General features: G+C 53.3%; 14 protein-coding genes and 1 long non-coding RNA gene across 28 annotated transcripts; 7 read left to right on the forward strand and 8 right to left on the reverse strand.

Annotated features, from left to right (window-relative positions):
* Window positions 1-1,405: 1,405 nt before the first annotated feature.
* Window positions 1,406-2,741, forward strand: LOC127468655 (uncharacterized). The gene is made up of 3 exons (XR_007903636.1): window positions 1,406-1,513; window positions 1,968-2,038; window positions 2,549-2,741. It is a non-coding gene; the product is annotated as an uncharacterized LOC127468655 (long non-coding RNA).
* A 15,583-nt stretch (window positions 2,742-18,324) lies between these two features.
* On the forward strand, window positions 18,325-90,018 carry AXIN1 (axin 1). 2 transcript variants are annotated; one of them, XM_051780403.1, is made up of 10 exons: window positions 18,325-18,616; window positions 20,547-21,518; window positions 58,678-58,818; window positions 65,685-65,781; window positions 73,194-73,331; window positions 78,200-78,753; window positions 80,999-81,175; window positions 81,832-82,077; window positions 87,296-87,463; window positions 88,222-90,018. In XM_051780403.1, exons 2-10 carry the CDS (start codon window positions 20,641-20,643, stop codon window positions 88,346-88,348), a joined length of 2,526 nt encoding a protein of 841 aa, XP_051636363.1. In that variant the 5' UTR covers window positions 18,325-18,616; window positions 20,547-20,640; the 3' UTR covers window positions 88,349-90,018. The 2 variants fall into 2 exon arrangements, with proteins under 2 accessions (XP_051636363.1, XP_051636373.1); XM_051780413.1 differs by lacking the exon at window positions 18,325-18,616 and adding an exon at window positions 19,253-20,022.
* Window positions 90,019-90,583: 565 nt separating this feature from the next.
* PDIA2 (protein disulfide isomerase family A member 2) lies at window positions 90,584-94,158 on the reverse strand. The gene is made up of 11 exons (XM_051781060.1): window positions 93,702-94,158; window positions 93,075-93,281; window positions 92,653-92,786; window positions 92,438-92,575; window positions 92,248-92,364; window positions 92,046-92,171; window positions 91,774-91,968; window positions 91,299-91,419; window positions 90,990-91,171; window positions 90,809-90,895; window positions 90,584-90,664 (listed from the first exon to the last, which is right to left on the reverse strand). Exons 1-11 carry the CDS (start codon window positions 93,934-93,936, stop codon window positions 90,584-90,586), a joined length of 1,623 nt encoding a protein of 540 aa, XP_051637020.1. The 5' UTR covers window positions 93,937-94,158.
* Window positions 94,159-94,195: 37 nt separating this feature from the next.
* Window positions 94,196-98,461, reverse strand: ARHGDIG (Rho GDP dissociation inhibitor gamma). Its single transcript, XM_051781726.1, has 6 exons — window positions 98,157-98,461; window positions 96,921-97,106; window positions 95,844-95,927; window positions 95,679-95,755; window positions 94,822-94,885; window positions 94,196-94,728 (listed from the first exon to the last, which is right to left on the reverse strand). The coding sequence occupies exons 1-6, from the start codon at window positions 98,227-98,229 to the stop codon at window positions 94,529-94,531; spliced, it is 684 nt and encodes a 227-aa protein (XP_051637686.1). The 5' UTR covers window positions 98,230-98,461; the 3' UTR covers window positions 94,196-94,528.
* Window positions 98,462-99,264: 803 nt separating this feature from the next.
* On the forward strand, window positions 99,265-104,340 carry RGS11 (regulator of G protein signaling 11). 2 transcript variants are annotated; one of them, XM_051781135.1, is made up of 17 exons: window positions 99,265-99,347; window positions 100,164-100,260; window positions 100,591-100,641; window positions 100,728-100,834; window positions 100,938-100,989; window positions 101,071-101,129; window positions 101,322-101,398; window positions 101,520-101,601; window positions 101,747-101,815; window positions 102,457-102,486; window positions 102,569-102,630; window positions 102,858-102,971; window positions 103,071-103,186; window positions 103,560-103,647; window positions 103,739-103,877; window positions 103,942-104,024; window positions 104,096-104,340. In XM_051781135.1, exons 1-17 carry the CDS (start codon window positions 99,288-99,290, stop codon window positions 104,220-104,222), a joined length of 1,413 nt encoding a protein of 470 aa, XP_051637095.1. In that variant the 5' UTR covers window positions 99,265-99,287; the 3' UTR covers window positions 104,223-104,340. The 2 variants fall into 2 exon arrangements, with proteins under 2 accessions (XP_051637095.1, XP_051637100.1); XM_051781140.1 differs by having other exon boundaries at window positions 102,463-102,486.
* Window positions 104,341-105,584: 1,244 nt separating this feature from the next.
* Window positions 105,585-126,007, reverse strand: FAM234A (family with sequence similarity 234 member A). 4 transcript variants are annotated; one of them, XM_051781018.1, is made up of 12 exons: window positions 125,958-126,007; window positions 119,658-119,966; window positions 118,466-118,582; window positions 118,083-118,271; window positions 114,465-114,595; window positions 111,422-111,551; window positions 110,824-110,962; window positions 110,401-110,541; window positions 109,976-110,054; window positions 109,401-109,553; window positions 108,436-108,538; window positions 105,585-108,293 (listed from the first exon to the last, which is right to left on the reverse strand). In XM_051781018.1, exons 2-12 carry the CDS (start codon window positions 119,920-119,922, stop codon window positions 108,082-108,084), a joined length of 1,659 nt encoding a protein of 552 aa, XP_051636978.1. In that variant the 5' UTR covers window positions 119,923-119,966; window positions 125,958-126,007; the 3' UTR covers window positions 105,585-108,081. The 4 variants fall into 4 exon arrangements, with proteins under 4 accessions (XP_051636978.1, XP_051637007.1, XP_051636997.1 ...); XM_051781047.1 differs by lacking the exon at window positions 125,958-126,007 and adding an exon at window positions 123,729-123,823; XM_051781037.1 differs by lacking the exon at window positions 125,958-126,007 and adding an exon at window positions 121,561-122,893.
* Window positions 126,008-126,103: 96 nt separating this feature from the next.
* LUC7L (LUC7 like) lies at window positions 126,104-144,841 on the reverse strand. 4 transcript variants are annotated; one of them, XM_051781323.1, is made up of 11 exons: window positions 144,642-144,841; window positions 143,991-144,061; window positions 142,788-142,882; window positions 138,067-138,165; window positions 137,270-137,380; window positions 136,643-136,786; window positions 136,060-136,236; window positions 135,281-135,369; window positions 130,933-130,962; window positions 129,894-130,058; window positions 126,104-127,531 (listed from the first exon to the last, which is right to left on the reverse strand). In XM_051781323.1, exons 4-11 carry the CDS (start codon window positions 138,160-138,162, stop codon window positions 127,390-127,392), a joined length of 954 nt encoding a protein of 317 aa, XP_051637283.1. In that variant the 5' UTR covers window positions 138,163-138,165; window positions 142,788-142,882; window positions 143,991-144,061; window positions 144,642-144,841; the 3' UTR covers window positions 126,104-127,389. The 4 variants fall into 4 exon arrangements, with proteins under 4 accessions (XP_051637283.1, XP_051637257.1, XP_051637273.1 ...); XM_051781304.1 differs by lacking the exon at window positions 143,991-144,061 and adding an exon at window positions 128,807-128,868 and having other exon boundaries at window positions 127,327-127,531; window positions 144,642-144,779; XM_051781297.1 differs by lacking the exon at window positions 143,991-144,061 and having other exon boundaries at window positions 144,642-144,779.
* On the forward strand, window positions 144,701-150,459 carry PERCC1 (proline and glutamate rich with coiled coil 1). 3 transcript variants are annotated; one of them, XM_051781503.1, is made up of 3 exons: window positions 146,717-147,652; window positions 147,777-147,877; window positions 149,143-150,459. In XM_051781503.1, exon 3 carries the CDS (start codon window positions 149,180-149,182, stop codon window positions 149,879-149,881), a length of 702 nt encoding a protein of 233 aa, XP_051637463.1. In that variant the 5' UTR covers window positions 146,717-147,652; window positions 147,777-147,877; window positions 149,143-149,179; the 3' UTR covers window positions 149,882-150,459. The 3 variants fall into 3 exon arrangements, with proteins under 3 accessions (XP_051637454.1, XP_051637473.1, XP_051637463.1); XM_051781494.1 differs by lacking the exons at window positions 146,717-147,652; window positions 147,777-147,877 and adding an exon at window positions 144,701-144,870; XM_051781513.1 differs by having other exon boundaries at window positions 146,715-147,877; window positions 149,149-150,459.
* A 199-nt stretch (window positions 150,460-150,658) lies between these two features.
* CLCN7 (chloride voltage-gated channel 7) lies at window positions 150,659-170,508 on the reverse strand. Of its 2 annotated transcripts, none has more exons than XM_051780515.1 (25): window positions 170,299-170,508; window positions 163,240-163,311; window positions 162,534-162,602; window positions 162,228-162,293; window positions 161,552-161,684; window positions 161,083-161,192; window positions 160,299-160,379; window positions 159,863-159,925; window positions 159,120-159,203; window positions 158,857-158,950; window positions 158,374-158,438; window positions 157,803-157,919; window positions 157,578-157,632; window positions 157,004-157,064; window positions 156,313-156,451; window positions 155,960-156,053; window positions 154,510-154,679; window positions 154,121-154,172; window positions 153,692-153,819; window positions 153,443-153,528; window positions 152,840-152,972; window positions 152,670-152,729; window positions 152,120-152,296; window positions 151,936-152,016; window positions 150,659-151,818 (listed from the first exon to the last, which is right to left on the reverse strand). In XM_051780515.1, the coding sequence occupies exons 1-25, from the start codon at window positions 170,425-170,427 to the stop codon at window positions 151,732-151,734; spliced, it is 2,406 nt and encodes an 801-aa protein (XP_051636475.1). In that variant the 5' UTR covers window positions 170,428-170,508; the 3' UTR covers window positions 150,659-151,731. The 2 variants fall into 2 exon arrangements, with proteins under 2 accessions (XP_051636475.1, XP_051636467.1); XM_051780507.1 differs by having other exon boundaries at window positions 162,534-162,605; window positions 170,299-170,507.
* Window positions 170,509-171,373: 865 nt separating this feature from the next.
* On the reverse strand, window positions 171,374-172,997 carry PTX4 (pentraxin 4). The gene is made up of 2 exons (XM_051777008.1): window positions 172,756-172,997; window positions 171,374-172,630 (listed from the first exon to the last, which is right to left on the reverse strand). The coding sequence occupies exons 1-2, from the start codon at window positions 172,882-172,884 to the stop codon at window positions 171,374-171,376; spliced, it is 1,386 nt and encodes a 461-aa protein (XP_051632968.1). The 5' UTR covers window positions 172,885-172,997.
* Window positions 172,998-174,079: 1,082 nt separating this feature from the next.
* On the forward strand, window positions 174,080-180,240 carry ECI1 (enoyl-CoA delta isomerase 1). The gene is made up of 7 exons (XM_051781367.1): window positions 174,080-174,238; window positions 174,640-174,768; window positions 175,664-175,791; window positions 176,323-176,469; window positions 177,339-177,460; window positions 178,177-178,355; window positions 179,726-180,240. Exons 1-7 carry the CDS (start codon window positions 174,091-174,093, stop codon window positions 179,890-179,892), a joined length of 1,020 nt encoding a protein of 339 aa, XP_051637327.1. The 5' UTR covers window positions 174,080-174,090; the 3' UTR covers window positions 179,893-180,240.
* A 118-nt stretch (window positions 180,241-180,358) lies between these two features.
* Window positions 180,359-183,803, reverse strand: LOC127468613 (deoxyribonuclease-1-like 2). Its single transcript, XM_051781932.1, has 7 exons — window positions 183,597-183,803; window positions 183,166-183,254; window positions 182,075-182,158; window positions 181,858-181,958; window positions 181,672-181,784; window positions 181,283-181,437; window positions 180,359-181,155 (listed from the first exon to the last, which is right to left on the reverse strand). The coding sequence occupies exons 1-7, from the start codon at window positions 183,741-183,743 to the stop codon at window positions 180,882-180,884; spliced, it is 963 nt and encodes a 320-aa protein (XP_051637892.1). The 5' UTR covers window positions 183,744-183,803; the 3' UTR covers window positions 180,359-180,881.
* Window positions 183,804-185,281: 1,478 nt separating this feature from the next.
* LOC127468365 (deoxyribonuclease-1-like) lies at window positions 185,282-189,162 on the reverse strand. Of its 3 annotated transcripts, none has more exons than XM_051781453.1 (9): window positions 189,125-189,162; window positions 188,416-188,563; window positions 187,762-187,850; window positions 187,513-187,596; window positions 187,257-187,372; window positions 186,354-186,466; window positions 185,937-186,041; window positions 185,764-185,860; window positions 185,282-185,501 (listed from the first exon to the last, which is right to left on the reverse strand). In XM_051781453.1, exons 2-9 carry the CDS (start codon window positions 188,560-188,562, stop codon window positions 185,485-185,487), a joined length of 768 nt encoding a protein of 255 aa, XP_051637413.1. In that variant the 5' UTR covers window position 188,563; window positions 189,125-189,162; the 3' UTR covers window positions 185,282-185,484. The 3 variants fall into 3 exon arrangements, with proteins under 3 accessions (XP_051637413.1, XP_051637404.1, XP_051637395.1); XM_051781444.1 differs by having other exon boundaries at window positions 185,937-186,091; XM_051781435.1 differs by lacking the exons at window positions 185,282-185,501; window positions 185,764-185,860; window positions 185,937-186,041; window positions 186,354-186,466 and having other exon boundaries at window positions 186,600-187,372.
* A 2,496-nt stretch (window positions 189,163-191,658) lies between these two features.
* Window positions 191,659-200,563, forward strand: INTS15 (integrator complex subunit 15). Its single transcript, XM_051781142.1, has 6 exons — window positions 191,659-191,955; window positions 192,694-192,915; window positions 194,233-194,398; window positions 196,105-196,632; window positions 198,324-198,363; window positions 198,899-200,563. Exons 1-6 carry the CDS (start codon window positions 191,764-191,766, stop codon window positions 199,104-199,106), a joined length of 1,356 nt encoding a protein of 451 aa, XP_051637102.1. The 5' UTR covers window positions 191,659-191,763; the 3' UTR covers window positions 199,107-200,563.
* Window positions 200,564-200,868: 305 nt separating this feature from the next.
* NAA60 (N-alpha-acetyltransferase 60, NatF catalytic subunit) lies at window positions 200,869-219,226 on the forward strand. The gene is made up of 7 exons (XM_051781712.1): window positions 200,869-200,996; window positions 212,268-212,383; window positions 213,523-213,652; window positions 214,921-215,017; window positions 217,102-217,347; window positions 218,040-218,209; window positions 218,621-219,226. Exons 2-6 carry the CDS (start codon window positions 212,274-212,276, stop codon window positions 218,183-218,185), a joined length of 729 nt encoding a protein of 242 aa, XP_051637672.1. The 5' UTR covers window positions 200,869-200,996; window positions 212,268-212,273; the 3' UTR covers window positions 218,186-218,209; window positions 218,621-219,226.
* The last annotated feature ends 1,571 nt before the right edge of the window (window positions 219,227-220,797 follow it).

Raw genomic sequence — 220,797 nt, forward strand, 5'->3', positions numbered from 1 at the left:
GATTTTTGGGATCAATATGGAGCCAGGCTCGTTGCAGAGGGAAGGGCAGAAGGCCATAGGGATTGATGTGGGAAATGCTGGCTGCACATAAGGAAAAGCTTCCCCAGGAGGGTGGTGCAGTCCTGGGACAGGGTCTGGAGAGGTGCTGGCACCTCTGTCCTTGGAGGTTTTCAAAAGGACAGGGGGAGGTGCTGAGTGACCCCCTGGAGCCTTGCAGCCAGTTCTGCTCGGAGCAGGAGCCTGGGCTGAGACCTCCAGAGGTCCTCCCAACCTCACTGATCCGTGCTGCAGCTTCTGCAAGGCAGTTCCTCCTGCAAAGCAGCCACCAGCTCGAGGAGGGGGTGAGTCAGGACCCGAGGAACACCAGCTCCCAGGTGCTGGCTGGAGGGGAAGGGCTGTGTCTGGGCAGGGGCAGAGGGAGTGCAGTAGCTCTGTTCCCTCCTTCCTCCAGGGAATGGACAGTCACCATCCCGCATGAACCTCCTTCTGCAGCCACAGGCTGTGCTCTCTCTTCTCCCAGAGAATTGCCTCGTGGGCCAAGCCATCACCTCCAGAAGTGGCTGTGGGCAGGGATGGCAGGATGGAGCCCTTGGCTGCACACTGGATCACCTGGAGCCCAGCAAAGTGGAGCAGCAACAACCCAGCACTGCGTGGGCATCCCTGGGGCTGTGCCCAGCAGAAGGCCCATGAGTGACTGCTGGTTTTGCCAGTCCTGCTGGTTCCTGACACTCTGCTCATCCTGGCCAGCTGTCCCAGCCCTGGAGGGGACGAGGCAGGAGAGGGAATGGCCAGCTGTGTCACGGCAGAGCTGGTGGTCTGATGGTCACGGAGTGCTGTGGGCAGGACACGTGGGCTCAGGGTGACACAGCCAGGTGAGACCATCCTGCTGCCAGCCACAGGGTCTGATAGAGCCTGGGGAGGGAGGAGGAGAGATGGAGAGGGACATGGGTGCTTAGTTTTTATGGTAAGGAGTCATAAGAAAGAAAAAACCAACTCATAAAATCTACATGTGCAAATTAATCACCCGAAGCATCTACTCCCTGAGGTGTTCCTGCTGCAATCCCTCCTGCAGCCATGTGCTGAGCTGGGCTGGGGCTGCTGGACCAGGCGAGCTGGGCACACAGAGCACAGATGGATATGTGGAATTACCTCCATGCCCAGCTCCTGCCACACACCATGGGCTCAGGGCGGGTTCCTTGGCTGCAGGAGGAAGGGCTGGGGGTGCAAGGAGCAGCTGTGTCAGCTCCAGACTGGCCACAGGGGCCTTTGCCTGGCTGGACTCTGTTCTGTGCATCCATTGCAAGACTTTTCCAGGCAGCCATCACCATGGTAACGCTGGAAATGGTGCTGGTTCAGGTCAGTCAGAGCACTCACAAACACAGAAAATGGCATTTCTGACACAGGAGCCAGGCTCTGCTCCCACAGGCTTTGGGTACCCAGGGATGGGGCTGCTCGGAGAAGATCCTTGCACCCTGGTGCTCCCTGGGATGTGTCCCCTGAGCTGGAGTGAAAGGTGGTGGAGGGAGCACGTGGGACAGGAGATGCTGGGGAAAAGGGAGCAGCACAAAGTGGGCTTCTCCAGCAGCGCTCTGGGCGTGGATGGGGCCGGGATGGGCAGAGCTCATCCCTGGGATGACCTCAGGGTCTGAGGGACAGAGCAGGCATTTTGTGGAGCTGCATCCTCACCCCATATATCAGAACCATCCAGCACTGGGCTGGGGTTTCCCAGCCATCACTGGATTATTCATCCATGTAAGCAGAGTCTGCTCCATGTCAGGAGGACAGCTCAGCTCGCTGCTGTACAGCCAGGCTGGGTTTTTCCCTGTGTGCCTTTTTAAAGGCTGGACTCTGCTGTTTAACCCCCTGGACAGTCCTGTAAGGTGCTTTCGAGCTCCTCCTGGCCAGCCCTTACACTGTCCTGAGCAACCAGAGATCCTCAGCAAACCCAGCCACCTCCTCTTTCTCAGCTGTTCCAGAGCCCTTGGGGCTGCCCTGCCCTTCCCACCACTGGAGGATGCCCACTTTGTGCTTCAACCAGGTATTTATTCCCATGGGCACTCGCCCACACATTCCAAGGCACCTTAATTTCCCTGACAGCCCTTAATATGGACCCATCCTGCATGTGCTAGGAGACCCAAGTGGATTTTCCTAGCTGAGTCTCACCTGCCCAGCAGGATGTGAGGTGACTCTGCCCACATAGTCCATCACTATCCATATGTCCACTGTTTTTTTATTCCTCGTGATTTGTCCCTGCAGTTCCAAGGCTGGGCAAAGATCTGACTTCAATTAAATCCTCCTCCTAAGAGCCATGCAAGGATTTGGGAACTTTTAAGGGGTGGAAAGTTACTCCTAACTTCAAGCTGGCCTTGCTCCAGCTTTGGGAATGGAGCCTTGTCACACTCTGCTCCCAGTGCAGGGCTTCTCCATACCTGGGATTTTCTCCTCTTTCTCACACTGTAACCTCTCAGTCTTTTTAACACTGAGCTTCACGTCTTGCTGTGAGGCTTTTCCTCTAGAAATCAACAGCTTTTGTTTCTTCTTTTTACAGCAGTTCTCTACCACTGACTTAAAGCATGGGACCTGTGTGCCAGCACCAAAAATTGGGGGAAATCTCCTTGGATGCAGGCACTGGGATAGCAGGTTTCCACCCAGCCAGGTGGTCCTGGGATGTGCAGATCCAGAAGTGCAGAGGTGGAAAATCACCTGTACCCAGATCTACTTGCCCTGCTGAGCTCCCCTCTCCTCTGTGAATGCCGTGTCACCTATTACTGGTTTTCCCTTGTTTTCTGCATGATACACCGCAGAAAAAGGTGAATTAGGGCCTTTGCAGGGCTCTGTGGAAGTACTTTTGCTCAGGGAGTTTGTGGAGCCGCTCTCTGAGAGGAGGAGCAGGCGGTGGGTCCCTTGTGGAGGGACCAGGAGGGGACGGCAGTGATGGGAAAACAGGGAGGAGGGTGACAAGACCCTGGCCTGGGAGCTGGGCAGCGGGTGCATGTGGTAAAGCCGTGGTGGCTGTGGCTAAAACCGTGCTGGCTCGGAGCCGTTGAGCCGGGAGTTGCCATGGCAACGGCTGGAGGATGCTCGGAGGGCTCTGCCGCCATGGCCGGGCCTTGGTCCCAGCCCCAAGCACGGGTGAGGCTCCCCTTGCTGGGAGGCTGCAGGTCCCTGGGGAGGTACCAGCTTGTGCTCAGCAGAGAGGGAGCAATCTCCTTTCAGCCAAGCCCCAAAGCACCTGACAGAGGAGCTGCCTTTAACAGAGAGAGAAAACACAAGCAGGAGAGCAGCCCCAGGCAGGGCGGGACCCACAGCCCGTCAGCAGCCCTTGGGCCGTGCCGAGGGTCCCGTCCCTGATTCCCAAACCTGCCCCCCGTGCCTGGCAGAGCCTGGAGAGCCAGCTCCTGGCTCAGAGCACAGCTGGGGCTGTGACACCGTCCCTGGTGTGGCTGCAGGTTATGGACCCACTTGCTGCTTCGCTGCCCTGCAGTTCCCCTGCAGTTCCCCGGGCGCTGCAGTGCTTGGCTGGACCGGGGCTGGAATGTTTGTTTGAGCTGAGCCTCCCCAGCCACTCGGAGTAGGCTGCTGGCCTGAGTGTGGGTGGCAAGAGCCCAGGCCTTTGTGCCTCCCTTTGCTTGCCCTGGCCCCAGGTGGGCTGTTTGCCCCAGGACCAGCTGTGTTGGCAGTGGCTGCTCCAGCCCCCAGCCAGCCCCTTTCCCCAGCCTGCCCCTCTTCCCCCGAAGCCTTTGGTGACTGCACTGTCACCAGCACTTTGCACAATTGTGGGCATCATTCGTTGCTGCTGCCACCTCCCAAGCTGGCTGCTCTTGGGAGACAGGCTTCCCTTTAAAATCATCCCAGTTTCCCAGGTTGGGGGTATTTACTCAGGTTCCCAAAAAGCCTGTTTCCAGGAGCATCTCTGCCAACTCGCTGGCACAGCTGTTGGAGATAGTGACCTGCCCTTTCCAGGGTCTTCTTGGAATATGTGAAATTTATTATTGCATCTGCCAGGCTCTGAACAGCCCTTTCTGGGAGTGGGTAGGTTGGGCTGTCTGAGGATTCACACACAGTTCCTCGCACCAGAATCCCTGGAGATGCCTCCTAGCCCTGTGGCTCCCTGCTGCTCCCTTCTCAGCTGGGTTCATCTTGTCATCTGTGGGTCACCTCTGTCTCCTCTCTGCTCCCCAGGAGGGGAATCCCCCAGTTCTCCCACCAAAGTAAGGAGCTTGGGCAACACATCCCAGTGCTCCTCCTGCCGCTGCCTTGATGGATTCCTCCCTCTTGATGGCTGTGAGGAGGGAATGGGAAGATGACCTTGGACCTCAAGCCCACTCTGCTCCTCACTCACTTTGTTGCCCACAAGCTGTCCATTTTCCCCAGACCTCTTCAGCCTTTAGATTCCCCCTCAGATCCTTTGGTCCCCATTTTCCTGGAATTGCTGTTCCATGCCAGTGACAACCAATGGGAGCAGAAACATCCTGTGTGTCCTGTGTGGGTGTTCCAGCTGGTGAGGCTGAGCTGGGCTGTTTGCTCTTCCCTGGCTGCAGCATCCATCCCTGGACCATGAGGGTGGAGCCAGGACCCTATGCCCATCTGCAGGACCCACCCAGCCATGAGCACAAACCTATGTCCACACTCACAGGTCTGGTGACAAGCCCTGTGTGTATCCCTCTGTCCAGCATCATTAACACCCTCCAGAGTAACAAGAGGCTCCATGTCTTGCAGACCCAGCTCGGAATGGCTCGACATGAAGACACAGTTCTGGGATGAGCACGGCCAGGACCACACTGCCAGAAGATCCCACAGAGCCAGGGAAAGGGCTGGCTGAGCCAGGCAGTGTTGGTTCCCTGGCAGGAATCCCTCTTGCTGTGAACAGGAAGGAGGGAAGAGGCGATGGAGGAACTGTCCTGGCTCTTGGAATGAACCAGTGTGGAATCCCTATGGGAGACAGAAGAAGTGGCTGGTAGGGCATTGTGCCACTCCTTGAAGGAGGAAGATGGTGATGGCTGATGGTGATGAGGTGTGATGGCGCAGGAAAGCCCCAGTGAAGAGGCATTGTGCAGTGGGAGCAATGGGAAAGGCTGGCCAAGGGAGGCACCACGTTCTGCAACAGCCTTCAAAGAGTTTCCCTAAGTGTTGCTGCTCTTCAAGGCTTCCTCCTCCAAGAAAAAAAAAAAAAAAGTAGGGAAAAAAGGAGATGAGGAAGAGCAATCTCTGGGTGTGGGATGAAAGAGGCCTGTCTTGACTATTTACCCAGCAATTATAAGTAAATCGGTGGTGCCTAACGGGGCCGGTTGCCATAGTGACGATGGGATGGAAGGACCAGCATTTGGTCCTGGCTGCAGCCAATCAGGCTGGGAAGCCCAAGCTGCAATATAAAGTAAAGATTCCCATCTTCCAGCCACGCACTTGCCAAGAAAGGGAAATAGGTTCAAGAGTCTGGGGAAAAAAAGTGCTGCGGCCGGCGGCAACCAGGGCGGCTGCTCCCGTCATGGCGGACTGCGAACGCCCGGGCAGGTGAGAATCCCAACTCTCCCCATCTCCCGCTCATTGTTCTCCCGCGCCGCGGTCGCTCCGCCGCCCCACCCCACCCACGCCGCCGCCCCGACCCCCTCGCCCCGGCACCCACAATGGAACCCCCCTTCGGGCGGGAGACAAAGAGAGGCGGGTGGAGAAAGGCTCCACCATTCTCCCCAAATTGCCATCGTAGGCCTTTCAAATCAAATTTCGCAAAGCAGCTTCATCAAAGGCCCCCGGCTGAGAGGCACGAGCCCCATATTCCTGCCCCCCCCCCCCCCCGGCAGGTCTGGGGTGGCGCGGTGATCCCATACAAAAGTCGGCACCGCTCCAGAAGTGTCTTTGCAAAAAAAAGAGGGAAAAAAAAAAAAGAAAAAAGGGGGGGGGGGGGAAAAAAGGGGGGGGATATGGAGATAAAAAACGCAAGCGAGAAAGAGCGGCGCCTAAATTGCTCGTCGTCTCCCCATCTCATTACTGGCGACTTCTGAGGACGGGTATTTCCAAAGGCTGCGATGAAAGACTTGTGAATGGAGCCCCCCCTGGATGAGATCAAAGCCCGAGGCCGGGACGCCAGGGTGTGCCGGAGGAGGGGGCGAGCGACGGCAGCGCCGCAGGATGCTGGGGGGAGCCTTCCTCCCCTGCTGCCACTGCCCTCCATGTTTCCCGGTGTCGCTGCCGCCGCTGCCTGACCCATCTTGCAATGGAGACCACGGACAGCGGCCAGATCCCAACGGCTGAAACCGAGACGAGCGAACTCTGTTGGCTCACAGTTCGGCAACTCTCCCAAAATTCATGGTTAATAAAGGAGCTTATCCCATCCGGGACCTCTCCGGGCACCTCGAATTGCAGATGAGCGGGTGGCTTCCCCACCGCTTGAGCCCACTCCTTGGGTCTCTTCTCTCCCCACGCTGCGGCGTCGCCAGCCTGGTGAGCCACCAGCAGAAGGGCCGAGGACAAAGGCAGGAGGACAGAAGTTGTGCCACTTTCCCTTCCCGCTGCCTCCCTTCAAACGCGGGCTGTTTTCTTCTGCTCGGCGACAAATTCGGCTCCGGGCGGCGTTCCCACCACCGGCACCACCGGCAGCCGGGCGCCCCATCAGCGGCACGGAGAGCAAACTCACAGATGGTAAAATAAGAGAGTCGTGTAGGGTTCAAAGAGACCTTCTATGTCAATTGTTATATTATTAGGTAAACTCCAAGAAGAAAATCTTTTAATCCACTGTGGCTAATCCAGTCCACTTTTGTTGGCCAGGACATATTCAGCATCAACAAAAGGCTCTGGCCGACGGACACCGGCATACATAATGTATTGATAACTGCGGGAGCCGGCTCGGCGGCAGAAAGAGCCACGGCCCGGGCCAGCAGCGGGGGCCGGGAGGAGGATTTGCCCGACTTTTATCAGTTTTATTTTCATTTCAAAGAACCCAGCTGATATTTGCACTGCACCGCTTTCCAGGGGAGCACAAAGAGGGCAGGGATGTTCCCAGCTCCGGCCGGCCCTGAAACCCCAGCAGGACCCCACTGGGACTCTCACTCCTCGCCTCCTCCCCGGGGCAGCGATGGCTGCAAGGCCAGGTTTGTCCCAGGCCCGGTTTTGGGGTGATGGTTCCCACGGGGAGTTGGCAGCTGGGGCGGCTCCCCCCAGACCAGCCATCCTGGGCTGGCACAGCCCCCTGCAACTTACCCTGGGAAGATGCTGTTGCCCTGGGATGGAGGGAATCACCTTCCCTAAGGACATGGGATACAACTGATGAGGGAACAGAACTGCCTGCACTGCAAAGGGCCGGTGCCACCGGGGAGAAGCGAAGAGTGGAGCCTGGGTAGACCTTGTCCTCCAGACACGGAGCAGCAGAGACCGGAGCTGAGGAACCTGGAAAGGAAATAAAACCAACGGCAGCAGAGGGCAGGTGGGACGTGAGTGGGGGTCACATGGCCACAGCCCGGCTGATGGGGGTGTTTGGGCAGCAGGAGGTGGGAGCTGGTGGGACTGAGCTGAGATGGGTTGAGGTGGCAGCTGTGGATGCTGGAGGTGAGCAGGGGACACTGGCCACCCACCCTCTGCAGGCTCTGGGAATGGCCTGTCCTGAGCAATGTCTGCCTGTCCCTGTTCCTCCCCCAGGGCAGAGCTGGGTGAGGGTCCATGCCTTGCCCACAGCAGAGCAGGAGGGGACAGAGGGCCAGGTTGAGTCTGTGGTGTTTGAAAATGGCTGTGAAATATGTGGCTGGACATGTGCTGGTGGCCATGGGATGAGGATGGGGCTGAGCCAGCAGGGAACTCTGCAGAGCAAGGAACTGTGGTCTCCGGCGGGGGTGAGCTCGCTCAGGAGCCCATGGTCCTCCCAGGATGCCAATGAGTCCAAAATGCCCTTACTCCTGCTGAAGGAAGGTCATTCAAGGCCAGTGGCTCAGATGTAGCCATGAGGATCTTCAGTAAGACCATGGAAAGGAGACACAGCAATGGAGGGACCAAAAGGACTTGTTTCAAAGAGCCCAGAGGGCTTAACCAGGGTTTGGTCCTTGTGACAAGGGACAGCAGAGGGGAGGAGCCCCTCTCCTCAGGGAGGGGGGTCACTGCCACCCCAGATGCTCTCTGAGGTGGGCACAGGGACCACCTGTGCCATTGGGATAGTGCTAACAGGGCACTGACAGGCATAAATGACCCAGGGAGGAAATGGCCTCCAAGGGAATTTGGTTGTCACTGCAAGCCCTGGGTCGAGCACTTCTCCTCTTGCTGCACTCGCAGGTACTGGGAATCCTCCAGAACTCCTGTTCCCCTCCAGTGTGGTTAAAATGGCCAATGCCAGAAGCTTCTGCAGGGAATGGATGCACATACAGAGTGATTAAAACAAAGCTGGGAGTCACCAGCCCTGGACAGTCCATGAGACCCAACAAGGGATCCAAGGGGCAGGGGTCAGAGATGTGGATGCCACCTGTGAAGGAGCATCTTTTCTGAAGGCTGAAGTGCAGCGGGGGCTCACTGAGCCTCACTGCCCAACCCAACCCATTGCTCCAATCATTGCCAGGGCATCCTCAGAACTCCCAGCTGCTCCACATCCAGAGGTCTCCCCAGCACAGGAGCTGTCAGGCTAGACTGACACATGAGGAGAACAAACCACTCAGGAAACAGAGGGATGAGAATTCAGGCTGGAATATGCATTTCTATCAGGTAGAAGTTTCATGTGGAGCTGCAGAGGCTCTGGGCAGCTGTTGAATGCAAGACTAAGATAAATAGGCTGAGCTAAAGATGTTCAGTGCTGGAGATCTTCATTGGGAAAAGGGAGACATGGCCCTCCTGGGCAGGCATTTCTGCTCCACATTCTATTGCAGGAGAAGGCTCAGGCTGGCTGGGATGGCTTGTGGCATTGACTGGGGTCTCGTGGGACACTGCCCACAAGGTGGTCACCTCCAGACCATGGGCACTCACCCCACCTCATAGCCCTGGGAGGGCTGGAGAAGTGTGGGAGGACAAATCAAAGCCCATGTCAAGCTTCTCTGGGAGGTGTTCTCCATGACACAGCCTTGGCACACCGGGGAAGCTGCTGCCACAAGAAGATGCCAAGTCCAAGGTCTGGCAAGATTTGGTGTTGCACATCCGCTGCCATGTGTTTTCTCCTGCTTTGGCCCTCTGTTACCATAAAGGATCAGAATGAAAGACAACACAAGGCCAGACTTGCTTGCATTTGCCAGCCAAGGATTCTCTGGAGGCTGGTCACTCTGCCAGCCAACATCTGTCCATGGAAGGACTTCTGGCAAGAGATGCATTAACAAGAGAGTACCCAGCAGGACAGTCAAAGTGGGATCTATCCTTTGGGAGAACACCAGGAGAGCCCTGAGGTCAGACAAGTTGAGGCTGCAGGGATTGGGCTGCTGTCAGTTCCCACCACAGTGAAGAGGAGCTGCACAGGCTGAAGGACACGGGTGGCACAAGCACGAGTGTTGTGAGAAGGTTGGATATGAGATGGTGGCTCCAGCCCTGCAGAGCAGGGGAGTGGCAGGAGCCTCTATGTCCTGATGGAGACAAGGGCCAAAGGACTGGGAAGCAGCTTCTATGGAAGACAGCCCAAGGAGGAGACAGGACACTCAAAGCTTGAGACCCCTGCCCGGCCTGATGCTTACATCTCCTACGAGCAGTTCTTGCTGCCTCCTCCCCAGAGGAGGCCTGTGGGATGCTCATGATGACTACCCCAGTGACTTCCCTGCTCCCACCAATCCTGTCCTGGAGAACACTTGGCTCTACTGTAGCTCCCCTGCTGGGAAAGGGAGGGGATTTTAGGAGAGAGGCAGCCTGGGGGTTCACACCCAGGGCAGAGAGTTGTCAAGTGATGAGCACAGGGACAGTCCCAGAAGTGCCAGCAGAAGGGGACAGGGAATCCCAGGCTGACATCCAATGCCAGGACAGGTTGCCTTGGCTGTGGAGCAGGTCTTGGACCTTTCCAAAGAAAGAGACCCCCCACTTCTCCAAGTTTCGTCCCACAGTGAATGATCTTGTGAGCAATTTCTCCAGTTCTGAGTCAGGATGAGACCAACACTCTCCATATCTGTTTGCCTGATGTTAGAAAGCCTTGAGAAGAGTCAATGCCAAGATGATCTCCTGGGCTGGGCTTGAGCTGGGACAGCTAAAGCAGCAGAAGAGTTTGAGGGCTCTTCCCAAGTGCATGAGTAAATGGCTCTCACTGAGCACCCCCAGCTCATTAGTCGTGACTCTTCTCTGTAGAAAGAAGCAGGTAACCCCTGGGTCACTGCTGGGCTGGGTCCAGCACCCTGGCTTAGCTGGTCCGGACCTCAGCTGGTGTCCATCAGCACTGACTCTCCTGGCACTGTTCCACTCACACCACAGAGGAGGAACCCTGCAGAGAAACCTCCTTTCCTGGGGTGGTGTACCCTCAGGCAGGTCCCTGGAAGTGGAGGGGCTCCAGGACCTGCCCATGCTGCACCCTGGATGCCCTCACTGAGTGCTGGTGGCACAGCAGCACAGGGGTCCTGTCCCCCACCTCAGCTGGGAGGGCTGGCCATCACTGGGGAGGTGGGCACAGGATGGTTGCTCTGTCCACATCACAGGGGAGATGGCAAAGAACAGCAACCCAGCCTGCAGCTGGGGCCTTTGGAGGAGCTATTGGGATGTGGGAGGTTGGGAAAAGGGTGCTGGAAGCTGGAGTCCCAGCAGGGGTAGGGAGTGATCTCAGAAGGGCTGTGGCTGTGTTACCAGAGAGCCAAAAGGGCAGAGGGGCTCTCAGAAGGGCCCTGCCAGGAGTAGGAGTCCCCCAGCTGGGGCTGGCTGGTCCCCCTGGCCGGGGCAGAGCTGATCCTGTGGTGCAGTGTGTCGTGCCACAGAAGGACCCAGTGAGGGCTCTGGTTGGCAGAGTGTGACCTCCTGCCTGACACGGGCAGCCAGCAGGGGCCCAGTACTGGCAATTAGCTGCCACCACTGGTAATTAGCTTCTGGCTGCTGGGCTGCCTGGGCATGAGGAGTCAACACTTCCTCAAGGTATGGCATTGCTCAGAGGAGCATCTGGGGCATCTAATGCTCTGTCTTGAGGCTGAAAAAATCATTCTGCAGGAGAAATAAGGGGTGAAAATGCCGTGGGGCTTCTCTCAGCAGCTCCCAGTGTGATCACAGGGACCCTTTGCCCAGGTCTGGCTGGGGTTTGGACCTGAGCAAACCAGCCACAACCTCAGCTGCTGTTGTCACTTCATAGGCTGGGAGCTCTCCTGGTGAAGGACAATGGTGAGCTGAGACCTAAACTGTACCTGCCAGGCACATGTGCAGGTAAAATGATTTCTAGAGTTTGCCCTAGGTGCTTAGGGAGTGTTTCTGAGATGTCCTCACAAGCCTCCCTGCACGAAGCCAGGCTGACCATAAACCCATGGGCCACTAGGTGGACTCACAGTAAACCAAAATTGAGGGTAGAGATCTCGCTGACCATTTTCCTCGCCTCTGGGAAGAGCCTTGTCAAAGCAGAGGCACTGAGAAACCAGCAGCATGTGTACAGCTGGCCACTGCCTGGTCACCAGAGGTTGAAAATTGGCCAAAATATGATCAACACGCCTTACTTGTCACAAAATGTTTCACCAGCCCCCTGGGAGAGCTGACCCTCCAGGCAGGGTTGAGCCAGGAGCGTGGGGACCAGCACTTGCTCTCCAAGCTGATAGGATGGTATCCAAACAGTCAGGCTGGAAGTCTGTGGGGCTGCAGGACAGAGCAGGCACTGCTGAGCACTGAGCTGGCTCTCACCAGATGTGGTGAACACATCTGAGCCAGGACACATAGCCCAGAGTTGCAAAACAGACCTGTGAGAGCAAAACCAGCTGATATTTCTGCATTGCACCAGCCTTACCCTCCCTCCCAGTAGCCTGGGTCGGGGTCACACACGGCTGGATAAAGGAGATCCATCTCTCCTAGCAGAACCAAGCAGGTTGAATTGTCATGGGCTGCTCTGGGATAACCCTGCCACAGGAACCAGCTGTTTCCATGCAGCTGTCAGTGATGTGAGGCACCAGTCAGACCCTGTGTTCCAACCCAGGGATGATGCCCACCATGCACCCACCTCATCCTGTCCTGCTGTGGGGACACCAGAGAACAGGGTGAGCAAGGAATGGCCTGGACAGGGATGTCCCCCTGACACTGCTGCTCCCCCCCAGGACCATTTCAGTAGGGATAACCACTCCAGAGCAGATCAGAGCCCACTCCAGACATCTCCATCTCATGGAGGGCCAAGATATGAAGCGTGTCCTTCAGTACCATTGGAGTAGGACCCCCTCCTGTGAGTGGGGAACAAGAGGTGTCCCTGCCTGGCCAGGCTCTCCTGCAAACACCTCCTGGGCAGGGTGGCCCCAGTAGGGATGAGCTGACATCTCTTCTCTCTGCAGAGTGGCACTGCTGGGACGTGCATGGACAGCATCCCACCCCTGGTCCCCGGAGAGGAGCAGCGAGCCTGGTGGTCCAGAGCATGGAGAGACAGGAGTGTGGGGCACAGACCCAGGGCAGACCCCAAAGGTGGGTGCAGGAAGGTGTGTGGGGTGTCACCGAGGGGGGTTCGCCTTCACTGGCTGGGGATGAAGAGCATTGAGCATGGGCAGTGCTGGTTGAGTGTGTGTGCAGTGGCTTTTGGCAGTCAAAAAGAGGGCTGGTCAAAACCAGGGGAGTCGTGGGGTCTTGGGTGCAGCAGGGTCTCAGATTTTGCAGGGGTCTGGCAGGGTCTCTTTGTTCTGCCAGACATGGGAACCTTTCCCCAAAAGCAGCTCAGGGGCCAGGTGGGAAGAGTTGAGGGACACAACAAGGTCCTGGCACCCATGTCAGGTCATACTCTTCTCTTCTGTGCCACAGCCCGGGGCTGGGTGGGGCCCCAGGGGTTATCTGGGGTGGCTGGGACAGAAGGAGTGAGAAGAGAAGCCTGTGTAACAAACTGGGCTCTGCTCAGCCAGGGCAGAGGAACACTGGCTGACATGGTTATTGGCTGGTACTGGTGTTACAGACAGTGCAAGACAAGCAGAGGAGAGTGGCCATGGACTGCTGTGACTCTCCCTGCCTGGTCGGTCAGGAGGAGAAGGAGGATGGGGAAAGCTTTGACCAAAACTCCAATCCCGAGCCCAAAACATGATGCTAGAGGTGGCTGATAGCCAGGAGAGGAGCTGGGGATGGTCTAAGGGCTGGTGGCAGGAGGGCCACAGGGTGCTGGAAGCGCATCCAGAGCAGCCTCCCAAGGCATGGCATGAGCTTACCCATACTCTTTTTTGGGGGAAACATCAAGTTTGGGGGCTCTGTAACCCACCAAGGAAAGGTAAAGCAGAGCTGGGGGAAGGAGGCTGATGTCAGGGCAGGCACAAGGAGAAACACCAAGCAGGAATGCTCCCAGAGCTGAAGGCAGGACAAGTCCCCAGGCCAGGATGCCAGGGCACTGCAGGGGCTCGTGGTTATGTGCAGGGGCTTCCCTCTGCCACTTGGACATTTGCAACACCATGGGAAAATGCTGGCAGCTGCAAAAACCAGTTCAGACTGCTGCCTTAACTGATCCAGGCCCTCCTGCCCTTACATTCCTGGAAGGAGGCCACCCCAGCCAAGGGCTGGATTTTTTGATATTTTTGATGCGAGCAGCAAAGCCTTTGCCCCATCCACTTGCTCCAGCCCTGTACCTGGAGGGGGGAGAGCAGGGACCCCCAGCATATGCCAGTGAATTGCAAACAAGCACCCACATGGGAACAGGAGTGAACTGGGAAAATGGGATGATTTTTCTGGAGGTGAGGGACCTGAGCACCCAGAGCAGCCAGGCCCTGCTGCCTTCCCACTGCCTGGAACAGCAGGCTCCATTGAGGACTTTATTAAGGAGCAGGATCTGAGCTAAAAGACATAAGCTTGGTGTCCAAACGGTGCTTCATCCTTTTTGGCCAGCATTAGAAGCAGATCCAAGGCAAACTGACATGTGTGTTTGCCCCTTGGAGGTGGGGAATCCAAAGGAGGCACACTCAGGCCTCCTGCAGGACCTGCACCACAGAGACTCAGAGAGCTGCTCCGGCTGCTCCGTGGATGCTTTGTGGGGCACCCAGCCAGGGTGGGGACATATCTTTAGACCTGCAAGAAGGGATGCTGTGATGGTTGAAATCAGTATCAGCCACTTCTACTCTTGTCCCAGCCCCCAGCACAGCTGTCTATGGGCATCCTCACTGCCCACACAGGGATGTGCTCTATCCATCCCTTCCGGCGAGGCAGGAGCTGTCTTCCAGTTCCCAGCCTGGATGTACCCATGACCACTTCTCTGCTTTGTTCTCCTGCCAGCCATGTCCTGTGGCTCTACTTGCTCATTCTCTTGGCAGCAGTGCCACTGAGCTGTGGGTGCCTCATCCCAGCTGAGCCCTTCAAGGATGCCCTTGGTTCCTGGCACCACAACATCAACACTTTTATCATGACTGCTAATACACTTCCTCCTGTTCTGCAACCATCATCTTGCCAGCAGTCCAAAAGAGAGCTGTCAGCCTCCTCTTCCACCCTGGGACATTTTTTTCTTGGCAGCCCCTTTGGCCACCGCTGGACATGTGGTCAAACCACAGCTCCTGCCTCAGAACTGAGAGTGATCCCTGTCCAAGGTGGTTGGTGACATGTGTCCCTCTGAGGTGAGGTGCCCTTTTCCACCACTGGTGATTGCTGTAGGATCTCATGCTTTAGGGTATCTCTATTTGTCCTCCAGTTCCAAAAAGGTTTTTGAATATAAAACCCACCAGATTTCAGCACCACTTACGACTTTGCAGGAGCCTTTTAAATGGCTGCCAAAGGTTGAACAGCACCATCTAGTGCACTCTGTCCTGAATCCACCCATGCTGGAGGGACGCGGCTCACACCCACACATCCCTGCCGTTGGAATGGATGCTGACAGCCCACCAGTGGTCACACCTCAGCACTGGGTCAGGCCAATCTTGCCTTGGGGGAGTCTGTGAGTCACTACAAAGAGGAGAATTCATTTGGGATGACCATTGTCAGTGCTGAAGCTGACCCAAGTGCTTGCAGCCTCTACAGAAGTGATCCTGGAAGTCTTGTGGCTCCCAAGCCAACCTGGCAGGGAGCTAATGGTGCTACAGAAAACACCCCTTTGCAGGGAGGCTCTGGAATTGCACCACACCAGCGCTGCCTGGATGCAGCCCAGACCTTCAACCCAGAGGCTGGGAGCAGTTCCTCTCTCTCCAGCGTTTGCTGGCTCTTCCAGGCAGAAAGGAAGTGTACAGGATCCCACGGGACCAGCCTCAGCTGCAGGGTGACACCAGCAGTGCACCAAAACACTGCTGCCATTTCGGCTGTGGCAGTTTTGCGAAGGCTTAAGGCAGGGCCACGTGATTAGCTGAGGAAGAAGGGAGAAAGGACCAGGTGAAGAGAGAAATGACCAAGTTTGGTTCACTGGCCTCTATCCTTCGTGTAAAGATCTCGCAGGCTGATTCCTCTCCCACAGGCCAGGGGCATTCAGTTTAGTTTCTAACCTGTTTGATGTCCTTAGGTAAATCTGGAAGTAACTGATGTTGGTCCCTGTGCTTTGCCAAGCTCCTTGGCATGGGGAAACTGATGTGTAAAAGGCAGGGAAAGGGCTCCAGAGGGAGCCAGCCCACGGCTCTCCCATCCCCAAGCTGCCCTGCTAGAGGACCAAAAAACAGGGAGGCACTGGGAAGGCTTGGCATCGTCCTGCAAGAATTCATCTCTTCTGGCCTACAAAGGGGCAGCTGCCTGGCTGCTTTTGCTGGAGCAGGGCAGCACTGGCTCTGCTTTCTCTGGGAGAAGGCACAGAGCAATCCTGTGCTGCTGGAAGGCCCTGCCAGCTGGTCTGGAGCCCCTCTGCCTCCCTGGTGTTCCTGCGGGTGGGATGAGTGCTGGCTACTCACCCTGGGCTGTGTCTCCTGAGCTGGGGGGTCCAAGAGAGCCCCAGGCACTTTTCCCACTCCCCAAGTCCAGCCCAACCCAAGGAGCAGTAAGGAGAGGTTACAAGGAAGGATGTCAGCATGAGGGAGGGCATGTCAAGCCCAGCCCTTCAGCCACCTGCATCCTGGTGGACCCAAACTCATCACCCACCCCCTCGGTTTCCCCTTTGCCACGGAGAAATCTGGCTCTGGTTTCCCATGTGATCTCAGTTTGGGCTGTGAATCTCGCTGGGCCTTTCTCTGGGAGATGAAAAGCTCTCTAATACCTGATGGTCTCTCACCCATGAAGCGACTGAAGTGCTATAATGTCTCCAGGGCTCCTTTGAACTCGCTGGGGAGGTTGCGGGCCTCAGCCACTCCCCTGCAAAGCAGGGCTCACTTTTAACTCTCCTCCACCTTCTCCTAATTTCTCAGCATTCTCTCCAAAACGCAGATTCTGGAATCCTTCTGCTGTAGCACCCAGCCCTGACCCAGCCAGACATCCCCCGTGGGGAGCCTGCTGCTCCCGCCTCCTACACTCCCCCCAGTCCATCCTGGGCAGATCCCGGGTTTCCAGCAGAAGGGCCCTGTGCTCAGTGGACAGACTCTTTCACAGCTGCTCGCATTCAACCATGTTTTATTTGCCGGCGACTCAGCTTGTGAAGTTTTCTACAGCTGCCTTGACCTCGTCCGTGTCTCCTGCCCCTCTCATTTCCCTCACCCCGGCGTTTTTCTCAGCAGGGCTTTTTAATCTATTTCTAGACCATTGATGGAAATACTGAATAGCACTGGGCTTCCCATCCAAGCCCGGACACCCACTGAGCGCGCTCCCATTCTGCAGGGATTCCCCATTGATGGCTGTCAGTTTGCCAGCTCCCAGCCCCTTTAAGGTGTCCCTCTTGATGTTGTATTGTGCTAATTTTTAATCAGAATAGTATATGGATTAAGTCACATGCCTGAACAGAGCCCAGGTCTATTATTTCTATGCCATAACCTTTATCAACCAAACTTGTAATCTCTTCAAAGGATGACATCAGAGTTTGACAAGAGCTATTTTCTGGAAACTAGGCTGATTGCATTAATTATATTCCCATCCTTTAATTCTTTACCAGCTGAATCCCACATCAGCTTTTCTATTATTACGCTTGAGATCAGTATTGCACTGCTACATGTAAATCAGCTCCCAGCATCGTTCACATGAAAGGGTGTAAGGAGCCACATCGGCCTGCCGGGCTCTCTGTCGGGGTGGGATGGGGAGTGCCACTGCCTAGGGTGGATTTCTGTGCATTTCAGAAAGCTGGGGAAAAAAATGCTACCGTTTCCAAAAGCGTTCTCTAAATGCATGGGGGCAGGCATGTGCAACAGTGTAATTGCATAAGAAAGCAGAAACCATCCCTGTTTGAAATCATTCTGAGTAATTTCTGATTTTTAAAGGACTGTCTTGTGGCTTGTTTGCATGTTCAGCTTTTGAGATGGTACCTGGGGTCTGCCTGGCTTGGAGTCTATCGCTGCTTTCCAGGGAGGAAGCAGGCTTTGCGCTTCCCTGTTACTCTGCTCTCTTTTGATCTCTGCATCTGGTAATCCCCTTCTTCTCCCCGCAGTGTCCCCCGTCACTCTGGGACAGCAGCCTCAGAGCTGGGGCACCCTGCTCCCCATAACCAACCATCTCAGGGTTTGACATGCCGATGTGGGGAGTCTCCACATTGTGTGACCCGTTCCAGTCCATGCAGTGCCACCTCTTGGACAGTCCCTGATTTCTCCCTGCCGCGGAATTGTCCAGCTCAGAGAAGCAGGACACACTTTGCAGGTTTCAAACCAGCTGTAGTGGTTGGTGGAGGCAAGAGCAGCCGGTGGACCGGCCACCACGCTCCTGCATTCCCAGGCCCATGATGTGCGCTCCAAACCGGGCAGAGCTCGGGTGTGCCATGCCGTTCAACACGGACAGAGCAGTGGAGACTGGTGGTACTTTGAGGGCTGATGCCTTTCCTGGGTCTCCCGAGTGTGACCCTCTCCGGGGCCATCCCTGCCCGGGATGCTCGCGGGGGCTCTGCGGGCTCCCCTCGGCCATGGCCAGCAAGAGCTCTGGAGCCGCTCAGCCCTTGGGGTGCCCGCCCAGCCAGAGCTCTGCGGGTCCCCAGCGCCCTGCCCGGCCCCTCGGCCATGTGCCGGGGCTCTGTCCGGAGCCCAGCCCGGCCCCTCGGCCATGTGCCGGGGCTCTGTCCGGAGCCCTGCCCGGCCCCTCGGCCATGTGCCGGGGCTCTGTCCGGAGCCCAGCCCGGCCCCTCGGCCATGTGCTGCGGCTCCCGGGGCCCGAGGCCTCCCCGGGCCGGCACCTCCGTGCGGCTGCAGCGGGTGCGGAGCCCGCAGCCCCCCCGGGCCCCGCGCGTCCCCGCACCGCCTCCCCGGGCCGGGCCGGGCCGGGCCCGCTCCGCCCCGCTCCGGCCGCCGGTCCCGCAGTACCGGGCGGGGGCGCGGGGGGCGCGGCTGAGCCGCCGTGCCGGGCTGGGAGGCAGCGGCGCAGGCGGAGCGGAGCGGGGCTCGGCTGCTGCTGCTGCCGCCGCTGCTGCTGCTGCTCCCGATCGCTCCCCGCCGCCGCCAGCCCGCCCGCGGCCGAGGCCATGGGCGTCCCGAGCCGCCCGCTTTGTGCCGCCGCAGCCCCGCCGGGCCGCCGCTGCCGCTGAGCCGCATGGGCCGGGCCCCGCGCCGCCCCGGGCCGCCGCCGCCGCTCCGCGCGGGTGAGTGAGGCGGCCCCGGCCCAGGCCCTGCGCCGAGGCCGCGCCGAGGCCGCCGCGGGCGGGAGCGCGGGGCCGCGCCGGGGCCGCCGGGCCGGGCTAGGCCGCCCCGGGCGCGGGGGGCGGGCGGGCCGGGAGGGCGAGCGCGGCCGGGGGCGGTGGCGGCGGAGGCGCGGGGAGAGGCGCGGGCCGGGTCCCGCGAAGTTGCCCGGGGGGCGGCGGGGGCCCCGCGCGGCGCCCTGACAGCGGCGGGGCCGCCCCGCAGCGCGCCCGGCCCGGCGGCTGCCGCGGGGCGAACGGGGGGTCCCCGCCGGGAGCCGGGAGGGCGGCTCGGCCGGGCGTCCTCCGGGAGGCTCCGCGGGGCTGCCCCGGCCGGGGCGAGGAGCCAGCGCGGCCCCGGCGCAACAATGCCCGGCGTGGCCGTGGGGCTGCGGGGCCGCTGCCCCGGGGGTCCCCGCCGCCCGGCCGGGGGTCACCGGGGACCTGCGGCGCGGAGGTGGGGGCGAGCCCAGCGCTCGCCTCCAGAAACGGGGTGAAAACCATCCGACCCCCGGCGTGGGGCCGGTGCCCACCGCGTCCCGCGGTGCCAGGGCAGGGGGTTCGTGCGGGGGGGCTCGGACGGCGCTGGCTCATTGCCGTGTTCCACACGGGGCCCAGCCGTCCTCACTGGCAGCCCCTGGGCTCGCTGGGTCGTTTCACGATGGACAGGTGGGCTGTAAGGGCTGGCACGGCATCGTCGGCGGTTCTCGGTTCAGCCGGGATGAGAAAATGGGAGGGAAATGGTATAGCATCCCAAAGACATGTTGCTTGAGGTGGGGTGAGCTTTGAGAGGGAGGGCGAGCTAAAATGTGTCTTTCCTGGTGTGTTTTCACATGCAATTGAGTTAATCCAGCACAAGGAGTATTAATTTGTCAGGCAGCTGGTGCTCTGCAGTACTTGGGGCTTCGGCTGTTCTGTAGGACAAGAATTTTGCTACTGCCTTTAAATGATGAAGTTACCTTGTCGAGCAGCAGAAGTAGCAACCCAGGGATTACCCTTCCCTGCCTTCCTCTTCTTCCCCACACCTCCCATCCTCCATATTGACTCGTTGCTTTTCTTTAAAAACCTCGTACTTGATCGGGTTTCCTTCTCAAGGTGGTTTTCTCATCTTCCTTTGATGACCTGAAATTTTCCCAGGCTCGTAGCGTGCAATTTTGTTGGCGTTAAATGAACCTTTTCTCAACGGCTTGCCTACAAAAAAGCAGTGCCAGAACTGAGCTCCTGTGCTAACATGCCCATCTGAAGCAAGAATGCAGTCCAGATGCCCAAAATATTAGGGTCAGCGATGCATCTGGATTCCCCTAGAGCTAGTCGAGGAGGCGACGCGGCGTATTTCTGAAACGCAGAGATTTGTGAGGAATGTGGCGCTGGTATGTCACTTGAGCGTACGAAAGCCACCTGTGTTTGATTAAGGTGCAGTCCTGCTTCCAGGACTAGCTGGGTATTCTTTCCAAATAATTTTCACAAGCCTTAAATTCCTGTTCGGGGATGAGAATTTCCTAGATTTACAGCAAGATAAAAGCTGTGTTGCCTCAGTATCACCTGGTGCGTGTGCTGTGTGATACCTGAGTATGGATCTCTTGGATGTGGGGACTGCCACATACCAGGGTCTGGTAAAACCACCGGTCTTGGGTAATGGGATTATGTTTTAGAGGAGCATCAGCTGTATCACTGATGCTGAGTTCTGGATGTACGGTTTTGGATGTTCTGTAACTGTCATTTTTAGCCTGTGCCTGGTTCAAGCCCAGTTCTGCGCTCTTGGAAGTCTCCAAGAGCTTTGCTGTTGATTCTGCTGAAAAAAAAGAGGTGTTAGTACAGGAATGGTGCAGTGGTTTGTAATCTTAAAGTGTTTATTTCCAGTGATACTCGCTTATTTTTTTCTCCTCTGTTTCAGCCAAACAAACTTGTTTACCTTGGAGCTACAAATAGTGGTGATTTGAGATTTGAGCTCGTCCCCCGCTGCTCCCGCGCAAGCAAGGACCAGAAAAATGAATATCCAGGGGAAAGGCTTCCCCTTGGACCTCGGAGGAAGCTTCACTGAAGATGCTCCAAGACCACCAGTTCCTGGTGAGGAGGGGGAACTCGTGTCCACGGATCCAAGGCCAGTTAGCCATGGTTTCTACTCCGGTAAAAGTGACGTGGTTAGAAATGAGATGTCCACAGCAACACCGAGGCGCTCCGATTTGGATTTGGGGTACGAGCCCGAGGGGAGTGCTTCGCCAACTCCACCCTACCTGAAGTGGGCCGAGTCGCTGCACTCCTTGCTGGATGATCAAGATGGAATCAACCTCTTCAGGACTTTCCTGAAACAGGAGGACTGTGCAGATCTGCTGGACTTCTGGTTTGCCTGCAGCGGCTTCAGGAAGCTGGAGCCGTGTGTGTCTAACGAGGAAAAAAGACTCAAGCTGGCAAAAGCCATTTACAAAAAATACATCCTCGACAACAATGGCATTGTGTCCCGGCAGATCAAACCAGCCACAAAGAGCTTCATCAAAGACTGTGTCGTGAAACTGCAGATTGACCCCGACATGTTTGACCAGGCCCAAACGGAGATTCAGTGCATGATAGAAGACAATACCTACCCTTTGTTCCTTAAGTCAGATATTTATTTGGAGTACACAAGGACAGGTGGGGAAAGTCCAAAAATTTATAGCGATCCGAGCTCAGGGTCTGGGACAGGTAAAGGACTACCTGGTTATCTGCCGACTCTGAACGAGGACGAGGAGTGGAAGTGTGACCAAGAGGCCGAGCCCGAGGCCAGCCGGGACTCGGCGCCTTCCAGCAGGCTCACGCAGAAGCTGCTCCTGGAGACGGCCACGCAACGCGCGGCCTCGGCTCGGCGCTACAGCGAGGGCAGGGAGTTCAGGTGGGTGAGCGCCGGGGCAGCTCGTGAACGGACTGGGGAGCCACCGTGGGGGTGGTGGGAAGCTTTGGAGGACCAGTGGTGGTGGGGAGCATCCGCATCGGTGCGGGTTGGCGTTGCCGGGTGGTTCGATGGTGTGCAAAGCTTTGTTTGAAAGTAGTCGCAGGTTGTTTTAAAGGTGTCTCTGGCTGTTCCTGTCTGGTTGCGCCAGATCAGCCCTGCAGCACTTTCCTCACCTGGAGGAACTGCTGCTGGATGTGGGCTGGAGGCAGGTAGTGCAGAGCCATGGGCAGCCCCCATGCACAAACAGGCAGCTGAGCCCTTACCTGCACAAGCAGAAGGTCAGTGCTCAGGTACTGTAATGTGGACAGGTACAGCTGGTGGTAACACTGCTCTGTGTAGAAATTGTTGTCATGAGCTTGAAGGAGATCCCTTGGTACCGTGGATGGGAGTTCACAGTGCATTCACAGTGCTCCCTGCTAATGGTACTGCTTTGCAAATGAGATTCTCAGCACTGAATTATAGTGGTGTCAAACACAGAATCCCCAAATCCGGTTAAAACCATTCCCTGCTGCAGCTTTTTTCCCTTCATGAAAGTAATTGGTGTTTTTTTTCAACTAGAGGACTTGCAGTTTTGCAGCCTATTTTTTTTTTCTGGGTCCCCCACCCACTTCCAGCCAACATGGATTTTGAAACTTGCTGAGAGCTCAGTTAAAATTCCAGACAATTAACTTAGCAGGGAGCTCTCTGGGATCAATAAGCGTGTGTGTGTCTAACCCTTGCTGAATCAACAGAACCCGGCCAGAACACATTCCTACTTTCTTTTTTTTTTTCCCCTTTTTTAAAATAAAATCTCCTTGTTTTAAGACCTGCTTAGGCTAAAATCTGACGCTTTGTGAAGATTATGAAATGAAGTAGCTGAAGTGTCCTCTTCAAAGCCTCCTGCCTTATGAAAAGCATTTCTGTGTTTAATCTCCCCCGGCCATCCCTTTAGGCGGGCAGCTGGAAGCGCATCCCGCCCTGCGCGAGGTCTTGGTGCCTTTCAGCTGGCTTGGTTCTTGTTTCCTTACAGATTTTGAGGAGGGTTTGTTACATGTGAAACTCTTTGGGAGGGGGGGAATTAAAAAAAAAAAAAAGAAGGGAATTCACGCGGACTCCCGCTGTTTTAATCAGGAGTCAGAAAAAAAATATCCCGGTGTCTTGGGACTTTCCCATGGAGTTAATAAAAACTTCAGCATGTAGTGAAGTGCATTTTCACTGAGTGGTTGGGTGCTCACCATAAATGAAGGATTAGAAAAGGCTACGACTTAAGTATCTTTTTATTTAAGCAGTAATGGTGTTAATATTGAAAATAACTTACTTGAGAGTCAGCAGTGTTTAGTTTCCTTATTACACCAGGTAGCAAATCCTGCATGCCACAGGATTTTAGCTCCAACTTAAAGGCAAAAAGTGCACTTTACCCCTTACCATTATCTGTGCCAGATTGTAAAATGGTTTAAGGAAGGTGCTGTGAAATAAAAGTGTTTTGGAGTAGAGTTCATTGGTCCTGGGCATTTTCATACCAGATTGGAATAACACAAAACATAAATCTTTACCTGGGGGATGGAGGTCAGAGAAAATGTGTGGCTATTAATTTGTAGAGTCGGACAGCCTGTCATTGTGGCTACTGACACTCTGCTGACCTGTGGGGTAGGGAGGCAAGGAAATGTTTACCATTCTCACCAGAGCAGGAGCACTTCTCAGCTTGGAATAGCTGAAGATAAGGGATTTATTTTATTTTTTAAATGTTGGTCTGTCAGCTCCAGTAGCATCCAGAGCGTCGCCATGGAAGGTGCTGCTGAACTGCATAATCTCTGCCTTTTTTATTCTAAAAACTGCTGAGATACTAATTTATGAGGTGATTGTTCCTCTTTGTGCAAGACCTTGTGGTTGAATTAACCTTCTTCTCGGATGTTGTATAGCAATAGTTGCCTTGAATAAGCTCATTTTTAAGCTGTAGCTTCTCTATCCTGCAGACTTCTTGTTCATTTACTTTCTCACCTGAGGAACTGTGCTGGAAGCTGGTGGAGCTGCTTGCAGCAGGAAGTGATGGTTGTGTGCAGCATTTTAAAAGCTGGGTCCCAATTTATTTTGAAAATTTCCACAAACCTCCTTTTTTTTTTTTTGGCATATGTGTGGAAGAATTTCTCATTTCTGTTCTTTGGGGAATGTTGAAATAAGCTGTTTTGCATTATATCTCAGGGCCTGTTTAATCTTCCCAAGACTGAACTTCTATTCCTTGGCTTCCATGGAAACCCTAAATAAAGAGGAATCTAAGCAAATGCAGTAGAAGTATTTCCCTGTTAGCAAATGAGCATCTTGAATCAGCTCCAAATTTTATTTTTTTTTTGCAGCAGCAGAAAGTTCATAAATCTTGATGCAGTAGCTCTGCTCTCGGGAGAGCAAATGCAAAAAAATTCCTCAAAGGGCAGAAAGAGAGCCCGTGATTAGGGTTGGGTGTTCCGAAGGTGTGCAGACGTGCAGGCACATTTGGGAACATCCCGAAGCCAAAAGCATCGCCGTTACCCACTGTGTTTTTGTGCGCGTCGGAAAAGGCCAATAGTCATTATGGTTCGGCTCCTGCAAATTAATTGGACATTGGTTATGGATCAGTGAACTTCAAAGAGAGTAACCCCCGAAGATCTCGGGCATTAACTCGCAGCTTCCGAAAGTGACACTAACGTGGTTGTGAGGGCGGCTCAGTCGTTCATTAACCTTCTTCCGACACGCCGGGCCAGCGTTCCTCGGAGCTGCAGAGCAGAAATTAAACCTGTGCCTGACAACTGCCCCGCAGCCTGGGTTTTGACTGCTCCAGGGAAACACACACATCTTAAAGAGTTGGAAATTGGGTGTTTTGTGGTGAAGGGTTGTGTCTTTTGTTGGGGTGGGTTTCTTCTGCTGTCTCTTTAACTCTGCGTGGGAAGGCGCTCCCCTCCCACTCCCAAATTATTGGAGAGCAGCTCTCACAGCCATTGCCTTTGCTTTCTTCCCCTGGTGGGAAGTGAGAAGAGCATATGGTGTTACCTGCCAGCAGCTCTGTCTCCATCTCTCCTGAAAACAAAGAAAACTGGGAGATTTGAGTTAGTTCTGCCAGTTGTTTTGGGTTTTGACCCATTTCATGAAGCACACGATGCGTTGAAAAGGAAACCTGGGTGATGGTGATGAGAGGACACAGTGATGGGTGAAGTCTCCAGTTGCTTGGTTTTGAAGAGTGTTGTGGTCGAGCTGCTGGGCACGGACGGAGAAATTTCTCAACGGGGTCTTTGATATACACAGGGGGTTGGTTTTTTTAAAGGAAGCTGGCTCCAAGCTCTGATTTCCACAGTGCTGAGCTGACTAAGCTCACGGCATTTCACAAGTGTTGGTGGTTCAAATGGGAAGGGTGGGTGATGTGGTTCTCCACCAGGCCGGTAGAAATCACCAGGAGAGCCCTTGTGCCTGTGCCCACGCACTGGCAGCCTCTCCGGACACGTGGGAGGGCAGCTCTCCCCAAAACACACAGCCAGCACTTCTTCATAACAGAGTATGAAGAGGAGGGCAGCGGAGAAGAGCTGATGGAGCTTTAGAGGGACGTGACAACCTCTGATGTGGGAGGATGCAGCGACAAACACAGCCAGAGAGGATCGGTGTAGGCTGGCTCAGGGATCTCCCCATGGCTTAGGCAGCATAAACGGTCCAGCGGTCAGAAGCTGGGGCTGCATCAGGAAGGAGCTGGCTGAAGTTTAGCTGGCAGCCCTAATTTTGAGGTTGGCTGCTTCGTTCATAATTAAATATTAAATTGCACACCTCTGACTCAAGACCGTGTGGTGAAGGAATTGTCGTTAATTGTACCGACCGGTTGGAAAACCGGGGATGCAAAACCAGGAATGCTGGTGCAGGAGCAGTCACGTTTAGAAAGTTTAAAGATGTGTTAATGGTCTTACTGATGCTTCTTTTAACTGGAGAGGCAGCGCGTGCATCTTGGAGTTAGGCTGTTGGAGCTCGTTTGCAGGGAAAAAGCATCTTCGGAATGTTAGACCCATATGCAAAGGCAGGAAGAAAAGTTTTGGATGCTTATCTTGAATTAAAATTGCTGGGCCTAGAGTATTATTTGTCATCAGTACAGCTCTATTTGGAATCCATGTAGAGCAGTGGCTATTTCCAATTTTAAAGAAAATAAGTTGCAGAAGAATAGTTTGGGTTCTGCATTGTTCTTGGAGAAATCAGTGAGTCCAGCAAGGAGGGGGTCTGATGCCAATAGCTCTAAGTGGTAATTTAGTGGCTGGGGCACTGTAAGATATACAGGACAGAGACTGATGGTGGTTTTGCACAGAAGTTAAGCCAGCTTTTTAAAATATGTTGTTAAGCTGATGAAACTTCTGTGTGGAAGTGCTTACATTACATTAACAGTGTAAAGTATTTATACTGACGGTTGCCAAGTTTTAAAATGGATTTTATTTGAAGAAGAATACCTTTTGTGCCCATAGCTTTGCCTCCACACAAATCAAGATGAAGAAGTGGTGTGTTTGTTGGTTGGTTATGGATCAGTGCTTTGGCTTCTTTTTAAAGACAGGTAGTTAAGCTTTTAGCACTCTCATTTGATAAATGAATAGTGTTTTCTCCCCTCCTCCAGCAAACAAAACCTTGTTTTGTTGTGATTTTTATTTGAGTTACAGAATATTTCCTCTTAAAAGCACAGAAGGGGGATTATATCCCCCTCCTTTTGGTGCTGGGGGGATTCAGGTTGGACATGGGGGAAAAAAGTCTTGGGAGCATGATGCAGTCCAGGAACACATCACCAGAGGGGAGGGAATCTCTGTCCTTAGAAGGCTGAGTGGGTTGGACTGAGCCACGGCCTGACTGGTCCAGTGCTGGCGATGGTCCTGTTTTGTTGTGCACTTAACAATGATGGCACAGATCATGAAATACTGTATTTTGAGTCTGACTGGTTTGGGCTCTGCCCGGTTTCAGAAAGAATTGGGTGCTAAAAGGCTGAGTGGGAGCTGAACCGCTCCCAGGCCGCTGAGAAGTGCACCCAGGAGGTGGGAACACCTTGGGTTTGATCTGCCGTTCAACTTGGCTTTATGTTTTAAGAGTTTCTTTGTTGTTACTATAATGGACTAATCCCTTGAATAATTAGTTGCCATTGGACGTTTTAAAAATGACTGCCTCTTGGATGTTTTCCTTTAATAGTCTGTTGGATCCTGGATTTATTAACTGTTGAGACAGACTGTGAAATCCTGTTATGCCAGACTTTCTTGGTGGAAAAGGGACTGAGAAGGGTGTAGGGGTGCTGGGGAAACACACGCTGGCCCCATGTGAGGGTAGAGCTGTTGACTTCTCCGCCTTCCCAAGCCATGCAAGAAGTCCTTGTTGCCCACTGGGCTGGGTCACTGGCTGCCACAGCGTGTTGAGGCCGTGGGTCATCCCTAAATCTGGGGCTTCAGAAGGTACTACAAGAAGTTCAGCACTGTGGCTGCATGGTGCAAGGCCAGTCATGCCATCACCACCTGTTTGAAATAAATCATGGACCTGATTTTATTAAAACTGATGGAAAAGCCTGGTTTCAGAAGCGACTGTCTGTAGTGAAGAAACTGCTGTGTTTAAAAAAAAATCAGAAGAGAGGTGCTGATATCCTAAATCAGTTCCTGGATATATCATTGGATTATTAGGCTCATCCTTAAATCCATTAAGCAAATTACAGTTAATCAGTCAAATAAAAGAAGAAAGATCTTTTGCGAGGCCCCGTCTTTTGAGCCGTGCAGAAGCTGTAGTAATATTTTAATTTTCCATCTGTCAGTGAATGTATTCAGTCACTTTGCTTCCTTATGTGGAGGATTTGAAATTAGAAACTGAGGTTAATTATCTGCATTAAATGAAATATGTGAAGACCACAAAAGCAAAAACCTTCACGATTTGGTATGGTCTGTTAAGCCAGGCAGGCTTCCTTCAGAAGGAGAGGGGTTATTTTTCCCCGGTTTTGTTCCGATTGAAGGGTTTTAGTCACAGTAATTGAAATGATTAAAAAGTCAAATTGCTGGTGAATATAATTCTGAGCATCTCTCTGAAAAGATTTGACACTTGGTGGAGAGCAGGGGTTTGCTCAGCCTGGCCTTGCTGGGCCGCGTGGAGCCGCTCGTGTTGTGCCATCCCGGCGTGGGTGAGGCCGGGTGACCTTGGTGCCACCTTACCCACCTCTTCCATGGCGGTGGGATGGCCGAGCTCTGCTGCAGGGTTAGTGGACGTGATTTGGAAGTGGAACGGTACCAGATGAGAGCTACACTTTTGAGCTTATCAGATACAAAGTATGTCTGACACCACCCATCCTAATGCCAGAAATCAGCTAATTAATGCCTGCTTCACTTGGAAGTGCAGCTTCGGACTATGCGAAGATGACACACTTGGAAATACAAATTCCCACAGCAGTCAACTGGGTTTGAGGTGATTTGTGTGTTAAAAGGCTCATTTTTTCCCCCCCATTTTGCAGTACACAGGTGGCTCAGGTGTGAGCTGCTCTGGGGGCTGCAGCGCCCGTCTCTGCTTGTGGGGGGCAAAGCTGCCCCTGCCTTCACTGGTGTAGCCCTGAATGCCCAGCTCAGGCAACTCCAGGAAAGGTCTGACTCTTCTGGACGCTCCTCTCGTTCTCCTCGTGTATGCCAGAGCGAGCTGCTTCGCCTGAAGTCACGCTCAGAAATTAAATTGTAGCAGGTCACACTTGCCTGTAAAAGCAAAACCATCGCTACTCGTAGCCCTGGTCTGGATCCCTCACTGTTGTAAGGCAGTGATGAATTTAAGTAGAACCGTTGCAGTTTTAAGTCAGATTATCCGAATTCTATAAAACCCACGTGGAAATTGGATTTTATCTTTGAAGACTCCAGAGTACCCTTCTGTGGTAAGACCTGGAGTTTTTTGGTCCCCTGGCTCCCGAGATACAACCTGTCCTTAAAGTATCAGCTTTTTGAAGGTCTTCATCTGATCTAAGTAGCTAATAGATGAAGAGCTTTCATCTATCCTGATGAAAAGCAGTGGAGGGAGGGAAAGCTATAGCTAGAGGAAAAAACCTCTTTGAAATACCCCAGTGAGACCTACTGGTTAGCAGCAGGGCCTCATGTTAGTCCTTGGATCTCCAGAGCTAATGACCCGAACCTACTGGGTTTTATCTGTCAGCCCTCCAACTCCCACGTATTCCCTGTCCTGTTATAGACCAGAAAGTCAGTCCCCTCCCTCTCTCCATCTTCACTGTCCTGTTTTTTCCTGGGAGTTTAGTTTTCTGACCTTTATATCCAGCATGTGTTCAGAGAAATCCTTGTGCTGGAAGGAGGAGAGCAGTAGGCTTGGGGAGGTGGGATTGCCTTTTTTTCAAACATTTCATATTTAGGGTGGGTTAGCTCTGCTGGAAAACCATACCTTTAGTGTTTAACAGGTTTACCCTTTTCAGTCATAAATTTGGTCCTTTTCTTGGCTGGTAATCAGCCTCCTGGACTGGGTGAGATTTATCTGAAAGACCTCTGTGGGACTGATTGTTTGGTAGTCAAGGATCAGAGAAGCTGTGGCTGCCCCATCCCCGAAGTGTCCAAGGCCAGGTTGGACAGGGCTTGGATCAACCTGTTGTGGTAGAAGGTGTCCCTGCCCATGGCAGGGGATTGCAACAAGCTAAGCTTTAAGGTCCCTTCCAATCTCAGACCATTCTGTGAATCTATGACCTCTCCAAGCTTTCACAAGCAAAGTATGAATCAGAGCCAAGTTGCTGGAGAGCTTCTGGAAATTACAGGTAGGATCTGTGGAGAGAGGTGTGGGGCCTCAGTATCCAGCTGTAGCTACTGCATTTGATTAACTTTGTCCTGGCCCTGTTCCGTGCCAGCAAAAGCTGTAAAACCATTTGGCACCAGACATGCAAATGAGAGCTGGGATGAAGCGACTGTTACCCTCGAGGATACCAAAAGAGGAGTCAACAAACAGAAATTATTCTATTAGCAGGGGCAAAGTTCACAGGTTAACCATCGTGTCAAATCAATGAAATACAGCCTTGATCTCCTGCACAAGGCCTTTATTGTGTATAAATAAGAGTGCCCGGGCAAAGACAGCAAGTTCTTCCACTGTAACATTTGCAGTGTGCTGGAGAAAGGGAAGCTCTGTACAGATGGTGCATGAAATGCCTTCTTCAGACAGAGGCATCATTCCTGCTTCAAAAGATTGTAAAACATGACCTTGGAACCTTCTTGCTCTCCTTATGGCCCTACTCAGATTGGGTTTCCAAGGGCATGTATTTTTTATTTGTTTAATAAAATTTGAGGTCTTTGGCTAAGAAGTCTGGTCTTTGTACTTTTAATTCAGTCCATGTGACTGTCATAACATTTATTTCTTAGGAAATGAAAAATGTTCCATCTGTCTTGAGCAAAGCCACAGAAGGAAGTGGTTGGGTAGGCTGGCAACCTCAGGTGTGTGCAGCATGTGTCTTCTGCTGATCCACTGCTGAATGAAGACCATCACCACAAGTCCTTTGTTGCTTGGTCCATGGCTGTACCAGGAAAAGAACGGCAGAAGCCACCTTCTTTGTTGTGGAAATACTGATATTTAATGTGTCTCTGAACATCTGCACTTCCAGGGGAACTTGGCTTTCCTCTCTTGGGAAAAGCTACTTTGAAGAGGCTCCTTGAGCCTCTTCTCCTCAAGGCAGGCCAGTGCTGGCAGAACGAGATGGAAATGGGCAGCAAAGGATGTGTGGATGTGTCACTGCAGTGTAGGATTTGTCACGTTGTAAAACAGTGCAGCAGTTTTCCCCTCCGGATATATCCAGTGAAGTTTGTGACCCAGGGGGATTTGAGTGCTGGGGAAATCGGCCCAGCTGGAGGATTTGAGAAGGCAGAGCATCCTCCTGTTCCCTCGAGGATTGGGCCTTCCCCAGATGGGGCTGGCACAGCCTGCTAAAACTGATCCATAAACCTTCCTCCTGAAGAGAGGAAACTTTCCAAATGGGCATGGGAAAAACTTTCCTTTGGTAATCCTGGAGATAACAGGTCACACAGCTTCACCCAGTGATTCTTGCACAATAACTTGTGGTCAGGCTGAAGTGTCTATTTTAGAAAGGCATCCAAGTGATGGGAGGGAGGTCATGCAGCATTTTTGTTATCTCTTCCCGTGGTTAGTTACTCACTGTTCCCAGTGTGTTTCTTACTGCTCGCTGCAGTTTTTTCCAGCTTCTGTTTCTAGCTGCTGGATTTTGGTGTGTTTTTGCTCGCTTTGGAGGCTCTAAATACCTCTGCACGTTTGAAAAAAGCCCTGCTGAATGGGTGTGAATGTTCTCCTTAAGTGGCAGCAGCTTTGTTATGGAAGGCCCTTTGGTTTTATTAGACTTTTCAACCCTCCGGTCGACTGTTAAACAAGCTGGAGCTTGTCATGGTTGACAAACCTTCACTCTGGTCTCAGACCTAACCTACCAGTTTAAAGGCAGTATTTCTTTTGTGTGCAGGTTTCTGGGTGGGGACCATCGGGCTTCGAAGGGAAATTTAACTTGCGGCCTCTCTTTCCCCCCCTCCCCACCTCAAATAAATTAAGTTTTGTACTAACCGTTCTGTCACTTCCAAAGGCCAAAAGGAAATGTCAGCCTTTAGGTTTTCTGCTACCTGAGGTACTCGGCTGCACACTGAGAGTGCAAGTAGGTGGGAATGTGTAATTACATTATAAACAAAACAGCTGCACGATCAGTGTCAGCAGCTGAAGATAAAATGTAGGAAGTTTTTTCAGGTGATTCATCCATAATTATTTAAAAACATGTTGAATTTATTCTTGAGCTTTGGAGGAGAATTCTTGCAAGGCTGGCGTTTGCCGCCCATGATGTTTATACACCTGAGTAAATGCCTGTCTCAGCAGTTTGTCGGTGTTGAGTGCTCCAGATCTAAATCCCTTCAAAGGTAAACCCAGCACACCTTTGTCTCTGCTGCCCTTCCTGTCTCCAGAGCTTTCACTGATGAGGTGGAATCAGTTGTAGCAGTGGCTGGCACTAGGACGGGCTGGGAGACAAGGCTCACACCATTGTAATAACTGTTCGATGCAGATTTATTCTGTGTAGGCTTAGGTGATGGCAAAGGCTGGATGACACAGTCTGATGGGACTGGTGGAGAGGTGGTGGGGGAGCAGCTTTGTGTGCCCCCAGCCGTGACAGCCAGGCTGTGGGCTGCATCTGCTCCCCTCTTGTTACATCCTTCCAGCAGTACCTGTTGTATGGATTGTAGGGCTCCAGGGAAGAAGGGAGAGAAGTTCCTTTGGACTGTCCCTCTCAGATGCAGCAGGCTGGCCACACCTGGTTTTAGGGGTGCTGGAAGTCATGGTGCTTTTCCTGTAGTCATGTCATTGCAGGTGCTGGTGCTTTCTGCCCAGCTGGGCAAAACCGAGTATTTTTCTTTTGGGGAGAGGGGCATTTGTCACGTGCTTCTCTCTCCATGATTGCCAAGAAGTCGGAAGTGTGCTGCCCTGAGCTGGCTGGAAGCTGCTGGGGGCTGTTGTTGTTGTTTTTATGCTAAGCCAGCACTCTGCCCAGATAACATCCACGCAGGGCAGGGCTCGTGCCCGCATGGCCGGGAGGGCACCGGCACCCACAGCAACCAACGCCTTGCCGTTTCACAAGGTTCAGGGAGCCTTTTCCTCCAGCAAGAGGCACAGCACGGGTGCCTGCTCCACCACAGCAGAGCAGGGGAAGGGTCTCTGAGACCAGCAGCTTGACTTGTGTCTCTGCTCCAGACATTAGCAGGGCACCCTCGGTCCCTGGGACACTTCACCGCTCCAGCTGCACTGCTCCATCACGCTGCTTGCTGGAGGAGATGAGCAAATTTGAGGAAGGCACAGACTCCAGTGCTTGTTCTCACCCCTCTCCTGCCGAGCCCTGCTGCCAGCAGCTCCAGCTTTAGCTCCAGGAGGCTTTTCTGCTCCTGCAGCGTTTGCAGAAAAGTCAGCTGGCCCCATGTTGGTCTGTCTCCTTGACAGTCATCCACGTCTCCTCTCCTTGAGACCTGACTGTCCCTTCCAAGTATCATAGGCTTGGGCACTCCCTGCCTGGGAGAGGTGGCTTGTTGGAGCTGTAGCAAACGAGCTGGTATCCCACTGGTTTTATGGTGAAAATGCTGACCCTGCAGTGCCTGCCCGCAGCTCTTCCACGTGCTCAGAAGGGTAGATGCATCCTACAGCTCACTGGATTTGCCTTCCCAGTGGTAGGATACACTTGGGAGGCAGCAGTTGCTTGGGCTCAGCGAGGTCATCTGGGTTTTTGGTCCCTGATGGTGACGCCCTGAGTCAGCTCGGTGTGAATTGCTGCCTTTCTCACCTCCTGTAGTTCCTTTGTCCAGAGCCATCAACCACACTGCCAGCAGCCAAGCTAAGAGCAACCCTTTTTCTTTGTTAATTACTGCCTGTGGCTTGGCACCAGCAGTGTCAGAAACCCTCCCAGGTAGCCCATCTTGGGCTGTGGACTTGGGTGTAGTATGTTGCCTCAGGTGGTATGGAGTGGCATCATCCTCTCACTTCCCAGCTTTGGAAATCATCCTGGAAACCTGAGCTGAAGAAAGAGGGTGGGACTGGAGCCAAACCTCTCGTTCCAGATGGGACAGTAGTGGCAGGAACACCTATTGTCCACAAAGGTGTTGCCAAGCCACAGAAGGCAATTAGCAGGCAAGAAAAATGTGGTTCCTTTAAAATTTGAATTTTAAAAACGGTTTTTCTTTTTAAATTGAATGAACACACATTGATATGCCAAGTAGGCAAAAATCCGGGTTGTAAGAAAATCTGAAATTATCTAACCAGTGTAGTTAGTGACTCAATAAACCAGGTAAACAGAAGTATATTCAGTCCTGAGTGATAGCTGAGCGTGAACAGGATGTATAACACTGGGTTACTCTGCCTTTGGCACAGAGGACAAGGAAAACAGTCCTGGACTATGGCTGGGAGGTCTCTTTCTAACCATAGTGTTACCAAACCAGTTATGGTGGAGGTAAAGGCTTCAAAATAATTTTTTCCTTATTTTTAGGGTCACCTGATAGTGTTGCAGATGTAAACTTTGTACTAAACAGTCAACCTCTTTGTGCCTTAGAAAGGTGTTCACAAGCTCTCCCTTTCCTACAGGGGACCCTTCTGCACCAGGCCCCCTCCATGGTTTATGTTTGTGCTGGGCTGCTGCCTGTCCCAGGCTCTTCAAAGCACATTGTCAGCTTTCCTTGCATTAATCCTTCCTTCTTGCTCTTCCCATGGTCCCTATGGTGCAAGATCAGAAAAGGCTGTTTCAGTGTCTGGCCATAGCTAATCAGGATTTTACCTCTCTCACATGATTTCTTAAAATACTCTTGCTCTCAGTAAGGACCTGAGCTGTGGCCACCTTACCTGGTGTTGACACTTCAGGCTGGAGGTTGAACTACTCTGCTCCTCCAAAGGTCCTTTCCAACCAACACCTCTGTGATTTTAGTCCTTAATTAATTGCCAAGCGGATCCTCAGGGACTTCATCAGCTTTTATACAGCAACAAGCCCTCCAGAAATTCATGTGCTCATATGGTTGAAGTAATGTCACTAACAGCTGGACTGGTGGCCAGGAGACAGGGAGACTGTAAAGAATTGTGAAATACAATAGGAGAGCTCTGCTCTGAGGTGAAACTCCAGTTCCAGCAACCCAAGGCATATAACTAAGGAAAAGCATTTTCCCCTCTCCCCCCAAAAAAGGGAGGGATGAAATTGCTGTACTCCATCAGCCACTACACTGGATCACGTCCTTGTCCATCTCTCCTCTTCTGCTCCTTTCAGGGTGCTTTTAAACCTCCTGTCTAAAAGATTGAGCTTTAGAAATGAAAAAGGCATGTTTCCTGTGCTCTCAGTCATTTAGTGATTTTTAATTTGCTGCTTGATCCTCTTGTATTGACTGTGTGCAAGCTACAGCATTGGCTTGCAAATAAAGCAGGTGACTCAAATGACTGTTCCTTTAAAAACTATAGGGTTTAAATCAAATTATGCACTATTAAAATCAAGGATGTTTTTCAAATAACAGAAATAGAAGGAGTAGGTATTTTGTGGGTTTGTTTAGATTTGGCATGCATGCATGCTCCCATTTTTTTAAATACCTGAGCTAAAATGTGTTGTCCTGGCAGTGAATTTCTCTTTGCACTAAGGTGTCCAGAGTCCTGCATCTCACCTTCGAGGCCAGTGGAGGTGGAAATGGGTGAGGACCTGCTTTTAGAAATCATCAGTGATACATTCCGGGAACCCCTGCGGTATTTTTCAGAACCGAGTTTGAAGGTTTTGAGCACAGATAGGGAAATATGTCATCTGTGTAAATTGCTCTAAATTACCTGCAATTTGTTGGGAGTTGCCATTTTTAAGTACTTATTGCAACTCTAGATATTTGAGGAAGCTTTTGATTATCCTGCGCTTGTAAAATGTAATTGGCTATTTCTTAATTGTTGTCCTCTGTGAAGTGTAATTACCTGTAATGTAGAGCTTTTTATTTGTCAATGCCGCGAACAGGAAATCAAGAGTGTCTGATTGAGATAAGTTTAGGGACTCCACCATGACTTGTAATTGCATCAGGTGACCTGTTTGTACTGAGACCGGTCTCTCCTGTAAAGTCCTTGAGGCCTTCAAAGAATCTAGAAACCTTAAATATTGCCTTCATGTGCAGAAGTCTGGCTTGTACTTTCCTAAAACTCTTTTCAGACAGCTGCTGTCTTCTTAACAAGTTAGTGGCATCTCTTTTTTCAGTCATATTGCATCAAGTTTCAGGAGGAATAGGCTGATTTAGAATTAATTGCTTAAATGCAGTTAATCAAAAGACATTGTAGAGCTTGCTGACGTTCATGAATACCGTAGAGAAGTCAGTTAATTAAAGCTTAGCAACCTGGAGGAAGCCAGTAGAGACAGAAAATCCCAATTCTCGTTGGTGTGTGGTGGTCCCTGGGAATCCCAATTCTCCTTGCTGTGTGATGATCCCTGGGAATTCCAGTTCTTGTGGGTGTGTGGTGGTCCCTGGGAATCCCAGTTCTCCTTGGTGTGTGATGGTACTTGGATGTAGAGAATAGGATCATACTGAACTTGGATCTGCTGCAGACTAAAAGTATCTCTTATCCCAGTCTGACATCTCTGCACAGGGAGTTGGTCCTCATGTCCCATCAGCTTCTCAGCCACCCTTGACCCAACCATACTGGCACTCCTCTAGGACCAGAGCATGTGTGGGAAGGTCTGGAATGCTGAGGTGACTTGACTAAGGGGGTATGTTGCATGGCCAAGGTCTAAACTCATGTCTCATTGGGTCTGTTGTGCTCAGTCGTGCTGAAACTTTTGCTGTTGTCATCTTCCCAAGATGCACGTATCCTTGGTGGGACATTAAACTTACTACTTAATTGAGCTTAGATATTACCAGATAATTCTGTGTGGTTCTGGTTGGGTTTTGTGTTTTACAGCAGCAATAGAAGTGTCAGGCCGGGTATGTTCACCTCTCTACCTCCACCCAGGCTTGGCTGAGCTGACCTTGGGATGGATGGAGGAAGATGTAACAGAGATTGGCATGGCCAGTCTGGGGCTTTACATTCTGTGTCAGGGGTGGAGAGACACAAAGGGAAAATGAAAAGCCCTCTAACTGCCCACTTCAGCCCTGGGAGGTGCTGTGCCGAGGCAGGCTGGTTTCTGAACAGCTCTGCTTCCATACCTGGGTTTTCCAGAGCTTTTGTGTACGTGTGTTTTCCTTACACGCAGTCTGTGGGTTTCAGTATCCTCCTCACTGTGCCTTTGGAGCATGACTTAGAAGCAAAAACCACTTGAGCGTGTCCTCCAGGAGCTCCTGGCCAGTTCTGCAGCAGCACAAGCTTTCTTTGGAGGAACCTCCTCAAAACAAAACCTCAGAATAAAACCCCTCTTCTTGCTAAAGTAACTCTCCGCAAACATGGAATTATTCAGTTTTATTTTTGCCCTTTTGATGGCGAACCGGTGCCGAACAGTTCTCAGGGAAAGGGGTGAGTCAGCTCGCCCAACAGTGACTCTATTGATAGATGGAAGGAGTGGCACTGAAGTCTGTCTAGTCATTGTTGGTGCTTGGCTGGAGCGCCAGGGGCTCCGAGGGCAGGCTCAAACACCTCTCGCCAGCCCTGGGAGATCAAACACTATGAGTCAAGCCACAGAAAGTCATGATAGGGCCCAAATTAATTAAACTTCTTTTTTTTTTTTTTTTTTTTTTGGAACCCTGTTCTGGGAATGGGAAGGAAAGGACACACACGCACCAGGGTGTGTGGGACCCACCAGCTCATGTGTCATTGCAAGCTGACTTTTCTTGTGCCTCCCAAGCTGCTCTAATGGAAACTCTGCCTAGTCCCTGCTCTGCTTTGGAGCGATGGGATCTGCCAACTTTCTCCTCTCTTGATAGCCTCTCATTTCTCAGCTCTCTGTGTAAGGCCATGAGGCAGAGCTGGAAAATAAACACTGAGCACCAACACACCACTCTTAGGTATCCCGACTTCTGGTTATTTTTCGATTCAAAACGCACACAAGCCAGGAAATGTTTTAAGAGAGGCTTTAATTAGTTTTATTTTTTTGTGTCATTTTGGTCAAGGTGGGAGAGGCAGGAGATGGCCAGATGGTGGGAAGTGCAGCTGTGCTTCAAACCCACCTACTCCTTTCCCCGGAGTTTTCCCATCTCCTTTCCCAAGCATGTCTTGCTGTCAAAGGTGGGGAACCACATCCATGAAACCCACAGCTTCCAAGAGAACTTCACCTATTAACCAAACCTTAAAGGTTATGGGCAAGAAGGAGCCCATATCCTATTGATGTCCCAGGTATCTCATGCTGTGCCTTGAGTTGGTACCATCCTGTGGGCAACAGAGGGTCAAAATGGACACCAACAGCCTCAGAACTTCACTTTGGGCTACTAAATGCAAGTGCCACACACTTTGATACCTCAGGCCACGCTGCCCCAAGCTCTCTTCAGGTGCTCTGAACACGCAGTGTTCGCCTCCCATCTCACAGGCACCAGGAGCAGGCCAATTTTCAGCATAACGCACAATCTCAACTATTTTATTGCTTAATTTAGGCCATAAAGTCCCTTTGATGTGTTGTGTAATGCAACGTTCATTCTGAAAAAGTGGGTGGAGTAGCTTTATGGTATTATAAAAATAAATAAAATGCCTGGCAGGATTTTGAAACCACATGGTCATTCCTCCTCTCTCTGCAGATAAGTTGATTGTTGAGAGAGAAATCTTGCTTAATATCTAACTTTGGGTGATTTATTTCTCCAGAGTCCTTTCATCTCCAGCATGTATTGGGTTATCTGTGACTTCTAATCTGATTGTTTTAAGCGTGATCAAAGAAACCAAGAGAATGCACTTTATTTTCCCACTGTATGAACAGAATGCTGTTTGTACAGTGCATTACATCACCTGTTCCTGCTGCTCCTGAGTCCTGCACCAAATGGCTGCAGTATAAATAGAAAACAGAATGGACTTGTAGGGGGTGATGAAATTTGTTCCACTTGCCGAGTAAAACAGAGTTAACGAGCGATTTCTTCATGCCCAACTTTACCTCAGCACACAACAACACGGGCTGAAAATGTTTAAAATAACTCACTCCTGTGGGGTATGGAGCTGGCATTCGTGCTGAAAATCCAGGGGAGATGGCGGGCAGGGAGACTGCCGTCCTTGAAATTGCTGGGATTCTTTCCAGGCTATGCAAAGAAGGAGTTGGGCCTTTCATGGTGTGGTTCTAGCTGGGATGGTCCCCAGGCAGGGTCTGTGGGGAGAGGTGGTCACTGTCCTTGCCCAGGCTTGGTGCTGTAGGATCCCTGCACACGGAGGGCTTTGCCATCCCAAAGAAACCCCTCTGTGGAAAGCAGCTTGCTTTTGAAAGGTCTGTGGGAGGAGAGCACAGGCACCCACCTGGCTGCTGCTCCAAATGCAAACTGTGCATTTCTGGGGGACCAGTGCTAAGGAGCAGCTCTGCTCACATGGAGGCTCTGGAGATGGGCCTGGGAGCTGCATTGGCTTGATCCTAAAAATCCCAAATTCAAGAGAAGATGTTTATTTTCTGACGTGTCTAAATGTTCACCACCACATAACCTCAGTGCCTCGTGGAGGACAGCTGTCCTCTCTGCAGCTTTGCCATGTCTTTCCCCACTAACCTCTCTCGGCCTCTTCGGGAGCACTAAGCAGCATTTTTACTGCAATTATCTAATTGATTAACGTATTTAACTTGGAACATTTGTTCTCAACCTGTGTTTGACTTTCAGTTTCTTGCTTCTCTTGTAGACCAGGAGGGTAATCTGAGGGCTTGGAAGTTTCCTTGCTAGCTTTTCCAAGCTGTAGCTGTTGGCCCTAAAAAAAAAAAAATCGAAATTTAAAAAAAGCACCCATCCCCTTACTGACCTTGCCTTGACACACCTACAGCCCTCATGAAAATCCCACCCTGGGTAAATAGCTCACGTTTTTATTCAGAGGAGAACTGCCCTGCATCAAAGGGTCAGGGAAATCATTTGGGAGATAAGGGGGTGTTTTATCTTAAGCAATTAGTCCTTAGCACTGGGTTGTTTTTTAAATTTTCCTATTGATTTGGAAGCTGTTCTTGTGCAGCGTGTGGTCACTGTAGGAGTACTGAACTTGAAAAAATGCTTAAAACTTGTGTCCTGCCACCGTGTTTGATGGGAAGCAGAAAGCCAGGGGCATTTCTGATGTGCCATTCCAGCAGGATGAGCTTAGGGCCACTATCTCCCCATCAGCCTTGGGGTGGTGATCGTCTGATACACATCAAGGTTTTGCCCATCCATCACTGAGCTGCCCATGGTTTTCTCTGTTTGTAGGCCCGGGGTTGAAGGAGCAGGAAGGAAGCAGGGAGAGGATGGAAGCATGGAGATTTCCCTTGGGATGTTGTCCTGGCTGAGTCAGGGCCATCTGGATGGCCTTGGCAGTGCCAACTGCTCGGCACGACTGGGTCTCCTCCTTGCTGCGGCCACCGCTGCGATGGGGAATTGTCCTTCTCCAAGCAAACCAAGCCACTTTGCAGCTTCTTCCTAGTGAATTATAGGAACATTACCTTGTCATTGCATCAGCAGGGGATTGGCCAAATCTTTCCCAGTTTCCCTGTGGGGAATGACTGCACAGTTACCTGGCCTTGCCCTGCCCATGGGTCTGTCACCTCTGACCGAAGCAGCGATGCCGAGCTCGCTTTCTGCAGTGGTGTGTTCCTTGCCTCAAGGTCACACTGCAAAGGTTCTCATTTATTGTTTGCACAGTGGTGGTATTTGGAGATCCTTGCTTGCTCGGCTTGGTAGTGGAAATGTTAGGACTTGTGTCAGAATGGGTGATTTTCCAGCCCTCAAGGAACAGCATCTTCCTTGGTGACATTTCAGCTTTTCTTTGGTGTGGCTGGGTGGTGGGCAGGGATGTCCCTCAGCAGCAGCTGGGAAGCTCCTGTGTCTCTGAGCCTTTGTGGGGGACAGGGACTGAATTCTAAGGTCCAAACTGATGAAATGATGAGCTGAGATCTCCTTATGGCTCTTTCATTGCTGCTGTTGCAGATCTAAGAGGTGTCAGATTGGACTCTTTGAGTTGATAGACAGAGATGTGTGCTGAAACAAAACTTGTCTACTTGAATTCACCAGTTGGAATATCAGGTTTAATCTCTGTAGTGCTCCTTCTGCAACAGAAATCTGTAGTTCAGTGTGATACACTACTAGATTTTTTTTTCCTCAACTGCCTTATGCAAAAGAACTTAAGGAGTAGCTTCAAACTCCTTCAAACTCCAGAGGTGTGAATTACAGCTGATGTAATTAATTTGTGTTTGTGGACCTGGCCCCCTGCAGTCTAGTGGAGCTAGGCTGGCACTTAAGGAGAACAAAAATCTAATCTTGGAGAAGATTAGGAATTCTATGACAAAGGTTAAGCCAGGGCGATGCTGCCTTATCATTTGTACTGGTGTCCTGTGGCAAATCTGTAATTTAAGCTAGGAACAAACAGTAAGGCTGGCTTTTCCTAAACCAGCAGCATCTCTGCTCACCTACCTTGTTGTTTTGCAAAGCACAGGTCTTAATAAATGGTTAGGCATAAAACCAGACCAAGGCATCTCCAGATCCTGAAGGCACTGCGGGGGTGCCCATCGCAAGGACAGCCAGAGCCGGAGCCTGCTGCGTGACTTCTGAAGTCTCTCCTTCCCAAGCCCATCTCCAGGCTGCCCCAGCTCTTTTCATCCCTCTCACCCTGGGGTGAGTGAGCAGCACAAATACCATGAATCGAGTGGGCAGTGCAAGGAGAGCTGGAGATGAGCTGGGAGGGAGGCAGACGGGCCAGCAGGCAGCTCCGAACGGGGAAGCCAACCCTGCCTTTCCTGCAGGCTCCCTTGGCGTGCTGAGCCCCAGCCCAGCACACTTCCAGCCAGCATGTCATGGCAAGCTTCCCCAAGCAGCAGTTTCCACTTTTCCTCTTTGGTGTCTATTGTTTTGTTATTTGGGGAACTGGAATCCATGATCGAATTTGAAACGTGGTTAGCATTAGCCGCTGACGCAACGGGGTGGGGTTTTTTCCCTTTCAGAGCACATCTTCCTGAGCACATCTTCCCCTGGACAACTCGAGGGGTGCACAGCTCTCCTCTGACCCACACACTTGGGCAGTGTTCAGTGCTGAAAGACAATCCCATTTAGTCTCAGGAGAGCTACAAAGTACTGGTTTGGGCTAAATCAGGCGAATAGTCACTTGGTCACAAGTGAGTTTCCAAAAGGAGGAGGCTGACTGAGTGCTGCTGGTTTAGATTTAGTCATTTAATGAACAGCATCAGGAATAGGTTACATTCTCCATTATTTTGATTTTAATCTAATGTGTTAATAACGTGAGTCTCTTCGGATGAACATGTATTTCCAAGTTGCTCTAAGTATTTGCTAGTGCAGTAAGTTGAAGACATATGTGAAAGAAAGGGCCATCTGATGAACTGCTATTGTTCTCTTAATTCAACCCACCCCATTTGGGCCACTCTGCATGAATGGCTTTGTGTTGGCTAATAAAATCATGCTATGTTCCCTGCAACACATGTTCTGCATGTCCCAGCTAGTCAGCAGCAGTAAAACCTTATTTTTATAGGTCTATAATGTTACTTTTTCGACTGTGGCTTCTTTTTAGAGACAGCAGCCAGTGAGCATGTGTACCTCCTCACCTGAAGGGTGGTGTGGTAGCAGCCATTGGAAGAGAAATGGAAATGTGCTCCTTGAACTGCATCCTCTTCTCCCCAAAATGTTTGGAGGAGCCTGAGTTGCTTCTCAGACTGTCTCAGGGAGGGTCCAAGAGTGGCTGCAGGCTTCACAGCCCTTTTATCTGCTGGGCTTAGGAGACCCAGAGGTGATGTGGGAAGAGCTCTGCTGCTGATCCTAGGAGAGCTGCAGGCAGCCCCAAGGTTCCTTTGGGCAATCCCTGAGACAGAGGGATGAAAAGCAACCTCTTGCCTTAGCACAGCAGCTCAGAGGGGGCTGCTCTTAGCAGTTGGCTGGCAGTGGTCCTCCACGAGCCACATCCAAGCTGGGGGGAATCAGTATGCATAGCAGTTACTCCCTTTCCTTGGCACATTGTTTTTTAAGGACTCTAGGGTAGAGGGGATTAGACCAAGTTCTTAGGGGAGGAGAATAGCCAGCAGGGGATGGCTGGTCATTTTTGTTCCTTTTGTGGCACAAACAATCTCTCCCTTACTACTCATAGGGGCTCATGAGCCTTTGTGATGTTTATTTGGCTGAAAGATTTGGAGACCTCTGGTCTAGATAGCTCTCCAACTGAGAAGGGGAATTTAGGCACTTGTGATAGTGTGGCCAAAGAAATTACAATAAATATTTGGGAGATTTTAGTGTTTGGCATTCGTCAAGAATGGTTTAGCAGAATGAAATCTTTAGTGGAAAGGATGGAAGTCCAGCTGAAATGACAAAGATGTGCCTGGGTTGGCGTTGGCACGTCTTCCACACTTCAGGGATTAGAAGGAATTGTGTAATAGCAACATAATGATCTGCAGAATTGGCTCATTTAAACTTCAGCTGCTTTTGTTTAGGAGATGGACTTAAAATCTGAAACTGGGTCAAAATCTTTACTTGCTCTAGAACTAACAGTTCCACACGTTTCAGACTTCTGTTTGAAGAGCCCTGTCTCTTACCACTGTTCAGTCATCCCTCCTGGCCTGCATTTCAGCCAGGCAGGTGACCTTGGACTGCTAGTTCTTGTCACTTGGGAAAGTGGTGTTGATCAGGATCAGAAGGGATTTTCTAGTGATCCCCAGCACATCCTCTCCTGCTGATTGAATCATGGCCCTTGGTGTCCTCTTTAGGACTGATAGAAATGTCTCCTCTCTAAGACTTGCAGGCACCGTTCTGGGGGTGTATTCACCAGTAGGGATTCTTACTACATTTTCACTGGAGGTCAGTGTCAGAGTTTTATCACTTTGTGAACTTGCCCTAAACTACCAGGGGGACAGAAGGCTTCCTCAGCAACGGTGTTCTCCCCAGAAATGAAGTCCAAGTCTTTCTGAGCAGTGTCCTGAGAACTGTTGTGTCCCTGTATCTCTTCTGTTTGCAGCAGAAAATAAAATCCCCAACTCCTTTTTTTTTTGGGTACAACTGCATTTGCAACATGAGGATTCTTCTTGCTGGTCCCAGGACAGCTTCTTGCAGACATTCATGGCCTCCTGATCTCCTGGGGTTGGCCCCAGTCAAGGAATTGTGCAGATACTTCTTTGTCTCAATCTGTTCTCTGACTTTTCCCAGATAATACACCCTCTGAGGTGGTGGGGACATTTGCAAGGTTAGTGTTGGGAAGTAGCTGGTTGGGAAAGCCCTCTTCCTTACTTCTGGAGAAAACAGCCTGATTAATTATTCTGATTGCTCACCTGGACTGAGGTAGACTTCCAGTGGTGAGGCTGAGGAGTTGTGAGGTTGAAGACTTGGAGGTCAGGCATTATGGCCCTTCAGCAGGCAAGGAACGAAGTGATCCTGCACGTAAAGTCACCAGCAGTGAAATTCCTAAATTCCTTTATTATTTGCTTAAAGCTGCAAACACATCTGCAGAATACATAGGCATCTGTTCTTATCTTGGGCGAGAAGAGGATGCCATTGAGCATTAGCAAGAGGATGCCATTGAGCATTAGCAACATGCACACACACAGCAGAGGAGTCTCCTCACTGCCTTACTCAGTGTGAGTTTTACATCACACTGTGGATGTACACATAGCCCAGAAAGATCACTCCCAGAATAAGAACCGCTGGCAAATACTGTTCTCTCTTCCCTGGATGTGACAAGGTACCAGCAGCAAAGCTTGGCAGCCAAGTCTCTCTGCTGTCACATCGTGTCACACAGGAGTCTCACCACTGCAGCTGCAGATGTGCAGGCTCAGGCATTGGTGTCACAAGCTCCTGCATGTTTTGATTAATTCATCCCCAGTTTTCACACCCGGGTTCAGGGACGGGTGCTTTCATCAACTCCGCGATCAAAATGTGTGCCAAGGATATTATGAGTCATGTTACAGACTCGCTCGGAGTTTTGGAGAGAGGGTTAACAGAGTGTTAAAATACTGCTCATTTACTCTATAGGCAGAGCTGGCAGAGGTGGCTGTAGTCATGGTTGCCCAACATTTCCCATTATATAAGACTTTGTTGTAGTTGCTCATATCCTTATCAGACTGTGTTGTTTGGTGTTCTTCCACGCTGAGATTCTGCCTAAGGCTGAATTATTTTGGCAAATTTTAGTAAAAACAGAGGGGGAGGAAATTACATTGTTTTGCTCATGTCAGAGTCTTACAATTTACTTTATGTTGATAACCTTCCAGTTTTCCCACTTTGAAGCAGGGATGTATCATTTGGCAAGTCGGTTGCTGGAGGTGGGAGGGATGTTGGCAGCTTGAACATACATTTTGCTGTCCGTGTGAGAATCCATCCAATATGATTGAATTATAAGCTTGTGACAACAGCACAGGCTCTATAGTGGATGGTTTAAAATTTTGGCAGTTATAGTATCTGAAAAGTGTATTTGTTCTGATGGTGCTCACGGCTAAGACTTCGGGGACTGGAAACTGCAATTCCTGTTGCTGCTGCTTCTGTCTGTGGAGTCTCCAGCACTCGTGGTTAGGTGAGCCAGCTCTCTCCTCTCATCCTCCAGAAAAGACATTCAGCAAAAAAAATGGGGTTTTGGGCAGTGACAGGGAAGGAGGTGAGGAGGGTGAGCTCCTCCAACGGTGACAGGTAGTGTTGGGAGCTAGCAAGAGATGGGGCTTGTGAGAGACTGGATTTTTGTCTCACTGGGTTGTTAGACTGTTGTGTTGAATCAAAGCTTTACAAGGCTGTACAGGGTTTGGAGACTGGAAAGGTGTTTTCCAATGCTTCCTGGAGTTTTCAGGTACCGTAGCTGAAAACTTCCTTAGTTCGGCCTTAGTTCAAGCCTGTTAGGCTGGAGGAAGTTACTTCTGACCCACATAGCTCAGCTAGTTCTGGTAACAGGGTAAAATTCCCTTTTGTACAAAAGAATGGCAGGTTGGAGAAGAAAACCCTTGTTTGCCTCTGAGGTGACCCTGACTGTGGTGACCCCACAATGCTGCTCCGAGAGAGGGGCTGGGGACTTTGCCCATGGAGACACAGAACAGTGTGATCTGATGCACGGTGCTATCATGTGGCATTTCATAACTTTCTCTACTCTTGTTGATGTATGAACACAGAGCCTTTTCCTCAGCCCTCTTGCTTGTTCAGTGCATGGGGTGGTTCATGCCAGAGGAGCCAACAGAGCAGGTAGGAAGGGAAGGGCACGGGGCCCCTTCATTACCCCTTACAACATTAAAAGGCCTTGCAGTGGAAGAGGCAGAAGGTGCAGACAGGAAAACAGAGGTGCTTCTGTGCTGGTTTCTGCTGAAGCCAAGCTGGGAGGCAGCTCTTCTCCCTGGGAGAGAGTCGTCCTCAGCTTTCTGTCTGCTACTTAAGACCCAGATCAGACTTGCTGATGTGCTGAGCATGCATCAAGGCAGAAGTCTTTAAAAAATGCTGAGTATTAGGCCCAGAGCATTTAAAATCGAGCACCCACGTTTTGAGAGTTCTGACAATTTCAGCATTGCAGTTGGCTTTTTGTGCATAAGAGGATAATGGGTTTTCCTTCCTCCAGAATAGCAACACAAATAAATACAAGATTCACTTGTGAAAGTTGTCATAGAGAAATTTCCAACAAAGGGAATAATGCTGCATTCAACATGAGATTTGGGTGATGGAAAACTATAAAGGAGGGGGGGTGAAATAAGGATATCAATCCATTTATCCTGTGCCCTGAACAGGTGAAGTTCTGCAGAGGAGTGCAGGGTCAGTAACAGATAGTGTGATACGTGAGCACTAGAGAGGTGACTAGAAGATAATTTTTTTTTCAAAACTGTAGATTGCTTTTCTGTGCTGTCTCAAGGAGGAAACATCTAAAGCACTGAGGCATTTTTGTAGTACCTACTTGGTCAGTGCAATCCTGTCTGTGTGGTGTGGCCCAAATGCACCCTGTAACAGATGGTGTGCTTGTGTCACACAGATGGGCTCTGGTGTTTCACAGCTCTCGTGCTCCAGGCCATACACAGAAAACAGCCTTTCCTTCATCCATGGGATTTCATTTCCAGTTGGGATGATTACAGGGTGTGGCAGTGGGTCAGACTAGCTCTAGTGCTCTGCTGTGCTATAGAAGAAGAAAATGGTAGCAGCAGCACATTGTGTCAACTGGAGGTGATTTCAGGCTCACCCACTGCCATCCAAAATGCAGAATAAAACCAGTTCTCCACTACTGAGGCTCCCAAAATATGGCTTTTGCAATGGGCCTGTTCTGTATTCAGTGTCAGAAAAGCTGTGAGCTGGAGCACTTGAGGTGCTTGTAAGATCTTCTCTCTGTGTAGGTTTGCCGCTGAGATCTATTGTTCAGAGCACTTAAGAGTCTCTCCTCACCTCCCCAATTTCACTAATTATCACAGTGTCTTTGGGGCCTCCCTCCCCTGTTGAATTTACTTGGGTGTCAGCAAGTACCTTGTGCTCAGAATTTCTGGAGTAAAGAGATATCAACAGAAACACCCAGAGTTTGGTCACCTAGCCTTCTGTCTTTAAGAAACTGAGGGGAAAAAAACTAAATACCAATCTTTTATCTGAACAGTGGATAATTTATTTAGAACAAAAAGCACATTGCTTGCATGTTCACTTTTTTTTCCTATGTGTGGAGCTGTCAACTGGGTTTAATTGTATAAAAATACATAGGGATTGAACAAGAGTTCAAACAGCTCCTTTATAGCACTTTAAATGGACATGGTGCTTCATATACGTGCCCTCAGTAATGCATACCAGATGAAAAGATACTGGGGAATTTGCGTAATAAAGGTGAAAGCCCATATATCTGCCTGTCCTAATGGATGAGAACCAAAACAGAAGAAGTCTATGAGGCAAAAATAACAGCTAAGTTCTTGAAGTCAAGTTTCAATTGCTGTGAAGTGCCCCAAGAAAAATCAAGCACAGGATTTGCCTGAGTGATGGTCAAACCTGGTAATGGTAATGACATATATAAGCCTCCCAAACACTGCCCTAATGTTCTCATGCCACAGTAAAAAGTGTTTCATCCTTCTGGTCTGGACTTCTGGGAGCTGGACCTTCTGGTATTGCCATGTCCCAGGAACAACCATGTGAGTTCCTGTGCAATTTTTCTGTGAGCTACTCTTATTTTTTTTCCCCCTTCCTTGCCTCCTTTAGCTGTTTTTCTCTCCATTTTTCTCTGCCTGTTTCAATGAGGTGAACTGGTTCTTGCCCTTTGGACTGTTTAGTGAGTGCCTCTGGAGATGTGTCATCCTCAGGAGCAGAAGATGCCCAGCATGGTCCTTCTAGTCACAGTCAAGGTGTTTGCAGTAAATAGGGATTGCTGACCCACCTGCCTTCAGAGGCTGGTCTCCATCTTTCTCACTGCTGAATTCTTTGCTCTTTGTTTGCCAGTCAGCCACCAAATTTAGATCCATTTGTAAAGGAACAGCCACAAGAAATGGGAAACTGAATCCACTGATTTCATTCATCCTTTTTAAATATGACTTTATGTGACCTCAATGCAGCGATTGATGGTTTGACTTCCAGGTCTGGCTGGAGATGCAAGGTTTGGTAAGCGTCCCAAAACTAGGATTGTGAAAGAATACTTCATTCTCACCATCTAAGGAAAAGTTACTTTAATCTTTATTTAAAAGGAGGGCTGTCTGTAGCAGCTTCACAAGGCTGACTTCCCTCTGTATGCCTATTTTCTGAGGACAGCAGCAAGTTACTTCCTTTTAGTCTGCTAAACTCCTAAAAGAGGAAGAAAATAAGTATCTCTAGAAAAGGAAAGATCGGGTGTCTGCCTCCCTTAGACACATTTTCTGCATTTTACATTCCTTCTGGTGGTTATTATTACAGTTCTTCTGAGGATTTGTCATTGCTGTCAACCTCTAATGGACCTTGTCAGGACAACACGACTCAGTCCACCCTCCTCTTGCCCCAACCCCTACGTTGTATTGGCCAGGTCGGCTTGAGCTGAGAAGGGAATGTCAGATTATGAGCTCCCAGTAGAGACCAGGAGACTGAATTAGGATTTGTACTTCTGCTGTGATGCTGACATCTCTTCAGAGCTGAGCAATAAATAATAGAGCAAGTTTAAAAGCTTTTTGCAGCTTGCCAGTATGATGTTGTTGATACAGCCTGCCGTTTGTTAACATGATCCAACAAGTATCCTTTAATGACCCCATTTGAGGAGCCTGTGAGACTCCAGAGGACTGCTAGAGAAGCTCTGTTTCATGGTGCTGTACTTCTGAGACCTACTTTTCTGCCATGGTTGCAGTCAGCTGATGCTTATGAACTCCTGCTCATTATAAAGTACTGATTGGAGACAGAAGTCTTCTGCAGAGGCACTTCTTTTCTGTCCCGATCTAATGGTCTCTTGACTTCAAACTTGAGTGTGTTCCCTAGATAGAAGTAAAGTTAAATAAGGCTTTGCAGGAATTTTTAATGCGAAGGTATGAAACGTCTTTGTGAAGGTCTTTTGCTCAACTGGGTTGTTTTTTCATGTGCTGCCAATATCTGATCCCACTTCTTGACCTTTAATATACACTGAGACAGAAGATTAGGATGTTTCTAATCAGCTGAATCTCCCCTCTGGGAGCACTATTAAATCCTGACTATCAGCTTTATCTCTGCCAGGTCTTGCCAGCCCTCCATGTTTCTGGTTTTGTTACCAGCTGAGGTCGGAGTTCATTCACCTCAAAGGTTCTTGTTCAATGGGGGAAATTTCTTGGATCATTTCTGTAGGAATTAAGACACCTGTGAGGGTCTCTGCTTGGAGGCAGACCTCTTCTCTTCATGTACCTTGTGAGCCAGACCTTAATCAGTGAAATAAAGTCTTCTATTTTGTGCAGGATTACTGCTAATTCTGCCCACCTCATCATTAGTTGGGCTTTCATCAAAGGTCTTCCTGAGCAAACCTGAGTCATTTTGAGGCGCTAAGTCAGGTGCCTCATAGGTGTTCAAAATATTACATCAACTGGTTTCTTCTGCCACCGAAATTTGTAATTTCATTAAAATACCAAGTTTGTTGGCAATAAGTTGGTAACGAGTATCGAGTTTCATACCATTGTTTCGAAGGGGATTTAAGCAAGACTAGCAAGTCTGTGGTCATGCAGCTCAGCTTATGTTACATGGCCCAGTGGTGCAGGCAAGTGGTTTCATGTCAAAGCTGCAAGTAGTTTTTGTAAAACACAGCCCCCCTGAGTTGCATATCTTCCCCTTTCAGGCATCAGCAACACCACTGTTGTGATTTAACTGTTAGGAAATTTATCCCTGAAAGCAATGCAGGAGTGGGTTGAGGTGCTGGGTTGGTGCCCTTTGGTGACATAAGGAAGGGCTGATCCCCTATAGTCTTATTTAGCCCTTGGATTCCAGTGGCTCTCGTTCCCCAGTGTGACTCATGTACCTGTAGATGCCCCCACCCTGTCCCACGTTTTTGAACACTCCAGAGGCTCTGTAGGTATTTAGGAAGGAAAGGAATGATCTGGAGCCATTGGCCAAAGCTGGATGCTTTGTTTCCGCCCAAAAACTTACTCATTCTGCAGGCCCTGGTCTTAAGTTACTGAGCTTGCAGAGAAATCTGCTCGTAATTTCTTTCTTGTAAGCCCTTTCTTGTAGAGCAGAAATTTTGGCAAAGAAGAGGCAAGTCACTGGAGAATCCCCAGTTCTGCCTGGTTATACCAGGCCTCCTCAGATCTTTCCTTGGAACGAGCAGGCGAGAGGAAATACTTTCCATTTCAGAGAAGCGTGGACAAACAACGTTGCTTCAGACAGAGAAGAAAAGCGGCAGACGGGAGTTACAGCGCTGAATCCTGCTGGCCAAAAGCATGCTCTTGCCTTTATTCAGTCATTCCTGGAACACAGTGTTCTTATTGTATTCCTCCTCACCCCGCTCAGCGCCTCTCCTCGGGCTCAGGGCTCGGAGATGCCCCGACCACGGCGCTGGCAGGTTTGGGGGAGTTAAAAAAAGCATCAAACGCATCTCGGCAGCAGAGCCTCTCCCTCGCCTGACGTCAGGTAAACGTGTGTTCTGAAAACCTGGATCCCGTTAGAAACGTTCCTGCCGTCTGGAAAACAAAGTACTCGCTCGCCTGGTTTAGTCATTAAGTAAATTTGTGGTTTGGTTGAGACAAAAAATAATGAAGAAAAGCTGTTGAAATCCTGGGATTAATTTGATAGTTTGCAGGCAGTGGTGCTTTTGAGTGGAGCTGCTGCCTTCTTTAGGTTGTGAGCAGACCCAGGTACAAACCTGGGCTTCCCTCTCTCCCTGTGCCTCCGAGCCAGGCATTTGGAAGTAATTTGTTCCACGAAGGCCCTCTCGGTGTGGGCGAGGGGGTTGCTGCGGGCTGGGAGCCGTGTTGTGTGGGTGTCGGCACGGCCGGTCCGCGGCTGGAACGCCGGGACACGCTTTTGGCTGCGTGTGTCATCCCCCTGGGCTGCGGGCAGGGACCGATGGTCCCTCGCTCGGCGTGACATGGAAGGCTCTGAACTGTCGGGAGGGTGGCTGGTGTTACTCCATCTGTGACATGGAAGTTGGATATGACTCCTTCTGGGAAGAACCATTTCCTCTGGGCCTCCTTTACACTTCCAGCTGTCCTACCTGCCTTCCCAGGGAAGGCAAACCATGGGGCAGAGAAGCCTGTGCAGAGACCCACATTTTGCAAAGTGTTTCCCCTCTCCATCAACCCAAATTTACTTGGGTCAGTCACCAAGGGCTGGGAGCTGGCACTGCTACATGCTGTCTGAAATGGCTACTCTGTGTGTTCATCCACTTAACCACACGCATATGCACACATATATATATATATAAAATCACTTCTATTAAACATAGATGTCATTTCAGTCTGAGAAGCCAATTAGCAGAGTGGAAAGCTCTTGCCAATCAGCCTCTTGCTGAATTTTCCGCAACTCTCAGTTTAAGAAGGGGAAGGAGACTGCGTTATCAGCCCTCTGTACCTGTGTCCACGCTGGCAATCCCAGTGCCCCAGGGAGAGCACATTTGGAGGGTCAGAGAGTCAGGGATGAGGACATGGATCCCACTCATTTCGAGGGTTAACATGTGTGGATGTTCAGCACATCCCTGCACAAGCTTGATTCTGTCTCTTCCAATAGAATATTAAAAATAGGTCTCCTATGGCCTATTGTCTGGCAGAGGCCAGGACATGGAGGCAAATGTGGCTTGTGGATGGGAGCAGGGTACCCTGGATATCCAAAATGCACACAGGCTGCTGGGTTTGCCCTGGTTTTGTTGCTTCTTAAGTCACTACAGCAGCTTTTGGATGGCTGATGGAGCCTGGCAGCGCCAGAGCAGTGAGGTTCTTGTTCAGTCACAGTGAATGAAGCCAAATATCCTGTGTATATTATAGAAAATGTCCCTATTTAATGTCAGCCTTTCATGATGGATAAGGATTAATATGAATCATGTCATCATTTAAAAAAACAAACAAAAACTACTATGTTATGGTATAAATTCAGTCTAATGAATTGAAATTAACGTAGGCTGATACCTGTTATTCTTAGATATGCAACAAAATGTTGTGCAACATTCATTTGACTTCGGGAAAATGATCCAAGTGTCCTGTTAATTGATGTGCAGACATTGTGTTGCCCACATTTTCTTTTTTATTTTAATTAATTTCTTGTGCTTTGAGCTATTAAATAAATGAGGGTTGTGGTCTTATTCTAGGGAAGACGTGCATTGTTTTTAGGAAGAACTTGACTTTATTGTTGGTCACAATCAGAGTTTTGCAGTTTTGATTTTAAACCTGTAACTAGTGGACAAAATCCAGTCTTACACTGGAGCTGGGAGTGAGCACGGCCTCGCCTTCCTTGGGAAGGAGGAGCCAGGAGGGCTGGTTTGGAGATGCACAGTGAGATCAAATCTTGAGGGACTTGTTCTGCAGTTTCCTTGGAACACAGTGGTTTCATCCTGTTGTCTGAAAGCCTTTCTTGAGAAGGGTAGGGTGGTGATAGGGCAATACAGCCACAATATTTAGCCTATCTAGTCTTTATTTGCCTCCTAAGGCAAACATTTTATTTCCTGTATTTCAACTTCCTTCCTAGATTTTCTCCCCCACCTTGCTGTATCCTGTGATCTAAATTACTGGTTGCAATTAAAGCGTCCTCTGTACCTTAGTCCTTCCTGAGAAGTCACATGTCCTTGGTAAATGCAAAGGAGTGAGAAACTGGAAACTCAGACTGGTAAATCTTGGATTTGGCTTTTGTAACTGTACTTTAATACTTCACAATAATTGCTGAAGCTCCCCATAAAATAATCTCTGCATAGTCCTAAAATGGAATTGAATGCCTTAGAAGAAAAGAGAAGAAGAGCCCTTATCTGTACTTTTAGTTACATTTTTATTTATTTCCCTTCTTCCTCTGGCGTGGGAGGATGAATATGCAGGGAAGAAGATACAGATTTGCAAAGGCAAGGAGTGCTAAAGAGCGTCGTTTTTTTCATCAGCTTTTAAAAGCCAGACTGTAATCATAAATTCCCTGATAGCTGGAGCATGCAGAAGTCGTCTTTAAGCCTACAAGTGACAGGCTGCTGTTGCTTTTCAAACTTCAGATTTCATTTTTTTGTAAGACACAACTTTGATCTGGTTCCTTTGTAATGCTCTGCAGAGCGCCGGGGCCGCTGCGCTCGCTGGCTGCAGGGCTGGAAGTGAACTTTCTTGGCAAGAGCCATCTGGAGACCTCAAAGAACAGATTAAGTTGTCCAGAATTGATGTGATCTTTGAAGAAGCTGCCCTTGCCTAGAACACATGTGATTAGCCTGACATTGGCAGTGATAAAGTTGAGATGCACAGCAGCGTCTGAGTACCCGGAGTAATTGGGAAGAGTTTTACGTGGAGCAACCTCAACGATCTGCAATCAAATTATCAGCTAAATCCCTAATTTTATCCTCTTGAGCAGATTTTGCATCTTTAGTGCAGGTTAAATCCAGTCAGGAGTAAAGATTTTCAGCTTTGCATCTTCTTAGGCTTTCTGTTCTTAGCTCCAAAACGTTCCCATGATGATGGATTGGGGAGCGCTGTGCATGCTTTTGGACATTTCTAACAAGTTTTATGCTCAGTATGGTGCAACTTTTGTGATGGTTGTTGGCACCATGGACTTTTCTGTTCAGGTGGTGGATTAATGTAATCTTGTAAGTCAGACTCTGTGGTGGATGCTGTTGTAATCCCTCGTTTAAAGGTGACCCTGCCTCTTGGACACTTGTCAGCTCGTGCTGTTTAGACATTCTGGAGAGGTTTGCTTTGGCTCATACATCATAAGCTTAACATGTGCAGCTTTTAATTTGATTGACTGGTTGTGATCATGAAATGTGGAATTGCGTGAAGGATGTGACAGTCACCTGCTTGTTGGTAGATGTAAGTTTGGGCAGGAAGAGAGCGCTGATCGTGTCTGGCCAGCTGGAGCCTCAGTGACCTGTCATTCTGGAAGGATTTTTTATTTCTTGGATGAAAGTATGTGACTTTTTAAATGGAAAAAAATTATTTTTTTTCACACTGAATAAGCGGGACATGTCAAAATAATGAGCTGGAAGGATGTCTCAGCATTAGACTGTGTCCTTCCAATCACGAAGGCAAAATAATCGGAGACACCAAATAAGATAGTGCTTAGTGCTGATTTCTTGGAAATAGCCATCTTCAGAAACACAGAACTGTAAAAGTTTGAACTATGTTGTCAGAAGTTGGTGTGAAAAAGCAGGGTGGGAGCACAGAGACTGAGTAACTGCATCCCTTTGAGTTGCAGCCCTGATCTGTGGTCTCTGGGTACCATCCCTCAGCCCAAACACCACCCATCAAAAGAGGAGGGAAGGAATTGTGTCCTGCAGTGCAGGAGGGAGGTCACTGCAGCTGCTTCACCTGCCATCTGCTGTGCTGAGATCTGGAGTTTCTGCAGAGCCCATTTTGGGGTGTCCTTCCCTGGGACTTGCCAACACCCCCAACTCCTGCAGCTTGGAGAGCTTGGAGCTTTCTGAGGCAACTCATGAAGTTGGGGTGATTATCAGCTGCCTCATGGCTCCAGATGTGTAGAAAATGGGATTTCTCCCATGTTAGAAACGAGCTGCTGACTGAAACACTGGTGACCAAAGGTTCAGGCAATGTCATGGGAGGAAGTCTTCTGGAAGAGCTGCTTAGGGAGAACATGATGGGGTTTGTGGTTGTCAGCTTATGAGTCTTCTATCTCTTGAGTCTTGACCTGGTGTCTAAAACAGGTGCTTCCTTGGTAGTGCAGGGGTTTGGAGGTGCCCCCCATGCCATTGGGGAGTTTGGAGATGCCCTTATCTCAGGATCATGCAGGTGGGGGACCCTCACAAGAGGAGGACTTCCAGCCTGCCTGGATTCTATCACAGCTTCAATTCTTTGGAGTAAAAGTTTTCTTCCAGAAAATGTCAGTGTCATAAAAATTCAGTGCTGGAGCTGGAGGAGACAGTAGCAATGAAAACTGATGGATTGATCAGCTTCCATGTTAAACTGGGAGCCGTTCCAGCCACACTGGAACTGCGAGCAGGCTTGGGAAGACCATGTCTCTCAGACCTGCCAACAGAGTGTTGTGCAACTTATTCCCTCCAGTGGAAATTTAAATTCTACAGAAATTAGTTGCCTAGAGGCCTTTGCATCTTCAGGGAAGTTTCCTTCTTGCCTTAGTGGGTTTCTTTCCCATGCCTGATGAAGAGCATCAGTGAAGGAGGTATGGAACTGGTGAGAACCGAAGGGAGTGCCGTGTGGATTTGGCTTTGCAGGCAGGATCAGTGAGATCTTCCTCCCACTGTGGATGCTGAGGGTGATGCAATTCTTCCCCAGAGCATGCCAGCCCTGTGGGGGTTTTTTGCATAGAGCAAATAGTAGCATGTGTGGCAAAAGTGGGGGACTTTGCATCTTTGATTTAAAATTGAAATAGCCATCAGGGGAAGTTGTGTGAGGGAGACTGTGGATCTCAGGCTGGAAGAAAAAAGGATGCCCTTAGGGATTCACAATGCAGTGGGAACTCCAGGTAGGGCAAGAGGACTGAAGAGCACCTCACCTCTCTTCTCACTCATGTTGAAGCTCCAAAATCTGACAGTGCTGATGTCCAAAGTGCTGCATGCTGGTCTTGGTTGAAGGAGTGGGAGATTTGGGAATGGGGTGCAGCCAAGACAACATGCAAAATAAGCCCAGAACAGGCAGAAGGAAGCCCTAAGAGATACCTGTTGGTTTTCTGCAGCAGTTTTGGCCCTTGTCAGCATTACCAGAATGTACAGTGATCAGTGGAGGGCTTTATGCAAAGAAAAGGCAGCTGGTCAGGCTGACTTACTCGGGTCGCTGTGATCTCTGTTATAATTGTTCCCTTATGTGATTATTTTGAGGGTTGAGCAACTGAGAGCTGCAGAAGAGACGTGCAGCTTTATTTCTGTGAGGTGTGAAATGTTCTGTGTTCATTTCAAAAACGTTCATTACTCTTTCTGTCTTAAAAAATAAAATAAAATTCCAGAAGTCTGCAGGAATTTTTGTGAAGTGTAACTTTAAATATTCACCTTTCCTTTTATCGCCCTTATCAGTGCATAGAGCTCGGTATGTGAGGCTTTTAGCTGACATTTCAAATCGCTCTGAGTGTGCCTGAATCCCTTTTAAAGCAGCCTCCCCTCCCAGATCAGAAGTGACCAGTTTTTTTTTTTCTGTTAGACTCCATGTTCCTTTAATGTTTTCCTCCTAATAGATGTTGAAAGCGTTCTTCAGAGGCACGGCACAAAACATTCAAATAGTGATACGAGCCAGCTGAAGAGAGTTGTCAGGGAGAGGGAACATTAGGAGAAGGATTGAATACAGATGGATTCCTCAAAAGTAATGTAACCTGTTATGATTGCTTTGAAATCCTATACCCTTTCCATCTCCTCATGCTTACCAAAAGTTTACATTTGCATTGATGTATTAGAGGCAGAGCTAAAATGGAAGTAATCCCTGTTGTATACACACTTAAGTGTGTAATTTTAGCTAAATAAAACAGTTATGACCAAACCTACATCGTCAGTGGGAAGCCCACAGCCCTGGATTGCTGCAGGAGAGCCAATCCATCCTGACTCTCCTGGAAGGGCCAGGGACCACCCAGCACCCATCTGCTTGCTCTCAGTTCCTTCAGCCAGCCCACTTCCACACCCAGCAACCTCTTCAGATGCTTTCTGCTGTTCTCTCTCTGTATCAGCAGATACAAAGCAGAAATGGATTGAGCTGTGCATTTTATTCTCTATACTGTAGTTCTTTCTTAATATACTGCTGCAATAATCCATACCTCTTCCAGAGAGTCCTGACGGAAGGTCCACTAGAAGAAGTTGGTGCTGTATTTTAATTGGGTTGTCCAAAAAGCATCCTTCTCTTTGCCCGCAGGGAAGGCCTGAGCTATCCATCATTCCTGCCTCAGTTTAAGAGACTGTCTCAGCCTCCATCATGCAGCTGTCATGTTGGATTTGACAGGAGGGTTGCACTGCACAGCGCTCCTTTAATGCTCAGAACTGACCGTTCTGCAGGGGGAGAAATGGTAAAGGGGCCTGGTTGGGTTTTCACTTATACCTTGCTTTTTAGGTTGAACTTGTTCAAATTATTTCCAGTATTTGCCCTAGAAAGCCGTTCTGAAATCTGATGGAATATAGTAATAAGTTTGCTCCAGTGCACATTGGCAGTGACAGGCAGAAAGTTTGTGTGCTGGAAGTTCTGTGGTGACTCACCATCCCAAGGCAGCTGTAAACCTTCATCCCCAACTGACTCTGTGTTGCACCCGAGCATGGACAAACCTCACAAGGCTCTCTTTTCCTCAAACAGCCATGAATGCTCTTTTTACCAGGCAGCTGTGCTGAGCTTCATCATCCAAGGAGAGACAGCTTGGAGTTTTGTTTGATTTGTGGCAAACAAAATACTAGTTTTCTCTTTGTGAGGATAGGAGAGTAATTTGTTTCTAACTGATCCCATAATGGACCTGAAACAATATGATTCTTCTTAGTGGCCAGTGAGCATCCATGACTCCTTGAATTATGGAGAATAGGTTGTGTGTCAGGAGAGAATAGGTTGTGTGTCAAGGAGCCGAAGGGCAGGCGAATAGGAGCTGAGTGAGCAGTGTGTTGGCTGAAGGCTGTAGCCCTGTCCAGTTCAGGTTTTGAAATACTTTGGTATTGCTTCCCTCTTGCTACACTGTGTGCCATATTATACATCCAGCTTTCCAAAAACCTCCACCTTAAATGGGTTCTCCACCAGTCCCAGTTCATGTAGTGGCTGTCCTGCGTTTATACTCCGTACAAAGAGGCACAGACTGCCAGCTTTTCCCTTTGATAGTGTCTTCCTCACCTCTGGGCCTTCCATCTGTGCCTTTCTCATGGCTTTCCTTGCCTTATCTAAATGTAAACTCATAAGGGCAGGGGCTGTTTTCTGTTGTCTGTAGGACTTTGACCACTGCAGTTCAGCCAGAACCGCTGTTCACGGCAGAGTGGGGAAGCACATGTTGCGTGATGTGCCCTCCATGGAGATGTTTACTCAGGGCCCATTGCAAACCACATCAACCAGGTGCCAGTTACTGAGTTACTAAATAAAAGATCATGCTGATGAGCTTTGTGATCTGAATTAAAACAGGACTCTGATTTTCAGAGCTTGGAAAACCCAGGAATTCATCAGCTCTTAAGATACCTTACAAATGCTGCTCTTCATGCAGAGGGGCAGGCAGGGAGAACAGGGGATTAAATGATGTTTGGTTGGTGTGAACATTTCAGCTTGTTCCTCCTTCTGGCAAATTGCAAAATGACTTGCAGTGAGAACAAGTTGCCTGCATGGCCTGTCAGTCCTGCAGGGTAGCAGAGCTGGCAGAGTTGGCAGCAATAGCTTTTCTGTGCCAGTGGCAGTCAGTGTGAAGGAGTTCTTGCCTGCTTGGTTCACAGGCTGCTTCACCATCAATGCAGGTCTCCTCCTGAGCCAGGAACTGAGCAAGGCAGCCTCTCTTCCTGACATTTTGCTGAAGAGGAGTCTGGCCTGAATGTGTGCTTGAATAACAAGGTTGTGTACAAACTAACCTCTGTAGATCCACGATCAGATTGTCCATTGGAAAAGTCAGTGTGATTACATGGTCCTTCCTGATGGAATTTGCAAGTATGTGGTGTACCTGAATGTGAGACTGGAGGTCAGCTTTAGGTGCTGTGTTGTGAGCAACAGCTTTTCCTTGCGTCACCTCCCTCCCTCGGCAAACGTGTTGGAGTAAAGAGGGATGTTAAAGTAAGCATGGAATGGGTGAGCTGTGCTACACATCCCTCCCTGTCTGAAGAGTCAAAGCCTATTCTGACTAAGAAAAATGCTGTCTTATTACCCAGGTATTGCTTTTAGATACTCATGTAATGACAATGCTAAGCAGCTAGCCCATGTACACTGTAAATCGTGATGGAAACTGGAGTTCTTTCATGCAGTCTTGTTGCCTCCCTTCTTTATCTCTACCAGTATCATCTTCATTACACTATGAATTCCCTTTTTCTTCCATTATGAGTCGAATTTTTCGTCGTTCTATCAGTGTAACTTAGTGTGAGCACAGCCTGTTCTGTAGCCCGTCGCCGGCGCTGGTTGTGCCTTTCTGATGTGACTCTGGTTTTTTTGCAGACATGGGTCGTGGAGAGAGCCTGTTAACCCTTACTATGTCAACACGGGCTACGCTTTGGCCCCGGCGACCAGTGCCAACGACAGCGAGCAGCAGAGCATGTCCAGCGACGCCGACACCATGTCGCTGACAGACAGCAGCGTGTGAGTACCTCCAGCCTGCTGGGACAGGGGCATGTTTGTGTCTTCAGCAGTGGTGCTGCTGTTGTGTTGGTCTGGGAGAGGCCTTGCCACAGCTGGGGTTCAGGGGACTGTGTGAACAGACCACGGTCGTGACCATTCTCACTTCTTCTTCAGCTGTTTTGAGGCTGCAACACAAAATGCTCGGAGTGAACTAAAATAAATGATGCTCGGTGGGAGTTTCTGCAATGTTTCTTGCCAGGTGCAAGAAGAATTGGCTTTGTAGTAAGTGATTTGAGTTACAGTGTCTTCTGAATGTCAGACAGAGCTTTCTAATTGCGTGGGTACTTCTCTTGAGGTTTTATGCTGCCAAACTCACAGAATCAGAGAATGGGTAAGGTTGGAAGAGACCACAATGGGTCAACCTCCCTGCTCAAGCAGGGTCATTCCAGAGCACATGGCACCAGATTGTGTCCAGACAGCTCTTGAATATCTCCAGTGAGGAGACTCCACACCCTCTCTGGACAATCTGTTCCAGTGCTTGGTCACCCACACGGTACAGAAGTTCTTCCTCATATTCAAGTGGAACTTCTGTGCATCGGTTTCTGCCCATTGCCTCTTGTCCTATTGCTCAGCACCACAGAGCAGAGCCTGGTCTACCCTCTGACACCTCCCTGCAGATACTGGCAGACATGGATGAGGTCCCCTCTCAGTGTCTCTTCTCAAGGCTGAGCAGCCCCAGCTCCCTCAGCTTTTCCTCACGAGAGAGATGCTCCAGTCCCTTCATCACCTTTGTTGCCCTCCACTGGACTGGCTCCAGGAGCTCCACATCTCCAGAGACCAGAACTGGACACAGATTGACTGGACTCCAAATGGAGTAACTCTGCTCAGTCTGCAATTGCTCTTCAGTAGGATTGGTGACTGACCAGTTCTAGTTTGTCTGGTGACCACTGTGCTTTAACACAACTTGTGCCAATAAGCCCCAGACAAATCTTTTCTGTTTTTTTCTCTTTCTGCCCCTCATGACAGCACTCTGTATCTCACCCACGAGACACCTGCCTTAAGGGTGGTCTGCAAAGGGAGAAAAAAGGGTTTTTGAGATTTCATTGCCACTGCATCTCTGTGATAGAAAAAAAAAAGGATTTGGGGGAAAATATTCGCTGTTTGGTCTGTTTTTTAGTAGTGCAAATGCAAAGTGTCTTTCTGTAGAGTAGAAACCCTTTGATTCTTCAGGTGAAAGATGACAGGTTTACAGAATTAGGAGAGGGTTTTATTAATGGCAGTGCTGTAAACACAGAGTCTTCCAAGAGGCTCATTTAGTGTCACTGTGAATGTCAGGAGCTGTCAGACCTTGTTGGAGAAACTTTCCAGCCTGTGCCATAGAATTTGTTAATGGGTGTTGCAACAGTTCCCCACCTGCCCTCAGTTCATACCGTGGGACGGTGGTGAGGGGGTTTCTGTGTCTGGGGTGGTGAGTCAGGAATGTCTGTTTTTTCTCTGGCTCCACGGAGGCTTGGGACCGTGTAGGAGCAGCTGTGAGTCCATTCTGCACCCTGACACCAGCCCCTCACTCCTTATCCATGTCATGCTGCAAATGGAGGAGGCAGACCTTGTCCAAAGGGGCCTGGGAAGAGGAGGATGCCCCCAGGACAGAACACTGTAGAGGGCCACTAATTAAAGGCTCCATTTGATACAAATCCAGCTGCTCTGCCACATCGTTCTGCAATTCTTCATATTCATCAATTTATATGGAGGAGTGCTCTGAAACTATCAGGGGTCTTGTAACTTCTTGCTATCAGGAGAGACAGATGTAAGAACTCTTCAAAATTAATTAGCTTTTAGCACTTCCTTTTCCACTTGTCCAGCAGGCTCATGGGGCTGCTCAGACGGTTATACCTGCGATAAGTTGTGATCATTTATGCCAGAGTTCTTCACTGTCCTAATTTTTATTTCAGTAGCCACAGTTTGTTTCTTTTACAGGCAGAATAATTTCTGATTGGCCATCCTATGCTCCTTTTTCCTTTAGGCATTTTATTCCTCCTATGCCCTCCATAGTCTGCTTCTAGGACTTTAATTACCATCACTACACGCGCTGCCTTCTGCTACTAATTAACCCAGTCTTAATGGTTCATTTTAAGTAACACCACAAGGGTAAACCTGTGATCTTTCTTTCGATGCATCTCAGACTGGATGCTTGCAGAATGATCCCCAAATTGGGATTCTGGATGTACAACCTTGACCTTTGGCTTACAAAGGCTCTGCCTGTTTTCAGAGCACTTGCTCTTCATTACGTGCTTTAAAACTCCAGCACCAGATTTTATTCGGTTCTTACATGGCATTGCTGAACCTATCTGCCTCCTGAGTTTCAAAGGAATTTTTGCAGAACTGCTCAAGGCAGCAAAAATGAAGAACAACCAGATGAAGTTAAAGAAGGGACTCCTGCTGCTTGACAAGACTTACATGTCTCCGTGCTTTGAATTTAGGCCTCCTCTGAGGAAAATGGCAATAAAAGCCTCGTTTGCTGATGAGTGAGGTTCTTCCCTCTGTGTGCTGTTTACATACAGCAGTCATGCTTAATAGTGAAGAAATCTAGCTTGTGCTCCAAGGCAGCACATGAGTGGGGTGTGATCCCAAGGCAAAGACCTGAGTGATGCTCTGCCTGTCTGGGCTCCTGAGCTGGGGCGAAGGGAGGCAGGCACAGACTTTTCGGGAGTACCCAGCCCACCAAAGGGGTTGTAAAGCTGTGATACCAGCTACAGACCTGAAAGACCAGCTTTCAACAGCATGTCTTTCTGGAAAATATTATTGGAATGGGTTGAATTTATATAATGAATGTGTTATCAGTCCCCGTCGGAGTACTTTGCTTTTTGAGTGGCTTAAAAAACATTGCTCTTAAACGCCTGCGTTCCGCTGATTATTTCTCAGTCTTCCTGTGTCATAGGAATTCCTCTGCCCTGGCAGGCAAAACAGCTCCAGTCCTCTCTGCTGAAACCTGTTTTTACAATCGGCAGGGCAGCTGTGTTGTTTTAGCTGGTCTGTGTGGAGGCAAGGTCTGGGGAGGACACGGCGAGAGGCTCCGGCGAGCTCTGGCCCGGCAGGTGGGGCCGAGCCGTTTACTGCTGCTGTTCAGTGGAGGGTCCTTGGGGCTCTACCTCCCCCTGGGCTGCTCAGAGCCTGCCCCAGCCTTGCAGAAGCATTTCCAGCACAGTCCTAAACTGCTCTTGCTGTCTCAGGTAACCCTGCATGGGGATAGCATCTTTCCCAAGTGGAGGAGGCAGCCTGTGGGTAGAAGGGGATGTCACAACAGAGATGCTTGAGGCAAATTAAGGTGACTGTAGGTAGGAAGGCAACAGGAAGCAGCTGAAATGCATTAAATTGCCATATGATGTTCCAATTCAGATGCAGAAATGCCTTAGATCCATATCTATCTTGATTTCTGCAAGACCTTACAGTGGTAAACAGGAGGTAATATCTCCTCTTTAGCCCTTTGTTGTGCTCCAGCTAAACAATACTCCTTCCTCTGGGTCTTATCATGTGTCCTGGCTTATCTTGGTTGGGAGACAGCTTTGGCTTCCCCCAGGGCACTTGGGAAGCCCTTAGTGCCTATGGGCTTGGCCAGAGGGATGCTCGTTCCCCACTTCCAGTCAAACCTGCTCCAGAGTGAGGATGGCCATTCCCCACAGCAAAGGGGTTTAGGACAGTAGTTATTCCTTCAAAAGCCTTGTAAATTAACTGTTATTCCTTGGATGACTGGCTTTTGGCCAAAGTGCCTGGTGATTTTCCCATGGGGCTGCTTTTATGTGAGAAAGGTCTCTCGCGTGACTGGAGGTGCTTTGGTAAGAGTAGTTGGTAGAAAATACCAGTTTCACTGTGGATTTGTTTCCTGTCTGTCCTGTGGCCAGTGGTCCAGAATTAAGCTGAGTTCTGCTGTATTTTAACAAGTTTAACAGCTTTTTAATTTAAAAGATCCCAAACGATGATTTCCAATGTTAGGTGTAATGGTTGGGTTTGGAGGGTGTCTACAGAGGAGCAAAGGCAGCTCTTCTTAGAAGAGTCCAGCTGCAGAGCCACAGCCAGACTTCCCTGCTCACCAGAGGCTCTTGCCAGATCAGTTTGGAGAGGGGAGGAAGCCTCCACATTTCCCCAACAGCAAACCAATTACATTATCATTAAATAGATGATAGAAATACTCTTCTTCCCCCCTTGCACTTCAGCACTGAGTTTTCTGGTGCTAAAGAAAATCACGTGGTGAAACAGGGAAAAACAGTTTGAGAAAGTTTTATTTTAAAAGTAGATGTACTCTAAAAAAGTTTTGATTTTTTATATATATATATATATATATATATATATATATATATTATTTCTCTCTATCTATTGAAAATATCTCAAAGCAAGCTACCTGACAAAAGGAAAACAAAAGTACGGTATTGGTTTTCCTTGCTTTCCCCCCATCTATTGAATACGGTTTTGTTGGGATAAAATTAAAGTGCTTATCTTTGAATTTGCTTCCTCTGGTTGAGTTGGCACAGTACATTGAACGAAGGAATGTTCCAAGTTCAGAGGTGGCATTGGGGAATCTAGTTAAAATGACATCAAAGGCAGCACAGCGGGGCTGAACATGTGTTTGAAGCCGGATAGATTAGAGGCCATTATCAGCCTTTCGCTACTGTGCTGGGAACAAAAGTCGCTCTTTCCGCTGGGACTGCTGCTGGGGAGAATTAAAAAAAAAAAGGGGAGAGAGAGAAAGAAAGAAAAATTGCACTTTCTAACATAATGCCGCTTTCCCCGCGAATGGCCGCACGGCTTTAGCGTGCGAGTTGTGTTCTGGCGCCCGGGTTTTGTGCAGTGGTTAAGCTGAAATGTTGTCTATTGATGCCGACCAGCGATGGCTAAAATAATCCCCCTGGCTTTTGTTTCTCCTCTAAAAACTGCCAGTTGTTTTGTTGCCATTAATCCAGAAAAAGCCCCTTCGCGATGCGGTGAAACTCTGTAACTGTTGTGAGTCTTAAGTTCAGATGGAGCTTTCTCATTAAAGAAAATGAGGCCTGATGAACACTGCAGTAACCCCTGTTGGTGCAGTAACCCCTGTTGGTACAGCATCGTGTGGGGAAATTGCCCTGCTCCTGAGCCGTGTCACTCTGGGCACAGGGAAGGTGGTGCTCCCAACATGCTCTTCCTCCTCTCGCATTACCTGCAGCCACTCTCCAGAGCTGTAATTAGCCTGGCTCATTTTCTGTTCTCTCATTTGTCTTCCTACTAAAAAGCAGTTGTCATTAATCACGGGTTTTATTTTGTTTTAATGGCGTTTCATTTTGAATGCCTGGGTTGCTGCATGAAAATATATTCTGCTCATGTAATTTGGTGGCAACTCTGCCCGCACCAACATTTCCAGGGAGCCAGCACGATGGGAATGGGAATGAGAGCTGATGGTGGCCATCCTCACACAGGCTGCTGCTTGAAACTCAGTAGGTTTGCAGGCAAAACACCGCAGTAGATTGTCTTTCTCTTGCCAAATGGCATCTTGACTTTAAAAATGTGCTGGTGAAACTGTTTGGGTTTTTTTGAGAAGCAGCTGGGCAGGGGGGTAGGTGCTAAGGACATTTGGCTTGTTCAAATATCTTGTTGTTGTGAGATGTGTGGGGACTGGCTGGTTTGCACAGCTCAGAGGGGTGCAGGGTTGGCAGGAGACAATTCCTGTACATGGAAGTTATTTGGTACCTGGGATTTACCAAATCCCTCCATTCGTTTCCACCCACTCTGTGGCACTACACTGCCATTTCAGGCAGTTTCTTCTGCTGAATCAGAGATATGAAAAATAAAAAAGGAAAGCTCCAAATTGCCAAGCTCCAGGCTGGCATTTGGGTTTGCATTTGTTGTTTTTTCCCCAAATAGCCCAATGTCACCAAGGATGGGTCTTGTGTCCTCTCATAACTGGGGTCCACTCACATTTTTGTCCCGGGGTGTGAGCAGAGTGGTGTCAATGGTGAGAACAAAAATGTGTTTCTTTCCTTTGCCTGAAATCACATTCATCCAGTGATGCTTTGCCTTTTGGGGTGCTTAGCAAAGCCTGGTGCCTCTGACCCGCTGACACCCTGTTGCTGGGACCCATGTGTACCCAGGGTCATGGCAGAGCCATGGACCACACTCCCAGTCTGTCAGGACCGAGGATTGTGGCCAGCAGTGTCTCCTTCCCCTGCAGAGACCTCCCTCACCTGCTTTTCCAGCACAGGCACAAACCCAAATGGAGGTGGTTCAGTTGGGCATCCCTTCCTAACCTTGCCCAGCCTCCTCTGGGGAGAGGGCTGGGTTCTTCCCCACAGTAACTTCAGTATCAAGCCCATAATTTCAGACTGAGCTAGAGCTTGCCTTGGGAGCAGTGGAGCCTACCCTTTTGCTTTGATAAGCCATTTGAGAAGCTGTCACGCTCTCTTAAAAATATATACCTTGTTCCCTGACCAAGTTCCCCTTGGAGTAGATGCTCACTGAGCTCCCACTCCTCCTTCTCCCCCCTCTCCTAGCCTGCCCTGTGGTTTAATGTGTACATTACAGGCTCTTTATAGAAAGCAACCAACTATAAAAGGTACCAGGATGCAGTCCAAGTCCTTCTCCCTGCCCTCTGCCTTGGGCAGCAGTTGCAGGAGTTCTGCCTTGCTCTGCTCCTGGTGGATGCCGTGTAAGTGCCCCCGGCCCCCAGGGCCAGAGTGTCATTGGTGTGGGCACCTGGACAAGCATCATTCCCCACACAGATTCCTCTTGCTCTGGGCATGGAAAGCCTTCCTCAAACATAAAGGGCTTTCCTACCTGCCACTCTGTGTCAGCGAGGTGTGAGTGACAGAAATGTGCTGGAGAAAGGCACTGAAGCAGGGCCTGTTGTTGTTTTGTTCCGGCAGAGATGGGATCCCACCGTACAGACTCCGAAAGCAGCATCGCAGAGAGATGCAAGAAAGTGCCAAAGCAAATGGACGCGTGCCACTACCTCACATTCCTGTAAGTAGCACTATCTCCTTCCCAGAGGTAAATATGCAAAATATGTGAGATCTGGAGTGGGCAGTTGCTCTGCTTGTGCTGGAGTTTAACCCCCTTTAGCACTGTATTAATTTTAAACAACGTGCTAAGAAAGGATTTGGGAGCCTTCTGCCAAACTCACCGTGCAGGGCTGCCCAAAACACAACCTTTTTCTTCACCATTCAGGCAGTAGCTGGCTGTTTCTCCTGGATGAGAATGGCAGCACTGGCTGGCATTTACCTGCAAGCAGGGTACGTGCCCTCGGGTGAACTGGAGGTGTTTGTGGAAGGTGTAGCAGGCTGTTGGCCATGGAGGCTGATGTAGGTCTCAGCCAAGGTCAGTTGGGGAGAAATGCAACAGTCCCCAGCAGTATTTCTGCACTGAGCAGCCAAAGGGAGCTGTAACCTGTTCTCAAGGACTCAGGAAAGCTCACCTGGGGTTACAAGGCAGGAGAACAAAGAAGGTGCAGGCCTAAGTATCTCATTTGTCTGACACTCGGTTGCTCCAGGTAAGCAAACAGCTTTTGGAAGATGAGCACGACTGCCAGGGCTCTGCATCCCCATCTGCGGCTCTGCTTGTTACTGTTTTCTTTTTGTGGGAAGTTACAGGTGACATTTAATATCTAGTAGGGAATAGAGGTGCTTCTTTCCCCTTTGGACAGCTGGACTCCAGCACAAATCAAATAGGGAGAAAAAAAGCCTCCATCTGCTTTTTCCAGAAGTGCCTTCAAACTTGACGCAGCTGTTCTCATCCTGCCTGCTCAAAGCAGCACAATACCAGCAGAAATACACCCTTGTTTTAATCTGATTTAAAAAAAAAAAAAACACCACACCAAAACCACCACTCTTTGTTTTGCCTTTTAAATTAGATTATTTTCCTTAGATTTAAGAGGGTCTCCTGTGCTTTGATCACTGGGTTGACAATAAAAGCCCTGGCTGTGGACGCTCATAGCCATCCTTGCTCAGTCACCTCTCTTTTCACACAGTTGCTTTCACAGTGTGGTTGCTGTTGAAAAGGCTGGCTGGGTGCCTTTTTATTTCACTTGATGCCATTTTTACTGTAAGCATGGCTTTGTTAGAGTTGAAGTTTGAAAGCTTGGCCTTTATTTTTTGTTGTTATTGTTGTTGCTGTTCCCCAACAGTGGGAACTACTGAGTGAATATTCTCCGACTTCAAAGCTTGTCAGTGGCTTTACCTTTTGGATAAAAATAATAGTGGCTTTCTGTTGATGGTGTGCACTGGCAATGCCTCGATGAACTGCAGGTTATAAACTCAGAGTTTGGAGCATTAAATATGTATAGTGAGCTCTGCTTTAACGAACTTCCATCTGCCAAACATTTCTTTTGTTGAACTGAATAAGTGTCATTCCAGCAGCAGTTCCTTGCAGGCTAATTAGTTTTACTTAGCATTAAATTTTATCGACCTTTTTGGAAACCAGTTTAAAAAGGGAGGGGGGGGAAACAAGGTTTAAATTGGCCACCTGCTGCTTATAAATTTTCATATTATCCTATTTACCTACACACTCTTTTAGAGTTACATATTCTTCCTAAACTACACACAGATGCTTCAACAAGGATTTTTCTGTGAAACATCCACTGTTCCCATTAGGTTCTGCACTGTAATTTTAAGTCCCAGGGAAAAAGGCATCTTGACACATATTTATATGGGAGCAGAGGACTGAGAAGTCGAGTTAGTTCTAGTCTTTCTCCAGGGAATAAAAGTTTACTTCAGACACTCTGGCACCTCCTGCCAGCCAATTACTGACACAGAATTGGCATCGACTTCAGAGAGGCACTGCTCTGCCCTTGCTTATCAATCAGCCAAGAAAGGAGAAGGTAATTAGACAATGTGTTTTGACAACACCAGTGTGAAATGTTATAAAGTTACTCTTTAAAATTCACCTCTAACTACAGGCTGATTGAATTAAAGGGCCCCAATTAGCAAGGAGCCATGCAAATGTTCCTTCAAGTGTTGCTTTCCGAAGCCGGTGGTTGGGCTGTCTCACAGCCCGTGGCTAAAGCAGGCTGGACCCGGGGCTTAACTGCTTTTTAACGTGTGGCAGTGACGAAATCACAACCTCTGAGTGAAGGTCTTTATGGACTCATATCTACCCAGTGTAGGCAGAGTCCATGCTGATAGTGCCTGCAGAATGCACGGCATGTTTTCCTACTGATAATAGAGAACCTCCTACTTCCGAAAGTCATTTCAGGAGTCCTTACTGTTCCCTGACAAATGACTTACGGGGCTATTATGCAAAATTCTGAAAGGACTTCTCTTGCTTTTAATAGCAGCCCTTGTAGTGAGGTCCAGCAGCTATAAACTGCAGTGATTACATGTTCATAGGAGACTGCTCACCAGTTCCACCAGCCGTGCTGCCTCCAAGTAACGACAGCATGTGCTGGGTATGTAGGATGCCCTGCTCTGCAGCAGGAGTTGTGTGAATGGCTGTGATCTGCATCTTCCACACTTACCAGCTCACATCTTCCACACTTACCAACTCACCAGTGCTCTAAGTTTGGAAAAGTTGTGTTCTTTGAAGTGGCTCTCTGCCCAGGAATGCAGTGGGTGCCTGTTTTGTGCCTCTGGCAGGAACCCATTACGCAGTGAGTGAGTGTTGCTTTCATGTGGTTTTCCATCTCTTGGATTTAAGCAGAGTCTTGGAGCACCAAGGAAGGAAAGAGCAAGCAAATTCTCAAAGGAAGGGAGAAAGCCCAGAGAATGTAGAGCTGTACCTGTAAATACCCTGTATTTACCCCAGCTCTGGCATTCATCCATTCCCAGGAGAGGATGGGAGATCCTCCTTTTCCACAGCAAACTCAGAAAATCCATCCTCAAGCATTAAGACTTGGGATTTGGTTGGTTGAACTGCAAGAAGCCATTTTGTGATGCTGTTGCTGTAACTTGATCATCGGGCAGGAGCTCTTCTGTCCTGCCCCACAATCAAGGATCCTGCAAGGTGGCTTCTGTAGTGTTCTTGAGAAGGTTGTGAGTGACCACTCTGCTGTGCTGCACAAGTGGGGAGCTCACAGGAGGAGCCTGGTCTCGTGCTGCCTGGATAACTACAGCTAAATGAGATTTCTGCTCCTGCGAGTTGGGAACCTGCTTGGAATTCTCACTGGCTGTTTTATGCCATTTCCCTCAAATGCCTTGCAGCAGTGGGACTCCTTGCTAATCCCTGAATGCTGCTAAAGTGGATGCTGAAATCCGGGTAACCATGAGCTCTGCCACAAGTGTTTCTGGTATGGGAACACCATTTATCCATTAAAAACTTACCTCACAGAGGAATGTACCAATCTAAGAGATAAGGAGGTTCAGAAGTTCTTTGCTTGTGTCTTCTCTACCCTGCTGTCTTTTCATTTCCAAGACTGACTTGTGATCTAACATCAGCCCCTCAGGCATCACGGAGGCATCAAACCTCCTGTAGAAGAGGGAGATTTACCAGCACAGAATTCCTTGGCCTGTTCAGATCTGTGAGAAATGGTTCAGCCCAGCCCGTGGATCCTGGGGGTGGTGAGGGACCTCTACCCAATATAATTTTGGAAGTCTGCCTGTTCTGTCTCAGAGCAGTTGAGGTTGACTCTTCCCGAAGGGAACCTGCAAACCGCAGTGAGATTCTTCCCTTTCAGCCCTTTCCCTTTCAGCCTTTTCACACAGAGATCATGGCAGAACCACACATTTTGGGTGCCCGTGTGTTCTGATGTGCAACTTGGTCCTCAAACCTCAGTTTCTCAGGGAGGGTGAAATCCATCAAAACCCAGACCTGCACCTACCTCATGGAGCAAAATCCATGCAATTCCCACTCCATCAGCTCCAAGAAAAGAAGGAGAAAATGTGAGAGCTAAGTGGAACTACTGGAGAGCTGGGATCTCTCACATGTTCTTAACAGGCTACTTCTTCCCTAAGGTACCAGAGCTTCAGGCACTTCATGTGCCAAGGACATTGTTCTGGTGATAGGTACTCCTTCTTCAGAGCTGTCACGAGGAAAGGTTGCTCCATCCAGACCAGTTCAAGCAATTTGTTTTTTGGCAGTCCACCTGGCATTCAGCCTCCCATCTGTTGTCCTGTGCAGCCTCCCCATCTCAGTGTGGTTTGGTTCTGGACAGACCTATCTAACTAGTGGCATTAAATAGAAGTAGGTAGGTCATTAAATAAAACAATAGGGAAAACAGCTATAAATAAGCAGTTCTTTAAAACTGAATATTTCCTTTCTGAATTGTTGATTCAGAATGTCCAGAGATCTCATTCTGGTACAGACTGGAGGGCTTGATCCTCCTAAACCTTACTGCATCCTTGACTTGGAACAAAAGCATTTGGAGCCCTTCTGATTTCAGAAGAATAAACAGCCTATTTATGACTCCCTTGGCAGGACTCTGTATGCCCGTGGGAATCTGGAGGCAGGTTCAAAATCCTGAAGCCCTGAAGGATCCTGCTCTGGGCACATGCTCAGCCTGGCTGGTTGTTGATGGAGCATGTCTCCCATGTTTCCCTTCTGAAGTCAGGCCTGTCTTTTGATAAAAGTTTCAAACACTTTGTTGTCTTTTTGAACCAGGTCAGTGCAATCCATATTTGCTGTCCAGGGAGACAGAGAGAGCACTCAGCAATTTTCTGTATTGTTTCAGTGCAGGGAATTTGCATCCATTATTCTGCAATACTGTTAGTTTTGGGGAAGTCTCTGTGGCTCATCCTTAGAGCTTCCTGCTTCCCAGCTCTCTGAGCCACCCTTAAGGGTACCCACCAGGACAATGTAGGGCACAGACAACTGGTATCCGTGGGGTGAAGTGAGGTTCATTCCAGCTGCACTGAACTTGGATGCTCAGGGAGACCCTTGCAGAGATGGCTGCACAGAGGGGGCTGCATTTGCACCCTCCAACAGGCTGCTGAGGCCCTCTGCAAGCTGTTGTGCTGAGTGGGAAGCTCCAAGGACAGGGCAGTGGGTTTTGCAGGTGCAGCAGCTTTTTTGAAGACAGAGGGAAATTAGTTTATCCTAAAGATTCTTGGTTTCGATTATTGTAATTTCTGTAGTTGAGCTTCAGTCATCTCCAGCCTTTGAGAGCCTCTGGATAAAAATGCTGAGGTATTTGTTGTAAAAGACCAGAATCATCTCATCTTGAGTTCCCTGGATACAGCAGTGATTCCAGATGTCTTCAGATCCTCGTCAGAGACAGAGCTGTGGTCCTTAAGCGTTGCTGGGCCTGCAGGGAAGCATCTTCCTGTGACAGGACTTGCACACTCAGGTTTCCAAACAGCCTTTGCACCCACTCTTGCCAGAGGCTCAGGAGAGACTTTGGTTTGGGATGCTGCATTGCATCAGGGGCAATGAAATTAAAGAGGAATCCTTTCCCAGTTGTGCCTCTCTGTGGTAGCTGCAACAGGGAGACCTGAGACTGTAACTGCTGAGCTCCGAGCTGCCTCTCATTAGGCTCATTAAGTGTCTAACGGAGCAGGGCTTGGTGCTGCTGTCGTATAAACAACCGCAGGGAGAGTTGGCATGTCTGAGGTGGCAGGAGGGAAGGAGCACCTCACCCCACAGGCTGTGACTTGTCAGGCAAGAGAGGGATTTCCCTCCTTGGGAACTGCTGGTGCAGCCTCATGAGGTGGATGGAGGGTGGTCATGGGTTTGGGGTTTCTGAAGAAAGCAGCTCCCTTAGCCCAAAGTGCTCCCCAGGCTGTGCCGGGGAACAGAGAGAGATCACTTGGATCCTGGAAGCTCCTCAGGGAGTAACAGAGCAGGAACCAGCTCTGCCACATCTTCTCCCGTGCTGGGCCACATCTGGGGCCCATTTCTGGACAACACAAAGATGAAGGGTGCTGCTTCAGCCCCTGTGCCAGCATTTCAAGGCTAAACATTTTTGTTGGTGAAAATCTTCATCTGCAATTTTGGGTTTTTTTTAATTTGATTTGCAGGACTGGAGGTCCTGGTGGCAGCAAAGATGTCATCCCAGGGTGGGAGCCACCTGGTAGCTCACACGTGCTGTGCCCTCTCCAGTGGCTCCATACATGGATGAAGGGATGGCTGGTGGAGGCTACTCCCAGCTCAGATGGGTCACTGGGATTGAGATTTGCTGGGCAGGGTCAGGAAGACCAATTCCTCTTGGCAAACAAAACAAGCAGTGCTTTAATTGGGACCTCTGCAACCCAGCTGGGGTGTCATGAAAGATGCCTTCAGCTCCTTAGTGCCATCAGTGGGTACTTACTGCTGCTGGTTTTCTTCCCTGCCTTCCACTCAGCCGCTGGCAGAGACAGCAAAGCCAAGATGATTTGCATACTTCTGTCAGGTTTTGAGGCAAAGCAGTATTTTAGTCTTTTGCTTTGATCTTTTGGCTGGTCTGGGATAAATTCGGGTGGTCTCTCATCCTCCTTTAAAGTTTTCAAGCTCCGTGTCTGCTTCTGATACTGCATTTGTTCTTTTGCTGTGAATTATGTCTTCACATTTAGTTTTATCTCTGGTCCTATAGAGTGTATATTTACTCTCATGTTGGTATTGTAACATTTGAATGCAGGGTTTTGTGCTGCTGAATTTTCCAACTATTTTTCCTCCAAATTAAATTTTTATCTCTGCTGTGTCATTTCATTGTTTCTAATACTTTAACAAAATACTGCAGGAGGGATGAAAATGAGGGGGGAAATACAGCAGCTGATAGCTTCATACTTCACAAACTTCTTATCCCAGAGCTCAGGAATTTCAGGACGAAGTAACTCAGCATAAGGAATCAAAAATGCCCTTGAACTGCCATAAATATTCATTTATTCACCCAGAGCAAGCAGTAAAATGGCATCTGTGCTTGTAATGGTGCTGTATTGATAAAGCCAGCAGGGAATCGTTGCATGGCTCTGAAGAGCTGAGATGCAATCCTGCAGGATCCTCCAGGAGGAGAGGATGCTTTGTGGGAATAGGGGCTGTTTGGCAGAGGTTGACTGGCATACACTGATCCTCCTGGGATAAACTGAGTAAGTGTGCACCAGAGTCCTCCTTCCTATCCAAGTGAAAGCATAACTGCTATGAACAGGATTTTTGAGTGGTTGAGAGGTCTGTACATCTTTTTCCCACCCTTTGAGACCAGGATATTCCTGTTGACCCTGTGTGCATTGGGAGAAAACCAAGCACATCCATCCCTAAGTGGAATTTGGTGCCAAAAAAACTTGTTGAATTGTGGCTCCAGAAAACCTTTCCCTTACGTGGGGAGGTGTGTGGAGCTGGTGCCAGCCAGGGAGCTCGTGGAGGTGGCTCAGATTCCAGCCCCCAGGTCCTGGGCTGCACCTCAGTGCCTGCCAGCCTGTCCTCCCTCCACTCACTCCCCACCGGAACGACCGGCATTTCCAGTTATCAAAGCCTTCCAACTAAACGTGTGATTTTTCAGGCATCTTGTGCTAACCCCTGGTGTGCTCTCCCTGCAGCGTACGTACCGAATGCCAAAGGATATCCACGTGGAACCAGAGAAGTTTGCTGCAGAACTGATCAATCGTCTGGAGGAAGTACAGAAGGAACGTGAAGCGGAGGAGAAATTAGAGGAGCGCCTGAAACGCGTTCGAGCGGTCAGTAACCTTCCTGCCTCCTCTGCCAGCCTGGGAGGCTACTTTGTACCACAGGGAGCTTTCAGCTGCTGTGAAAGCAACTGGAGTGACCAGTTCCCTGCTCCATTGCCACGGTCAGCACTTGCACGGGGCTCTTGGAGGCTCCTGTTGCCCCAGGAGCTTTCACAGTGCTGTCCCTCTGTCCATGCAGGGCTCTGTGAGCTCCAGTGCTCCCTCCCTGTGTAAGATACAGCCATGGCACAGCAGTGCCCACTTCTGCCATAAGTTAGGGGTTATGGATGCTCTCCATCACCTTCTTTGGCACCCTGACTCTCCTGACTTTGTGAGCAGTCCCTCCCATGCTAGGATGGGGACTGTGTAGCAGGGGTTCACCTTTCCCTGGGAGGTCTCGTGTGATCCCTATTTCCTCCACAAATGGTAACCAGAGGGCAGGTGAATGTTGTGCTTGGAGGTGTTTGTGTCTGCTATCAGGCTGTTTCTTCCACAACCAAAAGGGTTCTGCCTCTCAGTGTCTTAACACATCCCTAGAAAACTTGGAATTGATCTGATGTGTCTCCTGGGTAAAGAAACCCATTGACTGCACAGGGGTGGCTGGGGATACCCAGCCAGTGGCACTGAGTGCTGTGAGCCCTGGTACTTCTGGGGCCCTTCAGAGCTTGAGGACTTGTTAGGTGAACCATGGGAAGTGTTCAAAGCCTTAAGCTCCACAACAAGCTCCAAAAGGTGAAGAGTGAGGTGCTGGTCATGTGGTATTACCTGTGCGAGACCCCTGTTCAGCAGTATTCACACCATATTTTTTCTTCTGAGACACTCCATCTTGTGCTGGGGATACAGGAGAGATTTCAGAGGACGCTGTGGTGTTACTGAATGTCACTGGTGTCGGTGTAACTGCAGCCCTGTGTGATGAAATTGTGAGTCTCTGCAGTTAATAGCTGCCATGGCCCTGAGGCAAAGGTTCTGTGCTCAGTAACCTGCAGCTCTCCCTTAAAGCAGAGGTGTTGGTGCCTGGCTTGGTTGGCTCTGTGCTTTCAGGGAAGTTGAGCCCCTGGGACTTCAGGAAAGAACCTTCAGCCCCATTGGAGTATGTTAAAATGTTCATCTAGTTGCTCTTTAAACAGAAAAGAGCTGTAGGTTGTGGTGTTCCCTTTAAATCCCATCTGCATTTCAAATGCAGAGAACTGAGGAAGGCAGAAGGATCTGTAAGGCCCCCTCCAGCTCCAGGCATCTCCCCATCCAACAAGCTCCCCATCCAGTAAGAACAGGCCACAGAGGTGCTGTTTTGTGATTAGATTCCTGTTCTTCTGGAATTGCACTATTGTCCTGTCTGGTGACTGTTGCTTTCTAGACAAAGCCAATGTAACCAGCAGCATTTTCTGCTAAGTCTTAGAGCTCTCTTTCTCTTCGTCCCATGGCTCTGTTGCAGCCCCCACCTGTACTGAACTACATTATTCCAGCCCTCTGCCTCCTTGAAGAAGCTGCCAGTAGCAATACCATAAAATCAGCAAATACCTATGTGCCAGAGAATATATTCAAGTCTGTTTAAACACATTTTCGTGTGACTTAATCTATTTTTAAGCCCAGGACTCCCACTAATGCTATATATTAAACCTCTTTGCTGTCTCCAGAATGTATTTCATTGACTGGCTGGCATCTGGCATTAGCCATTCAGGAAAAACTCAGAGTAAGCAATTGTAGCTTTTTTAGGTCAGCACTTAAGGTGCAGGAGCTGCTGGTATCAGCAAGAGGGAGAGCTGGAATCCTGATAGATCACGGGGCTTTTTTCTATGACCTGAACACCAGACTACAGGGTAACCTCTTCGTGGGTCTGCATGGCTCACTGCACAGCAGCACAGGGAAAACCACGAGTGTTAGTCACACCAGGTAGTTATCAGCTTAGCAGAGAGGCTGGAAATATTTTGCAAAAGCTAGGAAGAAAGAATTTTTCTCCTCCATACTGAGCTGCCTGCAGGTTCCCTTTCAAAGCCACATCATGCAGTAACATGAGAGGAGGCATCTGATTTTGAAACCAAATGCCTTTTACTGAAAAGTCTGACAGATTTCTGTTTTACCAAAAAACCAAACTCTGAATTAATTAATTACTCTGATCAGTGTGAGAGAGGATTAGAGGATATTGTTTTTTCCCATATTATTGAGACACTTCAACCTCACATCCATGCAGGGAAGCTGCAGTATCATGTACAGATCAGTATCAGATCATGCTCTGTCTGAACTGAGCACATGGAAAACAAGCCAGGGGAAGCAAAGCCACTGCTGAGATTCTCACTATTTGAATATAAAACATTGCCTGGCTAGAGAGGGAAATGGTTTGCATGATGATGGAACAGGCACTGGTGCTTAGCAGAGCTGCTTTGCCTTCCCAACCTGCAGCAGGTCGGGAATGGGTGGGACTGGGAGAAGGCAGAGGAGGTTTGCAGCGAGGTATTGCTTGCCCATAGCTCATCAGTGCAGCTCTCAGCCTCTTAATTCAAAGGGAAGGGCACCCCCAGCCTTGCTGGAGAGTAAAAATAGCTCAGCAGACAGTCAGCAAAGTTGGAGCTGCGTCTCTGGCTGCCGCTGCCTTGGGAGCTGCTGGAAGAGCTTTCTGGCAATATTATGTCAACAAAGCACCATCTAGTGGTTATGGGACCCGGGGTTCCCCACCCTCCCTGAGGCTCTGCTCACTGCCAGGCTGTGCCCAACTCACCTCCAAGCTTTGCCCAGCTCATTGCCAGGCTTTGCCCAGCTCTGTTCCAGGCTCTGCCCAGCTCACCACAGTGAAATGCCAAAACACGGCTCCAGAGCCCACACCACACATGTAGTTTTTTCACTGCAGACTGAGCAGGTGAAAAGATTTCAGCAGAACTCATACCTGTAGCCTTGACTGGAACCTTTGCCCAGCTCAAGGAGACATGACAGCTCGGGATAGGCACCCCAACTCCTTCATTACTGCCATTGTCTCGCTGTTGGGGCTGTCCTACCTGATGTGAGGCTGAGGCCAGTGCTGGGGGTGGTCCCCAGGGCCTGCCTGCACATCACCCACCCCAGCACCACCTGCTCCTGCCTGTGGTCCTGTTTGGGGTCCAGATCTGCTCAGTGATACAAATGAGCTGAGCGAAGGTGAACTGAGAGAGCCAAGGCATCCCTTTCCTCCCCTTAGCCCACCCTGAACTCAGTCTTGAAGCAAAAATCCACATAGAGAATGCAGTTCCAGGCAGCCAGAGGATTTCCCAAATTCCAGACACCCATTTGGCTGGACCACCCTCGTGCCACCCTGCTCTGGTGTGACAGCACTGCCAGAGCTCTGGCTCTGAGCAGGAAGGTCATGCTGCTGTTCCTCAGGAAATGTTAGCTGGTGTTTAAAACCTGAGAGGTACCAGCCCCAAAAGCCTCCCAAGTGCTGAGCATATATTTGGGTTATCATAAACTGCTAACAAATGCTCACCCCAGTGGCAGGAGTTTAGTCAGGACAGACTTCCTCATTTCTTGTCCTGAGCTCAGTGTCCAGGGCAGGCTGCAGTGGCTGTAGATGAAAGGTGCCTCTGAAGTTCTTCAAAGTGATCTGTTAGAAGGTGATGTGTCCCCTCCAGACACCAGCATCATGTCACACCCCAGGCTTGCAGCACCCACACCTTTGGCACTTTCAAAGCCTGCCATTGTCCCTGCTCCAGGTCTGAACCCCCAGGTGTGACACTAGGAGGAAGTCTGTTATTTACTTTCTTGTGTGGTTGGCAGCTGAAACTTTGAAGCTGGTTAGCAAGTGATGGATGATGGCATGTGACAGGCAAAGCTGATGGGAGTCAGTGTTTTCCAGCAGATGCATTTATCTGGCAGGGCAGAGATACCCTGTGCTGCAACTTTACTGTGCCAAAGGAGGAAAAGAGAGCAGGATTAAAGGGCTCACTGGAATCCTGCTTATGTAATTAAAACAAATAGGAATCCTGACTTCCAATAAAGAAACTTCATAAATATCTGAGTTTATGTTGGAGCATAAAGTAGTTCGTCAGCATCAAAACTGTGGCTGTCAGCATGGAGAAGTTTAATTCTTCCTGGCAAGGACTTAAGAGTCGCTAACAGCGTGTCCTAGACCAGCGTGAACTGCAAGAACAAGCAGTTACTTCCAACCCATTTCTTCATCTGCGTGAAGTGTTTCACTCCAGCCTTAGCATGCCCGGGAGAAATCAATGTTTGATTTTCAAAACCGTTCATGCAGCTGTCGACCTTCACTTGCCCCCTCCTGTTGCAGCCCACTCTTGGCTTTGCCTTGTGAAATAGTCATTTGGGTGAGAACTCCCCCCCCCCCCCCCGATCCTGTAGCTCTGGGTTTATCTGATGTGCTTTGAAGCGGTGCCTTACCAAAGGCACGTGGGAAGTCACAAGTGCAGTGCAGTAACTTGTGTTTCCGCTGCTGGTTGTTACAGAACCACCTTCAGGGGACTTGGAGAGGTTTTTAGTAAGGTTCTGCCTGCTCTTGTGCCTGATTGAGTTGTTAGGCTGGTCAGAAAGCTGTGTCTGTATCCCTGGTTGTGATGTGTGGGCTGCCTGTCAGAGCTCACCTCAGTCTCCTTGGGGAGTGCGTGGAGAATGTTGCTAATGATGGTTCAGAAGGCAGGTACAGAGACCTGAGCTGCTCTGCTCAGTGACAGCCAGACTGCAGAGGCTTGGCTTGAGCACTGGAAGTTTTCTGTCAGTCTGGGACAGGTCTCCAGAGGGGTGGTGGATCTCCATCTTGAAGGTTTTCAAGATCTGGCTGGATTAAACCAGGCCTAACCCGAGGGTTGGCAGCAGTCCTGCTCCAAGTAGAAGGTGGGACTAGAGACCCCTTCCACCACGCTGCTGTCATTCCATGATTGTCCCTGTGTTTCTTGCAGGAGGAAGAAGGTGAGGATGCAGATATCTCTTCTGGTCCCTCGGTCATTAGCCACAAGATGCCTTCCGCCCAAGCCTTCCATCACTTTGCTCCTCGCTACGCTGAGATGGGCTGTGCTGGGGTGCAGATGAGAGATGCCCACGAGGAAAACCCCGAAAGCATCCTGGATGAACACGTCCAGCGTGTGATGAAAACACCAGGCTGCCAGTCCCCAGGGCCCGGCCGTCACTCTCCTAAACCACGGTCCCCGGAGAGCGGCCACTTAGGAAAGGTGTCAGGGACACTGGGAACAATTCCTCCGGGGCATGGCAAGCACGCAACAAAATCAGGAATGAAGCAGGATGCAGCTAACTTGTACCACCATAAACATGTCTACCACCACATCCATCACCACAGCATGATGAAACCAAAAGAGCAGATCGAGGCCGAGGCCACGCAGCGAGTGCAGAACAGCTTTGCTTGGAATGTAGATTCACATAACTATGCAACAAAGTCAAGAAACTACAGTGAAAACTTGGGCATGGCCCCTGTCCCCATGGACTCTTTAGGCTACAGGTGAGTCAAGGAACATCCAACGGGATTCCCAAAGCCATGGCTTCTCTAGGGAGGCTGTAGCATGTAGATGAAACAGTGTTTGAACCACATTTTTTTGGGGAAACCTTATGCTGGGACATGGTTTGAGGGCCTTCCACTGCTCATACCCTTCAGAAATGTATATGCCCCGATAACCCTTATGAGACCCGTTTTTATCTCTGTGATCTCGTGCTGAAAGACACCTTCTAACCAGGATTTTTAGTGGCCTGGTTATAAAGTAGGTTTTCTGCTCCTTAAAGCAGTGGAGGTGCTTAGGAATTGTAGGTGCTGGTCTGCTTCTCCATGGACCAGGAACTGCATGTTAGGGCTGTGTCTCGAGGTTTGGGTAAAAGAAACAGGTTTCTTAAGGTGTTTGTGAGAGGCCAAACCCCCCTCATTATTGCAAGGCCTAACCCCTTCCCCAGAAGGGCCCCCTTCTCCTCCCAGCAAAGCACTGAGTGCTGCAGTGCTGCCATGGCAGCCTGTCCCAAGGGGATGTTCTCCAGGCTAGGGCAACCTCTGCCCAGAAAAGCCATTTTGCTGCTTCATGGACTGCTGTCCATCTTCCCTTGGCTGTTTGAATTCCTCCATCCCCTCCATGCTGCAGGGAGAGGGCAGAGCTCCTCTGCTGCAGCAGATTTTGCTGGTCCTGTTACTATATGACTGCAAAGGTGGGAGTGAAGCTCAGGGCTGCCCAGGATGAGGGATGGGGATGGAGCAGCCACAGGGGAAAGTTGTGCTCACCTTGAGTGTGTTTGGCTCCCCAAAGCTGTGGATTTGGGGTGTTATGAAGGCAGGAGGCTGGGTCTGCAGCAGACAGGACCAGCTTTCCAGGCTGGCAGGAGGGAGGCAGAGTGCAGAGGCTCTCCAGGAGGGAGAAGCAGTTAAATCTGCCCTGTTTCAGTGGGGAAAGGGTTGTTGCTTCATCAGAGTTGAACATGGCCATGCTGGACCAAAGCAAAGCCCCATCTAGACAAAAGACTTCCTCCTAGCAGCAACTACAGCATATATTTAATGGCATTGTAATAGGACACACTCAGAGTTGTCCTTCCGCTGGCACAAACTCCCAGTTCCTGGCAGTCCTTAGATTAGGAGCTTCACAGGACCAGGGTTTGCATCCAAGTGGTCTTGTTTGGCAGCCTGCAGTCTCTTGTGATTTCTCTGGCTCCTTGTTGAACCCATCTGGGTTGCTGTCCCCCCAGCCCCTCACGATTGTGTCTGTGGGTTGATGACAACCTGCAGAAAAAGGCTTATTTTTTCTGTTTGCACTGAACCTGCTGCTACAGAGTTTCATTTGGTACCCACTAATCCTTGTGTGGGGAGAAGCAGAGATGATGTCAGCTTGCCCTGCCTTTGTAGATCTGCAGCAACCCCTCTCCAGGCTTTTTCCCAGAAAAATCAGCAAAACTATGTAAGGGCCTGTTTCTCCTCTCTAGTGGTTAGGTTATTTTTCTTATATGTGCTGGAGAGAGGTCCTATGGGTGGGTGGTTAAGACAGTGGGGGTCCCATGAAATTGCAGGCTGTGCACAGGGGAATTCTGCACGGCCTCCTGTGCCTGGGGCTGCTCAGCTGGGCACATGGCCACGCATGTGTGGGCAAGGGGCCATGGGGTTCCTGTAGGAGCCTTTGCTGCAGCCAAAGGTGTAGTCAGAGTGTGGGCTGCTGCCTGGCACCCCTCTGGCTACAGTGTGCAAGCTGGCAGGGCTTGCCCATGGAAGGCAGCCCACCCTGCTGGGATGTGATCTTCCACCACGATGTGAAGCCTCGGTTCAGATCAGGGTGAGGAGCGAATGCTGTGCATGGCAGGTCAGAGTTTGGGGTATCAGTGAAGCTGGGGGGAGATAGGAAGGACCCAGGTTTCAAGCAGTGGTCAGGCATGGAGAGGCAGCCATTGGATTGCAGCTCCAGGATGAACCTCCTGCCCTGAGCAAAGAGCTGGGGGTTTAACCTGCCACAACCCTTCTTGTGGCAGATCTTGCCACAGGGTTGTGACTTGTCTGTCCAGAGGAGAAGCTCCCTTTCCCCACAAGTGACCGGGCAGAGAAGTTGCTGTGCCCAGGTCTAGCCAGTCTTGCTCTTAGGTTAAACTGCAGCATGGTTGGTTTGAGCCTTGGTAGAGCAGGGGGCTGTGGGAGGTGTCTGGAGACAGACATGTCCATCTTCTGCCCCGGCCCACAGTGGTTTGGCTCAGGCAAAGCACTGATGTCTCAAGCTTTGTTCTTGCAGTGGGAAAGCGAGTCTGCTCTCCAAAAGGAATGTTAAGAAGACTGATTCAGGGAAAAGTGATGGTGCCAACTATGAGATGCCAGGATCTCCTGAAGACGTGGAGAGAAACCAGAAGATCCTTCAGTGGATCATAGAAGGAGAGAAGGAGATCAGCAGGCATAAGAAAACAAACCATGGGTAAGGGCTGGCAGAGAGAGGGGTCTTCATGCTGTTGTATTGCATCCCCTGCACAAGGCATGTCAGCCTTGCTCCTGCACATCCTGGGAAGGCAGGAATCCACAACACCAAGGGTTTAGAGCCTTTGGAGTATGAGGATTGCTCAGGGGCTATAAGGACTCTTTTTTTTCTGAAGGATGACAGTAGAAGCCAGGGCAGGTTGCACTGCTGGCAGCTGGGCCTGAGTGCCAGGGCCATGGGCAGTGCCAGGCCACCAGGAAGTCAGGCAGCAAGTTCTGCCCCTGGAGCAGGAGAAGGATCCCCCTTCCCTGGGGATGCTGACCAGTGTATGGTAGCACAGGGCATCTTCTGGGGGAATGTCACAAACTGTGGAACTGCCTTTTGCTGGGTTTATTTTTATGTACTGTGGATTGATGAGAGCCCTTAAACACAACTGTGAGGTTTGTGTCAGAGTTGAGCTGCTCACCCTGATGTCTCAGGACTTTCTGTCCTCAAATCTTCTCTAGACTTTGATGTTGCTCCCCTCTCCCTCGGAAGCCGTGCTGTGAGGAGCTTCCCCAGTTGTGTCTGTGTCCAGCAGCAGGTCCATCTGGGAATGGCTGTGTGCCTGTTCAGAGTGTCCTGGTGGTCCATGTAAAACCTTTATGTTTGTGCAGCTCTTCAGGTGCTAAGAAGCAGCTGTCCCACGACATGGTCCGGCCCCTCTCCATCGAGCGACCCGTCGCGGTGCATCCGTGGGTCAGTGCCCAGCTCCGGAACGTCGTCCAGCCTTCTCACCCCTTCATCCAAGATCCTACCATGCCGCCCAACCCGGCCCCCAACCCTCTCACCCAGCTGGAAGAAGCTCGCAGGAGGTTGGAGGAAGAGGAAAAAAGGGCTGGAAAACTCCCCCTTAAACAAAGGTACGACAAGAGGATCTGATTGTGCATGGGAGGGACAGGACAGACTGCCCTGAAGGTGGGCAGCTGAGGCATGTCCTTCTCTTCTGCTCTAGTCTTCAGCTCCAGCTGGGTGGAGGCACATGCAGAGAGGTCAGAGAAACCTGCCTCAGTCCCTCTGATGTAGTGGTGCACATGGCAAAACCCACCCTGAGGGCCTGGGCTTGTGGATTGTGGAGGGAGAGGCTGGAAATGCTCCTGGCAGGGTGGGAAGGGGCTGGGCAGGGGGAGCGTGTCTGGAATGGGCCTGGCATGGCAGAGCTCTCTCCCCTGGTACTCAGTGGCTCTCTGCTTGTTCACGCCCCCACCATGACTTCAGAGGCTGGTGCAGGAGCAGGATTCATCAGGATGCAGCAGAATTAAGTGCAGAAGACAAATATGTGTTTGCTCTTTATCTACATCTCGCACAAGCTTCCAGCAGTGGCTGCTCGTGGCTCTGGAGGAGAGCACTGTGCTGTAGCCCTGCTGCAGCAGCCCTGCCTCCTGCCTGGCCATATCCAAGTCACTGCATCTTTCTGTGACTCAGCTTATTGCCTGTTGCAGAGCTCATTCTCCTGCTCTGTGTTATCTGTCAGGGAGCATTATTTAAGAGGCACATGGAGCTCTCCAATGAAAAGCGTTCTGGAAGTGCTGGATAATTACTGTTAACAGCTAACAGCACTTTGTCCATTAAAAACCTTTCACAGCTTTACAGCTGTCCTCTGAAAACTCGAATCTTTGCGGTCTGACTCTTAGAAACACAAATGGAATTTAAAAAAGAAGCTCTTAATTGCCAGGCTCCAGTGTTTTGCTTGCAGTGACCACATGGCAGACTTCTGTGTATTCATGTCAGAGCACTGATTGAAAGCCAGGTAATTAGAGGGCTCTCCCAAGCCAGGTTAAGCCAAGTTTATGTGATCTACCTTTCAACTGGTGTAATTGGATAGGGTTTATTAGTAGAGTCATTTATAGTCGTACTAAATTCATGCACCTTCCCCAGAAATGTCTCTACGCCATCCTGAGCTATATGTGTATGCAATTAATACTCTGACAATAATTTGGTGTGTATTTTAAGAGTGGCTTTCACAGGAACCCCGTGGCATGTGGGAAATGCCGTGCAGGCCAGCGGGAGGATGGTCTGAACAGTCCCAGTGCTGGACTGCTCTGCTTGCACTGCCTCCCCATGAGCCTGGCTCTTGTCCCAGTGATGCAGGGATCTCCCAGCCCTGCCCTGTGTGTGGAAAACCAGGGAGACATGGTTGGGAACCATGTGGGCTCCACCAGTGGGGAACTGCTCATGAATAGCAAATGTGTCTGTGCCCAGTAGCAAGAATGGATGCAGTGGTCCCCAGGGAGCCAAAGATTTCTGCATGTTGAAATCTCTCTGCTGGATTTTGGCAGGATTGGGTGCTCCAGCTGAAGCACACCTGAGCTGGCAGCTTTTTAGAGAGCTCCTGCTCTGGTTAGCACAGGAGCCTGCCTGGAAATAGATCCCATGGCTATTGGGAACAAAGGAGAAAATGAGAGGGGAATTCACATAAAAACACCATTTATTTCAGTCAGGAGCTCTGAAGAGCTCTGGGAAATTGGAGCCAGTGTCCCAGGTTTGTCAGCAGCCTTGGGGAAGCACGGAAAGGTGGAGGTGAGCCCAGAGGTGTCCTTGAGGCACTGCTTGATCTGGCTGTGGGAGGAGAGCGTGCTGTGCCAGCTTTGTATGGCCAGGCTGACCTTGCCAGCACAGTTATCCGGCCCTCCAGAGCCTCCCCTCCACACAGCCCTTCAGGAGCAGTGGGATTCCCCAGCCAACTGCCCACTGCCCTGGCTGAGGGTGCTGACAGCCCCACTCCCACTCCAGCACTGCCCTGCTGGAAATTAAGGAGGCACCTGCAGTTTCTGTGCTGGGAATTGTAAATATTCTTCCAGAAATACTCATACTGCAGAAAGAACCTCTCTCTCCCTGCTCCACAGCATTTGGAATGACCTCATCTCCAAGATAACTACCTGACTGCTGCTGGCAAGCATTGCAGGATTAACTGTCTGGTACTGAGTGACCTGCAGATCCAGCAGCACAGCAGTGCCCAGCAGTGGTGTCCCAGTCACCACCAGGTTTCTTCCCTGTACAGACAGGTTTTGAGCCATTTTCTGTAGCTCAGTCTCACAGTTCACAGCTGAATTGAAGTAATTAATACCAGCTCTTCAGAGAAAGGATTTTTTCAAGCAGGGAGAACATTAGCATGATCTGTCTGGAGTGAATTGGGTTGGGCCAAGCTTAGAAGAGGAGCAGATCTGATGACTATGACACTCCCCAAGGTAACATCTGCTGGGTGCATTTGGGGCTTCTCAAAGCTCTCCAGCCCCAGGGCTGAGTTGGAGCAAGATGGGCACCTCACTTCTGCGTCACAGTGAGGTTGGATTGGTGCTGTAAGCCAGACTTAGATTCCCTGTCAGAGCACCAGTGAGTTACACAACTCAGGAGTCAGGACTGGAATGCAGTTGCAGTGAGTTGGATGAATGCTGTCGTTTCCATACCAGATAATGTTTTGTGCTTGTGACAAACGCAGCAACAGGAGGTGATTCCAGGAGGGGCAGGGCAGTGGTACCTGTTTCTGGTCACACTGCCACCCAGGAGATGGGTGCAGGTGGAAGATTTAATGAAGCAGGGCTTGGAGATGGTCTGGTGGCCTTTATGTGCAAGCCGAGGTCTCAGGAGATGTCTTGGCAATGACGAAAGTGGAGACGGTTGTGTTGCCTCATTCTCCTGAGAGGAGCTCTTGGAAAATTACATTTTCAGTGATTCCATATTCATCAGCTCTGCTTTAGCCTGCTAGAGGTCTGTGGCTGCAGTTTGGGATGTGTGTCAACTCTGCTGATAGAATTAAAGCAACAAGAAAAGCTTCTCTAGGCACACTGGTTATAAAAGGAAGACCAGGGAAAATGTGGACCTTCTCTGGAAGGAAATGGGAGAGCTGGTTACATGGGGCATGCAGAAGGTATTTTTTTGGCTTGGTCTTTCTTGCCTTGGTCTTCACTGGCGAGTGCTCCAGGCACAGCACCCGAGTCACAGCAGGCAAAGGCAGGGACTGGGAGAACAAAGAACCACCTCAGTAGGAGATCAGTTTTGAGACCATGTAAGGAACCTGAAGGTGGGACCTGATGAGATCCACCACAGATCTGAGGGCACTGGGGGATGAAGTGTCTTAGCCACTATCCATTGTATTAGAGAAGTCACAGCATAAGTTTCCACTGACTGGAAAAGGTTCCTATTTTTAAAACGGGGAAAAAGGAAGGCTTGGCAGCCTAAAGGCAAGTCTGTCTCTTCTCTGTGCCTGGCAAGATCATGGAGCAGCCCACTTCTGGGCATCATTTCAGGCATTATTTTGGGGCACATCTCTGCTCTGGAAAGAGCTGGAGCCAGGCTGAGCACGTTCAGAAATGGCCTTTCGGGTGTGAAGTGCATGGCAGGAGGAAGGAGGCTCCCAGTCACTGGCACGGTCCCCTCTTGCTTCTGCCACGGCAGAGCTCAGGGATGTCCTGTCCTCTCCACCTCCCAGGCAAGGGAGAACAGCAGCCCTGAGGAGCCAGCTTTGCTGCTTGTGCCAGGCACTTCACTGTGTCCCCAGGTCCCCAGGCACACATCTCTTAGTCATGACTTGTCTCTAGCAGGATTAAGAGAAGCTTAGGGACTTTGAGGTTTTCCAAACCCCTTCAATTAACTTCTGGCTCACAGGGTTCACAGAATTTGCCTGAATTTATGACCCATTTTCCCTTTAAATGCTTTGTATTTTTTTTTCCAAGGATGACTCAATTCCTTAATGTTTTTCTAGCTAAAGGGCATCCTGTGCTTTGATACAGGGATGGGAGAGGCTCCGAGAGCTCTGCTGGCACCAGGAGCAGACCCTTTCCTCTCAGGATGCTGCATCTTCTCCAAAGGTCTCGCAGGCAGAGCAGGCACCCGGAAGGTTGTTCAGTTGAACTTTAGACCTCTCATGCCTGTAGGAGGAGTTGAAAAAGCTCTGTCTGGTGTTGGTTTGCAGTGCCAGTGTTTATGTGGGCACGCCATGAAAAGGTGCTCTGCCCGCCAGCCAGTGTTTAAAGGTTAAGGTCAGAGTCATTTCCAAAACTGCGATTACCTCATGCGCTTGGCAGATTCTGTTTCTTTACAGCAACTTTCCAGTCATGTAAATACAAAATCATCTTTTTTTATCCAGCGTGCTTTTAAAATAATTTTTTTTTTTTTTTTTTAAAAGCTGCCAAATGTGCTTTATGTGCCTTTGAAAGGGAAGGCTGCCTCTGGCTCAGACCACGCATGCCAAGGTACCAATTTGTGTAGGCTGCTCCAATGTTTGTGCAGCGTCCTCGGCACCCCAGATGAAAGGCTCTGCAGAAGGGCAAAGTACCCTGAGTTTTGTTATTGCCGCCTTTGTCTGTCTCTGAAAATGGGGTGAGGGCTGGGCTGATGTTTTTGGTCCAGTGATGGCGCCTCGTAGCTGAACCCCGATGTGTGGGCTGGGAACAGAGACCAGACCAGCATTCTCAGAGCGGGAAAAACACGGGAGGTATAAAGTCGCTGAGGTTTTGGGGATGGCAGCTGCCTTGGCACCCTGCTGGGAGCTCCATCCCCTCTGACCTCGTCTGCACTGGGAGAGGTGTCCGGGGGAGCCGTGGGGCAGCCCTGTCTGCAGATGTAGCTCCGTGGAAAGCCATGCTGAGCTGTTTTGGCCATGGTGGCAATAATCCCAAGCACTCTGAGCAGTGTCTACGTGATCATGCCCTACAAGATGACGCTCCAACCCTGCATGGGTGCACACCAGGAGCGTGGTGAGATGGTGATGATGGGTGACCTGGGCCTGCTGCCACGGGCCTGGAGTGCTCTGCCTGGCCCAGAGCTTACCAGTGACTCCCCAAACCGTGCTATGAGCAGGGCCATGCCCTCTCAAAGCCTGAGGACAGGTTTCTTCAGGATTGAGCTAGAACCGTGTCCTGGGCACCATCCAGCCTTCCCAAGTGCTGTTTGCTCCTTCACCAGCCTCAGTGTTCAGCTGGATGCCGGGAGAGGCTGGTGGTGGGAGCAAGGCATGCTCGGGGACTGCCCTGCACTTCCTGCAGCCCATCTGGCAGGACCTGACCCACACCTCTCCCAACACGACGGTGCTGAGCACTGTGGGCTGATACTCAGCAGGTCCCTTGTGTCTTGGCTCGGCAGGTTGAAGCCCCAGAAGAGGCCGGGCAGCGGCGCGTCCCAGCCGTGCGAGAACATCGTGGTCGCTTATTACTTCTGTGGAGAGCCCATCCCCTACCGCACCCTGGTCAAGGGGCGTGTGGTCACCCTGGGACAGTTCAAGGAGCTGCTGACCAAGAAAGGGAACTACAGGTAAGGGCTGCTCCCCACCCGTGGCCTGGTGCCAGCAACTGCCAGCGATCCCCGGCAGATCCCACTGTGGTGTTGCCCCCACCGCGGTGAAGGAGCTTGGTGGAGGTCGGTCAGGAGGGCTCCCTCTCGGAATGCTGTGGTGGGGATGTGGCTGCTGAAGAGGCAGGTTACAGGGATGAGGGAGGTCGGGTTTTATAGCAGAAATGTCCTGCATCATGGTTTGCAGCTCCAGCGGAAGCTGCTGAGCTGCCCTGCGGTGTCCTGGGCTGGGAAGCAGCAGCATCAGCCAATGCTCAGTGATGCTGTGGGGACCCTCTGACTTCAGAGCTGTTTTGGCTCCTCCCAGAGTTTATTTTGGTGAGGACAGGGAGATTGGGTCCTGCCAGAGTCCCAAAGCAGCCAAGTGAGAGGCATGTAGCTCTCCAAGTTGTCCCTTCCAAGTAGGAGTGGCCGTGGGAAAACCTGCCTAGAAATGCTCCACCAACACAGGTGCCTCGGCCACTATTTTTAGGAGAGGTGTGAACGGACTTGGATTCAGGGCTGGAGCTCCTGACTGTGCTAGCATGGATCCTGACCACTGTGTGTGCTCACTGGGTGAGGGCAGGGGCGTTTGCCTCCAGGTCTGGGGGAGCAGCTTCCCATGCACCACGAGCTCAGGGCCATGGAAGGGCTGTACCCAGGTTTGAGGACCGTGATGCCCCAAGACCATTCAGCTGCATTTTTTTTCCCTCTCCCCCACCATGTTCCTCTTTTTGCAGGTATTACTTTAAGAAGGTGAGTGACGAGTTCGACTGTGGTGTGGTCTTCGAGGAGGTGCGGGAGGACGACACCATCCTGCCCATCTTCGAGGAGAAGATCATTGGGAAGGTGGAGAAGATTGACTAAGGCTCCAGGGCAGCTGAGGCACGAGGACAGGACTGTGAAGGACTCTGGGACCGGAGGAGAAGGCCTGGGGCAGACACTGGTGGTGCTGCTGCCACGGGCACCGGGCGAGCCCAGGGTGGAGAGCGGCAGCCCCGCTCTCCAGCACGGACCTGGGCAAGCTCCAGGATGCCAGTGGATGCCGTTTCACCCCATGAACCTGCCAGTGGGAGCCTGGGCTCCCTCTCCATACCGAATATAAGTGTAATGTAGCATTGTACAGTGCATTAGAAAGTGTAATATGACCTTGTTTACTAAAGCTGCATATTTTTGATATATTGTAATAAAAGGAAAATATTTCCAATGTCACAGTGCTCTTATGTAAATGTAAAGCATACAGGTACTGCAGAACTCGCCCAAAGTGTACAGCCACCCGTCAGGCTCCGGCTGCTCCGTGCTTTCCCAGCACCCTGCCCCGTTCTCCCGGCGTGGATGGCTCTGGAGCACCGTGGGGCAGAGCAGCTGTCACCCCACGTGGAAGGGTCCCAAGGGGCTGTGAAGATTTTTGAGCCATTTGGAAGGAGTCAGTCTCTGGCCTCCTTGGCAGGCTCAGCTGCTGGATATGGTTGGATGGGTCTTTTTTTTTTTTCCTCCTGAGCTTCCTTGCGACCGAGTAAATCCCCGAGGGATAAAAGGGTCAGTGCTCCCTGCAGAGCAAGGACCAGCTGGGAGCTGGGGTGGCAGGCTGGGTGCTGGCATCCCATGGCCTGCATGCTCATGTGTGTATCCCCTGTGTGCCCCTGGAGAAGGTGCTGGCACCCATGTGCCTGGTGCAGACACACCCAGACCCCTGGGCCAAGCTCTGGCATTGGGCAGGGAACTCTTTAGGAGAACCATAATAGGGAGGGAACTGTGAGACACTAAAGCTGAGGACAAAACACCTTTTTTTGTGAGTCCTGCATCTTTTGTCAGCTTCTGTGTCTCAGGGGAGGCAGCAGGAGGGCACTGCACCAGGGGGTTATTGATGCCAGTTTGTAGGGCCAGATCACCCATTTGGCAGAAGTGGGTGACCCAGAACCCTGGGAAGCCTCCTGGGCTTACTCAGTTGCAAGGAAGCCTGGGCTGTGCCGGTGCTCCCACCACCCTGCCTGTCCCCAGCCCGGGCCGTGCTGCTCTGACGTGGCCACAGCTGTGCCAGCTCCTTCAGAGACCAGCCCTTGCCCACCCACAGAAACAGGAGTGGCCCCAAAGCCGGGGGGTTTCCACATCAGTGCTCGCCCTGCCCAGCACTGCTCTCAGCCACAGCAGTGTTGGGGCTGCCGGGCACCCCGTGGCACCGCGCCGGGACGCGACTCAGCCTGTTCTTTATGTCACCGAGTGCCTTTAAAACACAGTCCTGGGACTTGCCTAAAATGCTACGTGAGGTCCATCAAAATCTGCAGATGTTTTCAGCCCGGGAACAGCGTTTCAGGGGGGTTTGCTCCCTGTTTTTTGAAGTTCTGATGGTGGTGTGTCTGGTGAGGTTGTTAACGTGCCCGGGATTTCCGTCTCCCCCTTTTTTCTCGGGGGTCCCTGTAAATATGTACAGCGGCCGCGCAGCCCCGGCGACGTTTCCTCTGCATTCTCATGTGCTGACTTGTACAATGATCTTTTCAAAGGTACTTGGATAAAATGAAATAAAACCCCACGTCCCACTGCCTGCTGCTTTCTTCCTTCCCCGCGGAGCTATTCCCGGGCCCCCGGCAGCCTCTGGGATGGACAGAGGATGGCACAGGTCTGGTGAAGGGTCTGGGCACATGGTGGGGCTGGGGCTGCTCTGAGCTTCCTGGAAGGGTGGCTGGGCAGGTCCTGGCCCCAGGGGACCAACATGTTGCCCCTGGAGGAATAGCCCAGGGGAGAGGGGATGCTGGGGGTCCCAGAAGCTGAGCCAGACTTGAGGGGAGCATGTGACAGCGGCTCCTGGGGCTGGTGGGCCGTGAAGGAGAGACCCTGGCTGGTCCCCCATCACCTGAACCCCAGCAGCCCAGCACAAGGGAGAGAGTGCTGGGCTGCCCCCACAGCCCTGTCCTTGGCCAGCGTGTGTCACCGTGGGGCTCCCAGGATGAGTGTTATGGCACAGCTGCCCCAGGGAGGCAGAGGACCCCTGGCAGCAACCCCTGCTGTGCCCCCAAGACACGTGGATGCTCCCCGAGCCACAAACAGACCAGAGCCCACATGGTTTCCAGGTGGTTTATATCACGTGCCTGAGCAGGACAGGGCTCACAGCTCATCCCGGGTTTCATCTGTCCCCAGCACACTTGGATCCTCCTTGCCTGTGCTGTTCCCAGGGGTCTTGGTCACCTGGAAAGGCAACAGTGAGGCATGGATGGACACACAGTCCCTGCCTGCCCCTGTTCCCATCACCATCCCACAGGATCCGTCCCCTTGCCCAGCAGGGGCTGGGGGCTGCCCTGGGGTGGGTGGGGGGTCCCTGACCTCACTCACCACAGGAGGCTCCACGGGCAGCACCCCCCCATTTTCCAGGAACTTGGAGAAAGTTTCCACATCTCGAGTGCTCTTGTACTCAACCATCTGGAGCCATGGGATGGGAGGGTGACGAGGGGTGACCCCATTCCCCATGTGCTGGCAGAGCCGGGGTGACCCCAGGGGTGTTCCCCCCACGTACCTTCCTGCCCGGCCCTGCGGGGAAGTAGTGCAGGGTGGGGAAGCCGTGGATGGTGATGTTGTCCAGCTCGTTGGCCGTGGCATCCATCTCGGCGATGACGATGTCCTCGTGGTCCTTGTAGCGCTCGCCCAGCTCCTCCCAGGCGGGTGCCATGGCCTGGCAGTGGGAGCACCACGGAGCGTCTGCGGGACAGGCACGGTGCCAGGGGATGGACTGGGGGACTGGGGCTCTGCTGCAACCCCCAGGTGAGGGTCCGTGACAGGGCTGGGGGCTGCTGTGGAGGGGCTGAGCCCCGGCCCCGGCACTTACAGAACTTGACAAAGACGTTCTTGGTCTCATCGAACGCCACCTGCTCGAAGGTCTTCCCCACCAGGACTTTGACGGGCCGCGTGTCCCAGTCCTCGGGGGGCTCCGCGCTCAGCAGGTGGGGCTGTGGGGACAGTCGGGGCAGCCACAGCTGGGCTGGGCAGTGCCAGCGCCCCAAGGGGCACAGTGCAGGCAGGGGTGTCCCAGCACACAGCCAGGGGTGCGCTTGTGCTGCCTGTTGGACCACATCTGCCCCTCCGCTGCCACCCCAGCTCTGTGTGTCTCCACATCAGCAGTCTCCTGCCTCCTTTCCCCTACCAACCCCCCAAATCCTCAAGCCTGGCAGCAGAAGGATCAGCAAGCAGGGGGCTGGTGTTCACAGCACATCTGCCATCATCAGGCCTCAGAGTCACCAGCCCCACCACTCACCACAGGGAAGAATCCTCAGGTGCTGGCTGGCACCTGCTGCCTCCCTCACCTTCACCTTGCCATCCAGCACCGCCTGGATGAAGGTGCGGATGGCCGTGTCCGAGAAGGAGTCCTGCTCCATCTGGTACTTGCGGTTGTTCTCCATCTTGACGAGGCGCAGGGTGGGGGCGTCGGCAGGGGTCATGCCGAAGAAGGACAGGACGTCGGCGCCGTACCCATTCACATCCACCACCACGAAGAGCACCTGGGCAGGGATGGGTGACCCTGAGGATGGGGTGCCCCGCAGCCACCCCCCTTGTCCCTGCCATGGGACCACCTCACCTCGCCCCGGAAGGTGCCGGCGGCTGCCTTGAAGCCGTCCTGCAGGGACAGCTGCTCCGATGATGACTTGTTGAGGAAGAGCAGCATGTGATGGGGGATCTTGGCACCGAAGATCTGGTTGGATGTCTGAGGAGGAGGAGGAGGGTGAGGGCAGGGGGCTATGGCACTCACAGGCAGAGATGGGGATGGACACGGGCTGTACCTCACTGTTGAACTCCGTCACCAGCCTCAGGCTGTGGACGCGGAGCAGCCGCGTGAGCTCATCTGTGTCCAGCCCCTTCTCCGGGTCCACGGGGAAGTTTGTCTGTCTCTCATCAAACTGCCGGGGCAGGGGCTGGTGAGGGCTGGGGTGGGGACCAAGATGGCCCCACCACCCTCTGTCACCCCCTCACCTTCTTGAAGAGACAGACAGTGTCGGCTGACAGCCCGTAGGCCTGGAAGAGCTCGGCCGCCTCCGCCACACCAAAGGGCATGTCCACCATCTCAGCAGCCACATCGTAGAACGCCTGGGCTGCCTGGCCCTTCAGGTCCTGCACAGTCCCCACATCAGTGCCACAGCCACGGCCATGGCTGCGGCCCCAGTGCGGCCCCACCCGCCCCAGCCCACCTTGAAGAAGCCAATGACCACCAAGTCCTGGGAGCTGGCGAAGGCGTTGGCGGTGTCGGTGTCGTGCAGCAGCGTGGCACTGGGGCCGGCCCGGCGCTGCATCCAGCGCACAATGCCCCGCGTGTCCATGAGTCCTGCCATGCCGAGCAGAGCCAGTGCTGTCACCCTGACACCCCTCACCAGGCTGCCACCCCTCCCTGTGCCACCAGCCTTGGCCACCTACCACCACCACCAGAGCACTGCCCGGCACCACCCGCCTCACGCACCATCACCACACTGTCACCAGCCCGCTGTCACCATGCTGCAAAGCCCACCAGGACATTGCCACCCATCTCACCATCACCACCCTGCCACCCTCCCCAGCCCCATGGCAGTGTCCCCTTGTTTGGTGCCACGGCCACCGCGCGGTGCCACAGCCCTACCGGTGTAGGGGAGGGGGTGGGTGCGGTTGCCATTGCGGAAGAGCTTGAGCGTGGGGTAGGAGGTGATGTTGAACTCGTTGGCCAGGGCTGTCTGTGCCATGGCATCCACCTTGCCCAGCCGTGCTGGACTGGACTCGTTCCTCAGCTCGGTGGCCGCCTGGGTGTAGGCGGGGGCCAACTGCTGGCAGTGCCCACACCACGGTGCATCTGCAGGCAGGGGATGGCGTTGGCAGTGGGGACAGCTTTGGGGTGTCCCCTGTCCCCAGGGTGGGCTTGTAATGGCTGCATGAGCCCATTGGGCCCCAGCTCATGTTCCTGTTCCAGGTCCCATGTCCCCCACACCCACCATGTGTCCCTGTCCTGTGTGCCATACCCCTGCTACTTGTTCTCCAGCCCATGCCTCTGCCAGTGTCCCTGCTCCATGTCTCTGTCCCCATCCCATGCCCTGTCACGTGTCCTGTGCTTCTGCCCCTCTGGCCACAGCCTTGCCTGCCTGTCCCCCCCTCCACCCCAACGCCCATATGTCTGTTCTGCCCACACTCACAGCCACAGTCAGTATCCCCTGCCCATATTCCCTGCCTGACATCTTCCCCTGCCCACACCCCTGCCCACAGTGGGGACACTCACAGAACTCCACCAGCAGCAGCTGGTGCTCACTCAAGGCACGGGCAAAGTTGTGCTCATGGAGCACCAGGACATTGTCCTCCTCCTTGATCTCATCTGAGAGCACTTCATCCTCTTCCTTCTCCCTTTCCTCCTCTGCCACCACCTCCTCATCCTTCTCCTCGTCTCCCAGTGCCGGGCCCAGCCAGGCCAGCGACAGCACCAGCAGCCAAACCAGCCTGGACCCGCAGCCCCGCATGGTGCCGGTGCAGAAGACGTTGTCCAGGGGGCAGGACGCAGATAAGAGCCCTGGGGCGGGAGGTGCCAGTCCCCTGGGGCTCGTGGCCCTCCGCTACTGGCTGCCCAGCACGGCAGATAAGGCAGCGGGACCAGGTGGCTGTTTTCCAGCCACTCGTCAGCGCAGGGAGACCCAGCCCTGCCAGTGGGATGGGGACAGGGACAGGGGGAGACAGGAAGCAGGGGGACGGGCAGAGGTGACGGGGGCACAGACACACCAGTAAGAGACCAGTCTGTAGGGTTTAATGGCGATGGAAGAGCACAGCCTGCGACCGGGCGGGCACCGGGCACGGCACCACCACGGCGGGGTCACAGCCCCGGCCCCAGCAATGGGGACGCCGTGAGGACCAGGCGGGCGTTGAGATTTAAAAAAAAAGAGCAATTAAAAATAACTTTGGTTGCGAAGACCACGACCACGGGCGCCCACTCGCTAAGGGACCCCCCTCAACCCTTGACGCGACTGGGGCAAGCGCGGCGGTGCCGGCGAGGGGTCCCCCGGGATGGCGGCACCGCGTCCCCGAGCTGGCGGGAAGAACCGGGGTGCGGAGGGGGGGTCAGTCCTCCCAGTCCTTCTTTATGCAGAGCCCCCACTCCCAGGAGAGGTGCTCCGTCTTGTCGTCGTCGGTGACGAGGGAGCGGACGCGGTAGGAGCCCCGTGCCAGCCATCCCCGCGGCGCCTCCTCCGCCGGCGTCACCACCTCGTACTCCTCGGCCCGCGGCGCGTAGCTGCCCACCATGAAGACGTCGCGATCCACTGGGCGAGAAGGGGAGAGGAGGGACGGGTGAGTCGGGCCATGATGGCACCGCCCCCCCCAGCCCGGCCCCGCAGCCCCCCGGCCCCACTCACCGGGCCGGCCCCGGCGGTAGGTGAGGTGCAGGCACCGCAGCCCGCAGACGATCTCCCTGTTCACCTGCGGGCAGAGAGCAGGGGTGCCACGGGTGCTGCCCCAGAACGTGGGGCCCTCACCACTCCTGGGCACCCATCCTGACATTCACCACTTCCAGGATCCAGCTCCTTGTCAGGACTGGGCACTGAGGAGCATCGGGGGGGGCAGGTACCCCCAAGAGGGGCAGGGACTTGGAGGGGGCAGGGATCTCCCCTCAGGAGGGGCAGGGACCTCCAGGGACCCAAATCGGTGGGACTTCTGGGAGGAGCAGGGACTCTGGGCTGGCAGGAACCCTCAAGAGGGGCAAGGACCCACAGGTGGCAGTCACGCTGGGGACAGCAAGGATTCCCAGGGTGGCAGGGACCCAGGAGGGCAGGAACATCAGGGTGGGTAGAGACCCTCAGAGGGGCACAGACTCTGTGGGGAAGGGGTGGGAAGCAGACACCCCAAGGCAGCAGGGACCCCAAATGGCAGGGACCCTGTGGCAGGCAGGGACCCATGAGCAGCAGGAGGGACCCTGTGGGGTAGGAACATGTGGGAGAAGGGACCCATGGGGAGCAGGGACTCCTTGGGGTAGGGAATCCAGGGTAGGAAGGCAGGGGCCCTGGATAACCAGGATCCTTTGGGGCAGGGACATGTGGGAAAAGGGACCCATGGGGATCACGGACCTCATGAAGGACCTCATCAGGCAGGGACCCTGGGGTGTGAGGGCAGGGACCCATGGCACAGGGGACCTCTTGGGGCAGGGACCCTGGGGTGTGAGGGCAGCAGGGCTATGCCCAGCCAGCGGGCACAGGGCACCACACCCCTGGCTCACCTTGAAGGACACCTTCACCCTGTAGTCCACCCCTTCCTTCAGCACAAAGGCCCTGCCCTGCAGCCCCTCCAGGTCTCCTGTGTGGGGAGATGGTCCATGAGCCTGATACCCCTTCCTCCTCCTCCTCCTCCTCCTCCTCCTCTCACAGGTGTCCCCGCAGCTCACCTGTCAGGTCCATGGTGATGGGCCCTGGCGCCTGCTCACACATCAGGGTCAGCCTTGTCACCTGCACGTTGGGCACGCTGGCATCTAGGGACAAACAGCGGGGCCCAGGCCTTACCCACCATGCCCAGCCCACTGAAACCTCCACCCCAGTGAGCTGAGGGGCTGCTCATGCCCCTGTAACAGCAGGAAGGGCTGCAGTGTCCCTGGTGGGGTGTTAGAACCAGGAGAGCTGGGCAGCCAGGCAGGGCACAGGAGAACAGGGTATCTCAGGTCACCCCAACACTGGCATCAGTGCTGTTGGGGTAAAATCATGTTTAAAGGACCCAGACACGGGTATGTCCCTGGGTGCACCATTCCCTGTCTCAGGAAGAGACAGAGGGAAAGGAGGGAAAGGAGGAGGATGCAGCATGTGCAGCAAAGGCATCCCTTGGAGTGGGGACTGGTCTGAGTTATCCCACCAGCCCAACCTGCACCCCACCAGCCTGCACACCCCCCAGCTCACACACACACCATCGTGCACCCCTCACACACCCCACTGGTTTGCACGGACCTCCCCCCCAGCCTGCAGCCCCCCCATGCACCCACGGGTGCCACTGGGGTGGTGGGCCCATGGAGCACCCCCAGACCAGGCCAGCACCAGGCTGGGGGGCTGCCGTGGGTGCCATGGGGAGCAGGGGGCACCGTCTGGGCACCGGCAGCCGTGCTACCCCGGCCCCCCCGCTGCTCTTTCCTCTCCGTCATCGCCATGAATTTCCCGGTTCCCTGTAGCCGTTCCTATGGAAACTGCGGCGGTGATCCCGTAACCAAGGCAACCGGGGTCCCCGGGCACCGGTACCCTGTCGGCAGGGGATGCCGGGGTCTCTGCGCGGGTGGGGGGCACAGGCAGCGCCCACGGGCGATGCCAGCCGGGATGTGTCCTCCCTGCTGGGGATGCCGCGCGGGTGCTGGGCATTCCCGAGCTCCCTGCAGCCACCGAAGCTGCATCACCCAGCCGGGGTGCCGGGCTGTTGGGGTTCCGGGGTGTTGGGGGCCCAGAGTGCCAGGGTGCACATCCCCAGGAGCAGCCCCCAGCCTTACCCACGGCGGCAGGGATGGCACCCAGCAGCGCCTGCTTGTACTTCCGCAGGCTCTCATCCCCTGGGTCCAGCTCCTGGATCTCCCGCAGGCTCTTCTTCTCCGGCGTCTTGTACGCCAGGGCCACGTCGGCATCCTCCTCCTCCTCCTCCAGCGACAGCGTCACCCCCTCCTTGTCAGCCATGATGTCTGCGGGGGACAGGCAGTGGCAGCCCCGGGGACACCCCGGGGGACACCTCCCATGCCCTGACACAAAGGCGCTGGCGGGCAGGGGGGGGCTGAGCTGTGACACGCCATGGATGGATGTGGGCAATCCCCGTGGGGCAGACGAGCTGTTCCCCTGCCCGGAGCAGTGGGGACAGCGCCAGGCTCGGTGTCCCCGGGGCCTGGTGGCACAGCTGAGACCAGAGGTGTTGCCGCCGGCTGCATTTCCGCACGGTCATGGAGCAAAACGAGCTGGTGCCTACGTGGTGTGCTTAGTGCAGGGGGTGCCTGCAGACCCTTGCAGCCCACAGGCCCCTTCGGTGTCACACAGAGAGGTCCTTTTCCCCACCCTACAGCCCCCTCCAACCCTGCTGGGCAGCCACCAGCCCCATCTCCCACCCCAAACCCAAACCACCAGCAGCTGCAGGGCAAAAAGGCATCTCTGGGGGAAACAGTGGTTCCGGTGCTGCCAGGTTGCTGGGGGGCACAAGGGTGGGGGATGTCCCCACAGCCCCTGACTTTCCCTGCCCACTGCATCGCCTCCACTCCTTGTGATTGCAAGCACTGAGCTCCCCAAAGCCTCTAGAATGCCATCCCTGGGGACATGTTGGGGACACAGCATGGGGCAGGGGCCACCGTGCTCAGCCCTGGGGCCACAGGGCTGCAGGTCCCCAGTGCAGCGTCAGTGACCGGGACACAGAGCACTAGCCCTGCTGCACTTCTGGGCCCCCCACCACGGCTGCCCCCGACTGTCGCGGCAGCGTGTGGGGGCTCCCAGCCCAGGGATGAACCCGCCCGGGGGCTGGCCGGCCCCCCACGGGTGGCAGGGCAGAGTGGCATGCGGGGGGTGCCACAGGCAGGAGGACAGCGGGGGGCTCCCCCGTAGGACTCTGGTCCCCCCGGGCCCGGGGTGATGCACCTGGTGCCCGGGGGATGCTCACCTGTTGGGGGGACCCGAAGTGATGTTCTCCCGCCCTCCCCGGGGTAATGCCCCCCGCCGCCCCCGGGCGCTGCCCCCCGGCCGCCGCCGCTCACCTCGGTAGCACAGCGCCAGCCAGAGCAGCTCCAGCAGCTGCCCGCCGGCCTCGCACACGTCCAGGCCGAGCATGGCCGGGCCGGGCCGGGCCCGCCGCCCCCGGGGCCAGGCGGGGCGGCCGCTGGCGGGGCCCGGGGCGCGGCTGTGCCGGTGCCGGCGGCTCCTCCCGCCCGCTGCCGCCGCGCTCGGCGGTGCCGCTGCTCCCCCGCGCTCCCCGCTGCGCTCCCCGGCGCTGCCCGGCGCGGCCGGCGGGGCGGCGGCGGCGGCTCCCGCAGACGCGGCGGCTCCGCTGCCCGCCCCCGCCCGCCCCCGCCCCTCGGCGGCTCCAGCCCCGCCGCTCGTGGGCGGCGAGACTGCAGTGAGCTCATCGCCGGGCGCGCCCACCCCGCGCTGCCCGCACCCCGCGAGCATCCCGCCTGCTCCCTCGGTGCACTGCCCGCGCCCCGCCGCAACCCGGGAGCATCCTGTTTGTACCCCCAGTGCACCGCCTGCACCCCGCGAGCATCCTGCCTGTGCCCTCGGTGCGCTGCCCGCACCCCGCCATCATCCTGTTTGTACCCTCAGTGCACTGCCCGCGCCCTCCCGCAACCCGCGACCATCCTGCCTGTACCCTCAGCGCCCTGCCCGCACCCTGCCCGCACTGCCCGCATCCTGCGAGCACCATGTCCACAGCGTTCACCACCTGCCCGCCCTGCCCGCAGCCCCGCACGCCGCCAGCACATTGTCCGCGCTGCCCGCACTCCGCGAGCATCCTGCCCGCGCTCTCGGTGCACTGCCCGCGTCCTGCCCGCACCGCCATCCCAACAGCCGCAGGGATGTGTTTCCCATCTCGCCAGCGCCGGGTCAGCCGGGGCACCCCCGGGGCACCGGCACAGACCGGGCCGGCAGAGCCGCGGCGCGGGAGGTGCGCGGGGGTCAGGCCCCGCGGGTCGGGTTCCACGGGCAGGGCGGGGACCGGTCCCAGGCGTCGGGGACGGGGCTCCGGGTGCGCCCCGGACGGGGGTGCCCGTCGGGGTGCCCGGGGCAGGCGGCGGCAGCCGCGGGGGGGCAGCGGGGCGGGACCGGGCGGGGCCGGGCGGGACCGGGGCGGGCTCGGGCGGAGCGGTGAGGGCGCGGGGCGCGCACCCGCGATGACCATCGGCGGCCCCCGCGGCCGGCACCCCCGCCTCCAGATGCCCTGTCTGCGCAAGGTGAGCGACACCGGCACCGGTACCGGTACCGGCACCCGCCCCGAGGGGAGCGGGCACCGCGCCCGGGCAGGGCACCGGCACGGCGAGAACCGGGCACTGGCATCGCGGGGAGCGGGTACCGCGGGCACAGGGTGCTGGGACTGTGGGGACCGGGCACTGGCTCCGTGGGGAGCGAGTACCGTGGGCACCGGGCGCTGGGACTGTGGGGATCGGGCACTGAGATCGTGCGGAGCGGGTACCGGGCACAGGCACCGTGCGAACGGGGCCCCGGGGGGACCTGACACTGACAGTGCGCTGGGCAACGCGTGCATCGGGGGCCGGGGCACAGCACCACCCAGTGCATCGCGGGACAGCGGGCGCAACCCCGGCACCGCCACCGGCACGGGACACCGGGCACCGCCCCGCGCAGGGGCACCCACGGGAAGAGCCCCGGTGCTGCGTGTCCTGCTCCCCTCCGCAGGACCGGGGTGCTGCCACAGCCTCGGCAGAGCTCACTCCCCAAAACCGAGGGTCCCCTGGCCAGGGATGCTCGGATTGGTGCCTGCACCTCCGGCATCGCACACTCGCCTGGGTGCTGGGTGCCTTGGTGTGGCTGTGGCGTGCCAGCCTGTCCCCAAGCTGGGCACAGGTGCCCCGGGGAATTGCGGGGTGCCAGGCTGACCCCAGGCTGAGCACAGGGTGCCCCTGTCCGGTTGCGGGGAGCCAGGCTGTGTCCAGGTCACAGGGTGCCCTGGGTCACAGTGTGGGGGAGCCAGGCTGTGCCCAGGCCCGGTGCCCCCGTCGGGGGGCTGAGCACGGCGGGTGCTTTCCCGGCAGATGGAGAGGATGATCGTCAGCATGCAGGACCCCGACATGGGCATCAAGATGAGGAACCAGCGCTTGCTCATCACCGTCATCCCCCACGCCATGACAGGTGGGTCCCCCCATGGGGTGCTCCGCGAGGCGCGTGGGGTGGGGGAGGCGTGTGGGTACTCCCCGGGTGTCCCCAGCACTGCACCCAGCACCCGCCCCCCGGCACCCCGCCCCGCTCCCCGCCCCGCACCCGCGGGAGCTCGGCGCTGCAGCTGGGATCAATTATGCATCGGCTGCGCGGGGCGGGCGCTCGCACGTCCTTGGCAGGGCCCCCGTCACCCCGCGTGACCCCTGGCACTGCCATGGTGTGCCAAGCGCCCCAGCCGGGAACCTCCCCATGCCCAGCTTGGGGGACCCCACTGCACCCCACTAACGCTGCCTCGGTCCCCAGGGAACGACATCGTGGAGTGGCTCATCCAGAAGTACGGCATCTCCGAGGAGGGTGAGTGCCCTGGCACGGGCAGCTGGCACTGCGGGGGCAACTGGGGCTGCCGAGCTGCCCTGCAGCCCCCACTCCTGCTCCCCCAGAGGCGCTGCACCTCGGCAACCTCATCGTGAAGCACGGCTACATCTACCCGCTCAGAGACCCCCGCAGCCTGGTGCTGCGGGCAGACGAGTCTCCCTACCGCTTCCAGGTACAGCCCCGCCGGGCACGGGCACTGCCGCGGGTCGGGGCTCCCCCGGCTCGGCTCCGTGGCACCCCACGGCATGTGACTCAGTTTCTCCCTCCCCCCTCAGACCCCCTATTTCTGGACCAGCACCAAGTGGCCGGCCACGGAGCTGGACTATGGTAAGTGCCACCGTGCTGCTGGCACCACGCGGGCTGCAGCCCCTTCCCAGCCCCTCTGAGGTGCCGCCGTTCCTCTTGCAGCCATTTACCTGGCCAAGAAGAACATCCGCAAGCAGGGCGACCTGATCGAGCACGAGAAGGTGAGCGGTGCCCTCCTGTGATGAGCTGGGGGGGGGTCTCAGCTCACCCAGGAGCAGGGGCTCCCCTGTGGTGGGGGCACCGGCACCGCGGGGAGTTGTGAGTGCCCTTGGGCCAACGGGACGCGGAGCCGGGCAAGGGGACAGGTGCCACACCGTGCCCACCCGGGTGACACCGCCGCTGCCGCTCCCCAGGACAACTACAACCTCCTGCACAAGCGGATCAACCACACGTGGGACTTCGTGGTGATGCAGGCGCGGGAGCAGCTGCGGTGAGTGCGGGCACGGCCGGCCCCGCCGCGCCCCGGGGAGCGGCCGGGACGGAGCCCCCGCGGGTGCGGGGCAGGCGGGGTGCGGGGTGCCAGCGCTCCCCCGCTGCCTCTGCACGGGCAGGGCGGCCAAGCAGCGGCGGAAGGGCGACCGCATCGTCATCGACTGCCAGGAGCAGGCGTTCTGGCTCGTCAACCGGCCCCCGGTGAGCACCGGGGGGGGCGAGGGGTGCCGTGCTGGCGGGTGCAGCCCTGGGAAGCGCCCTGGCACCACACACAGCCCCAGCCTGGGGAGCGGGGCTGGGGGGCGCAGAGGGTCCCCCAGCCTCCATCACGATGCTCTTTTTGCAGCCGGGAGCCCCCAATGTGCTGGAGCAGGGCCCCGAGCGCAGGAACTGCCACACCACCCGTGTCCAGCTGGTGAGTGGAGGGGTCCAGGCACCCCTGGGGCTGCCAGTGGGCAAAGGGCACAGCCATGTGCCTGTGACAGAGTGTTCAGCTGCCCCAGTGGGTGCCCATCCATCCCACCACAGGCTCTGTCCACATTTGGGGAGGGAGGGGGGTGGTGAGCCCCAGCTCTGCTAACATCTGTGTGTCCACCCTGTGCCCTGCCCCTGCTGAGCCGGGGGGTCTGTGTGTTTGTCCATGTACCCACCATCCCCCTCTGCCAGCACTTCTAATCCCTGCAGGGCACTGCCTTGCCAGGAGCCCTAACCCTAACTCTAACCCTCCCTGTGTCGTGACCCCACTAATGCTGCCCCAGTACCCCCAGTCTGTCCTCACTAACCACCCACTTTCTCTTCTCTGCGCCGTGCACCGTGTCCTCTGCCCACGTAAGTGTCACTAACCTAGGGCTGGTGTCACACTGGGGTGGGGGGTCACACCCCATGGGCTGTGCTGGCTGAGCCAGGAGGGCTGAGGGGATGAGACTGGAGGCCACGGGGATGGGCTACAGGGTCCTGGGGTGGGGGACTGGATGCCTGGATTGCCAGGGTGGTGATGGCAGGACACCATGTCCTGGCCCTGCCCTGCCCTCACCCAGCCCTGCCTGTCTCTTGCAGACCAAGAACATGGATTACTACAAGCGGGAGGTGAGTAGGGCAAGGGCTGGGGGTGGCTCCTGGGGTCACGGGCTGCCGGGCACCCCAATATCTCCCCTGCATCTGGTCCCAGATTGAGTACTGCAGGAAGGCCATGGCCAGGACCAGGGTGAAGTCCTCCATCTGCCTCGAGGGGTGAGTGGCAGTGGCTGTCCCGGCCTCAGGCCAGGTCCCTGTTGGGGTGAGAGGGGCACCCACATTGCTGCAGCTGGCAGGCAGCAGCACCACAGCACCGTAACCCTCAGCAGGGAGTGGAGCTGAGGCTCTGCAGAGCCCGGGCATGTCCCCACCACATCCCCGTGGGGTCCCCGCAGTGCCTGGGGTCGGTGGCCCTGGCCACCTCCAGCCACCGCTCCCGGCAGGTACATCAAGTTCAACGAGCAGTACGTGCCCCACGACCCCATCATGTCCGGCTGCCTGCCCAGCAACCCCTGGATCACAGACGACACCACGTACTGGGTCATGAACGCCCCCACGTAAGCACCCCTGCCCCCCGGTACCCCGACCCAAGGATGGGGTGTGGGGTCACACAGGCAGCCATGGGCTGCCAGCCCCAGTGCTGGTGCTGCCTGCAGGGTGACGACCCCCACGAAACTGCGTGTGGAGCGCTGGGGCTTTAACTTCAGCGAGCTCATCATGGATCCCCTGGGCCGGGCACAGCTCCTTGAATTCCTCAAGAAGGAGTTCAGTGGTGAGCGGCCCCAGCCCCACACCCTCAAACCCACTGCTCTGTCCTGGCACCCCCAGACCCATTACTCCATCCCAGCACCTCAAAGCCACCATGGTGTCCCAGTAGTCCTTAACCCACTGACCAATCCCAACACCACCAAACCAACCCATGGCCTTGTCCTGGCATCACACAACCCACCTCCCCATGCTGGCATTCCAAATCTACCACCCCATCCCAGTGCCTCCTGACTAACCTGCCCCAGCTCCCCTGGACCCACTGCCCCACACCATCCCAGCTGGCTCCATCCCAGGGGGGCTGCAGGGCCACATGCCCAGCCACAATGGCCTTGGGGGGTTGCCCATGGGGGTGCCCAGTGCCACATGCCCCTCCCCAGCCGAGAACCTGAGCTTCTGGGAGGCGTGTGAGGAGCTGCGCTACGGGGAGCAGTCCCGCATCGCCGAGATCGTGGACTCCATCTACCAGTGAGTGCCAGCGGGGCCAGGGTTTGGGGGGCAAGGTTTGGGGGAGGGTCCCACTGCGGGGCCGGGCTCAGCGCTGTTTGTGATTCCCCAGACAATTCCTGGCTCCCGGGGCCACGCGCTGGGTGAACATCGACAGCAAGACGATGGAGCGGACGCTGGAGGGCATCAAGACGCCCCATCGATACGTGATGGACGACGCCCAGATGCACATTTACATGCTGATGAAGAAGGTGGGTGAGGGCAGGGCTTGGGTGGGCAGGGCTGGGCAGGATCCTGACGCCTCTGCTCGCCCAGGACTCCTACCCGCGGTTCCTCAAGTCGGACCTCTACAAAAACCTCTTGGCCGAGGCCATCATCCCCCCGGAGACCAAGAAGCGGTGAGGGCCGGGACCGTCCCCCTTGGGGCGCTGGGTGATCCCTCCTGGTTCTGACCCCGCTCTGCCCGCAGGGTCTTCCCCTTCATGCGCAAACAGCGGCACTCCAGCCCCAGCCCGGCCCTGCTCCTGCCCGCGGGCGATGCCGAGGAGAGGGGCAGGAGCCCCTCGACTGTCCCTGTCCCCGAGGAGGAGAGCTGAGGCTGCAGCCCCCCGCCAACATGAGAGCCCCCTGACCCAGCACACCCCAGCCCCGCCGCAGGACCCTGCCGGCAGTAGCACTGAAGGAGAGAAGCCATATCCTGCCCAGCAACCCCCCGGGGCCAGGCTGGCCCCGCTGCAGCCCCCGCTCACATCCCCACACCCTCCCCTCCCTCGGGGAACCCGCACCCAGCCGGCCTGGTGCGGGGTCACCCCCTCCTCCCACCCCGGGCACAGGACAATAAAGCCTCCATGGGGGAACACTGAGGCTCCCCTGGTTTTTGGGGAAGGGGGACAAGGGAGGCCATAGCAGGGTCTGAGGTGCACAAGGTGCTGGCCACCTCTCCAGGCTGGACTGTGTCCTGTACCCCCGTGCTGGCAGCAACCCCCTCCCGTGCCTGCAGCACCCAGCAAGTGCAGACCCCAGGTCAGGAGGACCATCTTGGGAACAGGGTTGGAGATGCCAGAGGCCAGCAAACCCGGGCTGCCAGGGCCCTGTGGGTTGGCAGGGAGCAGGGCTGGCAGCTGAGCCACTCTCCCTGCCCCTGGACTGATAATCTGAGCAGAGGGCGAGGATCTCACGGCAGGATTATTCCCTTCCTGGGAGCCGAGCCCCAGCTGTGGGGGATTATCAGTGGTGGTTACATAAAGGAGAGGGGGGCTGGTGCCCACCAGTGCTCACCCTTGGAGCTCACCCCGCTCCACACGCACCCAGGGACCCACAGAGAGGAGCAGGCTGGGGGTGTTCCCAGCTCATATCCCGGCTAACAAACACCGTGGTCCCTGGAATGCTGGGCATTTTGTATCCTTCCCTGCCACAGAGCCCGGGATCCCTGGCATGGAGCAGGGGGCATCCTGAGCTCAGTGCTGGGGCAGACAGAGGAGCCCGGGGGCAGTGGAAGCTGCTGGAGCCTCGGTCACAGGATGGGGCTGGGGGCCCTGGGCTGGCAGGCACTGGGCAGCGACAGATGGTCCCAAACGCCCGGAGACAGCGCCTGCCACGCGTCTCCCTCCGGCTTGATCCAAATCCAAGCCCCGGCATGAGATTTTCCTGCTGATGGACTGCACCAGGAAACTGGGGTGTAAAACCAGGTCACGGAGCCCCGGGTGGGGGGCAGGGATGGGCTGGCCCAGCCTGGTTATCTAACTCCAGCCTCCCTCCACACACTCCCTTCTCCTGGTCCGTCGCTGCCCGCAGTGAGGCCAGGCAGCAGGCAGCACCTCAGCCATCCAAGCATCACCAGGACACCTGGATCCCTCCCGAAAAGGAGGGTGTTTCTGCCTTCAGGAGCCACCCAAAGGGCTGCCAAAATCCCAGAGGTCCTCGTGTAACCTCCGCTGCAACACCAAAGCAGGGCACCGTTTACAAACAATGCAAAAGAGCGTTTATTGAAACCATTCCGGTCAGAGCAAGTCCTGTACGGCACAATTTGCAATAAGTTAAAGAATCAAACCAAACAGTCTCAGTGTTAAAAATCACGCTAACACAGAACACAGTGATAATACGCCACCGCCACCCAGCTGGGTCATTGAATCAAGGCACGAAGTCATTCAGGAAATAATGCAAATAAAACAATTACACAGGAAAATAAGCTGGAGAAAGGACTGGTTTTGTTAAGAAGGTGCTGGTTTGGCACTGATGCGCTTAAGTTGAGCTGCCACAGGGAAATCTGCATTTCCAAAGTACCTGGAAACATTAATGGACGACTTAAAGCCAGAAAAGCTCCCCAAAGCTGAAAATCCAGCTCCCCTGAAGGAACATTCAGTGTGCCTATGGGAAAGGGATCAGAGGAGGGAGAGAGTGGTGAGAATACAGCCCAGGCACCCCACTCCCTGCCAGGGGAATCTCAGTGGGATACAATCCACATCCAACACTCAGGTTGGACTAATATGCAAGCCTGGGGTTCCCCTGCCCAGCACCTGCAGCCACATTCCTGCTCTGCCCTGGGTGGCTGAAGGGCCTTGGAGCCTCTTATGGCTGCAATGCTGGCATGGGGACCTGTGGGGCTGCCAGGCCTCAGGTGCTGAGCAAAGAGGCAACCCAGGCTGGGGGACACAGCAGGGGAACATCCCTGCCACCCCAGACTCCCTCAGATAACAGCCTGTGAAGAGAGGAAGAGAGGGAAACTCACCATTTTGAGCTCAAGGTGCTTTGAAGGTTGTGGTGTGCTCGCCAGGGAGCATTCCTGGCTCCCTGGCACAGCCTGGATGCCCCAGGACTGGCTCCCTTGACTGCCTGGGATATTGGTCACTGGGCAGAGGGAGCCAGGGCATCCCTTAGGCAGCCACCAGGCCAGCTGGAAGCAGGAGGTGTGTGTCCAGCAGCCCAGGTCATCGTGCTTTCAGACTGGGAAGGCTGAAGCTGTGCCAAGAGCCTGGTGACAGCAGCTGCCCTGTGGCACAGACTCAGCTGAAGGGAAGAGCCAGTGCCCGACCCTGCACAGCCTGGCATTGTTTCCCATCCTACAGTGTTTCTACACATCCCCCAGTGTGAGACTCAGCAGGGGAGGGAGGCACTGGCCAAACCCCCTCCAGGCAGAGGGGGCAGAGCCTGTGAGAGGTTATTTTTAGGGTTAGTTTTTATCTTCAGGACTGAGCAGGCAGTTCAATCCCTTTTCCAGGCTTTGCACCTTGTTTCTACAGCCTGCACTGGCACCCACCAGGACAGGGCAGAGCAAACACCCCCTGATGCTACACAGATCTCCAGGAGGAACATGTCATCTCCTCACAGCAACCTGTCCCATCCCTCAGGATACTGGGCTGGGCAGAGAGGCACCCGAGGATCCCCACCCAGCATCACTTCAATTCCAAGGGCAGGGAAGCAGCATGGAGCTCCTGCCCACCTCCTGGCAGAGGGGACAGTGCTTGGAGAAGGCTCCTCAGCAGCTGCAAGGCTGAATGAGCAGGGAGCTGGCACTGCCACTCGGGTACAGGGTTTCCCAGAGCAGCAATCCCAGCTCCCAGGAAAGGTTAAAGTGCAATTCTACTCTGAAAAAAAATGTCCTAGGTCCTCTGGCTCCTTTAAATCAGGAGAGGTGATGTTGGTACCACCAGGGACCAGCCACCCTGGGCTCATCACCTATAATGAGACTGAATGCAGGGAGGAACATGGAGACCAGCTCCCTTTTGGTGTCACCAACACTGCACAGCCTGCTTGGGAAGGAAGCAGCAGAGGAGACAGACACAGGCAGGTTGGTGACTGCAGAGTTGGGCATGTGGGGCTGTTCTTAATAGAAAAGGCCATTTTCTAAGTAGAACAACACTTTAACCTGTGCTCTGCTGGCCCAGGTGACCCCAGCCCCACGGACAGGCACGGAGGGGGTCTGGCACTACACACACCCACCACTACTGAAGCAGGGCCCAAATCCTGAAGCAGGGCCCAAATCCAGGAGAGGGTGATTGCAAACCAACCTGCAGCCAAGCACCTCTCCCCCAGCCAGGAGAGCTGACTCAGAAAGGAAATCACACATTGAGCTCCAAACACCCCAGAAATCATCCACTCCAGCATCCCCAGCAAGCACATGTTTTCCTCCAGACACACTCCCGAGTCAGCACAGTTCTGCGGGCACAGAGGGATGGAGGGGAGGGCCCTCTTCCCCGAGCTGACGACACCTCAGTGGTGGCCAAGCACTGAAGTCCCATCAGCTCTGAGGATGGATGCACTGGCAGCTGCCCCCACAGCCTGGGTGTCCCCAGACACTGGGGGCGCTTCCCTGCCAGCCATGCTTTGGTTTGCAGGTCGAGAAAGGCAGCTTCCCATCTGAATCCATGATCTGGCCTTGTTGAGAGCACGGCTGCAGAGCAGAGGCAGCCTGGAGATGCCTGGCCCCGGGCAGCCTCTCCCCCTCCCTGGGCAGGCTCAGTCCCGGCTGTGGAATCGCATCCTGTAGAGGCGGTTCCGGATGTACTCCTCACTGTCCACAGCCACCTGGTTCAGCCAGATCACTTTGCTCTCTGACACATCCTCCTTCACCTTCCTCTTCATCAGTGACACGGGCCCTGGCTCCTGGCCGGGCCGGGGGCCCCTCAGCAGCACGTAGCAGGCGTGACGGCTCCGCTCAAACAGCGCGGCTGCAAGGCACAGGGAACGCCCAGCCTAAGCCCTCTGTGCTCAGCCTGGCCACCAGACCCACCATCACACACCCAGGGAGGCCAGGAGGGACCAGTGTCCTCCCACAGCTCCCTGTTGGAGGGCTGGAGGGAGAGGACTTACCGCTGAACGCAATTATTTGGTCTGTGTTATTGCGGAGCTCCAAGAGGACGTTATTGTAGGAAGGATGGAAGAGGTACAGCTTCTGGAGGGGAGCTGTGGATCTCTGCAACAGGACACGATCAGGACACAGACCCACACGTTATCCCAGAGACAACACCAGCACCTGGCTCAGCTATTACTCATGCTGGACTGGATTCATCCAGTCAGACACTTGTCCATGTCAGCCCAACTCATCATGACTGATGTCACTAGGAACTAGTGCTGGGATTTTGCTTTCTGCTCAGTGCTCTCCTCCTCACCCCGAGCTTCCTGAAAATAGCTGGCCTGCCTGCTGCAGGCAGGAGACAGATTTTTACCTCAGGGCTGGCAGAGTGAGCGAGGAAAGCAGAGGAGGCTCAGCTGTGCTTCAGCACCCTCTGAGACACAACCTGTCACCAACACTGCCTGTCACTGCCCCGGAGGGCTCTGCAGCAGCTGAGCTGTGCACTGAGGCTGCCAGAGGCTGCCTGGGGCAGAGAGAGGATATTCACATGGCCACAGGAGATCACTGCATGCAGTGCTGCCATGGGAGGCTCCCAGAGAAACAGCAGCACCTCCAAAGGTACCAGGGCAGCAGCCTCTCACCTCACTCACAGTGCCACACCAAGGCAGGGCTCTGGGCACCCAGTGACTTTGCTCATAGAGCCACCAAGTTCCTTTTCTCTACATAATCAGCCCGAGGATGACAAAAGCTGTTGGTGCCACCACCTGCTAGCAGAGACACTGGTATGGACATTGTGAGGACCCAGTAGAGACCAGATCACACACAGGGTTCTGGGTGCTTTCAGCAGAGACCCACACCCAGCATGGAGGCTGCAGCGTCAGTGGCACAGACAGATGAGAATGTCATCTGGGAGAAGGGAGTAGCTCCACCCAATTCTGGCTCTACGTCTGGAGCACAGCAACCCCTCAGCAGAAGGACTCACTGTCTCATTGCCTGGCTCCTCGTAGTCCCCCCAGATGAGGAAGGTGGACCGGTGATCCGCAGTGGAAAGTGTGGCTGGCTCAGGACTCTCTGCTCCCGAGTTCAGATTCAGGTCCCACTGGACTGCTCCAGATGCACTCTCAACAATCATCACCTAGCAGGGAAGAAAGGAAAGGAACTTGTAACAAAGGGATCTAACAAGCCATGAGAGACAAGTCAGGTCAGCTGTCTCTCCCTACACTGTCTATGGGAACAAGTATCTGACAGATGGGAAGATGAGGAAATACTTGAAGTGGAGCATCACAGAGCTGTGAGACCTGGGGTGGGCCACGTTCAAGTCACAAGTTTTGCAGCTATTTCAAGGGGTTCAAAGTTCTGTCATTGAAGTCTCTTGCCGACAAGAGAATTAAAGTGCCTGAGCTGGCTTCAATAACCTGTTGAAAGAGATCATTTCCTAGCTTAAAGCCTCCTAAAATCAGCCAGAGAGAACACATCCCACCAGCTGTCCTTGACTCAATGCCTGCTTGAGCTGTGAAATACAGAGAAAAGTGAAGTTAAAAGGAAGAGATTTCAAACCTTCTTCTTGTTGGGTCCAATTTCACTCTCCAGGACAATACCAGGAACATCAGGTTTGTAGTAACCAAGCAGCGGCTTACTGAGGGAGAGGAAGAGAAGAGAGAGATCAGAAACCACCCCAATGGCTTGGGCATACCTTGCTTTTTCCAAGCAGCCTCTATCCTCCCACAACTGCCCTGGTAAGAGACTCGACTGCTACAACGTTGGGTCAGCCTGGTACCACCCCAACTCTGAGCCCAGCCACGTCACAGCAGGCACAGAGTGAGGGATCAGAGCTCTGTGCTCCTCCGTTCTGAAGCAGCCCCTGACATTTGGTAACAGAGGGCACATGACACAATAAGCACAAACAAAACCAGCATCTGCCAGGACACTGCTGTTGCTGGGAACCTGGAAATGCCACATCCAGCCCACACTGGGAACAGTACCTCAAAGCACGGGACACATTGAGGGTCCACAAAGTCTGGAGATTCTTTCCATTGATCAGCGTGGCCATCTCTGAGTCTACAACCAAGATGTTCTCCTGTGGCTGCCCAGGAATTTTTGCCAGGTAGCGAAAGTCTCCAGAGCTGAACAAGGACAGAGAAATCATTAATCATCCTGGAGGATTCCACTCCGAGGTTTTGGGTTTTTCCCTTGCGCAATAAATGCAAATAGGAAACCCCAACCTGCTCTCCCTGTTTTTCTGCGAACCCATGACAAGGCCATTTACACCAGCCCTCTTCCTAAGCTTTGGATGTGCTCCTAGTCCAAAAGCCATGTAGTCAGGAGAGAACAAAGCCCCAGCAGCCCATCCTGACAGCAACACCAGCACCTTCCACTCCACCAGCCCCCAAGACATAACCTCACACCTGAGAAGGGATACGCGGTGCGTGGGGCTGTCAATGTTCTTCTCCCACTGAGGATCTTGCCGGAGGCTGGGAAGCTTAGTTTCCATCCCAGTTGCTGCATTGTACAGATCTTTCAGAGAATATGCATAGAGAGAGTTTTCTGTGAAAAAAAAAAAAATAAATGCAAGAATGAGAGAGATAAGTTATCCTGCCCCTGCTCTGAACTCTATGATTTTTTCAGATCCGGCAGATAAACCATATTTTTAGGGCTTGCATCATAGAGTTGTAGTGGTATTTTGAGATTCAAGCCTGCTATTGAATGCTTTTAACATCTTATCTGTTCATAATCCAAGTGCTCCACAGTAATCATTTGCTATAAATGACTGCTTAATCCTTACATGCCTGACATTTGTTAAATAAAATCACTACAGTACGTAACAAACCACAGTTTAAGCAGAAGCCCCCCCTTCTCTTGGCCCTGAACAGCTCTTCGGCCAGGTGGAAGCACCACATGGCTTTCAGGAATGCAAAACACTCTCTCAGACAGAAAAATGTTTAGTAATCCCTATTTCACAGTTACAATCACTCTCCCAGACTGAATTCCCAAGCAGAACTGTACCTGTATAGAAAAGGAAGTAGGGGGAGGAGCCCAGGTTCAGCCTGATGTAGCGAGCGCTCCCATCCACGGCCAGGCTGCCAGTGGAGCCAATCTGCTTGCCATTCTTTCCTGAATGGATGAAGCTCTTAATCTACACAGGGAAGGGATTAAAAAAAACCAAAAAACAACAAAGTTAAAACTGATAGCGAACAGCAGTTGAATGGGAGCAGCACAGGCTCGGACGGGAAGTCTCTCCCTGGTTTTAGAGGAGTGGGCACGAGTTTGGTGACCCCTCTACTGTGAATACTTTTGCAAGTTTGAAAACCAATTCCAGCACAGTCACTTACCCTGAGATTTTGCTGCCTCTGCCACCCACCTTCCCTGCAGACCAGGACTGCTGAACAGCAGCCCCAGCTCTGCCAGGGACAGAGCCTGGATCTTGAGTGGATCTGAGCAGGGACAACGACAGAGAGCAGCTAAAGGCAGAAACAAAGCACCATATGGACACAAGGGAAACTTGGCTTCACGTGGCAGCTCTGCTAAATGTTTTAAGTGCCCTAATCTACTCCTCTTAAGTCTGATGTAAAGTCCAAGGGGATAAAAGAGCTGATGGGTTCCTTTCTCTTTCTATTCTTTGTGCAGGGTAACAGGATCCACTAAAAACACTTCACCCAGGGGAATAAAGGTTAAAATCAGGATCAGATTCGAATGTCTGGGCAACAGTCACAGTCTGGGGAGAGCAACGCACATTAAGGAAAAGAGAAACATCAGACTCAGAGAAACAGCATCCACAGAGATGCTGAATCAGGCAGAAACCCTTTCCTCTTCCTTCAAAGGGATGCACTGGGGAAGCGAAGGAAATCTGCTGCTCCTGAAGTGAATCTGGAGAGTCTGGCAGGTGAATAAGGGACAAAGTTTGCTGAGGAGAATGAGAACACAACTGGAGAGGGAGAGCAGCTGTTCCCAGCCTCCTGCACTGGGAGGAGACACAAACCAGCTCTTGTAGACCAGGATCACCTTTACTGGTAAGCACCGGTCCAGCAGCTGCCCTGGGACAGTGACAGCCAAACATATTCACACAGGGAGAGAGAACACACATCACGTCAGCCCCTGCACTGCCCAACCCCTCTGTGTGCTGCCAGAGCTCATGGATCCTGAAAACTGCATTTTCTGGGATGTACTGGTGCTGAAGTTTGCAGCAGGTAGGGGGTCAATGAGGGTCTCTGAAAAAGCTGCCATCTAAACCCCCTGCACACAGACCCTTCCCCACAGATTGCTCACAGCTCTGCCCTTTCAGGAACCTTCAGCTTCAGCCCTTGATAGCAGCAAAGCTCCTTCACTTGGGTTCTGAATCTCTCTTCTGACCAGACTGCCCTTTCCAAGCTGCACAGCTCCACTCAAGCTCCCTACAGTTTGTGTGATTTCTCAAAAAAGAACATACTTTTCCTTAAGTTGACAGAATGCTTGCCAAGTCCGGAGGGAGGAAGGGATTTCATACCAAGATAGCTAGAGAGTTTAAATGGAAAACAGATCAAAAGGCAGTCTTGCAGAACAGAGGCTACATTCAAACATTTCTTGGCTGGTTAAGATTAAAAAAACAAAAAGTCTTGAGATAACTGGGATAGCAAAAGCAAGGAGGAAAGGGAACAGAAGAGAACCATAGGAGTCAGAGAGGATAGAATTTCTGATGACTCTGGCAACAACAATGCCTCAGACAGCAAAACCCTATTTTCTTATGGAAGACATTGGTCAAGAAGGCCAATGGCACCTGGCTTATACCAGCCCCAGTGGGACCAGCAGGACCAGAGCAGTGACTGTACCCCTGCACTTGGCACTGCTGAGGTCACACCTCCAGTCCTGTGTCCAGTTCTGGGCCCCTCATGACAAGAAGGACATTGAGGAGCTGGAGTATGTCCAGAGAAGGGAATGGTGCTGGGAAGGGTCTGGAGCACCAGGAGCAGTTGAGGGAGCTGGGGGGGCTCAGCCTGGAGAAAAGGAGGCTCAGGAGTGACCTTTCTACTCTCTGCAACTCCCTGACAAGAGGGGGGGAGCCAGGGGGGGGTCAGGCTCTGCTCCCAGAGAACAAGTGACAGGATGAGAGGAAACTGTCTCTGGGGAGGTCCAGGCTATTAGGATGAATTTCTTCACTGAAAGGGTTGTTAAACATTGGAAGGGGCTGCCCAGGGAGGTGGTGGAGTCACCATCCCTGGAGGTGTCCAAGAAATGACTGGACGTGGCACTCAGTGCTCAGGTCTGGGTGACAAGGTGGGGATGGGGCACAGGCTGGACTTGGTGATCTTGGAGGTCTTTTCCATCTGTGATTCTGTGACTCTGGTATGAGGACATGGGGCTCCCACTGCTCCCATGAGACTTGCAGGGAGCTGTAACTTGTGTGCTTTGAGTGGGACAGACCAGGCATGCAGACAATGCTGTGCCACTCAATCACAGATGTAGGTATTTTAGTACAAAACCAGTTTCAGCTACATGACTTTCCCCCTCTCAGAAATGTGAAAAGCAATACTGGGACAGACATAACAGAACCAGCAGCTCTTTAACTGAATGAACCCAGGTCAGAATTAACCAGCACAGTGACACTGGTAAGAGAGCAGTGCAAAAGCAGACCACAGGCAGAGAGAGGGGAGGGATCAGAAAAGGGCAGTGGTGGTACAAAAGCACTGTCTGTCAGCTGTGCTTTGATCTAAGAGCCAAAGCTGTCAGGGTTTGTTCACTTCCACTTCTCTGAGCAGAGAAGCAGAAAACTGCAAGCTCATCTTGCCCAGGCTCTCTCCACAGGCAGCCCAGGAACACACAGTGAGGAGAGCAGACTGAACAGGGGCAGGGATTCCTGGCCAGCTCTTTGATTTATTTTATTTTTTTAAACCATAAAACACTTGCATTGATTTGCAAGTACATCCCCGGAGGGTGAGAAAGAACCCACCCCAAACCCACAGAAATCAGAGGCTTCTGGACACTTCCTGTTGGACCACAAGGTGGTAATAAACAGCATTCCTGCCATGCCCTGTGGTCCAGCCACTGGGGTTATCAGAGCTTCAGGAGGACATACCTTCTTTCCTGTAGCAATAAAGATTATCAGGTCCTGAACTCCATCACTATCCACATCTGGAATCACTGACACAGGAGTCAGCAGAGTGTAATTAGTTCCAAAGTCACTGGGCTGTCTCCACTGAACCTTCCCTAGAAGACAGTGTGAAACAGTCACTAAGAGGCACCTCAGGTTGAATGCTCCTGTTCCAGCCCAGCAGCACCACAAACCAGCCACATTTATGCTCATCATGGGGTACTTCCTTGCATTTCTGCATTCCCAATGGATCCCAGTATCCACAATTTCATCTTCCACTGGAAAGTAACCCTAGCTGCCTGCAGGAATGCACCCAAAACCCTGGCACAAAAACCAGCTTGCCTTCCTTTTGCCTTAGGTTAACAAGCTTCCCAGCACGTTCATGGCATGGAGAATCCTTTGTTGGGGTCTAAATCCCTGCTGCTCTGCACCTAAATCTGCACAGACATTCTGAGACCATAAAGCAGCTGAATTCTGACCACGGTGTTGCAGCTCCTCCTGGCAAAACCTTTTTTTCCTGCAACTTGCCCCCTGCAGAATGTTCCTGCAGATGTTCCATGCTGACATGACCAGCCACATCTCTGGCCACATCCCACCTCTCTCCCATTTGAAGAATGCAAACTTGTTTGTAAACTGAGGTAGAAAAAGCTTCGTTTTTTTTAAAAATATGGGGGGGTGTTTCTCTTCAACAGCTCCATAAAGTTGAGTGGCTCCACTCCATCCACTCTGTCCAAGGCTGTTGGCCACTTTCCAGTCATTGCCCAGTGGAATCTCCAGTGGAATCTGGTGGGGAGGACACTGCTGGGAGGTTTTAAGGAACACTCCAGTCTCTTACAAAGTGCCCAGAGGGGAAATGCTGACCCTTCCCTTTACACAGCAATTATCATGTCAGGAATGCAAAGTAATCATCTGCTCTTTGTCAGGAAGGCAGCTGGACTGAAGGCCAAGGAATTACTACCTGATGCTGTCTGCAATAATTTAAGGCAGGATGTATTTCCAGTAGGATTCCTCCAAAGCTTTTACTGCAACACTGAAAAAAACCACTTGGATTTGTTACTATGACAACAGATGTGAAGTAGAAGAGAGCAGATTTTCTAGTTTCTCTAGGAAATCATGGGAAGGCAAAGAATTTTGCCCCTGAAGACACTAAGCAGGCAGAGGAAGGAGAGAACTGGAGTTTTAAATTACAACATCCTGGCTTCAGCACAGTCCAAATGTACTAAAGACAGACCAGGCTGATGAAATTCACTGCTAATGCATAAAGCTCTAAATTCTGCTGGTCAGAGAGCAGTTTGGGAGAAAGCACCTCAGTCTCTTAAAAGAACAGTCTGACTTAACAGAAACAGGTAACAGTGAGACAGATTCAGCATCAAGCACTTGAGAAGCTTTTTGTGCTCTAACCCAACCCCCAAAGAGCAGGAACTGTGAAACTAGTCCCCTCCTGCTCCATCACCAGGAGATGGGACAATTCTGTCTGACACTTTGAGTGCTGTGGTGCTTCCTCAGAGCCCGGGGTCACAGCAGAGGCACAGCAAAAGGAGCCAAGATGGAAATTAGACAAGTGCCTAGACTGCAAATCTAACCTGGGTGAAAGGGTTGGTTTTTTTTTTTTGTCTGGAAGGAGTAATAAAATTGGAACTTAGATGACTGAGTTCAGCTCTCACTTCAAGCAGCTGCAGAGGACACAGAGACTTTCCTCCCTGACAGACATTCTCCAGGTTGCAGTTCTGGTTTACTTAGTGATTCCTCACACAGAAGCAATTCCACACATCTGATCATCGTGCTGCTTTTTCTTGCCAGATCCCTCAGGAGACCAGAGCTAACCAGAGGGCTCACAGTGCAGGCTGCTGGAGGATCAGGTGAAGAGAGTAGGTGTAACAAAACACTTACTCCCATTCTCTTCCTCAAGACTCTGCTCCTGGCCCTGGCAGAGAAGGAATACACAGCTACAAAGACTTTTGCTTTGACCTGGAACAGTTAATCTTAAGCTCTTGTGTCCCAGTTTGCTGGCAAGATAAACATGCAAGAATGTTAGATGTCCCACACAAACAGCAGCTTGCACTCCTACACTTCCCTTCTTGTTTGCTCAGGTCACTTCTTCTGGCAGTGAAGAAAGCACGACTTAACACAACTTGAATTGACAGAAAAACACTAACTTTATCAGCATTTAATGATCAAAACCACATCAGACACTTTCAGATGATAATCTGCCTATCTCTAACTTCAATCTTCCTACAGGCAGGGGCTAGACAGCCTGAGAGCCCTGGAATCTCATCAAATCCTCCATGATGATGAATCATTAACAGCTAAAGACTGTGCTGGCTACTGTTTTTAGCACACAGTGATGTAAGTCAGACTTTGCTTCTTTGAATACATTTAGCCTATTTAAATACATTTTATTCCACTCTGCCCTCCTAACCCCCAGTAAAAGTCAACCACGCTCAGAAACTGCTTTTAACCTACTCAACAGCAAAAAGGCATCAAACACGTAAACTTCTGGGTTATCCACTTCTCTATCTGAAGCACATTTTCCTCTCTTGCTTTTAAGTTATCTATGGAATGTTTTCTTTACTGTATTGCTGTGACCTGTAGCTTAGCCTGGCTCCTTCTCTCCATGCTTGTGCTACTTCTTTGTGGCTGTCTTTAGTTACAGGCCTTTGGCTCAGCAGCCAACTTTCTACACTTTGACCTGAAAGCAACTACTTCATTAATAGTCTAAAAATAACCTGTGCTAAGGCCTACACATGAGAGAAATAGTGCTAAGATATCTCCATTGGTACAGAAGCTTTCTAGCTGTGTGTACCTACACTTCCATCTACACTGGAAATTAAAAGCTACTCTAGATTTTCCTCAGGTTCTTTAGAGCTGTACCTCTTGCTTTTTCTCTCTCACAATTTTTGGAAAACAGCGTGTGAGGGTTTCAATACCAGATACAGAAAATGGGATCCTAGGGAGAACATGCATTGTTCTGACCTCTGAAACAGTGATCCCCAAAATGGAAATGTATTTTAGGCTTTGTCAGCAAGGAAGGTTCAAGGTGCAGCAGATGATCATTGCTCCCAGAGCAGCACAGGCACTCCTTACCCCACCCCATGTTGGACAAGATGATGAGGAATTTCTCCATCTCCAGGCTCAGAGAGGAAGAAACCTTTCTAGGCAAAATCCTGGACTACTGAAACAGGCTGGCAAGTACTTATCTAAGTGCTCTCCTTGATGACTTGAAAATCATAAACCCCTAGAACTCCCACTCCTCTTCCCACTTGCAGGCGGTTCTGGCACGCACACGCAAATAACTGGGAAATGCTGCAAGGTGGAGGTGTGTGTCCAGCCCCTGAGAGTGTAACATTCACAGCTACTGACTGCTCCTCCTGTTTAGAAAGCTGTTGGAAGGCTGGTCTTATGAAACACTGGTTGGCACAAACCCCCAGCACAGAGCCCAGCCTTTGGAACAGCGAGGCTGAGAGAGCTCCTCGACACCCAGCGAATGGCTCTGGTGAGGTTTTCAAGTCAATGAACACTCAGAGCCCTTTGTTCATGTACCAGTCATGTCACACTGCCAGGGCCCCATCCCCTGGCTGGCAGCAGGACCCTGCCCACACTCACCTGTCCGCAGGTCAAGGGCTGTCAGGGCCACTGGCTTCCCCACCAGCAGGCAGCCCGGGGCCCCCGCCTCGCCGAGCTGCTGGATGCCACACTCCAGCCACTCCACATCCTCGGCTGCAGGAGTCTCCCAGAGAGGCCTGCCATTCGTGCCAGACACAGCAGCAACAAAGGCACAGGGAGAAGGCAGCCCTGAGGAGAAGAGATGTCAGAGGGAGCTCTACCTGCACCACCTTTGCTGCCCTGCACCACTGCCAGAGCTGGGACTCACCCAGCTCCTCTCCCCACCCAGCTCACCCAGTTTTATCTCCCAGTCTCTCACTACTTAGAACTAAAAGAGAAAGGACAGCCCACACTACAAGGTTTTCTGTCCCTGAGTCAGCTACCTTCATCCAGGCAGGAGCTGTTGAAGCTGCTGCTGCCGTTGCTGGCTTTGAAAACAAAGAGGACATCTTGCACTTTGTCTTCGTTCACATCTTCCAAAGCAAGGAACTGGTAGGCCACTGTAAGAGACCACAAGTCAGGCTCTGGTGAGGATTTCCTCAGCCCACAGCAGAGCTGGCTGGAGCAAAACACAAATTCCTAGAGACCTACTCACTGCCTCCATCTCGGACAGTGTAACGTTAGGACAAATTGGATTTTGTATTAAAAAATGCCACGCACACGAGTACCAAGGGACAGGAAGTTATTGCCAAAGGATTTTTTAAATTTGCTATCCCCCCGTGGATTTGTCTATTTTTATAGCCAAACAGCCAGAATTTGAACAACGTTGAACTAAGAACAACTCTGGTCTTGGTGTGGGGTTGCTATTCTTGAAGCATAAAAAAAACCCCCAAAACCCACCCAGAAAACCCAGATATTCCATCTTTCTCTCTCTCAGCTAAAAGCAGCCTTCTTGAGCTCAGAGCAGCAGCACCTGGGATGTCTGCAGTACCACACACAGCTCAGTCCCTGCTGTGAGCACTGTCTCTGCACTTCCAGCACTTCCTGCACACAAGATTAAAGAACAGCTCTCCCAGAAGCCAATGCTGAGCCACTGGGGAGCAGGACCCAGGCTGAAGAGCCAACCAAAGCAACTAGAATAAAAATAGCAATAGCAACTATAAAGCAATTTATAAAAACAACAAGATGGAATTCTTCTTCTCCCCTTTCCTGTTGGTCATGGGGAAAAGGGAGAAAGTCATAGGGACTGAGGAAAAAATGCCTAATTGTCTCCAACCTCAGCTCAAACTTCAAGGGAACATTTTACAGAGCAAACTTCAACAGAGATTCATTCCCAGATACCCTTCCTCGTTTTTTTTTTTTTTAACAAATGAGGCCAGCCTGCTACCTTGTCAGTGCTTCAGAGCAGCATGTAATTTCTCCACTAGCTCCTGTAAACACCTCCTGGAAGGCCACTCCAATTATACCAGGCCACTGCTTATCCAGGTCAGGTATTCAGAGCTCAGGCTCCCAAGGGCAGCACTCCTGCAGGTCTGGCTCCACGCTGTGCTTAGGTGGAGGTCCAACAACCCAAATTCGTGGCACAGAAAGCAAAAGGACTCTCGGTAAGTACTTACTGTGCTACAGCAAACTCACCTGCGTTGTTGTAGTTTTGGAACCACGTTTTTTCTGACACTGGTCTCTCTGGGCAAGGGATGATAAAGGAGAAAGCAAAGACAATGACCAGGCAGAGGAACAAGGAGACGAAGAAGGCGGCCGTGCGCCAGCGGGACAGCCGGGACAGCCCCACCGTCTGCTTGCTGATGATCCTCCTCTCCACGGAGTTCTCATGGTTCTCCTGAGCTTTTGCATCCTCAGTCTTCAGAGGGTGGATCTCAGCTTCTGAATCTTTGTTATCCATCACAGCTCATTCGTGAGTATTCAGACTCCCTTCTCCCCCTTCACCTGCAACAACGGACAGAGAAGTTAAAATACGTTTTGGAATGTATTAAAAAAAAAAAAATCCATTAAAATATTCTTGTTACTACCTGATAGTCACGCTGGAAACATTTAATGGGAGGTGAGCAAACCAGTCAGTGTATTGTCTGTCACAGAGCTGCTGGTGCTGGAGGTCTCCCACACGGAGCAATGAGGAGAGACTGTGGGATGCAGGAATAGCACTAATTCTTCTTCAGAGGAGGGAATCAGCTGTGCCAGAGCTGGACAAAGAAGGCTACAGACCCCACGCAGAAAGGACTGACTGGTCTATAGGTCTCCCTCAAGAAAAACACCCCAAAAGCTCCTTTTGCTGCAAAGACTTCTTGCCACCTCCCGTGTTATGTCAGCCTGACTACCGGCTGGAGAGGTGAAAGGAAAGACTTGTGACCTTTATATCCCAACATAGGGCTGTTCCCTACTGTAACGTGCACTTGAGCCACTCCAGGAGAGAGAGAGAGAAACAAACACCAGCATATTCTGTACAGGAACAAACCAAAGCTATTCAATACCTTCTCAGATGACAAAACACTGGATAAGTTCAGCAACCCAGCCCTGCAGAAGGCAAGAGAGTGATGACTTCCCTCCCCGGAGATAAAACAAGGCAGGAATTGAGACTAAAGTCAGGCAAATTTGATTTTATCAGACTGGAAGAGCTAACAACTGCTATTTTAGTTTCTCCTGCTATAAATCATAATTTTGAGCTACAGCTACAAGAAACAGAGAGGTTCTGTGCTAATGTGCCACAAAAGGGGGAAAAAAAGAGCGCTAGCCAGTTAGAGAAGGTTGTACCTCATTACCCACAACAATAATAAAAATCAATGCTACACACAGATTCTCTGACAGTGCTTCTTCAAAAAAACTGCAGAAGGGAAGAAATAAAGAATAACACATTCCAGTGGGCTTGGAAAAAGCTGCATGACAGTGTTATGAAAAGTTATATCAGAGCAAATAAACATGACAACTGAGCCAATTTTCCATGACCGTGCCCAGCAGTCACGTGTCTGGATTGTCCACTGGAGCCTTTTACTTCCCCAACAGAAAAGAGCTTAAACTCAGCACTAACACAGCACAGAGAGCCTGGGCTTTCAACTCCAACAGCAACTGGGCTTGTTGCATCTCATGTTTCGTGCCCAAGTTCATTTACAGGTCCAGTGAAACACAAGATGAGTCACCCTGGGAGGCCAAGCTCCTTCAGGCAGCTGCAGCTCCCCAGGTTGCCCCTGTCCCACACAGAGGCCTCTTCTCTTCTGGGTACAAATCCCAGAGGAGACAGACCTATGGCAATGCAGGGGGTGAGGTACAGGATCAGTGGGACAGCTCAGCACCACTGTCAACCCTTTAACAAACCCTAGAGCCTGACGGACTTATAAGGCCAGAGTTACAAAGCACTTACTCCAACCTGAGCACTCTGGCATTTATTCCATGACATCAAGTACAGGATCACACTACAGATAATTTAATCCAGCCTGCACGATACCATGCAAATGAATCAATAATGAAGAAGTTGTATCTCATTCCAAAGATCTGCCCTTCTCATGAGCACCAGCCACACCAGGGATACCTTCACGAGGCTGTTTCCAGACCAACTGCAGGCACCTGACAGGGGTAGGAAGGCTCCAGATGGAAAGGGGAAGAACACAGAGCCACACAATCAGCCTTTGCAGAGCTGAGCACAGCTCTGTTCCTGCACCAGACCTTCAGCAGGTTCAAGGTACAAGGCTGCAGGCAGAGGCTGAGCAAATGATTTACCAGCACAGAGCGGCCGCAGCGATGGGGGCGGAGGCAGGAGTGGGTTCCATGACCTCCCGTGGGATGAGGCAGATGGCTCCTGTCCCTCTGGGTGTCCCTCTAGGTGGGTCTTCTCAAAACCAGTGCCCACAGCATGGGCTGCAACAGGGCTCCAGCACAACCCTGCTGGCCTCTCCAGCAGAGCCCTCCACAGCCCCCCCAGTATGGAGCTGGGAAAGCCCCACGGCACAGCCGAGTGCTTCCAGCACCTACGAGACTTCCCAAGAGGAACAAAAATCAGGCTTCTCCCCCCTCAGCCAAAAGGGAAGACACAAGCTTAAGGCTGCACGGAAGGCCTATTTTTATGACTCACTACAAATCACACCATTGTCATCTGGAGTGGGATGAGAACAATGAAAAAGCAGTAATTATCCCAAAACCCCAGCAATTCCCCTCCTTTTGCACCAATGACCCCAGGAGCCACCGAGTACAAAGAGCCCTCAATGCCTTTAAAGCAATTCTTTCTCTCTCCTTTCAGGCTTTCAATAATGCCCTTTGCACCCCTGCCAGAGCAGAGGCAGTGCCAGAACAAGGACCGCGAAGGTCAGCGGCAAAGATTCAAACAATGCAGGAAATCCCATCGCCCGCCGCTGCCAAAGTCCGCGCTGGCAGCGTGTGAGACGGCCTGAGCGCCGAGCAACAAAGAGGTCTGGTAATCAGTTTAATTGAAGACAAGCAGAAAATGATAGTGTGCGTTCGAGATGGTTCCCCTGCCCTCCAGCAGCCGACATTTTGTCTCCCGCTGATAAAAGGACACAGAATAATTCCCGGGGAAGTTTAACACGTCCGGGCACCTCTTGAGGGAACGGGCAGTGACAGGACCCCGTGATGCTGCTGTGGAACGCACACCACGCGCAGCAGATCTCACAGCCAGCACCAGCTCCCTGCCTTGGGGTGGCAGGAGGACTTTGCAGAAAAGGAAATAATCAGAAAGCACATGGGACAGACCTGAACTGAACCGAGGGAGCACAGCCAGGATCTGCATCTCAGACAGGGCTCCAGCCCTCCACGAACTCTAAAGGCTGCTTATCCCAGCCATGGGATGAGCTAGGAGCAAACCCTGACCAAAGCTGAGGGGAACAAACACCCTTTCCCATCCCACAATAACACCACCATGCTCAGGACAAACACAGCTTTACTCACCTTCATGAGGGACTGACCAACCTCTTCTGCTGAAGCCACAGCACAGATTTACAGATCTGATCTGAACCAAACCAGTGACACCTGTGCAGCTAAACCACCATTACCAGTCAGGCAGAACTGCTGTCTGTGACAGAACTGTGCCTGACGAGCACAGAGAAACACACACAGTCAGGTGGGTGAAGGCTGGTGACAGAAACCATTTAAAAATCAGTGTGATGGAAGGATGAACTCATTTTCCACCCATAAAACACCAAACCACAGCATTTGTAATGTCACCAGACAGCACTTCTTCCTGGAAAACTCCTAGCAGTATATCCTAACTTAGATTTGATATTCAACACATTTCTGTCCTTCACAGAATGATGAAATCAGGTTTTGACTGGCCATTTTAGGAACACAAACACAGCATTTGGCTGGTTTCGTTCTGTTTGTTTGTTTTAAGGACCTTACAGGTTCCCGTCCTGTCAACCCGAAATTGCTGCAAGCCCCGAGCTGCAATCAATAATGACAGAACAGCCAAGTTTTGCTCTAAGAACCAACATTCCCCTCACAGCTGTCTTCCACAAGCTGACTATTGGGTTTTGATCCCATGCACAGCGTGGCACTGCAGCAAACTCGCCAGGCAGTCACCTGCTGTGACACTCAGCCTTGGGTCATTCGTTTCCTTTCCTGTAGTCCCACTTAGATCAGGGTCCACACAAGAGGAAATAACACATAAGATTCCCCCATATGAGATTTCCCTTCCCAAAGACACTCAGGCTGCCCCCTGCACTCGAGCTCTTTGCTTTGCTGAGTCACCTGCACCGTCTGACTCCAGGGAATTCTGTTCCTGTCATGTCTCTGCAGCCTTTGTAAGGACCCAAACCCCACCAAAGAGGGTGGTGAGGCCCTGGCACAGGTTGCCCAGAGAAGCTGTGGCTGCCCCATCCCTGGAAGTGTCCAAGGCCAGGTTGGATGGGGCTTGGAGCAACCTGGGCTAGTGGAAGGTGTCCCTTCAATGGCAGGGGGTGGAACGGGATGGGCTTTTAAGGTCCCTTCCAACCCAAAGCATTCAGGGATTCTGTGGTTCTCCTGCTGGAGCTGTCCTTTCCCCTCCTCTCACTCTTGCTGCTTTGCCTCTGTTAACACAGGTCTCTTCAAAACATCAGGTCCTTCCGAAATGACACTTGTGCACAGACACAGGAGGTGCCACAGAGCCCCCACAGCAAGGGAATTAAAAACTCCTCCAGAGTACAGCTATCTTGGAATGTGATACATTTGGCATTTGTAGGAGAGAACTCCTCTTCCCCAGGGCAGTTTTCACTAGAGTCAGGGTTTCAAACACAGAAACTCAGTTTAGGGAAGAGCAAGACATGACAGAGTGCTTCTTCCATGAGAGCAATGGGAAGATCAAAACTCTTAAGATGAAGAACAGCATTAAACCTGCGTGGAACTGGCTATAGGTCAGGCCAGTAACAACAACTGAGCTGCAGAAACACCCATCATTTATCATCCCAGGGCTTAGAAGCTCCACTGGATCCAAGCCACTCCCCTCATTGACTGCTGCAAATCCCTTCAAACAATGCCAGGGTAGCAGGTGTTTGAACCTCCTGTGTCAGAGACACCCCCAGCTCATCCAGAGACCTCCCACCTCACTCAGAGACATTTCTTCCCTGTGAAGGTGGTGAGGCCCTGGCACAGGTTGCCCAGAGAAGCTGTGGCTGCCCCATCCCTGGAAGTGTCCAAGGCCAGGTTGGACGGGGTTTGGGCTAGTGGAAGGTGTCCCTGCCCATGGCAGGGGGTGGAACTGGATGGTCTTTAAGGTCCCTCCCAACCCAAACCAGTCTGTGATTCTATGAAACAACATCCTTCTCCCAACCCTGTTGTCCTTGTCAGCCACTTCCAAGAGAAACCTCTTTCCCCCAGGCCCCAAGAAATGGAATTTTCCCTTTCCTGTCTTGCACACATACACAGAGCAAAGCTCACTCGAGGTCATTCCACCCCACTCCCGATATCCATCCCTAGGGAGCCTCCACAGCCCCTCCAACAGGGCCCAGTTCTGCCCTGGTGCTGGGCAGGATTGGTCCCCCCCCCACTGCAGGCCAGGCAGCCCCCTCACTCCCAGCAGTTACACAAGAGGCTCCTGCCTTACAAAATAAGGGAAAGAAACGCTGGAAATGAGGTCAGAGTTGAACACACTAAAGCATTTTTCTTTCTGCAGACCAGGTTCGTGGGGTGCTGAGGGAGAGAGGAACAGGAGTTTAACCCTCTGAGGCTCTGAGTGCGCCGAGCCCTGCAGAGCTGAGCTGTCTCTCGTATCTGTTTGACTGAAGCACAGCCCCGGGTGCTGCACAAGAACCTCCCCGGGCTGCCCCGCAGCTGCCAAGCACGGGGTAAATGGGTCAGACGACCTCGGCAGGGCCTGGGCTTGGGAAGAAGGGATTAAATTCTGTCCCAGGCTTCTCACTGTACTTCTGGGAAACCTCTTGAGCTGGAAATCCCTGCGGGCAAACGGGGAAGGCACCAGGGCTGGGCCAAGCGCTGCTGGAGGCATTGACACCCACGGGGTCCCACCGGCCCGGCCGTGTCACTGACACCCGCGGGGTCCCGCCGGCCCGGCCGTGTCATTGACACACCCGCGGGGTCCCGCCGGCCCGGCCGTGTCACTGACACACCCGCGGGGTCCCGCCGGCCCGGCCGTGTCACTGACACACCCGCGGGGTCCCACCGGCCCGGCCGTGTCACTGACACACCCGCGGGGTCCCGCCGGCCCGGCCCCGCGGCTGCCCCTCGCCCCGTGCTGTCACAGCCGCTCCGCGCTCCCAGAGGCGGCGGCCCCGCGCGGGCAGCGGAGACACCGTGGGAGCCCGCTCCCGTCCCCTCCCAGCGCGGAGGCGCGGCCTGGGCACGCGGGGCAGCAGGAGGCCGCCCGCACGGAGCTCCCCTTGCCCAGGGGGCGGCTCGGTGCCCCCCTGCCGCCCGGGGGCTCAGTCCACCCCGGTGCCCCCCGGGCCCAGCCCGGCCCGTCCCCGCCCCGCTCTCACTCACCCGCCGCCGCCGTCACTTCCGCCTCCATCGCCCGCCGCACGGCGGAAGTGACGTCAGGCCGCAGGGCGGCCCTTCCGCCCGGCCGCGGTGGCGGGGCCGGGGCCGGCGCGGACCCCGCGACAACAAACGAGTCCGGGCAGCACCGGGAAGCCACAAACACACATCTTTAATGCGCTCAGAACCGCGGCGGGAACAGCGACAGGCGCGTACACAGGGCAGCCCCGAGCGCGCGCCCGCCGCCCGCCCCTCCCTTCCCCCCCCCTCCCCCCGCGAGCGCAGGTTACAAAAAACAACACGTGAAACCGCGGAATTCGGTGTAAAAACGGACCCGGAGAGGGAAGGGGGGGGGAGGGAGGGGCGCATGCACGGGGGACTGACACCGGGGAGCCGCGGATGGAGGAGGAGGGGAGGGGGAATGCTGGGCGGATCCGCACAGCATCGACGGACCCCCCGGAACGGTAATTAACGGCCGTAATTAACCGCCCCGCCCGGCTAATGAGCAGCGCCCGGCTCGGCGGGACACAAGGGCTTCACTCGCACAACTCCCACAAAACGCCGACCCTGGATGGCGACCAAGGGCTGGCACAGCCGGGCTCCTTCCTGCCCTCCTGGGACACAGACCCGGTTACAGATCAGCGGGCGCTGGGACACCTCCAGCCGAGGCACCTCTGCCCCCTTCTGCCTCCCTGGCCTTGGGAACACACCAACGCTTTTGGCTGCAGGTCAGAAAGTCCCCCAGGGGAAGCTCTGGCTGCAGAGTGCACAGTAAACAGCCAGATGAAACCAGCCTCGGTCTCCCACTGCTTTGCTCACACCCACTGTCTGACCTGTAAAGGGACTAAAAATCAGACCTGAGCCCATCTCAGAAACGTGCTGATCTGGTCACCCTCACAGCTTTCAGAATAAATCAGGGCCAAATTTTACCTGTCTCACCTCAGCTGGACAACTGAGGCAACTCAGGTGCTGGAGACATAAAAATGAGGTGGCTAAGCAAAAAAAAAAATATCAGGATTTTCTTTTGACATACATAAACAAAAGTAAAAATAGAATAAAGTGAGGACCAGCACTACTGGTGTGCTCACAGAGGGTCAGGGAGGGCTTTTGGGAAGGGCTGAAGCGTTACAAAGGTCAGGGCAGCTCAGGGCTCCAGGCACAGCACGGCCCCAACCACTGTCAGGACAAACACAGGGTGTCCACACTGGCCTGGGCTCAAAACCATCCATCCAGGTTTATTTATTCCTACTAAAACAAAACCCTGTTAAACAGTACGTAACTCTTGTGTTCTCTACAAACTCACAGCTATCTGCCAAACAATAAAAACCCCAAACTACAAAAGATGAGTTGTATTCAGTAAATATAAATGGGAAAATTTAGGCTTTTGTGTAGAATGTTTATCAGACTATTTACAGTGCAACACAGATCGTTTTTGAGTTCAGATCTCTCCAGCTTCTCTCTCTTCTGACCTCTTGGAACGAGATTTGCCGTTTGTGCTCTCGTGCCGCCTCTCAGAAGAGCTCTTGTCTTTCCTCTCTCTGTCTCGGGACTTTTCTCTCGAAGACCGATCTCTGGAAGATCTGAAGCACAAATGAAACAATCTCTATCAGCTTCACAGCTCAAAACTGTCAGTCACTCACAAAGTGACACCACCTTTCCCTCTCAGGGCTGTGGGGCAGCACAGGAATGTGCCTACAGGTCCCCGAGGTGGCAGCTCTGGGCTCTGGGGGGTTTCCATGAGGGAACACCGGCTCTGGACCCTCTGTCACTCCTTCCTCACAGTGATCCCTTCAAGCTGTGGCCCCAGGGGCTCTCTCAGGTCTTCCCTGGGCCCCTTATTAGTTTTCTGGGATACACTAAAGCACCTGCAATTTCTTCCTCGTCTCTGATTCAGCTCTGCCCGTGCCTTCCAGAGTGGTTTTTCATTTTGCCCTAAGCTTTCTGTTCACCTGCTTTAAATACCAACTGGATTCTTTGCTCCCTCAGCCCTGAGCTTTTCATTTTGCATCCTGACAAACACTGGCCTTGGCAGCATCCCGGGTTCAGAATCAGGATGACACAGATTTATATTGTACATCTTTCAATGGCCCTGCCCGGGTGACAGCTACACATTTTCAGCAGCTCTTCCCCGTGTCAGCCCACACAGAATTAAGCAGGAGGCTTCATATTGGGTCCAGTCTGAAAGGCTGTGTCTTGTGTGATTCATACCAGCTTATGGAATAGCAGAATTCCAAGGGAGCTGATCCTGAGGGAGCTCTAACAGCCCATACCCCTTGGCAAAGGTGCCCACATTTTACTCCAAGGCTCAGTACACAGAAGTTTTTCCTTACAGACACAAGAAGAGGCCCTGGCAGGTACCTCAGAGGTTCCAGCTTTCATTCTTGTTGATTGTAAGGTTTGAAAATACTTCACAATTGATAGATCAAAACCTTACAGCCCTTTGGTGTCACATGAGCCATTTAATTGTCATTAAACTCTGTCATTTAACCAGAACACATCACTCTGATGAGATTAACTCTCTACCTGTTCCCACAAGAGCACCTGCTGCCTGCAATCCTCCTACCCCAAGACCTCCAGATCCTGTGACACTCTCTCTTTCTTTCTGCAAGTGAGACCTCAGACCAGCAGAACCTGAGGGCTGGTCCCGTTAATTCTCACGGTGAAAAGAGAAACTAAACCTTTTTCAGGAAACAGGATTTTCCTGTTTGTTCTCTTGTCCTTGCTTTATTTTCTTAATCTGATCCTGGCCTGTCCCCAGTTCTCAGCAATTTTGTGCAGGTGTGTCAGTGCCAATCCCCCTGCAACTTTGATGGGCTGGTTTGGATGTGACCAAGGGTTCCGAAGTAATCCCTTACCTGCTCTTTAGTAATAGTTATTACAGGATCTTCCTCACTTCCTAATTGTCCAAACTTCTTTTCTTTATTTTTCATGTTCAAGACAGATTTAAAAAAGCACTTTAGTATCTCAGCCATTGGAGAATCAACAGTATTTACACCCCCCCTCAATTATTAACAGGCTTATTTTTCAGACCATTATTTCCCTCCCCTTCACCAGGTACCTTTAAAAGCTGTTCTTGCCCCTCAGCTAAAGTGACACAAGACACACAACAATAGGTTTGTTTCTGGAGTTGTAGTCCAGTGGCCTAATCAGGTGAGACAGTGCTAAAGCACTCCTCTATTAATCAGGAGTATTTAAAAACAGCCAGATCTAACTTCAGCAAGCACCTGGAGATAGACTTGCTGCTGGGCTAAGAAGGGCTGTAAGGAAATGCAGTGATTCCATTCAGTGTTTCTAATACTCCTACACCCTTGTCTCATCCTTCCTCCAACACAGAGGTTGTTCTGCTGAGTTTCACAGAAGACTTAAAGCCCTTCCTTGAACTATAGTGCTTCTCCTCAGCAATAGGAGAATTGTATACTCCTCCTGGATTCCTTTTTCCCTTCCTCTAGTGCTGATTCCTAAAGAATTACCTCTCTCTCTCTCTCTCAAGCAGCCTTCTAACAGACTTGCCTGAGACCCCAGATCATACACTTCCCTCCCCATGCCAGCACTGAGAGGAGGAATCTGGGAAGCAGAAGGTAACAACAGAAATGTAACATCAAAACTGCCTCTCAGTCACTTGGCTTTTGCAGACCCAGGGAAGCTCAGTTAGCTCAGACAGACCTTGGTGCTGCTTCTCATACAAGAAAACCAGGAGTGTCTCAAGGCTCAGCACTGCAATCAGGGAACCAATTCTACCTGCTGGACTCTCCTCTCAGCTGGGATCTTGCTTTAGAGTTACTGCCCTCACGTGAGGCCACTGGGAAATCCTGCTCTGGCCCAGGAGCTGGCCCAGGCCCCGGCACAGGCCCCTGCAGCTGCTGCTGAGAGCCAGGGGATGGGGAGTCTCTCTGTGAGCCAAGGGCTCCCCTCTCCAGAAGCACTCCTGCCAGGAATACATACTTGTGTTTCGAGCTCCTGTCTCTGGAGCCCCGGCGGTGCCCTCGGCTGTGGCTGCGGGAGCGGCTCCGGTGGCGCCGGTGCCGGTCCCGGGACCGAGAGCGGGACTTCCGCCGTTCCCGGGACGCCGACCGGGAGCGCCTTCGCCGCCTCTCCCGGGACCGTGACCTGCAGGGGACACAGGCTGGCTCAGGCTCAGGACACCGGCAGTGCCCGGGATCTGCACACCTGAGCCCACCCCTCCGACATTCCCGAGTTACACCTACCCAGAGCATCAGCGCTCACCCCTCCCCAGCCACATCCCTGCCAGCACCCACACCCCTCCTCCTGCACCTACCAACAAAGTGCCAAGGGATAATACAGTTTTCTGGGAAGTTTATAGAAAAAAGCTCCCACCGTTATCATAAGCACATGCCAAGGGCAGAGCTTCCAACCCTGCCTCACTCAAAGTGTAAAAGCAGAAAAGAGGCCAAAGTAAGGAGCCTGTTTATTTATTTTAAATTACCATAACCCTAAGAGAAGCCTCCCTAAGTGAAAGCCCTGCACTTTAGAAGCAGATTTGTTTCAACCTGCTCTAAAAACAAGAAGGATGCCAGAGGGAGATCTCCAGGTCCATGATCACACAGAATGCTGTCATACAATTCAGACACACTCTTCCAGAGATGTAGGGGGTTTAATCTTGCATCAGTATTTTCACATCTTATGTATTACACATGTAACAGATATTTCAGACATTAAAACTATGGAAGTATATCAGTATATGCCTTGGAAGAGGCACCAAGGACATTCCTGGACTCACTCTGGAGCACACAGACCCCATCCTGACCAGGCTGCACAGCCCCTGCTGTACAGCCCAACGAGGGACACCAAGCTGAGCAGCACCACTGAGGTGCCCACACTGGAGTTCCCTTTTTTTTCAGGAAGTAAGGCAAAGAGACTGAGGCACTGAGTGAACTCCATCCGTGAGACCCAGGAAAAACCTCAGCAGTTAAGACATAAACACAAACAGGCATTTGGTAGAACTGTAGAACTGGGCACTCACCTTCGACGATCTCTATTTCTTGATCCAGACCTAGAGGGAAGAGGAGAGTTAAGTGAGAGAAGTTATGATAAAGCCAGTGGGTTTTCAATAGAAAAACTCATCCACGCTGGCAGCTCTTCACAGGAACACAGCAATACCCCAAGTGATGTGTCAGTTTAAAAAAAGCTTGCCATTAAAACATTTAATTAGCTTCAATTTTGTGGGCAGTGAGAATTTGTCAAAAACTGAAGAACTCTGTGGAAACACCAGTTTCTGCTTGCAGAGCTTTCTGTCACAACAGAAAAGGTCTAGAAACCAGTTCAGTCTCTGATAAAGCATCACAATGAACCTTTCTAGGTTTACTGTGCACATTTGTTATATATCCTTTACCCCCCTGCAGTCTAACATCAGCTGGATCAACTCTAGATTTTCAAGAAGTGCCACTCTCCAGTCAGAAAGACACTTGACAGATTTATGGTTTTGGTTCTTTTGAGGCAGTTGTAATTTGACAAGGTTTTAGTAAAGAGAAAACAACACTTTCTACCTCACTGTATTTGTTTAACAAATATTAGAGGAAAATTTGCATCAATATTTTATCCCTGTCTGGGAAACGTGAACTAGAAAAAAAGAAGGGACACAGCCAAAAGGGAAGAGCTGAGAAGTGACAGATATAAACTTGACAATCCTTCATCCCTGACTTAAAAAGCACTTGAGAAGAATAATCCAGGCCTCACTATTCTTTCTCACATTTCCACGGCTTCGGAGCTCATGTGTGGCACTCCCAGCTTACTGCTGTCAGCTTCTGACATAAACAATGTCACAATTCTCTCAACTTCTGCAGCACCATTACTCAGCACCACTTAAAATACCACAGCACGTGCAAGACCTGCCCTCCCTCTTCCTCTGTGGCCACATCTCAGAGCCAGCTCATACCAAACTGTCACGTGCTGTCTGAGCAGTCTCGTTTTGCTTTAATTAAGAAGTGGCTGATCTCCCTGTTCAGTGACTTAAGAGACTCACTCTTGTAACTGCTCCCCACTGCACACACTTACAGGGGTGTTGCAGTCACACCCCTGGGACTGTAGAAGATGTGGCTGAAAGCTACACACAAAAATTTGAGAAGCAATAGAGAAGTACCTGTTTTAATAACATCATTTAAAATCAAACCTGGGTAAGACACGACTAAGCAAATCAACGTGCACAGAACATTTTTTCACAATGAAATGGGGTTGTTCAGTCATGGTAGAAAGCAAAAGAAACCCCAAATTTAGAGGGGAATTCAGGTAGGGCTGTAAACAAGGTGGAGCTGAACTTGGAGTCTGCAAATGAGCCATGCATTGAGGCAACACACAGGACCAGGTGAAGGAAAAGCTGATAAACCAGGAGAGCAAGGCAATAACCACACACCTATAACAAAACCTGACGGAGCAGCAGGACCTCCTGGAGGTGCCTGGCAGGCAGATGAATTGTTCTGGTGGTTGCAATTACTCCAAGTTCTTAATGTCCTTTTCATCCTGATCACTTTATTCCGAACCACCAGTGCGCACATCCCTCACAAAGCCCTTCCACGTCCCCTGAAAAGCCTGGCTGCCCTCCCCTGCCTATGATCCGAGCAGGAACATGCACGAAAAATTCCTGATAATCATTCCCTAGAGTCACACTTTGGATTTCAGGAAGTATCCAACAAAACAGCTCTTTTCTTACTAGCCTGAATCATCAGGAGACAAAAGAAGAATGCTGTCCAGAGGAGCAAGAGGCTGAGCATGTCTATTTTCTCTATTTTTTCCTCTTTCTGGTCTCTGTATCACAGACTTTGTGCTGAGTTTCATAATCTGTCTTTTGTGCAGCCTAACACAAAGGAAATCCATTTGGCAACTCCACTGGACTTGTTTGCTGGTGTAGCCTGGAGGCAAACACTGAGGGCTGCACTTCCAAGCATGCCACCTCTCCACAGAATTCCAGTCTTCCAAGATTACTGGGTACCCAACACCGCCAGCAACACCAAACAAACCACTTGTGTTTATTTACCACTAAGTGTGACAACCCAGTTCACTCATTCCTATGTGGAATGACAGTTTATCGACAAATTAATAACAGCTGAGAGAGGCAGAGTTTCACAAGGGAACCCACAGGTTCCCAGAGTATGTCACAGTGCCTGTCAGTCACCAAAGACTCCCAAAGTCAAGTCACACTCTCTCTTACTGAGTAACACCGTGAGGATGCTGCACATGAGGATATGACAAGAAGAGTTCTGCAGGAAATGTTTCCTCTGGTTCCTTAAAGTATCAGGCTCTGGATAAGAGGCAGTTTGAAAAGTGGTAGAAGTCACCAGTCAGTTTTTGATGGAGAAGTGCCCCTGTGAGTATGGTGTGCACAGCTCCCAGCGGGTAAGGGGCTGGGAAATCTGGGATGCAACCTCAGTTCTGACACTGGGAAAACTATTGTCCTCCTTTGGGTCAAGCTCTCATTTTGGAAAGGCAATTAATTTGACCTCCTCTGTATGGCACTCCTGGCTCCTTCATAACAAGTTTTCTCATGGTATGTGAGCAGGGGAGCACACAGGTGCCTCCCCACAGAGCCAGCCATGGTCTCTAAGCAGTGTCACACATGGAAGCAGCCAGAACTCAGACTTTAGGCCAACTCAATGCAGTTCTTAAGCCCTTCATATTTAAAGCCATAAATAAACATTCAAAAGCCATCTTCAAATCCCCTCATCAGGTGCATCCACACATGAACTACCTATGAACACAAAAGGCTCCTTAACGTTCAAGAACTGAGGGTTTGGGGATTTTTTTAAAAACCACAAAACCAAAACCCCAGACACACCACAGGAGGAAGAAAGGCAGCGTTTTTGGGGAGATGCAGATCAACTAAGAGATCCAGAGGATTCTTCCTGAAGGCAACTCTGTTGAGCAATTTCCACACAGAAATGACCTCCAGGAAGAAGAGGCACCACGGAGACAAACGGAGTCCAGATCAGGTACAGTCCTGCTGTGGGTCTGACACTTCCCATTTCACTTCCACCTCTCTGACCACTGCAGCAGCCACAGCAGTCCCTTTTGATGAACTCCTGCACTCATCAGTTAGTTCCAGATTCTGCAGCTCCCAAATTTAACTGGATTACTGACAGTCTTGCATGGATACCAGAAATTGGGAGGCTCTCCAGAAGGTGCTGTTCAGCAGAATGCTGCAGCACAAACTGGCACTTCATATCCCACCAGGCAACCCACAGAGAGAAAACCCATATAAAACACTCTAAGTGATATAATAATATGTATAATACATAACAATTTGGGGTTTACATCTTTCACATTCCATCAAAATCACCAAGCCGCTTCATTCCGGTGTTTATTTGTCAGCACTTCCACTAATTATAGCCAGAAGCCAGCACCATCTCAGAGCACAACTCAGTTACAAACCTCATCTGCCTCAGATAAACTCACTCTTCAGCTGACACCAAAGGTCAAAAGGAGCTCTCCACAAGCAGGAAGGTTGGGGTTTTTTTGATGCAAGAAGTACAAGAAGAGAAACACATGCGGTAACTGAGGAGATGTTGTAACAACGAGAACAGCATTCCCACCCTGCCACTTCCTCTGCCTGAGCCCTGCAAATAACCACCCTCCCCACACAGGCTGTTTAACTGAGCTGTTTACACACAAGGTGCCTCTTCACTTCAAGTACAGAAGAAATTGTTTTTCCAGTTCAGCTGGCAGGAAGCAGAAAAGCTTGTCCTGAGAATACCAACGTTCCAGCCACTCCCACTGCTCAGGAATTACAGACATCTGAGCAGAAGGTGACACACATGGCCACAACCACCAGAAGCAGTCACACCTTGGGATCTCTTGGATATCAAAGCTGTGCCAAAAGCACCTCACTGTTACTGTAGAAAAGTTTTGGAGCAAGGCAGGCAGCCCCCCATTTAGCTCATGGATACCAGCTCCACACTGTTGTCACCTACGAGACTAGAAGTGAGGAGGGCTGTTCAGGGAATTTCTGCATGACCCTTTTGAGCAGACCTACTCCTCACTCATCTTGAACTTTCCCACTCAGATGCATTGGATGAGGGTATTTTATCCATATTCAGATTCCCAAGGACAGGGACTAGCCCAATATAAGCCTGAAGACTGCAGGGAGCTCCCATCTTTCAGACACACAATGGAAGTTGAGGCAATGCACATACAATCACTCTGTGGTGGGGCTTTGTGCATGTGTTTCCATCTTTAACTGAATCTCAAGGTGCTCATACAGTATCCAGAGCTCATCCAACAGCTACTCCAGTAGCAGATGCTGTGTTCCTGCAACGCTAAGGTACGAAAAATCAGACTATTTAAAACCCAACTTCACAAGCCAGCTGTCAGGTCCCACTTACCGTCTGCCCATCCTCTCCTCTCGTTCTCTCTCCTCCCTCCGTCTCAAACGATCCTGGTTTCTCTTCTCTTGCTTTTCTGCCACTGTTTTCTAGAAAAAAAAACAAAAACCAAACAGTCCACATCATATTTCAGCCATACAGTCACAGGTCAGTGATCTGCAGGGAGACCCTTCCCAGAGCAAGACAAAGAACTATTTCACTGCATTTTATGTGCTACTCAAGATCTCTATCAAGGTTTTCATTTTCCTCAGTCAAGGCACTGACCTCAATATACTGAGGGAGGCACAGGAATCACAGCTCTTACTAGAGCAGGCTAAAGGTCTCTGTTTGCAAGCAAGGCCCATGCCACAACCCATTACAAACCTCTTCAGAAAACTCCTAATGGCTTCAGCTACTCAAGACCTTTTATGCTGACGTGAAACTTCAGTTCACACACTATGTGAAACTGCAGTTCCAACATCTCATTAAGAGGCCTCAGACTGACAAATTTCAGCCATATCAACAAGAAAAATACAGGTGACTGTACCAATGCTCTAAGGAATAAATGACAGCCATGGTCTGGTTTGACTGATTCAGAGGGTAGATATTTAGTTACCCAGAAAATACAGAACAGAACCCAGGACAAGGCTAAAAAAGGCTCCATTTGAAGTTTCAGGGATTCTGCAATTGGAAGATTCTGAGCTTTTACAACCACTCTGCCAAGAATTCTGTATTAATTTATTAGAAGCGTTCAATGTCTTCGAAACTACAAAGAGAAGGTTTAAAACAGAGAGGATTACCCTCAGCTGATCCAGTTTCTCACGAATCTGAATGAAACCCAAGTGTAATTTGCCTCCAAAGTGGTCAGCAAGACGCCGGTCGTTGTCATGGAGACCCAGATATGCTGAACAGACTTCACACACACGCAGCTTCTGCTGCTGGAAGCTGGATGCAGGCATTGAATTTCGGTATTCCTCCTAAAGGGAGGCAAGAAAACCCACACAAGTGTCAGGGAAGCCTTGCATTGTCACAACCCTCCAGGGAAACCCCTGCAAAGAATGGCTTTCAAGAATGAAAACCCACCCCCACACAAAGGAGGTGCCACACAAACGCTCTGTGGGCACAGCTAAGCCCGACAGTCTGTCCCTGCAAAGGAACAGTGACCAAATATTCCAGAGGACAAAGCCCTCCCCGCCCCAGTCAGCTCTCTGCACTAGAGAAAAGTTTCTAAAAAGCTTTTTATCCACTGCCAACTGCTTGCTGGCACATGGCTGAAACTGGGAAAGGAGGTGCTGGCAACACAGGGGCAGAGGTAGGAAGTGCCCAGCTGTGACATGTACTCAGCCCAGGCTCCTGTTCCAACCCACAGAACCAATGCCATACCTCTGCCTCTTTCTTTTTTGCCCGGACTTTCTCCACTTCCATCAGGATCTTCTGAGACTCATCAACATTTCCTTCAGCTCCCAGCTGTTCAGCTTTAGCTAGGAGTTTTCCAATGTCTTCATTCAGCTCATGTACTTTCTCTGCCTAAAGAGAATAGTTAGTTTTTAGTAAGACAAGAACCTGATAAAGCTTGCAGGAAAACTTCTCCCTTCTCTTTAAAAAATACTGTTTAACTAAATCAGTTGCTGCAAGATGGCCGTAAATCTCCAAAAGTCAAGAGGCCCAACAAAAGGGATTGGTGGGCCAATCACAACAGTCACCAACACCTGGCAAAGAGAGAAACTGGGCATAGAGAGGACATCATCAGTTCTGCTGCAAACAGCAGCACGTTTCTGGCTTACAGGACAGTACAGAGTCCACAAAATCAGCTTCAGAAATGTCCTGTATTGGCCCAGTGAAGAAAGTTCCCAAAGAGGAAACTCCATGAGCATTTGCTAAGTAAAGAGATAACAACCATGGGATGGATTTGCTATTCTAAACCATCAATTATCAGTGGTGTCAGAGACAACAGAGCACCACAGCTCCCACACAGACTTTCAGAACCAATGTTTAACAAGAGGCCAATACCTTTGCAGACACTTCAGCACTGATCTCTTCCTGTGTCTCAGCCAGGCGTTTCTTGGCCAGTTCTGTTCTCCTATCACACTCTGCAATGAAGGACTCCAGGTGATCCATGGCCTGCATGATCAGACAAAGAATTAGGAATAAAGATGCTCTCCATGCCTGACAGCCAACAGCCATCTGGTGCAGTCCCTCTGTAATGCATAAACAATCTCGAGAACAGATGCTTTGGGGAAAAAAAAAACAGCAATAAATGACACTTTGCAGAACAAGGAACATTTGACCCATGCCTGGAACCTGACCCAGTTCCTTGACTCTGACACATCACAGGATGCTCACATCAACACTGCTTTGCACTTGAATTTCCAGAGCATGAGCAACAAGTGCACAGGAATAACATGAAAAGGGAAGACAGAATTGTTCTTCCCCTTGATCTGTTCCATCACAGAAAGTTAAATCTGCCAAAAGTAAAACCACAGAGCAGAAGGGTTTTAATGTTAAATCCCCTTCTGGGACAGGGTACCAGGTTACAGCGACCTGGTACAGAGCAGCAGGTGTGGGATGCAAGGAATGCCAGAGGAGCCTCCCAGCTAGTTGAGCTAATGAGGGATGGCAAGTGCCATAATTACTTGTACAGTTTCAAGTCAGCAATCAAGCCCACAGTCAGGAAGGGGCTGCACATCCTGCACTGTTCACACATCAAACACCATGATGAGCTGAAATGGTCACCGAGTTCTACTGCTCAGCTCAGTAACTTCAAGAAGCATTTCCCACAAAAGTAACTAAAACTTCTCCATACTCACATCCAGCTCAAAAAAGAGGTCTCTCTCTTTACTTGCAATCTCATAATCTGCTCGCAGTGCCAAGTCATGGATCTTTGTACATTCTCCCAGGTCCATTCGCTGTGGAAGAGAAAAAGGAAGACTCGTGTAAAAACCCTCTGTTATAGCAACAAGCAGCAGATCCTTAGCTCTTGCCAACTGCATCACATCAAAATAAAGTCTTTTTAGGAAGAGCTTCCTTCTAACCTATCAGTAATACAACTAGCCAGAAGAAACACATGCTTGCCAGAACCCCTTTTCTAGGTGTTCCTGGAACAACATTAACACACCCCAAATGTTATAAGACCAGTCCTACTCCTGCTTTAGGTCATAGCACAGCCTTAGAAACTGCTGTGAGGGAGCTGGGTCTCCTTCAACACGGCACCAACTGCAAATGTCTCCTCTCATGGAGCCACAGCAAAGCAAAGCATACCTGCACCCTGTTTAAAGCTCTCCTGGAAATGCACATCTGTGAAAGGACAAGCCCCAATAACATATTGAAAGATACAAAATTGTAGGACAGAAACAATGCTTCCTATCAACAACAAATGGACTTGAAGGAATTGGGGTTACAGTCAGTGGAAATGCACAACCCCACGCTCAGCAACAACAGACTCTTAATTCTACAGCCAGCCCCTTCCCGCACCCAGCTGCAGCCTGGCATTTTAAAGCCTGCCCAGCAAAGCTAAGTCCTACAAATAAGCCCATTTAATGAGAGATTTAAGAGCATCTCCCTTCCCAGAAAGCTCTGACCTGCATGCTGCCCTTCCCTCCCACTGCAGTCAATGCTATTTAAATTTATTTTTTCCCCAACCCAGTAGTTAACAGCCACATGAACCCAAGTCGATTATGCTCTCGAAACAGAAATGGCATTTCAACATTATCAATTTGTAACAAAGAACATTTCTCTTATGGTAGAGAAAGAACATGACATTTTGAAAGCCAAAATAACAAAAGCCCTAACTGTGAGCCACAGTAAGAATGGCAGGGTACGTGTCAAGGAACACCCCAGCCCTCCATCCTCTTCTCTCCCAGTCACCACCAGTTCCAAGGAGCCCAAACCTGCACACACACAACAAGTGTCAACTTACTGAGCTGCAGGAAAGAGCTAAAGTGGAATAACACAGAATACCTGTGGAACATCACAAACTAAAGCTTATGGGGACACTTATGTGAAACAATGTACTTGAACAGCAGTGTTTAGCAAAGAAAGCAAACTCCACCAGGTAAGATTCAGGTTTGCAGCAGTTATCTCTCATTAGCTTTTCTGTTTTAGACAAAAATAAACCAATTCTGGATGACTTGCCACTATTTAGCCTTTCTCATTTTGCTCAGATTTACCAGAATAAGGAGGCCACAGGCTACAGAAACAGACACTGCATCCAGAATAGTCCTGCTGAGCTCAAATGGTGGAAATTCAATGCCTACAAAAAAATCCCCATGCTGGTACTTTCAGAGCTTGATCATGTTCATCTTCAGGCAAGCCTCTTCAAAGAATGCTGGAGAGCTACTGTTATTTTACCACAAAAATAACTCTTTCTATGATGTGACATATCTTTTATTCTCATGGTCATTCGACTGAGATCACTTTCCAAAACAGAGAGAAATTAATGATATTAGATGTGATTGCCACAGATCACAAATATTCTTATCTGAACTTTTCTTGCAAGCTGAGCCACTTAACCCCATTTCACAGAAGGGTCTCCAATCCAAAACTTCAGAAGAGCTGACAATGTGCACCTGTTTGTTAAAAGGGGAGCACATTCAGGTCTCACCAGCTTACAAACCTCAATTCTTCCTCCATGTCGTTTGGGATGTTCTAAGGCAAGGAGATTTTCACAGGTATTGCTCACATGAGGTAAGACCAGCAGCCCTTCTGCCTCAAAGCATCCTCTCACCCCAGGAAGGGCTGTCATCACTCAGCCCTTCCACAGACATCACAACGTGCTCCAGTCAACACTGGCTGGTTTGTAACACAGATGACCAGCAGAGCCTGAGTGAAGATTTAACCCCCCATACCCACAGACTGAAGACATTCAGATGTCACTGGTTAGTCCTGCTTACATCTCCTGAGCAATCCACATTCTGAGGTATCTCTTATGTTCTCTGCTGAACTGCTACCTCACCACAGAGTGAAATTTCCACAAAGAAGGCTCTTTAATAGTGATCAGAGCTGCAGAGTTTCACCCAAGTGAAAAAGGAAACCACAGACGCTCCCCCAAAACAATTCTAAAACCTACAGATTTCAGCTCACTCATATTCCCCTGTCAGGGACACAATTAATTCCCTGAATGTAACCTCCAAGCTATGTTCAACCTGGGCAGCTTTCAGACTCATCTGTCCAGTTCTTAGTGGAGCTGAAATTCAGGAGGATTACCAGCTGTAAATAAGCTACAGTGGTTTTCTTTGGTCTCTGTATGTAAGGAGGAAAATTTTGGGAGAAGTTAGTTTAGTAAGTTAGTTTAGAGAACCTCTGTAGCTTATTTAGTGACAGGTTTAAACAAATTTCTGAAGCCAAAAAGAGAATAATCACAGGAACAATCCAACTTATAATGACAGCTCTTATGACCAGGAACACTGGTATACCTGAACAAAGCAACATCAACAGGCCTCCTGCAGCTCTCAGGAATATTCCAGAGCTTTACTGACAGCCTGGACTCCTTCTCTTACTCTGCACCTGAAGGTCAGTGAATGGGACTCATTTCAGTGAGCACAGCTACCCAAGAGATCAGCTTCCTGCTCGCCTCCAATCAGCCTCCCACCAAGGAATGTCTGCACACACAAAGGATGCAGCAGGAACAATGCCTTCAGGGGGAGGATGCAACACAGACAGCACCAGAAGGCTTGGAGCATCTGGTGGAAGTTTCCAAGAGATCCAAGGCCCTAATTTCTGCAGCAATACACCCAGAGATGGGTGTTACCCCACCCAGCTGAGCAGAGCACCACAAGGTGCCAATGGAGCTGCCCAGGACCACGAGGGGAGCCTGCACATTCCAGCTCAGTTTCATTCCATGCTGCTAGTGCTGACAGCTGAAATGTTGTTCCTGTTCTGGACATCACATGTGCTTTCAACACAGATCTGGGGCACCAATACTTTTTCTTGCCCCCAGGAACCGGCTGAGAGCAGTGCAGAGCTCCACAGCCACTTCAAGGCCACCACAAGATCACCTGAGTGATCCAAAAAATACCTTGTGAAGGAGCAGTTTTATTCCATCCTGTTCTTGCAATTGCTGAGCACAAACTCCACAGCAAGAGGGAAAGGACAACTCCATCAAGACAAGTAACACCAGAAGCAAGAGAAACAGATTCCTCAAGGTGCTTCCCTGCCCTGGGAAACTCATAACCCACCCGAACACCTCAGACTTTGGCACCAGCTCCCACAGCCACACACATCACGTAGTTCAACCCCTTCAATTCACCATTTACCCTCTTCCTGGAAACCTGCAGAAGGCCCTTCAAAGCACCCTCTGGGCCCCAAAAAACTGTTGTAGAATCTTGTGTCAAAAAATACACCCTGACCACAGTGACCTACACGAAGGGTGGAGGTTTAAAATTCTGAAATGGAAGTGATATGGAGGCTGATGGAGCAATCACTGAAAAACATTATCTGAGGTTCAAATGAATAAAAAATCAATACACAGAGATTGGTATTCAGCTCTTCCAATCTTATTCAGAGGCAGCCACTGAGAAGCTGAAGTTTGAGCACTCAGAGCAGTGGCAGCTTTAGCTGTTTCTAGCAGTGCTGCCACAGTCCTGCTAGGGCAGTGACACAAGCAGGGCAGCAGTGCCAGCCCGCCCTTTGCTGGAGATCCACAGTGTCCAGCCAGCTCCCAAAACAGCAGCAGGAAGGGCTATAAATAACCACAGCATCTTTAAACAACCTGGGTAAGTGGATGGGCACTGGGAACACCACAGCATTTCATGCAAACACTGAGGGTGAGGGTGGATTTCAAACACCCCCATTCACCTCTGCCTTGGAATTCTGTAACACAGCAACGGGGACAAGACGTGCAGTGTTTTCTTTCCCAAGTCCCAGCTTTCATCTGGGAGCCCAAACTGAACACTCACCTCACTGTTAAAAGCCCACATCACCTTGTGCTCTCAGAGGGAGCACGTGAGCCAAACCTTTGAACACTGGCCAGCCCTGTTCCCACAGGGAGCAGTGAAGGAGCAGAGAGAACTGTGTGAGACCAGTGGGGCAGAGAGACACAAAAAACAACCAGCTCAAACAACCCACGTTCGGCTGGAGCTGTGACCTGCCATTGCCACCCCACCAGGAATGATGGAATAGCTGCTGTTCCATCAGGAAACATCACATGGTTGGAGAGAGGAGACTGACAACCTCCAAGGACTATTGTAGCTGCTAAGAAAACACCTGCTAAGCTGAAGATGCAACAGTGAACTAGAGCACCCAGGGCAGCAGCCGACCTACAGTCTGGGAACCACCACAGGACAAGTTTTAGGCTCTGACCACCTCAAACTGCTAAAAGAGAAAGAATTTTACAACTTCACATGGGATTGTGAGGGGAAAAGCATTTCAAGTGTATCTTAAGAGCTCCTGACTTCAGCAGTTTCCATACACAGTTCACAAAAGCTGGAATTAGGATTGTGACTGCTCTCTCCTAGAAGTCACCCACTCTGCCCAGACGAGATGTACCAACATCCTCCCCACCAGAATTCCTTATGACAGAGACCATACTTACTGTTCCAGCCAGGATATCATGGGGACAGCAATCCAGGAGGTGGCTCTTGCAAACACGATCGTCTGTAAACTTCACCCTTTGTCTGGTTTCATCTCCTGCAATTCATGTGTGGTTTAAATAAGGAGACATTAGAACACCAAGGGAACACAGGCGTGGGCACGAGCATTTCACCTCAAAATGCAGATTAAAGTACTTGGTGCTCCTGCTCCCCAAATTTACTCAAAAAAAAAAAAAAACCAAACAAAAAAACCAAACCAGCTTAGAGGGCAACAGGATATTCTGGAACACTTATAATTGGCAACAAACACTGTTTTAGCATTTATTCATCCAGGACACCATGTTAAACACAGTGCTGGCGAGCCAAGCAACGTCCAAGGCCTGTCATCCATATAAAGAGGCAGCACAGCCAGAAGAGAGAAAAGGAGACAGACAGGCTGGCTCCCAGCCAAAAACTGCTAATTTTTTTTCCACCCCTTTTTTTTTTTTGTTTTGCTGTGAGGAAGGGGCAGGAGATACCAAACCCCACGGATCAGCAAACAGGGCTGTGCTGGGCAGTTTTTACAGGCAGCTGCTCTTTGCTCACGTGGTAACTAAGCCACCAGTCCTTTTGGTGTGGAACCCAACTATGCAGTGTGCTCTTCCCAGGCCGTGCAAAGGTGATCTTGGCCTGGAACACACCCACCCTCAGCCCACCCTCAGAGGACATTTTACACTCAGGAGCCACTTAAAACGACACAATATCAGAAAAGCAAAAAAAAAAAAAATAGAAAAAAAAAAAAAAGAAACAAAGTTAGTCAATACACACTGCGAGCTCCAACACATACTATACCCATCTGCATTCTTCAAGACCTCAGCTGCAGAATTTTATGCCCATTGTTGAAAAGTTTTAAAGGAAAAGCTTTCTTGCCCACACCTGCAGTAAGGAAGTCAGGGGAATGATACATAAAAGTAAAGGCAAAGTGGTAATGGTATGTGACAATTTTAAAGCTCATCTGTGCATATGACACAGGTATGTGTAATACTAAAGTATGGGAATAGTAAAGTATTAGGATTCACAAGCATCCAGGAATAATGTTGTGTCTACTGAATTTTTTTTTTAATTTTTTTTTTCTTTCTAAGCTACACTTTTAAAGTTACTTGTGAAAAAAAAGCAAACACTTTTTTTTTTTGTTATAACAGCTTTAAAAATTGGTTGTGACTCACGGCTCGATGAACATGAGGCTTTTCTGCAACTCCCTTGCAGATTGATGTAGGCAGGCAAAGATACACTGAACCTTTATAAATAAAATAGAGGGGCCACAATTGTTCAGTTTGTATGAAATAAAAATATGGGAAGCAATTCAATAGCAACTCAATACACAGAGAAAAGAAAAGCACTTATTCACTTACGAAACAAAGTGCAAAGTGCCTGGACAGCCCTGCTAACGTGCCAAAGGGGATTTAAGTACCCAGCGAGTCGCAGAAGGGAGAACACAAACCGCAGCGGGGCCGTATTTTGCACGGGCTGTCACATTTCTGGTGCCGGACCGCACCCGGCGCTGCAGGCACACCTACCTAGTGCCTCTGGATGCGCGGGCACGGAGCCGGCCCTGGGCCTGCCCGCTCGGCCGGGCCCGGGGCGGCGGGGCTGGGCCGCGCCGGGCGCTCCCTGGGGCCGGGGCGCGGCTGGACCCCCATGCCGGGCAGGCCCGGGCCCGCCTCGCCGCCACGGGGCTGGGGCCGGGCGGGCGGGGGCGGATCGCGCCGCAGGTCCGGAGCGAGCGGAGGCAGCGGCCGGGGCGGGCCGGGCCCCGCGTGCTGAGGCGGCCGCCGAGGCCGCGGCGTTTCCTGCAGGCCCCGCCCGCCCCTACTCACCGTCCCGGGCCGTGCCCATGAGCTGGTCCAGCAGGGCCCGCATCTGCGCTTGGGCCGACATGGCGAGGCCGGGCCGGGCCGGGAGCGGCGGCTCCGACCGGGCGGGGCAGAGACTGGCACCGAGAGCGGTCCCGGGGCCTGGGGCGGCGGCGGCGGCTCCGCGGCGGCGACGGCGGCGGGCGCTGGGCGGAAACGGCCACACCCTGCGCCGCGCGGCACGACGGGAACGGTAGTCCACCGGGGGCGGGGCATGGGCGGGGCTTGAGGGACAGGGAGGGCGGGGCCGGGGCCGGAATGAAGGGGGCGGGGCCGAGGCGAAGGGGTCCGGAGGGGCGGGGAATGGATGAGGGGCGGGCGGAGGGGCGTGGTTCTGGCAGGGGGCGTGGTTGCGTCGAGGGGCGGGGCCTGCCGATGGGGCGGGGCTGGCCCGGGACACTCACGGCCCCCCCAGCCCGGGTCCGCCCTGCCGGGATCGGGCCCGTCACCGGCGCTGCCCCGGGACCTGCCCCGGGACGGGCCCTGGGGCTGGGCGGGTGTGGTGGGCACAGTAGCCGGGCCGCGGCGGGGCGGCGGGGCTAGGCTGCGCTGTCTGCCGTCCGTCCCCATGGCACTGTAACAGCGGGGGACCACCGTGGGGAAGATGGGGAGGGGGACTGGGGGGTAAGGAAAGCCCCTGCTGGGGGTTGGTGGTGCTGGGATGCATGGCTAGGGCAGGCGGGAGCAGCGGGAGGCAGGATAGATGCACGGACAAGGGGATACAGGGACGAGGGGTTGAGGACAGGACAGCACAGCCCAGGACAGGACAGCACAGGACTGTTCCCCCCAGCTGCGGGAGGGGGATAAGACCGTGGTTTTGCAGCGGAGCTTGGGCTGTTGCGGAGCTTTGCCGGGCTCTGGGTGCTCTGTCCATCTTTCTGAGCTCCATCTGCAGCTCCCAACACCCCGCGGGGTTCACCTCCATCCCTTCACCACGAGCTCCCCGCCCCAGCTACCCTCCCACCGCCCCTTTGTGCTGCGACGGAGCTACAAAGGCAGCGAGGGTTGGTGCCGGAGCCCTGCCTTACAGGCTGCTCTGTTCTGCCATAATCATGCCTGTTTTTCCCCATCTTAAAGCCTCAAAGCTCCGTTGGCTTTAAGGGACCGGCAGTGTGTGCCAGCCCCGAGCAGGGGGTGCAGGATCAGCCCTCGAGTGAGGTCTGTGAACGCCCTGCTTGTCTGTGGGGTCTCTGGAGGCAGGAGACTCTTTCCCTGTGCAATGGGAGCTCCTTGTGCCTGGCCCTGGCAAAGCCTGGAGCAGGGATGGCCACCCTGGGCCCTCAAATGGGTGCAAAACCACGTGCCCAAGCGTGCTGCAGGGGCAGTGGCATTGCCTCTCCCTCCGGCTCGCCCCAGAACGGTCCTGCTGAGCCTTGGGTGCTCCCTAAATGCGTGTTATTCCTTCCCACAGAGGATGGACACCTCATCACTCCCAAATCTGTGAGCCAAGCCTTGTGCTCCCCACACCCTGCCCCACCCCTGGAGCCCCTCGCCAGCACGACCAGACCCTTCCCACCCAGGCAAAGGGCTGGTGCAGCCCTTACCTCCCAGCCAGGCTGAGCCAGAGGCTCTGTGAGCTCTCCCCAGCTCCTGCACTGCAGGAAAATGGTCTGGGACAGCAGTGGCTGGGAACACCAGAGAAAGCCCCCCTTCCCTGTGGACCCTGGTGGTGGGATCAGGCTCCCCAGGGATGCAGCCGGTGGCCACGTCAAGCCGTGCCGGGCGGGTGGGTGACAATGGGTGACGTCAGGGAGCGGCCCGGAGGGTGCCCGTGGCTTATCAGCCCCCACCCGCGTGTTTGCCCAGCGGTGCCCGGGCGGGATGCCTGATGCCTGATGCCTGATGGCTGCTCCCGCCGGACTCTGCCAGTGGGAGTGTTCGGAGAGAGGAGAGGGAGTTCTAGGGAGCCGATGCTCCCACACCTGCTCCCGCAGAGTGTCCCGAGGCTGCCGGCCCGGGGAGGGGGTGGGTACAGCCACGGCACTCCCCTCGCCAGTGCTGCACCGTGCCAGGGGCTGGGGACCCCACCTCGGCACCGGGGGACAGCTCAGCACAGGGTGCTCGGGGCAGGGGGCAGGAAGGGCTCCGAGGGAGCTGTGGTCACCCCAAGAACAGGAGAGCAGGGCAGCTCTGTAGCAGGGCTGTGCCTGTCCCCAACCCCCATCGCCTTTGTCCCCACTCCCTGTGCGTTCCCAGCACTGATGGCAGAGTCCAGGCACTGTGTCAGGCCCATCCTGCTGTCATGGGCAGGCTGCCCTGTGTCCTCTGGCCATCCCGTGTCCCCGGGCATCCTGCATCCCCCAGCTATCCATGTCCCCTGGCCGTGTTCTGTGCTGCCCCAGACAGCCCTGCTGGCACATCCCACTGCCAAAGCAAAACCAGGACCTCTGGCACAGCCTCCTTGTGATCTGAGCTGATTCCCATTGTCACCATCCTCAGCCCCTCAGGTGTTGTGTGGGCCAGCAGGGCCACAGGCCATGAGCAGAGACACGGGGCACCCCAGTGCCCCATTCACAGTGACAGTGCTGCCATCCAAGTGCTGTGGGGCTGGCCCAGCCATTCTCTGCACAGCATGTCCACCTTTGTATGCACAGGTTCCAAAACCCCTCCCGAGGCTGGTCAGGGAGCCCGACATCCACCTCGGGGGGGTATAAGGATTAATATGGGGGGTTTGAACCTGCAGCACCTGGGTGGACCCCACAGAGAGGCTTTGCCCACTGCAGCGGCAGCCCCTGTTTGCAGAGGCATCACTCCATACGCAGTATGTTCTTCAGAAGATCCCTACTCCAGGAGTCAAAATAGCATGAAATTTAATTTTACGCCTATTTGACAAAGCTTGATTTCGCCTCCAATCAGCGGGGAGATAAGAGCCCTCGGCACAAGTGTGCGGGCAGTTTGGCAGCTGGGGCTGCCGATTTAATAGGTGAATTTACAGGGACAACACTTGAAAATCCCCTGGCTAGTGAACCATTAAGGTGAGCCCTGCCTTCCGTCCCCGCGTCCCTCCCCGCGCCGCTCTCCCGTTGCTGGGTGCTAAAGCAAACCCCGGCTCTGTTTACCGAGTCTACTATTACAATACGGCTACCAAATATTTGCCAGCCGCCAGCTCCCGCTCCGCTATAAATACTTCAGGCCCAGGTGGAGGGACGGGCAGGGGGAGCGGCGCGGGAGCCTTTGCATGGCCGGGCGGCAGCGCCAAGGTGAGTGTGAGCCGCGGCCCCCCCGGGCGATGCCCCCCGGCACCGCGGTGTTTCCCCGGCTGAGGGTGGCAGTGGGGCGGCCTGACTCTGTCGCTGGGGTGGCCCCACTCTGCTCTGCCCACAGTCCAGAGAGTGCCTCGGGTGTCTGAGCCCCCCCACAGCCCACCCCAGGGCAGCACAGAGGCAGGGCCGGGGGGCCCGCAGTGGGGACAGCACTAAGAGGGGCGCATGGTGACCCCAGAGATGGCAAGAACGATCTCCTAGGCTGGGTATATGGCCCAGCACCATGTTTGGGGTGGCTGGAGAAGGACTGGTCCCCCAGGATTTGTGCCCTGCCAGGGCTGGGGCTGGGGTGATGGCAGTGCCAGGCTGGTGACCAGGGGTGCCCTGCAACAAGGTAGGGCTGGGGGCTCCTCAGCACAGGTAGCATGAACTACAGAGGGGTCTCATCCAGCTCAGCAAGACTCAGCCGTGGCTGGAGCCCACCAGGGCGGTGTGGGGAGGTGGTGAGTTCACCACATCACAGGGGAACCCATGAGGCCATTCTGTGAGCAGGACATGGGGCTCGATATCCCTGGTGCTGAGCCCAGGGTGGCAGGGTTGGTGCCGAGCACAGGGTGGTGGGATGGGTGCTGAGATGAGCCCCATTCACCTCCATGCACAGCCCTGGGCTGAAGGGAACATCCCACTGCCCAGCACCTCTGGGGGATGTCCCCACTGCCCCCTGGCCCAAGGCTCAGGGCAACACTCCCATTGCCCTACATTTCATGACTTTGTGGGAACATCCCTGCTGCCCCATATGTCATGACCCAGGGACGTTCCCATTGTCCCACATCCCATGGATTCAGGTAGACATCCCTGTTGCCCCACATCCCATGGCTTGATGGGGACATCTCTGTTGGCTGTTGGGGTTCAGTTAAGATATCCCCACTGCCCCATGTCCCATGGCTTGGGGAGGGGTGGCATCCCTGCTGTCTCATGTCTTGGTGGGGACATCCCTGCCACCTGCTGTCTCAGTGCTCAGTGGGGATGTCCCTTTGCCCCATGTGCCAGGGGGATCATCTCCACTCCCCTGTATCCCATGGCTTGGTGGGGACATCCCCAATGTCCCACATCCCGCTGCTCTTGCGGGAGACGATCCCACTGCCCTGCAGCCCCACCCTGGCCATGGCGTGGCACAATCCGCTGCCACCTCAGGGCTGCAGGGCCGCGGTTTGGGGAGGATGCCACAGTGTGTCACCCTCACCCCACTGTCCTGCCCGCAGAGTGAGCCCAGGCCCCGGGGTGGCCCTGAGCACTGACATGGCTGCAGGTGTCATCCAGCCGCTGGCCGAGCTGCGCCTGCCCTCGCCCTTCCCACACGGCCTCCTGCTGCCCACACACCCTGAGCCCGACTTCCACAACCTCTCTGAGGAGGAGGAGGAAGAAGAGGAGGAAGAGGAGGAGGAGGAGGAAGTGGAGGCAGCAGAGGAGAACGTGAGGCCAGAGCCGGCCATCTCCAGCACTGCCGAGACCACCCTCCGGCTCCTCAAGTTCTCGGAGCTCATCAGCTGTGACATCCAGCGGTACTTTGGGCGGCGGGGCCGGGAGGAGGCCGCCGGCACCCAGCCCGTGCCCAAGGACTGCGAGTCACCCCGGAGCGCTGGGGCCCAGCCCGAGGCCCCGCGGGGCAGCCCGGGGGCCGCGCACAGGCTGGGGCCGCTGGCCGAGCTCTTCGAGTACGGCGTGCACCGCTGCCTGTCCCCGCGGGCGGCCGGCGGCCGGACACAGCGGCTGGAGAGGAAGTACGGCCACATCACCCCCATGCACCGCAGGAAGCTGCCGCCCTCCTTCTGGAAGGAGCCAGGCCCCGCCAGCCTTCTCCACACCGGCACCCCCGACTTCAGCGACCTCCTGGCCAACTGGACCGTGGAGCCAGGGCCGGAGCTGCCGTGTGCCGGGCGGGAGCTGCCGCTGGAGCCGGGTCGCCTGGGGCTGGAGGCCGAGCCCTTCCCCGGGCTGTGACCCCATGGCCTCGGGGGCCCCTGGTACCGCCACGTGCCACTCAGTTAATGATAAATCTTGTCGCCCCAGTGCCAGCGCTGGGGCACCTGGAGCTGCCGGGCCGGAGCCGGTGGTGGGACGAGTGAATAAATGACTCCCACCAGGCACCAGCGCATGTGGTGTCCTTTGCCACCCGCCACTGTGGTGTCCTTGCTGCCTGTGACAAAGGGCCATGGCTTGGCACGGCCCCCCAGGCCAGCGGGGAGCGCGGTGCCGGCAGGAGCCAGCAGCCCGTGTTTACTCTGCGGCACAAGCCGGTGGATCCCATCCCTTATCTCGGCCACGCCGGGCCAAAGGGCAGCGTGGGGCCTCATAAAGCACCCGGCTGCCAGCACCCAGTGGGGACTCATCACTGCCTCGGGGACCCACTGCACCCCATGGCAGGGCCAGGGATCTGGAGCCACATGGGAGAGCAGAGCTGGTCCTTCCCCACGACCCCAGCACCAGACCTGGCTGTTACCAGGGCTCAGCACAGGCATCCTCTGCTTTGTGGTGGCTCTTTGTTGGCCTTGAAAGGAGAAAGCACCCGGGAAGGGGCAGCCAACCCCTGCCTTGAGCACTGCAGCGCTGCTGAGGGGCAGCCCCCAGTATGCAGCCCTCCCCCAGCTTGTGCTCTCCCAGTACAAGGAGTGGGGACAGGGCTCAGCTCAGTCCCCAGAGGACACTGGCAGAGGTGGCACCGAGCCTGGGCAGTGGCCCCAGGGGAAGAAGGGAAGCAAGAGACAGGCAGCACCACAATAAAAGTACAAACAGACTTTATTTCAGCACAGATCCCACAGTTGAAAGCCCCTCCAGACACAAGGTTGCCCTGCCCAAGTGAGGAGGGGGCAATCCCCAGGCAAGGGGCAATGCCAAGGAGAGGAGGAAGGATGGGGGGAGTGAGGTGCCAGAGCAGGAGCTTTCCTCATCACCCACAGGAGTGCAGGCCTTGCTCCCTACCCCTAGCCATATCCAGGACTGGTGATGGGGTTTGGGATGCCTAGCAGGGCCCAGACTGCTGGAAAGGGCCAGAATAAGCCCCAAGAGTGACTCTGGACACCAATGTGGGAGGAGGGGAGAGGAAGCAGCAGTGGTGGCAGGATTGGCAGGCTGCAGGACCAACATGGCCCCAGGGGAGGCAGCTCTTCCCTCCCCATCCCTGCCCCGAACCCCAGGGGTGTCTCCCTGCCCATGGGCTGGGGTCAGAGTGGCTGAGGGAGCCAAGAAAGAGCCAGAGGTGGCAGCTGCAGAACCATGGGAGCCCTTTTATTGCACAGCCAAGCAGGGCATGGCCCCCTCCTCTGGCCCAAGGGGCAAGGGAGGCAAGAACCTACCCCAGAGCTCAGCCTGACCCAGCCAGCACAGGACAGGGGTCAAAGGGGGCCTGGGGGCAGGAGGGGGCCCCATCATGTCCCCTCTGCTCCCACACAGAACCTGCAGCCGGGGCTAGGGCAGGGCTAGGTCCCAGACAGTCCAGGCTGGGTGGATGAGGAAACAGAGGCCACATGCCATGGCAGAGGACTATGCCCAGCTCAGCAAGGCACTTCTGCTCCCCGTGGAACACTCCAGCCTTCACCCAACCCTCAGGGAGAGCCTATCCCAGGAACTAACGGAGCCAAGGGTGCATTTTGATCCCTTGGAGAAGCAGAGGAAGGGGTGAGGAGGCAGTAGATATAGGAAGGCAGCAACGGGCAGGAGAGCCAGGGCAGCATGGCCGTGCCGGTGCTGCAGGCACTGCCTGCACAGCCTGGCCCAGTCCTCTCCCCATCTCCTGCCAAAGGGGGTCCCCAGCCCCGAGGGGCCAGGGCCTGTCTCTGCTGGGCAGCTCTGCATCACGTCTGTGCCAGCGACAGCTCCTCCAGGCCCTCCTTCCCCAGCCGGTACCTGGCCAGGTCCTTGCGGGTGACCATTCCCACCACCTGCCAGGGAAGGGACAGGGCACGGCCTGAGGTGGGCACACAGAGCCTGGAGACAAGGGCAGCATGTCCCTGTCTCCCCGGGGAGCTCAGGCTGCTCTGACACAGCAAGGGACTCACCTCGTTACGATTGTCCACGACCACCAAGTGCCGCAGTCCCAGGGCTCGGAAGAGCTTGAACACCCGTGGCAGAGATGCCTCCTGCAGGGCAGAGCAGGGCTGTGGGGGCTGCAGCACCCCCAGCCAGCACCCATCGCCCTCCCAGGACCCCCAGGGTGCTGGGCAGAGGGGTCCTGGCCATTACCTGGGGCACAGTGTAGGGAGAGGGGTTCATGAACTCGCTGAGGTCGATCATGCACTCGCGCTCGTCCTGGGAGACGTGGATGGACTGGATGGGGGGGAAGCGGGGGTAGGCATCCCGAAAATCCTTCAGCTTCAGCCGCCGCTGCACCAGGCTCAGATTGGCCCTTTCCACAAACACCTTGGGAGGAACGAGATGGTTGAGGACTGTCCTGCAGAGCTCACAGGCACCAGGACAACGCACAGGGGCCAGGAGGGAAGAGGGCAGGAGCATGGGGCAAATGGACCATTTGCAGCAGCACAGCCTGTTTCCCACTCACTCGGGGTTTGTGAGGCCAGTGGGGTGCAGGATGATGCTGGAATAACTCCAGCACGGCACGGCAGCCCCCACTATCGCCTGAGGTGAGAGACAGGAGGTGAGCTGAGGGAGATGACAAGGACCTTCTTCCAGCTCCTCCCAAGCAAGGCAGGACACAAGGGGTCTGAGGCACCAGTGGGACATGGGCAGTAGGGCTCAGACATGACCCAAAGGGCCTCCACGCAGCATCACCCACCTTGTGCTTCAGCAGGACGATGAGCTGGGAGCGCAGAATCAGACCCCGCAGTCCAGCCACCTGCGACACAGCACCGTGTGTGAGACAGGCTGGGAAGGTGAGGATCCCACACTGCCCCCTACGTGGCCACCCCACAGCTGTGCCCCCTTCCCAAGTGGCACCCAGCCCACCTGTGTGGTGTCAGGGTTGCTCTCCACCACGGGGAAGCCGTTGTGGTTGGAGGAGGTGTCACTGAGGATGTCCACGACAGTGCCCACCCGCTCGATCCTCCGCAGGCAGGTGACAGGAGTGCTCATGACCTCCCTGCAGGGAAGGCTCCAGTGAAACACAGCCCCAGGGCAGCACACACAGAATCATGGAATCACAATGGTTTGGGCTGGAAGGGACCTTAAAGCTCATTTCATTCCATCACCTGCCATGAGACACCTTCCACTAGCCCAGGTTGCTCCAAGCCCCATCCAACCTGGCCTTGGACACTTCCAGGGCTGGGGTAACCACAGCTTCTCTGGGCAACCTGTGCCAGGGCCTCATGACCCTCACACCCTAAATATCCCCCCCCAACACACACTCAAAACTCAGCACTGATGTCTCCTCTGTCCCCAAAACTTGACAAGGAGAGGGGAAGGAATGCACTGCAAGCCACAGCCCTGCTGGGAAAGGAGCTGGGCTGATGGCACCAGGCTCCCAGAACCACCTCAATTCCCAGCTCAGGTCAACAGTGTGGTCCAAAAGCTGCTGCCACGGGAATGACAAGCATCCCCCATCCCACCTACCTGGCTGTGAGGGAGTGGGACGTCACAGGGGCCTCCCAGTGCAGGAAGGGGACACTCTGCAGCTGAATGTGCATGTCGTAGAGCCCCTGCAATGAGAGCCAAGCCATCAGGAGAAGCCTGGTGAGATGCCAAGGGGCACAGCCAGGCAGCAGCTCATCCTTCAGAGCGAGCCTGTCCTGGCCTCCCATGGCCCCCCAGCATCACCAAACCTGACCCACAGCCACGTCCTGTGAGGACACCAGCCCTCACCTCCACGAAATAGTCTCCCACAATCTTTGCAGTCATCAGCACCAGCATGATGGGGAAGCCATAGGTGACGTTGCCTGTTGCCTCCATCATGATGACCGTGAGGCTCAGTGTCATCCGCACGATCCCACCTGCCAGAGGCACCCAGGGGAGTTGGGGTTCAGGAGGGCAGGAAAACATGGAGCAAGGAGACAGCAGAACACCTGAGGCCCCTGAATCCTGGTGACCCAGGACTGCCCACACAGCCAGGGGTGCCCTGGACAAGCCCAGCCCCCACTGGTGCCCCAGCACTGCCTGTGCTTGGCAGGGGCATTAGGAAGTTGATAGCCAGGCTGGGGCTTCAGCTGGGGAAGAAGCTGTGCCAGGAAAGCAGGGATTGCTTTTTCCCACGCCACCTTCACCCCAGACAAGACTATGCCATGGGGAACTCACCCAGCTGTGCAGCAGCTCCCATCAGGGCGTACTTCCCAGGGTCAGCCCAGATCTGAGCACAGGAGAGAGAAGGAGACCAGTCACCTGCTGGCTCTAGGGCACTGAGATAATGAGCAGTGCCCTGGGCCTCAAACCCTCCTCTGAAGTGGGGAGAGGTGCCTGAGGCTGCCTGCATGGCCCAGCTCCATCAGGGCTCCATCAGGATATGGGAAAGCCCAGACCCAGCTCATGAAGGCATCAAATGAGGAGCCAGCCCACTTCAGAGCCATGCCGAGCTCTTGGTCAGCTCCATGCCCTCTGCCTGCACATGCCACCTGCCCAGCAGCCAGGGAGGAGGGCTGAGTGACGCAACTCATGCCCCTCAACACCCCTGTACCCCCAGGACTCACCGAGCCCTTGGTCAGGTAGGACAGGGAGATGCCAAAGAGCCTCCCCCAGGCCGCGCCGATCAGCAGGGAGGGGATGAACACCCCTGCAGACACTGTCAGGCCATAGGTCCAGCAGGCCAGGAAGAAATACATCAGTGTGAACATGCCCAGAGTCATGGGGTTGTAGGAACCTGGGGTGGGGACAGAATGGGGAGTCAGTGCCGGTCCTGCAGTCCAGAGAACCCTGGGATGGTCTGTGGCTGTGGGAGGACAGACAGAGCAACCTCATGGCACACTCCCAGCAGTGAGAGTCCCTCTCACTGGGTTGTACCTTCTGCCCTGGCAGCACAAGCCTTTCAAACTGGTTCTTCAGGTTATTTCTGTCCTCTCCAGGGCCTCACCATCAGCTGGGGCCATGCCAAGCCCTCCCATCCCATTCCTCCATCTCTCGACCCATGATGACCCATCCCCTCCCAGCCCGGAGGTTCCCAGCCACCCATGAGTCAGCTTGACAAACTTCAGAGCCCTGAGGGACCATCAGTGCTGGAGGATGAGGTCAGGAAAAGAGAGGTCCCACTGCCAGCTTTGGGATCAGGTCCTGCAAACCCCCCCATCCTGCAGCTCCCACGGCTGCTCCAGCCAGTCCCAGGCTGCCCCACAGAACGGGCTGTGCCATCACAGTGAGACCCTGCTGACCCCACAACTTGGTCAGCTGCTATTTTAGGATTGCTGAGCAGCTCAGTCTAGTTTAAACAAGTATTTTGCAACCCCTCCTTCACAGAGAAATCAACAGACTGAAGCCTTGAGCCAGGGATGACCCAGCCCTGCAGGGAGAAGCCCCAAGACAAAGGATGGTCATCTCTCGGCTTCAGGTGGCCAAGCTGCACCCTCTGGGCTGAGGATCTCTCTGCCCCCTGCCCATGTGCAGCTGGGCACAGAACTCAGAGCAGCAGGTAGAGGGCACACTGTGTTTACATCAGGTCCAAGGGAAATGGAGCTGGAACCTGAGAACCAAACTGCATTTCTCAAGTAAATCCAAACCCCAAGATCCACCTCCGCAACCTGCCCAGAAGGTAAAGTCATTCTGGGGCAAGAGGCCCTGCTAATTAAGAAAACAGCCAGCAACATTTCCAGAATGGACTTCAGACGGCCAGAGAGGGTCAGACATGCTCCCAGGCAACTCAGGAGCAACAGCCTGCAAACATGCATGAACAAAAACAGGGCCTTGTCCAGTCTCCTGAGGCCACAGCCCTTTGGCCAAGCTCCTAGGTGCCACCAGGAGTGGCACCCATCCCTCCTCCTTCCATTGCTGCAGGAAAGGAGCAGGCACAGTGTTTTGGGAAGCCCTCGTGGGGCCATACTGATCACCCTCTGCCTCATCCCAGGAGCGGCCAGGGAACAGGTCGGCCACCTTGCACAAACCAGTCCCTCCCTGCCCACATTCAAGGACCCCCTGGTGGGGCACACAGACCTGGAGGGTCATGGAAGAGGTTGACAACGCTCTTCTCAGGTGTGTTGAAGAAGGCAGTGGCCATGGAGTTGTACTCGCCATCGGCACAGAAAAGCTGAAAAGGCAAGGTAAGAGAGTTAGAAGTGGCTGCCCTGTGGCAGGGAGGGCTGCTCAGGGGAACATGTGCCAGCTCTGGACAGTGAGGACACCTACACCACAACACCTAAACCATCTCTGGGTCTCCAGCTCTGCCTGCAGTGGAGGGCATCATCTGTGAGGTCCAGCGCCCCAAAACTCAGTAGGGTCTTGTCTCCCTGCTCAGCCCAGACTCAGGGTGGCCCCCACCATGGATGCTGTTCTCCCACATATCCTACCTGCAGGGGATATGCCACGGAGCTCCCCTGGATGGGCTGGCAATCTCTTGAGCAGTAAATCATGACAAATCCCACAGTGGCTGTCACTGCTGCCACCAGCATGGCCTCGACCACCTGGAGGCAGGGCCGGTGGATGTACCTGCGAAGGGGACAGAGGAGTGAGGGTGGCACCCAGGGGTGTGGGCAGGATCACCCCCAGCCTGGCTTGGCACATCACATCAGGCATAGGGACAGGCTCTGCTCCCTTCCCAGAGCCTGCCAGCCTGTCCCGGGGTTTGGAAAGCTGGTGACAGGTATTGGCTGTGCCAGGCTGGGCTCAGGTGGCTTTATCAGCTCCTTCCATTCTATCATTCCTCTCAGAGCACACGACAGACAGGTCTGCACAATGTCTGCACCTCTCTGGGCCCTCCAGTCACTGGAGGGAAATCCTTGGCAGGGTTAGAGCAGTGGTGGGATGCTGTGGGTCACAGCCCCAGCTGCAGGCAGTGAGAGACATGTGGCATTTTCCAGGGTTGCTGTTGCTCATGTTATAAGTGAGAAATTACAGCCTCTGCTCCAGCTGTAACCCCGGGGCTGAGGGGCATGGGTGTTTGATCCTGCCCCAATCTTGCCCTGCTTCTGTGCTTTGAGAGAGCACAGAAGGCACCAACCAACCCACACCAATCCCCTTCATTACCTCTTGAGCTCTTACCTGATCCGGAACATCGTCAACCAGTAATTGAGGGCATTGAACAGGGCCCCGAGGATCCCACCTGCACATGTGGGAGAGGAAAAGCTCAGCACGCAGGGCCCAGGTTGCCCACAACACAGGGAACCTGTGAAGGTCATCAACAACCCACCCAGCGTGACCAGCAACCCTGGGACACACAGACACTGTCCTGCAGACAGCCAGGACCTGCCACCAAGAGGAGCCTGGCAGCAGCAGCGGGCTGGCTGGGGACCAGTGTCACATCACTGACACCAGGCAGGTGAGGGACAGACCAACTCCATGGGGACAAGGGCAGCTCACATGAGAGCAAGGGGCTACCCACAACTGCAATGCACTGACCCTGCTCAACACGGGTTAAAGGGGCTGGACTTTCTACCAGGGTTGGGCCAGGATCCAGCTCTCACCCCTGCATAAGCCCCACAAGCAGCTTCTACTCCAGAATTTAATGGATTCCCCATTCTCCCCAGGAAACTGGATGCCAAAGCTTTTTAGACCCAGACAGAGAACAGAGGAAATTATTCAGACTAATCAAATTGAAACGGCAGCACTGTCTTACCAACCACTCCCATAAAGATGAAGATAGGAATTTCCTGGATTGTGTATCCCATTTTCTGCAAGCAAGAAAGAAGTGGGTTTCAGATCTCCTGGCCCATCTGCAGTCCCACAGTCAGTCACTGACTGCTGGGACACCACAAGTCTGTGTCAGCAAGAGGCTTCCAGAGCTGCCCCAAAGTCCCCCTGGCCACCCCACAGCCCTGCATGGGGAACTCCTGTGCCATACCTCACTGTCAAACCTGCCGAAGTTGATGAGCCCAGGGCTGGAGAGATCCCAGGCATTGCCATGGTAAACGCTCAGGACAGAGTTCAGGGTGAACGTGGAGATCATGGAGGCAAAGAACTGGAAGGAGATGCAGCCCAGAGTCACTGCCAGATGCCCCCATCCCTGCTCCCTCACTATGTGCCCCTTAAACTACCCCAAACCACCCCCCAAGGCCCTTGGGTAGGGCTTGGTGCCCACGGTGTGGTGGGGACAAGAGGCCACATTCCCTAAGGCAGCACTTTGGGCAGCTGACCAGGGGCTCACTCCTTTTGCCTCTCTGTTGCCCTGTGGCACAGCCCAAGGCAGCTCCCTTGGAAAGGAGTTGGTAGCAAGATGGAGCTCAGACAGGTCCAAATTCAGCCCCTGAGGACCAGGACACAGAAGGGGAGCTGGGATGCTGTTCCCTGGTATGTGTTACACACAGCTGCCTTGCTGGGGCAGGGATGAGAGGAGGCCTGGGGCTACAGGGCACTGGGAAAAGGCAACACCTCACCCCAGAGCCAGCAGTCTTCCATTGCTTCCCAGCACTTACAATTCTCCAAGTCAGGAACTGGTTCCAGAAGGAAGCTCCTTCCTCCAAGCTGAACAGGACACCCCCTGCAAGTACAAGACACAACACCTTCACAAGGGGCACATGACACCCTTGGCTCAGAGCACCAGCCAAGGCACCCAAATTCACCCCATCCCATGTGCCCCACACCAGCCAGAGCTCCCAGGCTCCAGCAAAGGCTCAGGCAAGCCCACCAAGCCATCAGAGATGTACTGATCGCAGTGAAGCCCCTCAGTGCCTTCCTCCATCCCAGGGAGGCAACGTTTGGGATCCAAGACTCCTTCCTCTCTTCCCAAGACCTGCATGGCACAGCAGGAAAACTTGGAGCGGGGTCAGACACTTCACACAAGGGCTCCTGCAGTGCTCTGTGCAGATCCTGGTAGCTGTCTCCAAGCAAGTGGGAGCAATATCCAGAGGAAATCCATGTCCAGGCAGTGCTCTGTGCCAGGGAGCCAAGATACACACCCACAGGGGCACCAAAGGCAGCTGAGACACCAGCAGCAGCTCCAGCTGAGACAAAGTCCCTCTTTTCCGTGTCTCTGCGGAAGTACTCGAAGATCTGAAACATCAGAGCAAAGGCAGGTTTAGGGCTGGGCACAGGCATGGGTTCAGGGGAGACAGGGGGTATGCCCTGTATGATCCCAAGCCCCCAGTGTGACCCCAAGGAACAGCCTGGTCTGGCACAGGAGGGGCACCTGCAGCACAACCCCTTGGACCCCAACACCAACCTTGAAGTCTCGCTTTAGAGATGTGGATCTTCCCTGGGAGATCCCAGCAGCAATCACAGCTCCAGAGTGAATCATGGGTCCTTCCTACAGGTAGAGAGCAGAGTCAGATGGGAGAAGGAAGAACAGGGATGGTTGGATGTTGCTCACCAGTTTGCAGTCCTGAAGCTGGATGGGAGGATTTCTCTTGGGGAAATACAGAACTTGACATTTTCCCCCTTCCCATCCCTGGAAGTGTCCAAGGCCAGGTTGGGCAGGGCTCTCAGCAACATGGTCTAGTGGAAGGTGTCCCTGCCTATGGCAGGGGGGTAGAACAAGATGAGCTGTAAGGTCCCTTCCAACCCAAACCATTCCAGGATTCTATGAAATCCTTATTCTAGCAAATGGCTCCCGCGGCCACCTCTTGTTCCCTCGAGCTGAGGAGATACATTTCCCTTGCCTGCCTTAGATCCCAGCAAGCCAGAAAGGTCCTAATGAAGCACCCAAGTCTGCCCCATCTAATATTTGCAGGGACAACCACCAGTGGACACACAGGCTGTTGCTCTCCTGCCCTCAGCTGAGCCACACACAGGCTGGTGCGGTGGCACCATGTGCCCCAGGGGCTCCCCAAGCCTGGCCACACCAGTCACCTTGGCACCAGCAGATACCAGGGAATACACTGGGAGTTATTACAGGGCCCCCAGTGCCCTGTCCCCAGCACAGGAACAGGTCAGCAGTGGGTACCACCATGGCAGCAGTGTCATCACCTTCCCAACAGCCAGGCCGCCAACCACCGAGAGGATGACCCCGCAGACTTTGATCACCAGGGTCTGCAAAACAGAGACAGGCACAGCTCATCACAGGGGTGGCACAAGGAACACAACTCCAGCAGCCTCAGAGGACACAGACCCAGTCAGCCCTGGGGCAGGAGCCAGTGACTGGGGGGAACTTGTGATTCTCAGCCCCCCATTGTGGCAACGAGGTTGGTGAATTTTCTTCTTGGCCAGAGCAAAAAATTACCCAGAGCTGCTCTTCCCAGCGCCAGCTGCTGATGCCAGGGCAGGAGGTTTAACCCTTGGCACTGGGGGGAAGAGTCACACAGTTGGGAGCTTGTGCCAGCTCCTCCTCTGCCACAACATGGGCAGGGACCACCCCATGAGGAGACAACGTGCCCAGGTCATCCCACCAGCTCCCGTTTCCTACCTTGAGGCGGACAACGTGTGGAATCTTCACCCCGTTGAGATAGCACTTGATCTGGGGAATGCCACTGCCAGCTGCCACGGGCTGCAGGGAGCAGGGAGAGCGTGAGGGGCTGTCACACACAGGATGGGGACACACTGGCCACCTCACACTGGGCACCCAGCACACCCTCAGGGAGGCTCTGAGATGAGGCCAAAGCTTATCTACAGGCTCTGGAGGTAGGTTTGAGGGAGGCACCCACTTCCTAAGGGAAAATGTGCCAGGGAGAAGGAACTGGCTGGGTTCTTGGGGACAGTCCTGTGTTCCCCCATTGTGTCATGCCAAGAGGCCTGGTGCTGCAGAAGGTTCATACTTGGTGGCCAGGGAGAACAAGGGCAAAGCCACAATGAAGACACTATGGATTAGGATGGTCCATAGGGAGTCACAGTCTCCAGCTTGTCCTCCAGAGTGTGACCCTGAGGCACCCAGCCAGATTGGTCTCTGTCAGGGTTCATATACATCCAACAAGGAGAGGCTGAGCTGGGGCCAAGGCTTGGGAGAGCTGCACCCACACCCAAGGCTGGAGCACACCCTCTGCCCCAGGCTGCCAGCAAAGGGCAGCACGTCCCAGCAGTCTGACAGCCCCAGGGAAACTCAACAGCACAGCTGGAGCCAACACTGAGGAGCTGGGGCTACCAGGAGCCAATTTGGCAGAAGCACATTTGCTGTTACATAAATTTGAATGTTTTCTGGAGACATGATCCTGCTTTGCCCATTTAAAGAACCCAGAGCAGTTCCAAACTCTTACCTCTATGAAAGCAACGATCACAGAGCCCACCATCACCACGCTGGCATTCAGGGTGGCCCAGAGCAACAGGGAAAAAGAGAGGCCCCCTTTGGCTGTGAACTTGTCAATGTCTGGGGCAGCAGCTCAAGGAAAGACCAGCATTGCTGGGGTACCACCCCTCCCACCACAGAATGGTTTGGGTTGGAAGGGACCTTAAAGATCATCTAGTACCAAACCCCTGCCATGGGCAGGGATAACACTCACTACAGCAGGTTGCTCAGGGCCCCTGTGCCCTTAGGGAGGAGCCTCATCTGCTAGGGCAGTGCCCAGCCACAGCTCAGCCTGGCAGCACCTTGGGCAGCAGGGTCTGTGCCACCAAACCCAGTCCGGGGAGCACTGCTCTCTTGCCCCCAGCACCCTCCTCGTGGCTTCCAGGAGCAGAGATCCTGCAGCTCCCAGCTAGCTGGTGGCCACTGCTCCATGAGGATACTGTCCTTCACCACCCTGTACTTGAGCCCAGCCAGGTTCTCCACCACGATGTCGATGAAACAGGCGACGAGGCCGGTGAGGATCCCGATCATGGCGCAGATCACCCAGCGCTTGATCTCCACTGTCCGGAATGCCTGAGGGGCAGACAGCAGTCAGACCCTGCTGCCATCCAGCCCAGCCCCTGTCAGCTTCCAGGGGACCCCAACCCACCCCAACACAGCCCCAAGGCTGGGCAGCTCAGAGGAGAGCCAGGGAGCACCGATGCGGGCTGACCGAACTTATTTATTTTATTTATTTTAAGCCAGTGCCCTTGCCCCTCTGTGGGATCCCTAAGGTGCTTTTCCAGCTTGCCTGCCTCTGTCAGGCCACTCCTGTTGGGATTCTTGCTGCCCCCAGGGCAGATGCTTCATGTGACTCCAGAAGTCCCTCTGCTCAGGGACCTGCCCCATGACACCATATGGACCCAGATTAGCTCTCGTTCCAACCACCCCATGCTGGGTTCTTCCTCCTGAGATTTTATGGCTCATCATAAGTTGGTCAGTGTCTATAAACCCATCCCAGTTCACACACTGAGCACAACCTCCCCTGGCATGGAGAGGCCCCCCTCAGCAGCCTGGCAGGGGGAACAGCTTCCATGGGCTGGGGAGAGCAGACAGCTGGGTCACAGCAAGACTCACCGCGTGGTTTATCCTCCTCTCTTCCTCCAGGAATAGCTGGTTTTCACTGTTGTCATAGTCTAAGCTCTAGTTCAGGAAAGGGAGATGCTGTTACCACCCAGTGCAGGGGAGGAGACCCCCATGCTAGGGAGCACTGCCCTCAGCCCCTCAAACTGCTCTTCCACACCCTTGTATCATTTTCCTCCCTCAATTCCACTCCTTCCCCACTGAAACCCCCCTAAGTGAGCAGCCATGAGCCCTTGCCCCTCATACCTCACCTGCAGCATCCCAGAGGGCAGAGCAGAGATGGGGGAGATGGGCACTCACCTCGTACTTGAGCGACAGGAGCTTCTCATTGTGGGGGATCTCGTTGGGACGCTGCCGAGGGAGCTCTGTCTGCTGTGGGATGTGATGCACACGTTAGGATGGTGAGGTCTGAGTCCAACCCTCCCCTATGCTGTGCAACTGCTGGTTTAACTTATTTTTATGCTCAGGGAGGACTGTAGGTGCAAGCTAGCTGGCAGGCCGGGATCTCGGATGATTTTCCACCAGTTTAATGCAGCTGGACCAGCTGTCAGGTGTGCACCCTCACCCAGCACCTCTCCACCCCTCGGGCAGGATGTCTCTCCAGGAGCAGGTGGAGGGTTTGCCCAGCCATGTTGACCCAGCACTGCCTCTGAGCAGCTCCGTGCCCTGAGGGAGAGCAACCTTTCACCTCGGCAGGAAATTCCTTTGGCCAAAGGCAAGGAGCTATTTCAAGCATGTCCATGTTTTTGGGCAGAAATCAAACTCCCTTTCCCAAATGCCTTTGACTGTGCAAGCTGTTCCCAGCTCCAAATTAGAGCATTTACTGAGGATGCCAGAGGGGCCCCCGGGGCAGCAGGAGCTGCCCATGCCATGAAGGTCACCCAGCCCAGGAAGAAGCACCAGAGTCCCCATGGAACAAGCAGGATGTGAGGGGGGAATAACAGCAGCTGTTAGTGGAAGAAGGGAAGGTGTCTCAGCAAGAGTAGACCCTCCCTGTGCCACTCACCAGCTCATGGATGTCCTCGTTGAGGTCCACATTGCTCAGCTGCCCGATGCGCAGGAAGGAGGAAGGAGTGAGCTGAGGACAGAAGGGAAAATGAGGTCAATTCCTGAATGCACTGCAAGTCTCAGCAAGAGGAAGGAGCAGGCATGCAAGATGCTCCTGCTCTACCTCCCACACTGAGTTCTGCCTGTCTGCCCACTGCCAGAGCCCCCCCAAAACACAGCATCCTGCTCTCAGAGCACACACTGAGGAGGTGGAACCCACCATCCCAGAGGGAACCAAAGCCAGCAGCAGCCTGTTGGGATTTGGGCAAGCTGCTCCAACCTGTCAGATGGCAGAGCCAGCTCACATGGGGAAGGTGCCAGCCAGGAGCAGCTCATTCAGGGCTGGCCACCACAAACCTCCAGCCACAGAGCGCAGTGCCCAGCGACACGTTCCACGCTGCCCTGGGGCTGGGGAGGGACAGAGCCTCTGGACAAAGCCCCACCTCCACAGCCACAAGCCCAGCCAGCAGTGAAGGATGGCTGAGGGCACATCTGGCTCTGCCATCTGCTCCAGGGCAGCGGTTCCCAGCCGGGGGGATGAGCACGTCAGCGTGTTTGCCACCCTTGGAGCAGCCGGGCGTGGAGTGACAGCCATGCTGGCTGCCAGCCAGCAGACACCAGAGGAAGTGGGCAGAGCCTCGGGGACATCAGTGCCTTCCTGAGTCGGCCCCAGTGCAATGCTGGGAAGGAGCATCTGCATCTCCCTCCGAAGAGCAGGTTCTCCTTTCGCTGGTGACCATTCGGGCTCCTTACTGGCAGTGCGGTTGCATAACGCAGGAGTTTTTGGGCTATTTGAGGCAACTCTGTCTCCTGGTTGAGACAGGCAGGGGCTCGGGCTGCAGCTGAGCCAGCCCCCAGCTGGGCAGTGCCATGAGGGGACTGGGGGGAGCAGGCAGCTGCTGTCCCTCCTCACTGTGAAACACAGGGATGCACGAGGGTGTGAGCAGCGCTGTCACTGAGCACAGCCCAAACACCTTTAAGGTGTTCCCCTCCAGAGCCTCACTGCTCCCCAGCTGCCAGGTTAAAGGACTGCAAGAGTGGCAAGGGACAGTGGGGCCCTGGCATGTTGGTCCCTCCCTGCTGGCAGGTCCCAAATCGAGCCCCCGCTGCTTTAATCCCCACGGATCCCGTCTGGAACGTGCAGGCCAGAGCAGTTGGGAGCCATGCACGTCACTGCAGACGAAGAATATCCCTTTGTGTTTGCAGCCTGACCTATTTTCCCATTTCTCTGTCTGCTCCACATTCTCATTCACTCCCTGACCTGCAGACAGGTTCTGCTCCAGCTTCTCAAACCATCTTTGGTGCCCTTTAGTCCCAGCAGCCCAAGCCCAAAGCGCTCCATGAAGCTGTTTTCAGGCACTGATTTGGTAAGATCAGCCTGGGCTTTGGTTCTGGTCTGTGATGGGGCTCCACAATCCCTGTGGAAAGGATCCAGGTGGACCCTTTTCCTGGCTGTCACAGCAGACCACTGTGGACTCCTGCAAGGGGGCACACACAAAGCTGTCACCTCCCTGGGTGGGAACTTAGGCAGAGTCACGAGCTGGAGGCAGGAACTGCCCGTTTCAGTGCCCAGCTGTTCTGGTGGCAGGCAGAGGTCCCAGCCAGGCCCTCGCCATCCTGAGGAGGGGGGAAGGACATGGTGCTCACCCTGAAGCCTGGGAGGGACAAAGCTGAAAGAAACCCACCTCCACCTGGCTTCAGGAAGCACAAAGATTTAGGGCTCCTGTTAGAGGCCACGTGTCCAGGGCAAGATCAAGGACACGAGATGGAAAAGGTCACTCACACCCTGTCCCCTCCTCAGGCCTGGGCTCAGACCTTGGACAGGACCAGCCCTTCAGGGAAAATTCTCCTTCTGTTAGCTACAAGGTTCCATGGAAAGACCAAATGTGGGTGAACCAGTGACACCACACCACATCCCCCACTTCCCTGTGGAGCAAGCAGCCAGGGCACAGCAGCTCAACTCCCAATGGATCAAGCACCAGCAGGACCCAGATGAAAGGAAAGGAGCAGCAGCTGAACCTGAAGCTGAGCTTTGTTAGACAAGCAGTGTATTTTTAACGTGCCCCACCCCCCAAGCCTTGGCATCCCTCTGGCATCTGCGAGCAGAGGGCTGGCTCTTGTCTCAGGAATCACATGCCAGGAGGGCAGGAAAAGGCTACTTCCATCAGCACTCAATTCTGGTAAGAGGAAAAGGAAGGATTCAGGCAGCCAGGAGCCAAGACAGAAAGTTATTTGTGCACAGCTCAAAGATTCACCAAGCAATGCCCTCCTTGGGATGTTTTCAAACTCGGGCCAAGGCAGCTGCTGATCCTGAGTACGTGTGATGTTGGTGTGACCATGGCACACAGAGATATCTCCACATAACAATATGCACTGCTGCCAAAACCCAGAGAACATGGATGGGTTAACAGCTCTCCTGTCCCAGGAGAGGCCTTGGGATCAGCTGAGCCTGACTGCAACAGCAGCACATGAGATGGCACCCAGGCCTTGGCACTTGCCCCATTTGGGTGGTAAAGTTAATACCTTACCCACTTTGAGCTCTGCAGAGAGGTGCCTGGAGCCTTGAACTGAACCAAAGCTGCTTAACATGTGTCAGTGGGGCAGTAGGAACAGTGGCAGGCAGGGCTGCTCCTCAGAGGGACCTCACCAGGCTGCAAGGAAGCCCCCAAAATTCAACAGAGGCAAATACAAAGCCCTGCACCTGGGATGGACGAGCCCCAGTGGTCAGAAAGCAGCTTTGCTGAAAAAGTCTTGCGGCAACCTGGTGGGTGAGTGGAGTAGTGGCACAAATCTGGAGTGGAGATGGTCAAACACCTCCTGTGTGGTGCAAGGTCACAGCCAGAAGGTCTGGGAAAGGGATCCCAGGGCTCCACCTGGCACCTGCAGCAGCACACCTGGGAGCTGGTGTTCACATTGGGGGCCCCAGGAAAGAAAGGCACAGAGTCACAGGAGTGAGTCCAGCAAGACAGTCAGGGGCTGGAGCACGTGGTAAGACATACAAGGAGAAGCTGGTGCCTCTCAGGGAGATCCTTATGCCAACTCCAGACACCCAACAAGAGGTTACACAGAGGACAGAGCCAGACTTTCCTCAAAGTTTTGCACTGATGGGACAAGAAGCAGTGGATAATCTGCAGTAAAAGAACTTCTGCCTTAGTTATTAGAGCCAAACATTCACCCTGTGGGTGATGACACCTTGAACATGGGGCCAAAGAGGGTGCAAAATAGATACCCAAATCTCCACTGGATGTGGCCCTGAATGACCTGGTCTAAGGGACCTGCTCTTAGCAGGGGCTGGGCTAGAGACTTTCCTTTCCCCTTCATCAAGCTGGTTGTTCCCTGCAGGACATCACCTACCCCCAGGGGCCCAGCATGAAGAGTCTCCCCATACACTGCACAGGGCTGTTGTCTGAGTGAAGTTAAAGAACTGATTCAGACACTGAGCATTTGCATTTCATCTTTTAGGGCCACCCCTACTCACCAGCCCGTGCTCAGTAACGAACTGGAAGCACGTGACTCTCCCTTATCGATGAGATAAAGCACAGCACAGACCACAGCAGGAGCCCACAGCTGTATTACAGAAGCTGTGGGAGGGAAGGAAGAGGATTTCCAGTCCCCAGGGCCCTCTTGGCCCTGGCACACTCTGCCAAGAAGCCTCTGATACCAGCTTGGGTGAAAAGACAGTTCCAGGCTGTCATCAGGTCCCTGTCACAGGAAACCCCCTCACTGGTTATGGCATCGAATAGGGGAGATGAGCTGAAAGGCTTTTGAAATCCCCTCCTCTGACACACAACCACAGCTGAGACAGGCTTCAAACCAACTCAGCATCACCCCCAAAATGCTCCATAGCAGGAGAGAACAGGCTCATAACAGGGGAGAGGGGCTAACCTCCAGGGAGGTGATGGGAGAGAAAGCATTATGACTCTCCCCGAGGTGTCACCACTCAGCTACAATTTTGCTTCCAGCCTCCCACTGCCACTCCAGGGCACAGCTGCTCCTTGACCCTCACCTGCATGAGGCTGGGAGATGCCATTATTGCCCTGGCCTTTCTCCAGGCACCCTGTCCCATGTGTCCCCTCTGCAGAGGAGCAGCACAAGGAAAAAGCGCTGCCACAGTCCCTGACCATGTGAGCACCCAGCAGAAAAATTCCTGAAACCCCTCTGCTTGGAGAAGCTCCTGCTACCACCTGAAGGCAGTGGCTCTCCAGTGAGGTCACCTCCAGACTCCCAACAGCAGGGACAAGCAGCCTCTCTGCTGGTACCCTGGGGTGTAATATCTGCAGCCAATCTGCCAGGAATCAGGGCTCACTACAGCAGATTTCTCTTCTTCCCCTCCGACCACCAAGTTTTTCTGACTGCAGCCCAGTCACTAAGGTTGCATTTCGCATCCTGTTACTGGAGAGTAACAAGACCAAGAAAACGAGACCAACAACACCCAGAGATGCAGAAAAAACACACAGGGGGTTAAGAAGGACGAGCTGCTCAGCAGCAGCAGCCTGTTCCAGGCACACTCTGGAGCAAGAGCATTGTACCAATCCCAAAGTCAAGGCATTTCAGCACAAATACCTTTGATGGTAGCGAAGAAGAAGAGTTCTTTGTCAAAAAAGGCCTAACGATAGAAATTGGCTGCTCTTACTAAAATTGTCCATCCACTTTCCAGCCTGAGAACTGACACAAATGGCTTGAGAACACAGGTAAAGGACAGCCCACAGCAGGAGTGATGCTCAGCTGTACAGGTAGACTCTCAGTTCTTGATATGTCAAGGGACTGGAAAGCCCTGGTGAGAGGATGAAGGCTTAGTCAGGTCTGGAACAGCACTCAACTGGCCCCAAAACCAGAGAAGACTTCAAGCATAGCCCTGTAGCATCCCCTCCATAGTCATAGGTGTGTTTATCCACCCCCTTCTCACCTCCTGCCCTCAAGCAGGTCTCTCTCAGCTGTTCAGCTGGGGAGCTGCAGACCCGTGTTTCCTTTGGCTGCCTTAAGATCACTTTCATTTTCATTAAACGAGCACATGAGAAAGGGAAGAAGCTCCACTGGGGACATTTTATTGTATTACCACAACCCAAGTTTTAGTCTCCCCTAAGCTAAGCAGCTCCAGCCTTTCTTTGTTCCTCTGCCAAGGCTGTCCTGCCCTCCCACTTCAATCCATGACTCCACAGCATCTGGGGCAAAGGGAGAAGCAGCTGCCCTACACTGAAATGCAACCCCAGTGCTATGGTGACAACCCAGCCAGGTCAGTGCCACTGCCAGGCACAGCTCCAGCCAGGGATTCACTCTCCTCCTTTGCCAAGGAAAATGCCAAGCAGTGCCTTGTCACTAGCTGAGAACTCAGCTGCCCGTGCTGTGAAGGGACACAGTGATGATAAATCACATTGTCCGGGCTGAGTCTTCACCTCCAGCTGCCCCTGCTGCAGAAGAGCTGAGGCATTTCTTCCAAGCCAACAGGAAAACTTTTTCCTAACTGACCTGCAGCCACGGGATCTGGTTAATCCCTATTTCAACACCCTGCAGACCCGCAGGATTCCACACATGCTGAGAATACACAGGGTCCTGTTGTGCTGCCCAGGAGGATTACTTTTATTTTCACTCCAGAACAGCTGCCATGGCACAGGTGTCTCCTTCCAGACTCCATTCCCCACTCCCACAGCACTCCACGAGGCTCTTCCAGCCTAACGAGCCCCAAATCTTCCTCTAATTAGCTGGCTGTTCTGACTTGCCCAGGAGCAGGGCAGCACGGAATCATGCTGTGTGAGACACCCTTGCCAACAGCTGCCAAAAGCTGGCACTGCTCCTCCCTATCTAAGCTCAAGTCTCCCAGAAAACTTCATGGAAAATCCAAGGACATCACCTTGAGACAGTCCCCCTCGCACCTGGTGCTCCATGGACCCAGCCTGACATCCCACCCACATCACAGCCCAGCACAGCCTGCCCAGCCTCAGCTTTGCTCTGTAACATGTGCCAAATGCCTCAGTGTTCTTCACCGAGTGGCATGTGGAGGGGAGACTGCCAGGCAGGCGGCCCGAGTGGGTACACTGGAGAGAAGTTCTCCTCACTTAATTACCCAAAATCTATTTGCCTGAAAGTCCAGACCCACCCCGGACTCGCTTTTTGCCAGTGTGGCCTGACAAATGCTGCACAATGCCCTCCACACCAGTGTCAGATGCTCTTGTGTCTGAGCCCAACCTGTTGATCTGGGCAGCAGCATGTCAGGCAAGGGGCTCTCACAGAATGATGCTTTTGGCAGAAATTAATTTAGTAGTGATGAATTTTACACGGGCAGACAGAGATAGGACAAGGGGGAATGGCTTTAAAGATGAGAGATTTAGATTGGACATTGGGGAGAAATTCTTCCTGTGAGGGTGGTGAGGCCCTGGCACAGGTTGCCCAGAGAAGCTGTGGCTGCCCCAGCCCTGGAAGTGTCCAAGGCCAGGTTGGACGGGGTTTGGAGCAACCTGGGCTAGTGGAAGGTGTCCCTGCCCATGGCAGGGGGTGAAATGAGATGATCTTTAAGGTCCCTTCCAGCCCAATCCAAGCTGTGATTCCATGAATGACAAGAGCAGTCCCAGCGGGCAGGAGCAGGGCCCTGCTGTCAGGGACCATCCCCCGGCAGAGGAGGGGGCAGAGCCGGCCCCGCAGAGCCGGGGGGTATCGTCCCGGCCCCGCCATGCGCGGACACCCCGTGACGGGCCCTGCCCGCGGCTCGCCACCGACTCGGTGCTGCGCTCAGTTTTTCTCCCAGGAGTGCCCCGAGCGCCCCAGCCATGTCTCCCTCCCCGCCGCTCCCCGCCAGGCTCTGCTTTCCCACCCTGGGGGAGCCCCCACCGCCCCCGGGACTGCTCGGGCAGCCGAGCCCCGACACCCCCACCCAGCCTCAGGGCGACGAACATAGTTAAACCCCACCGAGGACGGAGGGGGGCGCGGACACGACCCCGACCAGCGGCCCCAGCACCAGCCCCAAACCAGTCCCTGCGGGGGACGACGCAGACCCCCCACCCCCGCTCCCGGTGGCGGTACCCACCTGCCGGGCGCCGCCCGCCGCCCCGGGGCCGGTACCGTTGAGCAGCGGGGTGGTCTCGCCCGCACGCCCGTCCTCGTCGTCGTCGCGGTCGCGGCCGGACCAGGACACCTTCTTGGCGACGTTGGCCATGCGGGGCGGCGGCGACAGCGGCTCCCGCACCGGCCCCGGCCCTGCCCCGCCGCCCGCTCATGTGACCGCCGCCGTCACGTGACCGCCGCGGCGGCCGGCGGCGCCCCGGGGCACCATGGGAGTTGTAGTCCTGCTGCCCCCTTCCCCGAGGGACTGCCTGGGGGCTGGCGGTACGGATCGGGACAGGATGAGACGAGACAAGACGGGCCAGGCTGGGCCGCCCAGGGGCCGGGTGACGGCGCCCGGGAAGCCGCGAGTCGCCGCGAAGCTTTGCCCCAGCGAACACAGCCGCCCCGCCGCCCCCGGGAACACGAGGCTGCGGGAACACGGGGCTCCGGGAGCGCCCGGAGCCGGCGCTGCCCCAGCTCTCTGGACGCAGAATTCCGCGGCGCGGCTCTTTGGGAGCGTGTGTGCTTCGCCCGAGCCCCCCCTGGAGCAGCACAGCCCGGCCCAAAGCCCTGCCCGGCCAAGGAGCCCCGCGGGCGAGGGCAGCGCTCGGGACCGGCGGCAGCGGCTCGGCCGGCTCACCCCGGTCACGGGCTGTCCCGTGTTCCGCTTCCCCTGCTCTGACTCAGGGGCAGGGGACGAGCGGGGTCACCCGCGCGTGACCCAGCCTGGGCTCCGGCTCCTGCCGGGCTCTGAGTGGCACCGAGCGCTACAATGAAGACCAGGACAGAAATAAGTGAGGTTTCTCCACTGTCGGGAGCATTTTAATAGGAAGGATGGGCTGTACATCCTCTGGGAGCAGGCGACCTCCGGCTTTGGTCCCACCTGTGCCATACGGGCTGCCAAGGCCCCTTTCCCTTTGCCCCACCTCCGGTGGTCCCGGTCCTGGGATGTCCTCTCTGCCGGGCGTCCCATCACCCCAGAAGGATCCAGCTCGGCATCAGCACCGTGAGCCAGCCGTGACCGCTGGGAGCCGGCAGCATTCCTGCTGCCAGGCTCGTCACAGGCAGTGCTGGAGGCAGGGACACGCCACCCTCCGCACCCCGCCCTGCAGTGAGGCATCGCCCAGAGTGAGGAGGGGGCCGCGGGGCAGCCCCTGCCCGGTCGCCATCCTGGCCACCTCCCCGGGCAGGAGAGCCCGTCTCCAGAGAGCGAAACCAGCCAGGCGACCCATAAAAGCTCCTGCAGTGCCCAAGTCCCTGCTGGGGCCCTCTTGCTCCCAGCCCAGCACCAGCGAGCCCCCAGCGGGAATTTCGTAGCCCTGCTGGAAGCCGGAGCCGGCGGCCAGCAGCCGCCTGTCCACATAGAAGCGGTACCGGCCCTGGCCGGAGGACCAGGTGAGGCACAGGTGGTGCCACTCGCCGTCCAGGAGCGGCTGCACCGGGAGCTCCCGGAACTGCCCGTCCCCCAGGATGAAGCGTGCGGAGCCGGGGAGATCCCCACCATGGCCACGCACGGCCAGCTCGCTGCGCCCGAACTGGGTGGAGTAGGAGAGGAGGGCACCGAGGCGGGGGGCTGGAGTGGCCAGCCAGGAGCAGAGTGACAGTGCCCGCAGCCCCTGGTGTGGCCCCAGCACCAGGACAGCCCCGTGCCCGGCGGAGGTGTTGGGGAAGAGCAGCACGGCACCGGTGCGGCAGGCGGGGGAGGTGGGCACCGGGGAAAGGGGGTCGTACCTGCCCTCCCCTGGCTGCTGGAGGGCTGGGAGCTGCTCTCGGGGGACCATGGTCACGGTGGGAAGCACCGGTGCCGTGGGCTGGGGTGCTAGTGCTGCATCACGAGGAGTCTCTGCATGTTCCGCGGGTGCTCCACCAGGCCTGGCATCAGCCGGCAGCCAGTGCCCTTCCTCCTGCCGGCGCTGCTGCCACCGCCTCGTCTTTGGGCGCCGAGGGCTGGGGGTGCTGGGGACAGCCTGGCGCCACGGCTCCTGCTCCAGGTGGCTGTCCCGGCTCCGGGCAGCGTCCAGAAGGCCGTGTGTCTTAGTGCCAGCCTCCACCGGTGCACCCGGTGGGTGGGTGGCCGGGCGGTGCAGGGGGCTCAGGGCACCCACTGTCCCCTCCAGCCGCTTCAGCCGGCGGTGCAGCCGCCGGCCGGTGGTGGCCAGCCGGGACAGCTCAGCACCCAGGGCGGCCCGGGCAGCGACAGCCGCCTCCGCCTGCTCTGCCAGCGCCTGGAAGCGCCCGTCGATGTTATAGGAGATGTTGTAGTTGCTGGCGATGCTCTGGAGATGGCTCAGCGTCACCTCCTGGAGCCGGAGAAACTGCAAGGGAGTGGGATGAGGTGGGGTGAGCCCACATCCCCGTGCCGGGTCCCTGCCCAACCTAAAATGCTGAGTGCCCACCTGGCACAGGCTGGGCAGCACCACTTCCCCTCCCCTGCACCCACCTGCTCCTCCAGGCGCCGCAGCCGCAGGATCAGGGGGCCGGGGCGGGCCAGGGGTCCTGGCACCTGGGTCAGGCCACCCTGCAGGGTGACAGCGAGGATCAGGCAGAGGGGCAGTGCCATCCCCGCCATCCCGCTGCCGGACGCTTTCTGCCTGCCCGGCACGGCCAGCCCTGGCCCCCGTGGTGCCCCCCCGGGGCAGCCCCCACCATGATGAGATCTGCAGCCACCGCTGGCACGGCCCAGCACCGGGGCTCCCAGCCCCAGGCCCCGGGCCAGCGCTCTGCGGGGGCGGTTGGCCCCGGCCCAGAGCTCCCAGGGCTCCGGCGTCCCGGGCAGAGGACAGGCAGGGGCTGCTCGGCTGTGGGGTGAGGGAAGGTGTGTAGGGACCTTGAGCACATGGCTGGATGCAGGGCAGGGGGGATGGGCAGGCAGGAACGGCAGTGCAGGCAGGACAGAGGTAGAATGGTGCAGGTAGTGCTGGCACGGTAGGGCAGTGCAGGTAGAGCAGTGCAGACAGTGTGAGCAGGGCAGGCAAGACAAGGCAGGCAGGCAGGACAGTGCGGGCAGGCAGGGTAGGACAGAACAGTGTAGGCAGAGCAATGCACGCAGTGCAATCTGGGCAGGCAGTGCAGTCTGTAGTCAGCGCAGACAGGGCAATGCAGGCAATGCAGTCAATCAGTGCAGCCAGTACAGGCAGTGCAGGCAGGGCAGTGGTGTCTGTGCAGTCTGTATGGGCAGTACAGGCAGGGCGAGCAGCACAGTCAGTCAGTACAGGCAGGGTGGGCAGTGCAGGCAGTACAGGCAGGGCAGGCAGGGTACTGGTATCTGTACTGTCTGTATGGGCAGTGCAGGCAGTACGGGCAGTGCAGTTAGTACAAGAAGTGCAGGCGGTGCAGGCAGTACAGGCAGTGCAGGCAGGGTACTGGTATCTGTACTGTCTGTATGGGCAGTGCAGGCGGTGCAGGCAGTACAGGCAGTGCAGGCAGTACAGGCAGTGCAGGCAGGGTACTGGTATCTGTACTGTCTGTATGGGCAGTGCAGGCAGTACAGGCAGTGCAGGCAGTACAGGCAGTGCAGGCAGGGTACTGGTATCTGTACTGTCTGTATGGGCAGTGCAGGCAGTACGGGCAGTGCAGTTAGTACAAGAAGTGCAGGCGGTGCAGGCAGTACAGGCAGTGCAGGCAGGGTACTGGTATCTGTCCTGTCTGTATGGGCAGTGCAGGCGGTGCAGGCAGTACAGGCAGTGGAGGCAGGGCCACCACGGGGCGGCAGCACGTGCGCGCAGCAGCACCGACCGTGGGCGGAGCTTTCCGCCAAGGGCGGGGCCTTCCGCCAATGGGCGGGTCCCCTCGAGCGCGGCACCGCCGGGCCGTGTGCCGCTGGAGGGGCGGGGCAAGGGGCGGGGCCGCCCCGCCCCGTACCCTTGAGCCGCGGCAGAAGATGGCGGCGGCGCCGATCCTGGCCCGACGGATCGCCCGCTCAGGTGCGCCCGGACCGCGCCCCGCCCGGGCCCTGCCTCGGGCTCGACCTGGCCCCGACACCCCCCTGTGCGCCCCCGCGCCGCCAGGGTACCCCCTACTGTCACTCCGTGGGTGCCCCACGTGTCCCCCTGCCGCGGGTTTGGGGTGTTCCCACACCCTCCTTCAATGGGCCAGGGTGTCCCACGTGTCCCCTGCTCGGGGTTGGGGTGCTCCTACATCCTCCTTCAGTGGGTCACGGTGTTCCCCGTATCCCCCATCATGGGATGCAGTGTCCCTGTATCCTCCCTCAGCGTGTCAGGGTGTCCCCGTGTCCCACCTTGTCCATGCAGGGCGGTTTTGGGGAGCACGCCCCACACCCGTGAGGGCTGTGCCCTGCCTGTCCCTACCTGTCTCTGTCCCCCAGGCGTGCTACCCCTGTGTTGCCGGCCCCCATCATGGGACAGGGCCCCCCGGCAGCCCCTCGGGCTCCCACTCGCCCCGTGTCGTGCCTTCAGCAACAACAAGATCCAGGTGGAACTGGACGAGAGCTCAGGTATGGTGGTGTGTCACCCTTGACCCGTGGGCATTGTGGGGCACAGGCAGGGGCACTTCCATCCCTGTCCCGTGTGGCCCTGGGCATGGAAGGCCACCAAAGCCCCAGGTGTTCCAGCTGCAGCTGCTTGGGACCCTTGGAGTCAAGTGTTTGGGGTCAGGAGCCTTGCTGGTCATGGGCACTTCAGGTGGCTGGTGCTGCTGGGGTGCCACAGGCCAGCCCTGGCTGTCACTGTCCCCTCCGTGGGGTTCCTGCTTTGGGCACCTGGTAGAGTGGCAGTGCTTCTTCAGGGAACAGCTGTTGGGAACTTCTGCTACCAGGAATAGCTGTCACGAGACCACAGTCCCTGCTCTGAACAAAGGTGCCTCTTGTGGCTTCACAGTTCCTGCCTTCAGGCCCCTGGGTGTGTCCTCACGCTGTCCCCATCCTGGGAATGGCTACAACACCCAAACTAAGCATTTGGGGAGGACCTTTTGGGGCAGGGTAGGGCTCTTTGGGAGGGGACAAGGGCTCAGACCCCTTCCCGTGGTGGTGCTGGCAGGCTCAGTCAGGGGTGTGATCCCCTGGGCAAGACTGGGCAAACATGCAGGTTCAACTTTATCTGTTGAGCCCAGAGAGAAGGGAAGTGTTGAGCAGCATGACCCCAAAGGTGGCTGGTCTTTGGGACACGGGAATTGTCACTACACATGTCCTGGTCCGTGCTCCAGGTCCATCACTGGCTGAGTGAGCCTGGCTCACTGGGCAAAAGCAGGACCTTGCCCTTGGCCCTGCAGCTCTGGGAGCTTTTTAAAGAGCCAGGAGTGGGAAACAGGGAGGCAGGTGAAGCTGCCCTGGGCAGGGCAGTGTGTGCTGCTGTGGTGGGGAGTCTGATATCTCTGTGTTTGCCCTGGCACAGGTGTTGCCATGATGAAGTTCAAGAGCCCCCCAGTGAACAGCCTGAGCCTGGACTTCCTCACTGAGTTTTCCATAAGCCTGGAGAAACTGGAGAATGACCGTGCCTGCCGGGGTGTGATCATTACATCTGTAGGTGTTGTCCCTTGCTCATGTTTGGTCTCTTGGGTCACTGGTCACTGGGATGGGAGGGCCTGGAGGCGGCTTTGATTGGTTTTTGTAAGGGCTGTGATCTTCCTTCTGTGCCCTTTTCTGGCAGAACAACAACAGCCAAGTGTTGTCATTTGTCATGCAAATCAAATCTGCTTGTCTGCCAACCTGATATGTCCCGTGAGATCTCCTGGAGGAGATGCCAGTGTTTATTTTCAGGCATGGTGCGGGGATAAGGTGGTGCCTGGGAATGGTACAGGGCAGGTTTTGTGCTTTGTGGCTGATTGTACCCACACAGGGACCCTGACAATGAGAAATCATGCTACAGGCAGAGTCCCAGCACTGCAGGCCATGGTGGTGGGATGATCCAGGCTGTGGGAGCACTGGGGAGATATTTTCAGAACCCCAAAAGACCCTCATATCGCATCTAATTATCACTTTCCTGAGGCTGCCACGCTGAGGGCTAAAGGATGACAGTGACTCTAAGTGATATCTGTATTTTCCTGACTCCAGACTATCCCCAAAATATTCTCCTCTGGCCTGGACATCATGGAAATGTGTGGGAAGAACATGGAGCACTATGGAGAGTTCTGGAGAGCTGTGCAGGAGCTGTGGCTGCGGCTCTACGGCTCCAACATGGTCACGGTCGCTGCGATCAATGTATGTCCTTTGGACCCACCTCCCTTGTCACCTCTCACCTGCTGTGGCTTGTTTGCACCGTGTGGGCAGGGACAGCCGAAAAATCAGGCTGAAACAAATCCAAATAATGTGTTTGTTGGGGTGTTTGGGCGAAATTCGTGTCTGTCAGCATGTGGGGTTGTGGGAAGGTACGGAAACGTGGGATGCTGCAGGCACCGTGTGAGCTGCAGACACTGCTGGGGTGTAGCAGCATTTCAGCACTTCCACCAGGTTTTGCTCCTCCAGCTGTGGTTCTTGGCCAACTGGGAAGTGCTGTTGGAATCTCGATGTCCGTGGATGGGTCGTTACATGTTTGGTGTCTTCTTTTCATTTTCCAGTGCGGTGCTGCCCTGGCAGCTCCCGGTGGTGTCTGTCCACAGCCCGTCTTTGAAGGCAGCTGGGTCTTCCCACGGGCATCCTGAGCAGGGCTGAGCAGCACCAAGCCATGGCAAAGATGGTCACAAATGGAAGGGAATCCTCCCCTGGGAGGGTGGTGAGGCCCTGGCACAGGTTGCTCAGAGAAGTTTGGGCTGCCCCATCCCTGGAAGTGTCCAAGGCCAGGTTGGATGGAGCTCTGAGCACCCTGGTCTAGTGGTTGTGTCCCTGCCCATGGCAGGGGGGTTGGAACGAGATTGGCTTTAAGGTCCCTTCCAACTCAAACCATTCTGTGATTCAGTGAAACCCTGATAACCTCTCAGAGATCTTCCTTAGGGCTGTTTCGGATCAGGTGATCAGAAATTTGGGCGACATCTGCTCTGTCACCCCGTGTCTTCCCTACTCTGGAGGGATCAGTGAAGCTGGGGGATATTTGTAACCATGTCCTAGACTCACTCCATCCTTCTGTCTGCCAGGGGTCCAGCCCAGCAGGAGGCTGCCTCATCGCCCTGTCGTGTGACTACAGGATCATGGCAGAGAACCCCAAATTCAGCATCGGCCTGAACGAAGCCCAGCTGGGCATTGTGGCTCCCTTCTGGTAGGCCAGTGCCTCCTGCTTCTAGGGCCATGTGTAGGTCTCTAAAAAGAATTCATCTTCAAGGAGTTAATTAGGCAGTTTAACAGGTCATGGAGGTGTAGGTTGTGTGTCAGTGATCAGGTAGATGCAGCTGCAGGAGATGGTACCTCATTTCTGTCCTATCCTGAAAAGGTATCTGAAAAGCTTTCAGGTTGCAGAAAGTCCTAATGTCCTTAACCAGCAAGGACCTCAGTTCTGACCCTGCTGTCAACTCTGAAACTGGTGCTGGGGGTTCTCACTGGTCAGGCTCAGTCTGGGAATATGCTTTTCTCAGGGTACATGGTGTGTACCTGCAAAATCCTTTGGTGTGGAGATCTCTGAAAGCGTAGGGACAGTAACATACTGAGGCCCTTGGTTGCCCTCAGAGCATGTAAATGCACTGTTGGAAAGGAGCTTTCACACCAAGTTTGCCCATGTCACAGCAAATGGGTACAGCTGGGACCTGTGCATTGAGGGGCCAGTGAGGAGCTCTCATGGAGGGGAGAGTGAACTCTGTTGGGGTACTGCCAAAAATGGCTCTTCTCACATGATTTTCTTGGTGTGGCTGAGCCTGCAGCTGCTGTTCAGAGCCCCGAGCCTGGGGAGTGGGACCAGGGTGCTCTCAGCTCCAGTGGCTGGGTGAGCTGCCCCTGGGTGTTCCTTTCCCTCACTGTGGCTTTCCCTCTCATCTTCTCCAGGTTTAAGGACACGTTTGTGAATGTTGTGGGACACCGGATCGCTGAGCGCTCCCTCCAGCTGGGCTCCCTCCACCCTGCACCCGAGGCACTCAAGCTTGGCCTCGTGGATGAACTGGTGCCAGAGGAGAAGCTCCTGGAAAAGGCTTCAGCCATCATGGCACGGTGGCTGGCCCTTCCTGGTAAACCTCTGGCAGGGGAGGAAGGGATCTGATCCGAGTGGGAAGGACAGATGCCAGGGCTGGTACCTGGGAGCTATGTAACAGTTTCCACTGAAAGGGAAGGTGTGGATGGCTGGGAAGTGGGAGAGCTGAGCACAGCAGTCCTGGAAGCCTTGGACAGCCTGGAAGCTGGGTGTGCAGGGCACGTGGCTCCAGCTCAGCTCGCCCTGCCAGCCCTGCTGAGTCAATCTGGAGGTGCCTGAGCTCCAGATACAAACTGAATGTGTCTGTCAGTGGAGGTGTTAGCCCAGAAAAGCTGCCATGGAGTTGAGGGAACAGGCTGGGTGAGAGCAACTGGATGGCTGCCAGTCTGCTTTCATTGTCTGGATCAACTCTTGGCACTCTGCTGAGCTGGGGATGGCAGTGATGGGGGTGTGAGGACAGACACACAGCACAGACATCCTGTGTGTTTGGGCTGCTCCATGACTGCAGCACATGGTTCCTGGGCTGGGAGAGGGCTCTCTGCCAGATCTGAGCTGTCCCATCCCAGACCACCTCTGTCCCCTGCTGTCCTGGTGGCAGAGTGACACCTCACCCCTCAGCATGTCTCAGCTGTGCCCTCCCCTGACTTGTAGGAGGCACTGTGCAGACCCGCCCCCTGAATCAGAGCCAGGAGTCTGTGCAGGAGGAGGTGTCTGTAGCACACAGGCACTGGAGCAATTTGGGGTTCCCAGTGTGCTGGGGGGGTCAGTCCTCATTTCACCATCACAACTGAACTAAACTGAGGGCGTGCATAAAACATTTGTTGCACAGATGTGTTGCCACATCACTGCATCTGGCTGTGTGTGTGAGGTGCCTGAGGCCTCAGTCAGCTCCAGCAGCATCCAGGTATCCATGTGGAATGGCACAGGCCCAGGGATGAGCTCAAGGGGATAGTGCTGCTGGCTTCTTTTACAATGTGTTTGGGAGGAACAGACTGTCTTGCCACAGGTTGAAGAGGTTGGTTCGGGGGAGCTTAGAGCCAGAGCAGTTTCAAATAACAAGGAATTTTGTTTGGTTACTGCTGTCCTGAGCCTGGGGGTGTGTATTGGGAGGGGGTGTTGGGAAGAGGCTGGGCTCTGGAGGGCACAAAGAGGAGGAAATGCACTTCATCTGTGCCAGTAAATAAGTCATTTCCTCACTGAGCAGTACAGTCATAATTTATTGTATGAGAATTTATCCAGTTCAGCTTCCAGACAGTGAGATTTTCCTTCACCTTTCCCTGCTGGTTCAAGGAACCCTTTGCTGTGGGATCCCTTCCCTTTGCACCTGCACGTGGTGGTGGCAGTGGCTGGGAGCTGGTCAGGGCTGAGGACAGGGCGTGCTCCTCATCCTCACTGTCCTCTCCACAGACCATGCCCGCCAGCTCACCAAGTCCATGATGAGGAAGGCAGTGCTGGACCACCTGGTCGCTCACCGGGAGGAAGACATCAAGAACTTCATCAACTTCATCTCAAAAGAGTCCATCCAGAAGTCACTTCGCATGTACATGGAGATGCTGAAGAAGAAGAAGAGCTGAGAATCCAAGCGCCCTGGGGCAGGTCCTGGGAGGTCGAGTCACCCTCCGAAACGCTGCAGTGGCTGTAGGATTTCACAGCAAAGCCGTCTGCAGTGCCAGCAATTGGTGGCGTGCCACTGCTCCCATGGCTGCCCCAGCACTTCCCTTTGTCCTGTAGAGTGCCTGACACCACTGCTGCCTTCCCTGAGAGCAGGGGAAGCCTGCTCAGCCCCCCTGAGGGATGGACAGGGAGAGGGTCTCCACACACTGTGGCCTGAGCCCACCGGTCCTTGGATGTCCTCCCTCCTCTCCAACAGTTAATCATGAAATGAGATGTGTCAATAAATCTTCAGTGAGGTAGGAGATGGATGCTTCGTTCCCCGTGGTCAGTGTCCTGGCTGGTGGCCTGTCCCCAGGCTCTGGTTCATGGTGGGCTGGGGGAGCTCTGCCCTGAGCTGTGTGTCCGGGGGGGTCTGGGCACGGCCGGCTGTCACCCTTCTCCAGACCAGGATCCGGAACAGCCCACGCACAGGGCTCGTGGATGGGGCTGCAAGGGGTGCCTCCACAGGGGTTGGTGGTGGTGGGAGCTGGAGCTGGAATCGTGGTCTGCAGCTGCAGGAGGAGCTCAGGCCGTGAGCTTCACCTCGACCGGGTAGTGGTCGCTGACTGCCAGGGCCTGGAGGAGGGCGAGAGGAGGGGAGATGTGAGTCCTTCACCCCTCACCGTGCCAGTGGGGCTGCAGGGCAGTCCATGGCTCTGCCGGAACCTTCTGCCTCCTGGAGGGGATCACAATGTTCTGAACCCTGAGATACTTGACACACAGGGCTCCAGTTTTGGCACCTCTCATGGAGAGGCCCAGGCGTGGCCTGTGGTGGGCAATGGCAGGAGAGCACTTGCCCTCCGAGACCCTCATATCTCACTTGAGGGCTCTGTGCCAGCATTGCCTCTAACTCTGGAGTCTTGCCTGCACCTACCCATGGAAGACCGTGAAAAACCCCATGCATCTCTTCTCATCCCCTTGGGGACAAATCCCAAATTTGAGACAGTGACCCCAAATCCCCCCTCCTGTTTCCCCCCTTGGGTTCCTTGTCACCCTGAGCCCCCTGAACAGATGATGGCAGCCCTGCAGCCTGGGCCAGCTCGGCTTTGGTGCCTGTTAGATCCCCAGGTTTATGGTCCTGGCTCACCTCCTCCTGGTCCAGCCGGAAAGCACGCTGGAAATCGTAGATAGCAGCCGAATTGGACACGATGCTTCTCTTCAGCTTGGCCCCACACACCACGATCCTGCCAGGGAGATGTGGATGGTGGGTCCCACTCCTGCCCCTGCACTCAGCCACTGGTAGGGCAGGGCGGGCAGGGGGTCCCTGGGGTGCTGGGGAGGGGGGTGGCAGTGCCATGGGGTGGTGCTCACCTGTCATAGGCACAGTCTGACTTGCCCACGGTGGTGTCGGTGCTGTCGGGGATCAGCCACTTGAAGACGTCGCTGGTGCGCAGGCGGATGGACGACCAGTCCCTGGGCTGGACGTAGGCACAGTCGGCGTTGAAGTCACCCAGGAACATGATGTTCTGCAGTGGGGTAGAGGGAGAGGCTCATGGTCTGGGAATGGGGCTGTCTCTGACACCAGCCCTCCCGTGGGAGTCAGTCCTGGGTGCCTGGGAATCCCTCATGACAGGGCAGGAACAAGGTCTCCATCCCACCAGCCCTGCACCAGCTGCACTTGCCTTGGAGCAGGAACCCAATGGGGGTCCAACAGTCTCAGTGCCCACCCCTGGTGCCACCCCCAGTGCTGTGACACTCACATCAGTCCCCCACTTGTTGACAATGTCCAGGTAGACGTCGTAGAGCGCGTCGATCTCGGCGACGGCATCGTGTGGGGCTGAGTGCAGGGGCACGAGCACAAACTCCTCCACCTCTGCCAGGGGAGAGGAACATCAGCCCCACAGCCACCTAATGCCACCACCCAGGGCCACTTGTCCCCTGCTTACTGGTGCGGGGTGCTGAGACCCTCAGGATGAACGGCTCCCGGCTGAAAACATCCTGGCGGTCCTTGTACTGGTAGGTGTCCACCACAGACACGACATCTGTCCTGTGGGAGCAAAGGGATGGTTACCCTGGGGCTCAGCACGGCCTCTGTGTCCCCTCCATGGTGCTGGTGTCCCTGTGGTGCTGTGGCACAGGTGGCAGCACCCCCAGCCCTGTTACCTGTAGATGAAGAGGTACATCTCCTTGTAGTTCTCCCGTCCCAGGGGGCCACTGATCTCGTAGTCATATGGGGACTTGGACGCACTGTGGAGATGCAGAGGCAGGATGGTGACGTGGCTGCCACCAGTGACATGGCTGGTACCATCCTGGGTTAGCCTTGGCACGTCCAGGAGCTGGGCAGCCGTGGGGTTGGCACCACCAGTCCTGCTCTGCTGTCCCTGTGGGTCACTGCGCTCTGGCCGTGAGGTGACACGGGGTGTGGTGGCTCTGAACCCCCCCGTGTCCCACCCCAGGGTGGCTCCTTGAGCACAGCAGGACGCAGGGTGGCTCCTGCCACCCCTTTCTCTGCAGGGACGCTCCTCACCTCCCTTTGCAGCAGGGCTGAATTAGGTCAATGAGCAGCCTGGGGCCCTGCAGCGCCAGCGTCACCCTCCCTGCCCCGGCTGCTTTGTGGCCCTGCTGGAGGGGACACCGAAGGGGCGAGGACACGGGCTGGGCGGACCTGCTCGGGAGCACTCCCAGCTTTCAACACAGTGGCAGCAGCTTCCTCCTGGTGCTCAGCTGTGCCTTTTCCCAAAATGGGGTCAGCACTCAGCCGGTGGAGGGGCTGCTGCCCTGCTGTGACCAGTTTTAGCCCACCCCAGCAGCCTCTCTTCCTCCTGGGGTGCCAGAGCCACTCACCTCAGAGTATCATCCACCACTGGGTCCGTCCCAGGGTCCTTCTGCCACTTACAGAGTCTTGGGGTGCAGGGTCTGCCTATCCCCACCCTCTTCATCCCCCCCCATGCCTCTGCCCTGTTCTGTTGGATTTTGGAGATGGAGCTTGCCAGAGCTGTAGTTCCTTTCCATCCTGCATGCTCAGGTGGGGTTACAGCTTTCAGAAGGGATTTTTACCACCTGTATCCCCATTCCCCTCACCAGATTACTTAGAGCGGCTTTTTTTGCTCAGCGCCCCAGCACTTTTCTCCTATTCCCCTTCCCAAAAACAACCTCTCTGCCGTTGGCTGACCTTTTTTTTTTTGCCTTTTATTGCTCAGACAGCTTGGCTTTCCCTGCTTATGCTGCCGTCCCAGCCCCAGCCCCGCTCGTACCTGTTGAGCTGCTCCATGAGCTCGGTGACGGCGCTGAGGTCGGAGTCGCGCACCTCCTGCACCAGCACCACGTCGTAGCGGAGCAGGATCTGCGAGGCCAAGGGGGACAGCGATGGTGGGAGGGAACCTGCTGCCAGCTCAGAGCCAGTCTCCCACCCACCTCCCAGCCAGGCACCCTGGCATGGTGCTGGATACACCGTGGGGACCCACATGTCCCTCGGTCCCAGGGCAGATGTCCCCATGGGGGGCTCAGAGGGACTTGTGGCTGTGTCTGATGCCCTACCATGGTCTCCCCCAAGCCTTCATCCACTCAGGGCATCCCCAGCACTGGGATGCCATCCCATCCTCAGCCACATGTCCTTGGCACAGGAGCCACGTTTGCGGCTGTCCCAGTGCCCAGCCTGTCCCCACGTTGTGCTGGCTGCACTCACGTTGATGATGATCTCTGCCACCTCCTTGTTGGACATCTTGGTGTCACCGAAGGCCTGGATGTTGAAGGCACCGACGCGCAGGGTGGCAGTGGCCGGGCACAGGAGAGCCACAGCCAGCAGGGACAATGCCAGAGTCACAGTCCCCATCCCGCAGGGAGGGATGCTGAGTCACAGAGATGGGAGCTGAACTTGGAAAACTCCTTTGGATTTGGGGTAGAAAAATAAAAGGACATGCTGTACAAGAGCATATCATGATGGGCACTGCCTCGAGCAGCCTGTGGAGCTGGCACAGGCAGTCTGACAGCTCGCTGGTCCCAGAGAAGATAAATCCCATCCCACCACAGTGAATCCACCTCCTCCAGCTCCCAGGATCACCCAGCTCCAGTCCCTGACAGAATTTCTCCATCACCCACCAGCCCCAGCCACCACTGCCGGCACCCCAGGCTGTTCCATGTCCTCCACTGTTAGGGTAAGGAGCAGCTCCTCATCCCAGCTCGTCGCAGCTCATCCCAGTCCCTCCCAGTTCACAGCTGGAGGTGCTGAGCCTGGATCTGTCCTTACCTTGCCAAGTGTGCAGCACCTCTGCCCTCCCAGCAGCAGGATGGGCGGCTTTATTGCCAGTGGAGTTGCCGGCAAAGCAGGATGAGTCGGACACCCCCGTGGGGGTTTTGGCATGACTGTGGGCTCCTTCCCGCATTGGGAAACCAGAAATCCCACAGGATGACAGGGTGGGGCCAGCACAGCCTCCTCTGTGCTGACACAGCAAAGGGCAGCCCTGGAGGCTTGACAGGGCTGGAGCATCCCAGTGGGAATGGGTGGGCACGTGGGACACGGGGGCCTGCAGCCAACTGGGGTGGCCTCCCAGATCACAGAGTGGGCACAGTGGCCAGGCAGGAGGTGAAGGGCACTGACCTTAATTGGGTGATTCAGACAGTGTAATTAGAGGGAAGAGGAGGAAATGGCCTGTGTTTGGGTCAGGCAGGTGAGCACCAGGTGAGCACCGCCAGCCCCAGCTGCACCCCCTTGCAGCAGCCCTGGCAGTCACTCACAACAGCCCTGCTGGTGACCCAAAGCAGCCCTACTTGCCACCCAAAGCAGCCCCACCGGTGACCCAAAGCAGCTCAGGAGGAGTGGCATTTCCCGTGCCAGCCCCCAGCATCACCCCGGGGTGATGAAGGATCAGGAGGCTCTGACAGGCAGAGAGACAGCAGCAGCCCATGCCGGGACTTGCCGGGCTCTCACATGTGACACCAGGTTTTGCATCCTCACACCCAGTCTCGGGATGAGTCCAGTGTCCCTCAGTGCTGTGTCAGCACCGAAACCCCGAAAGTCCCCTGGGAAGCACCAAACCCCCTGGGAACTGACTCACATCCTCCACTTCCCCCCACTCTCACCATCAGTGTCCCCGTCAGCCGTCCCGCAGCCAGGCGGGCTCTGTCAGGATAAATGGCAAGAGCATCCTGTGCCCTGGAAAGCCTGGAGCCTCCCAGGCTCTTCCTGGTGTCCCTGCTTTTGCTGCAGAAAGGGAAGTAGTGCTTGCCACCCTGTGGGTCCAGGTGTCTCCATGGCAGGAGGGTCCCCCAGCCTCGGAGATCTCCCTGGCAGGGGATGGGGGACTTGAATGCCAGGGGCTGCTGGGGAGACTAAAGGGACCTTCCCTCCAGAGTTGCAAAGGCTGGAAGAGGTTGATTTTTAATGGAAGCAGAGAGCATCCCACTCCCACAAGATCCAAAAGAGTGGCTCCTTGCAGAGATAGTGGGCAGCTTGGCTGGCACTTGTGGCATGTGGGCTTCCACGAAGGCTGCAGGTGCACGCCGGGATGTCCTGGTAGCCACCGGCACAGGGACGGGCTCAGCGGGCTTTCAGGGTCACCTCCACAGGGAAATGGTCACTGACGGCCAAAGCCTGGGTATGGGAGAGAGCAGAGAGGGCCTGAGCTCATCCAGACACTGGGATGGCTGGCTGAGACCCCAACACTCCTCTCCAACCCCCAAATTTAGACCATATCCCAAACTGCTCAGTCTGGGGGGTTGATTCAGTGCAAGACTTGGGGTCGGGCCACCCTGGGGCGCGCCTTGAGGAACAAGGAGCCCACCCACACTCCCAGGAGGTATGGTGGGGTGGATCCCACTGCTGGTGGGCCCATGTGCCCTGGCCCCTCACTCACGTCCTTCCTCTGGAGGTGGAATTTCTGCTCGAAGTTGTTGACGGTGGCGGAGCCGGGATCGATGTCTTGGCGCAGGGCGGTGCCGCAGGCGACGATGCTGCCGGGGCAGCACGAGGGTGTGAGTGCCTGCCAGCCCCCCCGTGCCAGCCACTGCCCCCTACCAGGGCACCCACCGGTCGTAGGCACAGTCGGTGTCGGCCACGGTGGTGTCGGCGCTGTCGGGGATGAGCCACTCGCAGGCGCGCAGGGAGCGCAGGCGGATGGACGGCCACTGCGAGCTGGTCACGTAGGCACAGTCGGCGTTGAAGTCACCCAGCAAGATGATGTCCTGCAGGGCAGCGTGTTGTGTCCCTGCCCATGGACCTTACGGGTCAGCAGGGGCTCCCTAATTTCTTAAAGGGTGGCGACAAACCCCCCTGGGGCACTGCAGTGCACAGGGAGACAGCGGAGACAACCTGCAGCTCCCTGCCTGGAGATTGCTGGGGTGGCACCTGCTCTAATGGGTACAAGAGGCCTCCCATGGGACAAGTCCATCCACTTGCCCACTCAGCTGCCCTCAGAGAGGAGCTGAGCTCACTGCCATTGCTTACATTAGTCCCCCACTTGTTGATGACGTCGGTGTAGACGTCGTAGAGCGCGTCGATCTCTTCCGCCGCATGGCTGGGCTCGGAATGCAGGGGCACCAACACGAACTCCTGAACCTCTGCCACACAGGTGGTTGTCAGCCCTCACCTCAGCTGCAGCAACTGAGAAGGGAGCAGGAACGACAGGGACCACCCCCGGCCAAGCCCCAGCTACCAGCTGGGAAAAGCTGCTGCAGGGAAAGGGTGTCTGTGGTGGTGTGTGTGTCCTCCAGACTGGAATTTCCTGTGGGGAACTGCATCCATTTGTGTAGGGTTTGCTGCTTGTTTCCTGTCAGCTTTTCCAAGCCACCATGGTTTGGGGAAGGAGATGGAGGTGGGAGAGATGGGAGAGCGTATGCGCCCTGAGGAGGTTCTAAGGAGGTGGAGGTGATGGCAGGGGGTAGGTGATGGAACAAGGTGGGAAATGGGACATGATGGGAGATGGCAGAGATGGGGGATGACAGGCAATGGTACAGAGATGGTACATGAGGGAGATGGAACCCAAGAGGAGGAAGCAGATGGCGGGATATGGCACAAGATGGGAGGTAGCAAATAATGGGATGCAGGACACGATGGGAAGCAGCTGGAGATGTGAAATGGCACACAACTGAACAGAACACATGGTGGGAAATGACAGACAACGGGATGTGATGGGAATTGACAGGAGATGGCACACGGTGGGAAAGAGCAGGCAGTGCCAGCCATGCTGAGCAGGTATGTGGGACCCCTGGGCACCCACGGGTGGGAGATGGTCCCACTGCACTAAAGGACCCTTGTGGAGCCCAGTTGGCAGGCATAGCTCTGGGCTTAGCACTCTGTGGAGGGGACCCTGTGCCAGGTCTGGCATCCCCCAACAGCAGCTCTGCTCACGTGTGGTGGGCGAGGAGAACTTCACAATGAAGGGCTCCCTGCTGAAGGTGTCGTTCCCACAGGACTCGCAGCCATCGTCGTAGTAGTAACTTCCCAGCACAGAGACCATGTCCGACCTGAGGGAGGAGAGCAGGGCAGCCCCCAGCACAGCTCCTGGCACAGACAGGACCTCTAAAGGTACCCATTGCCCTTTGGGGGTTGCTGGGGAGGGCAGCAGGTGACACAGGGGACACTGGACCCTGGTGACATCCCTTACCTGTAGACAAAGAGGTACTGCTCCTTGTAGCTGGTCCGACCCAGGGGGATGCTGACCAAAAAGCTGTAGGGCTGCCCAGAAGCACTGGGGGGGAGATGTGGAGAGGGTGAGAGGAGGCTCCTGGTGCTCCCCAGCACCCATCAGGCTCTCTCCAGCTGAGCCAGGGTGCCTTGGCATGGTGAGATGCCAGCTGGGATCCAGCCCAGCATCCCATTTGCAGTCACCCTCACACTGTGCCATCAGGGTCACCTGTTGAGCTGGTCCATGAGCTTGTCCACGGCACTCAGGTCGGCATCCCGGACCTCCTGTACCAGGATGATGTCGTACTCTGACAGGATCTGGGGGGACAAGCTCAGAGCTGCTCTTCCCTGGCCGAGAGCTGCTCGTGGGACACCCATGGGTGCCTCAGCTGGGCTGCAGAGGCTCCCAGGCTGGCAGTGGGAGGCAGCAGGGCCTTTCCCACCCCTCCCTGGGTCTGCACCAGAAACCCCAAAGACCCTACAGCAGCTGTGCTGGATCAGAGCAAGGGATGGATTCCCCCTGACACCCCTCCCCACCTCCCTCACTGTCCCAGGGAAGGGGCTCCTTTGCTGGTCTTCTCTGCCTTGGAAGGACCCTGGGATCACACAGACCCATCTGTCTACTACCATCATCCCAGCAGCTGCTCCGAGGGGGGAACCTGGGCAGCACCAAGCATTGCCCACTCTGGATTGGGCATCAGCAAGAGTGGAGGTGGCCTGAGGTGGGAGATGGTGACGAGGGATGAGCAGATGGGTGAGTGAAGGGAGGTTTGGATGGATGGATGGATGGATGCCTACAGAAAGCTGGTGTCCCACTGTCCCAGGGTCACTGCATCCCAGAGAGCAGAGAGTGTCCAGGCCTGCTCCTCTCCCCTGCACTCACAGAGACGATGATGTTTGCCACGGTCTGGTTGGACATCTTGGTGTCCCCAAAGGCCTTGATGTTGAAGGCGCCGACCTTCAGCGCGGTGGCCACGTGCAGCAGGAGAGCTGCAGCCAGCAGGGACAGCACCAGCTGGGAGGCTGCCATCCTGTGTGCAGAGGGACAGGGAGGGGCTCAGCCCTCCTGGATAGGATAGGCTTTTGGCACAAGTGGTGGAGGTGACCAGAGTAATCCCACTGGCCATACTGGTTTCACTGAGAAGCATCTGTTTTCCAGTGAACCACGAGGATCCAAGGATTGTGTACATCCATCACGTGGGGCCTCATCCTGCCTGTCCCTCCTGGAGGGAGGCCAGACCACTCACGAGGCCAGAGAGGAAAATTCACTGGCAAAAGAGTAAATGTCATTTCATGGTGACACAGAACGGTCCCTTCCTCATTCACCGTGCTCAGCTCGGACACCTCTCCTGGCCTGGGGTGGGTGGCAGTGGCCAGGGACACTAAAGTCCTTTGGCTTGTGCCTCTCCCACCTCTCCTTGCATCTGTGCCAGAGACCCCAGAGACCCTTCAGCAGCTGTGCTAGGACAGAGGAAGGGATGGATGCCCCCCAGCACTCCTCCCCATCTCCCTTCCCGCCTGGAACATCCTCACCTGGGGTATCCTGCCCCCCATACCCCCATTTCCCAGCACTGCCCCTGCCCCATCCTCACCCACGCTGTTGTCCCTCAGGACCCCTCGCCGAGGCAGCACAGCAGCTCCCACCCACGGGGGAAGGCTTTTGGGAAGTATTCCCGTGGCACTCCGCTCCCTGGGGTAATATTTCACCAGTGTGTGGGATCTGAGCCCTGCCCAAGCCCAGGTGCCCCAAGCAGGAACCTGATAAGACGGACTGAGAGGACAGGCAAACACACCAGCCTTTGGCACAACAAATTCCAGCACCAGGAAGGTTTTGCTGCCTCAGGGCTTGATTTCCTTCTGGGGAAGCTGCTCCGGCTAAACCCTCACCTTTCCCACTTGCACCCTCGCTGTGGCTGCAAACACTTCCCTCCAGCACCACAGTTCCCCTGACTGGTAACACAGAGATTCAGTAATGCCACAATTTGGTCATGCCAAAAATTGCCCAAAGCCCCACAAACCCTCCCCACTCCCCAGGGGGCACAGCAGCCTCTGCACCTCCCAGGCAGAGACACCTACGAGGACCCTGAGCTGTGCCCAGGCTCAGCCCTGGCAGAGCATCTTGGCAAAATTAGGCCAAGCTGGAGAAGGTGGCACTGGGGAGCTCCTGTGGTGTGGGAGGAGAGGGGAGCAGGACATACCTTTGGTGTCATCCAAGGAGTCTGGAAGGGGAAGGATCTGCACCTGCATTTATGGGGAGGGACATGCTCACCTTGCCAAGTGGTTGCCCGGCCAAGGAACATGTGAGGCCGCAGGCTCCATATGGCATTTTTCACGGAAATAAAGGTCTGCTCAGTGCAAAAAGAGCCCTTTCAGCCACTGCCAATACCTCCTGTCATAGGTAAGGCTGAGAACGTGCTGGAGTGGATTAAAATGCCAAGAGATCCCAGAGACCACTCCTGGAGAGTGGCAGCTCCCCGATGTGGGACATGGGCAGCTCTCACTCATCAACAGACACAATTTCTCTTAAAAAATGTTTATTTCACAAACATGAATTGTTCCCACCCAGCACATTTCCACCCCTACATTTCCAACAAGGTGGGTGTTCCAGGGCCAACAGGAACCCGGTGCCAGAGGCTGAGGGCATCCAGTGCATCCCAGTGTGGTGCTGCCACTCTGGTCTCTGGGTGGGAAGCCAAGTTGGAACTGCCAAAAAGCACCACATCCCTGGCATGGTGCCTGTCCCCAGAGCCTCCCCAGGCGGTCCCACGGCTCAGCCCCATCCCTGGGAGGGCTGTGAGGTGCCAGGGGGTAGCAGCCCCCCCACCCCACCCACTGCCCCTGCTCACCCCAGCTCTGCCTCAGTGGCCTTGGCCAATGTCCTGGTGTTCCCGGTGTTCCCAGTGCACCCAGCCTCCAAAGGCAGATGTTGGGTTTCCCAGGAGGGCCATGCCAGGCCCCTAGAAGTGTGCAGTGATCCTGAGGGGCTGGGGGGGCCCCTGCCAGCCCCCTCTCCTGGAGCCAGGCACACCCCAGAGAAGGGGGGCTTCCCATAGAGGGATTAGGGCTCAGCCTAGACCCCAACAGGCTCCCCAGGTTGGGCCCAGGGCCAGGCTCCCCCAGCCAAGACCCTCCATGGCCAGTCCCTCTTCAGGTCAAGACCCACTCAAGAACCAGACCCAGGACCAAGACCCCCCTGGGCCAAGATCCCCCCAGGGTCAGTTCCCTCCTGAATCAGCCCCAGGCCCAGCCCTCCAGGTCCAAGACCTCCCCAGGTCTAGGCTCCCCCCCAGGTCGAGTCCCCCTGGCTCAGCCCCAAGATCTCTCCAGGGCCAAGACCTTTCCCAGGGCCAGATCCATCCTGAGTCAAGACCCCCTGAGTCAGCCCCAGGCCCATCACTCCAGGGACAACACACCCCCAGGTCCTACCCCCCGAAATTAAGATCCCTTGGCTGAGCCCCTCAGACCCTTCCAGAGCCCCTCAAGACCCTTCCAGAGATCCCTCCAGGTTCAATTCCCTCCCAAGTCAAGACCCCCTGAATGAGTCCCAGCTCCAGCCCCCCTGCTGGAGCCAAAATCCCCCCTGGCTCATCGCTCAGGGCCAAAATGCCCCCAGGGCCATTTCCCTCCCAAATTAAGAGACCTCCTGAGTCAGCCCCAGGCCCAGCTCCGAAGGCCGATATCCCCCAGGGCCAATATCCCCCCAGGTCCAGGTTGAGACCTCCTGGCTCGGCTCCAGGCACAGCCCCCCCCCCCGGGGCCAATATCCCCCCTGGCTCAGCCCCAGGGCTCATCTCTCCAGGGCCAAGATGCCCCCAGGGCCAGTTCATTCCCAATTTAAGAGACCTCCCGAGTCAGCCCAAGGACCAGCCCCCCTGGCCGATATTCCCACCCCAGGTCGAGACTCCATGATTGAGCCCCAAGACCAGGCCCCCGGGCCAACATCCCTCGAGAGCCAAGATCCTTCCAGGTCCAGCCTCTCCCAGGTCGAGCCTTCCCGGCTCAGACCCCGAGCCAAGACCCTCCAAGGGCCGGGTCTGTCCCGGTCGAGCCCCCCCCAGCCCCAGCCCCCCATTCCCGCCAGGGGGCGCTGCCGGCGGCGCCCGCGCGCGGCCCTTTTGTCCTTCGCGGGCCGCCGTAGCGCCCGCCCGCCCGTCCGCGCCGCCGAGGGGAGGCCGCGCCGGGGCCGGGCCGGGAACGGGACCGGGAGCGGGAACGGGACGGGAGAGGGGCCATGAGCGACATCCGGCACTCGCTGCTGCGGCGGGACGCGCTGAGCGCCGCCAAGGAGGTGCTGTACCACCTGGACATTTACTTCAGCAGCCAGCTGCAGAACGCGCCGCTGCCGCTCGTGGACAAGGGCCCCACCGAGCTGCTCGAGGAGTTCCTCTTCCAGGTCCCCAAGGAGCGCGGGGCGCCGCCCAAGGTGCGACACGGGCACCCCGGCACACCCCGGGGCTGAGGGCGGACACAGCCCTGGGCAGTGGGTGCAGAGGGGAGGCCCCCAGAGCCTTGGACGGGGCTGCCGCTGCACCATGAGGGTCCCAGGGGCGGGGGCTGCTGCTGGAGGCCGAGGGATTGGAAGGGCAGGATGGGGTCCCTGAAGAGCTGCTGCTGGAGACCAAAGCCTTGGAAGGGCAGGATGAGGTCCCTGAGGGGCTGTTGCTGGAAACCAGGGGCTTGGAAGGGCAGGATGGGGTCCCTGAAGAGCTGCTGCTGAAGATCGAGGGCTTGGAAGAACAGGATGAGGTCCCTGAGGAACTGCTGCTGGAGACCAAGGCCTTGGAAGGGCAGGATTAGGTCCCTGGGGGGCTGTTGCTGGAGACTAAGGCTTTGGAAGAAAGGGATAAAGTCCCTGAGGAGCTGCTGCTGAAGACAGGCCCCAAAAGGACAGCACAGGCTCCCTGGGGTGCTGGTGACTGAGGGGTTTTTTGGCAGGGATGGGGCTAGCTGACAAGACCCCCATGGGCTGGCCAGGATTCAGGGCTCTCAGGAGGTGTGGTGGGCTTTGAGGGCCCTGGGAACACCCACAGCCTCCCAGTGCTGCAGCTGGGCCCTACCAGGCTTTTTGGTGGGCATGGGATGGCCCCTGTCTTTTCCACTTGTTTCTTGCTTTTTCAAGACCCCCAGTGTATTTTGCAGCTTTGCTTTTGTTTTCTTTCAGAGACTGAACTCCCTTCAGGAACTCCAGCTCCTTGAGATCATGTGCAATTATTTCCAAGAGCAGACCAAGGACTCAGTCCGGCAGATCATCTTTTCATCTCTCTTCAGCCCCCAAGGGAACAAGGCAGATGACAGCAGGATGGCCCTGCTGGGGAAGCTGGTGTCCATGGCAGTGGCTGTGTGCAGGGTTCCTGTGCTGGAGTGTGCTGCCTTCTGGCTGCAGGTACAGCTCCTGTGCAGGCAGGGATGGCTCAGGGAGGGGGTGAGGGAGTGTTCCAGGATGGATACAGTGACTGGGCACAGTCAGCTGCTCCTCTGTGCTGGTTTCAGATGACAAAACAGCTGCCCCCCCTGTCTGTGCTCATGTTCATTCCTATGCTCCAGCATCAGGAAGAGCTTTTGCCAATTCATTCATGGAAGAAAAACAGTAGGGTTGATGTTTCTTTTTTACTGTCAGTGAAAGTTTTATTAATTCCCCCCAACCCCGTGCACATTGAAAGGGCTCAGTGAGAATATGACCAACACAGGCAACAAACCTTGGCAGTTCATGGTCACCTTGCTTGAAGAAGCCAAGGAGTTTGGGAAATAAACCCTGCCTGATGTGCAGGTCTGTGCATGGAAGAGGCATCTCTCTTGAGATTTGGGCACAAAATACCTGCATCTGTCTTCCATGAGTGTGGTATGTCAGGGATCTCCTCTGTCTCCCCCTTTTCCTGTTGAGATTTCCCACTCTAAACCTTGGGAAGTGCACCTTTGTTCCTGCTGCCTTCATGGGATGTGCAGAAGTCACCTGGTTTTGATGGAAGGGGAAGAGCAGAAAGAATGTGCTGGGAGGGAAAGGTGGGAGAAGTAAGACCAGCAATTTTTCCTTGGGGTCACTTTTCCCACCTGGTGAGCCTCGGGAGAGGAGGATAGGATGTAACCTGAATAGCAGGAGAAGGTGTATTTTTTTGCAGATTGCAGCTTTTAAAAGGCCTGAGGATTGCACAGAATTTTTTCCACATTAAAAATATCAGGTGTGACTGGGAGGTCACTGAACTGGTTGAACCAATTGAACTCCAGAACTGTGTTAGAGTTGTGGAGTCACAGAATGGTTTGGGCTGGAAGGGACCCTAAAGCTCACCCTGTCCACCCCCTGCCACGGGCAGGGACACCTTCCACTAGCCCAGGTTGCTCCAAGCCCCGTCCAACCTGGCCTTGGACACTTCCAGGGCTGGGGCAGCCACAGCTTCTCTGGGCAACCTGTGCCAGGGCCTCACCACCCTCACAGGGAAGAAATGTTACTGAAGTAGTAAAAAAAAAATCTCCAAGTCACAATATTGATTTGAAAGGTTTTAATTTTAAACCACGGATACTTTAAGCATGAATTATCACCACCTATTTTTATACTTAGATATAGTGATTTTGTTTCTGGCCGAGTGGATGTTTGATATGCTGAGAGAGAGAAAGCACATTGCTCTTTTGGGAAAGTGGGAACACAGATGTTGGAGCAGCCCTGTGACAGGGTTTAATCTGCTTTCCTCATGTGCCACCCCCTCAGAGAACCCCTGCTGTGTTCTGTGTGAGGTTGGCCCGGGCACTGGTTGACGACTACTGCAACTTGGTGCCAGGCTCCATCCAGACCCTGAAGCAGATCTTCAGTGCCAGCCCTCGCTTCTGCTGCCAGTTCATCACATCTGTCACAGCTCTCTACGACCTCTCTTCAGGTAAGTGTTTCCCAGCTGTGTCTTTCCAAGTAAGAGGTGCGACACAACACAAATTAACTGTTGCAAGAGAATTAACTGCTCGGATGCTAAAGAGGTGTTACCAATAATTATTGCCAGAAGCAGCTCAGGGGTGTGGCTGTTGCCTCATCTGGCACTGGGGTAAGAATAAAAATAACCACTCCGTGGCTGAGTCATAGAATCCAAGAACAGTTTGAGTTGGAAGGGACCTTAAATCTCATCTTGTTCCACCCCCTGCCATGGGCAGGCACACCTTCCACTAGCCCAGGTTGCTCCAAGCCCTGTCCAACCTGGCCTTGGACACTTCCAGGAATCCAGGGGCAGCCACAGCTTCTCTGGATAAAAGAGAGAGTGTTTGCTGGAGAAGCAGCCAGGTAACACCTGACACAAAGGGCATTGTCCCCCACAGAGGGCAAAGGACACAGGGACCTTATTGACTGAGCAGCTCTGGGAGTGAAAGCTGATCTGTCTGGGCTGGGCAGTCAGACCTGAGGTAGACTCAGGGTTCCCTGTTAGCCTGATTCCTTCCAAAAAGGGGAGAAACACAAATTCTGAATGTTTGCAAGCCAGAGCAGAATTTCTGTGGAGCAGTGACAAGAAATACATAATCAACAGCATATCTCCAGTGCACTCTTTAACTGTGAGTGTGACTGCCAGTGATACAACCTGTCTGAGGTGGTTGTTAATCAGACACATGAGGTTGTCTAAAATAAGTTTGATTTAGCTTTACTCAGTAACAGAGAGCTTATGGTAGACCAGGGAACAATCATACACTAAATACCAACATCACCTATAATCCAGGAAAGCAAATGCTGTTTGTTATCAGCAAAGGAAAAGTTTTGCATGGTCTTCTCCAGAAAAACAGCTTGGCATTACTGAGGGTGATGGAGAGGCTTAAACTTCATGGTGTTTTTTTCAAGTATTTGTTAGAGCTCAAAGTGTATTTTGTATCTCAGTATTTTTATACCTGTTTTGTGCAACCACTTGGAAGTTCATCCAGGTAATTAAAAGACATGCCAGAAAGGACACAGCATGAGTTATAGGAAGTAATTTTTTCATTCCTTCATTTATTTGAGATGGTTTTGGTGACCCAAGAAAAGGGAGCTTGCTCTTCAAATCCAGCAGCCTGTGACAGGATGATTACTGGCAAGTCAGGGTTTCTCAAGTTCATGAGCACCTTTCACTTCTTACTTGAAGCTTTACATAATCTTATAATCCTGTACATGTCATGTGATCATATTATTACGTTGTTTTACCTAAGCATGTTTGTTTAGGTAAGTCTTAAAGGAAATGAGTTGAATGATTGGCACTTCCTTCTCTTCACCCAACAAGTTTTTCCTATTTCCCTTGCCCCTTGTACTTCCTCTGGCAAGGGATAAAGGGAGACTGAATTTAGGGAAGAAATGAGCAGATGATGGGTGGGAGAGAAGAAAACGACAAAAGAAGCTTTGCTGGGAGGGGGGATAAATGCTGGCATTTGGTGGTGTCTTTGGAATAGGTGGAGAAGGTGAAGTTGGCAGGAACATGGTTGTATCTTCTCTGTGTCTTGAGAAAAGGAGCAGAATTGGGAAGGCATCATTGTGACAGTGCAGGAAGGGTGTGAGTGAGAGACTAATTAAAGACTAAATTAAAGTCCCGTGCTTCAGTGCAAGGCTCAGCTTACCCAACACCAACTTTCCTCTTTCCAGATGACCTCATCCCTCCTACAGACCTGCTGGAGCTGATCGTTTCCTGGATCTTTGAGGACCCCCGTTTGATCCTCATCACCTTCCTGAACACTCCCATTGCAGCCAACCTGCCCATAGGATTTTTGGAGCTCACCCCGCTGACCGGACTCATCCGCTGGTGCGTGAAGGCCCCCCTGGCCTACAAGAGGAAGAAGAAAGCCTCTCTCTCCAATGGACACGCTCCCAGCAAAATTGCCAAGGACTCGGCTTCAGGAGAAGACAAAGATTGCCACCAACTGTACTCAAAGCTGCACCTGAGTGTCCTGCAGGTTCTGATGATGCTTCAGGGGCACTTGACGGAGAAGAACCTTTACGGGCGCCTGGGGCTGGTGCCCTTTGACCACGTGGTTCCGCTGGTCGAGGAAATCAACAGACTGTCTGATGAACTCAATCCTCTCAATGCATCCAAAGAGATTGAACTGGCTCTGGACAGGCTGGCCCAGGCTTTGCAAGTGGCCATGGCATCGGGAGCACTCCTGTGCACTAGAGGTGAGTTGTTGGTGGGGCTGGCACAGACCCTGGCACAGGATTCTTCTCCTCCAGTGTGCAGAAGTTGTAAGAGGGGGTTTTGGAGTGAGGGGAGTGAAGATCAACGTGCTCACAGCAGGATTAGTAGTTTGCCCCTCTTGGAAAGCAATAGTGCAGGAAATAGTTCAGGGAAAATAGCTGGATGGAGAATAAGAGAGATCACTGATGTAGGTGACATGCATTGCTTTGAACTGATCCTCAACCCTGCAGTGTGCACAAGGGGGTTAAACCTGGGTGTCTGGCACAGGGACAAATTTGTTCCCCTCAGAATTGCTTGTAGCTATTTAAAAAGCACTGTCCAGTTGTGCCTCAGTTTGACATCTCTGAGTTTGCCTGCTGGAGGAGAGTCCATGAAGCACATAAACCCACAGGGGGGGGTGTGCTAGACAAAGAATTTGTAAAGCAAACAAGCACACTTCATCTGGAACTTCTGGGCATTCAGCTCACCTGTAATGAGACCCCATTACAGTGTGTGCAATTTCAGTTAAACTTGTTAAAAAAAGTCTGCTAATGTGGTTTTTTTGTCTGGCTTTCCTGTCTCCAAAGCCGGTTCTTTCCAGAAGACCTGCAGAGATGAAAAAGGGAAGTGCCTCAACACAGCACAGAGTCAGCCAGACAGGCTGTTTTCTTGTTATATTCTCTTGAAAACAGTGAGTTTTGGGTGTGACCAGAAGGCTTAAAGCTCCCCAACCACTGGGACAGTTGGTGCAGACCCCAACTGCTGAGAGTGGCCTCTGCCTAAGCAGGTGCCTGAGGCTTTAGCCCTGGCTGAACCACTGCTGCTGGTCAAATTTCAGTGTTCTTCTTCCTAATCTTTTATAAAGTAGCTCCAAATGTAATAAGAACAAGCAGAAATTGGAGTTTTTTTAGCTGATGGCTTATTTCAGCTGTGTTGGTTCTTAGTTGTTCACCTGGAACATTCTGAGCACTTGCTCTTACTGTAGAAGGTAATTCAGTGTAAGGTGCTGCTGAAATATCAGATATCTCAGTATTTTGGGAGTGGTTTTATCTACAAAGGCAGGTTTGTTCTCCAGCTATTCCTGAAAGCACTCTATCAGCAGGGTAAATTGTTAAATTCCTTGGTTCTAGTTATTCTGCTTGAGCAGAAGTTTGGAGATGGTAAAAAAGGTGCAATTTCTAGTTGATAGGTCTCAGCAAAAAAACCCAAAACAACCCAATCCTTTCTTTACACTGTCAGTATTTCAAAAACACCAAACCAAGACAAAACAGGCATTGGGTAACCTTTGCCTTGCTTTGACCTAATGCCTTTCTCCTTATAAGTGCTATATTCAGTGGGCAGAGTCATGCCTTGTGTTTCCTGTGTCTTAGTTACTCCTTGTTGGTATATTGGCATTGGAAAATCCATCCTAAGGCTTGGTCTGCCTTAAATGTCAAACATACAGTAAAGTGGCTGGTGTGCAAAGCTGGTGAGATGGAGAACATTTTCTCCCCTGTGGAGGTTTTGGGGCCTGAGAATGGGATTCTGGATGTGTTGATGACTGGTGATGATGACAGATTGCTGATTATTCAGTAATTACTCAGTAAAATTACTGATTATTCAGTAATCTGACCTTCCTAGAAAGGACAGCAAAGAGGAAAATCACTCTAATTTCTGCTTTATCCTTATTATTATGTGTTCTGTCCTCTTTCAGATGACTTGAGGACTGTGTGCTCCAGGCTACCACATAACAAGTAAGAGACCTTTCTGCAGCTCTGTTGTTTTTGATGCTTGTTCCAGGACATTGAGGGCTGTTGAGACAAAATCTCCTCTAAAAATTTGTCTTCCTGGAATCTGGCCCTTGCTCACCCAGGGCTACAGGTGACATAGTGCTGATTACTTCTTCCCTGGGCTCCTGACTGAAGGGGATTTCAGTGGCTCCCACCTTATATCTGCTCTTGCCCAGCCTGTGTTAAAACAAATACACAGAAAGGGAAATGAAATTCCAGCCAGGAACCTGCCCCTCAGTTGTCCCATCCCCAACTCCCTGCCTGTATTACCTGACCCTAAGCTTAATTGCTTCTTGCCTCTTTGCAAAGAGCGACTGAGTTTAAAAAAAAGAGGGGGGAAAAGGGGAAAAAAAAGAGTCTTCTGGAAGCTGCAAAGAGCATAATCGAGTCCCTGTCCTCGCCCCTCAGCTGTGCTGCGCGTCGGGCGCGAGTCGCCCTCGGGTTCACCACAGAAGCTGCTCTAACAATCCTCCCTCCTGTCTGGATTTTCTCTCCACAGCCTGCTCCAGCTGGTGATCTCGGGTCCAGTGCAGCAGCCCACCCACGGGGCCCTGCCACCAGGATTTTACCCCCACATCCACACCCCTCCGCTGGGATACCCCGCGCACGCCTCTCACCCCGCGCTCCCGGCGCACCCCGCGCTCCCGGCGCACCCCGTGCAGACCTTCATTCCAGGGATGACATTCCCATACCGGCCCATCCGCTAGGACAGAGGCTGCACGGTGTCCCAGCTCCCCTGGAGCCTGGGGAAGCCTCGAAGATAAAACCAAACTGTCCTGGGAACCACTTTTTCCTCTCTGGAGTGAAGCCGAGCGTGAGGGATCGGCCCTTTGGCAGCAGGCCTGGAAGGTTTGGACACGGGATGCAGATACTAAGGGACAAAACAGGGGGTGGGAATATGCAACAGAAACTCCAGACCTCTGCTGTGTGTGGAAATCCTTTTGCTCCAAGGGTCTGATACTCCTCAGTCTTGCATTTTTCACCTGGATGTGTTCATGGCACACTGAGCCCAGCTGCTCTGGCTCTGGGGGGGCCAGGAGAAAAGGCCCCCTGTGATTTTTGGGTTTTTCCAAGCTATTCCACCCCAGCCTGCTTGTTTCTTTGTAAATGTTTGTATCTATAGCTACAGAGGATGTGTACACTGTATATTTTTGGAACACAGACATTTGTTTGGGAAGCACAAGGGTAGAGTAAAGCAGCACTTCCTATTAAAGGAACCAATTTTAGAAGCATTGAAACAAATCTGCCATTTCTCTGTCAAACAATTAGAAGAATGAGAATTAAAACAATTAAGATTTTTTTTTATCTTTCAGTTGGTTAGAAGGTCCAACTCATTAGGCCTGTGCTAGGGAGGGGACAAAACTCAGTGACCCATCGACCTGCCAGCTGGGGAAATGCCCTTTCCAGACACCTCAGTCAGTGATTCTTGAAAATTTGGGGTGAGATCTGGCGTGTTTTGTTAATGCTGGCTGGAAAACTGGCCAAAGGCTGGCTGTGGTGTTCAGGCCAGCTCTGAGTGGGGCACAGGGATGCATGGAATCATCGGGGAAGGGCAGCAGAACGTGCTGCTCTTGGCACAACCACCAAATGTGGTGTCCAGCCCCTTTCTTGTCGTGATGTCCTTCTCTGAGCCCCCTCCAAGGGGTGAAAAAGCAGGAAAAGAGGGTTCTTTCTACACATCAGTGGCTGTGACAAGGACCTCTGCTGCTCTGGTCCTTGTGTGAGGTGATGTGGGGGCTCTGGTTCCACACTGGCTGCAAAATAAGGACAAATTAGATGGAAGATGGGAAAGCCTGATTTGAATGAAACAGCTGGAAAGGGAACTGTGGCTGTCCTTCTCTGGAAAGGGAAGTTTAATAATAATATAATAATAATAATAATGATGGAATAGTTGGAGTTGGAAGGCACCTCTGGATTTCATCTAGTCCAACCCCCACATTATCTAATCTAAATAATAATAATAATAATAGTAGTAATAATAACAACAACAATAACAATAATAATTTGTATTTCTGATTATTAATTACAATTATTATTGTTATTATTAAAAATAAATAAATATGCTCTAAATTTTGCTCAGCCAGTTGGACTTGGTAAGCATTGTAGGTCCTTTCCGACTGAAATATCCTGTCTCAACTCACTTTGTAGAGCTTCGACAACAAGAAAAAACCCTTAAACACTCCTAATTTCAGGATTAGAGTCATTACTGTCACCAAGTCCCTGCACTGTGAGAAGTCTCCTGGGTCCTTCTCCATTGTAGGACGGAGGGAATACTTCCGGCCAGGTGACACAGGGGTGTGACGCAACCCCACCTCCCATTTCGCAAGTGCCTGCGCTCACGGACGCCCCGTTAATTAACAGCCCCTTTAATTACGAGCAGCGCCCGGCGCCGCCCGCGTGGCCTCAGGGGACCGGCTCTGCCCCGCTCTGCGCGTGCGCGGCCCCAGCGGTCACGCGCGGCGGCGGCAGCCAATGGGGAGGCGCGTTACTGCGCGGTGCCCCGGTTGAGGAAGTGGCCGCCGTGTCCGTGTCCCCCCCGGTCCCAAGTCCGGCCTCGCTCCGGGATGTGCTGAGGGCGCGCCCGCCGCCCCTCCCAGGTGAGCCAGGAGCGATCTGGGGGGGTCTCCGTGGCAGGGCGGCCGGGCCGGGGTTGTCAGGGCGGCTGCACCCGGGACGGGCCCATCCGGTCGCTATGGCAACCCCGCCCCTTCCCCGCCACTAGGCCGCGGGGCCCGCGGGATGCGCTCCCGCCCTGCCTAGTAACGGAGAGCCCCTCGCCTGTGTCCCGCCCCATTTCCTCCTCCCCCGCAACCGAATTCCCCGCGGGAGAGCCGGGAATGTGTCGCGTACGGCGGGATCCCGCTGCCTCCCCGCGGGGAGGAAGGAGTTGCTCGGGTTTGTTTGGACGCGGGCTGACGGCCAGGGGTTTTGCGGAGCGTGCGTTAAGGTTTTTAAGTGTAACTGGACAAGCTGAGCCTTTAGTGTTGCCCCGGAGTCTTCACGGCACGGCGGCAGGTGCGTTTCCAGCGGTGTTCCAGCGGCCGTGCCCGTGCCCTCGGGCTCTGCGGGGTGGGATGTACCTGCCCTGTGTACGTGGTGAAAACAGCACCCCCGTTCTGGAGACTGCTGGTGCTGGAAGTGCTGCTGTTCCCATATCCTGTCACTGACCGGGGCTGGTTCTTCCCTGCCGACTTTGCCGTGTCCAGCCGGGAGCCAAAGCACGTGTCTCAGACATCCACAGGCATCAGATTATTGTCATATGGCACTGCGAGCTGTTCAGATGTTCAGTTATGTTGACTGTGTTGTGTTTGACTCGGCCTGCTCTGGGTCTGTTGTGGTTTATCCCGGTTGTGTTGTGCTGCAGCCGCTCCCAGCCCGGGCTGGGTGATCTTGGAGATCTTTCCCCTCCCGAGAACGCGTCTCAGTGCCTGGCTTTTTACTGACGTTAAATCTCTGTCCCCAGCTCACACCAGACTTTCTAGACGCATGTTTTCCCCTCTCTGTTTGTTTTGATAATTCCCATTATCCTCCTTTGCTGCCGAGCAACAAATGTTCTCTGGGAACTCGCTGTGAGAAAGTGGATGTTTTTCCCCCTTGCAGTGGTTCACACAAACTGGAAATGTTTGCCTCTCTCCTTTCTCTTTTTTATCTACCAACTTACAGATTTATTTGTCTCTGGGCATTGTGAGAGCTTTCTACACCTGTCAACATCTTAAATGTTACCATCCTGGAAATCTGTGCCTTATCCCGAAGGATCATCAGTCAGTTTTGTTGCATATCTATTACTCTCTTCTTCCATCTAGTTATGAATTTGCTGAATAGATCATAGCTGGAATCTCTTTTCAGTGTGGATTCATGCTAGATTTGTTATTAATTATCTTAATTAACTTTAATCTGCCACAGACTCTCCTTAGCCCAGCTTAGTTTCCTCAGAAGCCTTTTTGAAGGACTCGTGTGGGAGTGTTTTGGGAGCACTACTACTGTGTAGTGTTTTCAGACAAACCAGTTGTCTGTATGAATAAACTCCAGCAGGTGTCTCACAAGGGAAGTGGAAAAAAACCCCAAAAAACCAACAAACCCCCCCAACTGGTGGCTCTGTCCCAATGTGTTATAACTGCAGTGTGAACTCCTCATTTATTTACAAGGTAAGACTGAGCAGCCTCGCCCCCCTTAGAAGCAGGGGCGGGTACCAGGCTTGTAAAGTAGGAGGGTTTATCTTGCACCTTAAAAAGTGCTTCTGTTGTGTCTTGTAAACTGCTTTAATTAGTGTTTCTGTGCCTGGTGGTAAATGAAGAAACATTCAGCAGTGTGTAAGTGTTGCTCTGATAGGTCATTTTGCTCTTTGAAGTCACTGCTGTTTCTCTCAGCTTGTTGCTGGGTGTCCTTAAAGGAAATTGAATTATGTCTGACTGGTTGGTAGGTGGCTGGCCTGTGAATGCCTTTTGAAACCTGTGCCATTCTTAATTTTCACTTCTTTTCCTAAACCAGCGTGAATCATCCTGATTTCAGGTATCTGGGCTGGCCTTGGATGTGATGAATTCAGAAACTGGTCTTTAGCCAAAGAGCCTTTAACACAACACGTGCATTTATTTTTGTTAACAAAGTCTGGTGCTTCTCTCCTGTCTGGTGTTTTCTCCCCTACTAAGGATGATCTTTATTTACATGTGGGGGTGTTTGTTGCTCCATGGAGGGCTTTTTGGGGGGTGTTATGAATACAGGGGTTGGGCCAGTGTAGTCTGTCAGTCAGTGAGTCAGTGCTGCTCTTGTAACCCATCAGTTGATGGGAACTGGTCCTGCCACCCCAAAAGCCATTCCCTCACTTCCTGTCCATTTTCCACCCCTATGCCCCCCAGCCTGGCCACTCCCAGCATAATTTTTGGAGTGAGCAGGAGCAGGGGAAACTGTGGTTGCAAAGGCTGACTGTGGATGACAGTGCTGTTGTAAATACCTGAGGAATTACAGGTGCAGACCCAGGGACTTCCTGGCAGAGCTGATTCAGAAATCCAGGAGGCTCATCACAGGTTGCTGTGGGTCATGGGCAGGAATTCCCTCCAGTGACGTCTTAAGATGCTTTTAAGGAACCAACTGGGCTTAAGCTGTTCAGAGTAACAGCAGAGAAAGTTCTGTCTTGGCTGAGCACCTTGTCTGCAAACGTGGAAGTCAAGCAGTATCCAAAATCATTCTCAGAGTAGGATCATTTCCATCTTCCTGCCTTTTTTTTTTAACCAAAGTGTGTCTGATTGCTTCAATACAGAGTGCTGCAAAAAGAATTAGAGCTTCATGTCTCACATTGTCCCCCCCCACACTTTGCTCCTTGCAGAAAGGTGGGAACAGGAGCTGCTCAGTTTTCCAACATTAGCTTTTAATTAAGTTTTTAATTTCTCCTTTTCAACTTACTATATGGCTGTCAGAGCAGACACCTCTGCCAGAATCCATTTTAAATGTTACTGGCTTAAAACAGCAGCAGTGGGGTTTTTGAGCTCAGTCTGAGTGTCTCATGCTGGAAAAGTCACTGAGAAAGGAAAGGAAAAGGAGCCATTTTGGCTCAGATTTTAAATTCGGGATCTTGGAGAGGTGTGAGCTTGGGGCACTTGTCTGCCAACTGGGAAAGGAATGTTCTTGCCAAGCATTTTTAAAGTTTATTTTATTTGAAAGCACCTTGTTTGCAGTAACGTCTGAAAAGTTCTGTGTTGGTGTCCCCTGTAAGGATGTAGGTGGAGGGACTGGGTTTTGTGTTGCTGCTCCCTAATGAGGACGGTGTGTAGGAAATGGGGGCAGCCTCCAATTCCCCTCTCCCGGGTTTTGTACCACACCAGGCTGAATTTCTGGCTGGTTTTTCAGGCACTAACATACATTTTCTGCGTGACTGTTTATCCTAATTTAGAAGTGGCAGCGGTGTGATGAATTGTGTGGGTGTTTGTTTTTGTTTTCTGGAAGAACTTGTGTATTAAATCTCCCCTCCAGCGAGGTTCCTGTTGCCAGCGTGCCTCTCTTGTGACCCTTGGGTTTGAACTCCCCGCAGTGCCACTGTCACAAAGCAGATTTTCTCTTCCCCGTCTTAACAAGAAAAGATTTAACAGCAAAACCCTCTTAGAGATTCTTGTTTGCCGTTCCCGGGAGGAATTGCTGTATCTGGGGCAGCAGGAAGCCATGCCTTGTGCACTGTGCTTTAGAGACACTTTACTCGGGGAGCAACTCCTGTGAAATCCACGGCTCCAGCAATGTTTCCAGAGCTGTAAGGAGAAAGAGCAGCCTGGAAGGCGGCTCGCAGGCAAAACATTAACATTTTGTGCTGCTGGGAGTCTGACGAGTCCAGCTCCAAGTGGGCAAAGGATCAGGAATACGAGTGTCAGAGGATTGCACTAACAGTAAGTGTTTTCGTTTCAAATAAATAACCACTGCTTGCTGCGCAGGTAGAACTGTATTTCGCCTTCTCACTTCCTAATATCCTTTTAGGGACTGTTTCAGATGCTGAGCCTTCGTGGCGGGAGGCCAGAAGAGTGTTAATTACGGTGATTCAGTGTTGTTGGGCTTCCAGGCTTTTAGTGCCGTGCCGTGCTGTGCACACCCCGGGCCGGGCGGAGCTGGAGTCAAGGTACAAAAGTGTTCCTTAGAACCGTGTTTTCAGAACTTCAGAGCTGAGGAAAAACCGTCTGAGCAGCGTGGGGTGAGCCTCTGGGAGCAGGGCTGGATGCCAGGAGGGTTTTCCCGGACTTTGTGTGACAGTGCTGCCTCCCTGACTGTCCAGTGTGCTCTGGCCAAATCTTGTAGCTGTTCCAAACGAGGGGGGTTTGATATCAGATTGACTTGTTTGGTGTATTTGGTGTTTGGTGAGATTCTGCTTTAGCAGGGTGATCTTCAAGGTGTGGCAGGCTGGGAGGCCGGGGAGGGCAGTTTTCTGCACAGAAAGAAGCTCCTGCTGAAGGAACTTAAATAATGAGGAGCTCCGAGTGCATGTCCCTGGGTGACCCAGGGTCCATGAGGGCTTTGAGGCTCAGTGCTTGTGATTCTGGTAGAAATGACAGAAAAACACGGATCAAAAAGTGTCATGGAGTGTTGTAAAATCACATAATTAACATCAGAGCCTGCTCTCAGCCACGTTATTACGTTGTTTTCAGACCAAGGCACAGAATCTGTCATTTTGTCCTAGATTTCTCATTAAGAATCTCACTCATTCCATGCATCCCCTTCTGCTAATGTAGGGAATGAAAGTGAGGGCAGCTTTGGGCAGCACTCCTGTGGGATGTGATACAGGGATGGAGGTGAAACCACCACTGTTCTGTTTATGACTGTGAACTCCAAGTTTCCATAACATACCGGGAATGAGAACCGTGTCTTCTGGGGTTTGTGTGCTGCTTGTCCCAGATGAACCCCTGTGGGATTCCTAGAAGGAGCAGGAGCATTAAATGGGATAAACAGTGTAGCAAATCACCTGTAGAGGTGTGATGGCATTGTTCACATAGCACAGGGAGGCTCTTGGTGTAGGCAGCACATTAAATACCCCAGCTTCCAGTTACACCTTTAGATCCAAAGGAACTTGTGTGATCCCAAGAGATTTGCTCCTCATTGACATTGTGTGGGCCTGAGCAACCTGACCTAAGTTGGGTTAAACCCCAAAAGATCTTTCCAACCTAATTTTTTTTATTCCGTGACCACACTTGAAGTAGTACCTTGGAACTGTCATTTAAATACTGTCAGTATTTAAATATATTTAAAAATTTGGCTCCTATTGCTTTAATAATGTTGCCCTAAGTCCTGGAATCGCCTCTTTGAGATTCTTAGTAATGAATTCATGATGTTTTCAAATCCAGTTGCACTTTCATTGTATTAAATGAAAGGAGCTTGGTGACAGGGGTTGTCTGTGTAGAACATTCCCTGCGAGACCAGTAACCTAAAAACACAGTAAGCTGAAAATGAAATGCAGCAGGGAAATCTTTACTGCTTTGGGGAATTAGACTGGTTCACATTGAATGGTTTAATGTAAATCAAGTCCCCAGAGCCAGATGGCACAAGGTAGAAAGACTTCTAGCTGTGAAAACTCCTGCTGGCATTCTGGAAGTGACAGTCCCCAGACAACAGCAGAGTTTGTGGCTGCTTTGGGTGCTGTGTTGCATTTTGGGGAGCTTTTAAAATTCTGTCTGGGCTTTGTTTGGTCCTGTTTCTTTACAAGTGAGAGAGGACGCCAGGTGGCATTAGAATTTGTTTCCTGGAAATCTTGCCTTACTGGGATTTGAGGATTGTCCACACGGGAGTCACAAACAAGGATTTGGTGGCGGCGCTGGAGCAGCTCCTCTGGTGAGGGTTCCAGGCATGAGGAATCCATCTCTGCCCTGCTGTGTGTGCATGTACACCTTCCAGGGAGCATCTGCAAAGTAAAATACAGCCACTGTGACGTGTGTGTGGCTGCAGTGCTGGGCACAGGCACACGGGGAAGGGCCAGCTCACATCCTGCCTGTGCCCAGCGGATTGTCCGGCGTCTCTGGGATTCCTCCGGCCTGGCCTGTGCCTGGTGTGTACTTGGCAGGAGCTCAGCCTTCTCCCTCTGTGGAACAACAGCAGATAATCCTTACTAATCCACAGTAAATGCTTTGAATTCCAGGAGGTGAAAATCTTCATCCCTGTGAGGATCCACACTTTCATGCTGGAGGTGCCGGGAATACCAGGGTGGCTGGGGGTGTGTGTCCGTGGGGACAGTGCTGCCTGAATTATGGGATCACTTTAGAGACACCCACGGGCTGCCAGGGATTGTTTTTCTTTACTCTTTCCTGCGGGTTTGCTTCTTTTTGTTCAGGATTAATTGATTTCAATTAGCTGTTAAATAATAGTAAAAGGCTTTTGATGACCTTCAGTCTTAGCTTTGTTTCTGCAAGTGAAGATGATTCCCTCCCGTTGGTTTTTGTGTGAACACTAAATTTGAAACCAATACATCCCTTATTGGGAGTTATATATGTAAACAACCCTAGTTACTATTTGTTTAACTTTAGTCTTAGATTACCTGGCTTTTATTCTGCCTGGAAATTCGGTGATGTTTGTTGCTAGATAATAAAATTTTTATTTGGGAATTTCATGAGTTCATCTGCATGGAAACTGAAATCCAAATAAAACTTAATTAAACCAGTGTCTTGTGACAAGTTCATTGTCCCACTCATTTTTACTGGCTGCACAAGGCAGAAATGTTGTTAAAACATGTCTAGCAGTGCTAAACAAGGGAAATCTTAACTTGCAGAACCACTTGGCCACGTTTTTGTGGGTATGGAAGTGCCCGAGGGATTTTCAAGCACATTTAAGCAGCTGCCTGCCGAAGTCTAGCCAGCATCAGGCTTTATCCTGCATTTGAACACCCTGTTGGATTAAGAGTGCTGCTTCTGTGTGGCTGCCTGTTTCTCTAGAAATGGGGTCTGATGTAGACTTTCTTGTTGTTGTTTAAATACAAGAACTTCAAGAGGGAAAGAAAACTTCCTGCTCTCGAGAAAAGCCTGAGTTGAGGTTTCTTATCTGCAAAGCATCTGGTTCAAATAAAGAAACTGTCCCTGCACCTGTCTGAAAATGAGAACTGCCTGGAAATGCTGGTGGTAGAAATCTGTCAGTGCCTGTACTCAGGTCTTTGTGCTCAGTGAACAGGGATAAATAATTCCTGGAGCCTCAGCCATTGCTTGGGCTGATGCTGGGAGCCAAAGGTTCTGCTGCCTTTTAGACAAAATTGTGAAATGCTGTCCTTTAGCTCATTAAAGCCAGAGCTTATTGATGCCAAAGATTATTTTTAGTAAGTTTAGGCCTTACAACATGCTTTAATTTAAAACTGTATGTCAAGTTGGCTAATTTAGTAATGTGCTTACTATTTCTGTTCATCCAACTTCCGTTGCTGCTAAATGTTTGTCAGAAGAATTTGATAGGTTCCTCTGAGCTGCCCATTACACCTGAGGCCAAAACGTTTTGTAAGATTTGTTTCAACAGAGCAAGGCAGAAGGGGAGCAGAAATGCTCAAAGCCTTTATGCTTTCCTGTATTTTTGAAATGAATTTGCTGTGTGTTAATATCTGCAGGTTTTAGGTAGGAAAGGGAATTCAGTGCTGAGTACTGACCTGCAGTATTTTGGAAAAGGGTGTCCTCAGAGCTTTTTGAAAACTTTAGCTGCACAATCCCTTCATAAGCGTGAGATATTAAATAAAATATGAAATGCTAGCTCATTTACAATCCTCCTCAGTGTTTTCCCTTCAACAGCAGGGTGAGGTCACTGTGCTCCCCTGGGAGCAGAGGCAGTGGGTGATGTTAACCACGCCCCTCCCAGACTGTGGCTATCATGTGAACAAAGATATTAAAAGAAATAAGAACTTCATTTTGGCTTTTCCAAAATGGCCGTGGACCTCCTTCAGTTAACCACATGTCCCTGGAGCCTGTGTTTGGCTTGATCTCAAAGGTCAGAACTTGGGTTGTCAGTGTTGCTACCTCAAAACCCCTAATGGCCCTTTTAACTTTCATCAAGCCTAGAGTTGTATTTGACACCGATACTGGGTTTTTTTGGGGTTTGTGGGGGTTTTTTTGTGCTTCCAAACATATATTTTTGTCCTCTAAAACTAAGCTGACCATAAAAGTGATGCTCTGGTCACTGTGCTGGCTGAGGGTTTTGCTCAGGACTTTGGCTGTGCTCAGGGGCAGGATGTGGTCTTGGGTGTTTCCCAGGTATCCATGGAGAGCTGTCACCTGGGTATGAAGGGGATTGACTTGCCTGGGATTTCTTCTCTCGTGGTCACAGTCACCTCCCACGGGGTCCAGCGGTGACACTTGGGAGTTGCAGCTTCCACGTCTGTCAGTTGAAGTGGTGGCCTTGATGTGCTGGAGGGGAAGGAGGGAAGTCCCCACATGCCAAGAAGTTACGAGTTGTTATACCCATGGTCAGTGTCACGGGCCATGCCTCGAGCCTCCAACCTCTCCCTGGGCCTGAGCAGAGTTTGTGTCTGGCCTGGTTCCCACCTTTCAAGATTGGCAGAGGGGAGGATGGGCCCTCAGAGGTGTAAACTCGGCTCTTTCTGCCTTTTCAGGGCTTGACACCCTCAGCATTGGAGGGAGGGATGGGCCCAACTGCCCACCAGAGGTCAAAAGCCTGCAAAAATCTCCTAGAATGCATAAATCATTTCAGTCTCTGACAGCCTCTTACTGCTGCAAGGCCTGGCCAGAGAGGAAGGGGCACAGCTCTGCTCTCCTAAAACCCTGTGGCAGGACATACTGCCAGACAGATGTCCTGAATGTTCCTTAAATGTGTGCAGCATCCAGATCAGGTCATGGAGTGAGTCCCTGCAAACACAACCAGTCCTGATGTCTGAATTTGAGGGGAGGGGAATTACCCGGTACAACAAAACAGTCATGGATTTCTTTTTTAAGGCTGGCTTCAGCTCCAGGATAATGTGTAATGCTTGCCCAGCTCTTTGAGAATGTAGTGTTAGATACACATGGACTAATCCTCACAGGAACGTGTCCTGTGCTGGCTCTGCCTCTCCCGAAGTGGCTGCTGGCTCACTCTGCTCCTGGGCCCTGCCTTTTGTACTCATTAGGAAAAATAATAGTTCTGGCATGGTGGTTTCATTTCCCTCTGATTTATTAATGCTGAGAGCATTGCCTGAGAAGGGGTGTTGCTTTACAGGAGCATTAAAACTTCTCAAGAAAAGTGATCCTGTGGTGTGTCACTGCTCTGAAATGGCTCAGCAAAGGGTCTGGCAAGGGTGGGAGGAGTGGGAGGGGGGGCCTGGGGTCCACACCATCAGGCAGGAGTGATGTGGATCAGATCAGCCACAGCCAGTGAACGTGCCCTTCCTTCCTTCAGGATCCCACGGGGTAAAGCTGAGGCTTCTTAAAAGGTCACCAGGGGTTGGTGGAGAGCATGTGCTCTGCCATGACGGGGTTGCATGTCCAGCCTCGGGGGACTTGAGGCAATTCTAGGAGTGTAAAATGAGTTCTAAAGGCAGCAAGAAGTACTGTTTTTGTAGGTGCTTCAGCTGTTTTGAAACTGGCATCTGGACTGATTTAAATGCTGTAGGCTGCTCAGTAAATACGCAGCACAGTCCTAGAATAGGCTGGGAAATAGCTGTGATTCTTTTTAAGGAATTCTTTGGAGGAGATCAAGTGATCCACATCACTATTACGGATCCCTTTCTCCAGGAAATATGTAGAAGCAGTCATGGGGAGGAAAGCTGTGTCTGGGAGGGATCTTTGCTTGAAGAAACCCACCCTATTTCATCTTTTTCAAGAGCTGTTGGAGCTCTCTCAGCACTGATATTGAATTCCAAGGACCCCGACATCCAGGGATTCTGAATATCCTCGTGTTGTGCTAACTGGGAATTGCTCTCTACCCTCTCATCCAGTGGAGCTGCAGAAAAAAACCTGGTTTATGTGCCTTAAAAGAGAAATTTGGGGACAGAATGTGGGTTTTGTGCCTTAACCTGTTTTTTTTCTGAGGGGTACAGTGGAAAGGGGGTGTTCAATATTTTTAGGAGAGCGATCGCACACGGTTGTGTGCTGTCAAAACACATCAAATGGGGTTCACTGCTGTGCCTGCTCCTTTTGTGGGTCTTTGCACAAAGTCACAGAGCAACTGTATCTGACAAAGTAAGTTTAATTACTTACAGTTAATTGCCAGATTGAAAGTTTTGGAAATTTACAATTGCCAAAACTGGCAATTGTAACTTTGCCAGTTACAACTTTTGTGTAGAAGCTGCTCAAATGGCAGTCCAGTGAGGAGTGTGTTAAATCTGTTCCTTCTCGAGCTCTGAGCTCTAAATCAAGAGGATTGGAAAGCTGAGCATCCCTTTCACCAGGAGGGCACAGACAAACACTGCTGTGTGCAGCATTTCCCTCATAACTTGGCATTTTGAAACCAAGGTTTGAGACTCTTAAAATCGCGAAAAGTAAAAATTTCAAGTCATTTATTTTTGTTAAGGGTGGTGGGTTTGGCTTTTCTTTCCTTTGCATCCTGGTCTGGTTCTTCAACCCGGGAGGGCTGGAGCAAGAGACAAGGGAACTGACTCTTGGAGTTGCTGTGGCTTGTCGATCTCATGTGGGGCTTTGTCCTGCCTGAAGCCTGTTCTCCTTTCATGCATCAGTGCTGCAAATGCTTTTACAAGCACTTCAGTTATCACTTGCTCCTTTCCCTCTGGTGCCTTGTTAAAAAAGGTTGAAGACATTGCAGGCAGTGCCCTGTACGTGGTTAGCAGATCGTGGCAGTGCTATGGAGAAAAGGTGTCCTGGGATTTCTGTATTTGACTGGTCTCTGCCGGGCTGGAAAGCCAGCCCTTGAGGAACTGTGCCACGTGGGAACGAGGGGAGTGAAACTAAGTCTCATTTCACCAGCACAGGTTAAACAAAATGAACATTTTAAAGAGTTGAAATCCTCTGCATATGTACTCACTGGAGGTGGTAGGTTTGTGCAAGGGGACTTTCTAAATGCTCTTCTAGCAGTGCTTCCTTTTTAAGCTGTTTGTTCAGTTTTGTTTTAACAAAATGTTGGTCCTGCACAGAGCTCCATGCAACATAAGGTACACTTGGCACATTGTTGGCTTATTTAACGCAGCACCCTGAGCTCTTTTTGGAAGGATTTGTGGCCACGTGCACACCATACTGTGCTCACAGGGAGCGGGATGGGCATGGATGCAGGGCTGGAGGGGTGGGTTAGGCTGAGCAGGGAGCTGGGCTTATCCTGTGGGCAACGCGGCTTCAAGTTATTTCTCAGATGAATGTTGCCATGTTTTGCTTCATCTCTCCTGAAAATTTGTTTTGCTGGGGAAAAACAGCTTTATCAATGCCAAGATCCTCCCGGTGCTTGGAGGTGGGGTCAGCCCCTGTCCTCCCTCGTTCCTCACGTGCCTCCTGTCCTTGCAGGCGTGAATGACAGAGGAGGTGCCCCCGACTGCACTGACGGACGTGAACCTGCGCCTGCTGTGCCACGATGACATAGACACAGTGAAACAGCTCTGTGGAGACTGGTTCCCAATAGAGTACGTCACTGGCTGGGGGGGGATCTGAAACAAAGGCTGGGAGCCTGCACTGGTCCACTTTGGAGCTGACTCCAAAGGCTCTGCAGCCATCTGGGCTGTTGCCAGGACAGCAGCAGGTTGGGAATATTCTGTGCACTGTGCTGGTGTTGCTGTAACGGCCCTTTGCTGCCCTGGCCTGAAGGCATCAGCAAGTTCCTGTGTGCAGATTGTGGCAGGAAAATGGGCTTTGGGAAAGACTGTGAGTGAGGTGGGGAAAGGGGCACACCTCCAGGCAAAAGGACAGCATCCCTGTGAAAGGAAGTTGTGTCCTGGAGCATGTGCTGAGGAAATGCCCACCGAGCCAAACCAAACCAGCAGGGAGCAGCTGTTCCTGAGGGATTGTCCTTCTGAATGTCCCAGGGGAAATGAGCAGTACTTCCCTGTGTCCTCAGCATCACTGTTGCTCCCAAAGGTCTGGCTTAAAGCTGATCTCAGCCTGTCCCAGGTCAGTTCCCCAGGCCCCCATTTGGTAAATGCCCATGACTGCAAAAGCACAGGAATGAGGAACTTTTCTGGGGGACAGTGACAGATTTCTGGCCTAAAGCATCCAAGGAAACCACAGCTGTAGGCTTCAAGGGTTTTTTTCTTTAGCTTTGTTGAGAAGGCTTATAGAAGATTTAAGCAGATTATAAATAAGATTGTATAAAATATAACAAATCAGCAAAAGCATTCATAATATTTTGAGTTTGTAGATTTCTTTTAAATGCAAGGCTGAACTATCATTTTGAAATAAATGAGTACCCCAGTCTCCCTTTTGTGTCTGCAGAAGGAGGAGGAGAGTTGGAGGCTGGTGGTGTGATTTTTTTTTTTTTTTTTGTTCCAATATGCAGTATTTTTTTTACACATGTATCAAATTAATGAGATCCTTACGCTTTTAGATGAGGGCAGATGGATCTTGCATTTAAAAATAACTTGCTAAAGATGGAATTGAAAGCTCTGGGCAGTGAATGTAAACCAAAAATGTGGCTCTCTTAGCAAGGCAAGGAGGCCATTATATGATGCCATTTTACCAAAGGGGGTGCAACAGCTGTTTCCAGCTGAGCATCTCAGCACGTGGGTTTTGCATCCTGAAACATTCCTGGTTTTCCCTTCCTTCCCAGGTACCCTGACTCATGGTACCGAGATATCACTTCCAACAAGAAGTTCTTTTCCCTCGCAGCCACCTACAGGGGCTCCATCGTGGGCATGATAGTGGCAGAGATCAAGAGCAGAACGAAGGTGCACAAGGAGGTACGTCCCTGCACTGAGCTCCAGTGACATAATCCACCTCTTGCCGTGGTGAACGGGGGTGGGACCTCCTTGGGGTGTTTTTTTTTCCCCTTCTATTCAGACACTTGACCCTGAGTTAATTTAGGGGATGAAGCGTGTGCTGATTCCAGCTAACGGAGCCTGGGTGGGGGGATGTGTCTGACCACGAGCCTGGTGCCACAGAGTCTCTTCCTGCTGCAGCCCATGGCCTGATGGGAAGCTGAGGGATCAGGTCATGCAGGTGTAATCCCAAATACCTGTGCAGGAGGCATTTAACTGTTGCCTGGCTGTGTTCAGTGTCCCTGGTGACTGCAGGATGTGTAGCTGTGGGAGAAGAAACCTTTTTTACTTAAGAGCTTTCTCAGCTGTACTGGGAGAGTCACTCTGGTGACTTCCTGCAGAAAGCCCTCCATTTTCACAGTCCCTATCTCAAACCCAGAGGGGAGGTAACCAGCCTGCAAAGAGCTTGAGCTTCAGAGATAATACAGCTTGGAGGCCAGGAGAGACAACACAGTACAGCAGAGAGGGAGAGAAGTGATGGTCACTGAGCACAGTGTGGGAGAAGACCACTAAAAAAAAGCAGGGGCAGTGCAGAGGGTGCATAACCCCTGAAAGGCCATCAGTGTTGTGGTTAAACAAAAATCCCAACATTCACAGGGGCTGAGAGCACTGAGCAGCATGGGTCTCTTCACTTCAGCTATCTGGCTTCACCTCAAAGCTCATCAAAGTCAGAAGCTGCACTTTCAGCAACTCTAACAAAAGGCTCTTGTCCCAGGCAAGCTGGAAGCCAAGGGCTTATTCAGCCACTGCACAAGCAGTTGGGCTTGTGGAATGTGCTCCTTGTCCTCTGCAGCAGTGCAGGGATGTCCAGCTCAGGTGGAGCTTGCAGGCCATGAGGACCTGCTGGGTTGATTTAGACACTGATGGGTGACTCCAGAACTGGCACTTTGAATCCTTCCTGGTAAAGAAAGCCAATATGTTCTGTCCCTAAGGCCACAGGTAATGTCTATAGTCAGGAAACACCACGATTTGTGTTCTGTGTCTGGGAAGATGATATGAAAGTAGGAATAGCCCCAAAGGAACCATGCTTGGATTTTTGAACTTCCTTTCCAAAAACTTCAGCTAAGACTGTTCAGTGAAGAGAAGATTCCTGCTTTTGCCTTGTTTTCAGGTGTTCCAGTACAGGATTTCTGCTTTCTCCTGTGCCTCCCTGGGTACCCTACTAAATAACTTGTCTTATCTCTACTCAGGATGGAGACATCCTAGCTTCCAATTTTCCTGTGGACACTCAAGTTGCTTACATCCTGAGTCTTGGAGTGGTGAAGGAGTTCAGAAAACATGGAATAGGTAAGATGCTGCCCAGTGACAACTGTTGCTCTCATTTGCCAGTGGTGTGACTGAAGGAGCTCCAGCATATCCCTGTAGGAAAGGCTTACCCCTGACTGATACCAGCAGGTGGGAAGGTGATGCACCTACATCTCCTGCCTGGTGTCAGTGCAGCTGCACTGAGAGCTTTTTACTGGTGTGGACACAACACAATATGCAAATATTTCCAAAGAGCACAGTGCTTTGTCCATCTTGTTCCCAGGGGCCAGCTGAGCACACCAAAAACTCACAGCCCTGCTGCTGAGACTGACTGGAAGTGTGAGAACCTCACCCTGGAGCAGGGTTTGAAATGATTTTCTTTCGTGAGTATCAGCAGCCTGATCCCTGAGGCAGAAAATAGAGCTGCTTTTAAGCTTTTGGCTTCAACACATAGAACACAGTTAGAAAATGACAAAGGGAACTGGAAAAAGAGTGTAACTTGGACCTGGTTAGATCTCAAATGCCTAGACAAGCCAACTCTGAATGTCTGCTGCCACATGCAGCGTTCCTGCAGCCATTTGGAATCCTGCAGTTCAGAAAGGCTTTACCTCTGCCTAGAGCAGGGTGTGCTCTGTCACCAAATGCTGCCCTTCTGGGGTGATTTCAGGCAGGATCTGTATCTTTCATCTGCAAAAGGGAACAGGCCAGGTTTGGCAGTGTGATCCTGGGTTGCACACCTGGGATCTCTTCAGTGGATGCAGGTATTAACTCCTCCCTTCTCCCCCAGCCATGTTTGGAAGGGGACAAACTGATAGGATGCACAAAGAAATGACCAGAGAGTCCTCAGAGAGAGCACTGTGTTTAAACCTTGCATTGAAATGCCACAGAATGATGCTCAGAGAAGGTGGTAAAGGGATATTCTGTAAAATTGTGGTGGTTTTGAGTCTCCTTTTAGTTTCCAAGTCCTCTTTTTTTTTTCCCAGCTCCATCTTGCTGGAATTTTCTCCCATCAGAGTCAGTATTTCCTGCATCCATTTCATCTACACAGCATGTTACCATCCTCTCTCAAAACCTTTGAACTTGTCCCTGTAGCAACACAGCCTAAAGAAGCTGCTGCTGCTTTTTCTGAGACCTTTCTTTTGAGAGTTTTTCTGCTGGTGTTTGAAGCTGAAGCCTTTCATGCAGGAGGCTCTTCACCCCAGGCATGCTGCTGAGCACTAAAGCTCTGATTTTTCCCTGGAAGACAGTAAAAGGTTTTGGTTTCTAGTTCTCTGCTATTCTTAAACCAGAGGACAGCTGGATTTCTGTGAGGTTTCAAGACTGGAATATGTCATAACTAAATTGAACTGCTCTATTGTTGATGTCTCTCAGTATATTTTGGGTTTGCAGATCCTGGGGATTGTGAAAGAGCAGCAGCCACCTCACCTGTGTGTATTAGTCAGGCTGATCCTTTAGCCTGGTGTTACCACACCTGATGGGAGAAGTTCCCATGCAGGTTCTGCTGGGTCCACTGTGCCGTGTTGAGGTGGTGTGGATGAACCTCCAGGTCTTGTCTCTTGGGGCTGGAGTATCCTCTGTGCCCTCCTCTGGTTTTTCCTGCTGGCTGCACCAAATCCAGGTTGAGTGAGACTGTGCCTCTGCTCTCTGTCTTAGAAGGGATCTTCAAAACCCACCAGCTGTTAGATTTTGAGTTCGGCAGACACAGGGCAATAACCTGCTTGTGAAGCTCTGTTTTGACACTCTGCTGTTTTAAATGGCTCTAAAATAAATAAATGTATGGGGTTGAACTGATACCATTGAAAATGACTCAGTGACCTTCCCCACAGCTGGGAGCTGCTCCACTGGGGATGGGTGACATTGTCCCATGTCTGGCTCATCCCTGTGGTTATTGAGTCAGAGATCTGTATCTTTAAAACCTCTGTTTTTTGAAGCCATGTTTATAGGTGAGATGAGATTTGTATTAAAACCATCTAGCATGATCCTCTGAGAACTGTGTGGGATTTGGGGCCCTCAGGGATGTGCAGCAATCCCTGCTCAGACACTGGTGCAGGACTCAGCTGAGCCCCACGAGCCCTCGTGCTGAGGAAGGCTCCACACTGTGATCCTGCTGCTCTTCCTTTCCACAGGTTCACTCTTGCTGGAGAGTTTGAAGGACCACATCTCCACCACTGCCCAGGACCACTGCAAAGCCATCTACCTGCACGTCCTCACCACCAACAACACAGCAATAAACTTCTATGAAAACAGAGACTTTAAACAGCACCACTATCTCCCCTATTACTATTCCATCAGAGGGGTCCTCAAAGATGGCTTCACCTACGTCCTCTACATCAATGGCGGGCACCCACCCTGGACAATCTTATATCCTTTACCTGCTGAGCCAAACCATGTTTGGGGTTAACAACAGCAACCCACCAAAGTGTGGGGACTGCTGCCTGCTCAGATGTGAGTTTAACCTGAAGCTGGAAGGAAGGCGATGATAGAGGGATTTGACAGTGATCCGTGTGTCCCCAGGCTCCCCAAACTCCTCTGGGAACAGGTCAGGGAGTCAGCCTAGGATTTCTGGAGCAAGTCTGATGCCAGTGATAGTGAATGCTGGTGTTAGGCCAAAGTGCTGGGCATGCTTCGGCTTGTGGTGTGCAGGATTTGGCCTGCATGGAACATGGCAGAGAAATTATTGGTCTTGCTTCCTGTGACTTGGGATCCCTTGTGAGCCTGGCCTGGATCTCAGCAGGCTGCTCTCACACTGACTTAGAGAGTTTGTTTCAGGTCACCAAATCATGGAAAGAAACCCCTCTTTCCCAGGTGTAGCTGGTCAATACCAACCTCCCGGGGCAGGGGGATGGATTGCCATCCCCACAGGAACTTGCCATGGAATGCCAAGACCCAAACTGCCATCTTTTACAGGGGAGAACAGACCTGCTTTTGACAGACAGGTGGTGGCAATGAATGCAAGGAGCAGATCTGAGTGAGCAGCTTCCACTGTGCACGGAGCGATTTCACGTGTTTCTTAAGCCACAGTGTAACTGTTTTTGCCCTTAACTGGTGGCCACTGACTACCTACAGCACATTGGATCCACACTAGCCAGCCTGAGCCCGTGCTCCATTCCCCAGAGGATATACCGGCAAGCCCAGAGCCTCCTGTGCAGCCTCCTGCCCTGGTCTGGCATCTCTGCCAAGAGCGGCATCGAGTACAGCCGGACGATGTGACCGCAGGGTGTGCGGGAAGCCCAGGTGGGTACTGGGGACAGCCCCTTCCCTGCCCCACGGCCACAGCCCTGGAGTGGGAGTGTCCTGCTGCTGTGGAGTGCCTGGCCAGCTCTGTGCTCCGGCCTCCAGCCAGTGGCCGAACTCCTGCTGGTTTCATTTGAAGGGAATTCGCATTCTGATCTTGTTTATTGAGCCCAGAGCCCAACAGAAGGTGGAATGTGCTGTCCCTCTCCTTTTCCCAGATATTGGAGCAGCGTGCAAGACCCACAGTGACTGAGCCCTCAGTGTCCCAGCCCAGGAACTGGAAGGCCATTTGCTGCCAGTGCCATTGCATGTCTCTGACATTCCCAGCACTGTGGCTCCCCTGCACGCTTGGAGAGACCCATCATTAACACCTGGTTTCCCTACAACACCTGCCCTCTTTTCTTTCCATAGGATTGTTCCTCCTTCCACGAGACCCACCCGGCTCTGCGCTGGTTCCAGTGATGACAGCTCTTGGCCAGTGACCCAGCCCCTGGGCGGGGCTCCCTGTTCCACAGGCACTGACATTTGGCAGACTCGACCCCGGGGCTCAGCCCCGACCCCCCGTGGGCTGGGGCGGGCCTGGGTGTCCGTCACCACTCCGTGTGCATGTTGCACTGTCCCCAACCACCTCCCTCGCCTCCGGTTCGCTCCTTCCATACACGTGGGTTCAGCTGCTGCTCCCACTGCTCCCAGAGCAGCTGAGGGAGGGTCAGGAATGTGCACTGAGGAACCACTGAACGGCTGGCAGGGGACAGTCGGAGAGTTGTGCTGGGAAAAGGGGAGCCGGGTGAGGGGAAAGGGGGAGTGAGAATCATGGTTTGGTCCTCCCACATCAGCTGCTCGTGCTTCCTGTGGGTAACTTGCAGGGAGAGTAACTGCCTCGCATGAGAAACTACCCAGCCCCACCAGCCCTCTGGAGTGATGTACAAAGAAGTGTAGAATTCAGGATGCATCGAGTAGAAGGCAGGGAATGAAATTGCTATTTCATAGTGAAATATATATGTATTATAGTGTATAGATCTTTCTGCCTCTGTCCAAGTTGGAATGTAGCAGGGGAGGGGAGCTGGGGGTGTAGAGTCTGGTCCAGAGCCCATCTCCTCCCCTGTATGTGCCCTCCCTTGGCACTGGACTCTACCAGGCTCTGGAGTGATGGAATCTGTGCACAGATCACAACAGCTTTTCCTCGCTGAGGAAGGTGCCCCAGCTGCTGGCTGTCGTGTTCTGGGCTGTGCTCTGCCCCCCCAGCGCTGTGCTGGGCAGTGTCCTGGCTGCAGGACCCCTCTGGCTGGGCCAGCTGGGCCTGAGTCTCTGCTCACTGGCAGCTCATGTCCAGCCTGTGTGGAGGCCCCAGAGCTGCAGCCAGGCCATGGGCCCTGCTACATTCCCATGGCAAATCCTCCTTCCCTGGCTGAGGCTCTTCCCCTGCTCAGCACCATGTTCCTCATTCCCCTCCCATCGTGTCACTGGAGCAGAGGGGTCCAAGCTCCATCTGGTGCAGGGCCTGGATGTGCTGGCACTGCCAGCTCTGGCAAGGGCTGGGCAGGACCTGGGGGAGACACTACAGGTCAGGCTGGGTCTTAGAAGACCTTGCAGACTGGATGGCCACAGAAAGCCCCATCAGTGTCTGAGCCCCTGGGTGGGAGGCACAGAAGGGGAGGGTGCTGTGTGACAAGTGCCACCCTGGAGAGCAGGAAGCCCCAGGGGCTGGCATGGACCTTCTGGGAGCAGCACAAGGCTCTTCTGCAAGGTGCTAGTCCTTCTGGGGCTGAGAGGCATAGCTCAATGACTGACACAAGGTAAAGAAGTGTTTATGAGGAGGCAAGCTGGTGCTGGTGGAAAGGCCATCCTTTGAGACCTTTGAGCCCCAAGATGCCAGGGCTGCCCTCGGAATGGGCCTCTTTTACCCCGTCTCTGGTTCCTCTCCAGTTCAGCTGCCCACAGTGACCCCTTCCAGCCCCAGTGCCCCTGACACACCTTCCAGCCTCAGTTCCACAACACCCTCAGTTGGGTTACCACTTTTTAGTCTGGGGTATTTTTGCTTATCCACTTTTTACTTAAACACATCTGTTAGTTTAGAGGTTCTTTAGCAGCCCAAGCCCTTGGTTTTCCTCAGCACTTGCTTTCTCTGGACCAGAATGAAGCTCTTTCCCTCCTGAGTGCCTGGCACTGATGTGTGTGTGTGTGTCCCCTTTCTCTCCTCCCCTTACACAACCCCACTCCACTTCTGCAGCACTGGAGCACATCCCCAGGGGAGCTGTGACTGGTCTGTGCCCTCCTGCCACCCTGTCCCGAGGCATTAGCCCTGTCCCCACTTTGCAGCCCGTTATTTATTGAAGAGCCTCTCGCTAAATGTCTTCAATTAAACCAAACCTCTTTTCTGAGTTGTCTGTCCCTGCACAGGAATCAACTGACTGCTCTGGCCCTGACCTTGTGCTAGGGGGTGCCCACAGACCCTCCTCACTGGGGCTGGAGGAATCCTGGGGGAGCTGCTGCCAGGCCAAGCCAGGGATCAGCTTGGAGCAGGCAGAGAGGGGGGGACAGGGCAGAGGGGGCAGCTCCTCCAGCACTGAGCCTGCCCTTCCAATGGT

The sequence above is a fragment of the Manacus candei genome, unplaced genomic scaffold (genome assembly GCF_025592945.1).
Source record: "Manacus candei isolate 608988 ecotype Guabito, Panama unplaced genomic scaffold, ASM2559294v1 h1tg000002l, whole genome shotgun sequence".
Classification (NCBI taxonomy): domain Eukaryota; kingdom Metazoa; phylum Chordata; class Aves; order Passeriformes; family Pipridae; genus Manacus; species Manacus candei.

Coding starts and splice junctions, on each gene's coding strand:
- RGS11 (XM_051781135.1), top strand. CDS start 99,288: ATGACCATCGGCGGCCCCCGCGGCCGGCACCCCCGCCTCCAGATGCCC. Junction 100,990..101,070: donor GGCCACGGAGCTGGACTATG/GTAAGTGCCACC, acceptor TTCCTCTTGCAG/CCATTTACCTGGCCAAGAAG. Junction 103,187..103,559: donor CCTCAAGAAGGAGTTCAGTG/GTGAGCGGCCCC, acceptor GCCCCTCCCCAG/CCGAGAACCTGAGCTTCTGG.
- CLCN7 (XM_051780507.1), bottom strand. CDS start 170,427: ATGGCCAACGTCGCCAAGAAGGTGTCCTGGTCCGGCCGCGACCGCGAC. Junction 163,312..170,298: donor CGGCGGGCGGCGCCCGGCAG/GTGGGTACCGCC, acceptor TTCTGTCCTCAG/CTCACTCCTTCCTCCTTCCT. Junction 157,633..157,802: donor TCGGCAGGTTTGACAGTGAG/GTATGGCACAGG, acceptor TCTTGCTTGCAG/AAAATGGGATACACAATCCA.
- LUC7L (XM_051781297.1), bottom strand. CDS start 144,702: ATGTCGGCCCAAGCGCAGATGCGGGCCCTGCTGGACCAGCTCATGGGC. Junction 138,166..142,787: donor ATGATATCCTGGCTGGAACA/GTAAGTATGGTC, acceptor TCTCTTCCACAG/CGAATGGACCTGGGAGAATG. Junction 136,237..136,642: donor CAAAAAAGAAAGAGGCAGAG/GTATGGCATTGG, acceptor GCCTCCCTTTAG/GAGGAATACCGAAATTCAAT.
- PDIA2 (XM_051781060.1), bottom strand. CDS start 93,936: ATGCGGGGCTGCGGGTCCAGGCTGGTTTGGCTGCTGGTGCTGTCGCTG. Junction 93,282..93,701: donor GCTGCTGCTGGTGGAGTTCT/GTGAGTGTCCCC, acceptor CCCTGCCTGCAG/ATGCACCGTGGTGTGGGCAC. Junction 91,969..92,045: donor CCGGCACCTTCCGGGGCGAG/GTGAGGTGGTCC, acceptor ATCCCTGCCCAG/GTGCTCTTCGTGGTGGTGGA.
- LOC127468613 (XM_051781932.1), bottom strand. CDS start 183,743: ATGGGGACTGTGACTCTGGCATTGTCCCTGCTGGCTGTGGCTCTCCTG. Junction 182,159..183,165: donor CTCATGGAGCAGCTCAACAG/GTACGAGCGGGG, acceptor GCATCTCCACAG/TGCGTCCAAGTCCCCATATG. Junction 181,438..181,671: donor TCAACAAGTGGGGGACTGAT/GTGAGTGTCACA, acceptor ACCCCACTGCAG/AACATCATGTTCCTGGGTGA.
- LOC127468365 (XM_051781435.1), bottom strand. CDS start 188,562: ATGGCAGCCTCCCAGCTGGTGCTGTCCCTGCTGGCTGCAGCTCTCCTG. Junction 187,851..188,415: donor TGGCAAACATCATCGTCTCT/GTGAGTGCAGGG, acceptor TTGTCCCCCCAG/ATCCTGTCAGAGTACGACAT. Junction 187,373..187,512: donor CAGTACCTCTTTGTCTACAG/GTAAGGGATGTC, acceptor CTCCTCCCTCAG/GTCGGACATGGTCTCTGTGC.
- AXIN1 (XM_051780403.1), top strand. CDS start 20,641: ATGAATATCCAGGGGAAAGGCTTCCCCTTGGACCTCGGAGGAAGCTTC. Junction 65,782..73,193: donor TGCCACTACCTCACATTCCT/GTAAGTAGCACT, acceptor CTCTCCCTGCAG/CGTACGTACCGAATGCCAAA. Junction 73,332..78,199: donor GCCTGAAACGCGTTCGAGCG/GTCAGTAACCTT, acceptor TGTTTCTTGCAG/GAGGAAGAAGGTGAGGATGC.
- NAA60 (XM_051781712.1), top strand. CDS start 212,274: ATGACAGAGGAGGTGCCCCCGACTGCACTGACGGACGTGAACCTGCGC. Junction 212,384..213,522: donor GGAGACTGGTTCCCAATAGA/GTACGTCACTGG, acceptor CTTCCTTCCCAG/GTACCCTGACTCATGGTACC. Junction 215,018..217,101: donor GTTCAGAAAACATGGAATAG/GTAAGATGCTGC, acceptor TCCTTTCCACAG/GTTCACTCTTGCTGGAGAGT.
- ARHGDIG (XM_051781726.1), bottom strand. CDS start 98,229: ATGCTCGGCCTGGACGTGTGCGAGGCCGGCGGGCAGCTGCTGGAGCTG. Junction 95,756..95,843: donor CATCACCATGGACCTGACAG/GTGAGCTGCGGG, acceptor CTCCCCACACAG/GAGACCTGGAGGGGCTGCAG. Junction 94,886..95,678: donor GGGTGAAGGTGTCCTTCAAG/GTGAGCCAGGGG, acceptor CTCTGCCCGCAG/GTGAACAGGGAGATCGTCTG.
- FAM234A (XM_051781018.1), bottom strand. CDS start 119,922: ATGGATAACAAAGATTCAGAAGCTGAGATCCACCCTCTGAAGACTGAG. Junction 118,272..118,465: donor CAGCTCCTGCCTGGATGAAG/GTAGCTGACTCA, acceptor TCTTCTCCTCAG/GGCTGCCTTCTCCCTGTGCC. Junction 111,552..114,464: donor TTATTGCTACAGGAAAGAAG/GTATGTCCTCCT, acceptor TTCCCTGTGTAG/ATTAAGAGCTTCATCCATTC.
- INTS15 (XM_051781142.1), top strand. CDS start 191,764: ATGAGCGACATCCGGCACTCGCTGCTGCGGCGGGACGCGCTGAGCGCC. Junction 191,956..192,693: donor AGCGCGGGGCGCCGCCCAAG/GTGCGACACGGG, acceptor GTTTTCTTTCAG/AGACTGAACTCCCTTCAGGA. Junction 196,633..198,323: donor AGCACTCCTGTGCACTAGAG/GTGAGTTGTTGG, acceptor GTCCTCTTTCAG/ATGACTTGAGGACTGTGTGC.
- PERCC1 (XM_051781494.1), top strand. CDS start 144,701: ATGGCGAGGCCGGGCCGGGCCGGGAGCGGCGGCTCCGACCGGGCGGGG. Junction 144,871..149,142: donor CGCGCGGCACGACGGGAACG/GTAGTCCACCGG, acceptor TCCTGCCCGCAG/AGTGAGCCCAGGCCCCGGGG.
- PTX4 (XM_051777008.1), bottom strand. CDS start 172,884: ATGGCGGGGATGGCACTGCCCCTCTGCCTGATCCTCGCTGTCACCCTG. Junction 172,631..172,755: donor TGCGGCGCCTGGAGGAGCAG/GTGGGTGCAGGG, acceptor ACTCCCTTGCAG/TTTCTCCGGCTCCAGGAGGT.
- ECI1 (XM_051781367.1), top strand. CDS start 174,091: ATGGGCGGGTCCCCTCGAGCGCGGCACCGCCGGGCCGTGTGCCGCTGG. Junction 174,239..174,639: donor CCGACGGATCGCCCGCTCAG/GTGCGCCCGGAC, acceptor TCTGTCCCCCAG/GCGTGCTACCCCTGTGTTGC. Junction 174,769..175,663: donor GGAACTGGACGAGAGCTCAG/GTATGGTGGTGT, acceptor GCCCTGGCACAG/GTGTTGCCATGATGAAGTTC.